General features: G+C 40.9%; 1 protein-coding gene across 1 annotated transcript; it reads right to left on the bottom strand.

Annotated features, from left to right (window-relative positions):
• Positions 1-66893: 66893 nt before the first annotated feature.
• Positions 66894-276605, bottom strand: tmtc2a (transmembrane O-mannosyltransferase targeting cadherins 2a). The gene is made up of 12 exons (XM_059978410.1): positions 276321-276605; positions 191123-191693; positions 154276-155098; positions 154052-154166; positions 137030-137115; positions 135401-135585; positions 124442-124520; positions 122394-122515; positions 111193-111274; positions 101554-101668; positions 85961-86024; positions 66894-68928 (listed from the first exon to the last, which is right to left on the bottom strand). Exons 1-12 carry the CDS (start codon positions 276401-276403, stop codon positions 68734-68736), a joined length of 2520 nt encoding a protein of 839 aa, XP_059834393.1. The 5' UTR covers positions 276404-276605; the 3' UTR covers positions 66894-68733.
• Between the last annotated feature and the right edge of the window lie 11753 nt (positions 276606-288358).

Below are 288358 nucleotides of genomic sequence, written 5' to 3'. Positions count from 1 at the left end.
AACCATATAATTGTTTAAACAGATGTAGAAAGATCCTGATATCTAATGTTAGACTAACTATTTTTCCCTAATTTAGTTTTGAATATTTTTCAATATGTAATTGCAAATTATGTGAGTTGAACCTTTTTATTTAAAGTTAGCTTCATGTTCAATACTTCAGCAATGTAAAAGGAAATTAATGAAACACCTAGGCCAGGGTATATATAAAAAAATCAACTGACTAAAATGTAGGTCCCCAGATGGAGGTGGTTCATTATAAAGGTCGTGATAGTATTATTTATTTAGAGACAACATAGAATAGGCTCTTCAAGCTGTGCTACCCAGCAATCTTCCAATTTAACCTAGCTTAATCACGGAACAGTTTTAAAATGACCAATTAACGTTCCACTGGTACGTCTTTGGGCTGTGGGAAGAAACTGGAGCTCTCAGAGAAAACCCACGCGGCCACAGGGAGAACATACTAACTCCTTACAGAAGTGGCGGGAATTGAATCTGGGTCACAGGAGCTGTAAAGCATTGTGCTAACCACTATGCTATCCTGCCCCTGAAATTAGTCTGGTCATAGAAATGGTAGTGGCGGAACATTCAAAGGACTAATAACGTTCCTAACAAATTTACGACATGATGCCTTTTTAAATGTTGGCCTGCGCACTCACCTCCTTCAAATTTAGCATATATTGCTCAGTGAGACCTCAGTGATATATCTTTCAATTGAAGGTATCATTTTAACTGAGTCTGCCCTGTTGATTATCATCTGGACCCTTTTTTTACTGTCAAGCATTGTTTATTTTCTTTTGGGCCATTTTCTTTGTTGATCGGGTTTCATGTCACACATCTCCTTGACTACAAATCAAATTTGTTGACCCAAGGATTCTGCTTTCAGCTTTGAAACTTTGACAGAATTCCAACCTGTCCAAGGAAGTTGCTGGAAACAGGAGTAAGAGAGGACATGTAATAGAGTGCTGATCTGAAAACAATCACTTTGAACCCTAGCCGAACTGGATGATCTTGCGAACTGTAGTGCTTGACAAATCTCCAATGGGTTCCAGGTCACAAGACATAGAATTACGTTGAACATAAATCACAGCAATTGTCTATTATGGCCAAGTGGTTGACACTCACATTTCTGCTGCACATTAGCCTTATTCCGTTACTTAATTAACCTGCTTCATTAACCCTATCTGCCCACCCTTCTGATGCTTCCTCCCTTATTGAGACTCACCTTGAAGGAATATCTCCTGGTTCCTTCAACATCTCTATACAGTTACAAACTTTATCTATTACCGGACAGCTTGTCCTTCTCCTTCTCCCCATCCTTTTATTCTGGCTTCTTCCCCTTTCCTTTCCAGTCTTGATTAAGTGTCTCGGCCTGAAACATCGGCTGTTTATTCATTTCCATAGATGCTGCCTGACCTGCTGAGCTCCTCTAGCATTTTGTATGCTTTGCATTTGATTTCCAGCATCTGCAGACTGTGTGTTTATTATTTGAAACTCACATTTGTTGGATTTATATTTAGGGGTCCATGGTTTTGGACCTCGAATAACTTGATAGCTGCATGCAGGAAGTCAAAACAGCATATTTTGTGCAAAGCTGAGGAAAGGTGGAAAAATCAGATAATATAAATAGTTCAAACATGATTTTTTAATAAATCCATTCAGACTTTGAGAGGTTGCATATAGATTTTCATTCCTTCCGACAATTAGAGAATTTTTTTAAGCTGAAAGTGCTAGAAGTTGGAAATAAAAAGAGAAAATGTAGGGAAAAGAACTCAGTAGGCCAGACAGCACCTCAAGAAAGTGTAACAAAGTTAATAATTAGTTCTGAGACTATTTGATAAAAGGTCATGGAGGTGTAAAATGAACCATTTCAGCTGCTGCCTAACCTGTTGAATATTTCCTGCACTTTCCACAATGAGAGAAACCCTCAGCAATTCAAAGTCAAAATTCATTTTATTATCAGAGTACGTACATGTCACCACATAAAACCCTGGGATTCTTTTTCCTGGGGGCATACTCAGCAAATCTATAGAATTGTAACTGTAAACAGGATCAATGAAAAGGCAAAAGCATAGAAGGTAGCAAGCTGTTCAGATGCAAATATAAATAAATAGCAATAACTAATGACAGCATGAAATAAGAAGATAAACAGCCCTTAAAGTGAAATCATTGGCTGTAGTAACACCTCAATAGATGAGTATAGTTATCCTCTTCTGTTCAAGAGCTTGATGGCTGAGGGGCAGTAACTGTTCTTGAACATGGTGGTGTTTGTCCTGAGGCTCTTGTACCTTCTACCTGATGTCTTCAGTGAGAAAAGAGCATGGCTGGGTGGTGAAGACCTTTGATGATGGATGATGCTTTCCTGCGATGGTGCTTCATGTAGATGTGCTCAATGGTTCTTCAGCATAAATCATGTTTTATGCAGTATATCATCAGGGCTGAGCTACAAATACCACAGAAAAACCATAGAACACATTTCTGTAATAAGCCTGGCTGCTCCAGAACATTTATCACTCTCTAAATTAGCAGTGGAAATATAACCACTCCATGAAAACTCAAAGTTCAGTGCTGAGATGGAGCATTAATTCCAACTCCTGCATTTCTTTCAGTAGCACAGATATAAAAGCGAATGGTTTAACTTCTGCTGAATCAGTCAGGTTTTACTAATGAGGAGCTGTTGTATTATGCAGTGGTACAGGGGGAAATAGTTTTTCCTTGTGAAATCCAACCACAGAATGCAAAATATTCAATTTGAAAAATATAAATCTTATAATAATAAATCATATTAATTTAGAACAGAGACAAATGCTAGGTCTAGACTCATTAATAATGATAAAAAGCAGGTCCTACAGGAATGAAATCTATCCTGGCAGTATTTTTTTTACATTTCAAGTTCCTGTAAAGAGTTTTAAACCAATTATTAATTCAACAAATTAACTACAAATAGCTATTTTGATAAGAGCAAGGTGCTCTTCAGAACAAAGCCACTCTTGACATAATTTTTTATTCCATTCAAAACACCAAATTTGCATTTGAAACCTGAACGTGCTTTTAGAAAGAAAGCCATCCAGAGACTGGCTTGTGTAAGCTATATTACAAACAATAGAAAATCTGCAGATTCTGGAAATCCAGAGCAACACACACAGAATGTTGGAGGAACTCAGCAGGCCAGGCAGCACCTATAGAAAAGAGTGCAATCGATGTCTTGGCCCAAAAAGTCGACTGTACTTGTTTCCATAGATGCTGCCTGGCCTGCTGAGTTCCTCCAGCATTTTGTTTGCGTTGCCTGTGTAAGCTATATATTCATCATATTCAGGAATGGGTAAGCCTCAGCCCTCAATACACCACATAGCTACAAGTAAGCATGAACAAAGCAGCCATAAGCACACCAAACCAAGCTGATTTCAAATTCTGACACAAAATGCTGGAAGGACCTACCAGGTTGGGCAGCATCCAAGGGAGGGACTGAAGAGATAATGTTTCGGTCTGACACCCTTCATCACTGGTCCTGATGAAAGGTCTAAAATCAAAAAATAGACTCGTTTTTTTTTTCCATAGATGCTACCTGGCCTGTTGAATTTCACCAGCATTTGTATGTGCAACTCTGCATTTCTGGCATCTGCAGAATCTCATGTTCCAGATTCTGAGTATTGCATTGATGATAATGCAGCCAATATTTGCTCGTCCAGACCATATTTCCAAATTCCCACCTTCCTTCCTGCAGCAGAAGATCTTTGTGTGATTCATGGCCTGGTGGCTCCTCTGGCCATGCTTCTCTCAGTCTTTACAAATATGGAGAGCTTCCCTTTCTGTTGCTCCCATCACATTTTGAAACCTTGGACCTGCAAACTTGGACCCACCCATCATTGCAAATTTTGTAATAAAGAACCACAATATATCCATTTATCTGATGTGCTTTTGATTTTATTAATTTATAGGATATGGTCATCACTATCAAAGCAGTGAATGGTACCTATCACTGATCACCCTTAAATTAAGTGGCTCAAATTAAGCCACAAAAGAACGAATTCCATGACAAATATCAGTGGATAATGACCCATTCTGATCCCAGGCTATTTCATTGAAAAGCCAACCCAGATTGTTGAATATCTGAAATCACATACATAATCAATGTAGGTATGCAGAGGAGATGATCTTCCTCCAAGAATATTTATGGACCAGGTGGGTTTGATGGTGTCACTTTTACCATAATTGACACAAGTTTTTTTTTCATTCCAGATTCACTTAATTACAAGAACTTAAATTCTACAGGCACTGTGCTGGGATGTGAGCTGAAGTTTCTAGCCCATTAGCTATAACCAATGGATTTCTGTTCCAAGAACTACATGATACTGTTCACCCTCATTAGTGTGCAATTTCAAATCATTTTTTAAAAATTTACTACATTATACTTTACTAGGTATTCTTCGTTAAAAGCAAATAACTCGGAGAAATTTATTGCATGTTCAAAAATATGGGATTCATTTGAACACTGGATATATATGTATTGCAATAATTTCTCCTAACAGCGCCCAGCTTTTCATAAGAATTGATTCCATCTGAAGTAAAAGATTAATGACTGCTTTATCAAATGTCAAGCTAACATTGAACATATAGCTTAAATTAACCACATCATTGTTTAAAGTGGACAATACTGGGTTTTTCCTGTGGCTCAAAAACCGAAGCTTTTGTGCAAAATGATACTCAGACACTTAATCATAAAGTCCCTGAACTATACCAATACTGTTGGGGCACCAAAATTGCTCTTAGCATCCCTGGGGTAGAAAGAAGCCATTTTGACCAGACTTCCTACTTATAGTTTTTAATTCAGCATTTATTAAGAGTCATGCCAAAGGTGAATGTTGGTTGAAGGCAGAATTTATTTATTTGCCAATTCTCCACTCTCTTGTACGCCCTTGTCGATTTTTCTGTCAAAGCTGTTTACTTCTGGCTGGCAGTTCCGTCGAGGGCAACTGGGAAGATGTTCTTAATGGGTCGGCTCAAATAGGATTCTGGTGCTAATGCATTGTAAAATGAGCTCAAATTCAGGCTATAGCTCAGATGCTGGCGTTCCTGCTCTAGCACTGGACGCAGCACAGTAGCATCTTTTCAACAAATTGAGACGCAAACATCTCTGAAGAAGCCGTGACACATCTGGAAAACGGAACAATTAAACTCCTAACACAAACAATGTCTTAAACTGGCAAAGGCCTGGAACAATGTTATGTTGTTTGCAAAGCAGGCATATCTCATGACTCTGCTGTCCAATCAGAATCACAAAATGAGTAAATGCGCAGATAACACCAAGATTCATGCTTTAAAATGATCCATACTGCTGCCTTTTTTCAAAAAACACTACACACTGTTTAATAAATATCAATTACAAATTTCGGCTCATTTTTGATTTTCAAGTCTTTCTGATCTATTCGTTGCTTCCAATTAATTAATTTTCAGACTGTTTTATTTTGGATCTGAATTCAAAAGGTGCTCTGTTCCTTCATCTGGTTTGCTTGGGAGAAACAAGAAATATCGGAAATTAAGATTGTGAATAAGGCATTCAACCTTTCAAGCCCGTCCTGCCTTCCAGCACAAGCATGGCACATTCTCTATCTCAATGCCATATTCACTCTCCCCATTACTCCTTGATACTTTTTTGTGCCTCGACATTTATCTCCCACTTCTAATAAAACAAACGTAGAGCGTACAGCTGCACCACCCAGGAACAGGCCCTTGGTCCCACAGTATTAGATATAGTATAGCATAGGATAAAGCCACTCAGCTCACGATGTTTTGCCAATAGAGCTAAAACGCAAATCAAAAACACCCAAACACTAATCTTGCCTACTTACACAAGGTCCTTATCCCTCCATCTTCTTTACATCCATTGGTCTATCCAAACATCTCTTAAAAGCCTCCAAAGTATTTGCCTCTACCACCACACCAGGCATCCACCACTCTCTGAGTAAAAAACTCACCCCTCACATCCCCTTTGAACCTACATCCTCTCACCTGCAATGCATGCCCTCTGGTATTAGATATTTCAATCCTGAGTAACAGATAGTCTCTTTCCACTCTACGTACAGTGCCCATAAAAAACAAGTCAAGTCAAGTCACTTTTATTGTCATTTTGACCGTAACTGCTGGTACAGTGCATAGTAAAAATGAGACAACGTTTTTCAGGACCATGGTGTTACATGACACAGTACAAAAACTAGGCTGAACTATGTAAAACAAAACTGAGAAAAAAACAGACAACAACTACACTAGACTACAGACCTACCCAGGACTGTATAAAGTGCACAAAACAGTGCAGGCATTACAATAAATAATAAACAGGACAATGGGGCAGTAAGGTGTCAGTCCCTGCTCTGGAATCTGATAGCTTGGGGGAAGAAACTGTTACATAGTCTGGTCGTGAGAGCCCAAATGCTTCAGTGCCTTTTCCCAGATGGCAGGAGGGAGAAGAGATTGTATGAGGGGTGCATGGGGTCCTTCATAATGCTGTTTGCTTTGCTGATGCAGCGTGCAGTGTAAATGTCCGTGATGGCGGGAAGAGAGACCCCGATGATCTCCTCAGCTGACCTCACAATCCACTGCAAGATCTTGCGATCCGAGATGGTGTAATTTCCGAACCAGGCAGTGATGCAGCTGATCAGGATGCTCTCAGTACAACCCCTGCAGAATGTGATGAGGATGAGGGGTGGGAGATGGACTTTCCTCAGCCTTCGCAGAAAGTAGAGAAGCTGCTGGGCTTTCTTTGCTATGGAGCTGGTGTTGAGGGACCAGGTGAGATTCTCCGCCAAGTGAACACCAAGAAATTTGGTGCTCTTAACGATCTCTACTGAGGAACCGTTGATGTTCAGCGGGGAATGGTCACTCCGTACCCTCCTGAAGTCAACAACCACCTCTTTTTGTTTTGTTCACATTCAGAGACAGGTTGTTGTCTCTGCACCAGTCTGTTAACCGCTGCACCTCCTCTCTGTAAGCTGACTCGTCGTTCTTGCCGATGAGACCCACCACGGTTGTGTCATCGGCGAACTTGATGATGTGGTTCGAGCTGTGTGTTGCAGCACAGTCGTGGGTCAGCAGAGTGAACAGCAGTGGACTGAGCACGCAACCCTGGGGAGCCCCCTTGGAAGTTTTCAAGTTATACAACATTGAATCACAGTGGATTTAATTTAGATCAACAAAGTACTCTTTCGTGTCAAAGTGAAAACAGATCTCTATAAAGTGATATAAATTAATTATAAATGAATTAATATATATTATTTATAATCCATCGTAGATATTTAACAAACAAGAATGCTTCACCTATCTATATATATATATACACACACACACACACACACACACACACACGCACGCACGCACATAAACTCACATAAGCTGACTCATACATTACTTAAGTATTAAATATTCAACAATTGGCAAACATATTACGGGCAGATCCCTCATCCTTAGAGATAACACATTGGGTGTAGCAGAGGGTCCAAGAATTAATGCCTGAATGTTCAATTATCACCTGAACCTTGAAATAGGTTCATTTATTCCAGCCTGAGTTACTGGGAAAGATTGAATAGGTTAGGACTTTATTCCCTGGAGTGTATGAGACTGAGGGGATATGTGATAGAGGTATATAAAATTATGAGTGGTATAAATAAGGTAAATGCAAGCACACATTTTCCAGTGAGTTGGGCAAGATTAGAACTAGAGGTCATAGGATACGGGAGAAAGGTGAATTGTTTAAGGGGAATCTGCAGGGGCAACTACTTCACTCAGAGGATAGTGAGAGTGTGGAATAAGCTGCCGGTAGAAGTGGTGGATATGACTTTGATTTCAATACTTGTAACATTTAAGAGAAGTTTGGGGGTTCAACTACAGGTCAATGGGACTGGGCAGAATACCAATTTGGCAGAGACTAGATGAATCAAAGGGCCGGTTTCTTTGCTGTCACATTCCATGACTCTATGATTCTAACTCTGTTTTTCTTAATCAATTTTCAATCTAAGTTAGTATTTTCTCCCACGTGCTTTAAAGTTTTTACACATAAACCTAACTAAAATTTTTTCAAAGGGCTTCTGAAAGTCTAAATGCGTGACAAGCATTTACATGCATGTTCTCCCAATTTAGCCAATTCTGTATATAAAAAAAAATCATTCCACAGTTTATAGAATTTTGGAAGATCACAACCAATGAGTGCATTGTTTCCATGGCTACTACATTGGTACATTCAGATGCAGATCACTATAATTCGGTAATTTATCGATAATGCAATTTTAATGCAATTCACTTCTCTTGCACTTTATTTTAACCTATACTTTTTTCTTTCAGTGCTTCCTTTTTGACAGATTCTTGGTATCCTGGAACAGCATTGTAGCAGTCAGGGCAGCTGCTTTAAAACACTAGTGATCTATTCCTGCTGCTGTCTATAAGGAGTTTGCACATTCTTCCCATGACCACGAGGGATTCCTCTGGTGCTCTAGTTTCCTCCTACATTCCAAAGACATATGTTAGAGTTCAGGTTAGTATGTTGTGAGCATGGTACCTTGGTGCTGGATACTTTGGACACTTTCACAATCTTACCAGCACAATCCTCACTGATTTAATTTGATGCAAACAACACATTTCACTATATGTTTCAATGTGACAAATAAAGTTCATCATTAGCTGCCTGGTATACCTAAGATGTTACTTGTATCCTCTTCTGTGAAGGAAGAAACAAATAATTAGTTTAATTACTCTCCCATTTCTTTGTTGCCCATAATAAATATAAATGACGTACATTCATCTTCACAAATCTTTTTCTTTTGGCCTGCTGATAAAGACTTTTACAGACTGCTATTATGCTCTTCGCAAATTTACTCTCATAATCTGTTTTTGCTCTCTTAGTTGCATCTCAGCATATTTTTTCCTCATTTATAATAAACATATTGGCACTTTTATGTAGTAAGATAATTATTTTCCTGAAGTCAGCAATGGATGCAAGTGGGGCACAGTTTGATGGCTGATAGGTTCAATATCCAAACTTGATTCACTCCTAAGAGAGATTATTTGATGGATGCATATACGTATTACATTGTCACAAATTTATATGTCCTCAAAGCTCTACAACAGAATCTGGTTCCCACTTGATGAGTTGTACCTGTTGTCTCGGCTAGGAGCACTAACATTTTTATTTTTCTTCAAATTGCATTCTTTCTGTGTTTTGAGCAGCAGCATCTTTCAGAATTGCAACAGCATTTTCAGCTCAACTTCTGTTAAACTCTAGAAGACAAATTTAATTGAACAAGGCTCAAACATGTTTTAAGTCATTACTACGTCAAGAGTTTTGAAGTTGCTTGCTGTGCTGGAGTGCGGAGTTGTCCATTATTTCAGCAATGTTCTATGTAATTTTCTCGCAGTTTGAATACTCCTGCAGCACTTGTTTCTTAAGAAATTCCTTACCTCTTCTGACTAAGCTCTCAATTACACCATGTGAAGCCAGATGAGACCAGTATAGGTTTGTTACTATTGCTTTTTATGGAGTTCACCAGTGAGGTCAAATCTGATGGTTGTTGTCAGAAACAAGCTCTTCAGCTTGACATATTCAACTCATCTATAACACAATTATAAGGATTTACCCTTTAGCAATAGGATAATAATTACTTTATTACTGATATTACTAGTATCATTATTAATTATTAGTAATAATGATCAGAGAGGCACAGTGTCTTATTATCTCAGTTCACAAGCATGTGGACTTATTCAACTGAGTACCTGGGTACACACCTACTAATTTTCCCTGACCCTCCATGAACATTCAAAGTATAGAAAAGGTAACACCTGGAAAAGGAGTCTACACCGGCCAGATTGTTCCTCGTGGTCCTGACCTAATCTCTTCATCCACAAAGGTTGGTCTCCGGTTCCCTTGCATTCCACACTCCTTATTTTTAAATGCTTCTTATCAGTTCAAATGTTGCTAACATAGAAAACCTACACTACAAAGTTGTGCCAAACATGTCCCTACCTTAGAAATGACTAGGCTTACCCATAGCCCTCTATTTTTTTAAGCTCCATGTACCTATCCAAAAGTCCCTATTGCATCCACCTCCTCCACCATTGCCGGCAGCCCATTCCATGCGCTCACCACTCTCTGAGTAAAAAACTTAACCGGACATCTCCACTGTACCTACTCTCCAGCACCTTAAAGCTATGTCTCCTCGTGGCAACCATTTCAGCCCTGGGAAAAAGCCTCTGACTATCCACACTATCAATGCCTCGCATCATCTTATACACCCCTATCAGGTCACTGTTCATCCTCCGTCGCTCCAAGGAGAAAAGGCCGAGTTCACCCAACCCGTTTGCAAAAGGCATGCTCCCCAATCCAGGCAACATCCTTGTAAATCTCCACTCCACCCTTTCTATGGCTTCCACATCCTTCCTGCAGTGAGGCGACCAGAACTGAGCACAGTACTCCAAGTGGGGTCTGACCAGGGTCCTATATAGCTGCAACATTACTTCTTGGCTCCTAAATTCAATTCCACGATTGATGAAGGCCAACACACCGTATGCCTTCTTAACCACAGAGTCAACCTGTGCAGCTGCTTTGAGCATCCTATGGACTTGGACCCCAAGATCCCTCTGATCCTCCACACTGCCATTAATGTCTTACCATTAGTAATATATTCTGCCATTATACTTGACCTACCAAAATGAACCACTTCACACTTATCTGGGTTGAACTCCATCTGCCACTTCTCGGCCCAGATTTGCATCCTATCAATGTTCCACTGTAACCTCTGACTATCCACAGCACTCCCAACCTTTGTGTCATCGGTAAAATTACTAACCCATCCCTCCACTTCCTCATCAAGGTCATTTATAAAAATCACAAAGAGTAAGGGTCCCAGAACAGATCCCTGAGGCACACCACAGGTGACCAACCTCCATGCAGAAAATGACCTGTCTACAACTACAGTTTGTCTTCTGTGGGCAAGCCAGTTCTGGATCCACAAAGCAATGTCCCCTTGGATCCCATGCCTCCTTATTTTCTCAATAAGCCTTGCATGGGGACCTTATCAAATGCCTTGCTGAAATCCCTACACACTACATTCCTGCTCTTCCATCATCAATGTGTTTAGTCACATCCTAAAAAAATTCAATCAGGCTCGTAAGGCATGACCTGTCCTTGACAAAGCCATGCTGACTATTCCTAATCATATTATACCTCTCCAAATGTTCATAAATCCTGCCTCTCAGGATCTTCTCCATCAACTTACCAACCACTGAAGTAAGACCCACTGGTCTATAATTTCCTGGTCTGTCTCTACTCCCTTTCTTGAATAATAGAAAAACATCCACAACCCTCCAATCCTCCGTAACCTCTCCCATCCCCATTGATGACGGCTCAGCAATCTCCTCCCTCACCTCCCACAGTAGCCTGGGGTACATCTTATCTGGTCCTGGTGACTTATCCAACTTAATGCTTTCCAAGAGCTCCAGCACATCCTCTTTCTTGCTATCTACATGCTCAAGCTTTTCAGTCTGCTGCAAGTCATCACTACAATCACCAAGATCCTTTTCCATAGTGAATACGAAAGTAAAGTATTCACTAAGTACTTCCGCTATTTCTTCCGGTTCCATGCACACTTTCCCACTGTCACACTTGATAGGTCCTGTTCTTTCACGTCTTATCCCTACCAACATGTACTATGACCTCTGACTGTTCTCCATCCCACTGCAGGATATCTTGGACGCGATCTGAAACATCCCGGACCCTGGCACCTAGGAGGCAAACTACCATCCATGCTTCTTTCCTGCATCCACAGAATCGTTTGTCTGACCCCCTAACTATAGAGTCCTCTATCACGGCTGCCTTCCTCTTCCTTTCCCTACCCTCCTGAGCCACAGGGCCGGACTCTGTGCCAGAAGCATGACCACTGTTGTTTCCCCCGGTAGGCTGCTGCCCCCCACCCCCCCCCCCAACAGTACTCAAACAGGAGTACTCATTGTCAAGGGGTACAGCCACCGGGGTACTCTCTAGTACCTGACTCTTCCCTTCCCCTTCCTGACTGGGACCCACTTGTCTGTCGCCCGTGGCCCCAGTGTGACCACCTGCCTATAACTCCTCTCTATCACCTCCTCACTCTCCCTGACCAGACGAAGGTCATCGAGCTGCAACTCCAGTTCCCTAACACGGTCCCTTAGGAGCTGCAGCTCGACACACCATCTGCAGATATAGCCGTCCGGGAGGCTGGGAGACTCCAGGACCCCCCCACATCTGACACCGAGCACAAAAAAACCATCCACACACACATACTGCTTCCTTCCATCAATGAACACAAGTAAACCTACCTCGCCTCATCCCTTTATCGCCTAAGCCCGTTGAGTCAAAGCCCCATCACTCTGCCACCTCTCACTCCGCTGCCCGCTCTGAACGCTGCCTGTTGGATATGGCGGTCTTCTTTATCTATCTTGGTGATTCAAGGTGACCTCCTTATTGTTGTAAGGTCTCTGCCCTCAGCCTCCTGCCTTTTAGTCTTTTCAATTCTGACTGGTTCAAACCAGACCAGGTGACCCAGACACTGAGCCTAACAAGGTCACAGATTGCTCCTCCTGCAAGCTGCCAGCTTTACACAATAAATAGCTATTTGTCTGAGAATGGTCTCCGGTTTGGAAGGTTTTTATCTGAAACTCCTTGTGTAAACATCAATTGCTCTGCCGAAGTTATCCCAGCGCAAGAATCGGTTCATCAAACAGTTCTCAAAATGACAGCTGCAAGGACAGTCCCACAAAATGGTCACATCCATTCCCGTTCGCTGATTGTCATTCTTTCTGACCAACAACACGTTCAATAGTAGCCAATTAACTCCTGTGTTTCATTTCCATCCACTTGGAATGATTGTCTACCCCAGAGGTGGGGAAGGCTTAGAGTTTTGAATTCATTCAACATGGAGATCATGGGTTTTTGGTTAATAAAGGAATAAAAGGATATCAGGCAAAAAAGCGATGTTTGAGGCAGGGGACCTAAGGTAATTTTACTGACAGCAGAGCTGACTCAGGGAGCTGAAGGACATAGTCCTACTCCATTTCACACACCGTTATTTCTGTCACACCGACTGCCATGTGTTTAGTATGAATTTCAGGCAAATTCTTTCCTCTCAAGGTTGCTAAACTCTAGCCCACACGTGATACAGCCCACTGGCATGCAACTCATTACAACATGGTGGAGTTTCATTTCTTGCCTGTCCTTTCAATATCTTCATCAGTACCAGGTCTTTTTGAATGTTGCTTGTAATTTCAGATGCATTTAAGGGAACATTCTCAGTGATGACATCTACAGTTTAGGTCATGGTTTACCATCCAAAAATCGAAGTTGATAAGGAGTACCAACAAAAGAGTGTCCACAATATATATCTTTAAATTCCTCTACTTGCTATCCAATGATAAAAAAAAGGCTTACCCATCCTTGGTACCAGTGATTGTTTCTAGGCAAGCTATAATATTACATACGCTATCTTCTGCATCTTCAAAGATTCAAATATTCAACGTGCATTTATTGTCAAAGTATGTATGCAGTATACAGCCTGAAATTCGTCTTCCAGACAAACAGTTTCAAAATAAGGCACCATGGAACCAATCTGTTCAAAAAGAAACATCAAACATCAAACTCCCCTTTCCCCCATGTGGAAAAAAAAATGTGCAATCTTGAGACAGTGTTCACACCATTCGATTGCTTAGTGAATAAGGGTGTGAAATAGAAGACTTTGCTGAATTAGAAACAGAAATAGTGTTAGTGCTTTGGGATCTACCAAGTGAAAGCGAAAGAATTTCTCAGTCTAAATCACTTCCCATTTCAAGTGCTTCCTTCTCAGCTTTTACATGAACACACTCATCCCTTTTGAGTATAAAGAAGGTGAAAGGAATAGACTTCTGTATATCATTCATCATATGATTTATCATATCATTAATCATATGACTTACCATTTCACCTAGACCATAACTTGATGAACCACATGCCAATTTCAACTCGGTCACAGAAGGAGAGATTGCATTACTAAGCTGCTCTTCAATTTGTCATTTGCAGTTAACATTAAGCATGCATTTCACAAGGCACTCCATCATAGTACAAATAAAAACAAAAATACACATTTTATGCTTCCACACACATACAGAGCTAGAGCTGACGGGCTGGACAAACCTTCCATTGGGCTCTCAGGTTTAAAATAAAGATTGATAACTCAAGTAGTCTAAATCTGAATGGAATTGCCAAGATTGCCATTTCTAAGCAATACCGACTGTTCTGTTGTTTATCTGACTGTACATACTATTTATTACAAATTACTATAATTTGCACATTGCTCATTCAGATGGAGATGTAACGTAAAGATTTTTACTCCTGACGTATGTGAAGGATGTAACAAGTAAAGTCAATTCAAATGATAGGACAGGGAATAACAGTACTGAAGAAAAGTCTTGGCCTGAAACATTGACTGTTCATTCATTTCCATAGGTGCTGCCTGACCTGTTGAGTTCTTCCAGCATTTTGTGTGTGTTGCTAACAGATAAATGGTTGGATTATTTTTTTCTTTTACAACATGATAGCATAATGTTTAGCACAATGCTTTACAGTACAGGCAAACTGGGTTCAAATCCTGCCGCTGCCGGGAAGGAGTTTATACGTTCTCTCTATGAATGTGTGGGCTTCCTTTGAGTGCACTGGTTTCCTCCCACAGTCCAAAGATGTACCATTTGGTAGGTTAATTAGTCGTTGTAATTTGTCCCGCTTTTAGGTTAGGGTTAAATCGGGATAGCTGGGTAGCCCAGCTCGACAGGCCAGCGGGGCCTATTCAGGACTCTATCTCAATAAGTAAATACATTTAACTTTATTTTCAGGTTTTTAATCAACTCCTAGTGTTTTGACTTTTTAAATAAATATATTATTTTAACTTTTCAACATGCTTTTTAAAAACTATCTATACTTGTTTGGATGATCCTCAAAACACCTGATTATCAGAATTATTTCTAAGATAATTCAAAGGGCTTTGACAGCAGTAAAGTGCCATCAGGGCATTCCAGGGATTAGGCGTCAGGATCCTCCGGCTGAGCCCCACAGGTCTCTCATTGCCACTCTGTTTTCCAGGAAGGCTATAGCAATAGAACCATGGAGCTGCAAATGGGAAACGCAGCTGCCGGAAAGGTGTTGTGGCTAAGCTCAGACATCAGGCCAGGACGAGCATTGAGCCAGCCCAGTGTTTATACTCCCACATGAAGAATCTTCGTGCAATTTACCTGACGGCTAAAACTGCCCATGATATTATAAACCTCCTTCACAGTTTCCAGTAGCCAGTATCTTTAAGTGAGAAGAAGAGGAACTGGGAATTAAAATCTATGTTATATAAAACTGCTTATACACTTACTGATAACATCAGATCTCTTGAGTACTCAATTTACTTAAAAGTTAAACGGCACTAATGCTAACTAGTATCAATGCCAGCAATGATGATGTGCAGGATGCCTGAAATTTTCCATGTGGTGGTTAAGTGGTTTAGAAAGTTAAGAAGAAAGTGTAAGTCCTCAACTACTGTATCTACCATGGTATTTAACAGGGAGATAGAGCAAATGAGTTATATAGTAATTCTGTTGTTTTAAAATCTGTAAAAGGAGAGAGGTGCAACCGCAGACCTCACATGCTGGAATTGGGTTACAATCTGAAAGGACCACCCACTAGACGTTTAAATTAAAATGGAAAGGATTCATGTGAATTTGTTTCAACTACCGACATGCAGCTGTTGGGCAGGCACTCAGACCGCTGGAATTGTAGTTCCAGTTACCATGCTGTGCGCTAGATGTTATGTTTTGTAACTACAAACTTAAAATTAATTGGAAGGAAAACAAGGGGAGACTGGGAGAATTCGTACACTTCATTCTTTCACTTTAAGCGAGACACACACTATGACGTGGCGGCGTAGTGACGTATACCTTTTAAGTATTTTCACATATAACCCGCGATGCATTATATAATCAACAAAGAACGCTTAATCAAACAATATATTTATAATATTACTCAAATATTACATACTTAACACTCCTCTCTGATTAGCTATAGACTCCAACTCAATATAGAATGCATCTTAACTATGTATGTATATATAGTATACTATATAATACAACTACTATATAGACACCCACAGCATAGAGAATCTGAAATTGTCCCGTTCAAGCCTCCATGGTTCGTTGTAGGAGGTGACTCCAGGACTGCAGAAAATGATTTTGACAGCTCTGAATAACTTTCTTCTCGATGGTGTGGATCATAATGTGTGAGTACAGTGTCCGACGCCACCATTTCCCTTTGTCTTTTGGAAAGCCACCTCACACTACTTTGTCCATGGCCATTTCTTCCTGATCTGTTGTAATAAGTTCAAGGAGTGGAGCGCAATAGCCAGATTCAGCAGGAATCCATTATAGTACTTGACAAATTCTAAAAAGGACTGCAACTATGACACACCCTTTGGCCTTGACACATCTGCCACTGCTTGAATTTTGAACTTTCTCAGCACACTTGTGTAATCATTATAAGTCAGTGGTGTGACCACAGTGAGCGATGATTGCCTTAAAGAATTCACACTTGTTGGGTGCTCTGAGCCCATAATCTTCTAATCTTTTTAACACTTGAGATTTTGGAGAAGTTCCTTCTCATCTTCACTGACTGACATTGCCTGGGTAATACTGAGAGCCTAAGCAGTATTGATGCACCTGGTCAATAGTCTTCTGCCAGAGTACAAGCGCAGATACTACTCTAAAATAAGCATATTATACTGATAAAGCCTTTTGTGAGTGTTTATGGTGAGAAACACTTTGGACTCTTCTTCCATCTCCATCAGTTAAGTCCACTTTGCTGAAGTGATTCCCTCCAAAAAGGTTTGCAAAGATATATTCTATCCTGGGCAGAGGGTATTGATCTACTTTCAGCACTGGGTGCCTTGTGGCCTTAAAATCACATTCGATCTTGACAGACCCCCATCTTCTTGGCTCCTGGGCCACAGGTGTTACCCTTGGGCTCCACTCAATGCTCAGACAATCTCTTCAACTGAACCATGTAAGCTGAAATGGACTCTCCTTCCTTTTGATTCTGCTTATGAAAACTAATTCATTCTGCAATCAGTGGTGGTTTCAGTTCTAAATGTTCCTGCATTACTTTCACGATATCAGCAAAGCTAATTTTGTTTAGTTTGCTTGGAGCAAATAAGCTTCTAAACTAACTATATGCTTTTAAACCCAATGCACTCAGCAAAACAGCAACTCGTTTCTCATCGGCTATTTCATTTGCTTCAAAATACTGCTCAATTCATTCTGTATACAGCAGTCAGTTATCTTTTGTGCAATCAAATGTGTTCTGTCATTCTGATGTAGCCAGCCATTTCTGCTTTTCTTTAATTTATTGTTATAATTTTCACCTGGTACTCACCCAAAATGAACCCGTGATTTCTTCTGTCTTCTGCTTATTTTTAACTCTACTACCTTTGTCTCTTCTGAAGAACATGTGTTGTGCTATTTTTTTTAACTCAACGTTTCTCACTGTGCTTTTTTTAAAAACAACAGGTAGGTAGTCTTTTCAGATTTGTTTCAAGCTTCCTCATCACCACTGTTATGTTCCGTGACTCCAGGAACACTATTAGGAAGAAAAATAGGGAAACTGGGAGAACTTGTACGCTTCATGAATTTACTTCAAAGTGAGGCACGCACTTTGGCAGCATAATGATGTATGCTATTTGTGTACTTTCACTTATAACCCACAATGCATTATGTAAACAACAATGAATACTTAATCAAACAAAATACTTACAAAATTACTAAGCTATTGCTTAAACATTAAATATACAACACTAGATGTGCATATGTATGCTTAGAACACATAATGGATGTGCCACTCCACTGAGAAATGTTCATATGAACAAAGAACAATAATTTAAATCTGGGATATGAGACTTCAGAGAATCCATTGAATGGGCTAAGCAGAGGTTTCAACTTGTATAAGCTGAATACAATCATCTTAAAGAGAAATTATGCAAACAAGTCCAAACATTAAGGAACACAAGGACCATTTGTTGAAGATAAAGGTCACAATGATGCAAAGCAACTTGACCAACAAATAAGGCAGGTCATTTGCTTCATATTCTTCGAAGGTTGGAAAATAATAGCATCCATGCACAAAAGCTTTGATCTGGTAAATCGATTTCAGAATATACTTGTCAAGGGGAAAGTAAACAGAAAAAAAGTCTGCTTTTAACTGTACTTCATTCCCATTTTTGAAACATCTTGAAGCAGTTCATACACAATGATTTCCTGGCTATGCAGAGCCCCTGCCGTTGTGTAGGCTGACACAATAACCCAACTGCAACCTTCCACAAACAAGAACTAATGTGAGAATGATAAAGGAACCAACTCCCAATCTTTCTTCAAGTAACATCATATAATCGTCAGCACCTGTCCAAGACAAACAAACAGTTGGTAGGTATTACAGCTCATGCAAAAAACAACACTCCCTTCATAAGTTATATTTTGGAATGATATCCTGGAAGGACAATTAATTCCACAAATCTCTGGTTTGGAAGTGAAAGAACTATCATGGTGCCAAACTCTTATAAAGGTTATAGCTATACTGAATACTTAAAAACATGACATTGGTAAACCAAGCATATTTTGTCTATAGTTCTTTTTCAGCAACTTGGATGAAAGGATTCATGTGACTTCCCATACTTTGAACCAGTTCATCACAGAGACTTCATTCTAATAATTCTGTATAAGTACCAAATGCTGGCAAAGAATTGTGGTTAAAAAGTGGACCCACTGAAACCCAAGGCAAATAACTTTGGTGCTGCCACATCCTGCTTGATTCTAAACAAAAAACTGATTATTTCGTCCTCAATGAACTATGCACAATTCATAAGCAGATTGCGAGAGATGGCAGCTTGGCCACCCCAGAGCACATTCCTGTCTCCTTGATCTAAACCACAAAAGAGGTCTGACATAGATCCCCAAAATGTCAGGTTGGCAGACTTAAAATTCCGCACCAATTAGGGGCACCTTTCTTAGAGACCAAATGTATCCCAGATGTTAACTCAGTCTTCATGTGGGAAGGTATTCCTGTGTGGGCATGATTGCCTTTTTAACATCAGAAAAAGGACAGCAATTTCCAAACTTATGAAAACTGAGATACACTATCTGAAATAGACATAATAAAGAAAAGCGTTTTTTGGATTTTTAACATCACCCTTTCATTGGCATCATAGATGAATATAACAGATTGCTTCTGACTAAGATATATAAATAAATAAAGCCCCAAACACCAGCCTTGAATTGATGATCTCACCTGAAACTGCAATGCACATAATATGGCATTCTTTGTTCACCAATGCCCATTAAAGAAATCAGCAAACATCAGAGGAAAGCAATTTCATCTCTCTCCATTGAGCCAAACTCAAAGCACCAGAGCATAACCCAAACCCATCAAATGTAAACCAGAAAGATTTACTTTTAGAAGAGAGTAGAAATATGGAGGAAAAATAAGTCAAGGTTAAAAAACAAGAATTCCCATACTTTTCCTCTTCAGAGGTGGAAAATTTACTTAGAAGCATAAAATAACTGTGAGTGTGGGTCAAACAAAACATACATTCGTCTGTCAACAGTTGCAGCCATGGAACGGTAATCTTGATTTTACAGTGGTGTAAGTATCATGGAGATCTTTAAGAAGTTCAATGCAAATTTACTAAGGTTTAAAGAATTATTCATAAATTGCTCAGCAGCTGAACTCCAGGGAAGGAACTGAAGCAAACAGAGTGTATGGTTCTAATAAAATTCTCAAGACTTTACAAGAGAGAAAATGTCATTCAACACTCCATCTTGAGTCTATTGAATGTTTAATCAAACTCTAGGACACTGAAATTCTCTAATTCAGTCACCATTGTATAATAGTCAATTAAAAATGAAAACTTTTAAAAATTATTTATCAACATTCATTTCTTTCACTACGCTATTGGTCATCTGTCTGGAGTTAATAATTGGTAAATAGTTGACTGATTTCTAACGTTTCATCAAGGGAAGACAGTCAATAGATTTCATTCACAGTTCGATTTTAAATACAGTAAGAGAAAGACTTAATCTGAATTAGTTATCCTATAATGGCTTTGAATAATAAACCTACAGCACAATACAGGCCCTTCAGCCCACAAAGCTGTGACAAACATGTCCTTAACTTAGAAATTACTTAGGGTTACCCATAGCTCTCTATTTTTCTAAGCTCTATGTACCTGTCCAGGAATCTCCTAAAAGACCCTTTTGTTTTCACCTCCACCACTGTCACTGGTAGCCCATTCCACGCACTCACCACTCTCTGCATAAAAAAACTTACCCTTGACATCTCCACTGTATCTACTTCCAAACACCTTAAAAACTGTGCCCTCTCATGCTAGCCATTCCAGCCCTGGGAAAAAAGCCTCTGACTATCCACATGATCAATGCCTCTCATCGTCTTATACATCTCTGTCTGGTCACCGCTCATCCTCCAACACTCCAAGGGAAAAAGGCCGAGTTCACTCAACCTATTCTCATAAGGCATGCTCCCCAATCCAGGCAACATCCTTGTAAATCTCCTCTGCCCCCTTTCTATGGTTTTCACATCCTACCTATAGTGAGGCGACCAGAGCTGAGTGCAGTACTCCAAGTGGTGTCTGTCCAGGATCCTATATAGCTGTAATGTTACATCTTGGCTCTTAAACTCAATCCCATGATTGATGGCAACTTCCTTTCATGTTTGTCCAATTAAAATTAACATTTCATTTCTAGGTTAGTTTTTCCCAAAATTCTTCTGTGACCCATGCTTTGCAACTTCATTTAAGAAAGGCACAAGTCTTTGACTTTAAGAAATGGAACATTCCTTGAATATCTCCATCTTCACTCTAATTCACAGCATGTTTGAAGTAGATGTTATTAGCTGCTGGTGAAAGATCAATTGCCACCAGAATATCATTTCACGCTGCTTGCTGTTGGCTGAAATTTCATCGAAATATTGGCATTCAGAATATTTAATGCTCATTTTTTTTCTTTTACTACAGCATAATACAACATTAATTCTGCATAGAGACTGCTGTTCATTCACTGGAATAAAGCAATTTCATGAAGTCTCCTAATTAAAGAAGGCAGTTAGGCAGACACTTATAGTTTTCTGATATATTTATCCCAGCTGGTGACAAAACACAGCCAACAGTTTCTACAAATGAGTCTGAGAACTCTGCTTTGCACTTAGTTTGTGTGAATGTGGGGAAACAATGATTATGTATGAATACTAGTGGTCATAATTACAGAATTGCTTTACATTACTTGTAAATAATTATGAAACCAATTATTTATTTTGATGGAAATGCTTCCAGACTGATGAGAAACAACATACAGCTCCAAATGAGGATCAAAACACTGGGACATCAGGGTGTGTGTGTGCTGCTTTCAGGAGAAGGCCTCTTCACTCAAGCGATCCCTCTCTCTCTTGATGGAGGGTGACAGCCCATCTGTCCTCAAGTCAGTGGACTTGGAGAAGGGACGCAGCCAGATTGCAACATCGAAACTGAGCTGCTGAGCTCTCACTGCTTTGTTGCAGGAGTGACCTCTGTTTCCCTAGCTAGTGAAAGAAAGCCTGTCTGAGATGCGGAAGTGTTGGGTTATGGATCGTAGTTTTCTGATGGACTCTAGATCCAGCTCTCTTTGGGGGCTTTGCTATTACATACATGGTGGGAGGAGGGGAGTCGTTGCTTTTGTTGGCACTGGTGTGTGGGAGTGGGGAGGAGGGCTTTGGGGTTTGGACATTTCTGTCATTCATTCTTTGGATTTTTTTTTTGTTTCGTGGATGTCTGTGAAGAGTAAGAATCTCAGATTGTATACTGTACACATTCTTTGATATTAAGTTGAACCATGGAACCATTGAACCTTTTATCTGCCTGAGCAGAATAGAGAGGCAATTCCAAGTGAGTTTATTACCTGACTCTCTTGAGCAGTCCAGCTACAGTTTTAAAAACATTGAAAACAGCAGCATGTAATCTGATGTATCCGTACTCCATTCCCTTCTTCAATCAGCCCAGGTTAGCCCAAGGCAGTAAGCACAATTAGCCCTCCAATGTAACCACCAAAAGATATATGAATGTACGGCTTAGATGCATTTATTTTTAATGAAAGCTTGTTACTACTCTACCTTAATTTGATTTCCTTCCTGGTCAATTGCATGCCAAATTTAATGCCAGAGGATCAAAAATCATGCTGTGTTCTTTGATTCTCGGGGAAAGCAAAAGTTCTGCTGGAGAGAAAAGACTATTCTTTGTCTCCAAGAATTAGATGCATTTTTATAATGGTTCTGCTTTTTTGTCTTGAGAATAATAATTTATTAGTCAGTATCACCATTGTTGTGGAGTGAATTGGACTGCCACTTCCACTCTCTGACGACGGCAAATCTCTGCTCAATAGATTTGTGGTCAGTTGTCAGAGTGGTGAGCGGCAATTGTGGTTTCTTCAATAATTACTGCAAAATTCGGGCCATTGTGTTCTTACACCCACATCTAAAATCAAACCATATGACATATACATTGCATTGTACTTGTGACAGTACCTTGGAAGAGAAAATATTATTGAATGGAACTCAACCAACCAAAGTGACTCAGGAAAGGAAATTCTGAAGGAGGAAACTAGGAAAGAGTCTTAACCATTTTGCACAGTGTTGTTCTCTCCAGTATCAACAAAATTATAAATATGAATATCCTGCCACAATAGTCTACCTAAGTTAAAATATTCCAATATTTGTTTCACATACTAAAGGATGGTGACAAGTAACATATTTGTTCTATTCTTTCTTCACAGCCAGAACAACTACAGAATAGTTTTGCATATTCAAGTGTATAAAGTTGAATATTCAATGCCTGAAGGGTCAAACAATTGCAAAATCATTTGCTGCCTATCAGTGTGATTGCACCAAGAAATGACCAAAAACAGCAGCTAGCTTCAACCTCTGTGTAAGAGAAATTACAAATCTGAAAACACCACATATGTGCTTTGACTACAAAAAAAAATCTGGAATCCCATTGAAGCTCTATCTTCAGAAAATGAAAATGAACCACTCCGTCGGCCGGAGTTGACCATCGGTGTTGCATTTGGTACCAGCAGCGCCATAGGAGTTTCCAGTCAACATTGAACTCAATTTAGGACTGCCTTAGGGACTCCAGCTCCAGATTTTTCCCTCGGGGTTTACACCCAAAGCCTTCCCCATGAGTGGGTATAGCTGCAAGACAGCAGAGATTTGAGATCAAGAGTTTTCCTTCTTCCAGGTGAGCTGTTAACCATGGCTAACAAGCCACATCTGCCCAAAGCAACTGGTTTTAAGGTGACAGTAACTCAACTTTACCCCTTCTCCGGTCTGTAGAAACAGTACTGCCGGGCTTAGCAGTTAAGCCATGCGTGAAGACCAGGAGCTGGATTTGGTTGTCAGAGGCTCTCCCGGGCACATGCCATTGGGAGCATTTAGTATGTAGTGGAGCTTGAACCCATTGCCACCCTCGGCTGTAATAATCTTAAGGAACCAAACATGAGCAGTGGGTCACCAAAAATGAAAGGCCCGGGGACATGTGATAGTGAGGAAGATCTGCAAGATGCAGGATCCACTGCCGAAGGCATTTTGCTAGATTTTAAACATTGAGCCAACTCCACCCGATCGGTATGCTTATCCCTAAACAAATCAGGAATGGGTCAAGTTATGAATTTCATGCAGCAAATGAAAGGCAGGAGGTACTCAACAAGTTACGCAGCATCTGTGGAGGGAAATGGTCTGTTGGTGTTTCAGTCCAAGACCCTTCATCTGGACAGAAAGAGAGATGAGAGACAGAGAAGAAGTAAAGGGAAGGATTGGAACTAGAACTCAGGAGCTGGCAGGTAATTGATAGATCGGATTTGGTGGGGGGAGTGATAAGCAGATGGAGGAACAAATAAAAAGATGGTGAGGGTCAAAGGAGACATGACTAATTTCTTAAGCCTCCTGAGGACATTGAGAAACTGGTGAGCTGTCTTGGCCACGATGTCAATATGTTTGGTCCAGGCTATCAGTGCTGTTCACACCAAATGAACTTAAAGTATTCAATCCTCTTCACCTCAGCACAGTCAGGCATTACACTGCCCTTCACCCACCCACCCCCCCAGTGATCAGCTATTACACCTCATGACTGGAGGGGAAACTGCCTGGGGACCTATATATATAGTTTCTAAATTAAGTAAGTATATGTAAAAGAGGGTTATCTGAGGGGTTCAAACAGAGAGGTAGTTACACCCAAGGTGCAGGACACAGGAAACAGGGTGATCGTCAAGAGGGGGATAGGAGATAGACAGCCCGTGGGGAGTACCCCGTGGCCATTCCACTCAACAACAAGTACATTTTGGATAATGTTGGGGGGAATGACCTATCAGAGGAAAGCCACAGCGGTCAGGTCTGAAGAGGCACGCTGTGGTCCGTTTGTTAATTAGGGGAATGGACAGGTGGTTCTCTGGGTGAGATCGAGATTCCCAGATGGTTTGTTGCCTCCTGGGTGCCAGGCTCAGGGATATCTCGAGTCGAGTCCATAGTATTCTAAACAAGAGGGGGAGCAGCCAGAAGTCCTGATCCAAGTCAGTTCCAATGAAATGGCTAGGAAAAGTGGCGAGGTCCTACAAAGTGAGTTCAGGCAGTTAGGTACTAAGTTAATGGACAGAGTTGTGATCTCAGGATTGCTACTCATGCCCTGTGCTAGTGAGGCCAGAAATAGGGAGATCATATAGCTTATCTCATGACTAAGGAGATGGTGCAGAAGGGAAATCTTCAGATTTTTGGATCATTGGCTGTCTTTCAGGAAAGGTGGGACCTGTACAGAAGGGACGGTTTGCACTTGATCTGGAGGGGGACTGATATCCTAGTGGGAAGGTTTGCTAGTGCTGCATGGGGAGGATTTAAGTTAGAGTTGAAGGGGGATAGGAACCAGAGCACCAGATTAGATCGTGAAGTAGTTGTGGCATTACGTTAAGCCTACGTACCAATTCAGGAACCAAAAGTTCAAGAATGATGGGACTAATGTTCTAAGGTGTATATTTCAATGCAAGGAGTATTGTAGGAAAGGTGGATGAGCTTAGGGCATGGAGTAGCATATGGAAGTATGGCATTGTAGCCATTAGTGAGACTAGGTTACTGGAGAGGCAGGACTGGTGGCTCAATATTTTGGGGTTACATTGTTCTAGACATGCTAGAACAGGAGGGATTAAAGGGAGAGGACTAATCCTAATGAAGGGTCTTGGCTCGAAATGTTGACTGTACTCTTTTCCATTGATGCTTCTGAGTTCCTCAACCAATTTGTGTGTGTTGTTTAGATTTCCAACATCTGCAGATTTTCTCTTGTTTGTGAGGGCTGACATTACTACTCAGGGAAAAGTCATGGCATTGCTCAGACAGGATATTCGGGAGACCTCATCTAGTGAGCCATTAGGGTAGAAATGAAGAATAAGAAAGGTATGATCATGTTATTCCGATTACACTATAGACCAGCCAACAGTCTGTGGGATTTAAAGGAACAGTTTTGTACAGAGATTGCAGACTGTTGCAAGAAACATAAGATTATGAAAGTAGGTGATTTCAACTTTCCACAGAATGACTGGGACTCTCATTCTGTACAAGGACTGGATAGGAAAGAGTTTGTCAAGTGTGTTCAGGAAAGATTCCTTAACCAGTACATAGAAGTCCCATCTACAGAGAGTGTTATACTAGATGTCCTATTTGGTAATGAGACAGGGCAGGTGATAAAAGTTTATGTCGGGGAACACTTTGCTCATAATGCTATTGGTTTCAAGATAAAAATGGAAAAGAATAGCTCTGGTCCTCGGGTTGAGATTCTAAATTGGAGAAAGGACAATTTTTATGGTATCAGAAAGAATCTAGTAAGTGTGTATTGAGACAGGTTGCTTCCTGGCAAATGTGTACTTGACAAGTGGCCTTCAAAAGTGAAACTCTGTGAGTACAGAGTAAAACGCTAGGATAACAGTTTAGGGAACCTTAGTTTTCATGAGACATTCAGGTCCCAGTTAAGTAAGAGGAGGAAGAGCATAGCAGATATAAGCAGGTAGGAACAAATGAGATATTTAAGGAATATAAGAAATGCAAGAGAACATTTAATAAGGAATTCAGGAAGGCTAAAAGCAGACATAAGCTTGCTCTGGCAGACAAGGTGAAGGAGAATCCTAAGGGCTTCTACAGATAACACATCTGTAGATATCTGAGCAAAAGGATTGCCCGGGACAGAATTGGTCTTATGGAAGATCAGAGAGCTTCTCTATATGTGGAGCCAAATGAGCCTGGATAGATTTTTTAAGTTATTTATTCGTTTACGGGATGTGGGCATCACCAGCTAAGCCAGCATTTATTGCCCATCCACAGTTGCCCTTGAGAAGGTGGTGATGAGCTGCCTTCTTGAACCACTGCAGTCCCTGAGGTGTAGGTACACTCACAGTGCTGTTAGGGAGGGAATTTCATGATTTTGACTATGAAGGAACTGTGATATGTTTCTAAATCAGGATGGTGAGTGATTTCCAAGTGGTGGTGCTGGTCTCGTCCTTCTAGATGGCAGTGGTCATGGGTCTGGAAGGTGCTGCCTTAGGAACTTTATTGTGTTGTTGCAGTGCATCTTGTAGCTAGTACACATTGCTGCAACTGTTCACTGATGGTGGAAGGATTGGATGCTTGTGGAAGAGGTACCAGTCAAGTGAGCTGCCTTGTACTGGATGGTGTCAAGCTTCTTGAGTGTTAATGGAGCTGCACTCATCCAGGCGAGTGGCGAGTATTCCATTAAACTCCTGACCTGAGCCTTGTAGATGGTGGACAGGCTTTCGAGAGTCAGGAGGTGAGTTACACACAACAGGATTCCTAACTTTGGATCTGCGCTGGTAGCCACGGCATGGCTAGACCAGTCCTGTTTTTTGCATCCGTATTTAATCATGAGACGTGCACAGAGCATAAAGAAGTGAGGCAAAGCAGCAGTGAGGTTATGGACTCTATACGGATTACAGAGGAGGAGATGTTATCTGTTGAAGGAAATTAAGGTGGATAAATCCCCAGGGCCTGACAATGTATTCCTTTGGACCCAGCGGAAGGTAAGTGCAGAAATTGCCGAGGCCCTCTCAGATATATTTACAGCATCTTAAGCCATGGGTGAGGATAGCTAATATTGTTCTGTTGTTTAAATAAGTCTCAAAGAATAAGCCATGAAATTCTTGACCAGTGAGCCAGAGTGGGAAAATTATTGGAAGGATTCTAAGGGCAGGATATATAAGTATTTGGATAGACAGGGATTGATTAGGGATAGTCAACAAAGTTTTCAATGTGGTAGATCATTTCTAACCAGTCTTATGGAGTCTATCAAGGAAGTTACAAGGAACGCTGATAAAGGCAATGCAATGGAAGTTGATTATATGGAATTTAGCAGGGCCTTTGATAAGGTCCCGCATGGGAGGTTGGTCAAGAGGTTCAGTCATTTGGTATTCAAGATATGGTAGTAAATTGGCTTTGCGGACGAATTCAGAGAGTGATAGTAGAGGGCTGTCTCTCTGACTGGAGGCCTATGACCAGTGGTGTACCACAGGGATCGGTACTGAGTCCTTTGTTGTTTTTCCTCCATATCGAAAATTTGGATGATAATGTGGTAGTCTGGTTCAGCAAGTTTTAAAATATCACCAAGAAAGGGACACTATCAAGGATTGCAGCGGTATCTGAACTAGCTGAAAAGATCCCACTAGCCTTGATAGACTTCCTCGCTATGAAATAAGAAATGCAAAAAGAGAGACAAAGAATAGTGAGTAGTGTTCATCGGTTGGTTCATTGTCCATTCAGAAATCTGAAGGCGGAGGGGAAGAAGATGTTCTTAAACATTGAGTGCATGTCTTCAGGCTACTGTACCTCCTCCTTGATGGTAGCAACGAGAAGGGGGCATGTTCTAGATGATTGGTGATGATGCATTGAAAACATTGCATGTGTAGTGTGAACAAGTGTGAGATACTTATTTGCAATTTATTTTCTGTTCACCATTTCTGAATCATTACTACCAGGAGTAACTTACCACTTGATGGTCCACCAGTGAGTTGGTATTTCTGCTACTGCATAAGGAACTGTACAGATCTTCTTCCTATTGATTGAGAGTGCTGGTTTTCCACTATGGATAGCCAGTTGCAGTTTATTGCTCATCAAAATTAAATTTACTAGACATTCATCCATTTGCTATCCATAGAAGCTGGCTGTGTGCAAATTGACTGTTACTTTTGTAGATACAATAATAGGCATTCAACCTCAAAGTGATTTATTGCGCATGGGACAATTTGGCTTACCTCTGACAGATGTAATAAGGCGCCAGATAAATATAAGATTTTTCATTTATATGAAAGGTCTCCAATGGTTAGGAAAATCAGACAGTTTTACACTCCTGCCAAAGATGGAAATTACCCCCTACATTTCTGTCTGCATAGTGTTTGGTTTCCACTTAAAACTCCGCAGTAGATTATATTTTTGGGAATTCCTTCAGGTCGTCCAATGGTGAAGATTCTTAGATGTAGAAACTCAAATCCATTGTGTTTTATATATATACTACACAGCCAAATAGTAGCAATTTTGATTTATGATCAGTAAGTTAAAATGAGTCTTGTGTATGGAGATATTTGAATATATTCTCCAACCCCCCCCCAAAAAAAAACAGAGACTACACCAGTGACATTAGTTGATATGGAGTGAATATTTGGCACATGTCCTGTGAAATTGATCCATCCATCTGCAGTTGATGCAGAGTGCGGGGAAAATCAGGGAGATCAGGTCAGTGCTGGAAGAAAAATGCTCTTGCAGGTTTGATTGTGAAATAATTTTACTGAATATTCATCATCATCATGATCATCAGCATCATTTTGTACTGTGTTGTGTGACATGGTGATCATGGTCGATGACCATGATTGTTCCTAGTAGATTTTTGGCAGAGGAGAAGCAATGCCTCAGCCCACCAGCTGGTGAAACCCTCATTCTTGGCCTCATTTGCCTGTATATTAGCTGAGGAAGAGAGAACCCATTGAGCTTCCCAGGTGAATTGTGCTTATGATGAGGAAGCAAATCTGAAGGGCTAACCCAATAAAGAGAAAAAATATCACTAACATTCTCTTGGGTGGCAGGGCGGAGATACATCTCTACCAAAGGAGGTGCTTCTTCCTTCCACTAGCCTCTTGCCTGCAGGTGTAAGGTGTAGCACCTGCTTAGCACCCGCCCCCCCCCAGTCAGGGTCACATGAAGCCATGGGAGGAGGTGGTGGATGGTCGTATGAGCAGCTGGTACATATCACAAGTCCTGGTTATGTGACCACTGACGCCAGGCAGACAATCTCTGAAGAGTATTGATAATGGTTGGGGTCACCTGTCTTGTCAAGATACTACCCAGAAGAAGACAATGACAAACCATTTCCATGTAGAAAAATTTGCCAAGAACATTCATGGTCATGGAAAGACCATGTTGCCCATGTCATATGACAAGGGACATAACGAACAAAGTGATGTAAGTCACAGAGGTGGAAGTAACCCATTTTAATACTGACAAGCTTATTCTTATAAAATATGATAGAAACACTGCACAGAGATTGATTCATTGAAAGTGTCAACGGCTTGAGAGCGAAGTTCATAGCCAATCAGTCTAATTGTCAAGGTTCTGTGGATAAACATACTTGGCTTTCTCATGAAGGTTTTGCATTTCCTTGACTCATGATGTATTACAATTCAGGGGACAGAATCTCAGAAACTTACTCTGAATCTGACTAATGAACCTGAAAGCAGCCATGACTGGCATATGGAGCATGGCCCTAAAATAGGGTCACGGACCTTGATGGCAAAGATAAGTGCAAGTAAATAGTTTGTTTATTTTCCTTTATTTTACATAATTTTAATGTTTTAATAAGTTTCCGGTAGTTTAAATGATTCAGATTATAATTGTTGAGCTGTCAGAGCTGTTTGAAAGCTTTTGAGAGGGGCAAGGATTTGAATGTCCAGGTCTGTCTAGTTACCACTCATGGCTAACCTTGCCCCATGGAATGGCTGTGGTAGTCAAACCTCTAAATACCATTGATGCACCATCAATAACTCAGAGAGACGTAAAGGTGAGATATCGGCTTTTATTGACTGGAAGAAGGAACCAGCAGTGAGTGACCATCATACTACATCCTGGAGACAGAGAGGCCGGGCTCAGACCTCAATCGCCTTTATACAGGGGTCTGTGGGAGGAGCCACAGGAGCAGTCAGCAGGGGGGGTGTCCAGACAGGCACCCGTAGTTCACCACAGCCATAGAGTGCAAAAAGTCAGTATGGTCCTGGCAAGAGTACAGGTGTAAGCCTAGATTGAGGATTGGTCCGTACAAGATCTGACATTCAACTTCATAGTGAATGTGAGAAGGCATAGGTTACTACGTACTCAATTGGTTAAAAATAATACGTTATTGTTATTGAGCCATTGCACTGACAGAATTTAATCTACTGTCACTTTTTAGCTTCTGCAGAATTTATTAGTATATCAATATTGTCAGTTGCCCTCTAATTCTACAATGTTTAATCAGTTACTGGTCCTTAAGATTGTTAAAGCCAGGGATAAGCTCCCTCTACCTATTAAATGCTGCCCGATGGTGTGCCTCTCAAATAGCTCTCAAAGTCCAGCTCATGGCCTTTACATGTGGCAGAGCTAATAAGCCCACTAGAACCATTTCTACTAACAGGAGATTACTGATGCCTACAAAACCAGTCGATGTGGGCAGATGGGAGTCGTCAGCCATGGCTGGCACCTCATGTAGGAGAAGAAAAACTCAAGTTCAAACCTCCTCTGCCTTGTGGCTATACCCACTCATGAAGAAGTCTTTGGCAGTAAATCCCAAGGAGCAATCTGGAGCTGAAGTCCCTAAGGCAATCCTCACTGATTGGCATCTCCAGCGACACTGCTGATGCCAACTGCATCAGTCTCTGAGGTTCCTTTGGATTCACAGATGCCTGGAGAGGGAGAGCCAACTACATGGGCAACAGCTTGTTCTCCATATCATACTGCCCTGGCTTGCATATCACATAGAGAGCTGGGACACAACGTCTATGGTCCACCATGACCTATGGACAGCCTCACAGGAGGTTACTGAATATGCATCAAATTTCCACTGCAAGCATGCAGGCCACATTGTTTCAGTGCAGATGGTGAAAACATGGACCATACTTTAAACAAATCTGACCAGCCAGCAAATATCAGATCGCTTACCCATTTTGTGCCTAGTTCCATTCACAACAGTAATAAAACAAAATCAAAGGTATCGCTGCTTGATGATGTTCTGCACACTAATGAGGCTAGTGCCCACGAAAGAGCTGACTAGGTTTACAACTCCCTGTAGCTTACTTTGATTCTGTACAGTAGCCACCCCACCCCCACCACCAATACCAAATGGCGATGCAGCCGGTTAGAATGTTCTCCACGGTTCATCTGTAGAAACTTGTGAGTGTCTTTGGTGACACACCAAATACCCTCAAACTCCTAAAGAAATATAGCCTCTGTCATGCCTTCTTTGTAGCTGTGTCAATGCATTGGGTCCAGGTTGGATCCTCAGACATATTGATACCCAGGAACTTGAAATTGCTCACTCTTTCCACTTCTGAGCCTCAATGAGGACTGGTGTGTGTTCCCCCATCTCATCCTTTCCGAAGTCCACAATCACTTCTTTTGCCTTACTGACTTTGAGTGCAGGGTAATTGCTGTGACACCACTCAACCTGCTGACATATTTCACTCCTGTGTCCTATGTTTCTATCACGCATTTGAGGGAATATCTTTATCTTGTTAAGAGAAAAAGAGATTCATAAATGCAAATTACCTACAAATGTAAACCCCACAAAGCGTCCAAGAGCGGGATTGAATCTAGGATACTGAAGCTGTAAAGCAAGAGTTCTACTAGGTACACCATCGTGCTGTCCTTACATGTGTCCAAGAGAGGTGAGACTCAGTTTTGACATAAGGAAAAAAGATGAATAGGTAAGTTAATTCAAACTGACCTTCACAATCACACTCAGTATTATTTATTAGGTACACATGTACAACTGCTTGTTAAGCCAAATATCTAACCAGCCAATCATGTGGCAGCAACTCAATGCATAAAAGCATGATCAAGAGGCTCAGTTGTTGTTCAGACCAAATGCCATAATGGAGAAGATCCAAGTGAGTTTGACCGTGGAATGATTGTTGGTGCCAGGTGGGGTGGTTTGAGTATCTCAGAAACCGCTGATCCCCTGGGGTTTTCACACTCAGAGAATGGTGCAAAAAAAGCCAAAAAAAAAAAAAAAAAAAAATCCTGAGCAGCAGTTCTGTGGGTGAAAACAGCTTGTTAATGAGGGAAGTCAGAGGAGAGCAGCCAGAGTGGCTCAAGCTGATAGAAAAGCAACAAAAACTCAAATAACCAAGAGTTACAACAGTGGTTGCAGAAGAGCATCTCTGAATACACAACACGTCAAACATTGAAGCGGATGGACTGCAACAGCAGAAGGCTATGAACATACACTCAGTGTATTTTCATTATGTTACTCTCAGTTGGATATATAATTCCAAGTATCCTATATATGATCCGATTGGCTCTCACTCAGATTATATGCATCATGGTTTACAGTGCAAGCTGGTTGTCTGAAGAGCCGCAATAAACCTAGCAAGAGGCCAAAGTTAAAATAAATGTTTGTAGCTTCCAGACATAGCCCACAAACTTGTCGACAGATGTAAATGTTTTTATTTTCTTGTGCTTTCGCCATTTCTTTTCAAGTTGATCTTCTCGCAATTTTGTAATGTATATGTGGTACTTTGACCTGAATGATTCAGTACATTCAGAGAAATGCAAATAGCTGTAATTAGCTGCTGGAACATATGCAACAGGTTTTTTTCAACTCTCTGAGTACACTGTGCATGTCCATATGTGTCATATTTGTCAGTCAGAAATTTGCATATAATATAGCTGTCAAAAATGGTGGCTGTGATCCCTCAAGGTTGACAGCAATTTCCTCCACAGATCAGTTTGTAGGTTGTGGGTTAATACATTGAAGAACTTAAGCCTGGAACCACAAACTTCTCTAACAAACACCATAGATGGATGAATCACTAGAAGGGTTAAACTATAACTCTTTATTTTTCTTTCATTCAGTTTCTACCAATTTCCACCCCACAACAAGGTGATAGTTTTCAAAGTGGAGTGACCCTCTCCCACGTTTCTGCCATATAGCCATATCTGAGATGAATAGCATTTATTTTTGGAAATAATGCTCATTGGCGTGAAATATCGACTTTGTTTTGTTCTCCAAGCATGCAGCTCGGTGTGGTGAATATTTTCAGCCTTTTCTGCGTTATTTCAAATTTCCCTTCATTGGAATAGAGATTATTATTGACAAGCACTCATACCTACCCTCCTAAATATTGTAGGAGCCATGCATTTGTTTTCTATCTGGACTGCATTCAGAGTTGCATGTTTATTATGGTAATTAGTCATGTGGGTGGGGCCATAATAAAAGTGAAGGGAATGAGTTACGTATTCATGCTTTGTTCTTGACAAAGCTTTTGGGGTCATATCTGTTGCTGCACTTAATCAGTTAATTTACGCTTAATTGAAATACTTCAAAATTGTTTGTTTTGCTAGTTGCTAGTAAAGGACTGAATGTCTTTCTTTGACTTTGTTGGACCTTATTAGTGGATAGTTTGGAGGGCGCATCATAAGGATAACAACTCATACTAGGTCACCAGCAGTGGAATTGGTTTGTTAGAACAACCATTACAAATATATTTCAGTAACATTTGCAATAAAGATTTTCCATGGCATGTTATTCTCTGCTGCTCAGTCAAGATTTTCTCACCTAATCAAATAACATATTTGGATATGCAAAATTTGTTTCCATTAGCTATGGAAACAGGATTAATTATAGCATTTTAGAACATAAGAGATAGGAGCAGGAGTAGGCCAATCAGCCCCTCAAGCCTGCTCCGCCATTCAGCAAGATCATGGCTGATCCAATCTTAACTCTAGTTTTCATTGAATCCCATAAGGCAACAGTGCCAACCAACAGGGCACCATGCCGCCCATTTTATTTTATTATTCATCCCGCCCAAACCCATGTGATCACCCAGGGGAAAAAAAAACAATTTGCCAATTGAGGAGAAAAAATCTGGAAAATTCCTCTCCGACCCATCCAGGCTATCGAAAACTGGTCCAGGAGATCACATGGCTGATCTAAACCTAGCCTCATGTCCACTTACCTGCTCGCTCACCGTATCCCCTAATGTCATTTTTATCCAGGAAAATGTCTATCTCTGTTTTGAATTTATTGAGTGTAGTGGTTTCCACAGCTCTCTGGGGCAGTAAATTCCACAGCCCCACTACCCTCTGAGTGAAGAAATTTCTCCTCATCTCAATCCTGGAATGGCATCCCCTTATTTTAAGATTATGCCCCCTAGTCCTAGTTTCACCCATCATTGGGAACATTTTCCCTGCATCCACCCAATCAAGCCCCTTCACAATCTTATATGTTTCAATAAGATCGCCTCTCATTCTTCGGAACTCCAATGAATAGAGTCCCAATCTACTCAACCTCTCATCATACATCAACCCACCCATCCCCAGAATTAACCTAGTGAACCTTTTCTGCACTGCCTCGAGAGCCAGTATGGCCTTTCTTAAATATGGACACCAGAACTGCACGCAGTACTCCAGGTGTGGACTCACCAATACCCGGTACAACTGCAGTAAGACCTCCCTGTTCTTATACTCCATTCCCCTAGCAATAAAAGCCAGCATTCCATTGGCCTTCTTGACCACCTGCTGCACTTGCATACTAACTTTTTGTGTTTCCTGCACCAGGACACCCAGATCCCTTTGCACAGAAGCACTTTCCAGTTTCTCTCCATTTAGATAATAACTTGCTCTATTATTTTTCCTGCCAAAGTGCAAGACCTCACACTTGTCAGTATTATATTTCATCTGCCAAATGTCTGCCCAATCAGTCAGCCTACCTATGTCCCCCTGCAGGGTTTCAATGTCCTCCGCACTCATTACACTCCCTCCCATCTTTGTGTCATCAGCAAACTTCGATACGTTGCACTTAGTCCCTTTCTCCAAATCATTAATATAGATTGTAAAGAGCTGGGGTCCCAACACCGACCCCTGCGGAACACCACTAGTAACCAACTGGCAGTCTGAGAATAAACCATTTATCCCAACTCTCTGTTTTCTGTTAGAAAGCCAATCCTCCACCCATGCCAGAATATTATCCCCAATCCCATGATTTTTTACTTTGAGTAATAATCTTTGGTGTGGCACCTTGTCAAATGCCTTTTGGAAGTCCAAATACACCACATCCACTGGTTCCCCTTTATCTACCCTATATGTTATGTCCTCAAAGAACTCCAACAAATTTGTCAAACATGACTTCCCTTTTGTAAAGCCATGCTGACTTTGTCCTATTAAGCTATGTTTATCCAAATGCCCTGTTACTGTTTCCTTAATTATCGATTCCAACATTTTGCCAACCACAGATGTTAGGCTAACTGGCCTATAATTCCCAGCCTTCTGTCTATTGCCCTTTTTAAATAAAGGAGTTACATTAGCATTTTTCCAATCTGCCGGGACCATTGCCGAGTCCAGCGAGTTTTGAAAAGTTATCACTAATGCATCCACAATCCCGACCGCCACTTCCCTTAAGACCCTAGGATGCAAGCCATCCGGTCCAGGGGACTTATCCACCTTCAGTCCCATTAATAGGAGTTAAAGATTGCAAGAAATTAACAAAGGAAAGTGTAATTTCACTAGATTTATCTAATGTACTTGAATTTTCAGTACTCTTTAATGGATAGTGTGAGAACTCAGTGCCCGTTATGCCACTGGCATTTAGGGCAGCAATGAAGGTCCTCCATCTCTGGTGGTGTTCAAGGCTTCTTTCATCGTGTCAGTGGCTTAATTTTCACAACTGCCAGTCATGCAAGTCCTGGGTGGAGACTCAGGAAAACCATCACACTCAGATGTAGAGGAATTCTTCATTGCTGTTTCCGTAACAATTTGGTTTTACCAGTCAAGGTTGCTAACCCTGAGCTGAACCCCCAAACCTGGAGGACTGGTGTACCACTCTTAGTCTGACCTCTACCCTTTGATCTGTTTGGCAAAACTGACCCTATCAAGTGCCAAAGCATAAAACCCTGACTCCAGGCAAGGTAGCTCTCCAGGTCATTGAGGCACACAAACCTCCAAACCATGACAAGATCGTGGTGGTCTTGGAGGAGTGGGAGAACACCAACAATTTGTTTGCTTTTACAGTCTTATGTACATAATACAAAAATCAGTTGACAGTAAGTTTTCTTTTCTACCTAAATATGCAATCACACATAGCACGCATTTAAGATATTCTCAAACTTTGAAGTATCTGTTGATTTAGCTCATCACAAATAAAACAAAATGTTTACATACAGAAGTTGTAAATTGTTCCTTATTTTAAGTGTGGGGTTACTAATGATGGTTGCTATGGGGGTGATTAGATGGTGCACTTAACGAAAGCCACCTTTGCAGTAGTGAAACAGGATCTCTCCACAGGACCTCGATACACTTCACACCGTGTCAGATCTATGGACAGCTGTGTTTATGTTGCTCTACATCAGAGGGTTGGATCTGAAGGATTTAGAACGTCGTCATGTTCACATTCCCTCATCATCCGTAAAAGCAGACTGCAAAGGGAGGCAAGCTCTTTCTTTTTAATGCCAATGTTCCCAGTTCAGTGTAAAGTAACACCCTTGGGAGCTGGAGCAAGGGCTCATGTCAGTTTTAATCTGGAACTCATATCTCATCTTTGTTTGGGGAAAACTCAGGGCTCAAGGCAATTTATATTCAATGCTCTTCTCTAATCTGTTATTCCTTGCTAAAATTAATGTAAATTGCTTTATCTACGAGTCTTCCATTTAGGCCGAGTGGCCATTAATTACATTGTGGATAACGACTGTTGCAGAGCGCATACCATAAAACATGCTACAAGATGGGAATACAAGTACACTGGTGTTCCCTAAAATTTCTTGGACTTGCAAAAGACTATCGATGCATGAGGATTATTTTGGCCAGACTAGCCTCTAAATGGGTGACGTGCTAATAAAATGCAGACAGCCAGATAGGGTAACATCCCAAAAAATGACCACAGCTGCCATAATGCACAATGAACCTGTGCACATTGATTGCAATTCAGACAACAAGTCAGTTTCTTGCCATCTGTTTATCTGTGTGTTTGCCGTGTACACTTCCTGCATTTCACAGCAGCAGCCGAAATCGCGAGGATCCAGAAGTCCACAGAGGTAGCCTGCGCTACGTAAAGTCAGTCTGCATCTCCTATTGCGGCCGTAGTGAGAGCCAGGAAGCTCAATCCTACTGGCAGATATTGAAGAGGTACTCCACCATTTTGGACATTGCTTTGATGGTCAAAGACCGAAAGTTCACATCCCACTGTGGGTTAAGGGCTCTCTTCAGAAACAGGTCAGCGACGGGAGAGAAGACAACTATGATGGTCAATATTTGGACTGAGGCCCTGAGGACTTGAATACCTAAGAATATACACAGTACTGTGCAAAAGTCTTAGGCGCTTATACAGTGCCCTTAAAATTACTCACCCCCCTCCTTGGAAGTTTTCATGTTTTATTGTTTTACAACACTGAATCACAGTGATTTCATTTGGCTTTTTGTTGACACTGATCAACAGAAAAAGACTCTTTCGTGTCAAAGTGAAGACAGATCTCTACAAAGTGATCTAAATTAACTACAAATATAAAACACAAAATAATTGATTGCCTGAATATTCACCCCTTCCACTTTAATATAACACACCAAATCATCACTGGTGCAGCCAATTGGTTTTAGAAATCATATAATTAAATGGAGATCACCTGTGTGCAGTCAAGGAGTTTCAACTGATTGTAGTCAAAATACTCCTGTATCTGGAAGGTCCAATTGCTGTGCAGGTCAGATGGCTCCAGGAAAGGATGGTATATGTTATTGTATGTTTAAACATATGGCTGTCAGCTCTCTTGAAAGAATATTAAAAATTTTTAACATGTTTGAAATTTAGGCCATCTTCCCCCCTCATGGAAAATGGCAGTAGTTGTGCCTATTCTAAAACATGGAAAAACCTATTGAATCCTTCTAGTTGTAGACTAAGATCATTAACGTCCCATTTGTGTAAACTTGTGGAACGTATGGTAAAAGAGCAGTTAAATTACATTTTGGAAAAAGAGAGGCGAAATAGAGTTTTATCAGAGCAGATTTCGGAGCGGTAAAATGACATTAGATTCAGTTTTATGTTTGAAAGATGATATTAGGAAAGCACAGGGAAATAAAGAAGTTGTAATAGCAGTATTCCTTGATATAGAAAAAGCATATGATATGTTATGGAGGACCTTTTGATTAAATTGTGGAACTTAAGAGAGACAGGAAGGCAATATAATTTTTTCTGAGTTCTTTATTTGGACAGTCCGTGCAGGTAAGGGTAGGAAAGGTATATTTGGGCTTCTATAAGTATTTGTAGCCCTCTATTGTTTAATATTTTGATTAATGATATTTTCTCTGAGATAGGTGTTGGGGTTGGTAAATTACTTTTTGCAGATGATGGAGCTTTATGGATCAGATAGAAAAATTTCAATTTAACTGTTTATAGGATGCAATTAGCAATTAATAAGGTTGAGCAGTGGGAAAATAGATGAGGTTTTATGCTTTCAGTAGTAGCTAAAACACAAGTTATATGTTTTACAAAGAGGATCAATAAACATTCACTGAATTTGAAATTATATAGACCAGCACTTGAAGTGTCAGTGGTGAGATTTCTGGGCAAGTGGCTGGATAATAAGCTGACATGGAAGCACCATATCAGTAAGATGACTGACAAATGTAAAAAAGCATTAAATATCCTTGGATGTCTATGTTGGTATTCTTGGGGTGCTGCACAAAAATCTCTTATATATATTTGTTTAATAAGATCTGTACTTGACTTTGGCTGTGTGACTTAAAGATCAGCGTCATCTTCAGAGTTAAAATGTTTGAATGTGATACAAGCACAGACTTTAAGACTGTTGTGGTGCAATAAGGTCAAGATTTAAGATTCAAAATTCAAAAACATTATTGTCATTCTAATGAGAGAGCGTTTCCCAGGAGCAGTGCAATCATAACATAACAAATGCAACACTAAATAATAAACATAACAATAAATAGTAAAACACAACAGCCACATGTCAGTTAAAAACAAGTTATATAAGTGTCCAGTGCAAGTTAAAAGTGTCCAAAGCAGAGTCAGGTAGAGCAGCTATTTAGCAGTCTGACTGTCTGTGGGAGGAAGCTGTTTAGTAACCTTGTGGTTTTAGTTTTGATGCTCCTGTAATGTTTACCTGATGGCAGAAGAACAAACAGTTCATGGAGAGGGTGTGAGAGGTCTTTAATGATGTACCGTGTCTTCTGGAGGCATCGACTCTGAAAGAGGTCTTGGACAGAAGTTAAGGAGACCCCAATAACCTTCTCTGCTCCCCTAACCACCCTCTGCAAGGCTTTTTTGTCAGCAGCACTGCAGCTGGAGTACCAGGCTGTGATGCAAAAGGTCAGCACACTCTCAGCCACACCTCTGTAGAATGTAGTTAAGATGTTAGTGGGGAGTGATGCTTGTTTAAGCTTCCTCAGGAAGCGTGATCTCTGCTGGGCTCGTTTCACAATCCCAGTGGTGTTCCTGGACCAGGTGAGATTGTCCAAGATCTGCACCCCAAGGAACTTGATGTTTTTCCCTCTCTCCACTATGGAGCCACTGATGCAGAAGGGTGTGTGCTCAGGCTGAGACCGTCTGAAATCGACGATCATCTCCTTGGTTTTGGTGACATTAAACATCAAGTTGTCATCACTGCACCAGCTCTCTAGGTGTTTGACCTCCTCCCTGTACATTATTCCATCATTTTTGCTGATGAGCCCCACCACTGTCATCTCCTGTTTCAGCTTTACTGGTTGAAATGGGACAATTACTCTTGTGGTTGCAGAGGGTGAAGTTATTGTTAACATACTGGATTAACTTGAGGGGGCAGAGGAATGATCACCCTGTTAAGAGTGTGTTGGAAGACTATTGGGAACATCACAAGAAAAGTGTTTTTAGTTTGGGTGGCTGGGTTCTCATCACGCTACGAATATGGGTTTGTTGGATTATGTAATTTGTCCCACTGTAGCTTTGTCAGTAACCCCACCACGGTTTTTTCCAATGGTTTTAGTTGATTTTAGGTTGCCTGATTTAATGAAATCCAAGGATTCTGATATGCCTGAGAGTCTGTTGGTTCATCAGTATGTTAAGGAAAATGATTGTGATATATCGTCCATTTTAACTGATGGATCAAAAGATAATTTAACAGGGAATGTTGGTGTGGCTGTTTTTATACCTGAATTACAGGTAACAATAAAGAAACATCTGACTATTTATCAGTGTATACCGCAGAATTGGTTGCCATCACTTCGGTCTTACAGTGGGTGGAGTAATTCTGTCCTTGGAAATTATAATTTGTTCAGATTTTTTTTCAGCTTTAACATGTCTTAAAACAAGTCATTCTAGCAGTAGGTCAGATTTACTGCTGGAAGCTCTTCAAACTTTATTTCACTTTCGAAGTATTGGTTTACATGTCTTCTTCCTATGGGTCCCTGCACATAGAGGCGTTGAGGGGACTGAGTGGACTGATTTGGCCAAAAGAGTTGTTAAAATTTCATCTGTGGATATAGACCTTCCACTTAGCAGATCAGAAACTAAGGGGTTGGTGGGGCTAAGAATTGGGGGATTATGGCATGACTTGTGGGATAATGGGCATAAAGGGAGACACCTTTACAGAATACATAAAACTGTTGGATCGATGGGAGAAGGGAGTAGGACAAGAAGGGAAGGACTTAACTTAGAATTAGCCATACTATGCTTAATTATTCCTTATATTTTGTTGGAAAACATCACTCTGGGCTGTGTAGGTTTTGTGATCATTATGAAACAGTTGAACATATTATTTTACAATGTAAAGCATATGAGGTTGAAAGAAAGCAAATGCAGGCTGCACTACTAGCTTTGGGTGTTGACAGTTTTCATTTAAAAACTTTACTAAGTCATGGAACACACACAAGATGCTGGTGGAACGCAGCAGGCCAGGCAGCATCTTCTCGGCCCTTCTCGGCCCGAAACGTTGGCAGCGCTTCTCCCTGTAGATGCTGCTTGGCTTGCTGCGTTCCACCAGCATTTAGTGTGTGTTGCTTTAATTTCCAGCATCTGCAGATTTCCTCGTGTTTACTAAGTCATGGAAGAGACTTGATATTGTCACAACATTGTCTTTCATTATTTAAAATCAATAGGGCTTTTTGGGGTAATATAGTTTTCAGTTGATAAAGAACTAGTAGGGGTTTTATTTCCCAACTCTCTACATCACATTCCAGTCCAGTTGATGGTGGTAATGCACCTTTAAGTTGGACTGCTAATGGCGAAGAAGAAGAAGATCATCCAGCTGCTGGTGAGTCAGTATCCTGACAAAAACTACACCATGAAGACAAAGGAACACTCCAAGTAACTCCATAAAAAAAGTTATTGAAAAGCACAAGTCAGGAAATACACACAAAAAAATTTCCAAGCCATTGAATATCCCTTGCAAAACCATTAATTGAATCATCCAGAAATGGAAGGAATATGGCGCAGTTGTTAATCTGCCTAGAGCAGGCCATCCTCAAAAACTGAGGGACCACGCAAGAAGGGGCACTAGTGAGGGAGGCCAGCAAGAGTCCTATGACAACACTGGAGGAGTTACAAGCTTCAGTGCCTGAGATGGAAAGACTGTGCATACAACAACTGTTGCCCGGGTGCTTCACCAGTCACAGCTTTATGGGAGGGTGGTAAAGTGAAAGCTACTGTTGAAAACAACTCGTGAAATCTTGGCTAGAGTTTGCCGGAAGGCATATGGGTGACTCGGAAATCAGCTGGAAGAAGGTTCTGTGGTCTGATGAACCCAAAGTTGAGCTTATTGGCCATCACACTGAACGTTAAGTTTGTCATAAGCCAAAAACTGCACATCATTAAAAACACACCATCCCTACCATGAAGCTTGGTGGTGGCTGCATCATGCTGTGAAAATGCTTCACTGCAGCAGGCCCAGGAAGGCTTGTGAAGGTAGAGAGTAGAATGAATGCAGCAAAATACAGGGAAATCCCAGAGGATCACTTAATGTAATCTGTAAGAGAACTGTGACTTGGGAGAAGGTTTGTTCTCCAGCAAGACAATGACCCCCAGCATAAAGCCAAAGCTACACATGATTGGTTTAAAAACAACAAAGTTAATGTCCTAGAGTGGCCAAGTCAGAGTCCAGACCTCAATCCAATTGAGAATTTGTGGCTGCGTTTGAAAAGAGCTGTTCACTCGCGAGTCCCGTGCAATCTGACAGAGCATGAGCAGTTTTGTAAAGAAGAATAGGGGAAAGTTGCAGTGTCCAGACGTGCAAAGCTGATAGGAACCTATCCAGACTCAAAGCTGTAATTACTGCCAAAGATGCATCTACTAAATACCGACTTGCAGAGGTGAATACTTAATGCAATCAATTATTCTGTCTTTAAAAAGTGTAATAAATTTAGACCATTTGTAGAAATTTGTTTTCACTCTGACACAGAAGAGCCTTTTCTGTTGATCAGTATCAAAAAAGCCAAATTAAATCCACTGTGATTCAATGTTGTAAAGCAATAAAACATGAAAATTTCCAAGGGGAGTGAATTCTTTTTATATAGCTAGGGTGCCTAAGGCTTTTGTACAGTACTCTATTTGGCAACGCGGAGCAGGAAGCAAGTTTGTAAATCAGGTGGGAGCAAAGGATGTTAGGAATGGTGTGGGTGGAGAGCCGTGGGAGGGGTGTGGGACAGATGGCAGAGAAGGAGTACCAGGGGTGGGGGGGGGGGGGGGGAAGTGGCAGACACACCCAGTCCTGAGACACCAAGCAAGGTCATTTGATTCCCAACAGTTGGTTTATTGAACATGACAGAATATCTCTCTGGTGTTTCCCGCTCCCTCCCCTTTGCCTTCCCGTTGTCACAACCATGATTTCCCTCTCCCTGCCCTGTCCACTTCTCAGTCCACAATCGAACCCATATCAGAATAAAGTTTATCATCACTCACATATATCATGACATTTGTTTTTTTTATTACAGCAGCAGTACAGTGCAATACGTAAAATTACTACAGTACTGTGCAAAATTCATAGACACCTGAGCTAAATATTGCTTAAGGCTTTTGTACCGTACAGATGGTCAATATTTGAACTTAGGCCCTGAGCATTTGAATACCTAAGGATATATATATAAAATTTGTAATTTATAGTTTTTTATGAATTGCACTGTACTGCTGCAACAAAACAACAAATTTCATAACATATGCCTCTGATATTCAACCTGATTCTGATTCATTTTAGCATTCCTTTATCATTTTAGACTTAAATTTGGCACCAAACCAAATAGAAAAAGAAAATAAAGCATCCTGAAATTAGCAGTCGTTTTATAATTCCTTCCTTTCCAAACAAGATTTTATGCTGAATTTATGGAGATTGAACTTGCCTGGAAACCTGTATTTCCCTTTCATGAAAAATGCTTAATTTAATTTCCCCACCTTGTTGCGTTTGATTTCTATCTTAGCTTAAGTAGTTACTGAATGGTCTAATTTTGTATCTCAGCCCTTTGAAATTATAAATAAAAAGGGGATGGAATAAACATGGTGATGTTAACCTTTGTCGCACACAGTAACCTACTGTTGAACATATTCTAATTTATAACTTGCTTTACTCCCTTTCTTGCCTTTCTCATAAGCCATTCCATTTCAACTGCAGTTTATTTTAACTTGTACCACAGTATGTACACAATTACATATCACCTTGCAACTACTTAAAGAAGTCCATATTTTAACTTGGTTACGTTTGTATTATTGGACATGTGTTATCCCCACGCACGCAGTTTTGATGTCACATTTCTAGTGCCGGCTGACAGAGGCCATAAAGGACAAGTTATAAATTCTAGCTGGAATGTGCACACAGTTTGTATGAAACGTATTTGATTATGGCTAGGTATAAAAGGTTGATTTGGATTGGTTGAAAGCCATTGTAAAAGCCTGTGTTATATTGCTTGTGTGAGTTGGAGAGTGATGTTTTATTTCCAGTGTTTTATTCACCTGTCTAGACAACTTTGATAGTTCTAACATAAAACCGCCAATGATCGGTCATTGACTCTGAAATAATGCTTCTGGAAATGGACTCCTCATGTGAGCAACCCTGTCTCAGGACCCTTCAAGCATCTCTCACTGCCACCAACTTTAAACCCAGACCAAGTGTCATTCAACCCAGCTACTCGATTTACATTCCACCTGGCTCTGTACAGATTATTTCCTCAGCCCATGCCCCTGAATCATGTTGTTGGTGCTCCATCATCCGATATGTTTCATTAACCCTACCTCAGGGATTTTTCTGCAGCTTTTTGTCTCAACTTATAATAATTGTATCCTCTAAAGTCAGCCTGAAGCTTTCCAAAGACTCACTTAATTCTCTTGGTATTCTCCATGTGTCCGCATCTTATCCCTCACAGCTGCTGACATAATGACAAGTCAAAGTTCGGAAGAAAAATTAGGTCCTGACATTCACCCTTTAAACAGCACTGCCCTGCAATTAAAAAGCTGGCTTCTCAGAAATAAGGCTGATGTTAACTTGTACAAATGGGAAAATGATGGCATCAAAGGGGAGATGATCTCTGGTGATCAGTTTCGGAAAGTGTAGTAGTGTGGGCTGTTGTTAGTCAAAGAGAGGCAAGAAGGGACTTTCAAGGGTAGATTTGAGCTTGACAATGAAGGTGAGTTACTTGTCTGAGAACGACATCTTGCCTGGTGGGAGACATTTGGAAACTGCAAGTCTCACTGGGAGTGAGTCATTATTTGAAGTAGCAAATGAGAGAGTAGCTTCTCGCAGGATGGAGGCATTTGAAAACTGCAAGTCTCATCAGGAAAGAGGGATTATTTTAGACAATAGAAAGGAAGGAGGAGTGGCCATTATTGGAGAGGCCCAGTGTTAGCATGGTCAACCTTTGGCTCAACAGGCTGTGGTGAGAACAGGTGTAGGCTGAAGGTGCTGAGTGTTTTGGAGTAATTTAGTTGATTGTAGAAATTAAGCTTAAAGACAGTAGAATGCTTCTTCTATAAGACATGGGACTGCAGGGTACATAACAGTCTCCTTGATGACTACATCTGCAGGAAGTGCTCCTAACTTCAGCTCCTCACTGACAAGGTCAAGGTCAAGCAAGGGCTGGATGTACTCAGGACCATCCAGGACGCTGAAAACCTCATAGGTGAGACTTTTACTGAGGTGGTCACGCCCAGAGTGCAGGCTTCAGATAGTAGATGGGTGACCAGCACGAGAAGTAAAGGGAGTAAACAGTTAGTGCAGGGTTCCTCCCATTCACAAGCATACCTATCAGGGCACAGCAGCAGCAGACAGGCTAGTAGCACTGGTAGCACTGTGGCCAACTCTGAGTCTCAGCAGAGTAGGGCAAAGTCAGGCAATGCAATAGCGTTAGTTAGGGAGACGGTCAGGAGATTCTGTGACAGTGAAACAGATGCCAGAATGGTGTGTTGCTTCTCAAGTGCGAGGGTCAAGGATGCATCAGAGTGGCTGCAGAATATTTTCAAGAGGGTGAACTACCAGAAGTTGTGGTGCTCATTGGCACCAATAACGTTCGTAGAAAAGGGGAAGAGATCTTGCACAGTGAGTGTAGGGAGTTAGGGAGGGGGCTTAAGAGCAGGGCATCCAAGGTAGAAGCTCTGGATTAGTTCCAGTGCCACATTCTAGTCAGGGCAGGAATACTATGATAGTACTGATGAATGAATGGCTGAGGAACTGGAGCAAGGGCCAGAAATCCGAATTCTGGATCATTAGGATCTCTTCTGGGGAAGGTTTGACCTGTACAAAAAGGACGGGTTCCACCTAAGCCCAAAGGGGTCCAATATCCTTGAGGGCAGTTTTGCTAGAGTAGTTGAGGAAGATTTGAACTAATTCGGCAGGGGGATGGGAACTGGTGTGAAAGGGTTGAAGTTGGGTCAGTTGGCATACAAGCAGAGACTGTGTGTAGTGAGACTGTGAAGAAGGATAGGCAGAATAGGATGAAATATCAGTCAGTGGGATGAGTTAAAGTATAACGAGGGGGCAAAGTAAAAAAATGGTGAAGAAAGTGTTATACTTGAATGCACACAGAGTTTTGACGAAGTTAGATGATCTTGTAGTGCAGATAGAGATTGGCAGGTATGTCGGCAGGTATGATGGCTGAAAGAAAATCATAGTTGGGAGCTTAACGTGGATACACATTGTATTGAAGGGACAGGCAGATATGCAGAGGGGGTGGGGTGACTCTATAGACAGTAGGTGCAGGAGTAGGCCATTTGGCCCTTCGAGCCAGCACCGCCATTCAATGTGATCATGGCTGATCATCCACGATCAGTACCCCGTTCCTGCCCTCTCCCCGTATCCCTTGACTCCGCTATCTTTAAGAGCTCTATCTAACTCTATTGATTAAAAAATGAGATCAAATCCTTAGAGTCAGGTGACATAGGATCAGAAGACGGAGAATCCTCATGGGTGGAGTTAAGAAATTGCAAAAATAAAAAGACCCTGGTGGGAGTTATATACAGGCCCCCAAACAGTAGCCAGGATGTGGAATATAAATTACAATGGGGGATAGAAAAGGCATGAAAAAAGGGCAATGTTATGATAGTTGCGGGGAATTTCAATATGCAGCTAAATTGGGAAAATCAGACTGGTGCTGAATCCCAAGAGAGAGAATTTGTAGAATGGCTTTTTTTTTGAGCAGTTTGTGGTTGAGCCCAGTAGAGGAAAGGCATTTCTGGGTTGGCTGTTGTGTACTGAACCAAAATTGATTAGAGCTTAAGGTTAAAAAAAAACATTTAGGAAGCTGTGATCATAATATGATAGACATCACCCTGCAGTTTGAGAGGGAGAAGATAAAGTCAGATGTATCAGTATTACAGTGGCGTAAAGGGAATTATAGAAGCATGAGAGAAGAGCTGGCCAAAGAGGTTCAGAAGGGGACATTAGCAGGGAATCTGGCAGGACAGCAATGGTTGGACTTTCTGGAGGCAATTCAGAAGGCACAGGACAGATATAGCCCAGAGATGAAAAAGTATTCTAAAGGGAGGGTGAAGCAACTGTGGCTGACAGCATGACAGCATGTCAAAGACAGCATGAAAGCAAAAGAGGGGTTATATAAAATAGCAAATATTATTGGGAAGTTAGAGGATTGGGAAGCTTTTAAAAATCAGTAGAAGGCAACTAAAAAAGCCAAATGGAGGAAAGAGATGAAATATGAAGATAAGCTAGCCAATAATATAAAAGAGTACACCAAACAATTTTTTTCAGATATATAGAGTGGATATCGGACTGCTGGAAAATGACACTGGAGAGTTAATAATAGGAAAGCAAAGAAATGGTGGACAAACTTAATATGTATTGTGTTTAGCGGTATGTCAGACATTTGAGAGTGTCAGGGGCAGAAGTGAGTGTTTTGCTTTTACTAAGGACAAGGTGCTTGGGAAGCTGAAAGGTCAGAGAGTAGATGTCACCCGGGCCAGATGGACTACACTCAGGGTTCTGAAAGAGGTAGTTGATGGACTTGTGGAGGCATTAGTAATAATCTTTTAAAAAATCTCTAGATTCTAGAATGGTCTGGAGGACAGGAAATTATGAGCCAGTTGGCTTGATCTCAGTGGTTGAAGATATATTGGAGTCCATTATTAAGGATGGAGGCACCCAATAAAATACTGTAGACCAAAGTCATCATGGTTTCTTTTAGGGGAAAGCTTACCTAACAAAGTTGTTGAAATTCTTTAAGGAAATCGCGAGCAGGATAGACAAAGGAGAGTCAGTGGACGTTATTTACTTGGCTTTTCAAAAGGGCTTTGACAAGATGAAGCACATGATTAACAAGATAAGAATCCATGGTATTATATGAAAGATACAAGCACGGATAGAAGATTAACTGACGCAGGAGACAAAGAGTAGAAATAAAGGAGCCTTTTCTGATTGGCTGCAAGTGACTAGTGGTGTTTCGCAGAGGTCGGACTTGGGACCACTACTTTTCACACTATATGTCGATGATTTGGATTCCAGTATTGATGGCTTTGTGGCCAGGTTTGTGGATGATACGAAGATAGGTGGAGGGAAAGACAGTGTTGAGGAAGCAGAGAATCTACTGAATGACTTAGACAGATTATTAGAATGGGTAAAGAAGTGGCAGATGGAATATAGTGTTGGGAACTGTACAGTCATGTACTTTGATAGGAATAAAGGCATAGACTATTTTCTTAATGGGCATAACATTTAAGAATCAGTGATGCAACTGTGCTTGGGAGTCCTTGTTCAGGAAAGCTGGCCAGCTCTCCCATCCATTCTGCTCTCCAATGTCTGCTTGCTGACGGAATTGGGCCTGCAGTCCTCGGAGTTGCCTGATGCCGGTGGCCGGAGGTCGGGATGTCATAAGCGGAGTGCGAAGAAACGGAAGCGAGGCAAGCGGGCAGGAGACCGTGCCAGGAAAAAAGTAAGCCCTAGTCGGCCGGCCCTCCGGTCCATTCTGCTCTCCAATGGACATTAAATTGGACTACATCTGTAGCAACGAAATACTCAGTGGGCGTACAGAAACAGACAGAATCCTGGACACCACCATTCAGCTGTTTATTTATGTAACAGATTTTCCCCCAAGCCAACCTACTGTCCTCTGCTGTGCCTATTGCCTTGTTTATTATTTATGGTAATGCCTGCACTGTTCTGTGTACTTCATGCAGGCCTGGATAGGTCTGTAGTCTAGCGTAATTTTTGTGTTGATTTACGTAGTTCAGTGTAGTTTTTGTGTTGTTCATGTAGCACCATGGTCCTGAAAAGCATCTCGATTTTACTGTATAGTGTACCAGCAGTTATGGTCGAAATGACAATAAAAAGTGACTTGACTTGATCTGCAGGTTGAGTCAATAGTAAAGAAGGCAATTGCAATGTTAGCATTCATTTTGAGAAGAATAGAATATTAGAGCAAGGATGTGATGCTGAAGCTTTATAAGGTGTTGGTCAGACTACACTTGGAGTATTGTGAGCAGTTTTAGGACTCTTATTTTAGAAACGAATGTGGTGGCATTGGAGAAGTTCCAGAGGAGGTTCATGAGAATGATTCCAGAAATGAAAGGGTTAACATACGAGGAGCATTTGATGCCTCTGTGCCTGTACTTGCTGGAGTTTAGACGAATGAGAGGGGATCTCATTGAAACCTATCAAATATTGAAAAGACTAGATAGAGCAGATGTGGAGAGGACGTTTCCAATAGTAGGGGAGCCTAGGACCAGAGGGCACAGCCTCAGAATAGAGGAACATCCATTTAGAACAGAGCTGAAGAGGAATTTCTTTAGCCAGAGGATGGTGAGTCTGTAGAATTCATTGCCATGAATGACTGTGAAGGAAAAGTTATTGGGAATATCTAAAGATGAGGTGGATAGGTTCTTGATTAGTCAGGGCATCAAAGGATATGGAGAGAAGGCAAGAGAATGGGGTTGAGAAGGATAATAAACAGGTATGGTGGAATGGCTGAGCCAAATCGATGGCCCAAATGGCCTAATTCTATTCTTATGTCATATGGGATGTTTACAATCTTCAGGTGATTGACAGAATACAGAGCCACAATAACTAAACCATGGATATAATGCCAATGTAGATCATAAAAAATATATCAAAAATTAATGTCTTACAGACTTTGCCATTCTGTCCTTACAACACCAAAAAAATTGACTGTGTCATGAGTTCAAATGTTATTTGAACAAAGATATTAATGAGTATGTTAAACAACTCCAATTCTTCAATGCTTTCATGTGGAATCATGAACTATGTTATTTGCGACAAGCTTCTTGTTAAAACATCCTCATAGAAAGGTGAGTTTTAATTTCACTTCAGGACATATGTTTCTATACCCCTTATAGCCAAAAGACAATGCATGCCATATGATCCAGCCAACGACAAATCATCCTATTTGACCACTTATGTTCTACGGTAAGTGAGATTTAAGAACATATATAGACAAAAACATATTGATTGTGCTTTTGAAAATCTGCAGAGATTAATGTTATAAAGCAACTGACTGAGATCACAGATCTTTACCCATGGTACATGTGGGATTGGGTCATAGTCATAGACAAGCACGGCACAGAAACAGGTGCTTTGGCCCATCCAGTCCATGCTGAACTATTTAAACTACCTCCTCTCATCGGTCAGTACTGGGCCAATAGCCCACCATACCCCCACCACCCACGTTACCTAACCATATTTCTCTTAAATATTGAAATCGAGCTTGCATTCACCACTTGTGCTGACAGCTCATTCCACACTCTCACAACCCTCTGAGTGAAGATGTTTCCCCTCATATTCCTTTTAAACTTCTCACCTTTCACCGTTAACCCATGACCTCTGGTTATAGTCCCACACAATCTCAGCAGAAAATGCCTGCTTACATTTATCCAATCGAACCCTGCGTAATTTTGTATACCTCTATCAAATCTCCTCTCAATCTTCTACGTTCCTAACCTATTCAATCTTTCCTTTAACTCAGGTCCTCCAGACCCAGTAACATCCTCGTGAAGAAAACCATTGGTGTAGAGTGGATAGTAATGATCTGTAACTAATTATCCACAAAGGTGGTGTAAATAGATTTAGTTAATGTTCTCTGAACAGTATGGGATATGTCCTAGAGGAAAAATAGCCAGGAGGGGCATGGTATTGATGGGAATATTCTGCTCAGATCCATCAGAGGCTTCATGGGCCGAATAAACCTCCCTCGGTGTTGTAACAGTTCTATGATCTTGTACAAAAATTACTTTTGCAAATATGTTTAACACTAAACAAAAGTACAAAATAGTCTATTGCTATTAAGATAAGACCATAAGACGAAGGAGCAGAAGTCAGCCATTCGGCCCATCAAGTCTGCTCCACCATTTCAAGATAAAGAGTTCCTTCTCTTTTATTAATAAAGAGTTTAATGGGTATTAATAAAGTTTAAATACAGTTTAAAGGGTATTAATAAAGAGTTAAGTATGTGATTTTGGTAAGTTACATAGTATTAGTGAGGAGTGAGCATGTCAGTTCAGAAAAATAAAGAAACACAAATATTCTCTTTAATCATTTTTGCTTCTTTAAGTCTCTCATTTCATTGAAAACAGATAGTTTGAAAGCCATGAAGGAATTCAGTATCCAAAAGGTTAATAAATAGTTACATCTCAAAAGAAGTAAATGACATTATTTATATGTTGATTCATTGAGATACAGCACAGAATAGGCCCTTCTGGCTCTTCAAGCTGCGCCACCCAGCAAGCCCCCGATTTAATCCCAGCCTAATCACAGGCCAATTTACAATGACCAATTAACCTACCAACTGGTACGTCTTTGGACTGTGGGAGGAAAGCAGAGCACCCGGAGGAAATCCATGCGGTGGGGAGAATGTACAAGCTCCTTACTGACAGCGGTGGAAATAGAATCCTGGTTGGTGATTCTGCAAAGCATTGTTCTAACTACTATGCTACTGTGCCAAGGTGACAAAGATGTAAACAACTTAAATGAATAAATTGGTATTTCTGGTAAAGACCTCACAAGCAATTTTCATGAGAAGACGCTGAGAATAAGATTGAAGATTTTGGAGGATTTGAATTCATTTTTTACGAGCCCTTCATTTCTTGGCAAAAATTGATTGCTATCCTGCCCTAAAGGCTAATGAGTCTTCTATTAAGTGCAATGTTATTTTCTCACTTGACAGTAATTTTAATTACAGCACCATTATTAATGATGGAAACATGGACCAAAGCATTGTTTATTACACTTGAGAAACAGACAAATAACCTTGGAATGAAATTTGACAGCAATTTTTTTGTGAAATCAATTTTTTTTTTGTTTTTTGGGCCAGACACCAAAACAATGTAATTAATTTTGGTCTGCAGCCTGCTTTACATAAGGCACATGTTTAGGTTTACATCCCTATCATTTAAGACAAGGGTTTCCGACTTTTTTATGCCACAGATCTCATCAATGACTGAGGGGTCTGTGGACTCCTGTTTGGGAATCCCTGACTTCAGACGTATGGATTATATATAGGGAATTAAAAAATAAAGGAAGTAGGTTTGCTGGAGAATATGTTAGTAATCTGAGGATGATGGAAGATAATCTTATATTTAGAAATTTTACAATGTTGTTTAACTGACACAAAAATATAGAAAGTTACACCATAGACCAGGGTTGACTGAGGAGGAGTGAAGTCCAATGGACAGGTCAGGCTGGGAAAAGGAGTGTGGAGTTGGGAGACAGAAGCAGGTAAATAATGGATGGTGGCAGAGAAAAGAAGAGAGGCAGATGGACTGGCAGATGGACCTGGGTGGAGAAGGCTAATGAGCAGAAACACAAAAGCTACCAAGGCTGGAATCTGATAAGGAAGGTGATAAAGGAAACCATTAGTGGAGAACAATGAAACCAGAACCAGATCGGGGAGAGGATCATGCAGATAAACTGTTTTTTTTGGGGGGAGGGAATGAAGATTGGTGTTAGGAGACTGGAGGCGTGGGGGTGGGAAAAAAATGGAAGAGGTTCAGAAAGAAAGTGAATAAGCGAGTGAAAGTCATTTAATGAATTGGTACTCACTTTCTAAAAGAAATTCAAATAGTCCCACTCTCTTCTCCCAATTCATTGCATCTTCTTTCCCTTTCAAGTATTTATCTAATTTTCTTTTAAACTAGCCGCATTATGGTTGGGTTGAGTTGTTCTCCGACCGTGTCAGTTTACTTGCAACCATTTCATCATCATATGAGGAGACATAATCAGTGTGCTGTAGTATGTCCTCCAAATGCTTAGTATTTTACTATTTATGAATCAGCTGACTAGTCGCCATTTCAAAAACTTAATTGTGAGGTAAGGCGCAAGTCTCATTGCTGATTGATAGAGTGAACAGAGAGTATCTGTTTCCCAAGGTTGAAATGTCTAATACCAGAGGGCATGTATTGAAGGTGGGAGGGGTAGGTTCAAGGGGGATGTGAGGGGTAAGTTTTTTTTACTCAAAGTCGTTGCTGTCTGGAATGCGCTACCTGGCATGGGGGTAGAGGCAAATGCATTAGAGGCTTTTAAGAGATGTTTGGATAAGCACATGGATGTAGGGAAGATGTAGTGACCTGGACATGGTGTAGAAAGGAGGGATTAGTGTTTGGGTGTTTTTGATTTGTTTTTTAGCTGGTACAACACAACATTGTGGGCCAAATGGCCCGTTCTTGTGCTGTACTCTTCTATGTGTGGCATACTTCATGTGTTGTGGTCTGGGATTTTGCCCACATTGGCTCATAAATTGTATTGAGTTCTACATGCTTGTTTACAGAACTGTTCATGGAAAACTTTAGGAATTCCCTTTTGCATGTCCCGTGTTTGCTTGCGCCTTGACTCAAGGTAATTGCACTTGTCCAATTCCCGCGTCTTCTGCTGCACCAAAGTTAATTGCTCTTTCACTGCCAATTGCACTCTTGGATGCCAAGATCCATGACCCTGAATTAACTTCCCCAAACCTCACTATCTCATTTTCTTCTTTAAGCCACTCAGTAAATTATATCACTTAGGCTGGGCCTTAGATGTCATAATGTAGCTGCACTTCAATTTTTTTTTTACTTAATAATCTTTCCATGAATGGTTTGGAGCATTTTTGCCATTTTATAGCAGCTACTAAATTGAAGTTTTGTTGTCTATCCCAATATGGAGCTTTGTATTTTCTAAAGCTTTACCTACCATGTATTTTGTGACACTTTGGTTAATTTGAGAAACAGAAAATGGGATTTTTTTTAACCACACCTTTTAAAGATGATGACATCAGCAATGTCTGTCTTTGTAAAAATGAAGGAACCTGTTCTGAGAAGATTATACAATCAACCTGGGGCCAATTTAAAATAAAACATTCCCTTCTCACCTAAACTGAATGAAAAAGACCCAGCCGAAGCTGAACGGTTTTTGTTCATCCTGCATTGATAATCTTTTTCAGAATATCACTGAGAATGCAGGATAAGTAATCACAATTGTGTAAGAAGAACCTTAATGAGACTGGGATTTAAGAAAGTCAGCCTTGGACGCTGCAGCACAGAAAGTATTTGGGATGAATATCCAATGAAATATACTTTCTCACCGATCTCAAAAAAAGTACTCATGAGATACCAAGGAATATATTGAACCTATGAATTTCAAATCACAGTCGTCATTCAGCATTATCCTGTGGGGGTGGGGAGGCGAGAGAATAAAAAGCCTATAAATCATTCGCATCTGATGGTATCTTCTCAAGACAGCACTTCCTGGCAGTAGTCCTGTGGCAGGAAACTGGATAGAAGTTGGAATTCAAAGTACACTAATCAACTTACTAAATAAACACAGCACACACTCTGGTACACTTTCCTCAGTTCATCACTTAAAATGTTTAATAGCAGATTTTCTTTGGACATAAATGACTGAATCTGTCACGTCAGGAAATAAGTGGCGCCCAGAGAGGATATGCATTCTGCCACTCTTTGTGCTCATAGAAGTAACGTTAATTGGATCTGATCACCGGATTGTTCTACCTGTACATCTTCAAAGGGTCCATCCAGAGAAACTTGTGAATCATGTGTTTTTCTACTTGAAGCAGCTTTCCCTGCACCAGAGAATTGCAACCCACATAACACTTACTGGTCTGAGCAAACAGGAATCTCACATGGTTTGCATAATAAATACCAAAACTACTAACACTTCTAAGTATTTTAACTTGGCTCTTTGTACTACCTGCCTAATGGTGGAAATGACTAAAAATAACAATTTGTACAGGGCTACTCATGTGGAAAAATATCACTTAGTACATTTGGATTGAACAGAAAGAACATATTATAGTAAAGTAAAAGTAAAAAGGTATATGGTGCATTGGCCTTCATCAATCGTGGAATTGAGTTTAAGAGCTGAGACGTAATGTTGCAGTTGTATAGGACCCTGATCAGACCCCACTTGGAGTACTGTGCTCAGTTCTGGTCATCTCACTACAGGAAGGATGTGGAAACCATAGAAAGGGTGTAGTGGAGATTTACAAGGATGTTGCCTGGATTGGGGAGCATACCTTAAGAGAATAGGTTGAGTGAACTTGGCTTTTTCTCCTTGGAACGATGGAGGATGAGAGGTGACTTGATAGTGGTGTTAAGATGATGAGAGCCATTAATTGTGTGGCTAGTCAGAGGCTTTTTCCCAGGGCTGAAATAGCTAACACGAGAGGGCACAGTTTTGAGGTGCTTAGAAGTAGGAACAGAGGAGATGTCAGGGGTAAGTTATTTATGCAGAGAGTGGTGAGTGTGTGGAATAGGCTGCCAGCAACAGTGGTGGAGGTAGATACAATAGGGTCTTTTAAGAGACTCCTGGATAGGTACTTGGAGCTTAGAAAAATATTGGGTTATGGGTAACTCTAGGTAATTTCTAAGGTAAGGACATGTTCAGCAGAGCTCTGTGGGCCAAAGGGCCTGTATTGTGCTGTAGGGTATCTCTGTTTCTATACATGTCACCATATACAACCCTGTGATTCATTTTTTGCAGGCATACTCAGCAAATCAGGATCAATGAAAGATCCTCCAGAGTGCAGAAGATGACAAATTGTGCAAAGGCAAATATAAATTAATAGCAATAACTAACAGGAAAATGTGATAGAGTCCTCAGAGTGAGATTATAGGTTGGATCCCACCACCAAGCACATCTTTCACTCCCCCCCCACCACGCTTTCTTCTTTCTGCAGGGATCACTCCCCGCACAACTCCTTTGTCCATTCTTCCCTCCCCACTGATCTCCTTCCCAGCACTTATCCTTACAATCCTTATCCACATGCCCCTACACCTCCTCCCTCACTATCATTCAGGGCTTCAAAATGTCCTTCCAGGTAAGGCCACACTTCACCTGTGAGACCGTTGGGGTTGTATACTGTGTCCGGCACTCCCAATGTGACCTCTGTATATCGGTGAGACCAGACGTAGATTGGGAGACCGTTTCACCAAGCACCAACGCTTCATCTGACAGAAGAAGCGGAATCTCCCAGTGGCTATCAATTTTAATTCCACTTCCCATTCCCATTCTGATATGTAAATCCGTGGCCTCCTCAAATGTCACGATGAGGCCACAGTCAGGTTGGAGGAACAACATCTTATATTCCGTCTGAGTAGCCTCCAACCTGATGGCATGAACATCGATTTCTCAAACTTCTGATAATGGCCCTCCCTCTCCTTTACCATTCCCCATCCTTTTTCCCCTCTCTCACCTTATCTCATTCCCTGCACATCGCCTCCCTCTGGTGCTCCTCCACCTTAGTCTCTCTTCCATGGCCTTCTGTCCTCTCCTATCAGATTTCCCCTTCTCCGGCCCTGTATCTCTTTCAGCAATCAGCTCCTCAGCTCTTTACTTCATCCCTCCCCCTCCCAGTTTCACCTAACACCTTGTATTTCTCTATCTACTCCGCCCTCCTTCCAAATCCTCTCCTCATCTTTTTTTTCTCCAGTCCTGCTGAAGGGTCCTGGCCTACAACTTTGACTGTACTTCTTTCTATAGATACTGCCCAGCTTCTGAGTTCTTCCAGCATTTCATGTGTGTTTATTGGTTATAGGAACATTTCAATGACAGGGCAAGTGAGTGTAGTTATCCCCCTTTACTCAGGAGCCTGATGGTTGAGGGGTAATAACTGTTCTTGAGCCTGGAGGTGTGAGCCCTGAGGCTCTTGTACCTTCTGTCTGTTGGCAGCAGTGAGAAGAGAGCATGACCTGGGACGCTTGGAAAGAGTGGAATTGGAAAAAACATAGTTAAAAAAATTAGAAGCTAGAAAGAAGAAAGGGAAGCAGATCATGAATGAAGTGTCTCTGAAAAGCAATTCTTGTAGGTCAGGTCTAGTAAGTAAATGATTTCCAATTATATTGAAGATAAAGTAGGAGAGTAAACATCTATCAGTGGGGTAGAGGAAACATCTGGGAAGATCATTTCAGTGGCAGGGTAATGGTAATGTGTTGACAATGAACTCAAATCCTTGAAGTCAACTATTTAGTGTAGAGTTAGTGGAGTTTGAAATTTAATGGGCTTGTGGAAGGGGCCACAAGCTGGAGAGAGCGAGATATCTGAAGGAAAGGGCAGAATGGGAACATTCAGAGTGCCAGAGTAATTAAGAGGTCTGGAATACTTGCAGAGATACCTAGTGGCCCTGTCTCAGGGCTTCTTGGAAAAGAATTAACACTCCATGTTTCAGGCTGAGACCCATCTTCAGAGCTGAGAAGGAAGGGGGAACAATGCCACAATATAAAGGTGGGATGAGCGGAAAGAAGTCAGCTGGAAGGTGATAAGTGAAGCCAGGTGAGTGGGAAAGGTCTAGGACTGGAGAAGAAAGAATCTAGTAGAGAAGCGAGTGAAAAATAGGAGAAAAGGAAGGAGGGGGGGATCGGGAGAAGGAATAGGCAGGTGAGAAGTAAAAGGTCAGAGTGGAGAATAAAGGAAGGGTGGTAGGAAATTTGTTTACCAAAAGGAGAAACTGATATTCATACCATCAGGTTGGAGGCTACCCAGACAGAATATAAGGTGTTGCTCTTCTACCTGGAGGGTGACCTCATCATAGTACAGGGAGAGTTGGAGAGTATAACTAGGGAAGGCTTTGAACATTGACTGTTCTACATAGCTGACAAAGAGGCAGGCAATGCTGGGCCCCATGAGTGCCCATAGCAAAGCCTCACGGTTGGAGAAAGTGGGAAGACTTGTTGAGGGTGAGGACCTGTTATGCTAGACAGAGGATTGTGATGGTGGAGGGGGATTGGCTGGTTCTTTGTCAAGAATGAAGCAGAGAGATTTGAGGCCTTCTTGACTGGTGATAGAAGTGAATAGGGACTGAACATCCATGGTGAAGAAGATGTGGTCAAGGCCAGGCAGTTAAAAGATATTGAGGACTCTGAGGGAATGAGAAGTGCTACAGATGCAAGTGAGAAGGGTCTGAACCAAGGGGGATAAAATGGAATTGAAATATGAGGACACAAGTTCCACAGGAGCAGGCAGAGACAAGAGGCCTACCTAGGCGAACTGGTTTGTGGATCTAGCATAGGAGGTAGAAGCAAGCACTGCAGGGTAAGGGTGCTATGAGTCCAGAGCTGTCAGAGTTGGAGATGGCGAGATCTGCAGTCTGGAGTTGGGCGATCTTCCAAACCTTGCTGGACGCCAGGATGGCGAAGAACCAGCAATTGAAGGTATAGGTCTGGCAGAGGATAACAGAGCAAAGAGGTCCATGACAGGTGGAGGAAAGCGAACCCAGGTCCTGTGGCAGCACCCGAGACAGGGCCATTAGGTATCTCTACCTGGCGGAAAGGGTGGCATGTAGAATTTGGAGGGAGAAGCTACAGCAGAAGTAATCCATAGATGTGAGTTCCTGGGACACTCATTGGGTCCAAACTGAGAGGCCTGAAAATGGACCTGGAAGCCAAGTGGCATAAGATGGCAACAAATACAACCTCCCTGGAAGGATATGTGGCTGAGGTAGTGGGTCTGTGTGAGCACATGGTCAAAGGAGGGTGGTAGAGACCCCAGAGAAGTAGCAGCGAAAGAGTGTTTCACTGAATACCACTCGAAGAGACGATTTAAACTTTTTCAGGATAGGCATTCCTCAAAGAGACTTCGCACTGGAGTAATGAATAACAGACACGAGAAAGTCTGCAGATGCTGGAAATCCAAAGTAACACACACAAAATAACGGAGGAACTCAGCAGTTCAGGCAGCATCTATGGAAAAGAGATGACATTCCAGGCCGAGACCCTTCCTCAGATTTTAACATCTTGGCTATACCCATAACTCACCTTTTACGATCTTGAAAGTGAGTCCATTGGTTGTGGGAACAGTTCAGGGATGGGGCAAGTGACATTGAGTGTAGTTAACCCCTCTGGTTCAAAAGCCTGATGGTTGAGGGGTACTAACTGTTCCTGTACCTGGTGGTGTAGGTCCTGAGGCTCCTGTATCTTCTTCCTAATGGCAGCAGCAAGCAGAGATAGGAGTCCTTGATGATGGACACTGCTTTCCTGTCATAGCACTCTGTGTAGATGTGTTCAAAGGTGGAGAGGGATTTTCCTGTGAAGGACTGGACTATATCCACTACTTTTTGGAAGCTCTTCTGTTCAAGGGCATTGTTGTTTCATTACCAGGCTGTCAAGCAACCAATCTTCACCACAAGTTTGTCAAAGTTTTAGGTGATATGCTGAATCTGCACAAGCATCTGAAAGGATATTACTCGTTAGGTTTGGCAGATTCACTGTTAAATCTTCAGTGAGTTTTGGATTTCTGTGCATGCATGGTAGAATATATAAACTTGAGACTTATTGAGTGTGAGACGGAATTGCATGCCTCTCTGTAGTCTCGCTGGACTCAGCATCAAAACTTTTTCCTCTGGGATCCCTTAGCATCAAGCTGGAGAATCTCTTCTCAGTCAGATGGTATTGGATTTGAGATTCCAGTGGTTTCATTGATTACTGGTCAATCGTTTATCTGACCAGAGCCTACATCGCATATTCTCCAATCACTTTTGCTGGCAACAGACTTTAAATCAGAATCAGGTTTAATATCAACGGTAAATGGCATGAAATTTGTTGTTATGCAGCAGCAGTACATTACAATACATAGTAATAAAAACTGAATTATAGGAAGTATATATATAAAAGTTAAGTCAAATAAGTAGTGTAAAAAAAGTATTGAGGTAATGTTCATGGGTATGATGTACATTCAGAAATCAGATGGTAGAAGGGAAGAAACTGTCTCTGAATTGTTGAGTGTGCTTTCAGGCTCCTGTACCTCATCCCCTGATGGTAGTAATGAGAAAAGGGCATGTCCTGGGTGATGTGGGTCCTCATCTTTTTGAGGCATCCTTCCTTGAGGATGTCCTGGCTGACTTTAGAACTCTCTGCAGCTTACGTCGATGCCCTCCCTCACCCCATACCAGACAGTGATGCAGCCAGTTAAAATGCCATTGAAAGTTCAAAGTAAATTTTATTATCAAAATACGTATTTCGCTATATACAATTCTGAAATTCATTTTCCTGTGGGTATATTCGGCAAATTTATAGAATAGTATCTATAATACGATGTATAACAAGTGTGTCCATGGTGCAGAAAGTCATAGAAAGTACAGCATAGAAACAGGCCCTTCAGCCCATCTAATCCATATTGAGTCATTTAAACTGCCTACTCAACCACAGCCCTCCATACCCCTATTATTCATGTACCTATTTAAACTTCTCTTAAGTGTTGAAATCGAGCTTGCATGCACTGCTTGCACTGGCTGCTCATTCCACACTCTCATGACCCTCTGAGTGAAGAAGTTTCCCCTCATGTGCCCCTTAAACTTTTCACCATTCACCCACAACACCTGTAGAAAATTGCGAGTGTCTTTGGTGACATACCAAATCTCCTCAAACTCCTAATGAAACATAGCTGCTGCCATGCTTTCTTTGCAACTGCATCGATATGTTTGGCCCAGGATAGGTCCTTGGAGACACTGACACCCAGGAACTTGAAACAAGAAAACAAAGTTGAATTTGTACCCATCTACCCACTGTTCTTCACTTATTTGATTACACTCTTCATCTTCTTAACTTATCTAATTATTTTATCTCCATTTATCACCTCCCATCCTCTGTCACTATTGGCAGGATTCTCTCTCCCACCTGACTCCAGCTATCAATCAAAACCACCTCATTTAGCTCTTAACTCTTTCCAATCTATCTTTTAAGGCACTTTGTGCTCTTTCAGCGCAGGTGAAGGATCTTAACCCGAAGCAACAACTGTCTAAAAAGGATCTATCGTTTTCCTGGCGTAGATGATGAATAAACTTTTCTCGGGCTCAGTCAGAAGCGACGGATGACAAGGGTACAAATACCACCAGAATGGACATGCCCAGGCATCATCCCTGACGAAGATGGCAGAATTTGTCATTGAACCATCAGTTAAAATTGATCCTTGTACTCGTCTGGAAGCCCAAGAAGAGTTTATTTGTTAACAACTGTCTATTTCACTACACAGATGCTCCCTGACCCATGAGCTCCTAGGTCTTTGCTCCTGATTCCATCATCTGCAGACTATTTATTTTTCAGAGTTCTGCAGCTTCTGATAAGTATATTCTGAAGTTTTTTTTTAAGCCCAGCTTGCTTCTCTGAGACATTATTATTAAATTGACTTTGCCACCACTTTTGCAACATTTGGTCTGCCAAGAATACTCTGGCCAGAGGCTAGTTAGTTCCACTGGGCTGCCTATTTAGTACTTGCTATTCAGAGATTTACCTGAAGCCACTTACATGAGGCCCAATCCTTAAATTAATTAATTTAAATTTAAAGTTAAAATTATTTGCAGTAATTTTAAAATAATGTTTAGTGGAACAAGAACAAAAAAAATCAATGACTTTTAGAAGAACACAATCTAACGTAGGACAAGAATCTCTAACTGTTCTTCAGTAAACCATTAGATGTAACATATCATAAATCTGGAAGTAATGGAATGCTTTCTGAGGCAAATTGTTTAATCTTTCATCCTAGTAATGAAAAAGCACAATGTGTGTCTCAGCCTGTTACACCACTGATATTTAGGGCAGCAATGAAGGTTCTCCGTCTCTCATGGTGTTCAAGGCTTTCGTCCTCACATCAGTAGCTTCCTGTTTTCACTACTGTCAGTCCTGCAAGACCCAAGTAGAGACTCAGGAATACTGTCGTCCTCAGATGTAAAAAGATTCTTCATGGCTGCTTTTGTGAGAATTTTGTTGCACCAGTCAGTGCTGTTTGCCCTAAGCTGAACCCGGAGGACCAGTGGACCACTCTTAGTCTGGCCTCTACCCTTTGACCTGTTTGGCATGGGTGACCCTACCAAGAGCCAAAGCATAAAGCCCTGACTCCGGCCAACACAGCTCTCCGGGTCACTGAGGCACACGAGCCTCCAAACCACAACAAGGACGTGGCTGTCTTGAAGGTTCGTAAGTGGATTAAGTAGAAAGAATGCCATTAAGAAAGGGTAGGCGAGAGGTTGGAGGAAAAGACTGGCATCGTTTTGGAGGGAAAAGAAAATGCTGCTGCTGCAGCAAGATATGGAACTGAAAAGAGCAAAATCACTCTGCGCTGTACAACTCTGTGGCAGTTGACAGTTCTGATGCCATTTACTAGTCAAAAATAAATATGGAATTAATAAATAGCATTCAGAAAGAAAATGCTGAATACTATTGATTTAAAGTAAATGTTATTAATAAAGGGACCCTGCAGTTCACACTAAAATGTTTTTCTGATTTCTCCTTTCTTTGCTGCTATTTTGTGCGATTTTGAATTGGGGCAGCCTGCAGATAGTGAACATTAAGCTGAACTGAATATGCCTGGACTCTTTTAATTTTGTATTTTATATTCTGTATTTTTTAGCTCTTTTTTGTTGCTGTTTGTGCGATTTGGTTTTTTTTTTGTTGGATTTTGTTGGAGGATTAGATGTTTATTGTTTGAACGGGTTCCATGGTTTTCTTTGTTTCGTGGCTGTCTGTGGGAAGACAAATCTCAGGGTTGTGTACTGCATACGTACTTTGATAATAAATGCACTTTGAATTGAATCTTTGGATAACATTCAGTGTCACAGTGTTACCTTGGCAAAGCACATATTTATTTGCCATTAATGTTCTTTTCCGTCTGATGAGAATATTTCTGCTTATTTTCAGGAATGAGTGGCTCCTGCTGGTATAAACGTAGCATTTCTTTTTACGTAACCACATTTGTGAAAAGTGCAGCTAATGGCCTCTGTTAAGCACTGTTTCGTCAATAGATTTTGTAATCATGTGTGATAAATATAAAATCAAGATATGTACAGTACTTCAGCACAGAACAATCTGCCCTAAAGAAAGTTGCATTATGTTTGTCTTCACTCAAATAGTTTAAAATTTAAATCACCTCCAGCTTGTACAATAAAGCTGCAGATATTGTCCAGTCCATTTAAATTGGAGCCTGGTGGAATACACATCATAGTGATTTCAAAGGGCTTTATATACAACTGGAGTTATTACAGAATAATATGATTTAAGCACAAACTTTGATCCAGTGAGGAAATGCTTCACTCTTTTTAACCCAAGAGGCCCATCTGCACGGCACCTGTGGCCTCTCATGTTTTTTTCTCGTCCCACAATGCTTCCAGTCTAGCCATTGTCCTCATTATAAGACAATTACCCAAAATATTTTAGGCAATAGCTGATAATAAAATCCATTGTGCCTGTTGTTCATATTCAGATGTATTTCCCTGTATGCACTGATGCAGTGACCAGATTGAGGTGCTGTGTCTCATTTTTGAGTCCGTTAGCAAATGTCATGCACATCACCAAATTAATATTGCTAGCCATCTCCTAAATATTGCATTAGATAGAAGCCCATTATTCCTATGTTTTAAAAGCAAGTATGATCTAATTGAATTATATCAGAAACAGAATCAGGTTTATTATCACTGATGTATGTCATGAAACGTGTTGTTTTGTGGCAGCAGTACAGTGCAATACAGAAACAAACTAGACGTTGCAGTAAGGAATATAGAAAAACAAGTAGGTAGTGCAAAATAGTCTCAGAGTTTTCCTTATGTGTTCATCAAATCAAAAACCTTTAACAAAGCTGCAAGCTGTATCCAAGGAAGTTATGCTTCAGTGGAGACTTGTTCTGTTCCAAGGGGTCTATTAATAACCAGAGTTGGGGATTATGGGATATTAATGCAGTACTTACTCAATGACTCTACTCTGTCCTCCTTTAAGATAACTATATCTGATAGCTCTCAGCTTTTCTGATGAAATCCTGCAAAAGATAGTGTATACGGCCCAGTCCATCACAGGTAAAGCCCTCCCCACCACTGAGCACAGCTACGTGTAATTTTGTCACAGGAAAGCAGCACCCATCATCGGGAACCCCCACCACCACCCAGGACATGCTCTCGTCTCGCTGCTGCCACCAGGAAGGAAGTACAGGAACCTCAGAATTCACACTGTCAGGTTCAAAACAGTTACTACCCTTCAACCATCAGGGTCTTGGCCCAGAGGGGATAGCCTCACTCAGATCTGATCAGGTGGGACCTATACAATCAAGATAGTTTGGAAGGGAACTAATATCCTCGCTGGGAGGTTTGCTAGTGCTGTTTGGATTATTTAAACCAGAGTGGCAGGAGATGGGAACGACAACAGCAGAATAGCAGGTGTTAGCGTTGAGGGCAGGAAAGATGGTATGACATGTACAATTGAAAGAAAGGACAGTGAGGAGTAGGACTGATGGGCTGAAGTACATTTATGTGAACGTCAGGAGTAATATGGTTAAGGAGGATGAACTTACAGGAATTACGATGTTGTTGCCATCACAGGGACTTGATTGTGTGAGGGGCAGGACTGGCAATATAATTTTCCTGGATTTTGTTGTTTTAGACTTGATAGAGAGGTGGGTTCTCCAAGAGGACCAGAACCTTGTTTGTTTTGGAGGCTTGCATGCCTCAATGACCCAGAGTCAGGGCTTTATGCTTTGGCTCTTGTTAGGGTCACCCATGCCAAACAGGACAAAGGGTACAGGATAGACTAAGAGTGGCCCATCAGTCCTCCAGGTTCCGGCGTTCGGCTCAGGACTTAACAACCCCAAATGGAAACAGCAATGAAGAATCCTTCTGCATCTGAGCGCAGTAGTATTCCTGAGTCACCACCCAAGATTTGCATGACTGACAGCAGTGAAAACCGAGAGGAAGCTACTGACACAATGAGCACTGCCAGAGATGGAGGACTTTCATTGCTGCCCTAAGTATCAGCAGTGTAACGGCAGTTGTGAGTAATTACAAGAGGTGGGTAAAGGAAGTGGAGCAGTTGTACTCCTGATTAGGGAAAATGTCACGGTAATACACAGAGGGGACCATAGTGGAGGGCTTATCCACAGAGACAATTTGGATGGAGCTCTGAACTAAGAAAGGCACTTATACTTAAGGGATTATATTATAGATAATATATGTATCGATATGTTGGGCCCAGGCTAAATCCTCTGAGATGTTGATGCCCAGAAATCTGAAGCTGTTCACCCTCTCCAGCACTGACCAAAGGGTGTTCTCTCGATCTCCCCTTCCTTAAGTCCACAATCCATTCCTTGGCATTGCTGACACTGAGTGCAAGGTTGCTGTTGCAACACCACTCAACCAGCTGATCTGTCTCACTCCTATATGGCTCCTCGTTGTCATCTGGGATTCTGCCAACAGTGGAGTCACTGGCAAAGTTATAGGTGGAGTTTGAGCTGTGCCTAGCCACACAATCACGAGTGCAAAGGCAGTAGCACAGTGGGCTAAGCACGTAATCTTGCACTGGGTCTGTGATGATTGTCAGCGAGGCTTGTGAAATATCCACTCAAAGTCAAGATTTTTTCTTTTACCACACTCCAGTTTTATGACAGATGCCACATATGCAAACTGGCTCTAAATTATAGTTTAAATTTGTGCAAATAGGTACGTCACACCTCATCATCTCCCTTCAGAAAAATTAATGATAGTTAATACACCTGGCTTTGATGCCCATTATACACATGTCAGCTATTAATGTGTCACTTGTTGCCTATTACGTTATTAGTTGTCATTTTGCTCCTTTCCATGATTAAGGTACAAGGGCCAACACCTCTGTTGACATTATGCCAGTGCAGTTCAGGGAAATGCACAGAATCATCACTTGTCCAAATGATAGATACAAAGCATCGTCAGGAGTTTTTTCGCATTCAGCAGTTACTCTGAAGCCTCTGCGTTCCCTAAGTTGAATTCTACCACTTGTATTTTATACAAGATATGTCTAGACACATCCTGTAGTGAGCAAGAAATGAAATACTTCATTAATCACACTTTCTCTGTTAAATCATTGTGGCCTGTGGTTTCCTTGTCGGAGTTGAGCTGAAGCATCTGTGTGATGTAGCGGTGTGGCTGGAGTCGCACTGGGCAGGACGGTTGCAGCACGCCCAGGCTGGAGTTGCTGGTGCGGACTTGGAGGCAATTCAATGCAGCAGAGCCAAGGTGGGTTGAGATAAGTTCTGAAGCTTGATCAATTTAAGAGTGAAGCCAAATTGGGAAGGCCATGTAATTCGATGTGGCAGAGTCAAGCAGAGGTGGGGAATGATCTGAGGTTTGATCAATTTGAGAGCCGGGCTGAATTGAAAAGTTTGGGTCTTGGCTGAATCGAGGCGGCAGAACCTGAGGGCAAGGAATGACCCGAGGTTTGGACAACTTAAGCACCGGGCCAGATTGAAATGGTCGGGGTGTCAGGATTGAAGGCATGAGACAGGCCAGTTCAGTTTGCTGCTCAGCAGGGTTTGCTCATCTCTGTGTTGTGCTGGAACGAAGCTGTGGCCTGCAACTAGTAGACTTTTGGATTAGCTGCAGGGATGCCTGGTTTTGTGAGCTTCAGTTCAGAATGCTGTTTTGTTACTTTTATTGTTTGAACAACTTGTTTTTCTCCTCTCTCCACACACACGCACACACACAGAGTGTTTGATGGCCTTCTTCTGTTTTTAATGGGTTCAACTGGGGTTCTTTGTGGCAGCCTGTAAGCAGATGAATCTCAAGGTTATTTTAAATTATACATACTTTGATAATAAATGTACTTTGTACTTTGTGTCTGTGTAAAACACCACAAAAGCAGTCAAGAGTTGTTTTCATCAATGCTTTCATTTAATTGGGGAAAAATTGTGAATTTCGCTGGCATGTACATGGTCATTTTACAAGAGGAAACACTTCTACAAATTTGGATAATTTATACAAATAGAACAATTTTAAAAAATAAAACTTTTAATTTAGTAAACACATTCAGTACTCTTTAGCACTGTCTGGAATTACTCTACTTTACGAAATCCCTGAGCAGCAATGCAGATGTAATACTTAATCAGTATTTCTCAGAACCTGAAAGCATTGACCAGGCAGAGAGGAAGTCTCTTCTGCATGGCTTAGGTTTCACCCTTAAGTCTCGGACAAACCCACAATTGAATCATTGCTACAACACAATGCCAATATAGTTAGAGCAATTAGTCATTTCTGCCATGCAATCACATAATAAAGAAGAAAGTAAAGATATCCCTGCTGTTCAGTTTAAGTAAATCAAGTTCCTATGTGAAGATGCCTTTGTGTTCTGACTTAAAAGCCAATGAAATATATATCTGTTCCATGGGCAAACAAATCATTTAAAAGTAGTCAGCATCAAAAGGCGATAGATGTAAACAAATCAAACGAAGAATAAATGCAGGCTCGTGTCTATTTCCTTCCATTTCTGTAAAACATGAACAAATATGCCTTTATTGTATCTAAAACAAATAGGTTCTTCTAATGTTATACAAGACTAGGGTAAAACTTAACATTATCAGTCCCATATTGAATTAGAATAACTTAAACTTCCACAGTTAATTAAATACCTTGATATGTTTTAGCAAAAACCAACTTTCAAACACAGTGGTGTAAAATCCTCCAGAACCATACATGGTATTGTGTTGAACGTAAGGACACCATGCAGATGTGGTACCACTTTATGAACACTTGACCTCAATCTTCCACCACCGTTGTACTGATAAGCTACCAGTAACAACAAGCAGAACTCTTCAGTATGGTCCCTTGGTCTTGGCAGGTGCATGATCCCAATTCGCAAAGCTGTTGACAGCTCCCAAAAATAAAAAAAATCCTATTATTCATCTCCAAATTGTTTATAAATAAGTTGAAGCAAAAGTAGACATGGTTACTTAAACAAAAGCTATGTGAATCAGACAGTGTGTCTAGTCTTCAGGGGTATTGGACTTCTGTGTGCCAATTGAAAAATATATAATTGATAATGTTTACTTTGATCAAAACAGCTTTAGTTGTTCAGCAATCTGTCTTGCTAAGTGCTCTAACAATCTGCTGATGAGGCAGGTGGAAGAGAGGCCAAGTTTGTATAAGATCTGTGGTCAGTTTCAAAAACAAGACAAGTGACTCGTTTATGAATCTTCATTGTTTCTGGGAGCTTCCCACATTTCCTTTCCCTTGTCAGGAAAAGAATCTCCAACTCCACTTGAAGAGCTAAAGGATAGGGAGGAAGAAGGGAGAGCCAACAATTGTCCAATCTTTTGGCCCAAAGGGGCTCTGATTTATCAGTGAAGGTAGTAAACACCAAGCAAATTAGATGTACCAGTCTTCAGAAAGGTGAACGATTGCTTTGCAAGAAGACAAGTAGCCAAAACTTAAAGTTTTCTAAAGATTGCCCCCTTACAAAGGGAACATAAAAATCATAGCTGGAGTTAGGAGTTAGACCCTAAGTAAATCACATTCGGAAAGTTGGGATGTTCCTAAATATTTTAGTGTGCCTTTAGTCAGCAAGTGCAGGAGATCAAGTAGATGAATCACATGTTAACTAGGTGTCTTCCCACAAGCACTAGAAACACTGAGGAGTTTCAGTGTTAAAGGGCATCACCAGAAGTCACAAACAACAGATGTCCATCCACATCCTTGCCAATTCTTCCAAGTTTAGTGTTCCAAGAGTTTGATTAAGTTTTACCATCTCTTCTTTTTTGCACATTCAAGCCCTGTTTTTCCATGATGTTGCGCAGTTTGCGAAGGTTCGACTGGGTAATGGCATCATCGGGCTTGAGTTGGAGAGCTCGGAGGTAGTTAGCCTCAGCCTCACGCAGTTTTCCATTCAGATGAAGAATGGCACCCAGGTTCATCAACGCTGCAGGGTACTGTCGGGAAAGAAATGGCAGAGTGAGAGAGGAGTAATCGGTACAAAATTTAAACACTGACATACATAATTGTCATTCATTTATTCATTATGTTCCATGTCGTATGACAATCCTTGACCCTGATTGCCCCTGGCAAATTTTTCTACGGGAGTGGTTTGTCATTCATTGCCTTCTTCTATGTACTGCATTTACAAGATGGCTGACCCCAGCCATTATCAGTAGTCTTCAGAGATTGTCTAGCGGAGGGAAGGAACACCTTACATTCCCTTTTGTAGAGACATAGCTCCACTCCACCACCCCACCACCCCATGGCATAATAACCAAACAAAATAAACAGCTTTTCAATGCTGATGTGTGATGTAAGTGAGATACTAATGCCTTCCTGAACAATGAAGCTGGAAGATGATACCGCTAAACAGACACCATCTGAAAAAAAAATTATGCCGACAAATGCACATGCTTGATACCAGAAGACATTTGTTTAAGGTGAATGGTAGAAAGTTTAAGGGAAATATTAGAGGTAGTTCTAAACAGTGAGTGGGAAGTGTCAGGCATGCATTACTATGGTGGTGACAGATGCTGACACAATAGGGGTATGTAAGAGACTCTTACATAGAGTCAAGGATGTAAGAAACATGGAGGTTATAGGCTATACAAGAAGGAAGGATAAGATTGACCATGGACTAGGTATATATAGGCTTGCACAACATCAAGGGTCAAAAGGCATGTATGGTGCTGCACTGTTCTATGTTCAATTAAACTTCCATAATTTATTTATTTTTTTATTTATTGAGATAGAGTGCAAAATAGGTCCTTCTGGCTTTTTGAACCACACCACTCAGCAATCGTCCCCAATCTAGTCCTAGCATAATGACAGGGCAATTTACAATAACCAATTAACTTACCAACCAGGAGGAAATCAGCAGATGCTGGAAATTCAAGCAACACACACAAAATGCTGGTGGAATGCAGCAGGCCAGGCAGCATCTACAGGGAGAAGCACAGTTGAAGTTTTGGGCTGAGACCCTTCGTCAGTCCTGATAAAGGGTCTCAGCCCAAAACGTCAACAGTGCTTCTCCCTATAGATGCTGCCTGGCCTGCTGTGTCCCACCAGCATTTTGTGTGTGTAACCCACCAACCAGTACGTCTTTGGACTGTGGGAAGAAACTGGAGCATCTGAAGGAAACCTACACAGTCATGGGGAGAACGTGCAAACTCCTTACAGACAGTAATTAGCTCTTTCAAGAAGGAGCTGGATAGATATCTGATGGATAGGGGAATCAAGGGATATGGGGACAAGGCAGGGACTGGGTATTGATAGTGAATGATCAGCCATGATCTCAGAATGGCGGTGCAGACTCGAGGGGCCGAATGGTCTACTTCTGCACCTATTGTCTATTGTAATGGGAATTGAACCCCGGGCACTGATACTCTAAAGTGTGCTAACCACTATGCTACCACGCTGCCCCAAAGAGTTGTGTATGATATATTAAGTTTTACACCATTGTTAAGGGCTGATAGCAAGGAAATGCATCCTGCACCAGCTTGTCAAAGACATGGAAGATGCAGAAGGAAAACTGTAATTGTGCACAATTTTCCTTATTGAACTCTTATTTTATATTAGTTGTATTATGGAGTGCACATAAACATATGAATTCCAAACCATAATCATAATCAGAGGAAGGAGTAAAAGCTGACAAAACAGCTTCAGAAGTAGCCCCAGGGGTAAAACAATAACCATCAAAACAAGTAATTATACTCTGCCACATGGGCTTGTAACTCAAGTTGTTACTATGTCCAACATTCCACTACTCATAGGAGAGAAAAGGAATATGTCAAAGATGGGGAATATAAATGTCAATGACACTATATTTATTTTCTTGGTTGGTTGGTGAGCATAATTCTTTCACAAAGCATTTTTGCTAAATAACAGTTTGTTCAAAGCTATAGTGAACATTGGCACGGCACGCTGTGTACCCATTATGTACAATTATACTGAAGAGTGGTATCTCTTTTCTGAAGAGATAATTTGACATTGGATAGCTGTGGATAATGGGCTTCAGTCACCTGATAAACACCTCTATGATTTTCAAGTCCTTTGAAATAAACAGGAATTAAAATTATGAGAAATGTATCACGAGCACTCAGTCTGATAACACCACTTTGCATTGTCATCCAACATCAAAATCATTCTGAAACCAAATTATTTTTTTTCGGTATACTTTAAAACTAATTTTCTTTCAGTAGCATTAATCTATTAGTGAGACAGTTCTCTTTTATTGGACTGTAATTTATTTAAATTGCTTAATGGGAAATAAGCAATTTGAACCCTACTTCATTGATCAGTTTATTATAATGTTTAGGACTGAGGAAAACATGCTTCCTTAATATAGACACTTTAAGTAGTCAGTGAGGTATGGTTCAAAGCAGCTAGAGCATATTCAGATTTAAAATTATTGAATTTCAAAATTAAAATAATGCCCATTGCTTCATTGTAAATATGTTGAGCAGCATAATTAGAAATCACATTATCCAGGCGAAGAAAATTATTAAAGTGGAACAAGTCCCTTGCCACCTATCCCCCGCCAACACCAAAAATAATATGACCTAAATTTATTATATTACATTTCATATTCATTTCCTTTTGGCAAGGGTTCCCTACCGTTGAGTCCATGGACGGCTCAGTTAATAGCACAGATCCACGGCATAAAAAAGGTTGGAAACTCCTACCTTATGGCATAGGAGGCGGCAACTCCACCACTCAAGTCTTCACCAACTCTCAAAGCAATACAATTTCTTTGCTAATTTCCCCCTAATGTCATCTGTCTCATATGCCCAAGTCTGCCCTAAATGTTAAAATGAATGCAGTTCTGCCAATATGCAGAGTTATTATAACCACAAAACTTGGTAAGCATGGGTTTCCTGGGCTTCTAATAGAGTTCCTTGAAGTGGAGACACCTCCCTTCAAGTACCATGGTTACAGCCTGGAACCATTTGAATTGGGGAGCCTGTTTCACAGGGCAAAAGAAAAGATAGTCAGGAATGGGTTTTATGCGGATAAAGATTAAGGACTATATATCCTGGCTAAAAGAATAAGTGATGATGAGGAAATCACAATGTAAAAATAGGAAAGGGGCCAAATCATGGTAAAGATTCATGAATTTAAAGTACACTTATTATCAAAGAACGTATGCAGTATACAACCCTGAGATTTGTCTTCGCCAGACAGTCACAAAATAAAAAAGAACCATGGAACCTGTTCAAAGAATGAACATCAACTCAGCCACACACAAAAATAACAAATCACACAAGTGGCAACAAAGAAAAACAAGTGAAAAACATAGAATACAAAACACACAATTGAAAGAGTCCATCATGTGCAGTTCAGCTCAGTTTGTTATCTGTAGGCCATCCCAATTCAAAATTGCCCAATTGGCACCAAAGGAAGGAACGGCCAGAAGCCAGAAACACATCATAATGTGAACTACAGAGTCCAGTCCACAAACCGCGTCCATTAAAACCTTGCCCGAGACTCAGGACTCCGGCACCATCCTCTTACAGCATGGAGGGAGACAGAGACCATTTGAATGCAGGGACCTTCCCTCAGGAGCAGCGAGTGAGCAGGGAGGGAGAGAGACCTCCATAAGCAGATATCTTGCTCTGGCAGTGGCGAGCGAGAGGCTTGTAGACACCTGCTCGCCATCCTCAACCGCCTCAATGATTTCAAGATGGGATACAAAAACTGTGGTAAAATTTGGTGCACAAGGTCTGATGGCGGGGATTAGTAAACCTGTTCTTCTTAAGGAAACACACCTGCTCATAACAGCCCATAAGCATCGATTTATTTTATGGTTTTAACTATTCATTTGCTTTGGGCTGTCAAGTTTCCCATGGCACAAGTCCATGCCTATGCTTGAAAAGAGAATCACTTTTAGCATGAACTCAATCATCTTCATGATACCTTTAACTGATGGACCACATCACATGAGCAGTATGGATGCCCACCTTCTCATCTGTTCATGTTAAGATAGAAAGTGGGCATATTCTAGACATGATTGGTTTCTGTTCCATTTAACCTTGCACTTTAACCCTAATGCAATCCCAACCCCTCACTTGAAGACGACTGAAATTGAATTGAAATGACTTCTGTTGCTTAAGTTTGTAAAGGTGCATGGAATAGAGACACTGTTCAGCCATGATTTAAATGAATGACACGAAATCCTGTCTCTGTGGTTCCATCAGAATCACTCTGCCTTTCAGACTCCGCCTTTCCTATCTTCCCCGTTTCACCCCAAGCGAGTTGAAACCGGTATCCCTCTTCCACAATCCTACAGCCCAGCTTCAGTTAGCAATCCCCTTTCCCCAATTCAATCCTCGAATTTGTTCAACTTTCTGTACAAGGTGACAATCACTTCCAATTCTCTAATTCCACTTCAATTTCTCTCCATGAAAAGCTGAAACCCTCCCATTCATCCTGTGATTTTATGCCCATCCCAATCCGATTCAAGAACATACACTCCCGTCATCCTTACACCTCAGCTCCAATGATAGTTCTTCATCTTAATTCCCTCAATTCAAACCTCTAATATAATTAATATGGATCTTTATTTACTTATCCCTGAGTTTCTTCTAGCCTTTGTTGAAAGCACCATGACTACCTTTTGAACATCTTCTTCACCATTCAATACTTCCCTACTGTTTTTCATAATTCTGGTCATCCTGGAAATTTTGAGCAACACACACACACACACACACACACACACACAAAATGCTGGAGGAACTCAGCAGTTCAGGCAGCATCTATGGAGGGGAATAAACAGTCGATGTTTCAGGCAGAGATCCTTCATCAGGATTGGAAAGAAAGGGATAAAGGAGCTGGAATAAGAAGGCAGGGGTGAGGGGAAGGAGTACAAGCTGGTAGATGACTAGATTAGTGAAATCAAGTGAGGAGGAAGGAGAGTGAGTGGCGGAGAGAAAATGAAGTGAGAAGCTGTAATGTGTTAGTTGGAAGAAGTAAAGGGTTGAAGAAGGAATCTAATAGAAGAGGACAGTGGACCATGGGAGAAAGTGAAGAAGGAGGGAGGTCATGGGCTGGTAGTGAGAAGAGAAGGGGTATGAGGGGAGCCAGAATGGGGAATTGAAAAGGAAAAATGGAAGAGGGGAAAAGAGAAGAGATGGAAGAAGGGAGGAGAGGAGAGATGGAAGAGGGAAATTCTGTTCACTCTCTCCATTGCCGTCTGTCCACAGGCATTATACCCTCTCTATTAGATAGAGCTCTTATAGATAGTGGGGTCAAGGGATATGGGGAGAGGGCAGGAACGGGGCACTAATTGTGTATGATCAGCCATGATCACAGTGAATGGCGGTGCTGGCTAGAAGGGCTGAATGGCCTACTCCTGCACCTACTGTCTATTGTCTATTACTGTATTCTCAGCTGATGGCCTTCCCTATTTAGCTCTACTGCTATCCAAATCTTACCGCTGTATGTGAGACTGGTCATTTTATAAATAGAACAAGATTTTCTCCTGATCTTCTGCCCAAAGGATGGCATTGAATTAATTGCTTAACCTAGAAAAGGTGCTGGTAGCATAGTGGTTAGCACAAAGCTTTACAATACCAGCAACCCGGGTACAATTCCCGTCATTGCCTGTAAGGAGTTTGTACATGTTACCCATGACTGCTTGCGTTTCCTCCGGCTGCTCTGGTTTCCTCCCCCAGTCCAAACACATACGGGTTAGTAGGTTTATTGGTCATTGTAAATTGTTCCGTGATTAGGCTTGGGTTAAATCGGGAGTTGCTGGTTGGTGCAACTTGAAGAGCCGGAAAGGCCTATTCTGTGCTGTACCAAAATTTTTAAAAAATGAAGGGTTTAATTAGCATACATTTCAGAAAGTTAGTTTAGCTGCAGATCTAATATCCATCCTCTTAAACTGAGGACATTAACTTACAGATAAATAAATTGTGCCTTATTGTTTTCTTCATCCTTTCATAGCAATTCAACCCTAGGGCTGGACTTGTTATACTAAAGGTTCATCAAGAAAATGTTCAAGTCAAAATGTTTTAATTTACTCATGCAGGTCCATATTTAACCACTGTCAGATAGATTAGAAAGAATTTTGTGCAGCTAATTGCCCTGCAGCTTTACTAAGATAGATAGATTCACATCAAAATTCAAAGCCGAAGCATTGACCTTGGTTTTAAAGAACTAAGCTTCAGTTTCACAAAGACTTTGTTTCCTGGGACAGCACATCCATACAACCTTTCACCCAAAAACATTCCTTGCATTTTCATCCTCCCCATTGCCACGAAGTTTCATTGACTAAGACAAGTTATCAAAAGCAGCATGTAATCGTCCAAGTACTGAAGAGAACACACTGTTGATCCACTACACAATACACAGAGCTTTATTTGCAATTTGATTTGGGCATTCTTTGTCTTTATAAAAGGACCCTGAACATTTTATTTACTTCAGGATATGCATCACCTTCTTTATGCTGGTATGCTTTGTGACCCGCATGATTAACGACCAGCATAATGGAAAATAAATGCATGATGGTAAAGTTTCCCAAATCAATTGTTTTATATTGAATGCAGATGATAGACTTTTTCACCTCATCAATATAGAAGGTCATTAATGCTGGAATTCAATAATCCTCCATTACTAGACTTCTGTGAAAATGACACCACCTACAGCTCTCCTGGTCAAATGACTAAAGGATTGGCACCATTTCCTGCATTAGATGAGGTGGTTTATATCTCAGTTTGCTAAAAAAAAACAGACAGACAAATCCAGTATTAACCCATACTAAGACAGTTCACAAAACCTCAAGATAAATTAATCATCATGAAGAAAAGTTCCAAGTTCAAAGTATCTTCAGCCCTGAGATTCAGTTTCTTGTGGGCATTCTCAATAAATCCATAGAATAACAACCATAACCAAATCAATGAAAGACTGCACCAACTTGGGTGTTCAACCAGTGTGCAAAAAACAACAAATTGTGCAAATACGAAAAGAAAGAGATAATAGATAAGCAAACAACAAATATTGAGAATATTAGATGAAGAGTTCTTGAAAGTGAGTCCGTTGTGGGAACATTTCAATGATGGGTCAAGTAAAGTTAAGTGAAGTCATCCCTTTTGGTTCAAGACTTTGTAACTTTGGCTGATGGATCGTAACTGTTCCTGAACCTGGTGGCTCCTTTACCATCTTCCTAATGGCAGCAGTAAGAAGAGAGCATGTCTGGGTTTGTGGGGGTCCTTAATAGGGAAAGCTTTACCCATGACGGTTTGGGCTTTAGAGCCACATTCAGTACTTTTTGTAGAATTGTCCGTTCAAAGACATTGGTGTTTCCATACCAGGCTGTGGCGCAGCCATTCAATATACTCTCCACGACACACCTATAGGAGACATATGCTAGTGATATTAAACCTGATTCTGATCTCCACAAACTCCTAAGGAAGTAGAGGCACTGTCATGCTTTCTTTGTACTTGCATTTATGTGCAGATGATAGAGCCACTACCTCACTGTGGCAGTAACCTGGGTTCAATCCTTCACACAGCTGCTGTCCATTTTGAGTTTTCTGGGTTTTGTGATTTCAAGGGATGCTCCAGTTTCCTCCTGCATGAGACAATTGGTATTGCCCACTGTGAACTGTGAGCACATCAGGTGTATATGTGACAGAATCTGGGGGTAGACATGATTGAAATCAGGGAAAACAAGATAGTATTGGTGTAGGATTCAGGCAAAAGGATGCCTGACAGTTAGCACAGTCTTGGTGTGGCCAGGGCCTGTTTCTTTGCTGTGTAACTTGATGTACCGACAGCACGGACAAGTAAAACACTGGTGGCTGTTCTCTCACACTCCAGGCAATTTTCAAATCTCATGCTCCCTTTTTAAAAAAAAATTGTGCTAGATTCAAACAACTGCCAGTTGCAGAATCTCAGGAATAATCTCAATATAAAGCCAGGGCTGGGCATGTGAAAGAAAAAAAATCCGACTCTTTGCAAGGCTTTGTTCAAAGATCAGAACTGATTACAGATGAAAACCAGAATACGACAGAACTAATGCAAATGAGGTAAAATTTTAATTTTTGTTGAGCTTGTGCTATTCAGTAAACAAATGATTAGACAAATGATAAACTATACTTGTTGGAAATGGAGAAAGTCCCATTGACAATCAAATGCAACATAGGTCTGGACAAGCTCATTTCTGGGTGGTCAAGTCAATCATATTCCATCAGAAGTGTTTTTTCATTAGCATTTTGAATCTTTCTGAATTATATTTAACAACCTTCATCTGACAATACTGAATACTATAAGAAATAAAGGGAGCCAACAAAGATCAACAGGTTACAGATGGTCAGCCTGCTAAGCAAAAATGTTCCATGCTTGGCATCTCTGTTAATACAAATAACACAATATTTAACAAATTTGAAAAGTAATGAACTGATTCCAGTCTGAAAAACTCTGGTGACCACAAAGATTTATAAACTATGCAGTCCATTTTATTAAATTTTTTCTGCTTTGCCTGGAGGTGTAACTCTAGACGGAGTATCCTGTGATTGTTTGTACAGAATGACATTGGATAGAAACATTTTACAGTGAAAAAAAATGTTACTTCCCAGATGATTCTGACGTGCAAAGAGAAAGTCTGTCATAATACTTTGGATGTGAAGTACCAGTGCATTGGTTTTCCATTCACAGCACGTATACTTTCTGGGTTAAGGCGTTAAAGGCAGAATTATCCTTCAAAAAGGCGGAATTCTACGTGGGCATGAAGTACGATGTAACAAAACGCCAACATTTTGTTTAATGCTTTTCAGATACAAACTTCAAACTGTTCTTTTTCATTATCATAAATTAGCAGATACAGCTCCTCAAATCCAGCTGTTCAAAATCATGCCTGCAAAAGGCAGGGCAAGGGAAATCTTAGCAAAGAGACAGTTACACAAAACAGCTAAACTGGAATTGCAATATTACATCTCATACTGAATCACATTCTTTTATTCTTCAAAGCAAAATGTCTTCATGGCCAAATAGACTTCCAATTTTGCTATTTGTGAGGCACAGTGCCTTGTAAATGACTTGCTGTTCGGAGCAATTGTGGCTTCTGCGCCAACTATTTGAAGGAGTATTCGTGCCCCAATTGGATTGCGTATCACAGTGATAACTACACCCAGCTTCATTTCCTTGTGGGCAATCACAAGAATCGTAATAGAATCAATGAAAGACTGCAACCAATAGGACAGACAAACAATCAATATGCAAAAGACAACAACACATGTAAATAGAAAGACAGAAAGAAAGAGAAAGAATAGATAGATAAATAAATAAATAGACAGTCAGACAAACAAACAAAAAGCAAGCAAGCAAGAGATGAAGAGTCCTTCAAAATGAGTCTATAGATTCAGGAAACAGTTCAGTGATGGGGCAAATGAAGCTGAGTTTAGTAAGGCTTATACTCATTAAATGCTGTAAAATAGTGTTTTGAAGCTTCATCATCATGCAGGAAAATGTAAGGTTATGTACTTTGGAATCCTTGTGCAGGATTCCCTAAAGGTCAAGTTGGTAGTAAGGAAGTCAAATGAAAGATTAGCATTCATTTCAAGAGGACTAGAATATAAAAACAAGAATGTAATGGAGAGGTGTTATAAGACATTGGTCAGAGTACATTTAGAGTATCGTTATTACTCTAAGTGTACTCTTTAGAGCACGCATCAAAACTTGGAGCTAAGATGTTGAGGCCTTTACAGAGACGTGGGATGGCTCTGGGGCAGGAGTGGTTATTTCTGGTGCCAGGTTTTAGATGTTTCAGAAGGGACAAGCAGAGAGGCAAAAGAGGCAGGGGCATGGCACTGTTGATCAGAGATAGTGTCAGGGCTGCAGAAAAGGAGAAAGTCATGGAGCGACTGTCTACTGAGTCTCTGTGGGTGGAAGTTAGGAACAGAAAGGGTTCAATACCTCTACTGGGTGTTTTTTATAGACCACCCAATTATAACAGGGACATCGAGGAGCAGATAGGGAGACAGTTTCTGGAAGGGTATAATAATCCAGGGTTATTACACCCTTCAGGGTTGTCGTGGTGGGAGATTTTAATTTCCCAAATATTGATTGCCATCTCCCTAGAGCAAGGGGTTTAGATGGAGTGGAGCTTGTTAGGTGTCTTCAGGAAGGTTTCTTGACACAATATGTACTTGATGTGGTATTGAGAAAAGAACCTGGTCAGATGTCAGATCTCTTAGTGGGAGAGCATTTTGGAGATGGTGATCACAATTTTATCTCTTTTACCATAGCGTTGGAGATGGATAGGAACAGACAAGTTAGGAAAGCATTTAATTGGAGTTAAGGGAAATATGAGGCTATCAGGCTATCAAGCATAAATTGGAAACAGATGTTCCCAGGGAAATATATGCAAGAAATGTGGCAGATGTTCAGGGAATGTTTGCGTAGAGTTCTGCATAGGTACTTTCCAATGAGACAGGGAAAGGATGGTAGGGTACAGGAATCGTGGTGCACAAAGGCTCTTGTAAATCTAGTCATGAAGAAAAGAAAAGCTTACAAAAGATTCAAAAAATTAAGTAATGATAGAGATCTAGAAAATTATAAGGCTAGCAGGAAGGAGCTTAAGAATTAAATTGGGAGAGCCAGAAGGGGTCATGAGAAGGTCTTGGCTGACAGGATTCAGAAAAATCCCAAGGCATTCTACAAGTATGTGAAGAGCAAGAGGATAAGACATGAGAGAATAGGCCAATCAAGTGTGACAGTGAAAAAGCATGTATGGAATTGGAGGAGATAGCAGAGGTATATAATGAATAACTTGCTTCAGTATTCATATGGAAAAGGATCTTGGAGATTGTAGGGATGACTTGGAGTGGAAAAGCTTGACTTGGAAAAGCTTGAGCATGTAGATATTAAGAAAGAGGATGTGCTGGAGCTTTTGGAAAACATCAAGTTGGATAAGTCACCGGGATCGGAAGAGATAAACCCCAGGGTATTGTGGGAGGTGAGGGGGGAGATTGCTGAGCTTCTGACGAAGATTTTTGCATCATCAATGGGGACAGGAAAGGTTCCAGCAAATTGGAGGGTTGTGGATGTTGTTCCCTTATTCAAGAAAAGGTAGTAGAGATAGCCCAGGGAATTATAGACCAGTGTGTCTTACTTCAGTGGTTGGTAAGTTGATGGAGAAGATCCTGAGAGGCAGGATTTATGAACATTTGGAGAGGCATAATATGATTAGGTTATTAGGAATAGTCAGCATGGCTTTGTCAAAGGCAAGTCGTGCCTTACAAGCCTGATAGAAATTTTTGAGGATGTGACTAAACACATTGATGAAGGAAGAGCCGTAGATGTAGTGTATACAGATTTCAGCAAGGCATTTGATAAGGTACCACATGCAAGGCTTACTTAGAAAGTAAGGAGGCATGGGATCCAAGGGGACATTGCTTTGTGGATCCAGAACTGGCTTGCCCACAGAAGGCAAAGACTGGTTGTAGATGGGTCATATTCTGCATGGAAATTGGTCACCAGTAGAGTGGCTCAAAGATCTGTTCTGGGACCCCTACACTTCATGATTTTTATAAATGACCTGGTTGAGGAAGTAGAAGGATGGGTTAGTAAATTGCTGATGACACAAAGGTTGGAGGTGTTGTGAATAGTGTGGAGGGCTGTCAGTGGTTACAGCGGGACATTAATAGGATGCAAAACTGGGCTGAGAGGTGGCAGATGGAGTTCAACCCAGATAAGTGTGAAGTGGTTCATTTTGGTAGGTCAAATATGATGGCAGAATATAGTATTAATGGTAAGACTCTTGGCAATATGGAGGATCAGAGGGATATTGGGGTCCGAGTCCATAGGACACTCAAAGCAGCTGCGCAGGTTGACTCTGTGGTTAAGAAGGCATACAGTGTATTGGCCTTCATCAATCATCGGATTAAGTTTAGGAGCCGAGAGGTAATGTTGCAGCTGTTTTGGACCCTGGTCAGACCCCACTTGGAGTACTGTGCTCAGTTCTGGTCGCCTCACTACAGGAAGGATGTGGAAACCATAGAAAGGGTGCAGAGGAGATTTACAAGGATGTTGCCTGGATTAGGGAGCATGCCTTATGAGAATAAGGTTGGGTGAACTTTGCCTTTACTCCTTGGAGTGACAGAGGATGAGAGGTGACACGATAGAGGAATGTAAGATGATGAGAGGCATTGATCGTGTGGATAGTCAGAGGCTTTTTCCTAGGGCTGAAATGGCCAGCACGAGAGGGCACAGTTTTAAGGTTCTCGAAAGGAGGTACAGAGGAGATGTCAGGATTAAGTTTAATATGCAGAGAGTGGTGAGTGTGTGGAATGGGCTGCCGGTGATGGACAATAGGGTCTTTTAAGAGGTTCCTTGATAGGTACATGGAGCTTAGAAAAATAGAGGGCTATGGGTAACCCTAGGTCATTTCTAAGGTAAGGACATGTTTGGCACAGCTTTGTGGGCCAAAGGGCCTGTATTGTGCTGTAGGTTTTCTATGTTTCTAACACTTTTGGGCCTCATATTTAAGGAAGGATGTACTGACATTGGAGATATCCAAAGGATGTTTACGAGAATGTATGAGAAGCATTCAATAGCTCTGTGTCTGTACTCATTGGTGTTTAGAGGAATGAGGGGGATCTAATTGAAACCTACCGAATATTGATAAAATAGACTTGGAGGGGATATTTCCAGTAATTATTGTATCTAGGACCTGAGGGCACGGCCTCAGAACAAAAAGGCATCCCTTTAGAACAGAGATGAGGAGAAATCTTTTGAGCCAGATGGTGGTGTATCAATGGATTTCTTTGCCACAGATGCTGTGGAAGGCAAGTCAGTGGGAATATTTAAAGTGGAGGTTGAGAAGGTCTTGATTAGTAAAGCTGTTAAAAGTTGTAGAAAGAAAGCAAGAGATTGGGGTTAAGATGAGAAAATGTATGAGCAATGACCAATGGGCCGTGACCTAGTTATTTATCTATGTCTTATGGCCTTATCTTTTCTATGTTTCCAAAGATAACATAGAAAACAGGTGCAGGAGTAGGCCATTTGGCCCTTTGAGCTTGCACCTCTATTCAGTATGATCATGGCTGATCATCCAACTCATAACAGCACTCTAACTTCTCCATAATCCATGGGCCTTCCACAGGTTACAAATGCTAGACTTACGGACACTCCATTCATATGATCTAGCATTTCAGAGACAGGCAGGATGGATAATGATGTACTTTCTGGTTGTTCCAGGGCAGAAAGCGTCTTCTGGTGGTTGGGAACAGGGCATTTCCATATGCCATTGCTCCACAGCCCACCAAACACCCCTGAGTTAACAAATTTCATGACACATGCTGGTGATAATAAACCAGATTCTGACTCTGAGATGCAACAGTTGGAGGCTGGTAAGCTGAATTTAGCAGACTCAACTGTTCTCTCTGAATCGTGAGACTGACTGTCAGACATGTTTCCTGGGCCCGCTACACAGGCAGTTTCTGTTGTCCTCTCCCATACACAGTTTTAGATCATTTCTGACTTGTGAAGAAGATGGGTTGTGAACAGTTCTCAGGAACAGAACCTTGTTTTAACCTGCAGTGTCAACACAAGCTAAATCCTCTGGATTTTACTTTGAAGCCTCAATCCTGAGCTAGCAGTTGAAGTTATGCAATGCATTCAAGTGATGCTATCAAAATAAAATCATGCACATATTTCTAGCCATAGTAAGGACTTTAGATTTCACATGATGGAAGCAAAGTTAGTCTGACAGTAATTATCGGGACGATGCAAAAATGGGGCTTATTTCATGAAACATGCAATTGAAAAGAATGATCCCTTGATAGCATCCCTTATGCCCTCCCCCATTCCCTGCCCCAAATTCAGTTCTCAGCCAACAGATTGCAAAATCAAACTCCATCAATTTAACTCTCTAATTCTTGACGTCTAAAAAGAACTTGTTCCTCACAAAATTATGAGTTCTAACTGTTGTTAAAAATACATATGAATGTATATCTGTTGATAGCAATTTGCCATTAAGTGTATGGTTTTTATAAAGCCACAAATTAACACAGTGAATTCTATGGTTTCTTGAAAATGTATTAAATTGCAGTCTACAATCCTATTTCTTTTCACCACAAGTGTTCCAACAACTGTTCATTTATCCATTGGCATAGCCAGTGTATCACTTTGAACTCCATAAATTAACCCCCTGCAAAAATTACAAAATAGTTGTGGTCAATAGTGCCGAACATAAAACTGAGCTGCGACTGTGGATTGTGCTTTACTTTTGAAATCTAGTTCCACTGATGTCAACAGAATTGAATTTTAGCAGCAGAGTAGATTAGAAGTATATTAGTGTTAATAAAGGAGTACCAACTCTGATGGATAAGTCGTGTCATCTGGATGTCTAATTTATGAGATCTTTGGCTCCCGGTTGAAGGAAGGTCAGTGAGCCGCTCGCGGGCAAAGGAAACGCTTCAAAGATAAAATTAAAATCAGCCTGACAAAATTCACCATCACATCTACTGGGAAGGCATTCCACTCTATAGATAGACTTGGAGGAAACCTGTACAAGAGGAAGCTGCGCTACATGAGGACGATCTCCGTTGTGCTGCGGAGAACAGCATCTGCAAGAGGAGAGACTGAACAACCAAAAGACCCGACCACTAACCTCGGCCACCACTTACTCTTGCCCACACCGCACCAGGGTATGTGGATCCCAGATCGGCCTCTACAGCCACCTGAGGACCCACCTACAGATTACCCCTCGGGAGAATATAGTTCTCTAATAACTATAATGTTAATATAGTTAACGTTATAGTGTTAGTAACTAAGTAAATTATTCATCAACCAAATAGCACATGCAACTGGTGGTGTAGTGGCATCAGCACTGGACTCTGGGGCCAATGGTCCTGCATTCAGTTCCAGCCAGCCTTTTGCTAGCAACTCGGCCTCATAAAAAACAGACAAATGCTACAGAAAGGAGGAGGAGCTTAGAAGGATTAGAGGCCCTTTGCTTGCATCTTTGGAAACAGCTCTATTTCCATCTTTAATATTTCTATTTTCCCCCTTTCATGGTTCTTCTGACGACCCTGAGCTGGCGCGACACACTGACTATGGTTGTTTGCGGGAATGGGAGCCGCTCTCGGGGTTTCACGACCGGCCATCATTCGGCACGCCAAGGGCTGGGCCTAAGAGCTCAGCTCGCCTTCGGAGGACCGAGACCCCGTGGCTCTGGAGACGGGCGGATCGAAGGTCGGTGTCCCGGCAGGAGGTCGGTGTGTCGTGGGAGTCGGAAGATCAATGGCCGTGTGCCCAGAGACCTGAGATCTTTGGACACAGAGCTCGGACGGACTTATAACATCGTAAACCAGTGAGTTGTTGGTTATGTCTCCCCTCTCGCTATGAAACGGAGACACCTCCTTCTCCCCTATTAGGGAGAGAGAGGGCCTGTGGTAAGTCAAATACCGGGTGAACAAGTAGTCTTTGGGGTAACTCTAAGTCTGTGTCTTTGCTATTGCTTTGCTCGGTAGCAAGTTCTGCTGCTTTTTGTTGCTGGTGGGGAAGGGGGGATTGTTGCTTGCTGCCGCTTCCACGCAAGTGGGAGGGGAGTTTGGGGGGGGGACTTTAAGGTTCTAACATTTAACTGTCATTCATTCCTTGGGGGCACTCCTCTGTTTTCGTGGATGTTTGTGAAGAAAAAGCATTTCAGGTTGTATATTGTATACTTTCCTCTGACATTAAATGTACCTTTGAAAGTTGTGAAGAGGGACAAAAAGGAACAACGAAAAAACACACACAAACTGCTGGAGGCAGCATCTATGGAAAAGAATGGATGAGGAAGGTGGGGGAAGGGGGGGAGGGATATGAGGCTAGCTGGAAGGTGATAGGTGAAGCCAGGTGGGTGGTAGAGGTCACGGGCTGGAGAAGGAACAATCTGATAAGAGAGGAGGGAGGACAATAGGAGAAACGGAAGGAGGAGGAGACCCAGGGGGAAGTAATAGGCAGGTGAGAAAAAGTGAAAGGTCAGAGTGGGGAATAGAGGAAGTGGGGTAGGGGTGCAGAATTTGTTCACCAGAAGGAGAAATCGATACATATGCCATCAGGTTGGAAGCTGCCCAGATGGAATATAAGGTGTGGCTCTTCCACCCTGAGGGATGGATTGGCATGTCGGAATGGGAATGGGAATGGGAATTAAAATGTTTGGCCACCGGGTCGTCCCACTTGTGGTAGATGGTGCGAAGACAGATTTGATTATTCATCATATGCTTTAAAATCTTCTGTTATCTGCCACGTAGCATGACTGTCATGAACCCCTGATATCATATTCTAGACTAAAACAGTGGGGAAACAAGCTTAGGTGCACATACAACTTAAGTGGCAGCGTTACCCATGAATTTAGGGTATTCAGATCATCTTTTAACTTGTATAATGGACCGATACAGGATATCAGAAAACGACCAAAAAGATTTAGGGAAGTTCATACTCTACAGACAACAAAACCTCACCAGATGTACAGTAGCAATAAGGACATGTAAGATGTGTAGCATACATGGGCAGCATGGTAGCATAGTAGTCAGAACAATGCTTTACACTATAGGCGACCCGTGTTCAATTCCCAATGCTCTCTGTAAGGAGCTTGTACATTCTCCCCATGACTGCGTGGGTCCCCTCCTGGTGCTGTGATTTCCTCCCACAGTCCAGTTGGTAGTTTAAGTGGTCATTGTAAATTGGCCCATGATTATGCCAGGACTAAACCAGGGGATTGCCGGGCAGCGTGGCTCGAAGGGACAGAAGGGTCTATTCCATGCTGTATCCCAATAAATATATAAATAAATGTGCACAGTGCTCTTTCACAGCCAACATAATGAGAACCCCCAGTCATAAAATGTGACAATGGTTCTTTTCTGGCACAGCTGCTGGTTTGAGCTTAAGCATATTCGTGAGTGAATTTACTGGGCCACTTTTCTTTACTGATGTAGTATACGGAGGTCTGCGTTAATCATGCATGGCTGCTGTTCTGTTATGGCTGTGTTCACTTACATTGGGTCGCAGTCCTGCTGCCAATCCGTAATGTTTCTCAGCTGCTTTGTTCAGGCCAGCTTGTCTGCGGAACAAGAAAAAAAAAGTTTCCCAATGAAATGAAATCTGACTTCAGACGTGTGTCATCTAAATGGTTTACATTTCAGATAGAAAGCTGACAAAATTGCCAGATGTTCAGCAGAGAGGTCGCACAGTCATTTTACCTGCATTTCACTGGACATTTTCCAAAATTATTCATAATGAGTACAGTCAAAACAATTGTGTTAATTCCAGCATTAAGTGGTAATACCCAAACAACACAAACCATTTGCAAATGATTTATGTTAAGTACATTATTCCCTCTAATAAATATAATTTTAGACACACTTTCCTTGCTTCTTCACCTAAAGAAGTTGATTCCAGGCATATCACCAACCTTCAGGTATCTGATTTAAGTGCTACATTCTTCTCAAGTGAAATGAGATGGGATCTATTACTGTGCTACACAACAAAATTGAGCATCACTCCAAATTAAATCAAGTTTACTGTCATTTATCTATATACTGTACATCTGTACTATCAAATGAAACGTTTCTCTGGACCAGGGTGCAAAGCACAGTAGTACACATAACACACAACTTATGAAAGTAAGGATAAAATCTACAGATGAATTACGCAAAAATAAACAAAGTGCATAAATTAAATTTTGTAAGGTACAGAACAGATTAACTGGTGACACTTCGAATACGATGCAGCAGGGAGTTCAGAAGCCTAGTGGCCTGAGGGAAGAAACCGTTTCCCATCCTGACCATTCTTGTTATAACGCAACAGAGTCTCCTGCCTGATGGTAGGGAGACAAGCTTTCCATCTTAGGCAAAGCCCACATGTGAACCCTTTACAACAAGGAATAATTGAGCTAAATCAGGCAGGAGATCCCTGGCTTATTTTCTGCTCCCTGAATTGAGGCCAATTATGGAATGCTCATTCTCATCCTGGCCAACAGATTGACTCGGCATACTGGCCGATGAAGTTTACACTGGACAGTGCCTTAAAGAAAAGAGTTTGCACTGACCCGAGGACACGGTCTGTTAGTGGATCATATTGAGAGTTTGCTTAAAAACTGGATAGCACAAATGACTGCAGAAGGTTCTTTTTGATAACTTTATTCAATGTCTGGCAAAGCCAACTGAAGAGAAGAAGCAGAATTGCTGTTTCGCCCTCAGAGTGGAGGAGCAACACTCTATGTTCTGTCTGGGTACCCTCCAACCTGAAGGCATGAATATCAATTTCTCCTTCCGGTTAAATTTATTCCGGTGAACAAATTTAACCCCCAGCCCCCACCCCACCTTCCTCTATTCCCCACTCTGACCTTTCACCTCTTCTCACCTGTATCACTTCCTCCTGGGTCCCCTCTTCCTTCTCTTTCTCCTTTTGTTCACTTTCCACTCCTAACAGCCCTTGACATTTCCCAGCCACCTATCACACTCCAGCTAGCCTCATTCCCCTCCCCCAAGATTTTATTCAGCATCTTCCCCTTTCCTTCTGAGTCCTGAATAAGGGTCTCGCCTTAAAACTTTGAGTGTTTACTGTTTTCCTTAGATGCTGCCTGACTTGCTGAGATCCCCCAGCATTTTCAGACTTGTTGTTTCCCAAGCTTAATGGAATAGACTGGAATATATTTCCAGCTCTATAGCGTGTTTTTAAACATTTCCAAGTAAAGCAATTTAGGTATCATGAAGGTGATGCTTCTATTATAAAAAAATTCTGAAAACTGTTTTCCCTTATAACGCTCGTCGTTGTTCACAATCTTTTATCAAAAGTTCTGAACATTTTTGCTGCTGTTTTATGGAAAACTGAACATTGATGAACAGTGGCACTGATCCACTACAGGCTAAGAATCCTTCAATACCAACCAGTTAATCTTGCTCCAACAGAGTCCCATGTGAGTCATACCATTCTTGTTCAGAATGCTTGTTGTCAATAAATTTCTATTATTAGGACCAATAAAACAAAATATATATTTCTATGTTTAATGTACCCACATGAGGTTTGTCATAGTCTAGATCCCTGTTCTCAAGACTTTTTGTTGGCTGCTGAAAAACAGCAGTTGATGACTGATCATTTATAGAAGAATTCACAACTAAAATATTTACAATTATGTGATTACAATAAGTGAGATCTATGACCAATGCCCTAAGGGTAATCCTTCAATTTACCACCCAGGTGTTAAAGCTGAACTGAAAACGTTGGTCAACAAAGATTTTCCTCCTTGAATAGTTTTGGGTTTATCTTATGGACGTGGATCATGAAATTCACCATAAAATTTCCCTAGCATGCACCAGGTTTTTTTTCAAATCACTAATATTTTTTATTTCAATTCAAAATTCAAGTCAGAATAATTGATGCCAAGAATAAGGAAGGCTGTTTTGCTAGTCCACAAATCAAACAGGTCATCAATGACAGGTAATTCAAAGAACTTCTAGTGGGACCGGAGAAAATCGCATTCAAGGATGTTGTTGAAAAGTTCCTTGGCAACTACAGAGCACCAAACTATGTGCAGCTGGTTGACAACATGCTTCAAGCATACAAAACCGGGAAGTGCAAGACGTCACTAAAGATTAATTTTCTGCATTCCCATTTAGACATCTCCCTGCAAATCTTAGCACTCTCAGTGACGAGCACGTTGAAAGGTTTCACCACGACATTGTGGTTATTGAGAAATGGTATTAGGGAAACTGGAATCCATTAATGCTGACAGATTATTGTTGGACACAAGTAAGAAGCCTTAGACACTGAATGCAAATGGAAATCATCAACAAAATATTTTTAGCTGAGATGAATTGATGCAAAGCATCAACATCATTATGGGATTAGATGTGGTATATTCAATAAAAGTAAATTTCTTCTTTCTCCAAATACAGACATGTTTAAAAGTAGTCTGAAATTATATTTGTGTTCTGCTTCAAGCAGTCTATCATAAACAAAATATTTCTGTGGAAGCAACACTTTAAACAAAGTCGTCCAATGAAATAAGTAAATTTCAGTGATCTTAAAGTCACATCAGTGCCGGAATGGAGGTTCCTGGGTTCGAATCCAGTCGGGCCGTTCCCGAGTTTGCTTTCCATCTGTGCCGGGTTGAGTGTTGAGCTCGCAACTCGACCTTGTAAAATAAAAAATACTGCGAAATGTCTGTGTGAGGAGTGGTGCGCCACACAGTCTTTCATTCCACGACATGAAAATGCCCGACACTAGCTTCTCAGGCCTGAGTCGATGTCGTCATCATCACTAAAGTCAAAACATTAAAACCTTTCAACAATTGAACCTGACTCTCTGATTTCCCACTATCTTACTAGCTATCAGAGAGCTGAAAAGAGAACCAAAAAAAAGGTTAGTGCTCATATAAAGTTTCTTGTAATGAAAATGCCTTGTGGTAAATATGAAAAGGTTGCTATGTTCATGATACATCCACAATCAAAATATGAGAAAATTAAATTGAAATTAAAAGTTGTGTTAAAACCCAAGTAGTGCAATCTTTCAATGATTCTATTGATGGTTATTATTCTATTATGAATTTATTCAGTATGCATGCAAGAAAATAAATCTTGCATTGTAATGGTGACATATTTACTTTGATAATAAATTGCTTTGAACTTCAGAAAGAGGTTGAGGCTATGACAAATATTGAAAAGTTTGAAGAAGAATAAAGGAGTACACAGAGAAGCAAGCACAATGGCAACTCAATGCAGAAGACATAAAGCTAATGTAATTGGAAGTCTGAAAAATGAAAATACTCTACTTGGAATGTATATCTATGCAGAGTTAATTATCAAGGGAGCCTGGTTATGCCAATGTGCATAAAAGCAGTAACTTACATGGTTAAACCTTTAACCAAAGACAAATCATGTGGTTATTTTTATGCCTTCATACAAAACACGTAAGGGACTAGTAATAAGTTTAACAAGACCTTATATGTAATACTCTGACTGCATCCCCACATTAAACTTTTATCATTTGCTATTAGAATATTATGGCAATATGAAAGAAGGAACATAAATTCACTACAAATTTATCAAGATAAAAAGCTACAGTTATGAAAGTCAACATAAACTAAGTTTCTGGCTACTGTAGAGTTTTTCTTTCTTCATCTTCAACAAAATAAGTTTCAAGTTAGAAGGCAGAGCAGAGCTGTTTGAGGGTGATTTAATAGATGCCTTTTACCATGAAGAAAGGTTACGATCGGTAAGTGGTTCACATGCACAGTACATTTGTAGAATCAAGACTAAGTTTCAGCTAACTATAAAGTAAATTTACACAGTGGGAATTCTACAATATGAAATTTCCCGTTAAAGAACATTATTGTAGGAGGGCTGATAAGTTATTTTAAGTGAAAATTGAACATTTCCTTGAAAAACAAAATTATGAAAGAGAATGGAATTAGATTGAATGTCAAGTCATGTGAAGAATATCAATGTATATTTAGGACTAACTTATTACAGGGCCAGAGGAAAGTGCATGACTCAAAGCTGAGGGATCAAATTTCATCATGTCATTTTATGAAACTAAATTTCATAAACTTCAAAGTGGCAATAGAAAGTAAACATGAAGGCTGATGGATGACACTAAAAGAAAACACTGTGCCTAGAATTGGTATCCATTTGCACCTGTTTCCTTAAAGAAAAGGCATAAATCCCACACATGCAATATCCCTGATGAAATCCTGCTGACTGGGAAATTGGACCAGGTTCTTTGATCGTCCACTGCATATTTTACCCGTGTTATCTCATGTGCAACAGCCATTAACAACAGAAATTGAATTTCAAAGGTGTAACTCATAACCTGCAATTTTCACCCATGGCAAAAGAAGGAAGAAATCAGGTAAAGATATCCTAAAGGGCATCCGTGTTTTACCCAAAATCTCCACCAAACTTATTTCAATTTTGTTTACAAATATCACTGATGACAATCCCAGTAACTCCATATTATGCACCTTCCAGCAAAATAATATAATTACTTAATAAACCTATAACTCGCCCTGTTTTATGGACTAGTCAGCAGAGTGATATGTACTCTCCAATTCTTCTTGTGCTAAGATGAGGTCACCCTGAGGGTCGAGGAGCATCAACTTATATTCTGTCTGGGTAGCCTCCAAATTGATGGCATGAAAATTGATTTCTCCTTCTGATATTTTTTCCCTTCCCCTCCCCTCTTCTTCTATCCCCCTCTCTAGACCTTTACCTCTTCTCACCTGCCTATCACTTCCCCCTGGCTCCCCTCCTCCTTCCCTTTCTCCTATGGTCCATTCTCCTCCCCTATCAGATTCCTTCTTCTCCAGCCCTTGACCTTTCCCACACACCTGGCTTCATTATCACTTTCTAGCTACTCTTTTCCCCACCTTTTTATTCTGGCATCCTCCCCCTTCTACTTCAGTCCTGAAACGTCAACAGTTTATTCATTTCCATAGATGCTGAATTTCTCCAGCATTTTCTGTGTGGGTTCTCCAGTTGCCTGTTTAAGTACTTTTCCCAACAATACCCCTGGGGTTCAAAACCATGTCGAGAGGACTAGATTACAAAAGCAAGGATGTAATGCTGAGGCATTGTGAGGCAATGGTAAGACCACACGGAGTAGTGTGAGCAGTTTTGGGCCCCTTATCTAAGAAAGGATGTGCTGGCATTGGAGAGGGTCCAGAGGAGGCTCACGAGAATGATCCCGAGAATGAAGGGGTTAATGTATGAGCAGCATTTGATGGCTTTGTGTCTGTACTCATAGAAACCTATTGAATATTGAAAGGCCTAGATGAAGTGAATGTTGAGAGGATATTTGCTATAGTGAAGTCTAGGATCACTTAAGGAACAGTGATAAGGAAGAATTGCTTTCGCCAGAGGGTGGTGAATCTGTAGAACTTGGCTATGGTGACCAAGTCATTGGGTATATTTAAAGCAGCGGTTCATTGGTTCTTGATTAGTCAGGGTGTCAAAGGTTATGTGGAGAAGGCAGGTGAATGGGGTTGAGAGGGATAATAAATCGGCCATGATGGAATGGTAGAGCAGACTCGATGGGCCAAATGGACAAATTATAATCCTATGTCTTATTGTTTTCTAACACAGTCTAGTGGATTGACATCCCATCCACCACATTAAATATCCATTTCCTCCAATTCCAGTGCACAACCATTACAGGATGCACCATTAGGTGCCTTTTGCAACCACCCAAGGGTGGAGATGCTGAAGCAGAATCAGAAAATCTCTGTAGGGCACACTGGAATCACACTGGGTTGGAAGCTGGCCCCTCCCATTGGTACTGCTCTCTAGTGTTCACTCGGTGCTGCTCTCCAGTGTTTGCTCCACAGAAGAACAAGCTGGACTCAGACAACTTACCATCCATTGTACAGCCATGCCACTCAGGGATATGGGCTATATTATATTTGTTTCTTTGTCACTGTAAACTTCTTCTGAAATTGTATCTGTATATGCTTTTTCTCTTTTGTGCTATGTGCTGTTGGTAATATGTTTTGCACCTTGGCCCTGAAGGAACATTGCTTCGTTTGGCTCTATTCATGCATGGTCGAATGATAATTAAGCTCTAACTTGAATTTGATCAGGAAATATATAAATTATATATCTGTGCTATTCTGACAGCAATTCTGAAACCCAAGACAAAGGCTTCACATATGTCCGATTGTCCTCACCTTCAGATTCTCATCTGTCCAAGACTTGGCCTGGAAATATATCAGTGGTCTTCAGTGCTGCTGGGTCTAATTGCCACAACTGCCTACCCAACAGCCCCATGTAAATAGCTTCACCAGCAGAACTGTAATGACTCAAACAGGTGGTTCAGCACTACATTTCTGTAGGCAATAAATGTTGGCCATGCTAACAGTAGCCATGTCTATAAGGGTGTAGAAACCAGCACTTCTCTTGCATCTCCTAATGACTTCACCTGATTAAATATGGGTTATAAATGACCTTCTGCTGGAGTTGCTCAAAGAAAGCAGCATCCATCCATCATGAACGACCCCCACCATTCAGGACATGCTCTTTTTTTGCTGCTGCTATTGAAAAGGAGGTTCAGGAGCCTTAGGTCCCAAGCTGAGCTGATTCAATGGGCCAAATGGCCTAATTCTGCTCCTATATGTTATGGTCCCATGCCACCAGATTGAGGAATATTTATTACCCTTAATCCATCAGGCTTCTGAACCAGTGTGGACAACTTCATTCCATTAACATCAAACTGAATCCACAACCTATGGACTCACTTTTAAGGACTCTACAACTCACGTTCTCATTATTACTTATTTCATCATCACTGGCATTGTTACCTTCTTTCCATGACCATGATTGCTCTCGAGCATTTTTTTCTCCAGAAGTGTTTTGACATTTCCTTCTTCTAGGCAGTGTCTTTACAAAATGGGTGACCCCAGCCATTATCAATAATCTTCAGAGACTGTCTGCCTGGTGTCTGTGGTCGCATAACCGGGACTTGTGGTTTGCACCCACTGCTCCTGTGGCTTCACATGACCCTGTTCAGGGCTAAGCAGATGCCGCACCTCAATCAAGGGTGACCTGCAGGCTAGCGGATGGAAGGAGTGCCTTACACCTCCTTTAGTAGAGACAGATCTCCACTGCGCCATCCCAATAACAATTCATAATAATTTTTTTTTGTATTTGCACAGGTTACCTTTTGCAGATTGGCTGTTTGTGTGTAGTTTTTCATCAATTCTATTGTATTTCTTTGTTCTATTGTAAATGCTTGGAAGCAAATATATCTCAGGGCAGCATATGGTGACATAAAGAGCAAACACAAGGAAATCTGCAGATGCTGGAAATTCAAACAACAACACGCACAAAATGCTGGTGGAACACAGCAGGCTAGGCAGCATCTATATGGAGAAGCGCTGTCAACATTTCAGGCCGAGACCCTCGTCAGGACTAACCGAAAGGAAAGATAGTAAGAGATTTGACAGTAGTGGGGGGAGTAGTGGAGCGTGTCTCCCTATAGATGCTGCCTGGCCTGCTGTGTTCCACCAGCATTTTGTGTGTGTTGTTATGGTGACATATATGTACTTTGATAACAGATTTCCTTGCAACTTTGGGGAGGGGGAGGGCCGATGCTCCTGCTACTGCTTGTGTGTGGGAGGGAGAGGGAAGGCTTTGGGCTCTGACGTTTCTGTTATTCATTCTTTGGGTTTTTCGTGTTCTGTGGATGCCTGCAAAGGGTAAGAATTTCAGGTAGTATACTGTCTCTGATATTAAATTGACCTTTTGAACTTTACACTTTAAATAACATAACAGGTATTTCTAAGGAATTTAATTGCGCCATCCCCTTAGCTAAAATGTGCCATACTTATACAAAATGAATGCTGAAAGGGCACAGGTTTGTCTATGAATGGATCTTAATCAAAGAAACTCATGTGAGCCTGCTGTGACACTGGACACATTGAACATTAGAAAGGTAAATAATTAATATTACACCAAGAGTACCAAAATTGAAAAGCTTCAAGCTTCCCAATTCAGAGAGCTTCCAATCTCTTTGGCTCGATCTAGTTCCCCTGAGTATTTATTTATTTATTGAGATATAGCGCGGAGTGGATCCTTCCCAGCTTTCAAGCCATGCTGCCCAGCAACCCCCGATTTAATCTTAGCATTATCACAGGACAATTTACAATGCCCAATTAACCTATCAACCAGTACATTTTTAGACTGTGGAATACCCGGGAAAAACCCGCACGGTCACGGGGAGAACATACAAGCTCCTGACAGGCGGCAGCAGGAATTGAACCCAGGTCACCTATACTGTAAAGTGCTGTGCCAACCATTATGCTACTGTGCCACCCCATTTGCCACAAGTAGAACTAACCCTGACTGCAGCAGAATAGCAATGGGAAGTTACCTTCTTGACTTGCTGCAATACTATGATTACCTAATAATTGCAGTTTTACTTTGCAAAGGCCGTCAGCTTTACATTCTGCCATGGGAATGAAGCTTCAAAACTAAATGTATTAACTGAAGCCTTATCTAAATGTTCACAAGGCTCAGTATGTTTTCGCCTACAGTATATTTTCTAATACTGTCATTTTTAAGGCCCATTGCCATCATTGCTCATCAGTCTTTCATTTCTACAAATAATTACTTCTCCCCAGTCTTCCTCCACACCAGGAAACATGAGGAGGTGGTCCCGAGCCCACTGAGAGATTTATTTATTTTTGTGAAGCTGTGAATAGACCCACTTTAACATTGGCGACAAACTCTCTACTGCACAATGATGTCAGGTCAACAAGCTATGTTTACTCACAGCCCCTATAGTAATTTCCTAGAGGTTGTAATTAATTGTGAGAAACTGATTTGACCTTCGGCCCCCCCCATCCCTCATAATAACACAGCACCTTTAATTATTAGACAGCACAGGGACTAACTGCCCATAGTGAGTACATGCCTCAGATCTAGCCATGTAAACTCGGCTAAGAGTTTAAACAAATGTCCCACTTATCATTACTTATGACACACTGCCGTAAGTTCTGGTGCTCATTCAGTATCAGCTATGATTTTCCAATAGCATTTGGAGCGAAATAGCAACAAAATTAAAGTGATGCTTGATGAGATGTAGGAGATATCGTACTTGACTTTGAAATGAAGCACGCAGTACAGCACAAGTACTGATGCAGCTTGATAACACTAAACTAATTTGTCATGAGTTATGTTTGTTCAGTGGGAACTAAGAGTCAACACAGAGCAAAACTTTTCCTTATCCAGTTCCCTAAGCTGCATGTCGATCTGCTAATATATCTAGTTTTTCAACAACTTCATAGAATTAGAAAATTAATGAAATCACATGGCTAATGAGGTAAGTGCCTGTGTGTGCTGTTCTCTGTAAACATGACAAATGGAGGTGTCTACAAAAAACATTTTATGTCAGAAGTTAAAGTGATGACTTTAGAAAGGATGACTGCAATAACTGTTCTAGCGTGTGATTTTACTCTGTGCAGTCTATTCCAAGTGCTGTTCACGGGTAATTAAATGTAGATATTCTTCAGCCTATTTCTGTATAGCATTAGAAGCGGGAGCTGAAGTACAATGCACAGTCCCTTAAGGATGTTCCACCACTCAATTTGAACGGCTGAGTTTTGACGCGAGCTTCATTTCTCTATCCTGTCTCCTTGATTTCCATGGTGTCAAAAGATCTATTCATCCTGGTTTTCCGGAGAAATACCCACAGTTACGTACTTAACTGCTAATATTTCTCCACATAATCATCAGGAAGCTCTGTACTTCTGTGACACCGGGCATGATTGTGGAAGCCCTCAACTTTCCCTGAGGTCATATATAGGATTACTATAAACAACGTTCCCTCTAATTTGTTTTAGAGTTGTGCAAACCAACCATTGGCTTGAGCAGGAAATTTTTACGCAGCCTGAAAACTGTGGGGCACTGAAGGAACAGTATAAGATCTAGGAACAGAATTAGGCTAATCACATCATCAGGTCCATTCTGCCATTGCATCATGGCCAATTTATTATCCCTCTCAACTCCTTCTTCTCACCATATCCTTTCACACACTTTCTCATCAAAAGCCCATCAAACTCAGCTTTAGATGCACCCAGTGACTTGTCCTCCACAGCTGCCTGTGGCAATAAATTCCAAAGATTCACCCTGCCCCCACCCTCGGCTAAAGAAATTCCTCCTCATCTCTGTTCTAAGTGGATATCCCTCTATTCTGAGACTTTGTCCTCTGGTCCTAAATCCCCCACTATATGAAATGTCTGCTCCACATTCACTCTATCTTGGCCTTTCAATATTCGATAGGTTTCAATGAGATTCCCCCCTCCTTCTTTTACACTTCAGCAAGTACAGGCCCAAAGCCATCAAACTCTCCTAACACATTAACCTCCTGTTCTAGTCCTCTCAAAATAAATGCTAACATTGCACTTGCCTTCCTTATCACTGACTCAAACTGCAAGTTACCCTCCCTGTTAATACTCCATTTCCTCAATGCTACCTGCCCCTGCACCTATCTTCATATCACCCTGTGGTGAACTATGTGCCTGTTTGGACACGCCCCCTGCTGACTGCTCCTGTGGCTCCTCCCACAGGCCCCTGTATAAAGGCGATCTGAGGCCTGACGCTCGGCCTCAGTCTCCAGGTCATAGTATGATGGACACTCACTCCTGGTTCCTTCTTCCAGTCAATAAAAGCCGATATCTCGCCTTACGTCTCAGAGTGAGTTATTGATGGTGCATCACACTCACAAATCCAACAGTCCCATCACCCAAATGACTAACTTATAATGTGAACAGAAATGATCCCAAAGCTGTCCTTGTGGATTATACTAGTCACTAGCAGCTAACCAGAAAAGGCACTCTTTTCTTCCTGCCACTCAGCCAATCTTGTATCCATGCTAGTACCTTTCACGTGATGCTATAGGCTCTTATATTATTGGGCAAACTCACAGGCGGCACCTTGTTAAAGGCCTTTTGAAAATCCAAGTAAGCACAATTCTTTGTCTATCTAGGCTGATATTTCATCAAAAAATTCCAACAGATTTGTCAGGCAATATTTCCCCTGAAGGAAGCCATGTTGATATTAGCCTGTTTCACCATGTGCTTTCTATTACCCCAAAAACCTTATCCTTAATAATGGACCTTAATATCTTCTCAACTACAATTGTCCTTTAATATTCTATTTTCTGCCTTCCCCCTCTTCTTAAAGAGTGCATTGACATTTACAATTTCCAGTCCACTGGAATCATTCCCGAATCTAGTGATTCTTAAAAGATCACTACTAATATTCTCACAAAATTTTTTATCTACCGCTTTCAGAACTCTGGAGTGTAATCCATCTGGTCCAGGTAACCTACTTATCTTCAGACCTTTCAGCTTCCCACGAGTTTTCTCCTTAGTAATAGAAACTACACATACATCTGCCTCTGACATTCTCAAACTTCTGCCATACTGCTAGTGTCTTCCTCAGTGAAGACTGAAGAAAACTACTTATTGAGTTCGTCTGCTATTTCTTTGTCCCCATTACTAGCGCTCCAGTGTCATTTCCCAGTGGTCCAATATCTACTCTCACCTCTCTTTATATATCTGAAAGAAAACATTTGATATCCTCTGTTATATTACGGGCTAACTTACCGTGATTTCATCTTTTCTCTCCTTATGGCTTTTTTTGTTGTCTTCTGTTGTTTTTTTTTTAAAGCTTCCCAATTTTCTATCTTCCCACTAATTTTTGCCAATATTTTATGCCCTATGTTTTGCTTTTATGATGTCTTGACTTCCCATGTCAGTTATGGTTGTGACACCTTCTCTTTATTGTACTTTTCCTTCTGATTGAATTAATCCTGAACCTTCTGAATTGCTCTAGAAACTCCAGCTGGTGTTCTTCTTTCATCATCCCTGTTAGTGCCCCTTCAAATTATTTTTGGCCAACTGCTCTCTCATGCCACTGCAATTCCATTTTTCTCCACTGTAATATTGATACATCTGACTTTAGGTAAAAGCTGCTGGGTGAATTCTATCATATTATGATCACTGACTCCTAAGGGATTTTTTATCTTAAGCTCCCTAATGAAATCTAGTTTATTACACAACACTCAATCTAGAATTGCTTGACCACAAGCTGCTCTAGCCATTTTGCTCCAACCAAAGACATTTTGTAGGATTTCTACAAATTCCCACTCTTGTAATCCAGCACCAATCTGATTTTCCCAATCTACCTGCATATTTAAATTCCCCATGACTATTGTAACATTGCCCTTTTTACATGCCATTTCGGTCTCCCATTATTACTTGTACCCCACAATCTGGCTAATTTTTGGAGGTTGATATATAATTCCCATCAGGGTCTTTTGACATTTGCAGTTTCTTAACTCTACCCACAAGGACCCTACATCTTATGTCATTCTTCCTAAGGATTTGGTTTCATTTTTCCCAACAAAGCCACCTCGCCCCTCTACCTACCTGCCCACCTTTTTGATATAATGTGCATTCTTAGATGTTAAGCTCCCCACTATGACCTTCTTTCAGCAACAACTCAATGATGCCAACAACACCATACCTATCTCTAACTGCACTACAAGATCATCTACCTTACTCCATATACTGTGTGCATTCAGTCCAATTTTCACATTCTTACAGCATTAGAGCAGATATCTGTCACAGTATCAGGATTTTGTTTCATTTCACATTCCTCCATCTTTTCTCCTCTAAATCCATGTGTAATCCCTCATTTCCTCCTCTCTCTCATTCAGCTCTCTATTAAATACATCCATATGATTCACTTCTACAATAGTGAGTCCCACATTCTCACCACACACCTGGTGAAGATTGTTTTGACTTCAGTATGAAATTTCTTAGTGACAAGCCTCTTCCTCACAAATGATAACATTAGCCCCTACACCTTTTTTTTCAAAACCTTTTAGAAGTATACAGACCTCTGTCGGGAGACCTCTTTGCCTAGCTTTCTTACGAACTAATCTGTTAATCTTTTGCTGACTTTTAAATACCATTGTGTCATCCTTATGTATTCTCTCCACATACTAAGTGTGGTCTAACCAAGGTTCAATGCAGGTTTACCATAGCTTCACGTCATAATTGCCTAAACATTTAATGTGATGACTACTAGCTTTAGACGGTCCAGCCTGGAGAAACAATCGCTCAGTATCTCTTAAGGCAAGTTCTTGAGAAGTTTCAAAAATTTATAATGGGTCTTCAACCTGAAAACATTGCTTTTCTCTCCACAGATGCTACCTGACTTGGTGAGTATTTTCAATATTTCCTTATTAGTCTCTAAAATAGTTTTGTACATTTTAAAGCAATAAAAGTATAGAAGACCACTTGTAAATATTTAAATCAACGTACTACATTCAGGATTCTTCAGAACATTAGCCAAGATCTGCCAAGATTAGCAGATCCTTTCAAATTTTAATTCAGGCAATGAGGATATGTGCACTGTTTCAATGTACTTGACAAATAGTTGCTCCTCAAGATTGATCTTTCCATCAGTTGTGAATGGTAGCAAATTAAATACCAGAATAACACACACAAAATGTTGGAGGACCTCAGCAGGTCGGGCAGCATCTATGGAAATGAATAAACAGTCGACGTTTTGGGCCGGGACCCTTCATCGGGACTCATTATTGAATGCTGGTTGAGTGATGTCACAACAATAAGCTTGCATTCAACATCAGTAAGAGCAAGGAATTAATTGTGGACTTCAGGAAGAGGACACCAATGGAATACACACCAGTCTCATTAAGGGATTAGCTGTGGAAAGGGTGAGCAGTTTCATGTTCCTGGGTATCAACATGAGTGACAGGATAAAAGCACGCCTCTACCGAAGGAGGTATAAGATGCTCCTTCCTTCCACTAGATTGCAGGTCCCTCTTGGGCAAGGTGTGGCCCTGCTTAACGACCACACCCCACCCCTGATCAGGGTCATATGAACCCATGGAAACAGGTGTTGGATAGTCGTGTAAGCAGCTGGTTCATATCACAAGTTCTGGTTATGTGGCCACTGGTTCCAGCTGGACAATCTCGGAGGCGTATTGATAATGGTTGGGGGCACCCATCTCATAAAGACACTACCCAGAAGAAGGCAATTGCAAAGCACTTCTGTAGAAAAATTTGCCAAGAACAATCATGGTCACGGAAAGACCATGATTGCCACGTCATACAGCATAACATGTAATGAAAGTCTTATATGTGTGTGTGTATACATATACACATACAATCATATAAATATATTTATATATGCGTGTGTGGAAGTATATATTTCTTATTGTAATTTATATTTTTTAAGTCTTGCACTGTAATGCTGTGGCAAAACAATAAATTTTGTGACAGATTATTTGTCAGTGATATTAAACCTGATTCTGATTCTCAAACGTCGACTGTATATTTTTCTATAGATACTGCCTGGCCTGCTGGGCTGTTCCAGCATTTTGTTGTATTGCTCGGATTTCCAGCACCTGCAGATTTTCTCTTGTTTCTGATGCTCATTTCTCCTTCAAATGCTTATCAACCTATTGTACTTTTCATTCTTACAGAAAACTGCTGTTTTTCTTGCAGGGATTGATGTAGATTATTGTTTAGTAAGTAAAGGAATGTATCAACATTTCCACTAAGGTTTACAATAAACTACAGATTCATGAAATATTTTTAAGCGCAAGTTAGTCATAAATGAAGTAGTTTCTAATAATATTGTTACACCCGTTCCAGACACTGACTCTGAATGAAAGGTTTTACTTTGCAGGAAATGGTTAATTTTGCCACTGAATTTTCATCAGAAGACAGACAAGCTACAAAAATGTGGAGTACTCTATATCATTTCCTTTCTTTATGGCAGCAGAACACTTACTCCAAACTGCCCTTCACAGTGCTCTGCAAGGTCACTTGGATCAAGTAGGCATGTTTTTTTTTAAAATGCTTTAGCACACTTGACATTCAAGTTAAATTAGGCACAGAAGGATACTGGATTACTGCACGAAGCCGCAGCTTTTTAATGGGTTTGGAAGCCACGTCGAAGTGTTAACCTCTGCATCTTTTTTGTTAAGACAACAACATCTGCAGTGCTAACAAGCCTGCTGGAAATGCATTCCATGATGCAAGGAAAAGAGCTAACCTCAGCATGTGGGCAGCATTGAAGACAACATCAAACTCTTTGCTGTCCAGGTCGGCCGCCTTCTCTGCCATTTCTGCAGCTTCCACCAGGCGAGACTCCTCCAACAAAAACTGACCTATGAGAAAACATAAAAATACAATTATTATTATTTCTTCAATGCAGGGAACAATTAAAAGGATTGGAAGACAGAAAACAGAACTGCTTCTCAATGATAAGTCCAGTTTGCTGGCGCTAAAGTATAGCAGAAATCTCCTTATTTGCCCTGCCTGCATCAGCTGAGTTCTTCACCTCAAAGAAGTCTGAAGTAGAACATATGAAGTTCAAATCCCATTCCAGAAATAAGCATAATCATCTCGGCTGATTCACCAATTCACCTGGCAGTGATGCGCTGCGTGAAAAATTGCACTTCAGGGATGTTATACCAAGAGCACTCTTGTGGACATTAAACATCTACCACCATTGTTTGTGACTGAGCAAGGAAATCAAAAATTGTAATCAATTTAATATTTATTCTTCCCTCAACACCACTTATTACATTACTGTGCAGATATCAATGGTTGTATTTATTACCTTGCAGCAGTGTCTAACTTTCAAAAAGACTATTGCTGCAAAGTGCTTTATAAAGTCTTAAAAGGGACATAAATTACCCCATAAAAATGCCTGCCATTGTATTTTTTTTACTATTGCCTCCTTTGCATTTCATTTGGAGTACTGTGAGCAGTTTTGTATCCAATATCTAAAAACGGATGTGTTGGGTTTGAAGAGCGTCCAGAGGAAGTTTATGACAATGTTCCCCAGTATGAAAGGGTTAATGTATTAGGAACGTATGGTGGCTCTGGGCCAGTACTCACTGGAACTTTGAAGAGTGATGGGACATTTCGTTGAAGCCTGCTGAATACTGAAATGCTTAGACAGAATGGATGTGGAGAGGATATTTCAAATAGTTGGAGTCTAGGACCAGAGGGTATAGCGACAGAATATAAGGAGATCTCTTTAAGAACAGAGATGAGGAGGAATTTCTTTAGCTTGAGGATGGTGAGTAAGTGAAATTCATTGCCACAGATGGCTGTGAAGGCCATATCATCAGGTATATTTAAAGTGGAGGATGATAGATTCTTTATTAGTATAGGTATCAAAGATTACATGGAGAAAGCAGGAGAATGGGGTTGAAAGGGATAATAAATCAGCCATGATGGAATGGCAAAGCAGACGCAATGAGCCTAATTTTTCTCCAATGTCTTTTGGTCAAATATATGGTTATGAGTTCAGAATGTGTTCCCTTGTATTCTACAGTCATGAAGTGGTATTAAATACACAACAACTTAATGATCACAAAATGCTGGTAGAACACAGCAGGCTAGGCAGCATCTATAGGGAGAAGTGATGTCGACGTTTCTGGCCGAGACGCTTCGTCAGGACTAACCGAAAGGAAAGATACTAAGAGATTTGAAAGTAGAGGGGGGAGGGGGAAATGCGAAATAATAGGAGAAGACTGGAGGGGGTGGGATGAAGCTAAGAGCTGGAAAGGTGATCGGCGAAAGTGATACAGAGCTGGAGAAGGGAAAGGATCATGGGACGGGAGGCCTCGGGAGAAAGAAAGTTGGGGGGGGCACCAGAGGGAGATGGAGAACAGGCAAACAACTAAATATGTCAGGGATGGGGTAAGAAGGGGAGGAGGGGCATTAACAGAATTTAGAGAAATCAATGTTCATGCCATCAGGTTGGAGGTTACCCAGCCAGTATGAAAGGTGTTGTTCCTCCAACCTGAGTTTGGATTCATTTTGACAGTAGAGGAGGCCATGGATAGACATATCAGAATGTGAATGGGACGTGAAATTAAAATGTGTGGCCACTGGGAGATCCTGCTTTTTCTGGCGGACTGAGCGTAGGTGTTCCACGAAACAGTCTCCTAGTTTGCGTCGGGTCTCACCAATATATAAAAGGCCACACCAGGAGCACCGGACGCAGTATACCACACCAGCCGACTCACAGGTGAAGTGTCGCCTCACCTGGAAGGACTGTCTGGGGCCCTGAATGGTGGTGAGGGAGGAAGTGTAAGGACAGGTGTAGCACTTGTTCCGTTTACAAGGATAAGTGCCAGGAGGGAGATTGGTGGGAAGGATTGGGGGGGACGAGTGGACAAGGGAGTCGCGTAGGGAGCGATCCCTGCGAAAAGCAGAAAGAGTGGGGGAAGGGAAAAATGTGTTTGGTAGTGGGATCCCGTTGGAGGTGGCGGAAGTTACGGAGAATTATAACTTCCTAACCTCTTAACTTCCGTTAATGCCCCTCCTCCCCTTCTTATCCCATCCCTGACATATTTAGTTGTTTGCCTGTTCTCCATCTCCCTCTGGTGCCTCCCCTTTCTTTCTCCTGAGGCTTTCTGTCCCATGATCCTTTCCCTTCTCCAGCTCTGTATCACTTTCGCCAATCACCTTTCCAGCTCTTAGCTTCATCCCACCCCCTCTGGTCTTCTCCTATCATTTCGCATTTCCCCCTCCCCCCTCTACTTTCAAATCTCTTACTATCTTTCCTTTCGGTTAGTCCTGACGAAGGGTCTCGGCCCGTAACGTCGACATCGCTTCTCCCTATAGATGCTGCCTAGCCTGCTGTGTTCTACCAGCATTTTGTGTGTGTTGTTGTTTGAATTTCCAGCATCTGCAGATTTCCTTGTGTTTACAACTTAATGGTGCTACTTTTGGTTTCAAACTCAATGGATGCAAATCTGATGGCAGACAACCTTCTCCCTACAGGGAGAAGGCAGGAGAATGGAGTTGAGAGGGAAAATCAATCAGCCATGCTTGAATGGCAGGGCAGACTTGATGAGCCAAATTCTGCTCTTATGTCTGAAGGTCTTTACTATCCTTTTACTGCCAGAGAAGTCGGAATCAGGAATGGAAACCTTTGTGCTGGTTATCACATTTCGGAATTTAGTATCTATGACTTTGTTTCATTCAAAACATTTAGTTCTTTGGGTTTTACAAGTAATGGGTATTCCATTAAGCTTTTTTTAAAAAGAGAGGCATCTCACTGAAAGGCATTTTATACATCTGGGAAATGTTGTTTACCCAGTTTCTTGACTCTTTCTGTGGAAGCTGATGAAAAACAAACCCTAAGGAGCTCATGGTCTCATGCAGACTACAAGGTAAAAACTAATAAATAATTCACTTTGAAATTGGAAATATTCTTATTATGAATAAATTTGCATTAATCTCCAATTATTAGACTTGATTCCATAAAAACTTCACCAGTTCAGTATTTTTATTTACTCTTCACATTAATAGATCAAATAAAGACTTTTTTATGCCCCACCTAATCTAGCTTCCAAGGAAAACACAAGCTGAATGAAAATTAAAGACTTAGTAGATGGATTTCAAAGTTTGTGAATTTTGTTCTGGCTTCATCTGCACTCCTGTAATGCACAGAGGTCACCAGAAATGCACATCAATGTGCGGTGAACATCTAGTACACCTGCCTGGGACTTTCATTTGCTTTCAGGTAGCCTCTATGCCTCATCTACTGTGAGGAATGCTTCTGTGGGACTAACAGGGACATCCCTGTGCAGGTATCCACCTTGTTCAAACCGCCTATACCTAGTAAGTGTCATTGAGAGCGTTAGGGGGCAGAAGTAAGTGCAGTTGCTATTACTAAGGAGAAGGTGCTTGGGCAGAGAATTCACCTGAACCAGGTGGACAACACCCCAGAGTTTAAAAGTGGTAGCTGAAGAGATTGTGGAGGCATTAGTAATGAACGTTCAAGAATCACTAGATTCTGGAACTTACTTACTTATTGTGATACAGTGCGTGATAGGTCCTTCCAGCCCTTTGAGCTGCGCAGCCTAGCAACCGCCAATTTAACCCCAGCCTAATCTCACGATGGTGACCAATTAACCCGTATATCTCTGGGAAACCAGAGCACCCAGAGGAAACCCACACAGTCACGGGGAAAATATTTTTGGTTCTACAATAAACCAGGCTAATGGGGAATATTCAGTCATATTCCTGACATTGCTTGATGCTGGTGAAAAGGCTTTGGGGAGTCAGATGACTCACTTGTTCCAGGATATCCAGATTTGGTCTATTTTACTAGCAATAGCATCTATGTCACTACCAGTAGATTTTAGAAACAACAGTAAACATGCAGAAGAAATAGGGACCTGACCAAAAGTAAGACTGTTGAACAGAAGTTTGACTTAATTCTTGCTGTTAATAACTATAGCTATGAACCTATTTGCGGCTAATCTTATTTGCCACACCTACGTGTTGTCTAAATCTTACCGAATGCTGGCATGAACTGTTTCATCAGCCCTCTTTCAGAGAACGAAATGTAAAATCTCAGCTGACAGGCTATGCAGTACTTAAAGATGTGTATTCTCAGCCAGCAGTTCTCAACAGTCTTGTTGTACAGAGGAGATAATAAACCGAATTTCAGTTTATAAACTATACCATGGGACCGAGTTAAAAAAGTCTTCAAGAATTAATACCAGTTTCCTTCTTAAAACATCTCCCTCACTCACATTTCTAACGTTGAAAAATGGTTCCATGCCCAGACTGCATTTTGGTAAATCTGTTCCATCATTGAGCACATCTACATGAAGCACTAACACAGGAAAGCATCATCCATCCTCATGGACCCCCACCACACAGGAAATGCTCTCTTCTCACTGCTGCCACCAGAAAGAAGGTACAGGAGGCTCAGGACTCACATCACCTGGTTCAGAAACAGTTATTATGCCTCAACCATCAGGCTCTTGAACCAAAAGGGATAACCACACTCATCTACATTAAGGTGTTCCCATAACCTATAGATTCACTTTCAAGGACCTTTCATCTCAAGTTCTCAATATTTATGCTTATTTATTTGTTATTATTATTTCTTTCTTTTTAAATTTGCACAGTTTTTGGTCTTGAACAGAAGACAAATTGGTTGCACACTGGTTGAACAAAAGACAAATGGTCTTTCATTGACTCTATTATGGTTATTATTCTATTATGGATTTACTGCAAGAAAATTAATCTCAGGGTTGTACATAGTGACATACATGTATTTCAATAATAAATTTATGTTGAACTTTGAATCTGTTATTTTTTTCATGAAAGCTTGCAGTGCTCAAATTAGTTAAGCTTCTGACAATAGACCAGGGACCATGTTATTCATTGTTTGCACCAGCTTATAAGTATTGAGGTTATAAAAGGTGGTGGATGATAAACAGACAATGTCTTGTGTTGAGACCCTTCTTCACAACCATTCCCCTCCATAGATGTTCCCTGCCTGACTTTCAGGTTCCCCCAGAACCTCTTGTGTTTATGGTGTATAATAGAAGTGATTTCCTTTTATGTATGATACTGAATAATTTAAAATATACAGTCCAAGAAATTTCATGGAAATGCAAATAATTGGAAGATATACCAAGTGTTTTTCTTAAATCACAATCAGAATCAGGTTTAATATCATTGGCATAGGTCATGAAATTTGTTGTTATGCAACAGCAGTACATAATAAAAACCGTAAATGATTGTGTGTGTTTACACACACACACACAATCACACATGGTATGTATGTTAAATTAAATAAGTAATGCAAAAGAACATAGTGAGGTAGTGTTTATGGGTTCAATGTCCATTCAGAAGTTAGATGGAAGAGGGGTAGAAGCTGTTCCTGAATCGTTCAGTGTGTGCCTTTAGTCTTCTGTACCTCCACAATGGTTGCAGTGAGAAGAGGGCATGTTCTGGGTGAACAAAAAAATCCTCCCTCCATTCTTTCAATAGGCACACAATTATTTCTGATAAGAACAATTTTTCTGACAGAAGCGAAGCTTGGAAACTTGACATTTCTAGGTCCTTTATCTAAGAAAGAGTGTGCTGGCATTGGAGAAGGTCCAGAGGGGCTTCACGAGAATGATGCCAGGAACAAAAATGTTAACGTAGGTGGAGGGTTTGACGTTCTGTTCTTGCTGGAGCTTAGAATGATGGGGGCCTCACCGAAACCTGTCAAAAACTGAAAGGCCTAGATAGAGTGAATACGTAGAGGATGTTTCCTATAATGGGGAGTCCAGGACTGAAGGACACATCCTCAGAATAGAAGAACATTCCTTTAGAACAGAGATGAGAAGGAATGTCTTTCGTCAGAGGGTAGTGAATCTGTGGAATTCATTGACACTGATGGCTGTGGAAGCCAAGTCTTTGGGTATATTTAAAGCAGGGTTGATATGTTCTTGATTAGTAAGGGTGTTAAAGGTTACAGGGAGAAGGCAGGAGAATGGGGTTGAAAGGAAAAATAAATCAGCCCTGATGGATTAGCAGAGCAGACTTGATGGTCCAAATGATCTATTTCTTCCCCCTATGTCTTATGATCTTCTGGAAAGATATATGGTAATGAATTCAGAGTGTGTTCCCTTGTGTTCTACAGTCATGAAGTGGTATTATTAAATACACAACAACATATCGGTGCTATTTTATATTTTTACCTCAATGGATCCAAACCTGATGGCAGACAAACTTCATGTGCTGTATTTTATTCCTGGAATTGACTGCACCCAAACTGTTTATAATCATAGTCCGAGAGGAAAAGTTCAAAGAGTGAGCTGCTAGAAATTTCAGAGGTTCTGTTTAAATAGTAATCAGGGCTTTTCTTTCCCCAAATCAGTAAAGTTTTAAACAAATAGGTTCTCCCGTTGGAATTTCCCAGCTGAGTTTCAGACCATGTGTGGCACGCAGTATGTCCTTCAATCCAGCTCTATCCAATCTATAAACACATATGCAATCTTTGGAATTTTGATGGATATTGGTAGTATTAAAAATAAACTAAAAGGCTATACTTTATTATTTTTATTATCATTTAAGGGTAAGTGGCTTTATTATTTTATGTCTCATTCCTGATCCCGGGCCATGTGCCAACTGTGGCTCAAAGTGCTATTCTAAACCAGCTGTTAACAAACATACAGGAGTAGTCCAAGTGTGATTTGATCCTGCTGCTATGCAGTTCACTCCCGCGAATAAACCCGAAACCAGATACTCAACAGAATGGGTGGGGAGGGGGGTGAAATGGAGACAGGGAGGGGTCAAAACTCCAGTTCACTATTTACACATGGTGAAAACATCAGTACACCAATGTATTCTGGTGCATACATTTACAGTGGAACAGCTTTATCACATTAAATAGCACCCAAAACTGCCTTATAATCCCTTTAATGAGATGTTAGAGGCACTGCTGAAGATCTAAACATTAATTCACTCTCAGAATGTTAAAACATGTTTTTAAATATTACTCTTCACTAATTTGATCGACAGAATTTAACAAAAGATTGACTTTATTTCCCAAAATATAAAAGAATTTTAGCATTATTTTTTTTATAAAAATTACAGATAAAACCTCATTAAACACTATGGAAGCATCTGTTTCTAATTTTCCTTCTGCAAATCCAATAAGTACTGGTACAACCAATACTCAAACTTATATTAATGGCCTATATTGCAATGGCATGTTAAAGTAACTGATTTTAATCAAGTGCAGTTTATTGGTAGGATTTCAGTTATTGGACTGGGCACAATTAAGTTGTTCATACTGCAACATGTATCATGAATGGTGCCAAACAGACGTCCCTCTGTTAATTAAAGTATTCAGAGGGGTTATCGCCCATAAACCCCCCTCATTAATGACAGAGAAAACATTTTCCGGCACTTTAGACAAACATTGCAAGTTGGTGATGTATATCAACTGTCTTGGAAGACAAGCTTCAGCAAATGTTCACTTCTCAAGATATCAAAAAACGCTTGGTGTAAGAGATACAGTAATATTCAAGGTCCCTTGCAATAAACAGGCTGCTGAACAAACATTTTGTGCACCTGCTGCATCCAGTCTTCTAAGTAGGCTTTACAATACAACATTGATATGAATGCAATGAAATGAGACAAAAATCCCCAAGCGTTGTCTACTAAAGGTAGAATAAAACCAATCCAGCCAATTATCACTAAAGTCTACTGTCTATCATCAGCAATACATTGGAAGGGATTGTTGACAGAATTATCAGGCAAAGTTCATAATTTACTCATCCGTGCACATTTATTGTTCTTTGAGCTAAATGCAGAAAGCCCTGAGCAACATCCAGAGTTAGGCCATTAATATTTGTGCTACCTGCGCAACAAGTAACAGCTATCTTCAACAAATTATTGTTAAGCAACTTCCTTTTGACATTCAATGGCATTACAATCACACCAAATGTCCCATTATCAACTTCCACAGAGCTAAGTTTAGCCAGAAACTTAATTGGACAAGTCACATTAAAATCAGTAGGAAGGTATATAAACTGCTTGGCAAATAATTTTCCTCTCATCTTCCAAGGTTTTCCACTGTCTACAAATTATGAACTAAGTGTGGGATGGACTTATCAGGATGGCAGTGGCTACAATCACATTCAAGCTGTGGGGCAAACAGCACACCACGTGGACATCTGTTCTTTCTGGCTGTTCCGGGCTTTGTGTGATAACTGAGACTGAGGCTATAGGCCTGCTCCAGGCTTCAGGTTTATGGATTCAATTCTGCTCTGAACACGGTTGCTTGCTTTAGTGTTTGCAGGATTTGTTTTCTTTTCTCTCTCTCTCTCTGCAATACATGTTGGTCTTTTTAAAAAAAAAATTTGGATTCTTTCAGGTTTCTTGTTTTGTGGTTGCCTATATGAAGATGAATCTCAAGGTTGTATAATTCATACATACTTTGATAATAAATGTACTTTGAGCATTGAACAATGCCTCACTCTCACTGTTGCCTGGACTATCTTAAGGATATACTTGCCAAGTTTTCTTCAATACAACTTCCAGAATCCTGCGATCTTACCAAAAGGGAAAGCATACCCTGCAGGTTTGCCTCAAACGCAGCACCCTAACTTAGAAGTGAATTGTCACTCTATCTTTGGGTTAAAGAGCTAGGACACCCTATTCCACAGCATTGCTGGAGTACATGCAGTACACGAAAAGCAGCAAGTTAGAAGAGATTCAAAGCCACTTTCTGAAGAGCACTTAAGAATGGCTTGTGATACAACCTGAATATCAAAGGTTTAGAGCTAAAGAAAGATGAATGAGATTTTTAAGTCATAATGATTCAGTTCATGCTTTATATTGACATGGACTTTGATTTAATTGAAGTAAGTTGATAATTCAATACAGAATTAACTTAACATAGAACTACATAATAAAAAGAATGCTGCTCCCCCAATGTTCTGGTTAATATTTATCAAAGTCACTAAGATTAATTGATTATTTTTAGCACAAAGCATCATATTGATTCTGGGAAGATTCATGTGTATATTGAATGCCATGCATAAATTGGACATATTGTCACTTGCAGTGTTTAAATAACTATTTTTCTAAAATATTTTATTGATCATAAACCCCTTGAAAGGGCCAAAATAAAATCAAATTTTACGTATTTACTGAGGCTGAAAGAAGAGCAGGCAGTTCTTAATTGATGTCTTGACCAATATTTGTTTCTTAATAATCATTTTGTGTACATTAGCTGATCATCTATATTATTGTCCTGCAATTTCACATTAATTTATTGATGTAAAACATGTTGTGACATCCTAACAAAGGCACTAAAACGATTTTTTCTCTAAAATTAGTGTTAAACAACACATGAAGGACTCACCATAATGCATGTAGCAATTTCCTTTGCTTGGATCTAGCTGGATGGAACGCAAAAAGTACTTTTCAGCCTCTTCTTTCCTGCCCTTTGAATCAACAACAAAATAATAATTGAGTAAAAGGCATGAATATATCACTTCTTTCAATTTCGCCAAAACAAATACACTGGCAAATTTCATTTCATAAGGTCAACAATGTGAATTAGTATATTTAGAATACACACCTTATTAAAATGTTAAAATTCTATTCTGTAAATGTTAAAACAATCACCATCAACATTTCTGTAGGCTAGTATTTTAATGTGCACAAACCCTACAACTGGCTGAATAAATGTTCTCTCTATATTATCCATCTGAGAAAGCAACTGTATGTAGATTCCCTTCCCAATCACTAGCCATCATAAATTGGAAATACATTGCCATCCCTTCATTGTTACTCATTTGGAACAATTGGAAACCTAGTCAGCTCCGTCATGGGCACTTGCCTCCACGGTATCCACGATATCTTCAGGGAATTATGCCTCAAAACAGCGGTGTCCATTATTAAGGACCCCCATCACCCAGGACGTGCTGTGTTCTCATTGCTACAATCAGGAAGGAGGTTCATAAGCCTGAAGACACACACTCAGCAAATTCAGGAACAGCTTCTTCCCCTCTGCCATTCAACTTCTGAACTGACATTGAACCCATGAACATGACCTCACTACATTTTTTATTTCTATTTTTGTACTACTTATTGAACTACTTAACATATACTTATTGTAATTCACATTTTTAATATTATGTATGGCATTGTACTGCTGCTACAAAGTCAACAAATTTCACGACAAATGCCAGTGTCAGAAAATCTGATTTTGATTCCATTTCTGATTCTTATTTATCAATGGCAAATGATTTTGTAGTAGTTGTGACAGGGTCACTTTAAATAAGGATACAGAACTATTAAATATAAAATACATTAGACAAAGTAGTATCTTCACTGCTCCAATTAATACACCAGACATTTCATCATACAGCAAGTCCCAGGTCATCCTGTCATTTTAAGATAAATGTTTTTCTCAAGAGAAATGAAGTTCAGTGCATGATTTCAGTGCACACAGCTAAACGTCTCTGGGAAGAGGTCACCTACCATAAGAAAGCTAAGTGTTAAATGAAGTAAAGTTCTATAAAAAAATGAACAAAACAACATATAAACGTCAAACATTACACAATGTCATTCACCCTATGTTTATATTAAAAGAATATTCTCCAGAATCTTGAATTCTGTAATGGATTCAGCCAAGTCCATTACGGTAATGTCCTCCCAACTACTGAACACATCTATATGAAACGCTGTTATCGGAAAGCAGCATCCGTCATCAGGGATCCCCACCACCCAGGAGATGCTCTCTTCTTGTTGCTGCCATCATGAAGAAGGTACATGAACCTCGGGACTCGCACCACCAGGTTCAGGAACAGTTACTACTCTCCAGCTATCAAGCTCTTGAACAAAAGCGGATAACTTCCCTCAATTTCACTTGCCTCATCATTGAAATGTTCCCGTAACCAAAGGACTCACTTTCAAGGACTCTTCATCTCGTGCTTTCAGTATTTATTGTTATCTATTCATATTTGCATTGGCACAGTTTATTGTCTTCTGCACTCTGGTTGAATGCGCTAGTTGGGTGCTCTTTCTTTGATTCTGTTATAGTTACGAATCTATAGATTTGTTGCGTACGCCCACAAGTAAATGGATCTCAGAGTAGTATATGGTGACATTTATGTACTTTGATAATAAAAATTTATTTTGTATTTGTAATTTTGGTGACAGCGTCTGGTGGTTCTGAAGGGAATCATCAGTGATCAGTCACCCTGATGGAAATAAACAACAGATTTCAGAGGCTTAATAAGTGACAGAGATTCCATAACTGTCACTACACTCCATCAAGACCTGTCTGACTGAGGTTCTTCATCGGTACTCCGGGGAAATCACCTCCACAATATTACACTAGATCAAGCCTGACACTGAATGTAAGACAATGTTTACCTTGTTGGAGATTTATAACACTTGGAATGAGAAAACAGAGTTTGTTTTTCCAATAACTGACCATAAGTTTAATAGCTATAAAATAAGTTCTAATTCATAGCCGTGGAAACAGGGTGGCTGACCCCAGCACATCCCCTACACAAGTGATGTATTTTGCTGTATGTTTGATGTACATGTGACAAATAAGACTTATTTTTATCTTTATACACATAGATCATGGAAACAGGCCATTTGGCCCATCATGTTCACAATGACCAGGGGCACCTATACATACTAATCACGCCATTCAGCATTTGGTCCATACCCTAGATGGTTCCAGTGCTTAACCAGATGACTTTAAATACTGTCAGCAAATCTGCTTCCACCAGACTCTTAAGCATTGTCTGAGTGATAAGAATCCCCCTTCTCAAACGTTTACCCTTTTCCTTAAAATGATGGCTCCAGTATTATTCAATTCTGACAAGGAGAATAGATTTCCAAAGTTCACCCTGTCTCTCCCCTTCATCACTAACTTCCTCCTCTCCAGGGAAAATAGACAGAGCCTCTCCAGCTTCTACTTATATTTTTTTAAATTGAGGTACAACATGGAATAGGCTCTTCTGGCCCTTTGAACCACTCAACACAACAATCCCACGATTTAATCCTAGCCTAATCATGGGACAATTTACGATGACCAATTAACCTACCAATTGGACTGTGGGAGAAAACTACAGCACCCGGAGAAATCTCATGCGGTCACAGGGGGAACATACAAAGTCCTTACAGGCAGCAGTGGGAATTAATCCCGGGTCACCAGTACAGTAAAGCATTGTGCTAACCACTATGCTACTGCCCTGCCCCAACTTATTTCCTCAGTTATTTCTTCCTAACTGAAATGTTTCACCTCAAGCAACATCCTCCTCTGCACCTTCTCCAGTACTACCACCACACTCCTTGCATTTTAATGTAATTTTATTAATTTTTTTCAACAGTTTTGGTATTATTTTCATCAAATTTTAATACCTTTTAAAAGTCTCTGAAGATCAGAAACGTTTAAAAACTGGGAAAGAGCCTAGCCACTTTGACAGGACTCCCCACCACCTTTGTCAACATCAATAGACACTGGCAGCATTCCTGAGATGGAACACAGTTGTACACTGCCTACTTGTTATCTGCTTTTGGCTGCCTGAATCAACATGTTTGTGCCAGGTAAACTAAGCCTCCAAATCTAATCCAGTTCAGTGAAGGTGGGTGGCAATTCTAGGCAGCAAATGGGGTCCAACAAAATCCAGCACAAATGTACTTACCTTGTACAATGTACTTCTAGAAATGGTTCCCTAAACCTTCAAGACCTAAGTAAATCTGCTGCAGTATTACTTGTTTGTTCATTACATGCCATGTCTTTCCATGACCATGAGTGTTCTTGGCGTATTTTTCGACAGAAGGGGTTTGCCATTGCCATTGCCTTCTTCTAGGCAATATCTTTACAAACCTGGTGACCCCCGCCATTATAAATACTCTTCTGTGATTGTCTGGAAGATGCATAACCAGGACTTGTGACAGGCATCAGCTGCTCATCTGACCATCCACCACTTGCCCCCATGGCTCCACGTGACCCAGATCAGTGGTGGTGGCGGTGAGGAGGGGTTGGCTAAGTGGGTGCTACGCTTTGCCCAAAAGTGACCTGTTGGCTGGCGGAGGGAAGGAGGACCTTACACTTCCGCTGGTAGAGACGTACCTTCACCCCGCCAGCCAGTAGCGTTACTGGTGCTTCAATAGCACTGTGAGCAGTGATTTAGGAAACATAAGGAGACAATTATATCCCTAAACCTCCCACCATTTGAGAGTTAAACTGAACCACCATTTAGTTCACATATTGATTTATAAGCAGTGAGATATCAATAGCAAAATAAACAATAAAGAGCATAAGAACAAGTATTGTGCGTCTAAGTATTTTACAACGTGTTTTAATTAACTTTATTTATTATTTTAATTCTAAAATGATTTTAACTTTGCGAAGTGTATCATCTTAAAAAATGGTTCATAACAAATAAATCAAGATAATTAATTATTACATAGCAAAATGATCAGTGTGTAAGGATTTATGCAGTACTATATGGTGTAATGCTTGTTTAAATGTGAGATGTTTAAATGAGTTCTACTGCATCATATTGATGGATTTGCCTTGCACAGATTATTATGTATTTTATACACTGTAGCTATAAACAGACTCAATTATACAATTGGTACATACGGTCATAAATCAACACCAAACAGAATTTGACAGATTAAGAATAAGCACATTCTCTTTGCTGAAATGAGGAATTCTAAATGCAATTTGTGTGCAAAATAAAAGCTAAAATTGCCAAACAGAAAACCAACCCTTTCTCTTTTAAAAGATTTCTTGCTGAACAATGGAAATGTGATGCATCACTACTACATCCGAGAAGGCACACAGCCCAAACTGCAGTAAAATTCCTTCATACTCAAAGTATCTCAGAGGAACAGTGTGAGATCTGTTGTTTAATATTCATTAAGTATTCTAAGTTTTGAGGCTAAATGATGAACTTTTGAAATCTTTGCCTGTGAATTTAGGCTCAATATGAACTTAAATGAAACTGACTTAATTTCATTCATAGCCTTGGTCTACGACGCTGTCGGGAAGTTCAATGCTTAGTGCTGTGATAATTAGTTTATTCGTCTATCTGCACAGACACTACTCAAAATATGTATCTTTGGGTTGTTATTATATTTTAGAGCAATAAAGGAAAACACTTTTTTTTGAAGTGTGTGTGTGTAGCTTGCACAGGAAACAGTGAATTAAACCTGACATGACTCACAGCCAAACCAAAATAATAAACTAGGCAGTGAGGTCATATCTTTGGTTTCCTAGTTCTGCTCCAATGTTATTATTCCTCACTGTGAAAGTAGAACCCAATAATACTTGATTAGCTAACTTTGAGCCAAGTGGTCCAGTCTACCCGTTCGGGTGGCATTAAAGATCCCCCAGCGCCATTGAAAGAGAGTTCTCTTGGTGTCTGGCCAAACAATCAGCCCCCTAGCAACACACAAAATAACAGATGATCTGGCTATTTGTTTTATTGTTGATTGTGTTCTAATTGGCTACCTCATTTCTTATATAGCTGTAACAATATCTTCAGAGTATTTATTGACTGTAAAATGTGCTCTCGGATATCCTAATCTTGTGGAGGCCAATTTTTTTTCTATCCTTCGTTGCATTCTTTATTTTCAAATTGCAATTTTATAATTACAATTCTCTCAGCAATTGCTCTCCCAACATAAATCTGGGATGCAGTCTGTGTTTATAGCCACAAGTTCCAAGGAAAGAAAATAGAATGGATTTATGGAAATGAAATCACGTTTGATTAATTTCTGGGAGTTCTTAGAGGATGTGAATTGCAGCAATCTGGCATGAAAGGTTGTTGGATCTGCCAATACTGATCCAGTGGTTCTTCAGAAGTCAAGAGTGAGGCATAAAACTTGCTAGGCTACGGCCCATGTTAATAAGTGCTACACGAACAAAGGATTAACAAAGTAAAGAAGACTAAGAAAAAGTTGTTGGGGCCATCTCATACTCAGACTAGAAATAAACAACATTCCAGTCAAAACTATTAACCTATTAAATAGTTAGATTCAAGTGGGGTGACACTCGCTGCATGAAAACTGAGAAGATTCTAGAAAAAATGCGGGATCAGCTATAACGGAAAATTTACTGAACACTTACACATATCGTTCGTTCATTATGTGCCATAGGCGATCATGGTCATTCCATGGGCACGCTTGTTCTTGACAAATTTTTCTGCAGAAGTGGTATGTTATTGCCTTCTTTTGGGCAGCGTCTTTGCAAGACAGGTGAGCCCAGCTTTTGTCAGTACTCTCCAGAGGCAGTCTACCTGGCATCAGTGGTCGTACAAGCAGGACTTGTGATATGCGACGGCTGCTCATACGACCATCCACCACCTGCTCCCGTGGCTTCACATGACCCTGATCATGGGTGCTGAGGAGCTAAGCAGGTGCTACACCTTGCCCAAGGGTGACCTGCAGGATAGCAGACGGATGGCATGACCATAAGGCTATAAAATACAGGAGCAGAATTAGCCCATCGAGTCTGCTCCGCCATTTCATCACGGCTGATCCAATTTTCCTCTCAGCCCCAATCTCCTGCCTTCTCCCCAAATCCCTTCATTCCCTGACTAATCAAGAATCTATCAACCTCTGCCTTAAATGCACATAAAGACCTGGTCTCCACAGCTGCCCATGGCAAAGAATTCCACAGATTCACCACTCTCTGGCTAAAGAAATTTCTCCTCCTCTCCGTTCTAAAAGGATGTCCCTCTATTCTGAGGCTGTGTCCTCCCACCTTAAAAAACATCCTCTCCACATCCACTCCACCATTCGATAGGTTTCAATGAAGTCACCCCTCATTCTTCTGAATTTTAGTGAATACAGGCCCAGGACCATCAGACACTCTTCATATGACAAGCCATTCAATCCTGGAATCATTTTCATGAACCTCCTTTGAACCCTTTCCAGCTTCACTACATCCTTTCTCAGATAACGGGGCCCAAACCTGCTCACAATACTCCATCACCAGTGCTTTATAAAGTTTCAACAATACATCTTTGCTTTTATATTTTAGTCTCCTTGAAATGAATGCTGACATTGCATTTACCTTCCTCACCATAGACTCAACCTGCAAACTAACCTTTGGGGAATCCTGCACAGGGACTCCCAAGTCCCTTTGAATCTCAGTTTTTTGTATTTTCTCTCCATTCATGTCATCTGCAATCTTTGCAAAAAACCCACCAATTCCATCTTCCTAATCATTGATATATAACATAAAAATAATTAGTCCTACCACAGACCCCACTGTGAACACCACTAGTCGCTGATAGCCAACCAGAAAAGGCTCCATTTATTCCCACTCTTTGCCTCCTGCCAATCAGCCAATGTTCCATCCATGCTGGAATCTTTCCTGTCATGCCATGGGCTTGTCGCGTGTTTTGCAGCCTCATGTGTGGCACCTTGTCACAAGCCTTCTGAAAATCCTAGTAGACAACATCAACAACTTCTCCTTTGCTCATCCTGCTTGCTACTTCTTCAAAGAATTCCAACAGATTTATCAGGCAAGACTTTCCTTTGTGGAAACCATGCTGACTATGACCTATTTCATCATGTGCCTCCAATTTCCCTGAGACCTCATCCTTAAAAATCGACCAACATCTTCCTATCCGCTGAGGTCAGACTAACTGGCCTATAGTACCCTTTCTTCTGTCTCTCTCTATCTTAAAGAGTGGAGTGACATTTCCAATTTTCCAATCTTCCAGGACCATTCCAGAATCTAGTGATTCTTGATGGAACATTGCTAATGTCCCTACAATCTCTTCAGCCACCACTTTCAGAACGCTGGGATGTACACTATCTGGGCCAGGTGACTTATCTAACTTCAGACCATTCAGTTTCCCAAGAACCTCCTTTCTAATTATGGTAGATTCACACATTTCCACTGTACTGCTGGTGTCTTCCACAGAAGACTGACTCAGTTCACCTGCTGTTTCATTGTCCATGCACCTCCTTCAGCAGAGATACATCTCTACCCTGCCACCTAACTTACACATATATAGCTGACAATATAAAAATTATAATCAAAGAGAAAAATTAAACTACAAAGAAATTTAAGCTACTAGGAGTACAAGCTAGAATGTGATAGCAGATACCAGGTAGGTGGAGGAAGGATGGGTGGAGGGAAAAGCTGAGAGGTGATAGATGTAAAAGGCTGAAGAAGAAGGAATCTGATAGAAGAGGAGAATAGACCATAGGAGAAAGGAAAGGAGGAGGGCAACCAGGGAGAATGAAAGGCAGGTGAGGAGAAGAGAAGAGGTAAGAGTGGAGCCAGAGTGGGAATAGAAGAAGAGGGAAGCTAGAGAATTTGAAGTTCATTCCATTAGATTGGAGGCTACCCAAATGTAATTTGAGGTATTGTTCCTCCGACCTAAGAGTGGCCTCAGTGTTGCAGTAGAGGCGGCCATGGACCAACATGCTGGAATGGAAATGGGGTTTGGAATTAAAATGGTTGGCCTGCTTGTTGTGGATGAAGAAAAAGCTGTCCTCCACTCTACGTAGGGCTTCACCAATGTAGAAGAGGCTGCATCAGAAGCACCACGTACAGTAAACCAAACAGATTTGCAGGTGAAGTGTTATCTGACCTGGAAGGACTGTTTGGGGCCCTAAGTGGAGATGAGGGAGGAGGTGAATGGGCGGGTGTAGTATTTCTGCAGGGATAAGTTCCAGGAGAGAGATTAGTGGGGAGGGGTAAATGTACAAAGGAATCACAGAGGGAGCAATCCTTGTGGAAGTGGAGAGTGGTGGTAGGGAGGTAAAGATGTCTTTGGTGGTGAGATCCCATTGAAGATGGGGGATATTGCAGAGAATGATGTACTGGAGGCAAAGGCTCATGGGATGGTAGGTAAGGACAAGAGGATGTTCTTTTAAGGCAACAGAAAGATGGGGGGGGGAGGGCAAATATCTGAAAAATAGAGGAAATGCAGGTGAGGGCAGCATCAATGGTGGAGGAAGGAAAACCCCTTCTCTAAAGGAACATTTCTGATGTTATGGAAAGGAAAGCCTCATTCTGGAAACAGCTGAGGCTGAGACAAAGGAACTGAGAAAAGGGAATGGCTTTTTTTTTTACAAATGACAGGGTAGGAAGAAGTATAGCTGCGAGAGTCAGTAGGTTTATAAAATATATTGGTAGACAGTTTGTCCGAGAGTTGGAAACACAGAGATCAAGAAACTTGAGAGAGAGGCGTAAGAGATGGATCAAGTGAATTTAAGGGCAGGGTGGAAGTTGAAGGCAAAGTTGATGCAATTGACAAGCTCAGCATGGGTGCAGGAAGCAGCACCAATACAGCTGTCAATGTAGCACAGAAAGAGCTGGAAAGTGTTACCTGTGAAAGCTTGGAACAGGGACTGTTCCACGTAGCCAAAAAATAAAAAAGGAAGGCATAGCTGGGGCCCACGGCTACAACTTGGGTTTGGAGTAAGTGGAAGAAACCAGAAGAGAATTTGTTGGGTGTGAGAACCATTTCGATCAGACGGCAGAGGGTGATGGTGGAGGGGAACCAGATGGGTCCATCATTGAGAAAGAGAATGAAAGCTTTAAGGTTTTCTTAATGAGAGGATAGAAGTGTATAGGGACTGAACGTCTATGGTGAAAATGAGGCAGCCAGAGCCAGTGAATTTAAAGTTGTTGAAGAGATCAATAGATTTCTGGATAGTAAGAACATTAAGGAATCTGAAGATTGTGTAATCAATTGGAGCTGAGATAGAAGCCAGCAATGTATTTATCAAATGGTGGAACAGGGATGAAGGACCCAATGTAACCTCTTAACGTTCTAAGGTTATTGCATGAATAGGCCAATGTTTGTAAGAAAATTCTTCAATCAATACTTTTCCACTAGATGTACTGTCAAACGGTATAGGTGTAAGAAAAAAGAAAAATATCATCACTTCATACCTCTTAAAGTGCACTATCCCTCAGTTAATCATGGAAATATGCTTTCATTAGGGAGAACAGTAGTCTTGATTATCAACTACTTGGAGGAAGAAGCTCTTTACACTTCCCTTTGCAATCTTAACCCCATCTCGTGACTATTATTTAGAGGCCTATATATGATTCCCAAAAACTGTTTTTTTTTACCCATGCAGTTTCTTAACTCCACCGACAAAGATTCAACATTCTCTGACCCTATGTCACCTCTTTCTAAATATGTAATTCCATCTCTTACCAACACAGCCCTTCCCTTCCTGCCTGTCCTTTCAATACAAAGTATATCCTTTGATGTTAAGCTCCCAATTTTGACCTTCTTTCTGCCACAACTCAGTGATGCCCACAACATCAAACCAACCAACCTTTAATTGCGCCACGAGTTCATCCACTTTATTCTGAATGCTATGTGCATTTAAATACAGCACCTTTACTCCTACATTATTTGCTCTAATGAATTTTGCCTCTTAACTCATTGCTCTGTCTGCAGTTTTAGCCAATCATTGTCTTGCCCTTCTTTACGTTTGTATTACATACTACACCATCTACTTGCAAATGTGCTGGCTCATCCTCAGCTCTATCATACTGGTTCCCATCCCCCTGCTATATTAGTTCCACATTGATGAAAATTAAATGGCCCGAGAAATGACTCCATAAAAATACCTTGAAAGGTCGACCACAATAAAGCGAATTGTGACAAAAAGAATAAAATGTGGTTAATAACCAAGCTGATGGGTAACTGCAGTTATTTGAACTTCTAATAACAATATGTGAGCCTACCTGCACTGTACCACTTCTACACTACTCCTCAGACAGTATCATTTTAGCTAAGTCCTTAAATTAGCAAAATAAAATTATAAATCGCAGTAAATTGTCAGATCTAGTTTACCTGAACGTAGAGGGGACTAGCCTGCAATTATTCCCTTTTTGGTATCTTTTATTGCTGCTTCAACAAGCATTACCAGCTGAATTTGACATCTGAAGTACATTGATAAATCTGGTAAATTCAATCTCCTTCTGTCAAAAATTTTAACTTAGTGTTGGAGTGTTGGTACAGTAATTCATACAGAGGAAAATAATACACTGGAATTGTAGCCCCTTAAACATTGAAGTCTAACTTATGAATCTTCAGAGCTAACTGAATTGTCGGATTAAGTTAAGAGCATATGCTTTGATGAAGTGGGCCTTACAAGCTCAAAGTACCAATTCTTTTTGAACTCTGAGGCATGCGATTATAAAGGCTTTAAATTGAGCAATATTCGGAAACCATCTACCACATGAAATAATGCAAAGGGGACCCACTGGAACATCATACAGAGCTTTTAGTCAACATTTGATCCACAGTCTCAACCTAACAGTAATGTTGTTTTTATTTATGTTGAAAAATCTCATTCTCTGTTGTCCATACATATTCTGGAAGCAACCCCAGTGTGTTTTAAGTAGAAAACCAGACGGCTACTGAAACTTTAAAAATATTATGTAACTCAAAGTTCTGGCAGAAGTAAAGAGGTTAAGCACTAGAACCTAGAGAGCTGTTTTCTAGAACCTGGCCCTAGATGTATAAATTTGTTAAGTACAGATTGTGAGGAACAAGTTGCATAAAGACAACATTGCTATTAATAAGCTTAACTTACCGTGAGAGCCAGAAGTTTCCCAAATGTGAGGTGTGCAGGAATATGGTCAGGCTTAGATCGCAAAGACTCTAAGTACCAATATTCAGCCTCTGCCAGCTTGTTCAGTCTCATGTAGGCTTCACCTGTTGGCGCACAAGTTAAAAATTAGGTCAATGCATACCTTTAACAGTAACCTCCCTCAACACAAGCACAACAAAAGAAATCTTTTAAGTTCATTGAACTGTGTTTTGTTATAATACGACAGATTAACAAATGGGCAGGTTTCACACAATGGAATAGTCCAGTGTAAAGCACTTTGATGTCCAACTTGAGTAATGACATTTTGAAACATAATCAGGCCGACTAGAAGTAGAAATGAAGCACGTCACCAATGAGGCAACTCCTCCAAGGCACTACTCAGCCCAAGACTAATATATAGTAACAGCTTGGAGGCCAACATCCTCAAAAAAGCATTAATCTAACATCACTTTCCTGAAAAACAATGCAGCTTTGAATAAGGAGACAACTATAATGACTACTTGGGGATTGGCTCTAACTTAAAAGGGCATGTTTAAATTTATAGACATAATGTTGTTTTAATGTAATGAAATTCTTTGAACTGTATTTACTACTCAAAATTATTTTTAATGTTATGTCTGTCCATAACAAGGGAGTCTTTAGTCACAAAGACGATTTTAAAATATTACCTTTATTCATGAATCTCTTATGTAATCATTCAAAAGAATTTGAACAGATTAAGATAAATTATGTTTTTTATAGAACATATAACAGTACAGCACAGGAAAAGGCCCACAATATTGTAGCAGATCAGAAGACCCAAACACTAATCATTCTTACAGGGTCCTTATCTCTCCATCTTCCTTACATCCATGTGCTTATCCAAGCATTTCTAAAAGCCTCTAATGTATTTGCCTCTACCACAATACCAGGCAGTGCATTCCAGGCATCCACCACTTTCTGCGTAAAAACGTAACCCCTCAAATACCCCTTGAACTTACCCCTTCTCACCTTCAATGCATGCTCTCTGGTACTGGACATTTCAACCCTGGGAAACAGATACTGCCTGACTACTCCATCTATGTCTCTCATAATCTTATAAACTTCTATCAGACTTCCCCTCAGCCTCCAGAGAAAACAACCCAAGTTTATCCTGCAATAATATTTTCTTTTGGACCAAGAGGTTTCATAGTCCTGCAGCAAGTGATAGTCTAAGAAAGCTTTGTGGCATGACAATAAATTTACAATATGCCTTGACTCATCTGGCAGCTTTAACAGACCCATTCTGTGGGTTGCAACTCTAACCAAACAGTAATGTGTCTGCACTGGTACTCACACCAGCAGAAGATTGACTTCAGTTGCTTTATAACGAGCACTTTTACTGTGGTACTTTGACTAATAGAACAAGAATGGGTTTCCCCCCCTGCTTAATAAGCAGCACATGTTGTGCTCTGCTTTGCAATTTTAATATTACCTTATTATCCTTTATCTTATGGTCTTAAGTTTGATTTTAATTGAGAGATTCATCAGTTTAAAATTCTCTTGAAGTTCTTGTCCGGAGCCGCTTCCACAAAATGATATGACTACACTGAGCTGGTTAAGTCAGAAACGCTCCTTCACAGCAACTGATTAAAGCCTAAGCTTTCAAACAAGGGATCATGGTAAATCTAGAAAGGGTCGCAATTATAAAAATGAATAGCTTTGCAGAATGTTTACAATTATAGTGGATGATGCAGGGTGGGGGGGGGGGGGTCAGGAAAAAAGTAAACCTCTCTGAAGTGGGGAGAAGCAAGAATAACTTAGGAACCTTTGGAGTGGAAAGATGGCAGTGTTCAACATGCCCTCAAAAAAATATTACTGCTCAAGATGCATTCCCAGAGAGCAGAACTAAAAGTTTATGCCCTCACTTTAGTATGACTTCAAAGAAATGAACTTTGACAGCAGAGTAAAACTTGCTTGCAGGTTTAACATTATAAACTAGAGATGAATTACTAGTCATGTTTCTTCCTTTGCATGTGACAGTATTACAGGCTATGACGTGATGCACTCACCCATCATGTTGTATAAGCTCTGTGGAGCAAACTGTTTTGGCATCTTCTGTATTGCTTCCTGATAGACAGCCAGTGCATCCTGCAGTGAAGAAAGATAACTGTCGTTTTGAACACAAATTTTATGACAAAAAAAAACACACACACACATAGATGAGATGTTACAAAATCTCCTTCAACACAGTTTTCCCCTTTTCTCCTGATCTCACTGGACCACATAAAACAACTACAACCAACAGGGTGATTGTAAAAATGTCTACAAAAATGTTTACAACTAACCCATCAGAAAAAAAACAGTTAAGTAGTAACTTTTTCATCATCCAATAGAAGTTCTTGCCAGAAGTATTAACCTCACGTCACTGTTTAATAGAACTGCTGAGTAATCCACAACTTTTGCCTTTAAATCAAGCGCAGTTAAGTAGTGCCTGTTCTGATTGTGGTGATACATATTTAAGATGTAACTGTCAGGATTTAGGATTCTCTGGCATTTCTTCACCAACCCTCCCACTGGCTTAGAAGGCAGTCCAAGGGTATTCACTGGGCTAATCCTTGAGATGTGAGGATCACAAGTAACTAAGGAAATTAGATCAATATTCTTTGGAGCTTAGAAGGATGAGGGGTGACCGCATTGAAACATGCATGATCCTGAGAGGGCATATCAGTCGGAGATTACCTGGAATGGCTTGAGGGGCTCACTTTTATTTCATGTTTTTAAAGTCATTTCCTCCTGTCCCACTTCAGGGATTTACTGTACGTAGAGCAGAAAGATGTGCATTTCTTTAAGCACCTTAGAGATCTAAAAGAAAAGTGGATTGTGTAGGTAGGAAGACATACAGCAGAATTTCTTTCTTCAGTTGCGGCACTTAGAAAGTATGAAGGTTGAGTGTTCAAGTTGCAACTGTGTAACTTTCTCTGTAGCTTTTATACTTTATTCAAGTCAAATGTATTGTCGTTTATCTATATACCTGTATATAATGTATATAATCATATAATGTATATAGAAACGAGACACTGCTTCTCTGATCAGTGGGCCCTGCATATGCAGCGCTCCTGATAAATTTCCCTGATGAGGTAGGGAGACAGTAGACACTGTCATCTTCTCAGCAATTACTGTTATCATCTTACCTTGTTCTAGCTTAATGCACTGTGTCATGATTTTGATCTGTATGAACGCTATGCAAGATGTTTTTCAATGTACCTTGGTAAATTTGACAATAATAAAGCAATATCAAGGTAACTTTGGTTTGGTACAAATGAAGTATTGTTTGCAGATCTGCTTTGGAGATGGTACTGAAGAGATTCACCAGAATGTCCCCTAGATGGGTAAGTATCAGCTATAAGGAGAACGTGGAGAGACCTGGACTGTTTTCTGTAAAGTAGCAGGCTGAAGGGGGTGACCTGATAGAAGTACATAATAAGAAATACGCTGGATTTTGGTTCATTGGAAACATTGGGACTAGCACCAATTAGTAGCCGATTAAGCAGCTAACCCAATTATCTGAAGTTTCAAGGAAATAGTTTTAAAAAATACATACTACCTTTTAACTAAGTAACAAATTATGTTTTAAATGAAATACAGAACAAATTAGAATAGTACCAATAGTGCTACAGAGCGATAACTCTGTGTAGCAGTTCCTAATAGTTACTGATGTAGGAAGTGAAGGAGGGGTGGCACGATAGCATAGTGGTTAGCACAACGATTTACAGTACAGGAAACCCGGGTTCAATTCCCATTGCTGCCTGTAAGGAGTTTGTACGTTCTCCCTGTGACAGTGTGGGTTTCCTCCAGGTGCTCAGGTTTCCTCCCACAATACAAAGATGTACCAGTTGGTAGGTTAATTGGTTATTGTAAATTGTCCCGTGATTAGGCTATGATTAAACTGGTGGATTGCTGGACGACGTGGTCTGATGGGCTGTATCTTAATAAATAAAAATAAACAATAAATACAAAACTTCATACAGTGTTCCCTGCAGTGTTTTTAGATAGACTGTAAATGAACAAAATCAGCACAGACAGCGAGTGCAGGTAATCGATTTCCTTCATCGTCTTCCTGCATTAGGTAGTATCAAAGATCACTGCTTTTTAATTCAGTTGGTTGGCCGAAACAAATAACGTAACATACACTACTGACAGTATTTAAAAACTGTTCAGTCTAAGCCACACAAGGGCCTAATTAGAAACTGTTGCCTCCTCCAAATCTTAATTTTTATTCTAAGACTTAAGATAATTGTCGATACCTTCGAATTTTTTATGTAGTTCCTAACTTGCTGAATTCGTGAAATCATTTTATTTTCCACCCCAGCTGTTTCTCTCATCATCAAGCCTGAATGTTTGAAACCACAGTGAGCAAAACAGTTCTGAATTGTTTTACAGTTTATATCTCACCAACTAACAAAAACTATTTCTTTTTGAACACAAACACATGGTGTAGTAACTAATGGACTCACAAGTTCAGGCAACTGATGCTAGTTAGAAAGTGTTCGGCAACAGCAGAAGAAGAAGAAGAAGAAGAAGACGATGCGTCTCCTGTCCCAGTGAAGAGGCATAAAGTCCCAAATAAATGAAGGAAATCCAAGCTATTTTGTCCAGTAGTTTTTGTTCTTTAAGGTTTGTCTCATATAGGCACATTTACTGATTAACCGATGGCCAATTAACCAGGATCCACTGTAAATACTGTAAAACTATGAGAAACAAAGCTAAGGTTGATGGTGAGAGCCTTTTCCCTGAGTATCAAATGCTAAAGACAATAGGTTTAAGAAGCATTAAAAACAGGCAGAGATTTTATGCCATGGGCACCTACAATTAGCTGAGGGGTTCCCGGACCTCAGGTTAGGAACCTCTGCAATACAGGGACAAGGACATTGTGTAGGCAGAGAGATTACTATCAAAGTCGGCACAGATATTTTGTGCTGAAGAGCATCGTTCTCTGCTCTGTTGTGCTAGAACATCCCAAAATGTTTTGTGCCCATAGAAGGACTTCTGAACTGTACACATAAATATAATGTCGAAAACATGGTGGTTAACTGGTGCCCAGCAAGGCGTCACCGCAATGTCATGTTGCCAGGTAATTTGTTCCTTTAAAATACTTATTCAAGTATAAATACTGGTCCAAACAGTGGTGCTGACTTCTTTGTATTTCAAAACAAACCTTTGTAACCTCCTGAAAGAAAATTCAGTTGGATCCAAAAGCAAAAGCACTTCCAAGCTGGACTCCCTTGGTATGGCCCTGATGTGTCATCCTAGTTGTTTGTGCTCAAGCTGCAAGATTTGAACTTGAATCCACTGACTCAAAAGTGAGAGTGCAGTCCACTGAACCACAAACGGCCGCACTAAACATTTGATATCAATTACTTTAAAAGGAGTTGTTTTTCCAGACACCACCACAGTACGTTGACCATTACTGAAGCCTAAGTCAACAAGTCTATAAGGAAGTCAGTGGTTTGCTGGGGTCCTAAACAACAGCTGATTCAGAAGCAAACTGTGATTATACAGGAGATAGCTAACATCCTTGTGTTGACACATTTCCTTAGTTTCTGCCAGTCTGCAAAACATATTTTTTAAAGAATCAGCAGAGAGAGGTGGCTATCAGTGGAGGAAGCTGTGATCCTTTGATCCTTTGGCTGTTGATTTCAAGGGCAGAAACACTGCCATATTCAAAGAGAAGTTTACACCCAGTAAAACGTGGTTTCTGCTTCCATATCGACGTAAGTCGACTTTCATCAAGTTTGGTATTTTTGAGATCTGATGTAGAATAGGACAATTTATGAACCCAACCCAACAAAGTCTGCATAAGGATTTTATATTTGACAGGATGTGAGTCAGGTGTTAACTGATGACCCAACATGACACATCCATTCTGTTGAAGTTAGGAAAATATGGTACAAAGAAATGGCAGGGAGTGCCGATGTGGAGAAATCTTGGTGTTGAAATGCTGGCAGGGCAACCTAATGAGATAAGTTACAAGTACATGGGTTACTTTGCATATCCTTCAACTCAGTTTACAGATAAAAAGCTGATATTGTAACATTATAAATCACCAGTTAGCTCCTGAATGGAGGCAGTGAGGATAACTCTGGGCACAACATTTGAGGGAAGATATAAACATTTAAAGATGGTTTAGATTTTGTGTTGTAGAACCATAGGATATAGGATCAGAATTAGGCTGTTTGGCCACATTGAATATACTCCATCATTTCATCATGGCTGATCCACTTTTCCTCTCAGCCCCAATCTCCTCTCTTCTCCCCGTATCCCTTCATGCCCTGATTAATCAAGAATCTATCAACCTCTGCCTTAAATATACCCAATGACTTGCCCTCCACAGTCACCTGTGGAAATGAATTCCACAGATTTGCCACTCTGGCTAAAGAAATTTCTCCTAATGTCTGTTCTCAAAGAAGATTACTGAGGATGAAGCTAATTTGGTTATGACAAGGGATTAGAAAGTAAAACCTGTTCTCAAAGAAGATTCAGTGATGATCTAAAACAGGGGTTCCCAACCTGGAGTCTTCAGACACCTCGGTAAATGGTAAGGGTCCATGGCATAAAAAATGTTGGGAACTCCTGTTCTAAAACAAAATTACTTAATATTCAAGTTAGGGAAAAATTATTCCCTCTGACAAATGGCCCAAAAAATCAGAGGTCAACTTCACTATGGATAAAGCAGCCATTTTATGAACTCCATTAACCATTCCCTCTATCACTGGCATGCACTTGATGCAGTGTGCACCATCTACCAAATGCAATGCAGTTACTAGCTTTGGCTGCTCCAAAACTCTTTCACCAAGAAGAATGCAGGCAGCAAGTGCCCGTGAAGAAGTGAGTCACCTATCGTCCAGGCATAGAGACATACCACCAATCCTTCATCAATGCTGGGTCCAGTTCCTGGTAGTCTCTCTCACTCTCTCTGCTTCAGTACTCAGGAAGTACGTTCACCAGAAAGAGCACAGTCATTCAAGAAGAATGTTCACCTACCAAGGATAACTTAGGAATGGGCAATAAATACTTGTCTTGCAAGTGACCAAGAATGAATATTGAAAAACAATAGATATAAAATAATTTGCAAAATGTTATGGAGTCAAGATGAGGATGAAAGATTTCACTCAGAGTGCTGTGTGAATCAGGAAAGATGGTGGAAATTGATTTTATTTTTAAAAATTAAATAGAGACACTCGGGTGTGACATTGTAGTATAGTGGTTAGCACAATGCTTTATAGTATCAGTGACCTGGGTTCAATTCCTGCAGCTGCCTGTAAAAAGTTTGTACGTTCTCCCTGTGGCCGCAAGGGTTTCTCTGGGTGCTCCAGTTTCTCCCACAGTCCAAAGACATACCGGATGGAAGAATAATTGGTCATTGGTCCTGTAATTAGGCCGGGATTAAATTAGGGGATTGCTGAACAATGTGGCTCAAAGGGCCAGAAGGACCAATTCCACACTGCATCTCAACAAATAATTTAAAAATAATTTTGAAATTTAGATAATTGCAGCAAAGAGCTGGGGTATGAGGCAATGTTCTTTTAACAGAAACAAAAGCAACAGTAGAGGGCAGTAGGACAAATTGCCTCCTTTTGCATGAGGTACTTTAATGGTATATGCAAAATGGTGCTCAATCTTTGTGATAAACTCTTTCCCTCTTTTTCTTGCCCACTCGTGAATTACTTCTTAGTTTAAGGTACATTCAGCAGGCACACTGTAGCTTAACTGAAAAGACTCAGGAGAGAACAGTGGGATATTTAACTTGTGATGGATTGTTTAAAGATATTTTTCCGGGATTATCCAGATAAGCTTGAGAGCTTGTTTAGAATAGGATCCTGCTGAAAGATGTGAGACACACAGCATGTCGCACGTGAGAGAAAATAGCTGCAGCTACTTACTAAAAAGAGTTTGGGAATGAGGCATTTCAGTTAGATATAGTAGCCGAGACGGTTTTCCCATGGGCAAAGCAGTTTGAGAAGAGATTTGCTCAAGGTGTGTAAGGTCGTGATGAGCATAGATAGGGTAAGGAGATCTGCTCCTATCTGTGGGCTATTTACAGATCGAGGAAAACAGATTTAAAGTGATAGAAGAATGATTCTGAAGAAATGTGATGGAAATGTTTCTACACAGGGAGTAGCTACAGACTGGAACATGATGGTGAGATACATCCTAAGATTTGCTGGGAGACACAACCAGTGATGTAACATGGGGTCATCCAGTCTTTCGACGTCAGACACTCTTGCCGGGCAACCCAACCAGGGTTAATCAGGCTCGGGCTTGTGTCCCAGCAGCATCTGTCCACAGGCCACACCTCTTGATCCATCGTCATTTGATGGTTTGCTCAATAGCCCCTATGACGGTCCTGATGACATTTTTCTTTGTAGCCCACGTAATGCCAAGGAGAGAGTAGGTTCTGCAGGGCCAGTGGTCACAAAATCTCTACACCCTAGCTGCCAAAATGATAAAACAGAGTCATCAGGGGCAATCAAAAGGGAAAGAAAAGCAGAGAAATACAAATTACAGGGCTGGTGTTCTTTATTGACCTTTCAAAAGCCTACAACTTCATCACCAATTATATTTGAGGATTAGGTGGGATTCGCCTCAATTATACTTGTCCTAAAAATTCATCTGCATTCTACATCTGTTACACAATGATATGCAAGTCATGATTCTAATCAAGGGGTCCTCTGCTAATCGAATTCCAATGCAGATGGACTCAACAAGACTGTTGTTGTCACTCCAATCACCTTCTCAATCTTCATCATTACAACAGGGGACCTCACCTTCAACAAGCTCTTCAGTGGAGTGGAGCTAATCTACAGCACTAATGGAAAACTGTTGAACCTTTATTGCTTGCACTCCAGAACCAAGATCACTCCAATTTCAGTTATTGAAGTGCATTATGCAAATAACGCAGGTGCACATACACACTTGAAGGCTGAACTCAAATCAGCATTGACTGCTTCACTAAAGCATATGAGAGAATAGGCTTCAAATTAGCATAAGACCATAAGATAAAAAAGCAGAATTAGGCCACTTGGCCCACCGAGTCAGCCCCACCATTTCATCATGGCTGATCCATTTTCCCTCCCAGCTCTAATCTCCTGCCTTCTCCCTGTAACATTTCATGCTTGGATTATTCAAGTGCCTATCAACCTCTGCCTTAACTATGCCCATCTGGAGGACAAAGGGGTTCTGCTATCTTAATCACTTTCCACATCCCACAAAGACACACATCACTGACAAAAGTCACTACCATTTCTATTGCACCAGCATAGGTTTTGGATCTCTGAAGAAAAGAGTTTTGGAAGATTACGACGTCAAACCTGGCACAAAGCTCATAGTCTACAGGGGACCATTAATCTCTGTCCTTTTAGATGCTTCAGAAACATGGATTACCTTCCACAGACACCCCAGAGCACTGGGGACATGCAGCCATTACTGTCTCTGCAAATGCTCCAACAAGTGTAATAGCGTCAGCATCCTATCCCAGTCAACATCCACAGTGCCAAGGTTTTAAATGTACTTCTTTAGTTCTGACTGGAGGACTGATTGTTCACATACCCACCATCAGACTCCCACATTCTACTCCAAACCCTATCACAACAACAGATTACAAAAAGAGCAAAGGCAATAAAAGCCTTCTTGAAAAAAAATGTAACAAACTCATCGATTTATTAAATAATGAACTCAATATGGCGGCTTTGGGCTTACTCCGGGCTGCTTCACCAATTTATAGGGGTTACTGCTGTTGTTGCTCGCTTATATTGTTTGCATGATTTATGTTTTTTTACTCTCTTTCTCTGTGCACATTGGGGTTGGGCTTTTTTAAAAATCGGGTTCTGTTGGGTCTCTTGCTTTGCGGGTGCCGGTAAGCAAACAAATCTCAAGGTTGTGTAACTCATACAGTCTTTGATAATAAACGTACTTTGAATCCTTGAATTCATCAGACTCCCTAGGCTATGATCACTCAAAAATGAGAAGGAACAGCTCTTAAAAACTAAGCCTTTTAAGTCTCTTTGCTGTGAATATGCAAGACTCAAGTGAAACTGTAGAAAGAGTACAGAGCCTATGGAACAAACTATCCATCCCTGCTGTAGAAGCTGTCAACAGGTCTCACAACTGGGGATAATCACAAAATGGAAATACATGGGAATTGAAGGTAATATCAATTAATGGGTGGTGAGCTGTTTGTCAGACAGGAAACAGAGGAAGAAATAAATGGATCCTTTCCAAGTGACAGGAAATGCCGAAATATGTATTGAGCTTTATACTTTTTTGTAACCATTTGATGTAACAAAATGACAATAGACAATAGGTGCAGGAGTAGGCCATTCAGCCCTTCTAGCCAGCACCGCCATTCACTGTGATCATGGCTGATCATACACAATCAGTACCCCGTTCCTGCCCTCTCCCCATATCCCTTGACCCCGCTACCTATAAGAGCTCTATCTAACTCTCTCTTGAATGCATCCAGAGACTTGGCCTCCACTGCCTTCTGGGGCAGAGCATTCCACATATCCACCACTCTCTGGGTGAAAAAGTTTTTCCGCATCTCTGTTCTAAATGGCCTACCCCTTCCCTTATTCTTAAACTGTGGCCTCTAGTTCTGGGCTCACCCATCAGCGGGAACATGCTTCCTGCCTCCAGTGTGTCCAATCCCTTAATAATCTTATATGTCTCAATCAGATCCAAAATGGAGTTGTACAATCACAGAGTGCTATGCTAATATATGTATGTGACTAAACAAACAAGAAGAAACTACAAGAAATGTGCTTACTAAAGGAATTAAGTGACTGCAAGCGCACAGCGTACTGTACTGAACATTGTACAAAAATAAGGAAGCAGCAGAGATGAGTCAACTGCAGATGGCAGACTACAACAAATGTATCTGAAGGACTGAGCTTGCTGGAAATATTAAATTCCACTTGTTACGTATAAAAGGAACCCTTTGTAAACAGTGTGGTGGAAGACCCCTACCATCCCTGGTGGGAGTGGATGTGAACTTTCCTTGCAAATAATACAGACACTTGATAAAAATCAACTCAGTGCTGGCATTGCGTTCGGTGAGAGTTAGTGGAGAGATATGTGACAACACCATATTCATCAATGAATAACTGATTTTTTTTTTCTCTTCAGAGAATAATGGCTCCACCATTGCAAAGAACATAGAGGAAGGGCCTTTCAGCTTGTGGAAATGTAACCCCTGTGATGTTGCACACAGTATATTGGGCTTCATGATCAGCAGTAGACCCTAAACAACACCATCATCCCTCAGAAACTGACTGGAAAGCTGAGCTTACTTGGCCAGACAACTGGATTCTAGACTTCCTGACTGGGAGACCTCAGTCAGTCCAGAACAGAAGCAGCATCTACAACACCATCACACTGAGCACGGGCCCCCCCCCCCCCCCCAGGCTGTGTGCTCAGTCCACTGCTGTTCACTCTGCTGACCCACGACTGTGCTGCAACACACAGCTAGAACCACATCATCAAGTTCGCCAATGACACGACCGTGGTTCATCAGCAAGAACGATGAGTCCGCTTACAGAGAGGAGGTGCAGCGGCTAACGGACTGGTGCAGAGCCAACAACCTGTCTCCGAATGTGAACAAAACAAAAGAGATGGTTGTTGACTTCAGGAAGGCACGGAACGACCACTCTCGCTGAACATCGATGGCTTCTCGGTAGAGATCGTTAAGAGCACCAAATTTCTTGGTGTTCACCTGGCGGAGAATCTCACCTGGTCCCTCAACACCAGCACCATAGCAAAGAAAGCCCAGCAGCGTCTCTACTTTCTGTGAAGGCTGAGGAAAGTCCATCTCCCACCCCCCATCCTCATCACATTCTGCAGGGGTTGTATTGAGAGCATCCTGAGCAGCTGCATCACTGCCTGGTTCGGAAATTGCACCATCTCGGATAGTGAGGTCAGCCGAGAAGATCATCAGGGTCTCTCTCCCGCCATTACGGATGTGTACACTGCACGCTGCATCTGCAAAGTAAACAGCATTATGAAGGGCCCCACGCACCCCTCATGCAAACTCTTCTCCCTCCTGCCGTCTGGGAAAAGGCACCGAAGTATTCAGGCTCTCACGACCAGACTATGTAACAGTTTCTTCCCCAAGCTATCAGACTCCTCAGTACACAGAGCCTGGACTGACTCATTACTGTCCTATTGTCCTGTTCATTATTTATTGTAATGCCTGCACTGTTTTGTGCACTTTATGCAGTCCTGGGTAGGTCTGTCGTCTAGTGTAGTTTTTTTCTGTGTTGTTTTTTACCTAGTTCAGTCTAATTTTTGTACTGTGTCATGTAACATCATGGTCCTGAAAAACATTGTCTCATTGTTACTATGCACTGTACCAGCAGTTATGGTCAGAGTGAACAATAAAAGTGACTTGACTTGACTTGATTTGTTACTGGTCATACACCATGCATTTAAAGTGGTAAATCTCTGAGCCATGATGTACTGGAGTGGTTCGAGCCCGAGTGTCTGAATTACATCAGTTCAATGCTGAGATACATCCAAAGAAGCGTTGGGTCACATCATCAGTGATGTATCCTGGGGCCCTCGGGTCTTTCAGCTCTTTCAACATCAGACACTCTCTCCCAGGCGAGCCAGCCACGGTTGATCAGGCCCCGGCTTGTGTCCCAACAGCATTGGCCATGAGTCTCACCTCTTGACCTACCGTCAAGAGCAGCCTCTGTGACAGTGCTGATGACTCCTTTCTTTGCAGCCCCATGACGCCAAGGAGATAGTCGGCTCTGCAGAGCGAGCAGCCAGCCAATCCTCTGCACCCCACCTCAAACGGCTCACACTGTGCCCTCCACACGCCTCGAGCACTGCTCCTGGCATTTGGCTTTTTTACGCTCAAACACCTGCTCTATCCAGTCTTCCCAAGGAATTGCCAGGTCTACCATGACCACCTTGTTCCAGTAATGCTTGCAAACCCGCCATTATAATAGTGCTTCTTTCTCTACTCGTACCTCATGTTGTCCTTGTTCATGGAGAAGTTTGCCCAAGTTGTATAAGCAGCTTGTTACTGAACTTCTGTGAGTGTGAGGATCTTTCAGGTTTTCGTCTGAAATTTCAGCACATATAACAAAGGTTCTCTTTGCTTCTTCTAACCGTCCCTGGTTCATTAAAATAATCCCAGTGTTCAAGTAGGCAGCTGCAAAACAAGAACAAAGAAAGAATCAACAACAGCCAGAAATGTTAATTAAGCACAAGGGATATGTTCCCTCTTTTCAGTGTCATTTGTCACACAAGTCTGAAATTTCCACTGTTAGTCATTAAAAAAGATGCTGCTGACTACAGGTAGGATAATATGCATATCAAACACAAAAAATGGCCCTAGTCTTAAAGCAGTCCTACATTACAATTAACCAACCAAAATATAATGGCAGGAAATTTGCATAACAAATCATTTAATGTGTCTAACAACCCCTTACATAAACTGTGTTTCTGGTAATTCTGTGCACTTGATATTCCTGCTTACTTACATTTGTGAACCAGTATTTCTCAAGTATTGCAGATAAATACCTCTAAAAGGGCCACAACCTTGGTGTGGTTTGGAGGCTTGCGTGCCTCAATGACTCAGAGAGCTACACTGGGTGGAGCTTTATGCTTTGGCTCTTGGTAGAGTCACCCATGCGAAACAGGTCAAAGGGTAGAGGCCAGACTAGGAGTGGTCCACCGGTCCCCCAGATTCAGGGGTTCAGCTCAGGGCTCACAACCCTGACTGGTCAAACAAAATTGTTATGGAAAGAGCAACGATTAATCCTTCTACATCTGAGTACAACAGTATTCCCGCATCTCTGCTCGGAATAAGCATGACGGATAGTAATGAAAACCAAGAGGAAGCTATTGACATGATAAAGGAAACCCTGAACACTGCCAGAGACGGAGGACCTTCATTGCTGCCCTAAACACCAGTGGTGTAAAGGGCAGTAAGTAAGTAAATACGAATAAGCAGCCTAGGTTTAACCAAATGCACTTATTGTCTTTCAGTGGAAATCCTTGGTTCTTTTGTGTCGATGGATAAACTCCGAACTCTTGCAACTGATAGGGTGGGTAAATCCATTCCCTTCTATCTTGAGGCAAAAGCCATTTGAGCTCAATTTGCACAATGCCATTGCAATATCAGAAGAAATGCACATCTCAAAAATAAATACAACTATCCAATTAGGAGTAGTTTGGCCTGACCCTTGTCATTTTGACTTTGGTCTGGAGTTTTGAGCAGAAACATATGGAAGAATCAAACATCAATGCACCAGAACTATTTCCAAATAAATAAAATAATTGGCAACCAAAAAAAAAACATTTTTTTGCTAATTGAGCAGAGACTGGAGTATAATTAGTCTTTCATCACAGTAGTGAATTTGAGTTTTCGTCACTATTACTGCAAAGAGAAATAGCCATAAATTAACATACTGACACTTTAATTGGCTCATCGTAATGAGCACTGACCAACCAACATTTGGATCGTTTTAAATTAGTGCCCCAAATCTGGATAACAGTGCCTTACTTCAAATGAGAAAAATGTATGACTAATTAGCTATTTTGAAAAGCAAAGAGTGAGTTAATGTTTTCAACAAAGTTAAGCATTTACTTACATGCCAGGGTGGGTCGGCTTCCAATAGCCAATTTATAGTAGTGCAGAGCATCCGAGAACCGGTCATTTTCTTGTAAGAGCAGTCCTCTGATAATTTTTAAAAAATACAAAATATAAATACCAAGACATTACTGAAAGTAAAATGATGTTGAAACAATGGGTATGTCACCTGAAGAAAGGCAGGATTAATGACAAATAGTGCATCCCAATGTGGGGATGGAAATAATAAAAACTGAAAGCAGCATTTCATATTTTTCCCCCAATGTGGTTCTCAGCTTCAGCAAAAGTACGCAGATCCTGAATATATTCACGAGGACTTTAAGCAAGAGAAATTGGACAGCAGTTTCTTCTCCCACCTCTGGATCATAACTTTTCTAATCACCCCACTGTAATAAAAGTTGCTCAAGTTCAAGTTTATTGTTATTCAACCATACACATGTATATAGAACATCTAAATGAAACATCATTCCTCTGAGGCCAAAGTGCAAATCACAGTACACATTTAGTCACACACAGCACAAATAGACATGATATAGCACATATGGTTATGATAAAGCACAATACAGTCACAAAATAATATAAGCACAACTCCCTGAGTAGTATGGACTAAAGACTGATAGTGCATGGGATGTTGTCTTGCAGCCATGTTGCATCGGATCAGTAATCTTCAAAGTCAGCTGGCTATGTTTCTGTCTTTGAAAGGCACAGACTTGAGACGACTGCTTCACTTTTCTTGAAATTTTTCTGCTTTCCACACCCCCCCCCCAAACTTCATTACATTTTTGCTTCCCAAAATGGCATTTATTTTGCCTCACTTTAAGATATGAGGCACATTGTGACAAACACAATTGAGATTTTTGAAGTATCACTTCAAGGTTACCTCTAAGTCTTTTTCTGGATGTTACGGTAGGTATTGCAGCTAAGCTCAGAACCTTCATCTAGCCTCGGTTTGAGCCAGATAAAATCGAGGTGCTCAGGGAAGTGAGTATGGAACATTAGGAAGCGTGCAGAGGAGATTTACAAGGATGTTGCCTGGATTGGGGAGCATGCCTTCTGAGAATAGGTTGAGTGAACTTGACCTTTTCTCCTTGGAGTGACGGAGGATGAGGGCTGACCTGATAGAGGTGTATAAGATGATGAGAGGCATTAATTGTGTGGATAATCAGAGGCTTTTTCCCAGGGCTGAAATGGCTAACACGAGAGCGCACGGTTTAAGGTGCTTGGAAGTAGGTACAGAGGAGATGTCAGGGGTAAGTTTTTTTATGCAGGGAGTGGTGAGTGTGTGGAATGGGCTGCTGGCGACGGTGGTGGAGGCAGATACGATAGGGTCTTTTAAGAGACTCCTGGACAGATACACGGAGCTCAGAAAAATAGGCCATGGGTAACCCTAGATAATTTCTAAGGTAAGGACATGTTTGGCACAGTTTTGTGGGCGGAAGGGCCTGTATTGTGCTGTAGGTTTTTACGCTTCTATTCTATGTTTCTAACTAAACATTTTCTTATACTTTCTTTCGAAGAGAAAACTTGGACTACAATATACAATGAACTACAGATTACTTTAATTGTGCAAAGTTCAAGTTCAACTGCATAGGGGTCAGCAGGACTTCCTCTTACTGAAATGCAAAGTCCGGAATCAAGCTGTCAAGTGGGTATGCAACAAAAGCTGGAAACTGTTGCGGTATGTAAGCTTTCAGCTTGCACCATCCCATCATTGAGTAACATAAAGCATTTGGCCATTGTGCTCTTGGTCAAAATTGCACAAAATAGCGACAGAAAATGAGTGACCAGAAACACATCATTACATAAACTACAGCGTCCAATCCACAAACTGCATTGATTAAACTTTGCCCAAGACCCAAGACTCTGGCACCACCCTCCAGCAGCATCAAGCGAGAGGGAGACCGAGGCCAGTCATTAGCAGGCAGACAGTGCTGAACACGCGCTTGCCTTTCCCCCTCGTCCTCGCTGATTTCTATCTTCCTCAGCACGTTAATCAGTGAGAAGTGGACGTGATCGTGAATTCGTGTCCCATCTCAAGGCTTCTTGGCCTCCGGGCCCCACACTCTGCTCAAAACCTCACCGAGCTCCGTCAGAGACAGCAAAGTGCTAGGTCACTCAATTGGCCTGAAAACACACCACCAAAGTGTAGATCACAGGCTCCAATAGTAGCAGAATGATATTTGCAAAAAATAGTAAAAGAAGTGAAAGAAGTAGTTTTGCGAACTGTCTGAAGGATATTGCCTTTGGTTGCATTTTTTTTACTGGAATGGCAACAACCAATACGTTGGCCTGGACAATTTGAACATCAGGAAAGCTGAAATCCACTTGTTTATTCTTGAGATGGAGCGTCCATCTCCCAGTTGATGGAGAAACAGATTGCCAGATCTACAGGGGAAATCAAGCAGTATGGAGAATCATTCAGAAGACTGGAGACCAGCAGTTTTATCAGCTACAGTCTTACCAAATGGCTAAGCAGGCTCAAGGGGCCAAGCTGCCTTCTCTCTGTGTGTTGTTATCAACCCTAAGAGACACGGGTTGAAAGAACACATGGTCGTGCACACAAGGTCGGACCTACACGGATTCCAGTGTCGATAAGATACACATTTCAGAAATGTCAGCTCGCCTGTTTCGGCCTGATTGACATGCTGAGCAGGTCCAGTTATGTCCCTATTCACACTTCAGATTGCAAGCATCAGCAAGGCCTTATATTTTGTTCTTTTTTTGTTTCCACCACCATTACCCTGAAGGAAGGAAAATGGGGGGGGGGGGGCTGCTGGATATCTGCACCTTAATTTGACAGAATAATAATGTGAGCATTTTAGTGTCTGCTCATGAGAATTGCACTAATGCGCTCTGACATTAAGCTGCAGATGCTGGGAATCTGAAATAACACAATATGCTGAGATGCCAAGCAGGTTCAAGCAGCATCATTAGATGTGCAACTTTAAGACGGCACAAGGAGCTCCGAGCACCCGCTGGTTTCCCGGTGCAGGCTCGAACCCATCACTTTCAGTTATCTAATTGTGAATAAGTGAATCCGCCTTCACAGGCATTGGATAGATAAGCAAGTTCTTCTGGGGTCAAGGTTGCTACAAGTTGACATATTTGATCATAGCTCTGATGCCTGAGGCTATCAATTGCAATTAGCCAACCGTAATACCGCCATGATTTCTTATGACATTTAATCCACCTCGTCTATAATGACTTACACTGCAATCCGAGTCACTGCCTTAATAATTTCCCCTGTAACCTATTGCCCCACATTCCCATCAATTCTACTCCCTACCTACTCACCGGGAGCAAGTTAATGTGACTGATTAACCTACAGAACATCATGGATTTTGGATGGGAGAGGGAGCTGGAGGCCTTAGAGGAACCAGTGGTGTTTCAGGGGCATCATACACTCTCCACACAGTCTGCACCAGAGGTTAGTATTGAACCTGAGTCAGTGTCTCTGTGAGGCAGCAGCACTACCAGCTGAGCCATTGTGCCACCTCATTATACGTCATGAAGAGAGATTGACAAGGTTCATTTGGAAATCGGGTTTTTGAATTTTTCCTTCGTTTATCTTCATCTGGACGTCTCAAGCAAGGCCTGAAGAAGGGTCTCAGCCCAAAACGTCGACTGTTTATTTGTTTCCATAGAGGTGGCTGGACCTGCTGTGTTCCTTCATCATTTATGGGTGCATTGTCAAGCAAGGCCTGCATTTATTGCTCAGCCTTAGCTGTCCTTGGCCTATGTGGCTTGTTAGGCCTGATGAAAGTCAACCATATTGATGGGTCTGATATCAAACATAGACCAGGTAAGGACAGCTGTCATAATTACTGAGTGGAACTGTATTTTTTTAAATTAAGTTCCAAATTATTAACTGAATTGTTAAGCTGCCTCAATAGTCACTGAACTCAGGTCTATGGATTTTTAATCCAGCCCACTGGAAAACTACTGAAGTAATTTAACAGCTGCTACTGCAACAGACTCTCTATTTATCTCTATATTACACCCACATCTAAACCTAAATAAATAAACATTCTCATGGCCAGCTATTAATGGAAAGATTATCAGTGATTTTGTGAAGCAGCTGTTTAAAACAAAACACACACTGGCACAGGATCTCCTAACTGTTGGCTGGATGGGTTTAGGATGATGATGCAGTAACAGTGAATCAGATAATCCCCACTAAAACCTTTAAAATATATAAAAGCATACTTGATGTAAAAGGTTCATGAAGTCCCTTCAAGGAAAATACCCTGGTAACTGGACAATATGGAAATGAGTTCATACAGCACTGAAGAACAGAGAGAACAGTACACTCTCCAAGATGTTACTATTTCCTGCCTGTAAGGAGTTACTACACTCTCCCTGTTACTCTGTGGGTTTCCTCCAGGTGCTCTGGTTTCCTCCTACAGTCCAAAGATGTACCAGTTGGTAGGCTAATTGGTTCTTGTCATTGTCCTGTGATTAGGGTAGGACAGTGATTCACAACGGGGATGGTACTGCCCTCCATGGGGGTGTTCAAGATTCTTGGGGGAGGGGGGAAGGGTCAGTAAGTGGCACCTTAACTTGAGGCACGGGACCTGTAGTGGTGATGAAGGGTCTCAGTTTGAAACGTTAAATGTACCTGGCCTGCTGAGTTCCTCCACCATTTTGTGTGTGACCATTAGTAGAGCAAGCATTTCCAAAAAAAAAGACTGAGACACTGGAAGGCAGAAAGAACCATGGTTCTGTAAACAAAGAGCGCTCGTTGCCACAACACGTCTGAAACTCGTCAATCTCATCCGACCGTACCATCCAAACAGACATCATTGGGGATGCATAAATTAGCAACCAATATGCCCAACTTGCAGCACGGAACAAGTTCATGCAACTTAACAGATGGAAGGTCACGCACACCCTCCCAGTTTTCTCTTCAGATGTATGGAAAACAGGTTGCTCAACGATGCAACAGTGGTTGGAGTCAAACGGTGAAATAGAGCCAGTCAGTGAACCTGCTGACCCCAAGGATTCCTCTTGAGGTGTTCAAAGTGACCTTGGCTTCATATGTGCAGCCAAGAACCACCTTTGGGGATTATAGAACCACCTTTGGGGATTATGGGACCAGAGGTGGGCAATTGCACTAATGGGAATAGAGTAAAGGTAGCTTGCCGAACACCAGCTCTAACCCGACTAACATTCAGATTCCAATCTGAATATTTGTCAACATAATTTTCACTGTTGTAATCATCTTCATCTTCACCTTGTCATTCCTTCACATACCACTACCATCATTCCATCTGTGTCAACTCACTGCCTTTGTCAGCATCCAATAGGCATTCCCAGAGTTAATTTTTAATTTTAATTTAGCCCGTTAATGATGGATAAATACGTATGGTGTGATCTCTATGAGTCTGAAGGCTGTGAAGCTTTGAATTCCAATCTTGCTAAGAAACAGAAACTACAGAAAGTACAAACGTTTGTACATCAATACAATGTTATATAACTGAAGTATGGTTTTATTTCATCCCGTCAGATCAGTGACACCCCATGTGTCATATTTGTAATACTGTACCGTCTAATGAAGCCATGAAACCATCAAGATTGCAGGAACACTTCCATAAATGACATCCTGAAAAGGCTACTTATGGTATTACTCAGTTCCAGAAGATGAAAGAAGCATTTGAAAGTCAATTACTAAGAAAGCAAAAAATGACCTTGATAATGGTCTCATTGCTTCTTATAATATTTCCAAAATGATAGCGAAGTATAGAAAATCCTCAAACATTTGGTAAAAGATTAATAACGCCTGCTGTATCAGAAGTGCTCATCACTGTTCTCCAAATGGATATCTGAGTAATAACTCTGTAGCTCTTCGTATTGATGAAATGAGTAAAGACATTGAGTATCAACTATGCACAGAGCTACAAAACAGAATTTGGGACACAACTGGATTAATCAACTGTGAAAGATAATGAGGCATAGCTAATGGCATATGCACGGTTTATCAAATATGGAAATATTTATGAAGAGATTCTCTTTTGTAAAAAGTTAAAACCCAAATATCAATGGAGAATCAATCTTAAACGAGCTCAAAGTTTATATTGAGGATGCAACTATTCCGATTACGAACATGATTTCTTGTGCAACAGATTGAATACCATATATGACAGGTTGCCATGCTGATTTAGTGGCATTTATGGGGGAAAAAACTTTCCGATTCTGTTTGTAAACCAAAGTGTAATTCATTGTCAACAACTCACAGCCAGAAACTTCAGGCAGCAGTTATTTTTCAAGCATGACTCTTGTAATATCTGTTATCAACAAAATTAAAGTTCATTTCTTTAGTTATGCCAAGATAACAATGAAGAGTTTGAACGCTTGCTTCTTCACACTGAAGTGCACTAGCTATCAAAAAGACTGCTGCTTAATCTTTGATCTTTTTTTGATCTTTATTGATCATTTCTTTGATCTTTTTGACACTGTGGTTGAATTTTTGCTCTAAGTCGACAAAAGCATGGAAAACAACATTGAATTTCTACCTGGAGATGTGGCATACCCAGCCAATCTGTATGACAAAATGAACATCTTAAGTATGAAATGGTGGGGTGAGAATTTTAATTTAACCCAGGCAAAATATGCACTGTCCACTTTTATCCGAAAATTGGAAATATATAAGCAAAACATTGGGAGAAGAATGTTTTCACAGTTTCCCCGCATGGGAAGTAAGGCTCTCTCTTTCACAGATGGTGATTTACAAGAGTACTGTTTACACCCACAGTAACTAAAGAAGTATTTTCAAAATTGATTCAAGAATTTGGATGATCTGGAAATTCTGGACTGGGTAATTAACCCCATTTCTCCGCAAGATGGGAGACCATTTCTCTGCAAGAACAAGAGAGCTTGCAAGAAGAAATTATCAAAACTCGGAATGATGAAGAAGCAAAAATGCTTTTCAAAAATGTTGGCTTTTCTGCTATATGGCTATACCATCATATGAAGTTTCCTGGTCTTTGGAGAAGAGCCAAACTACTCTTCATTGCATTTCCATCCTTTGTTGAAAGAGGCTCCAGTGCAGAGAACCCCATACTCACAAAGAACAGAATCTGCTTGGATATTGTTACGTGTGCGGACTTAAGGCTTTTGCTGTCGCAACTTGAACCAGCTATTTCAACTCTTGCTAAAAACCATCAAGCTCAACGATCACATTGATATCGAAGCTGCTGTACAGCTAGGTTTAATGACAAATAAACATTTAAAGCAGAATAACTTTTATCCTGTTAGCATATGGTAGAAATATTCTTACACTACGGCGGCGCCAGAAAGTGTATTGTGCCTAAGACTGGTGTTAGGAGTCATTGGCAAATATGAACGTGCTTTGGGAGGCGTTTGGCTAAAAAAGATTGGGAAACACTAGGCTAGGATTAAATTGGGGAATTATTAGATGGCGTGGCTCAAAGAGCCGGCTGGGCCAGTTCCACATTTTATCTCAATCAATAAACAAGCATATAAATAAATAACCGAAGCCCATTCTCATTATTTTGGTTATCCCTATAAATGTTAATGAAGAAAAAATAAATCACTGTATTAATAGAAAATAAACATAAAACACTTTTATTGTTCCTGAGAGTACTGGCTCAATAACACATAATGGAAGTTTTCTCATTGGTGTTTACATTTTGGTTAAAGTAATCCGGAATGTGGCAGAAAGGCACAATAATGTGTAATACAAAGTTTTCTTCCATTCTTTTTTTCATTAATATATATTTAAATCAAACCTAGGTTTGAATTTCTTCGTTCTGTTGATGTAAGGATTCTTCAACTCATGTTTTCGATGCTTTTTTTTGCTTATTTATTTACTTATTATTACTTAGTTTTGTTTTCTTTTTGTATTTGCAGTTTATTGTCTTTGTTGCGTGTGCATCCTCATGGATTCTGTTGTGATCCTTTGTATTTACTGTAAGTGTCCAATAGAAAAGGAATCTCGGAGAAGTATATGGTGACATATACATACTTTGATAATATATTTACTTTGAACTTTGAAAGTTTGCCAATAAAACTGTTTGCTAACTTCCATAAAGTTCAAAGCAACACACAGAAAATGCTGGAAGAAATCAGCAGGTCAGGCAACATCTAGGGAAATGGATAAACAATCAACATTTCAGGCCGAGACCCTTCATCTGGGCTTCTGAAAAAGGGTCTCAGCCCAAAATGTCAAATGTTTATTCATTTCTATAAGTGCTGCCTGACCTGCCAAATTCCTCCAGCATTTTGAGCGCATTGCTTTGGATTCCCAGCATCTGCAGATTTTTTCATGTTTATGATTTGCTTGAAGTCCAGTATGCATTGAAATTGCTGGTCAAGTTAGACTCCAAAATTAAATGGTTTTTCCTTTCCTTTAAAAGTATTCCTTGACTTGCCTCTTTTCACCTTATAACCTTCCAAGCCAAATTTGTTCCACTGATGTTTACTCTTGCACATCTGTGTATGTAACCATTCCACCACTGGCAGCCATTTATTCAGCTGCTGGAGTCCAGAGCTCCAGAGTTAATTTCTAAAGTTTCACAGTCTTTTTACTGTTCTGAGGCATGTTAGCAAAATGGTTCACATCCCGGAACATGATTCCAGAAAACCAGATTTGAAACCAATCTCATTTTGGTAGTTTAAGTTGAAATAATAAGTAAAATTTGAGGTCTAAAAAACATAGTTTCATCACCAGTAGGCAGGAACCTACCAAACCTTTGTGGTCACTAACTTCCTTCAGTGAAGGAAATCTGCAATTCTCAGCTAGTCTAGCCTACATGTGACCTGGATCCTCTATGCTGTTGTGTCTTAACTGCCTCCTAAACTAAGGGACAACTTGGTTCAGACAATAAATGAATATAAGACCATAACATATAGGAGCAAAGTTAGTCCATTTGGTCCATTGTGTCTGCTCTGCTATTTTCTCATGGCTGTTCCATTTTCCTTCTCAACCCCTTCTCCTGCCTTTTCCCCACAACCTTTCACGCCCTGACTAATGAAAAACCTATCAAATTCTACCTTAAATGCACTCAGTGACTTGGCCTCCACAGCCACCTGTGGCAACAAATTCCACAGATTCACCACCCTCTGGCTAAAGAAATTCCTCCTCATCTCTGTTCTAAATGGACATTCCTCTACTCCGTGCCCTCTGGCCCTAAAATCCTCCGCTATATAACAATGACAACAGGAAAGACAACACCATACTGTGAATAACCTAAGATCAAACTTTTGCTGCAAGATGTTCCCTAAATGAAGTCAGTTATCTAATTCCTATCAGTGTGGGTTGCCAACAACTGTTTTTATTGAGGTACTGGACATTGGAATGTTATTTTGATGCATTAATGAAGTTCTATAAATGACAAGTGTTCTTATATATAAACATAACTCCCACGGTACAACATATGGTGGCAAGTTTGTATATTTTCTTAAAAGTGCTAACATATATTTTGAGTTTTGTCACACATACTCCCAATGAAACTGTTTGTAGAACAGAAGCCAGCATATTAAGCCCTGACTATACTTAGAGGTAAACAGCATTTGGTGTGGTGGGATTTGTGTATTATAGTGTCAATGTTTATAGTGGCAAAATGGTGAGTTTGGCTTCCTACTAATTACATTTTAATATGACCAAGGAACTTCTTGGAATATTTATGTACTTTAGAGTGAAGCTCACGGGCTATTGTGACTATTCTTAAACAATAAAGGGTGAAAAATAGGTGGAGGAGCAGATTAATCTGTCTCTTAAGCCTGGTCCATCATTCTGTAAAATGGGGAATCTCTGCAATTTGCTGCCAGACAGCAGTGGATGCCAAGACACTAGGTATATTTAAAGTGGAGGTTGATGGGATCTTGATTGGTACGGGTGTCAAAAGTTGTGGGGAGAAGGTAGGAGAGTGGGATTGACAGGGATAATAAATCAGCCACGATCAAATGGCAGAGCAGAGTCGATGGTTCAATAGGCCTACTCTGCTCCAATAGCCCCTTATTCTGAAACTTCTCCCTCTAGTTCTAGATAATCCTAAAAGGAGAAAGATCCTCACAACAACCACTGGCAATCTCCTACACGCCACTGAATACTGAACCAACATCTCATTTCTCAAAACTTGGGAGTTGAGAGGTGACACAGGAAATAACCTAGTGATTCAGTTTTAGTGTGATCAGAATCTGAATCAGGTCAAATATCACAGCCATACGTCATGAAATTTGTTGTTTTTGAGGCAGCAGTACATTGCAATATTATTAATAAAAACAAAGTTACGAGAGAGAGAGAGAGAGAGAGAGAGGGAGGGAGGGAGGGAGGGAGGGAGAGAGAGAGAGAGAGAGAGAGTGAGAGAGAGTGAGAGAGAGTTACTTATATAAATAAATAAGTAGTGCAAAAAGGGAGGTGGTGTTCATGTGTTCACGGTCCATTCAGAAATCTGATGGAGGTGGGGAAGAAGCTGTCCCTGAAACATTGAGTGCGTATCGTCAGGCTCCGTATCCTTGATAGCAGCAATGAGAAGAGAGCATGTCCTGGGTGACAGGGGTCATCAATGATGGATTCCACTCTTCTGAATGTGTCCTTGGTGCTGGGGAGGCTGATGGAGCTAGCTGAGTTTACCATTTTCTGCAGCTTGCTTCAATCCTGTGCAATGCCCTCCCCCCATACCAGACCGTGATGCAACCAGTTAGAATACTCTACACTGCACGTCTGTAGAAACTTGTGAAAGTCTTTGGTGACATACCAATTCCCCTCAAACTCCTAATGAAGTGTAGATTTTGTTGTGCCTTCTTTGATCTATAACTACTCAGTGTTTTGAAGCACACAGTACGTGCCCATGAATATATAGCTTGCAATTGAAACCTCATCAAGTCTGAGCAGCAGCCTATTAACCTCAGTACTACTGTAAGTTTTCTACTTGTTTGTCAGAATCATTACAGACCTCTGGAAAACCATAAGCTGATGAGTTTGTAAAAGAAAAATTGAAGAGTTGTAGAAGCAAAAATGGCTAACCAAAGACAGAGAGGAGAGCAGAATCTCTACTGAGATTTAAGATTTCTACTGCTGTGCTGTGAGGTATTTTATTTTAGCAGTTTTCTGCAAAAGCAGTGTGCCCTGCTGGGAAGAGTGCTTTGGCTCAGCTAAAGATAAGGAACCATATTGTCCTATTTAGGAACGTTATGCCAGCCAATCAGGATTATGGGATGTGAGAGAAGGTTTTAGAGAGCTGGATGGCAAGAGATTTTTGGAGGACAGTAGCCTGGCTTGGGTCTTTCGGGTGAGAGGAGCAGAGAGAAGAGCACCAGGAAAGACACCTGGAAGATCCCATCTGAAAGAGACCCCATTGCAATGAGTCCTTCACAATATGAAGGATTCCAAGAAGGGAAGTACTACCTATGGCTGGTGAGTAAAACGATACACCCAGATGCTACAGAAATGAGTTCAGATGTTTGTGTGCACATTTAGGCTGATTTAACTATAATGGAGCCTTTTATCTTTCTTTTTTTCCCTCTGTTAATTGCTTGATGAAGTGGAAAATTGGTAAATACACTTCCTTGATATTCTATACAATATGATATTTCTTGGTGACTGATAACACTGTATGGACAGCGTTTGCTCAAGTTGAGGTTCCTTTAATCAGAACATCCCAACATTCCTGTTTGGTTGAACCCCAAGTCATACTGACCCTAGACGTACATTGCTTATGAAAAGTGGCCTTCCCATCGGTGAGTCACATGGCAGAGTTAGCTAATATGCCAAGTTGGTGTACGAGTCCTAGGACGAGCGTTGTGTACGGATAGTGGAAAATGAGTTTGAGGCCTAGAGTTTGGGGTCCTGTCATCGGGGAGTATGTCCTGGGGTTGTAGGACTGTGTGTTTGTGCATGGGTGGGTGGGTGGTAGGGAGGAATGGTATTGTTTTGGTGCTGGTTGTGTTCTGCATTGGTATGTTCTGTATTATTCTGCTGAACGTTGTGGGCATGCTACGTTGGTGCCAGAGTGTGTGTGACTACACTTGCGGGCTGCCCCCGGCACATCCGTAGGTGTGTTGGTTGTTAGCACAAACGACACACTTCACTGTACAGTATGTTTCAATGTATATGTGAAAAAGAATCAAATCTGAATCTGAAAATTGTTCACAGACACGGAACAAATATCTAAAATCAATAGGGGAAATGTGTTTACATACGAAAAACAGAACTGAATCTTCAAAGATGTCCATAAGCACCTCCTCTGTTTTCTCTTTTGTGCTATATATTTATTTATTTCTGGAATTTAAACTAAATTTTATCTTGCACTGAAATGCGGCTGTAAAGCAACAAATTCCATGGCAAATATCAAAATAACACCCGGGTTCTGATTCTGATGGAACAGTCACCACACACAAACTGTTAGAGCTCAATAGGACAAGCAGCACCTCTGGAGATAAATGGACAATCAATGTTTCATTGGGTTATTTGGAACAGCATGAGAGCATAGAGGGGAGCACAACACTTTACAGTGTTAGCGACCTGGGTTCAATTCCCACCACAACCTTTTAAGACTGTATGTTCTCCCTATGACCACGAGTTTCCTCTGGGTGATCCAATTTCCCATAGTCCAAAGACAGACCTGTTGGTAGGTCAATAGGGAACTGTAAATTCTCCTGTGATTGGGCTAGGATCAAATCAAGAGATGGCTGGGCAGTGCAGCTCGAAGGACCAATTCTGCGTTGTATCTCAATAAATAAACATGAGATCATGAAACAAGATGCCAATGTTCATGGTCAGAACGCTAAGATGAATTTATTATCAGTGGGATCCTTGTTGACAGACGGGGAGGGGTCTGCAGGCTGCAGAGTCTGCAACTCTAGTACATAAAATTACTGTTAAGTGAGGGCTGTGTCTCCTAATTGCTTCAGCAACCCTCACACCTTATTGATTGCTTTATCTAATGTAAACATCAGAAAATCATTACAAGGATTACTTAGTGTTCAGAGCTTTTTGACAGCAACACTAATTATTTCAACATGATAATAAATTATTTAGTGTTTGTTTATCATTTAAAAGAGACTGAACTCTTACTGCACTAATTATAATAAAAATGCATAGTAGCAGCTACAATTTTCAGAAGTGGCTGAAGAAATTATTTGTTCTATAGAATATTGTAGCAAACTCCTATCATCATGACATAATCTGGCTTCAATCATTAACACAGTAATTAACTGTTAATGTGAGTAAATTGCAGAACAGACAATGGGCAAATTCTTTTATGTCTAATGGTCGTAAAATATGGAATTTGCTACTTCCTGTTAGGGCAAGTAACATGGATGCACTTAAATGCCACTTAGATAAATAACTTGGAAAAAAAACTGAATCAAGTAAAATGGGAGGAAGCTTATTGGAGCAGTAGGTTCACTGGTTGAACTCTGTGCAACTCCTCTGTTCGAGCCATGTAGCTACTTATTGTTTGTATTGTACTTGTGTTGCTTATCCTCACTCTGGGTTACGGTAACTGGTTACATGGTTTAGTGTAGTGGTTAGTGGTGTTGGGTGGCGGTTAAAATGAACTAACATAGCCACCTGTTTACCTCTTCTGCAGCACAGAGAGGGGGTGAGTAAGGGAGCGCATATTTTTCATTGACTGGCTCATTCTTGTGTGAATTTGGTCCAGTTAAACACAAACAAACAAATAACAAACGTCGGTGCATTTAAACGCTGTACAGTAAAAACAGTCATGCAGGGCATAATTACTGTTAGTTTCCTTAAGGAATTGGAATTATCTATCAATCGTGTTCAAATCTCTTGTTTGTTTCATATGAATTATGGAAGGTTTGAATGATTTTATTGTTGGCTTGTAATAAAGAATCAAAAATGTATTTTTTCCATTTGCAATTCAGTTAGTTGGAAGCAGGTCACACAGTGTGACATTCCTTCACTCAGCGTCTCAGTGACTTTTGGTTTGTTTACAAGGAGTCACCACATCCTCAACACTTGAAATATTTCATTAGCTACATTTCATTGGCACACACTAACCAGATCACTAATTTTCCATGAAACTAAAGTATGGTGCAAATAAAACTAAAGGCATATCAACAGTTCCATTAAATAATGTGATTAAGTCCTGGATAATTCTGTCCATGACTTGAAACACAAATAAGCTTCCTCTTATAATGATGGGAGTTGGCAAGAGCTTGTAATCTACAAACTACAGTTTCTCATGCAATTTCTCAATGCAAACCCCGCCTGCGCTCACCAAGGAAACAACACAATATCTGAATTAGTTTTTAAAGAAATATAATCTGTTATGAGTTTCCACAGTTCATAAATAGAAGATGATGTAATTTGAGAAGCTCAACGCAATTAATAGATAATTCCAATTCCTTCAGGAAACTAACAGTAATTATGCCCTACATGACTGCTTTTACTTTACAGGGTTTAAATGCATGGACGTTTAGTCACATTTCTTTTCATTGCAGTTGAAAGCCTATAATTTACACCAAGGATCAACAATGCCCGCAAAATAAATAATGCCAGAAAAATTGCTTATGGAATGCATTTTCTTCTGAGATTATAATGTGGTTTGAGTGAAGAGAGATTAATTTTAATTCTAGGATTCTGCAGATCTGATAACTTTTCTGATATAATTTCTAGAACTAACTGTGAAACACCAAAGTGTGTAGACATTGCAAAGGGGTTGTTGTTCCTTTCTATGTCTTGTGGTGCATTGGGCAGCAACCTTGCTATTACTTTGGCATTTGTCTGTTTTTTTACATGGCCAAGTTGCTAGCTAAATGCTCAACCCAACGTGGATGGAAAGCGTGCAAGGAAGCAGCCAGATTCGAACCCGGGACCAAAGCCACTACACCACCAGCCAGCATAAGGCAAGGGGGTACAAATGAATCAAACGGATATCCAGGAGCCAATTTGACCATTGCAATGTCAGTTCAGATATTGAAGGTCATATGCTTCTTCTTCAACCAAATTACTTGGATCCAGTTTAAGCTCAGAGGCAGATGGGAAAACTGTCTTATAGTTGGATAATCCACACAAAAAAAAATTAGTTTTCCATGAGTGCTGTCAAAGGCTGTGGTGGTACTTCGGGAGATTCATAGTTTGTGTCTTGTGGAGATTAGAAATCAGGAAGGAGATCACAAACACGAGAAAATCTGAAGATGCTGGAAATCCAAAGCAACACACATAAAATGTCGGAGGAACCCAGCAGGTCAGGCAGCGTCGATGGAAAGGAATATACAATCAATGTTTCAGCCCGAGTCCCTTCGTCAGGACCCTGCAATGGCAACTATCTATTGATCTCCATAGATACTGCCTGACCTGCTGAGCTCCTCCAGCATTTTGTGAGTGTTGCTTAGGAGATCAGAAAACTCTTGAAATGAGAGGACTTCTCCCTGATGTGCTGAAGAATAACAAAGACAAGGCATGGGTGGGGCAGAGGCAATCATGGATCTGGGGAATCTATCTGGTTATGCTGGGAGAAAAGGGAAGACAGGCAGCAACAGATCAACTGGGTCCAGCGGAAAACATTCGTTCCCGACCACCCAAGCAGTGGAAGCATGTGTGTGTGTGTTGATGGATGGGCATGCATATCCATTTGTGTGTAGTGTCTGTGTGAACACACGTTCACAAGATCGAGTGATTGAGTGACTATATGAGCCTTTATATGCCTGTGCTTGCAAGTGTGCTTGGGCATTATCGTGTGTGCTGCTGCATTCCGACCCATCCCACTGAAAGGTCGGTTTAAATCATGGTGCTGACACAAGGAACTGCAGATACTGGAATCCGGAGCAATACAACAGGTCCGTCAGCATCGATGGAAGGGAATGGGCAGTTGATTTAGGTCAAGACCTTTCTACCGGACAAATCATCGTGCTCCCCGATCTTGACCAATCCCTCACAGTTAGGTGAAAGAAAGCAATTTTAATGAAAGGTATAGCAAACAAATTTTGGATTTTTACTCCTGAGCATGGAATACTTAAGATCAGCAAGAACATGAAAGAGTTATCCTGGCTTATGGCTGCTTTAATCCACAAAATCAATGTACCTGTAAATATGTCCATTGTCACTTTGCTCTGTAGCTCAAAATCAGACTTGGCTATCAGATCCCAATCACGATTCCTAGCAGTGAATATTGTGGAGTGGAGACCAGCATATTTGGTCCTTACGAAAGCTATAATATAATCTTATTGATTGTAATTATTGAAACCAGATAGAATGGACATCACAGAAATGGAAGAAGACTTGTATATTTTCTCTAACTGAATTTGATTAAATGATCAACTATATTCTATGTATTTACATAACACGTTAAGGAAGCCAGCAGAGGTGAACAAGGGTCTGAAGGAAGTGCTGACACTGTGGAACATATAAATCATTATCGGAGATGGGTGGGTGGGGAATATTATTTTTAACCAAAGAGGCATGAGGTTTCTCAGTTGCTGACTAACTATGTTGAACAATTCCAAGAATTTTATTTCAGTGAAAGTGAAATTTGATCATATTTTCAGGCAACAATTGGCAAAAGCATACCGAGTTCTTATAGACTCTGCCTGGCTGTGATGAAGAGAAGCCCATGGTTACGTGCTGGACTGAACTGATACAGAACAAGGAACACTGAACAACTGCAACGTCCTGAGTGACAGAGCCCCAAGTAACTAAAGAGCGTTTATTACAAAATGCATCTCACAGTGAAAGGATTAAGGATCTTCTCTTCACTTTTTTCTTTGCTCATTTCAAACTTACTTTCACAAGTTGTGCCATGCTCTTAATGGAGCTTAAACCGCAAATGTGCTTTGTGCAAAACTTAGCGGACATTTGAGATTTTAATAAACTATTAATGCGGTTGGGAACTTGTTTCTGTTCAGGAAAGTAATGAAGAAATGCTGCTTTCTGAGCAGGATGGAGAACAGGATTAATTTAACACTGCTACAGCAATTCATTATACCAGTAAACAATATCTGTGTCACACAAACAGGATCAATAGTGCCTTTCATTGCAACTTTTATAATTGACCTGGTTAGGAAAAAGGCCAGCTGTTGAGTCATGCATACTTACAAATTATAAAGCATATCAGCCATGTTGCTACGATAGTACAAGGCATTTCTATAGGCCTTTTCAGCTTCCAGAACTTTCCCTTGGCTTTTCAGAACATTCCCAAGGTTACCCCACGCTGCCAGGAAAAGAAAGCAGTTGTTCAAGTTGTTGCTAGAATTCGCTCAAATAACACACTTCATCATAACATCAAGATCCATTTTGATTAAGGACAAAATGTGATTTACCTTTAGCTGGATTCACTTTTATCCCTGATCTATATAACATTTCCTCATCGTGCCAGTCTCTGTTCCTTGATATGGTTTTCAACCCATATAAAATAACCAAAGCCATGGCTGCATATAAAACCAAGTGCTTTAAGACTTTCTTCTTCATTCTGAGAGAAAGAGCCCTTATGCCCAGAGTTACCAGTAAACAGAATCCCATGCTTGGAATGTAAAGGATTCGCTCTGCGATCACAAAACCAACGTAAAAGAAAAGATTGGTAGCAGGCAGGAATGGTATTATTAGTAGTGATAAAGAGAAAATTAATATGTTCTGCGCTGTTGGTAGACCCTGAATTAAATCATTCTTTAAAAAGTGATCGGTTTGTTGTACAAAATAAAAACCCTGTCCGTTGTTTCCATGCTCCAAAGCTGAGTGGCAGCTGTGCCCATTTGTATTCTGTTTGCCATTCATCACCGCTTTCCCATTGCAAACCCTGTCTTTTGGAGAACTCTTCAGGCCGGTGTGGACAAGGAGCAGCAGTCCGACAAACAATGCTAAAGTGTGCAGGTTCCTCCAATCACCAATCGTTCTTATCAATGGCACAGCGTCCATCGACCAATCAAAACTCATTGTGTCAGGGCACAGTAGGAGCCAGAGATTGGCTGCTGGCAAGTAATGAAAGGTCAAAGTGCGCGTAAGCAGGCTGTCTGAGTCTGCGGCTGGATTGTCAGAATTGGAGAAGCTTGGTGGCTTGTTGCCCATCCAGTATAAGCGAAGTCCTAGTAGGATGGCACCCCAGATAGCCAATAGCCCCACCCTTATCAAAAGGGAAGCCAGCTGCCTCTGAAAGAAAAAAGAACAAAAAATAAGTTAGGAAGTACATAAAAAGATTCACTTATTTGCCATTCTGAGGAAAGAAACCCACAAACTCTAAAACCTATGCAAATATTGAAACAGCTTACTGAACTGTTTAAAAATGCTGATATTAGAGGAAACCTGCTATAAAACTGCATTGTCTTCCAGGAAAATCAACTCTGAGTGACCTGAACAATATGACATAAATCCAAAACAGATTGGAGAACTTCAAAAACAGTAACCTTCAACAAAACACTAAAAAAGATCATTAAATAATTAACTTCAATTCATTAAAAAGTAAACTACAAATGCTATCTTATCTTGAGTGAAATCAGTAAATGTTGGAAGGACATAGAGTAGTTACTCATATCTATAAACTATAAATTTAATGTTAAAGAATAGAAAAAGCAAGTTAAAAGAAAAACATTAAGGAAGATAAAATACATTATGTATTAAGAAAAATATCTTCTTTAAAGTTAACTTCACTTTGATTTAACTAATAAATCAAATGACTTCATGCTAATTTAATTTGTAATTTTGACCTGTTGATGACATACTGCATATCTTGTTAATCATGTGTGACTTCATAAATAGTGACAGCTAGATATATGAGCAACAGCCATGAAAATGCTGGCCAGGCAGCATCCATGGAAAAAAATACACTCAACATTTCGGGCCGAGACCCTTCGGAGACTTGACTTGCCGAAGGGTCTCGGCCCGAAACGTCGACTGCACTTTTTCCAATAGATGCTGCCTGAGTTCCTCCAGCATTTTGTGTGTGTTGCATGGATTTCCAACATCTGCAGATTTTCTCTTGTTTGTGACTGCTAGATATTTACAGAATGTAACTGATAGTGCATTTGAGGAAGTCAGTACACTGGATTCAACTTTTCCCGGACTATATTGACACAGAGCAGTCCTGACTCTCTACTTATGGGGAGGTGCACTCACAAAATGTTTCTAATGTCCGTAGAGTCACAGTCATGAATGACACAGCACACAACAGATCATTCCGCCCCACTTATCCATACTGACTGTGAGGTGCCCACCTCAACTGGTACCAATTGCCCACATTTAGCTCTCTCCCTCTTTACTGCCAGTGAATAGATCTTTATATGTGTTTTTTTCCAAGAAATCAGACGCTCCTCAAGACTTCTCCAATATAACATACTTTCAAGCCAAGTTCTAAGGTGAAATAATACTAAGGCTAAATTGTTTGATATAATGTTGTTAGAAGAGACTATTCTTTCTATAACAAATTTGACACTTTTTAAAAAATGAACTACCACAAGTACATGAGAAGATATTTTGAAATACCAGCTTAAATTGAAAAAAGTTGGTGTTGTTTTTGAGCTAATTTTTATCTGTTGTAATTAGAGTTGGATTAACTTCCGTGTTTCTCTTTATCAGCCTCATTGCTTGGTAATTTGTTTCTATTTGCTTAAGATACTTAATTAAATATTTCTCCACTTCAAAATAAAATAATCAAGCAGTTCAGCACTGCTGCCTTATAGTCCCAGGGACTCTAATATAATCCTGTTCTCCGGTGCTGTCTGTGTGGAGTTTGCAGGTTTCCCTGTGCTCAGGTGGGTTTCCTTTGGGGGCTCTGATTTCCTCCCACATCCAGACTTATTGGCTGGCTGGTTAACTGGCCATTGTAAATTGCCTCTGATATAGACACTGTAGGAGACTCAGGGTAGGGGTATGGATGAATATCTGAGAGAAAACAGAGTACCAGGAAGCAGAGGCAGAAGAGCTCTGCATACCAATCTGTGAATGGACCCCTCCGCCATCTAATCTCTGAATGGACATTGAACCCAGAATCAGGTTTAATATCACCAGCATATGAAATTTGCTGACTTTGTGGCAGCAGTACAATGTGATACATAATAATAGAAGAAAAAAACCTGAATTATTGTAAGTATATATTTTACATTGTTAAATTAATAGTGCAAAAAATAGAAATTAAAAAAGTAGTAGTGTTCATAGTTTCAATGTCCATTCAGAGTTTTTTCACTTATATCCGGCTTCACTGGTCTCTCTCTCAGATAATCATCCATTCTCCTACCCTGCTTCTTATTGTCACTACCTCTCTACTTTTTTTGTTTATTTCTATTTTTCGCACTACATATTGAATTTAATTATTTAGCACATATACTTACTGTAATTCATAGTTTTGTTATTATTATGTATTGCATTGTACTGCTGCCACAAGGTTAACAAATTTCACAGCACGCCCTGATTCTAATTCTGGTTCTGAACTGGACTTTGCCGGTAGCATGCATGGACTCGGTGAGCCATAAGAAACAGTAATAGGTTGAGATCACAAAATGGATGATAGCAAATCTATAGCCACTCACCCAATTCTGACTTCTATTTAGAGGAATGGAACAAGGTATAATGGGAGCCAGCGATTCAATATGACCCACTTGGCACCAATATTAAAAATCAATTTTGACACCATTGCTGGAATCACAAAAACCTTCAAACAATTTATCCTTGCCCTACGTTGTGCACAAATTCTATTCTAGGTGCCATCTGCATTGTAATTCATCATGAGGTTGACAGCAATGATTATTTACATCTTCTAATTTAAAATTATTGGTACAGCTGCAAGATCTTCACATGTGCAGTATTTTCTTTGCAATCTGGATTTAAATATCTCATGAGAAAATTGCAAGTGATTGCCTCTTTGATTACAATGAATCAGTGAAGTGGATATTACATCAAAGATGCATGCAAAAGCAGATTGTTCCCCTTAAAGAATGCAGGATTCGTTAGGATATTGAATGGGGGCAGTGGTGTTGGAGGCAAATAATTATATTTGTACGTGGAAGCATTTGCAGGGGCTTTTGAGGAATTTGCCCCACGAGGCCTGTCGGCTCCAGCTGTGTGGATAGACGATACTGAGAACAATATTAAACACATGGCAGCAGTCAATGCAACTCAGTAGCTGGCAACCTATGGATGGGATAATTATCTTGCCAAAATAAATCTAAATCAGCCTTGTCAGCACAAACAAATAATGCTGAGGATTTAATAGCATGAATTCTCTTTGCAGCACTGATATTTCTTGTGAAATACCACCTCTCAAAACTGAATAATCATCCCTACTGTACATCTATGCAAGCTGGAAGAGCTGACATAAACTATACAACTAAAACTAATTGTAATTACTGATTTTAATAAAGGTTCATTTATTAATTTTTCATAAACACAAGAAAGTCTGCAGATGCTGGGAATCCGGTCAACTTACATAAGATGCTGGAGTAGTTCAGCAGGTCAGGCAGCATCTAAGGAAATGAATAAACAGTCAATGTTTCGGGCCGAGACTCTTCTCCAGGACTGAGAAAGAAAGGGAAGACACCACTAAAAAGGTGGGGGGGGGGGGGGCGGGGGGAATGAGGCTAACTGCAAGGTGAAAGGTCAAGTCAGGTGGGTGGGAAATGTAAAGGGCTGGAAACAAGGAACCCGCTTAAATACCTCAACTTCGACCCTCGTTAATATTTCTGCTTCACTTTAGAACTTAAGTTTATGCATTAGAGGACTATCATCTATTGTCTATTGACTAAAAGGATTAACTGAGTGAAACTGGAGCTAGAGGTCATAGGTTAAGGGTAAAAGTTGAAATATTTAAGGGGAACTTCTTCACTCAGAGGCTGGTGCAAGTATGGAACGAGCTACCAGCGGAAGTATTGGATACGGGTTTGAATGTAACATTTAGAAGAAGTTTGGATAAGTACCTGGACGTGAGGGATATGGAGGGTTATGGTCCAGGTGTGGGTCAATAGGACGAGGCAGAGTAACTGTTCAGCATGAACTAGATGGGCCAAATAGCCTGTTTCTGTGCGGTAATGCTTTATGACTCCACGTAATCTATCTATGTAGGACAAGATGGGTAGCATTTTTCATCTCTGATTTTGATCATAGGGTCATATTAGTTTGCATTGACCCCACAACTGGTTTTTCCACTTCCTAATTTTAAGTTCATTTTATTTCAGTTCTTTGAAACGCCTTGAGTTTCCAGTTTGATGAGAGTCAGGAAATGACTTGTCAGCCACAGCTTGTACTTGGAACATTCTTAATAATGTACAATAATTTATCTTTGTACATGAAAACCAAAAGCAATGTATCTGATTCACAAAGGCCAAGTGTAAAAACAGAGCAAACGATATTCAAAGCTGGGTTTGAATAACTTGACAAAACCAGATCTAAACCAAATGTTGGACAATTCAAGCTGCAGTAATAGAGAGTCCTTTGTATATTGTCTTGGAATGCAAATTTTCATGATGATATACACAAATTTTAATACATAAATTCTTGTTTATCTTGTACTTATGCAACCGGAATTCTTATGAAACAGGCAAAAGTTTCAAAGGATAGGAAGACTTTGACTTGATGATGTGCCAATAGAATAGCCAGAAAACAACAAGTAAATGACACTGTCTCTTTGATATTCAGAACTAATTTATCTTAATGTAAGTGGTCCCTAGGTCAGCATAGACGATGCATAAAAATTTATTAACTGCCTACACAGATTGCCTTGGTAAGTTCAAAGAGTAAATTTTATTTTTATGTGTTATGGCAAATGCATGTGCAAAGATTTATTTTAACTTTATTTATACATAAGGACCATGCAGATGTAGGCCAAATAGTCATGATAACCTCTTTGACGGTTTGACATTTCATGTGACGATGAGTTTCGTCATGTATTTGATATATTGCTGTTGCATTTTACATTAATACTCCTAATCGTAAAATACTGAATTGCGATGTAAAATATTGTCATTTTAAACGGTAATGCAATGAAATATTGTTCGGGTATTTATTTAAATGTTCAGCATAGAATATCATTGCGTGATGTATGGTGATATTTTTATTTCAGTGATCCTCATGCAACTGGATTATTTATGCAACCATTACCTTCCCCACCTCATATCCCAGATATAGTTATGATTTAGCTCACAATTTTTAACCTCTTTTTAAATTTAGAGATACAGTGCAGAACAGTCCCCTCCAGCCCACTGCCCAGCAACCCACTTATTTCATCCTAGTCTAACTGAAGGACAATTTCCAATAATCAATTAACCTACTAACAATTAGTACCGAGCCCAAAATTACAGCACTGTCAATATTTGCCAACAAAAGGCAACTAGTGGTCTTCCACAGGGGATGGTGTTGGGTCTGCTACCTTCACATTATATGTTAGTGATCTGGATGATGGACTTTATTTATTTATGTAGAGATACAGATTGGGCTTTTCTGGCCAAATGAACCATGCCTCCTATTTAGCCCTAAGCCTAATCTCAGGACAATTTACAATGACCAATTAACCTACTAACTGGTATGTCTTTGGAATACAGGAGGAAACCGGAGCACCTGGTGGAAACCCACCCTTATCACTGGGAGGACATACAAACCCCTTGCAGACGGTGTCAGAATTGAACTCTAATCTTCAACAACCTAAGTTGTAATAGCGTCATGCTAAATGTTATGCCGCCTCAGTATCCTGGTGATATTTTGGAATAAAACAAACAAACAGAAGGAACAACAATCAACCTTGCCTCCATGCGTACCTGTTCCATCTCTAGAAGTAACATAGTGACTTGAGAACATAACAAGGTCTCAGACTATGCCAATGGACTATGGAGCTTGCTTCGCCACTCAATAAGATCATATCTTTCCTTCAGGATTAACCTTTCCTCCCCATCCTACCCAAAATCATTAATCTCTGCATGTACATTTACTGCCTGTTACTCTGCTGACATTTCAGGCAGCAACGAAGATCTGACAGTGTTCAGGGCTTCCTTCATCATTTTGGTAGCTTTCTCTCAGTTCACTGGCAGTCATGCAAGTCCCAGGTGGAAGGTCAGGAATACCGTTGCACTAAGATATACAAAGGATTCTTCATTGCTGTTTCTGTAACGATTTTGTTTTACCAGTCAGGGTTGTTAGCCCTGAGCTGAACCCCCCAAACCTGGAGGACCAGTGGACCACTCTTAGTCTGTCAGGCATGAGTGACCCTACCAAGAGCCAAAACGTAAAGCCCTGACTCCAGCCAACATAACTCTCCAGGTCATTGAGGCACACAAGCCCCCAAACCACCACAAGGTTGTGGTCCTCTTGGGGGTTCTACATGTATACAAGAACTTTTATTGACATTTGGCTTGACCATATAGTCCTTCAACTCATGATTCTAAATTGGTTAATGTCATTTCCTGCACACAAGGGTAAGGAGAATAAAATAATTGTTAATCTGGATCCAATGGTCTGCAAAAAAAAACACTAAAGAAAAAGAACACAATAATAATAAAACATAAATATAAATACATAAGATAGCTTAAATACGTAGGCTGATTGTTTGTCCATAAAATGATATCTGGCTGTACACAACTCCGTCACAAATCTTCTTGAAAATTTCTAGGCTCTTGTTTATCATACTACCGTTAAATTTACCATGGTGAAGAGAAAATTTATTATTCTATCTTGTAACATGTACCAAAGTATAGTTAAGAAGTTTGTTTAGAGTGCCATCCTTGCAGATATATTTCATTACAACAGAACACTGAGGGTGAACGAGAGAGAAGCAGAGGAACAGAATGCAGAATAAAGTGTCTTCCAGTGATTTACTGGCAAGCAGTTCCCTTTTGAGCTCATCATGTCAGTAGTTCACTCTGATGAGAACACATATTGAGTTGAATCATGCTGCAGCCTGCTCAGCATGTCCAATCAAACACTGAAGACTAAGGCAAATTGGAGGTTAAGTACTTACAGATTAGACCTGCTCTGCTAGTGGACTTAGTACTGAATGTCTGATGCAGCAAAGATATGGTGAGGAGAGGGAAGGTAGACAGTGAGCCAGATCCAGAATGATGCACAGCAAAGTCGAAATATTAGTACTTCTATAATTACATGTTAGCATATCCTAACCACATTACAGAGATGTAGTGATGATGTCTTCTGGTTTTGAATTCTGATCGATTCAACACTTCCCTTGCCTGCTACCTGTTCCACTACGAAGAACAAGAACACCTGGGTTTTGCAAATATCATCACGCCCACGATGTCCACAAAGTCACACAGTATCTTGAAGCAGGCATCAATCTCCAAGTCAGCTTCGCCGATGAAAGATACTCTGTTACTCCCCCATTTAACACCATTGTGAAAGCATGGCCATTACATAAACCACAGAAGTTCAAAGAGGCCCATCATCAACTTCTCAGCTAAAACAGAAAAGTGCAAGAAATATAACCGTCCCAACACTGTGAACATTCCAAAAACTCAGTAATGATAATTCGAATCTACAAATGGAATCTCAATTTGTGGTTACTGAATACTTAAGATAAAGATTTGAAAATATTATACGTATCAGGCAGTATCCACGGACCATGTCCACAATCTTCTAGAGAAAGGTCATTGCTCTGATATGTTACTGCTGTTCTCCCTGCATGGATGCTTCTCAACCCCCTGAGTAATTCATGTTAAACTAAAGTTAAAATCTTTCCTAAAGTAAAAATATTAGAATTCCTGTCAAGGCTGATTCTCTACCATTTTGATACTAAAATGACAGGGTGGTATGGTAGTGTATTGGTTCACAAAACACTTTATAGTACCAGTGACCCATGTTCAATTCCTGCCGCTGCCTATAAGTCTGTACGTTTTCCCTGTGACCATGTGGGTTTCCTTGGGTGCGCCAGTTTCCTCCCACAGTCCAAAGATGTACAAGTTGATAGGTTAACTGGGCATTGTAAATTGTTCTGTGATTAGGCTCGGGTTAAATCGGGGATTGCAGAGCGGCACAGCTTGAAGGGCTTATTCCACACTGTATTTCAGTAAAGAAATAACATAAGCAATACAAATGGTGAAAATTAGTAGTCAAGTATTTACTCTGGACACTAAAAATCTATGGGTTTTGCCATGCGTACCAGCAATCTAATTCAATTATTTTTTTTAAATGTGACTAAATAAAACTATTGAGTGGAACTTCAGTTCTCATATTAACTGTTGAAAATGCAACCGATCAACACGTTTGATCTTGAATATTTCCCAGTTAGCAGACTCGGAACACGGACACCCTATTCACGTTAAGAACAAATAATCGGTGACTAACAATATAAACAGTTCAATTACTAAACTTCCAGGGGATTGGAGCAGAAATTCAACCTGCCCCTACTTCCCTTCCTTCTTTCATCATTAATATATGGAAAGCTATTGAAAGCCAGCACTAACTTTAATCCTGTTTAGTGCTAAATAAGAGGTTTGTTGGTTCCCAGTCAGCATTATATTTCGGTATAATCATTTTCGGCATGAAACAATCCAGCCTTTTATTATGTATGCATCTGTGTATTTTCTAAACTGAATTAGATCTAAAGCAGAATGCTTTCAATTTATAGAAAAGGACTCAAAGAAAACCTGCTTAAAAGAAGTCCAACACTTTATCAACAGCAAATAGCTCGGGATAAGAATTGATCCTTTCACTTACAAGGAGAATAATACCATGCAAATGCTATTCAGACAGCATCCTCCTAAGTGATTGTCCTGGAAGTTTAGGGTGAGAGAAAAAAAATGCTCTCGGGGTCAGAAAACATGTTTAGCCAAGTAATTAACTTTTCCAAACACGAAAGCTAACTGCAAATACATTTCACTCATTTTATGTCATCATGTTCCTAAGCAAAATGTGTGGACAGTTGTTATCAAATGAGAAGTTGGGATGAAAGATTGATCATTGTGCAGAAGATCATATTAAAGTCTTTTCTTTGGCTCTTGTTGTGAAATTAAACTGTGATGGTTGAAGAGCATGAACAAAAAAGATAAAAGATAGAGATAGCTACAAGCTTTCTCAGAATAATTATAGTAGCAATCATCTTCTTTTAGCTTAACTTGTGCCTACCATACACTTCTCTGATAATAGCTTGTTCAAAATTTTCAATTATATTAGGCATTTAAGCTCCAATCTTAACTCTGCTGGATGTTTAAATGAGCAGTATATAGGGATGAACCAAGTATAGTGTCCACACCAGGGTGAAGCTGTACCAAAGCTCTGTTCTGTGCACACTCTGGGATGGATCAGAATGCTGATGCACAACAGAAAGCAACATTGACAAGCTGTCATCATTCCACACCATGAGCCTCCAGCAGGTCCTCTATATGTTCCGAACAAGAAAGATCTCTAACCACACCCTACTCCTTCAGTGTCACCAAGAGGACATGGCCATGATCAACATGAGGAAATATTGGAGATGGATTGGGCATGTGATGAGAAGAGAGGCCATCTCCATCATCAAGACAGCACTTCACTGGACCCCAGAAGGGAGGAGGAAAGTTGGTGCCGTACCACTGCGTCAGAAATGTGGGCCCTGAAACACACCTGGGGCATGATAGAGGATATGGCCAAGGACAGAGAGAGATGGAGGACCTTCATTGCTGACCTATGCATCAGCAGTGTAACAGACAGTAGGTAAGGATGTTTGAGTGATAAAAAGTCTGTCCAGTCCTCCAGATTAGTTGGCTTGAGATTCAACTTCAAGGCCCACCTGAATGCTTCAATAGTGACTTCTGCTTACCGCCAATGCACTCCATTACAGAATGGGCAGGTATAGAAAATCCACCGGAGATGGAAAACAGCAGGACCAGCCTTGGGAATGAGATCACTTATATCCAGGACACTACTTCTGTGAGCTGTGCCCCTATCTGTTTGGGACAATCCCAACTAACAAACTCCCATCACAGCACTGCTAGGAATGAAAATCAAGGAAGCAGAGTGCGGAGATGGGCAATCACCATCTTCTATGACCTCCCCAGCAGAAAGAGTGGTCAAGAGCATGGCAGTGGGGGTGGAATGGGGAAGTGGGTGCCAGTGATAGTTTCATGAAGGAGGCAATGGGCTGGAGAGTCCACCTACAGTAGTCTCATGCTGTCTCAATGGGGCTAGAGGATAGAGAAATACTCGGTACAAGACAAGAGCAAAGGGAGGCAGAAATTAGCTATCAGGGAAGGAGAATAAATTGGGACTGGGAGGTATGGGAGTTAGGGGAAAGGCTATTTTGACAGAAGTGAGGAAACAGCAGGCTATAAAATGAACAAAAGGCCTCAGGAAATTCTCATTTTTGTTCTAAGGCTCCTGGGTTGCAATGTATGGCAAATGGAGGTCAGGTGATGAGCCATCCCAGTTTAGGAAGACCCTAAACCAATCCTACAGTGAATATCTGGATTGGATAGCCATAAATTGACATTTCAGCAGGCGATAGAGGGGTCCAGTGCCAATCTCAGACTGGAAATAGGAGCACAAGACATACTACACACAAAGTGTACTGCAGATGCTGTGGTCAACTCAAGATGTACAAAAAAGCCGGATGAACTCAGCAGGTTGGGCAGCATCCGTTGAAAGAAGCAGACAATGTTTCAGCGAAACATTGACTGCTTCTTTCAACAGATACTGCCCGACCTGCCAAGACATACAACAATTGCTGGAAATCCAGAACAACACACAAAGGGTGCTGGAGGAACTCAGCAGGCCAGGAAGCATATATGGACCATAATAAACAGTCATATTTTGGTCCAGGAATTTTCATCAGGACTGATGAAGGGTCTCAGCCCAAAATGTGAACCGATTCTTCCTCTCCCCAGATACTGCTGAGTTCCTCCAGCATTTTCTGTCTGTTCCTCTGGAACTAGGAGCAATAGGGAGGAGAAATGACAGCAGTGAGGATGAACAATTCAGGATCCACCTCCTCCCAAGCTCGCCTCCTATGTCAGTGAGTATCATTTGTGTTCAAGCTCAGCAGAATAAATATTTTCTTTTAAAACTATTTTGATAAATTAAATGAATGGCAATTGTTTGTAGTGAAGGAGCAAGTGATGGCAAGGCGAGTTCAGGGGATGAGCCAAGATGGTTTGTAGCAGACTGGTCACAATTGGGTTCTGACACCCATACAGCCAGCCTGGGAGTAAGGTTGGATGGATCAGCTTGGGTGCTGACAGAAGAAGTCAGGGCCTGGCCACAGAAGGTTTGATGCTCGTTCAGCTGGCCTAGGTGCAAGGTTGGATCATTCTGGGCACCGAGCTGCCCTGAAGAGCTTGGGTTTGGGCTGGGTGACAGAATGTGGACCCGGAGCAAGGCGCTGGGTGATGTGGTCCAGGCCTGGTGCCTAGGTCCTAGTGCAAGGTACCTTACACTGTTCAGGCAATTTAAACATCGGCCCAGATCAGATGCGAGAGCTGATTTCACTCGCTCTCCTCGATCTTCAATCCACTCTCCAGGGTGCCGAAGCCTTTCACTGTTCCGTTGTTTGGTCAGTTTAAATGTCAGCCCAGATATAGACTGAAAAGACAGGAGTTGGTTGGGACAAGAGACAATTTTGCTCATTCTCTGCAATAGTCATCCCCATGGCACTGAGGCTATGAAGACTGCCCTGGCTGCTGTGCTCCGTGCCCACTAACATGATGAAGTGATAGGCGATGCTTTGGGCCTTGTCCAGGGTGGTCGAACCTAAGGACCCAATTTGGTTCATAATGCTGTTGTTTGCTTCAATTGTTTGCATGATTTGTATCTTTTTTCTTTTCTCTTGTACATTGAGTGTTGGTCTTTTATTTTTATACATTTTTATTTTTTTTTCTCTTTAATTGGGTTCTTTAAGGTTTCTTGCTTTGTGGCTACCCGTGAGCAAGAAAATCTCACGGTTGTATAATTGATGTATTCTTTGATAATAAATGAATCATGAATCTTAAATTAAAATGATTTTACGTCTTGCTCAAAATTAGGGATGTGAGTAGAAGCAGTATAGCCTCATTTAATCGCTTGTCAAGATATAAATATTAATTTTCCTACTAAATCACATCGTGGCATTCCTTCCTCAGTATGAGACAACAGAAGAGTTCCACAAGCTACTGCATTGCGATGAACAAACCCTTTGTGAACAGATCTGAATATTTTCTCCTCTCTGCCTGTGTGCCCAATTAGCAAACCAGCCAAAACTCATCACACACTTGACCAACGTATCTGAAAATCAGCTCATGCCATGAGCACAACAGTGTGATGGGAACCACGTAACCTTATATACCTGTCAACTGCAATTGGCTGGTTTGGTATATTGCTTCATTTGAATGCCACATTTACTCAAATGTGAAGAAAGAATAAAAATTTAGCACTGCACTGTACTTGACAAATTAACAGATGAGTTTCAAGTAGACAACTTGGAAGATATTTGTAGAATACATTAGTTTGGTTCACACTCACTTTCACAAGGGTTCTCCAAGAAGTCTTGTGTTCACAAATTTAGATGATGCTTTGGGCTGATAAGGGATGAAACCAGCTTGCATGGTATCCGCTCAGCTTTGCTGCCACTAGCATTTTGCACAGTCTATATGTACATTGTTTTTTATACAATTTGTTAATTATTCTTTTAATTTGAAACTATTTGTTAAGTGGATGCTGCCAGTTCTCATCTGGCTTTATACTGCAGACACGCTGATATAGGGATGTTCAATTGAATGGATGTATTCAGTCCACACAAGATAATTGGCAACCTTCAGTAATACTGAGGTTCAAGTTTCTTTCTCGCGCAATTCCACTGCTAATTATTTTAGATTATGCTAATGCTTGGAACTTGGGCTGTAACTCAGAAAACACACAGCTTGGAACAGGTCCCAGGGCCAGCCACCATGGTGCCCAACACGTGACGCTATTACAGCTCAGGATGTTCCGGAGTTCAGAGTTTAATTCCAACGCCATCCGTAAGAAGTCTGTACGCCCTCCCTGTGGAATGCATCGGGTTTCCCTCGGTGCTCTGGTTTCCTCCAACTGTCCAGAGAGGCACTGGGTAGGTTAATTGGTCATTGGAAATTGTCCTATGATTAAGTTAGGGTTAACCGGGTTTGCCAAAAAGCCTACTGGGTGTTGTATTACCAAATAAATAATCCCACCTGCCTGCAAGTGGTCTGCATCCTTCTATTCCCTGCCTGTTCAGGAGTCTTTCCAAGTTCTTCATAATCAGATTCTACAACCTCCTTTGCAGCACTATGTCAACATTCTGGCTCTGCAAATGTCCTTTAAACTTTCTCCCTCTCAAATTAAACCCATGCACTCTGATATTTGACATTTCAACCATGGGTTAAAGAGCTCTGGTTATCGATACTGCTCATAATTTTATATGCGTCTATTAGGTCACCGCCTCAGCCTCCAATACTCCAAGAAAAACAATCAAGACTGTCCAATCTCTTCTGGTACACTCCAGTCCAAGCAACTTCCCGATTAACCTCTTCCGCACTCTCTCTAAAAACCTCCATATCCTTCCAATAGCGAGGCAAATCAGAACTGCACACACAATGTCACAAATGCAGCCCAGGGTGGGGAGAGAGGGTGGTGGAGTAGAAAAGTAATGGGAAGGCAGATGGAGGAAATGAGTTATACAGCTCTCATTACATGCACATGCAGTTCAACTCAGTGATTATGCAGAAAGTTTGAAGTTAATAACTCATCTCCTTCTACCTTAGGCCACAAACTTATCAATCACCCCAGTCTGGGGTCCAAGACGCCGACTTCTACAAAGAAGGGATCCGTATGGTCCACGACTGCTGGACTTTGTGTAAATGCAGGAGGGAATTATGTTGAAAAATGAGTATGCTAGGTTTTCCAAAACTGACTCCTTCTACCTTAGGCCACAAACTTATCAATCACCCCTCATAAAATAAATTCAGATGTCCAGCAAGGGTGTCGTTGAGGAAAGAGCAAAAAAAGAGAAAATTTGTGCTTAAATGATCAAAAATACTAAAGAGATGATGGAATAAAGGCAAAAGAGATGTCATAATGGTGCAAGAAAGATCCGTCTTGAGGAAGTGCAAGGGTAAACAGCACAATTGCTACCAGTACCTATTAGCCAAGTATAATCATTATGAACCTCTAATTTTGGTCTGAATGTCTTTAAGTCAAAATCAAAGTCAAATACAAAAATAATCATTTGTTTTCAATTTTACATTAAGTGCACATGTACAAAAGTGTAGGAAATTAAACAGCTAATAAACAAATGGATTCAAAACAAAATTTTTACACAGATTATCAGATTTCTGGTACTTATTGGCATCCGTCTGCCTTTAATTGCACATCCAATTAATAGTGTGTGAGGCACAAAATCCAAAATCTGCTGTCTGCTGATTGGAATCTGGTCCAAGGACCCATTTTGCTCCAAACTAATTGCATTGCATGATGTAACTGTGAGCCAATATCAACAAATAATCATAAAAACTGCAGAAAAGCACTGCTGTTTTAAAACTGTAACACTGCCCAATCTGTATCGCATATTTTGATAACACACATTAAAAAAAAAATCAGTATTTGGCCTTGTTATGTCATCTGCTGAGTCTCAGCAACTCTGCACAATGCAGGCTGGAAACTACTACCATGAAATAATGTCAAATTTTAGGTTGTACTGGGCAAGAAAGTTCAAAGTAAATTTTTATTATCAAAGCACATATATATCACCATATACAACCCTGATATTCATTTTCCTGTGGGCACGCTTAGCAACAGTAACAGGCCCAATGAATCACCAACCAGACAACAAACTGTACAAAAGCAAATATAAATAAATAGCAACAATTAACAGGAGATAAAGAGTCCTTAAAGTGAGGTCACTGGTTGTGGGAACATTTCTATGTTGGGGCCAGTTAAGTTGTGTGCCGTTAACCCCTTTTATTCAAGACCCTGATGGTTGAGGGGTAGCAACTGTACTTGAACCCGGTGGTGCACGTCCTGAGGCTCTTGTACCTTCTACCTGAAGGCATAAAGAAGTAACTTCATATACTAATTAAATACAGAATCCCTATCTTTAATGTACATTAAGCACACAAGGGTCTTTAAAAGCTTGTAAATTTATGAAGTGCTAATATTCATTTCAATTGGTGATGAACAGGAATAATATCCTGTTGAAAGAAATTTAAAAGGATGTAACCGTATCGGGAGGACTTGAGTGATATGGAAAGATTGAATAGGTAAGGACTTTATTCTGTGGAACATAGAAGATTAAGGGGAGATTTGATAGAGGTATACAAAATTATGAGGGGTATTAATAGGGTAAATGCCAGCAGGTTTTTTTCCACTGAGGTTGGGCGGGACTTCGACTAGAGGTTATGGGTTAAGGACGAAAGGTGAAAAGTTTAAGGGATACAGAAGAAGAAACTTCTTCACTCAGAGGGCCGTGAGAGGTTGGAATGAGCTGCCAGTACAAATTATGCACGCAAGCTCAATTTCAATGCTTAAGCAAAGTTTGGATAGGTACATGGATGATAGGGGTATGGAGGGCTATGGTCCTGGTGTACGTTTAAATGGCTTCAGCACAGTCTAGATGGGCTGAAGGGCCTGTTTCTATGCTGTACTTTTCTATGACTCTAATATTAAGTTCCAAAGTAGTAGTTTAACAGTATCAAAAAGCAAGTTTGTGCTGCATGGTGTGCTTCACAGTTAGAACAGGGGTTCCCAACCTGGGGTCCACAGACCCCTCCGCTATTGGTAGAGGGTCCATGGCATTAAAAAAAAAGTTTGGGAACCCCTGTCTTAGAACGTATATCAGGAGTTCAGGTTTGATCCGGAGTAGTTTAGTTTTTTTTCCAACAACGTGATATTTTGCTAGCAATAAGAGCATGTGTTAGTGATTTGCTGGCAAAAGCTGTGTGAAACAAATGCTTCACTTTATCACCAGAATCTGCAGTGCTTAGATAAACATATGCTCTTCTGAAATGCACGATGCTTCTGAACAACTAAGGTATTACTGGTGGAAGAGGGTGTCACAATATAGAAGCAATTTAATACATTTAACATCTTAGAAATACTTTTAACCATTACCCTGGACCCAGAGATAAGGAAAAGCAGTAGTGTATATTTGTTACGGTTACTGACTTTTACATTGCAAAACCCCATCAAATGGCTCTTGGTTTGGGAACTGAAACAACAATTATTCTTCCTTCAAGTTTTATTCCTTCATGTTTTATTCTTCCTTCAAGCAACAGGAAAAGAAAAACAGTTCCTCCTATTTCAACTCAGATTTAAGAAAACTGGCAACGAAAGCTTAGTGAACATGAAAAATTCTTTGGATGTTCAAACTCAACAACACCGCACACAAAATGCTGAAAGAACTCTCCACATCAGGCAGCATCTATGGAAATGAATGAATGGTCAACATTTTGGGCCAAGACCCTTCTTCAGGACTGAGAAGGAAGGGCGAAGATACCAGAATAGAAAGTTGGGAAAGGGGAAGGAGGTTAGCTGTAAGGTAATAGGTGTAGCCAGATGGTTGGGAAAGGTCAGGGCTGGAGAAAAATGAATCCGATAGGAGAGGAGAATGAAACTTTGATGCCAAGATATTGCCCCGTGGGTGTCCCAGTCATTAAATACCAAGAGAGTCACAAAATGGTTTTGGCACAGCCAAGAGGCTTTTAGGCCCACTCAGTTCATTTCAACCTCTCACAGAGCAATCCCTTCAACCCTTTTGCCAATTTCCATGTGGAACAACCTTAAAAGATCATTTCTACACCATCATAAGCTATAAAAAATGCAGTTTATTAACCTGTCATTGTGATCGCGAGTTAATGTTGCAAAGCAACAGCGCCGCAGGTGGGTTAGATCTGGTCAACTGCAATAAGTGGTTCAGGCATAGCTAATTAAAACACCAGCATTGACTATCTAAGCCCTTCGAGAAGATGACACTTGTAACCCTTTGGACATAAATTTTGTTCCAGGAAAAGACTGTAGAATCTATACATGACAAGCCAGAATTCTAACCACCCGGGTATCCACAGATTCTCAAGCATTTTTAAGTGTTTCCGACACACAACCAGACCAAAATAAAGCATTCCGAAATGGTAAGTGCTGTCATTGGCCTTATTCTGGACTGGCTGCACATTTGCCAATTGAAAACACAGTACAGGTGCTGAATGTTGAAGCACTGTGGTCATTTCTCAGCCTAGTTGTTCATGTTCTCGTAGATCTATAGTTCTAATAAAACATATTTTTCTGATGCATTGTCATCAAGGTTTCAGCTCAACTATGATTTTTTCTAAACTGCAAAGGCCTAGAAAAATAATCAATAGCTCAAACATTCTGCAGGATTGTAGTTAGTGATCATGGTGCTGAAAAGTGAGCACTGTATGCCAGCTGCAGGGCTCAGCCTGTGACCTCATTCTTCAGACTGAGCTTCCTACCATTCAGTTCCTGACACTGGAGAGGTAAATGGCTGAAACTACTTGAAAGAAAATTCATCCGCAATTACCAAATTAGGTTGTTACAATTCCCTGTAAGACTTCTTGACTAATTACTCCCAGTTGCTAGTTTAAACTTCATTCTGAATTGGATAGATTCATTTAATTGTTCCACGTATGAAACCTGAAATGCATTTGTAACAAAATCCACTGAAGAATTTGGAAAGGATGTACGACATCCCGTTAAACATCTTTACATTGCTGTATCCGTCTGGAAGCCCCAGAAGAGTTTATTCATCTTTTCATTTGTGCGTAGACACAAAACAAATTCATTGATGCCACTATCATGGAAATCTACAGCACAATACAGGCCCTTCGGCCCACAATGCTGTGCCGAACATGCACTTACTTTAGAAATTACCTAGGGTTACCTATTGCCCTCTATTTTTCTAAGCTGTACCTATCCAAGAATCTCTTAAAAGACTCTATCATATCTTATACACCTCTATCAGGTCACCTCTCATCCTCCACAACCCCAAGGAGAAAAGGCTGAGTTCACTCAACCTGTTCTCATAAGGTATGCTCCCCAATCCAGGCAACATCCTTGTAAATCTCCTCTGCACCCTTTCTATATCTTCCACGTCCTTCCTGTAGTGAGATTACCAGAACTGAACACAGTATTCCAAGTGGGGTCTGACCAGGGTCCTATAATGCTGTAACATTACCTCTCAGCTCTTAAACTCAGTCCCACTGTTGATGGCCAATGCACTGTGTGCCTTCTTAACCACAGAGTCAACCTGCACAGCAGCTTTGAGTGTCTTATGGACTTGGACTGCAAAATCCCTCTGATCCTCCACACTGCCAAGGGTCTGATCATTCTGCCATCATATTTCACCTACCATAATGAACCACCTCATACTTATCCGGGTTGAAATCCATCTGCCATTTCTCAGCCCAGTTTTGCATCCTCTCGATGTCCTGCTGTAACCTCTGACAGCCCTCCACACTATCCACAACACCCCCAACCTTTCTCTCATCAGCAACTTTACTAACCCATCCCTCCACTTATTCATCCAGGTCATTTGTAAAAATCACAAAGAGTAAGGGTCTCAGAACAGATTCCTGAGGCACACCACTGGTGACTGAACTCTATGCAGAATATGACCCATCTACAACCGCACTTTGCCTTCTGTGGGCAAGCCAATTTAGGATCCACAAAGCAAGTTCCCCTTGGATCCCATTACTCCTTACTTTCTCGATAAGCCTTGCATTGGGTACCTTATCAAATGCCTTGCTGAAATCCATATACACTACATCTACTGCTCTTCCTTCATCAACGTGTTTAGTCACATTCTCAGAAAATTCAATCAGGTTCGTTTATGTGCAACCTGCCCTCGACAAAGCCATTCTGACTATTCCTAATCATATTATGCCTCTCCAAATGTTCATAAATCCTGCCTCTCAGGATCTTCTCCATCAACTTACCAACCACCGAAGTAAGACTCACTGGTCTATAATTTCCTGGGCTATCTCTATTCCCCTTCTTGAATAAGGGAACAGCATCTGCAACCCTCCAACCCTCGAGAACTTCTCCCACCCCGTTGATCATTGCCAGAGGCTCAGCGATCCTTTAAATTATTGTAAGATTTGCTTTATTTGCCACACGTATATTGAAACATCGAAATAGACAGTAAAATACGTTGTTTGCAACAACAATCAACCCAGACCAAGGATGTGCCAAGGGCAGCCAGCAAGCATCTGATGCCAAAACAGCGTGCCCACAAACTCTATGTCTTTGGACTGTGGGAGGAAACTGGAGCACCCAGAGGAAACCCATGCGGTCACAGGAAGAACATACAAACTCCTTACAGACAATGGCAGGAATTGAACCTGGGTCATTGTCAGTGTAAACCATTTCACTTACACTATCTTTCACTATAGAACTGTTACTCTTCAAGTAACAGATGTACTTTGAGCCTCTCTTTTACAATGGCTTAAATATCTAAGTTATTTAAGTTCCTCTCTGTGCCTTGTTTGGCACATCGGGCAGCAACCTTGCCGTTTCTTTAGCATTTGTCTGTTTTATGAAGCAAAGTTGCTAGCACGACACTCAACCCAGCACAGATGAAAGGCAGGCAAGAAGCCAGCCAGATTCAAACCCAGGACCACTTGCCCCAAAGTCCAGTGTGGATGCCACTACACCACTGGTCGGCTTAGTTTAAATCAGGCAAATCAGGCAAGGTCAACAGTATATTGCGCTGTGCGTTCATGCTGAAGTTGTTACTGTCAAAGGCCCTGAAAGCTGGCCCTTCAGCCCATTGAGTAAATACTGGTCATTGAGCACTGATCGACACTAATTGTATTTCATTTTACCCAATTCCTGTGAATTTTACCCAAGATATTGCCACTCACCTACACAATATGGGCAACTTAACAGTAGACAATACCCTATAAACCCACACATTTTGATTCCACAGCCCAAAGGGAATAAGGTGTGCATTGTCCTTATCTATGCCCTTCAGGTTTGCAAACACCTGCATAAAATCACCCTTTCTTCTCTGATGCTCCAATGCCCAACCTGCTTAGCCACACTCTATAACTCGATCGTCCAACCCCTGGCTTCATTCTGGTAAATACGCTCTGTACTCCTTCCAGATTAATGCCATGCTTCCTACAGCAGGGTGGTCAAAAATGAACAGAATATCCTAAATGTGGACTTACCTGCATCTCATACAACTACAACAAAACATCCCAACTTTACTAAAGGCTAGCGCACTCAAAGCAATCTTCACCACCTTGTGGCGCCATTTTCAGGAATCCATCTACTTGTACTCTTAAGGTTCCTCGGTTCCACAGAGCTCCCAGGGCCTTATTGTGTAAGTCCTAGCCTGATTTGTCTTCACCAAATTACAGCACCTTGCACTTACATAATTAAACTCTATTTGCCATCCCTCAGCCCACCTACCCAGGTGATCAAGCTCTCTCTCCCATCTCTGATAACCATCTTCATGGTCTATGACACCATCTATTTTAGTGACATCTGCAAACTCATGCTCTTTACATTCTCATCTGAAGCATTTCCATCCGAAACATTGATATAAATCATGCCAAAAATTAATTTGAGCTGTATATGCACCCAGCACAAACCGTTCATCTCCTCCACCCACCAAACTTTCCTTGCGTGGTTAAAATCTATTATATCTCCAATTTTTCCCAATTCTGATTTTAAAAATTACCTTAAACATTAAAATAGATTTCCTCTCCTTAAATGCTATCCGACCTGTTACTTTCAATACTTCTTTTTTCCTTAGAGCAGTAAATCTTTATCTGATCCTTAACCACATATCTTAGTTAATAGGCATGGTAGAAATCTAAAGGAGCCTTATGCATAAGCAATCTACAAATATTGCACTTCTGAAATACTGAATTTTGCATGTATTGAATAGATATTGATGCAACAACTTTATTTATTTATAAATGGCATTGCCATTTTCTACTTCTCTTTTGGATTGCTGATGATACTATGCTAATGTTCCAGGAATTTTAATTCATTGTTCTCCTATTGGGATGTTGTTCTACAGATGGCGCCCTCCCCCCACCCCACCCTGCTCTGAATCAGCAAAAGCATGCTTCTATGAAGTTTGAAGATGAGTACCTGTATGGTATTCAATTGTAACATACGAGACTGTAGCCTATCCCTTTCTCAAAAGGGCTTTATGGGCAATTGTCATAAGAAAGACAAGGGCTGGAGAAAGATTGTGATGGATAACTGTAGCACTCCTGCCACTATTGTGGCTGCAATCCAGTCTCCAAGTGCAGAGCCCACAACCTTCCTGGTCTGAATAGCAGCAGCTTATCCAGTGACAGCTATTTAAATTTTAGGATTAAGGATCAGATCCATTATGCTCAGCTGCCTCTTTCCACTAACTTAAGGCGACGTATAATGACAGACGCAAAACTCAAACAGGGAAATTAGGTTAAGCTGGAAATAGCTGGCGAACAAGCAAATCTGAATATCAATTTCAAAGCATAACCCAAGTGACATTATAAACTTGCAATTATTTAAATATATTTTATAGCATGGCTTTTTGCATAAACAATTTTAAGTGAAACTGTAGCAACAAGAATCTGTCAACAACATTTAAAGTCTGTCCTGCAGCACTTTAAGCATGTGATCCGGATTCTCCCTATCTACTGAATCTCTTATATTTAATGTACGGAGCTTATTTTCAGGATTTTGAACTGCATTATTTTTTATTTATTTTCCCTCTGGTTTCCTCAGGTTAATTGGTCATTGTAAATTGTCCCGTAATTAGATTAGGGTCAAGTCGGGTTTGTCGAGGATTGTTGGGATGGCACAGCTTGAAGGGCCTGAAGGGCCAGAAGGGCTTATTCACACTGCATCGCTACGTAAATAAATAAACAAACCCCGCTTTTTATTTCATCAGACTACTTGCAGAGCAGTTTCATCAAGCTGTCAATCACAGGAATTTAGATATTCTCACTGTTAAATATCTCACTGTTCAGTATTTTCTAAAGGCTGCAACCAGTTTTAAGATTAGGATTAGAATTAGAATACGCTTTGATTAATAGACCGTATACATTGCAGTTCCTTGTGATCATTCCCCAACACTGGAATTATGCAAATTCCTGCTCCAGCATTTCCACTGCTTCATTCAAGTCCTGTAAAGGCTCCCTTGTTGCCCATTAGTTTGTTCCCACAATCAACTCTGACCTTCTAAATGTCCACTTCATCATTAAAGTATCATACAGTGGTCTATGCCAAGTCTGCACAGGGTGTATTATAGGTACTCATACAGTATGATTGTGCAAAATCTAAATGCTACTTGGTACATGTTTATTAACTCATAAAAGTGGGTCGCTTCCTATGCCACAGGTTACCAATTTTTAAAATCAAATGCTAATTAAACAATACAATTAATAGATCTTCGAGTGTTTTTCTTAAATATTGCATATTGTGAAATTACATTTCTTTCCCATATTGGTTGTTGGTCAGTCTTTGTATGTAGGTTTTCATTGATTATAGAGTTATACTAAAGTACAGCACAGAAATAAGACCTTCAGTCCATCTAGTCCATGCCAAATCATTTAAACTACCTACTTCATTGTATTTCTTTGTTCTACAGTGAATGTCTGCAAGAAAATGAATTTCAGGCTAATATATGGTGACTTTGAACTTTGAACACTCATTGAGAAAAGTTTTAAATTCTAATATCAAAACAACAGTAAAATGCCATCCAACCCCTCAAGCTTGTTCTTCCTCCCAATTAGTCCTTGGTCAGTCTTTATCTCAAATCCATCATCTCCATGTGCCTGTGGACACTTTAAAAAATCCCGTCTCTAATAACGACAGTAATCATTACATTTTTCGGTTGTCAACAGGTAGGTTTTCAATGGGGGTGGAGGGAGAACAGGGATCCAGATGACTATCACCAGTGAATGGCCAGTCTTAATTAAAAGTTCTGACCTTTTACCCATGAGAAAATAAGTCTCACTACGTACCTAATAAATCTTTTAATCGTCTTTGCAATCTCAGGGAGATCAATATGAAAACAGAAATTGTTGGAATAAATCTCTAAAGCCAATAGTGCTAAGGGATTTTCACTGATTAACAAACAAAGCAACATTCAATGGTGCATTGAAAATGAAATAGATTATGTGGAGTGCAATATATCATTTGCATTGCTAGCAAAGATGAAAACTAAATTGGCCATCTGACTACTGTGGAAATATGTTTCAAAGGTACATTTAATATCACAGAAATGTATACAATATACATCCTGAAATGCTTTTTCTTTGCAACCATCCACGAAAACAGAGGAGTGTCCCAAAGAATGAATGACAGCTATATGTTAGAACCCCAAAGTCCACTCCCAGCTCCCCTCCCTCCCGCATGCAAGCGGCAACAAGCAACAATCCCCCCTCCCCCTACTGACAAAACAAAAGCATCGACACCCGCCACCGAGCACTCAAGCATGAGCAAAGCAACGGTAAAGACACAGACTTGCAGTTACCCCAAAGACTGCTCATTCACACAATATTCAACAGAGATACCAAAGGCTCTCTCTCTCTCTCTCTCTCCCTAATAAGGGAAAAAGAGATGTCGTCATTTCACAGCGAGAGGGAAAGACATAACAAACAACTCGCTGGTTTACAATGTTAAAAGTCCATTGTGTCGCTTTTTCTGAGCTCTGTGCCCAAAGATCTCGGGTCTCTGGGCACACAGCCAGAGATCTTCCATCTCCAACAACACAATGATCTCCTGCAGAGGCACCGGTCTCGAATCTCGGTCCTCTGAAGGTGAGCGAAGCTCTTCGGCTGAGCCCTGGGCGTGCTGAATAACGGCCATTCGTGAAATCTCGAGAGCAGGTCCCATTCCCGCAAAGAACCATACTGAACTTCGTATTTCTTTTTGTAACCATTTGAGGTGACAAAACGGAGTAGACAGTCCCAGACAGCTAAGCTAATATATTGCAATATATGTACGTGATGACAAGAAATGTGCTTTCAAAGGAATACGCGACTGCAGGCACCCAATGTACTGAACATGGTGCAAAAATATGGAATTAGCAGAGACAAGTCAAGCGCAGATGGCAGACTACAACAAATGCATCGGGAGGACTGAGCTCACAGGAAATAGTATCCTTGTCTTGTTCTAGTGTAGAAAAGGAAAGCTTTGCAAAGGGTGTGTTGGAAGTCCCTGACCACCCGTGGTGAACTTTCCCCTTGTAAGTACTAAAGAATAAAGGCACTTGATAAAGAACCACTCAGTGTTGGCATTGTGTCTTATGAGACTTAACGGTGAGGTGCTCAACAGTACGGACAACATTTGTCGAGCTACATGATGGAATTTTGTACATGCCTCCTTACAAATCTGCTACATCGCCTTCATCCATTTCAATTATTTTTTCCCATTCTCAAGGCAAAATGATTTCACTTTATAATTTGAATGGATCTTTCTACATCCATAATTTAATTGACATTTTAAATGATGTGTTACACGTCCATATTGCTATATATCCATATATCATGTGTCCATTGATCTGACCCTTTTCAGGAAACCCATTTCTACATCTTCTCCTGGCACAGTTTTGAATATATACGCAGTCTGAGAATGACTGTGATAAATTCTATATCCACAATAATGTCTACAAGTGCAATAAATCGTAGCATTCTTAAATTGCATAGTATGTCTCAAGTTGCTCAAATGACTTGCTTATTTTTTATTCATATGTCAATAGTCTGCTTCTCCTCAGCCTGCATAAAGCTTCTCTGGTAAGCATTAATTTTCTCCTCCAGACACAGGGATTACATCTGCACAGCAAAGAAACACGCGCATTATGTTTTCAAATGAATAATCAATATTACTAAAACACATCGGTAAAATGTTGCTGTCTCGAATTCAGTGCATCATTCTCAATACATATTACACCTCTGCTGACTGCAGTGTTGAAATTAATTTTTTCTCCTTCAAACTCTCTGAAATATGAAGCCGTGAAATTTTGAAAACTCTTTCATTTCAAAATTAATCTCTAAATGTACAACTAATGCAGTTTTATACACTCAGCGGCCACTTTATTAGGTGTACCTACTCGTTAATGCAAACATCTAATTGCCCAATCATGCATGCAGTAACTCAATGCAAAAATTCATGTGGACATGTTCAAGTAGTTCAGTTGTTGTTCAGACCAAATCAGAATGGGGGAAGAAATGTGATCTAAGTTACTTTGACTGTGGAACGAGTATCTCAGAAACTGCTGATCTTCTGGGATCTTCACATACAACAGTCTTCAGAGACAGGAAGAAGACAGTGACTCAAATAACCACACAGGCCAACCGTGGTATGCAGAAGAGCACCTCTGAATGTACAGCATGTCAAACCTTGAAGTGGATGGGCGACAGCAGAGAAGACCACGAACATACATTCAGTGGCCACTTTATCAGGTAGAGGACGTACCTAATAAAGTGGCCACTGTGTGTAAGCGCCAATGGTACAGCGGTCAGCAGTTAATGTCCACCCCCAATAGACTTTGAAAAGATGGTGCAAACTAACCATCCTGATCCACTGTAGGGCTTCTAATGAAGATACTCTCACAGTGGTTATAGAGTAGGCATTTAGCCCTATAGACAATGAAGGGTCAGTGGCATGGAGCCAGTCAGGATATAACAAATGAGCCTGTGCATTTCTAGCTCCAGCCAGAACTAATTGATACTGGTACATCTTGGGATACCAAGATCCATTTCCCATTGTCTTAAGGGTTTCTTTATCTGGGTTGAGTTGTTCTCTGATCTTGGCAATTTACTTGCAAACATTTTATCACTACGTGAGGCAACATTATTAGCGCACTGATGAAGCCTCCTTGTACATTGATGAAATGTTTGCAAGTAAATTGCCAAGATCAGAGAACTTCTCAACCCAACCATCAACTCTCCGAGCTACACATCTTCCAAATTGTTTAACTGTTAACCTGTTCTTAATCTTTTGCAATTCTAACTGATATTTAGTTCCACCAAAGTCAATGGAGGCAAATACTAACAGAGAAATTCTAACGATTATCAATATGAGACTTTGAAAGGTTTGGAGAATGGGCAAAGAAGTACGAGGTGTATGGTCATGCACTTAGGTAGAAGAAATAAAAGGGTAGGCCATTTTCTAAATGGAGAGAAAAATCAAAAATCCAAGAGAATCCCTGTGCAAGATTATTTAAGGGTTAACTTGCAGGATGAGGTGGTGGTGAGGAAGGCAAATGCAATGTTAGCATTCATTTCAAGAGGGCTAGAATATAAAAGCAAGGATGTAATGTTGAGACTCAATGAAACACTAGTGATGCCTCACTTGGAGTATTATGAGCAGTTTTTGGGTCCCTTATCTTTTAAAAAGATTTTTCTTAGGTGAAAATATCGGCTCTATCTGTTCTATTTTCAAGACGGAAATTGCAAACAAGCTTATGGAAAGTGAACAGGTATTAGCTCCAAGCATTGTTCACAACTATTCCTCATTAAGCCACTATTAGCACACAGGGCAATGTAGTGGATAATGATCCTGTACCCTGCCTCATACCAAAAAGGTCTCATTCCAAGGTAACCTGCCTGCAAGTCCGTTTAAATTATTATTAAATTACATTACACAATATAAAAACAAGGTCACCTCTGCAGACATACACCTACTTACCTACCTACTGTAAAATGATGTACTTACTTACCAGTGAATGTTCTCCATCTCTGGTGGTACTCAGGGCTTCCATCAGCATGTCAGTCGCTTCCTCTCAGTTTTCACTACCGTCAGTCATGCAAGTCCCAGGTAGACTCAGGAATACTGTCGTCCTCAGATCTAGAAGGATTCTTCATTGCTGTTTCCATAACAATTTTGTTTTACCAGTCAGGGTTGTTAGCCCTGAGTTGAACCCCCGAACCTGGAGGACCAGTGGACCACTTTTAGTCTGTCCTCTACTCTTAGACCTGTTTAGCATGGTTGACCCTACCAAGAGCCGAAGCACAAAGCCCTGACTCCAGCCAACATAGCTCTCCAGGCCGTTGAAGCTCACCAGCCTCCAAACCACAACAAGGTTCCGGTCTTCTCGGAGAGCAGAAGCATACAAAAACGCTTTATCTTGCAAATTATTCTGCTACTTACATAAAATGCTCTGCAGCATTTGTAGCAAGTAATCTACAAATTACTTATCTACAATATTCATTACCATTTCCAGATTCAAAGTAAATTTACTTATTGCCGCCATATACTACCTTGAGATTCATTTCCTTGTAGGCATTCACTGTAGAACAAATAAATACAGTAGAATTAATGAAAAACTACACAGAAACAAAGACTGACAAATAACCAATGTACAAATGAGGACAAACTATGCAATTAAAGTAAAATATAAATAAATTAAAAGATAGATAGTTAGATACTGAGAACATCAGATGTAGAATTCTTGAACATGAGTCCATAGATTGTGGAATCAGTTCAGAGCTGACGTGAGTAAAGTTATCCACGTTGGTTCAGGAGCATAAGAAATTAGTTAGGGAGTAAGTAGAACTCTGTGTTACCCCATTATTTTTGATCATCTATTGTCATCAGAGTTTAATGTTTGACTGGTGGTTACTTTGATTTAAAATGCTATTGGTTATAAATATACTTTTGAACATTATGAAACATTTAGGGGAAAGTCTCGTCTAATTCTTCCAGAAAGTATAAATGATCTCCTGTTGGAAATTCCGGCAAATACACGAAATTTTCGTCCTCTGTGACTTAATTGGAGGCAGCATCCCAGTTAAAATAAACATGGTTATACATTCTTTAAAGATTTAGGAATAGCAGAACGAATATACTAAGTAACCAACCGCCAACATTGCCAACTGTAATTTTAAATTTACATGTTTTATTCTTTAAGGAGTTAGGAAATCTCATTGACCCAGATCATTTCATGTTGTTTCTCAGTCCGTTATGATTGACGGATGTAATAAATACCCAATTGTGAGGCTCACTGTCACATGGGTGCTTCCACGAATGAGGTCAAGCTATAGGTGAGCAGCAATCCAGTCTGCAAAACTCATCAACATTCAAAATGGCTGGCCTGCTTTTGTATCACGAGTAGTCCACTGGATCTAGATAATTAAATGTTTTAGTAATGGTAGCTTTAGAGTGTGACAGATTATCAACAACAATACAAGTTCCTTGAATGTCAAGCACTGTTAATTGAAAAGAAAACTTCCAATCTCTAAATGACTTTTATTTAATGCAGGAAATGCCGGCAGTCATCAATCGATATGGAATGATAGTTGGCCTTTACTGCTCAATCCATATCGTATTGCTCGCTGCTGCTGCTGCTACTGAAAATTATATGAATTTAAGTGCCATTAGATGCTTGCTTTAAGATTACAGGATTATAATTAACAAACTTACAGTATGTTGAATTGCACAGAAAAATGTGCTAATTATCAAAGCACACCTTGTGTTGACATTAGTAACTTCCCGCATTATCTCATACCGCATTGATAGTGATCATGTGACCATTGCGATAATGTTAAAATAGCGGCTGACAGCTGCTGTTAATCTGTGAGTGATTGTTCCTAGCACGTTATTAAAAAATCTGCTTTGAAGTTGATATGATTCCTGATGATCTGTGAAATGTTAATTTATTCATAGAGCTGTGATTGCAGGAAGATTCAGGGCACAATCACCTTCAGAAGTGGCACAAAGGATGAGGAAGCAGCTTGGGCAACTATCATATTTCTGACTAAATTTTCCTTACAAACTCCACTGAAGAAATGGGAAGTGCGCACTGCAGGATCAATCAGCAATCAGCTACACTTAGCTGCCCCATTCTGCCCAACCACGGCTTTGAATTTCAACCTGCCCATTGCAGTGGAAGTCTCAGGGTTTGCTGGATGTTGGATGCCAGTGGTAACATGTACTCCTTGTTTAATACTTTACTCGTGGCCTTGGTGGTTCTTGTGCAAATTTATTTCTTGTTAACTGTCTTGTTCACACCAATAGGCACCACCTGTCTCATATCATGGACATTCGGAATAGCTCTCGACACATTTCAAGATTTTGGTTAGAAAAAAAACAACAAAGTGTTAGTGCTGAAAATTTTAAAATAAAACTGTGATCCTTCTCCTTCCCCAGATACTACCTGACCTACTGAGAATCTCCAGCATTTTCAGCTATAATTGAACAACAAGAGCTCTTCTATAACTTTGATATTTATGTCAAATGGTGTAGGATCAAAACGGACAAAACAGTGACAGCATTATATGAATTAAATTACAATCTAATCTAAGCTTAATCATCAGTGTCCTTCTGATGCCTAGAATCATAGATTCATGGAACACTACAGCACAGAAACAGGCTTTTTGGCCCATCTAGTCTGTGCTGAAAGATTAATCTGCCGAGTCACATTTACCTGCTCCCAGATCATAGCCCTCCATATCCCTCTCATCTGTGCAGCTATCCAAGTTTTTCTTAAATGTTGAAATTGATCCTGTATCCATCATTTGCGCTGGCAGCTTGTTCCACATTCATACCACCTTCTGAGTGAAGAAATTCCTGTCCTCTAGTTGTAGCTCACCCAGCCTCATGGGAAAAAGCCAGCTTGCATTTGCCCTACCTATACCCCATATAATTTTGTACGCCTCTATCAAATCTCCCTCAAATTTCTGTGTTCTAGAATAAAGTCCTAACCAACTCAATCTTTCCCTGTAACTCAGAAGTCCCAGCAACATCACTGTAAGTTTTGTCTGTACCCTTTCAATTTTATTTACATTTTTCCTGTAGGTAGGTGACCAGAACTGCTCACAATACTCGAATTATGCCTCATCAACACTTTAAACAATTTCACCATAACATCCCAACTCCTGTACTCAACACATTGATTTATAAAGGTCAATGTGCCAAAAGCTTTCTTTATGACCCTATTAACCTCTGACACCACTTTCAGGAAATTATGGATCAGTATTTCCCGATCCCTCTGTTCTACCGTGCCCTGTGTAAGATCTAGCCTGGTTTGTCTTGCCGAAGGGCAACTCCTCACACTTGTCTAAATTAAATACCATCTGCCATTTTTCAGCCCATTTTTCCTTCTGATCCAGATCCTGTTGCAAGCTTTGATAGTTTTCTTCACTGTCCACTGCAGCTCCAATCTTGGTGTCATCCACAAAGATGAATTGGTAACATGTTTTGAATTTCTATTTTTTTTTAAAGTCAGGTCAATTGCGATTTTACATTTACTTGCAATAACCCCCAACATTAACGCAGGCTGTGTATTTTATTCCTAGCATGCCATGGTAGCATAGTGGTTAGCACACTTTACAGTACAGGCAAATCCACAATTGCCGATCCAGTTCAGCACATTAAAAGACCTTAAGACCATAGAACATTGGAGCAGAAGCAGGCCATTTGGTCCATCAAGTCTGCTCCACCATTTCAGCATGCCTGATCCAATTTTCTTCTCAGCCCCAGTTTCCTGCCTTCTCCCTGTATCCCTTCATGCTCTCACTAATCAAGAATTTAACAACCTTTGCCTTAAATATACCTAAGGACTTGGCCTCCATAGCTGCCTGTGGAAAAGAATTCCACAGATTCACCACTCTGGGTAAAGAAATTCCTTCTTATCTCCATTCTAAAGGATACCCCTAATGGTACACCACTAGTCATAGGCCTCCTGCCCCAAGGGCAACCATCTACAACCACTATCTGGCTTCTCCCACAAAGCCAATGTCTAATTCAATTTACTACCTCATCTTGGATGCTAAGCAACTGAGCATTTTTTGATCAACCTCCCGTGCGGGACCTTGTCAAAGAGGGAGAGGCAGAGAGAGGTCTAGAGACGTCTTGAGAGAATGTTCTGGAAGGCCAATTTCCCCATCCTGACATACAAAACCTCACCCCTATCATGCATTTCATGCACCAAAGTCTTTTTTTGAAATTTTTTCCTGAGGCCTCTCGCTCCTCCAGTACGATTTGTTACTGATAACTGACCCCGCAGGCAGCACGTCTTTAAGAACTGACACCTTTATGCGATTGCTGTACAGCAAAGCGACAGTCAGCAGCTGTGTTCAATCGAGCTGGTCCCATTGTAAACCGTGTGAGACCCCTCTTAGCACTTCTTTCTGGATGTAAGCAATTCCTAGTGCTGTTTTAAATGGCTTCTTGACTAATTTCACCATTTATCAACAGCGTCTTATTTTGGTATTAATCCTCAAAGCAATGTTGTTAGGCGTTTTTTGGTGTTACAGAAGTAGATTAATTAAAATATACAGAACATTCTTCATCGTCAATCGGAAATGGGATTAACTGATTACTGAAGTAACTTTAAACCTGTCTACAAGTTGCTGAGGAGCAAGTGCTCAGAGAAGAAAATGTGTTCTCAGCTATTACTCGATGACAAGAGCTATAATCAAACAAGTAGAGCATGTAAATGCCATCTGGTTAGCATATTCTTCACCCCTCCCCATATCTTCATTACCAGCAAAACTCTTAAATTTAAGATCATGAATTCAATCTCCTTTCCCAGTCCTTTGGAGAAGACAGTGTACCTGTTCCAGTTGACGTGCTTTCCATGACAGCCATGAACTGACTGCACAGTGTTTTGAGAACCAGCTAAAATCTATGTTGACAACTTATCTCTATTGTCAGCCTTTACATCATGTTCATTGACTTTCATCAGCATTTTAAGAGATTTTTTTTAAACTAATGTGAAGAGTTAAACAAATCAACAAAAATGAATAAACATTTGATGAATTGGTAACATGTTTTGAATTTCATTTTTTTTAAAAAGTCAGGTCAATTGCAATATTACATTTACTTGCAATAACCCCAACATTAATGCAAGCTGTGTATTTTATTCCTAGCATGCCATGGTAGCATAGTGGTTAGCACACTTTACAGTACAGGCGACCTGGGTTCAGTTCCCACTGCTACCTGGAAATTTGTACATTCTCCCCTTCACCGCGTGGGTTTCCTCCAGGTGATCCAGTTTCCTCCCACAATCCAAAGACAACATGCTGGAAGGTTAATTGATCATTGTAAATTATCCTGTAATTGGGCTAGGATTAAAATCGGGGGATTGCTGGGTGGTGTGACTCAAAGGAAAAATGCACTGTATAAAAACTTTATAAGGTTCTGCACTTGAAACAAGAATGCTTATATTCAACCCCAACAATGGTGTGTGTCCTATTAAATGTCATTTGAAGGATTATTTTTCAATTCCGTTTATTGTTCTATAGTTCTTTTTAATGAACTATTTGATTCATGTGCCATCATTTTCCCTTATCAACCCACAGACTAGGATGATTAATAAACAAGTATTTTGATGTTTAAAAACGTGTTTCTTGGCCTACTAAAGAACGCCCTTTCGTGCCCTGTGCTTTTTTAAAAATTCAGATCCATGTGTTGACAAAATGTTTGGCATGGTCAGCTGTGCCCTTTAGCAATTAGGTTTCCTTCATCTTACAAAAATGTTCAAACAAAACGAGCTGTATGAAAAAAAATGGATGGCTAAATTAGTCCTTCCTCGGTTTGACAGATGGACACATGCAGTTCATTTGATTAATGGCTCTATTCTTAAACCCCAGCATGTTCCATGCACATACCAAGCCTCAGCGGATTAACATGTCTCCTCATCTTTAGCCGTACACTGCAAGGTTTTTTTTCTTTCAGCCGCTAAGTCTGTTATCAAATACAAGTTTGATATTATGTATCTGTTTGTGTGACACAAGATACAGTTTTGAGATTTTTGTTACAGGGGTGCTGAATCACGCTTGATCTGGCCCACTCTTCGTAATCACCTCCCTTACCATCCACACCAATAACTAACCCAGGAGGTGACTGAGTGAGACTTTGCTTCAGCAGCCTTCACACAAAGCGCAGCAGGATGAATCCTTAGGCCTAGCTCACTGACTGCCCAATGGTCTTTTAGCAACTTAAAATCAAAGTAAATTTATCATCAAAGTACATATATGTCACCATATACTCCCTCGAGATTCATTTTCTCACAATCATTTACAGGAGAGTAAGGAAATACTATAGAAGTTTTTTTTTAAACTATACATAAGTAAAGACTGACAAACAATCAAAGTAAAAAAGATGAATTGTCTAAATAAAAATACCGAGAACATGCCAACTCCCTGCTGTCAAAAACCATTAAATTGCTTTAAGATAACTGCTGATGATCTGTGACACTTAATGGCAAGTCAAAGGTTTTAAAGATTTATTAAATGTTTGATCCTTTCCACACCTTGTGGCACATCAGGCAGCACCTTGCCATTTCCTTAGTACCTTTGTGTTTTTTTTGAGGCCGAGCTGCCAGCTCGACTCTTAGTGCAAGGAGCCGGCTGGATTTGAACCTACAACCACTCACCTCGGAGTCGAGTGCTGATGCTATTATGCCACCAACCAGCACTATTTACTAAATTACTACAGATCATATATTTTAAAAGACATGACATGAATTAAAATCATGATCATGTTTCTAATTACTTGCAAGAATCTGTGTTCTTTGTGCAGATTTTTGCATTCGTAGATTATTCATTTCTGTTACCTGACCATTCTGCTGAATTGGCAGAAGAAGCACCCAAACCGGCACGGAATACCATTGTGCATTTCCTGATGCCTTCATGCATGAAGTGGATTTAAAAGGAAATCGCAGAACTCAAGGTCAAGGCAATCTGCCTCATTACCCTGCAGACATAAACACTGCACAACACACAAGAATTTCTAGGTCATTGTGTGTGTGTGTGTGTGTGTGTGTGTGTGTGTGTGTGTGTGTGTGTGTGTGTGTGTGTGTGCGTGTGTGTGTGCGTGTGTGTGTGCGCGTGCGTGTACATTTCTAATATTCCTTTTCAATGACTGTGTTCCTTGTGCTTTTTAAATTACTGCTCTTCAATGAAAAGATTAGAAATAGAGCTCGCCACAGTTATTCTGGTTCGCAGTTTCCATAACCTCACCCAAAGGGCGTTATGTCGACAGATGTCACAATGTTATTCATCATAAGTGAACCCACTGTGATCAACTGCACTTGAGTCAGAACCGACTAACAGGCATAGTGCCTGCATGCTGCATATGGAATGGCTACTCAGAGATTACCTACTTCATCCCCATTTAGTGAAATCCCACTTAGTTCTTTTGTGCTCAGGCAGTTTAAAAGGATTAAGCAACATTGAAATAAAATATGAAATCTCTCTTATAAAATACACTTTTGCTTTTACCCTTTTTGTTTCACCCTGAAGGATTAGTTTCCCTTCATTGCCATCACTTGTCACTCTAATTTACTAAAAGACCACAATGGATCCTCTGATTAAAAAAACGAGTTGGCCTTTTAACCTTTAATGGCTATACACTACTATGACTTGTTAGTAAGGGACCATCATATAACCTCACTAAGGAACTTACAGGCAAGGCCAGGCATCCATAAGATTTTGTTGGCACATATCAAGTACCATGGTTATTTCATTCAAATTGAGAGTCATCAACATTGATTAAAACACACAGATGAAAAGCTGCAACACACACAAAATAGTGCTGGAGGAATTCAGCAGCTCAGGAGCATCTGTGGAAATGAGTGAATAGTAGGTGTTTTGGGCCGAGGCCCTTCTTCAGGGCTGAAAGGGAAGGTGAGGTGCGGGTGGTGAGGGAAATGCCTGAATTAAAAGGTGGGGGGAGGGGAAAGATGCTAGCTGGAAGGTGATAGGTGAAGCCAGATGGATGGGAAATGTCAAGTGCTGGAGAAGGAGGAATCTGATAGGAGAGGAGAATGGACTTCAGAGAAAGGGAAAGGGGAGGGGACCGAGGGAAGAATTAGGGAGGGGAGAAGTAGTAAAAGGTCAGAGTGGGGAACAGAGGGAGGGGGATAATTTTGGACTCTATTAATTGATTGCATTATTAGAACAGCCTATCTGGAAAGCAAATCGAATATAGAATGAAATCACTGAATACCAAATATATCATATTACATCCTGAGATACATGACAATACAGAAAATATATATATTTGTAAAAAATCTTATTAGAATGTAGCTTGCTTGCTAGGGAAGGTAACCTGGGGCTTATGACACTTAAGGCCCTCATCCACTGGAGTTAATTGATACAGATTTGATTGCTGTGATAAGCCAACATTTGCAGTCTCAAGGTATCATTCAACTACCAGGATAGTTGAAGGAAAAATGATTGGATTGCAGATTTTTTTTTTTGGCTTCTATGTTCCTATGGATATTTTATGTAAGGGATGGCTAGCTGAGTTAATCAGGCCAGAAGCCTCCTGGGGTTGATGTCTGGCACGTGCTGAGTAATCTAATCTCAGGTCAGAATATTGATGGAAAGACCAGAGATGGCATGGGGCCTCTGTGAGAAGGGAATCCCAATCCTTTATAGAAATCATGAACTTGCAGATCGGCCTTGGCCGTGATAAGACTCCCTGCCATACTGAAGTGGTCTGACAAGCCTATGTTATTGAGGATTCCCAGATTGGAGTGGTGATGGGAGTCAGAGCGGGTGGACTGAACACAACACAGACAATCCAGCCAGGAGAACAGGGGGGAGGGGATAGAAAGTGGGAGGGGGAAGCAGGAATGAAGCTAGTAAGAGCCAGCAGTTAAACTTTCTGTCACACTGTTGTCAAGGAATCTGATTAGTCCCTCAGATTGTATTGCAAGATACTGCAGTTCTTGCTCAGATAACATACAAAAATATTTATAGATAAATTCGCCATGCTATCAGATTTAACATAGATGGCCTCAAGAGGTAGTTAGGTGCTGCTTGTACCTAAACTCAACGCTTAGAGAGCTGGCCTGGACAATTAATTTTTTTTGCCATTGCATGATTTTGCAATTATAACTGCACATAAATGGAGCAAAGCAGTTGCTGCCCACACTGAGGCAGGGTAGAAGGTGGAGGGTGCAGCTTTTCAAAGGCCGAGCACAAGGGATGGGCAATTTGTCATTCATTATAGCACTGCCCCATCACATTGGTATGTGTCTAAATTGCTCTCTGCATGATACTGGGGCCTGTTGTGGTTTATATTGGCTTTGTCACAAACGTATTCCTAGGTCGAATGCAAATGCTTAAAACCAGCATACTAGATGACAGTTAATACAATTATTATCATGATAGCACCAAATAAAAATAAAAGAGATTCATTGAAGGGAGAATTTGATATGTCTTTGCTTCCACACAGGAAATTATGGACAATCCACAGAGGATTTTTTAATGTGCACTGTTTGCCAGAGGGAGAGGCCTTTTCTCAAAAGCATGAGCTCACTGTTAGCCTCTTAAAATGCAATTCCTGAATTAATCTGAAGTGGCTTACCTTGTGAATTAATGAGATGAGCTGGTACAATCTGAGTCTGTGATCTACAAAAACATCAAAAGCAGCCAAAATAACCAGGACAGTGACACCCTGCTCCTTCCAGAGCATACTGCAGGCCGCACACAGGAAGCTTCCACACAACCAGGGCCAGCTCCATGACGACCGTCGCCTGCAGTCACAGTGCCGAATGTAGCACGTTAAAGAAAGGAGGAAAAAAAGCCCAGCTCCGACATCCGCTCGTCCTACAATCCCCGCCACTGCTTCCGTGTGGATGGGGTGTGCAGCAAAGAGTAGACCTGCGATTAACGTCCACCGACCGTCGCCGAACAGTAACCGGGAGAAGTTTGTGAAAAAGCCAGTGACGGCACTGTGCAATAGCACATTAACAAGGTGAAAACTCCAGGGATCCAGACCTCCGAAGGCACAGTTCAGACGGAAGGAAAGCGTACAGAGTGGCCGGTAGGACTTGTGGCTGCCACTGTGGGTGAGCAGGGTTCCCCAAAAGTCATTATAAAAGATATTCACCCACGGTGTTTCTGGAAGTAGATCTGGGTTGGTTTTAATGGCTCGGCTGGAAGGAAATATAGAAATAAAATTAATTATTGGACAAGAAGGTCTTAGCAATTTAATAGCAGATCTCCAATCACATTTCTTGCTGATTTATGAAGGTCTACAGCTGAATAAGTGAAAAAACAGTACAAGAACATAAGTGCAGTTACCAAAGCTTTGATTCTTCATAGGTGACGAAGCTGGGTTTCATTAGAAAACTATTATTGTACTCCTCTCCCGTTTTTGACTTGTTTGCCTTATTCACTCTTCCTTTTCCCAACATAAGCCAACATCATGTTCTCTGCCTGCTGTTCTCAACGACATAATGTGGCCTTTATCACCTCCCTGAATAAGAAAGCACAGCTGCACCTCTGTTTCCTGAGGAGATTGAGGCAAGCTCCCCCCACCATCTTAACTGAATTTTACTGGAGCCCCATTGAGAATGTCCTGACAAGTTGCATCTCCATCTGGTACAGGAGCAGCTGAGCATTGGACCTGAAGTCCCTACTAAGGACTGTGAGAAAAGCTGAGAGGATTATAGGGGTCTCCCTACCATCCGTCAGAGACATTCATCAGGCACACAGCAAACGCAAGGCCCTTCGTATTACCAGGAATGTCACCCATCCAACCAGCATCCTCTTTGACTCTCTACCATCAGGCAGAAAACTCTGGTACATAAAGACAAGAACAGTCAGGATGGGAAACATATGGTGGTGTGGCGGTGTAGTGGTTAGCACACCACCTTACAGTACCAGTGACCTGGGCTCAGTTCTCACTGCTGCCTGTAAGGAGTTTGCACGTTCTTCCTGTGACCGCATGGGTTTTCTCCGGTGCTCCAGTTTCCACACACAGATGGTCGCAATGGGTACATTGGGGGACTTCCGGGAGCAGTAGGCCCCCCAGGGCATTGACTGTTTAATAGACAGTAGTAACCATATTCTAATCTGAGAGTACTCACTGTCTGGTAAATACTGAACATCCGCACCTTTTATGATTGATATGTAAATAAACCTTTATAGTTTTGTTAAAATGGAACAGTTTCTTCCCTCAGGCCATTATACTTTGGATGTCCCTGCTGCATCGCATTTGAAGAGTCACCGGTTAATCTGTTCTATGCCTTACAATATTTAAGTTATGTACTTTGCTTTCTTTATTTATGCGTAACTCGTGTAGATTTTATCCTCACTTTCCTAAGTTATTGTGTGTTATATGTACTACTGTGCTTTTCACCCTGGTCTGGAGAAATGTCTCGTTTGACAGTATACACATATATAGTTAAATGACAATGAACGTGACTTGACTTGATTTATAAGAATAGTGGTAACAAATCTGTGTTGTCATATGACTAATGGACATGGTAGATTTAAAGTATAGCATTTCGTCATTGAAGAATCGCTAGAAAATAAAGTTATGGACGAAGCAAATTCATGCAAAATGGATGAATCTGCAGGGTGGACTATTTTCAAAGTTGTCCACTCCAATCTTCCGTAGTCATAAACTTGTGCTCAGCTAAAACTTTACTGCTTTCAGCTTATGCCAATTCCCTTCAACCATCACCCTATCTTCTTGCGAATCTACAGATGGAGTTAATGGAGCCAAATTCCTACGGTCCTGCACAACAGCTTGTTGAGTGTTGCTGAATGGGGATGGAATTCTCAGCAACAGTCTCAGAAGGTCTCAGACGCAAATGTGAAAACAAGACGTTATATTTTTACCGAAGTTTGAAAATATGGTTGCTTAATTTTCCTTTTTTTAAGTGTTAGTACAAATGGACATACACAGAATGGATTACTGAAATGGCAGACACATAACAATTCCAATTAGAAGTGAAAATTTGTATTTTTTAATTCTCAGTTGATTTTAATGTTATTTTCAGGTCTGAGCAACAAATAAATGCAAAAAGTGCTGGAAACACTCAGCAGACCGAGCCACAGACATGCTGAGCGTCCCAGCATGTATTTATTTCAGATTTCCAACATCTGCAGTTTTTTTTCATTAACAGATCAACCCACCTTCCAAACGCTCTGAAGTTACTCAAATATTCCATAATAAATAAATCAAATATCAAATTTTCTTCAGCTAATAAAATGAGGGACAAACTGCAATTCATACCTTTATAGAATATTTCATCTCAATTTATTATAGAACAAATAAATGCATTATTACCAAATTGCACACAGGAGCTCTCACAAACAGCAGGTAATTGACCAAATAATGAGGTTTTCTTTTTGAATGGAACTCCAGAGAAATAGTAGATGTTGTTATGCATCCTGAGTCAATTTAAAGGCAGGGCTTCATTAAGTTAATTCAAACGTTCCATCAGCACGTTAGTTGGCTGCTCTAGACTATAAATATAGCAACAAATGCTGCACAGAAAGTGCGGAAGAGTGGCATGTGAGCAGAAGTGGAATTGCATGCAGGGTCTAAAGTCTATGAGAGCCCACCAGTAACATTAGTGCATGAGTAGCATAGCTCCATGAGGACCACAACCCTGTTGTTGGGTTTGGAGGCTTGTGTGCCTCAGTGACCCGGAATTATATCGGCCGGAGTCAGGGCTTTATGCTTTGACTCTTGGTAGGGTCACCCATGCCAAACAGGTCAAAGAGCAGAGGCCAGACTAAGAGTGGTCCACCGGTCCTCCAGGTTTGGGGGTTCAGCTCAAGGCTAACAACCCTGAGTGGTAAAATATAATAGTTACAGAAACAGCAATGAAGAATTCTTTTACACCTGTGTGTGACGGTACACCCGAGTCTCTGCACAGGATTTGTGTGACTGACGCGAGTGAAAACTGAGAGGAAGCTACTGGCATGGTGGAAGCTCTGAACCCTGCCAAGACCAAAATTGATTTTGATGGCCAAGGGGAAACTGAAATGGAGGACCTTCATTGCTGCCCTAAATGCCAACAGAGTAATGGACAGTAAGGTAAGATGGATAAGGGACTGCCTAGCTAGCCTGTTCTCTGAAAAACTTGCCTCAATGACTGCGGCACAATACCTGTCAGAAACAGGCAAGTTCCAGGTGCATTCCATCGATGGGTACTCAAGCTTGTGTTAAGGTTTGAGAAGTACGGAATGCTTTGTAAGTCATAGATAAGATCTTGTTCTGTGGTGCGTACAACACGCAGATTATTCCAGCCCAGAAATTTGTTGCTGTGCCATAATCATTTTTCGATTGAAATACCTGATCTCCCTATCCAACCGCACTGTGCAAATGAGTCCATTTGTTACAGTTTGTCGTGCTTCAAAAAGGCAGGCCAAATCTGTGAAAGCAATTAGGGATTGTCAAATGATATATACTGCAGAGAAATGAGAGGCTATCTGCTGCCATAAGAAGAAATATTATTAAAATCGCACAAGATTACAGACAGACATACTTTATTGATCCTGAGGGAAATTGGAATTCGTTACAGTCGCACCAACCAAGAATAGTGTAGAAATATAGCAATATAAAACCATAAATAATTAAATAATAATAAGTAAATTATGCCAAGTGGAAATAAGTCCAGGGCCAGCCTATTGGCTCAGGGTGTCTGACACTCCGAGGGAGGAGTTGCAAAGTTCGATAGCCACAGGCAGGAATGACTTCCTATGACACTCAGTGTCATTCTCGGTGGAATGAGTCTCTGGCTGAATGTACTCCTGTGCCTAACCAGTACATTATGGAGTGGATGGCAGTCATTGTCCAAGATGGAATGCAACTTGGACAGCATCCTCTTTTCAGACACCACCGTCAGAGAGTCCAGTTCCACCCCCACAACATCACTGGCCTTACGAATGAGTTTGTTGATTCTGTTGGTGTCTGCTACCCTCAGCCTGCTGCCCCAGCACACAACAGCAAACATGATAGCACTGGCCACCACAGACTCGTAGAACATCCTCAGCATCTTCTGGCAGATGTTAAAGGACCTCAGTCTCCTCGGGAAATAGAGACGGCTCTGCCCCTTCTTGTAGACAGCCTCAGTGTTCTTTGACCAGAATGCAGGTTCAGAGGGGTCTGAAACCACCAGTTTCAAGAGCCATTATCACCCTTCAGGCTCCCAAATGTGGATAACTTTACTCACCTCAACTATGAACTGGTTCCACAACCTATGAACTCACTTTCAAGGACTTTACAACTCATCTTCTCAGCATTATCTATTGTTATTATTTGCTTATTTTGAATTTGCTCATTTAAACTTTTGCACATTGGTTGTTTGTCTTTGTGTGCAGTTTTTCATTGATTCTATTGCATTTCTTCATTCTACTGTGAATGCCTGCAAGAAAATGAACTTCAGGGTAGCTTATGGTGACATATATATACTTTGGCAATTACTTTGAATTTAGCCTTTTTGAACTTTGGGAGAAACTTGACAGTCACAACGTGCAAAAGAATATTTACCTTTATTGCAACAAGAACCAAAGATAAGGCTGGACAATTTGCTAAAACTGCGCTGAATTTTGGTGACACCGAAGCTGGAGCAACACCCTCACTGGTTCATGAGTCCCTGACACAAGACTGCTCAAACTGACAGAAAAGCACGTTGAGAGGCATAAACAGAGGAAGGACCACAAAACAATTAAAACAGGCCATCTATCCACCCGATTAAGATATCCACACCAACTATGGCAGAGCATGTGGATCCTTCAGGGTCAACAGGTCAGAAATCACAAGAACCAGTGCAGAGCCAAGACGTCCTTAAACCTAAAGGATTATCTAAAAAGCAGTTTTACTTTCTTTGCTTAAAAAAACAATATACGCACTTGCCTTGGAGGCAGTAAAAACAAATAGATTTATTTCTGGACTGAAAAATCATCTGATGTGGAACAACTAAGCCAATGAGATCAACAATGGAACTTGCCAGAACTTGTGAGGGCTGATGTTCTGCAAAACTCTGACTGGACTTCATAGTATACAGTAGATGTAGGGAGGATGATTACCCCTCATTTATTTACTTATTGAGATACTGTGTGGAGTAGGCCCTCCCAGCCCTTTGAACTGTGCTGTCCAGCAACCCCCAATTTAATCCAAATTGTCCCTAATCGTGGGACAATTTACAATGACCAATCAACCTACCAACAGGCACATCTTTGGACTCAGGGAGAGAATGCACAAGCTCCTTACAGGCAGCAGTGGGAACTGAACCCGGGTTGCCTGTACTGTAAAGCGTTGTGCTAGCTGCCTTGCTACCATCCCTTCTATGAAGAAAATCTAGAACTAGGATGCATGATCTCGGGTGACGTGTCACTTATTTAACATATATAAGAGTTTCAACCAAAGGGTCAAATCTTTAGAATTTGGAGAGCAGTGGAAATTGAGACATTAAGGGTATTCAATACTGAAATTGCTGGTGAGGAAAATAAGGCAATCTACGCTAATGAGGATCGAGCAGGAAAGCGGTGGAGGTCAAGATTTAGTCAGGCTTGATCTTATTGAATGGCGGCGCAGACTCAAGTGGTGGAATCGCTTACTTCAGCCACAGTTAATACAAACGTTTATCACACCCTGCAAGTGACACACCGTGTCGGAGCACATTGGGCTGGAAGACACATGTAGGACCTGACCTCTGGTGCCCTTTGCGAGGTGTTGGCACATTTTTCCTTACGACGTTGTTCTGATTTCCTCTCACATCCCCGTGACAATGCCGGTATTTTAACTGGATACTGAAGTTTAGTGATTACTGATGGGCATGCAAGGGAGAATGGACTTTTGGAAAATAAGCATGGGAATAGAATTGATGGGAATGCTGGGCTGGCATAGACTCGATGGGCCAGAAGGCCTCATTTTAATATGAACTGTAGCTTGCTTTGAAAATTGGACGAATATTTTGAAACTTACTGATAAAAAAAATACCTATTAACAAAAAATCTGTTTCTTGTTATGGGACTAAATGGACTTCTCTTTACTTTTGGGGAGAACCAATCAGCTAACTGCTTTCACATCTTAAACTTAACAAGATTCAGTCTTCAATCTATGTCATGGCTAACATGTTTGAGTCCCCAAAAGTGGCATGAAAGATCAGCTGTCCGAAATTACTTCCCCTTCCTTGCAAACAAATATCAGCTCACCATTGCCCCCAAAAAACAAAATATGCATAGCGAATAAAGGATTAAAAAACACATAAATAAGGCGGCAAAAACTATACCAGTGATCCAAATACTGAAGTTGCAAAAATGCATACATAAAGTGACATTTCATCTCACAATCTTTGTAGAAATCACAATTGTTGAAGTCAGTTCAACACGGTGCCGGATTGAAATGAACTGAGCTGAACTGTACATGGATATGCCTACATGGATATGTACATGGATATACACTAGGACATGCCTGGACTCTTTCCATTTTGTGTTTTGTATTCTGTGTCTTTCACTCTTTTGTTTTGCTGTCTGTGCGATTTATTTTTTGTTTCCGCACGGGGATAGGTTTGTGTCCTTCTTGGAACAGGTTCTACAGTTTTCTTTGTTTCAAGGCTCTCTGTGGGAGGACAAATCTCAGGGTTGTATACTGCATACATATTTTGATGATCAATATACTTTGAATCTTAAGCCTCAGCCTTTAATAATAGGCATCCGTTTGTCTCGTGAGACCATGGATTTGCGCCTTGGAAGGTTTCCAGGGTGCAGGCCTGGGCAGGGTTGTATGGGAGACCAGCAGTTGCCCAAGCTGCAAGCCTTCCCCTCTCCACAGCACCGGTGTTGTCCAAGGGAGGGACCCAAGCAGCTTGGCACCATCACAGAGCAATGTGATGCAAAGTGCCTTGCTCAAGGACACAAACACTCTGTCTCAGCTGAGGCTCGAACCAGTGACCTTCAGATCACAAGACCAATGCTTATCCACTAGGCCATGTGCCAACTCAGCCTTCAACTGAAAGGTTTAAGACTATAATTTAATTTTGAAATGCATCTTTAACAATGTATTGCGATTATTTATTTATTTAATGGGATAAAGTGTGGACTAAGCCCCTTTGAGTTGCACCTCGATCTAATTGTAGCCTAGTCATGGGACAATTTGCAAGGACCAATTAACCTACCGAACGGCAAGTCTTTAGACTGTGGGAGGAAACCGGAGCACCCAAACAGCTGTTTTGATCAATAGGACTAGATTAATAGTTGAGCACGGACTAGATGGATCAAAGGGCCTGTTTCTGTGCTGTAAACAGTCAGGCAGCTGTGAACATACTTTGATGTAACACACAAATATGTCTTAGCATAAAATTCTAGCCACAGCAAACTTTGCTTTTCAAAGCACTTGAATACTGGTTGCACCCATACTTAGGGGAGGAGATCAATTGAATAAGTCTGCCTGTTTCGCTGGCAGCACTGGAGAGTCCAAGGAAAGAGTTCTGGAGGTCTGGAATAGCAGTGACTCTGCAGGAGTTGAGTGGAGGTCGTCAACGAGGAAGACACCTGCGTCTTCTCACTCCACAGGCAGTAAAACATTGCTTGCAATAAAAACAGAAAGCACTAGAGAATCTCAGCAGTTAATGTGGCCACAGTGGTATCGTGGTTAGTGCAATGCTATTACATCCCAGGGCGTCAGAGTTCAGAGTTAAACTCCAGCACCGTCTGTAAGCAGTTTGCACATTTTCCCGGTACAAAAATGGTCCTGTGGTTAGGCAAGGGTTAAATGGGTGGGACACTGGGTGGCGAGGCTCGTGGGCCAGGAGGGCTTGTTCCATGTTGTATCTCTAAATACTCAGGAGGAGAAAAGGACTTAACATTTAAGGTCAACGATATTTCAACATCTATTATGGATTCCCAGCAACAGCAGTAGTTGTGATCAGCATTTTGTGGAATTACTGACAGATCCTGTGTGAAGCAATAATTCCAATCAGCTATTTCAGCTTTAGGGTGCAATTTTGCATATTGATGCAGACTTATGCCCTTTTACGCAGTCTACCCCTCGAAAAAAAAGATTCCCAATGCACTTTCCAGCATCAATGCCTGCGGTGACCATCACAGGTCATCTGCTGCTAAATTGTCGTGATTTATAACCAGCTTGGAAGCAGAATTGTGTGGGCAATGCAATAACAATCCCGAGCCCACAAATCTTCAGTCACCATGAGTGCCTGAAGCATGTGTTCATCACTACTTTACTGAATGTAAACATAAATGTATTATTGCAGTGCCAATAGAGTGACACTGTTCTGGTGCGAGGGTCCATCTCATCTCGAAAACATTCTGACAAGATAATAGGATTTATTTATACACAAACTCTAATTCAGTTTTCATTGAACAGCAGCTTACTCAGATATTTTCCATTAAATCTGCTGTAACCTCAGGATCAGCTTCTGTCTATCTATCCAAGGAAAACAAATTTACGAAGAATGCACTAGAAATATTTTGCAGGTCAGAAAGCAGCTGTGGAGGGAGAACCAGGCATCATTTGAATGTGTTGACCTTTTTTCAAAACCCTTCCAGTGGATTCTAGTGCAAAGTCACCAACCAAAAGATGGTAACTCGCACAAAACGCTGGAGGAACGCAGTAGGTCTGGCAGCTCTATGGAGAGGAATAAAGAGTCGATGTTTTGGACGAGACCCTTCATCTGAACTGGGTCTTGGCCCAAAATGTCTCCTCTTTAGCCCTCTCCATAGATACTGCCTGGTCTGCGGAGTTCCTCCAGTACTTTGTATGAATTACGTTGGATTCTGGAATTAAAAGGCTCACCACATGAAGAGCGCTGGGCCTGTACTTACTGGAATTCAGAAGAATGGGGTGTGACCTCAGTGAAACCTATCAAATGTTGAAAGGTGTAGTGGATGTAGAGAGGATGTTTCCTATGGTGGGGGATTCTAAGACCAGACGACACGCCTCAGAACAGAGGGGCATTCTTTTAGAATGGAGATGAAGAGAAATTTCTTTAGCCAGGGAGTGGTAAATCTGTGGAATTCATTGGCAGCAGGGAGGCCAGGTCTCTGGGTATATTTAAGGCAGAGGTCGATAGATTCTTGATTAGTCAGGGCATGAAAGGATTTGGGGAGAAGGTGGAAGATTGAGGCTCAGAGGGCAAATGAATCAGCCATGATAAAATTGCACAGAAGACTCTGATGGGCCAAATGGCCTAATTCTGCTCCTCTACCTTATGGTCTTTCCAGCATCTGCTGTATCTCGTGTTTAATTTAAAAAACTGTTTTCCCTTTCCCTTGACAACTAACTGTCCTACTGAGCATTTCCACTGATTCTGGCAACCATGTTTATGTTTGCCTTCTTTGATGCCCATTAGAAAAATAAGCATATGGCATTACCAGTACTGCTGTGTAAAATTCAGCTCCTGTAGAGAGGCATAGATTTCTTTTCCTTTATGACATTAAGAGGCTTCATTGTGGCAGAAATTGGCAAAATTAGTCATCTGCATGTTACATTTAACTTTACAAATTAACTCATTGGCTATGTTTGAGCTTCTGATTCATTTTCAGTTGTGCTGAACACTCTGTTAGAAAAGTACCACCCTTGGGTACCATAGTAATCCTTGTTTCATCTTGTTTGATGCATCTTGGCCACACAGTTTAGTTTCACCTTGCTGAACTCCACCAAGATGTTGGGTTTTGTACGTCCCCCGATTTGACCCACTGTTCAGGAAAATCAGGCAGGATGTAAAACAGACCCTGACTCACAGGTACTAATTTCCTACCGAGTAGGATCAGTTAAAATGAATCCATTGCAATGAAACATCATCCATAACATCAGAGCTTAATTTCATAATACAAAACTGCTCAGAAGTATCAGAAAAGATCATAAAGAAAATAGATTAGAATGTAGATTTAACTATCCTGAAGTACCTCGTTACGGCAGAATTTTCTTGAAAACAACTTAAAAAGGTGCAAAAACAAAATTCATTACATCCCTTACCCTCATTTAAGACAAAGTTCATCGTTCATTATGTGCCATGTTGTATGACATAAGTGATCATGGTCTATCCATGACCATGATTGTTCTTGGCAAATTTTTCTACAGAAGTGGTTTGCCATTGCCTTCTTCTGGGCAGTGTCTTTACATGACAGGTGACCCCCAGCCATTATCAATACTCTCCAGAGGCTGTCTACCAGGCATCAGTGGTCACATAACCAGGACCTGTGATATGCACCGGCTGCTCATACGACCATCCACTACCTGCTCCCATGGCTTCACATGACCCTGACTGGGTGGCCAAGCAGGTGCTACACTGTGCAAAAGGGTGAGCTGTAGCCTAGCGGGGGGGGGGGGGGGAGAGGGGGGGAGAGGAACACCTTATGCAGGTAGAGATGTATTTCCACCCTGCCACCCAACAAATACAGAGTAGCATGACAATCATTCTGCTGCTCTACCTGTTACTCCTACCTTCACAATAACTTGTACACTTGACCTAATTCACGCTGGCAAAATAACCTTTCAAAAAGAAACACACAGGAGTCCTTTACACTAATATCTTGCAATTCTCAGAAATAGAGACGAAGCAACTCATCTCTGACTCCACAGGACTACCTAAAATGAAAACTATTTATTTACTTATTGAGGTGAGATGTGTTTGCCCGTGGCCTAGTGGATAAGGCATCGGTCTACAGGTCACTGGTTCGAGTCTCAGCTGAGGCAGCGTGTTGTGTCCTTGAGCAAGGCACTTAACAACACATTGCTCTGCGACGACACCGGTGTCAAGCCGCTTGGGTCCTAGTGCCCTTCCCTTGGACAACACCGGTGCTGTGGAGAGGGGAAGGCTTGCAGCTTGGGCAGCTGCTGGTCTCCCATACAACCCTGCCCAGGCCTGCGCCCTGGAAACCTTCCAAGGCGCAAATCCATGGTCTCACGAGAGTAACGGATGCCTATCTATCACATTGAGATGGAGAGTGGAAAAGGCCTTTCTGGCCCTTCAAGCCACACTGCCCAACAATCCCCCCCCCCCCCCCCCGATTTAATCCTAAACCTAATCACAGGACTGTGGGAAGAAACTGGAGGAAATCATGCATTATGGGGAGAGCATACAAGCAGCAAGAATTGAACTCTAAAACATTGTGCTAACCACCAGGCAACCGTGCCCCTCCCCCCACCACCAAAATGACGAGAATTAGAATTAGTTCCATTCGTGCAAGGGAATGGATTTTAGAGAAATAATAGATCATTATTGTGTTTAATAGCTTTTACTGTAATAATTTTACTCAAAATTCAGCCTACATGTGTAATAACATATGATTAAGCCCTTCAGAGGCACTCTGTCATTAACCAGGATTGTGATTGATCTGCTCCCTCCGCTCCGTTTTCCAGCACTGTCCCCATATCCCGGGAATGCACTGACATCCAGAAGCCTAATGAACTCAGACCTCAGCCATCAGATTTCTGAACGAATATTGAACTCTTGAACACTACCTCGCTACCTTTCTTCTTGCATTACTTATTTAATTTAATGATTGGATCTTTGCTGTAAATCACAGTTTTAGTATTATGTATTGCAATGATCAAAATGAGCTGAGAAAGTTGTTAACTCAATCAGCTCTATCATGGGCACCAGCCTCCTCAGCACCAAGGACATCCTCAAGGAGTGTGTCTCAAAAAGGTGGTATCCATCACTATGTATTCCCCATCACCCAGAACATACCCTGTTCTCATTGCTGCCATCAGGGAAGAGGTACAGGAGCCTGAAGGCACACACTCAATGATTCAGGATCAGCTTCTTCCCCTCTGCCAGCAGATTTCTTAATGGAACACTACCTCATTTACTTATTTAATTTAACATACATATATATATATACATACACACATATATGTATGTTAAATTAAATAAGTAAATGTATATACACATATACACACATATATACATACACATACACACTTCTTAATGTCATTCACAGTTTTTATTATTATGTATTGCATTATACTGATGCTGCATAACAACAAATTTCACAACATATGCCAGTGATATTAATCTTGATTCATATTCTGAATTCATCATGCTCTGGAGCAAAGTATCCACCATCTTCTTCAAACAGAAACTATTCTTCATCTCCATCTAAAACTACTTACCCCATACTCTGTGACTTCCCTGATTCCTCAGCTAACAGAAGCATCTTCTCTCCAGCACTCTTGTCAAGCCTTTCAAGAATTTCTTCCAGGAATTTCCAAAAGATTACCTTCTGTCCCGCTAAACTTTGGAGAATACTTAAAGCTCTCCTCAAAGGAATGTTGTACAACAGCTTTACTGGGCAATCTTCACACTCGCTACTAATGATGAACATTCAGGCAGTCGTTCTTTCCCAACATCATCTGTTTTCTCTCACAAAAGTAATTGAAGAGAAACCAACTACATGGTACACCTTCTGGGATTTAGATCGTTACCACATGGACTAATTATGCTTAAGACCCTTCAGTTGGCAAGAAGCAAATACTTGTATCCCATTAATTTGAGCAAGATTTGAATATAGCTTCAGAAAAGTTTGAATTTATTGTGCAAACTAGTTGCCCCCTCCCACTGCTGACATCACTGAATTGTAACTATGGGCTGGATTTTGAGATGAGCAGCATTGGAACAGTGGAAGCTATTCATTAAACTTGCACATACCCACAAACTTGCAATGAGGATTTTGCACTAAAACTTATGTACTAACAGAGTTATTTCAGTGTAGCACCACAGGGAACCTGAGACCTTTGTAAGCAGGGTAAGCTGCTATTAATTTGCTTTAACCAATCAGACTGAAGGATCATTAAGCAGGCATGCAGGGGTTGAACCAGAAAGTGTCAATTAGAATGTTACACTCAATCTCAAATCATGTGCAGAAAACAAAGGGAAAAATGAGAGATAAAAATAATTTAAAATATTTTTTCTTCTTTTACTACTCCAAGGAAAAATAAATCTGTGCCTAATTATGCAAAGTAGTTAATAACTGATATTTAGCACAGTATTCAAAAGATTGATTTCACTACAAAGGACAAGCCCTGATTATTTTTCCCCTAGTGTTTAGTGCATCAATGATTTGTACAATTTCACAACCTTCCAGGAATTTTAAGGCTGTATCTTTTAAAAGATCATGCTAAATAAAAAGGTGCATGCACTCAGACAACAACCTCCTGATACCCTTGCTTAAATGCACATGTGCAGCTGCCGGAAGTTGCTGTCCAATTTACACTTTAACAATGGTGAGTGATAATAGCCTTGCTGTTATTTTTACAGCAGGCTCCAGGCCCATATTTTCATGCCTGCAATTCCCCAGGCAGAGTTCCTGACCATGCCATCAATGGGCCAACAGCTGGAGGGGAAGAGAGAAAGGAAAGGATATTTTAAAACATTTCAAAAATAGCAAGTCAATTAAAAAAAAGCAAAGGATGAAACCAGTTTTTGGATTGTTTCAACACACTTAAGCTCACTGAATTCTCACTGATATTTATGTAAATATTTTAGTTTGGGACAGAAGTCTTACGGATTTTAGAGTTCAGTTCAGATGTCAAAGCACGTAAGACGTATATAATCCATTCAATACAAGATGAGCAACTCATAATTAATGGAACTTCCGTTTTATGCCCGGAGAATAAACAACACTTGTGTGGTTTAGCTCCAGAATTTCTCACCATGTGTTGCTTCTCACAGAACATCAGCACTAAAATTTTAGCTTCAGTTTTTAATTTCTAGTTCCCACTACAAATTTCCAAACATATATTAATATTTCACTAATATATCATATCTTAAATGTTCCATTTCTGTAGCTCAAAATCTGTATTTGTTTCTTCTTGAGAGGTAAAAGTAATTGTAAATTATATAAGTAATAAAGCAATAAAATTAATGATAAAAGTAATTCTTTAGCTCAGAGTCTAAACTTATGTTAATATCTCAAGTCGACAGTCTGCTGGATTTGCTGAGTAGCTCTCTCCTAGTGGTAAAAGGTTTCAAAGAGTCTTATGTCAGATGTAAAACACTTTTATTGCTGTGAAGGCAAACACACGCAGTGAGCCTGAGGTGTTCATCTTTGGCAATGTGCTGTTGTTGATGTGCCTTCAAGCAAATTTCAACTTATTAGGTGTCATAATCACATCTGCTTAATGGCTGTTTAGGTCAGCTAAAAGCTGAGAAGAGTTTTATTGGGTTGTAATTCTCAATTCATACTGTTTCCTGGAAGATGCTGTTTGGTTACCAACAAAGATGAACTCCATGAAAGTAGGGCTCATTGTGACCTCTAGCTGAATGTATTGACTATTGGATGGAAAATCATTTATCCGCTGATTTATTGAGACACAGTGCAGAGTAGCCGTTCCAGCCCTTCGAGTCTTGCCGCCCAACGATCCCACAATTTAAAAGTAATAAATATACTTTGAATCTTTGAACCTTAAATCTTGGCCTTTAACTGAAAAGTTTAATGCTCTAAATTAATTTTGGAATGCATTCTGAATATTTATATATTTATTGGGATACAGCACAGAGTAGGCCCTTCCAGCCACACCACCCAGCAATCCCCCAATTTAATGCTAGCCTAATCACAGGACAATTTACAATAACCGATTAACCCACCAAATGCTACATCTTTACTGAGGGAGGAAACCAGAGCACTCAGAGGAAAGCCACACAGTCACGGGAAGAACATGCCAAAAAAATCATGAACTATATTTGAAAATAGCCCAGCAAACAACAAAGGTCATACATCAAAAATCAACATAAACAAAGCCACATCTTCCAAACTGCAATGCAATTGTGAGTAACTATCATTTGCTTCAGAGATCTTTTGTGAGAGATTAATATTGGCACAACAGGGCAACTTTAACAGCAAAACAATCCCACAGTAATGCACTGAAAGGTCAGGAAAGATCGTGTGCACAGGTCTCCGGAGTGTGATTTGAACTAACAGCCCTCTGTCTAACCCTACCACTAAACCACAGCTGACACCTGTGACATTTAGGCGAGCTAGTGTTTCAGTTGTAAGAAGAAAAATCACATGGTGCTTCTTTTTTGCATTCTGGTACACAGGATTTAATAATTTTCTTTTCTTTATTTTAATCCAATGAATGTTTTTTTAAAAAATATAAGCTCATTCTGATGCACTGAAAAGAGTTCCTGGAGCACTACAGATATTTTCCAAAAATAGGTCATGTTTGGGATCATGGGAAGAAGCGATCTGTCCATGGGAGTTGGCGTACACGGCAAGCACAAATATTGAACTTTGGGAAATAGGACATTCAATGGAACTGCAGGAGCGTATCTCAACTCCTGAAGGGTTTGAGAGGCAGAAACTGTTCCAAGAAGTCACAGTCACTAAAGGATTTCAATTAAATTAGCAAAATAACCATGGGATGAGGTAATCCTTTCTCTAAACTCTGCGAGTTATTCAGAACCAAGCCTGAAAAGGTAGGCAGAAGCTGATTTAGGATTAAAATTCTAAAGACTGTACGTGAAGGGGAACACACACACACAAACTGCCGGAGCAGCTCAGCAGGTCAGGCAGCATCTAAGAAGAGGAAGGGGGAAGAAGACAGAATAAGGTGGGGGGAAGAGAAAGAGTACAAACAGGTAGGTGAAGCCAGGTGAGGGGTCTGGTAGGTGGGTAGGGGAAGGGAGATGAAGTGAGAAGCTGGGAGGAGATGGGTGGAAAAGGTAAAAGGCTGAAGAAGAAGAAATCTGAAGGAGAGAAGAGTGGATCATGGGAGAAAGGGGAAATGTTTGTACAAATATAAGGAAGGTGTAGATGATGGAAATAATGGAATTTCTTTTTCAAAGAACTGCTATATGGAAGGAATAGCTTCCATTTGTTATTCTCTGACTCATAACAGCCAGAGAATCACTGACACATTTATTCTCAGTATGTATCCGAGGCCAAGCATTCAGGGTAGAACTAGACAAAGATTCAAATATTCTGGGCGCTCCTTTTCTTTTGGTACATTTATTATCAAAGTCTGTATGCAATATACAACCCTGAGATTCCTTTTCCCCGGACAGCCACAAAACAAAATGAAACTGTGGAATTCATTCAAAGAAAAACATCAACCACACTCCCATGCAAAAAAAAACAAATTGTGTAAATAGCGACAAACAAAAGTGAGTGAAAAACACGGAATATAAAACACAATATCGTTACGAGTTCAGGCATAGTTAGTTCAGCTCAGTTTGTTATCTGCTGGCAGCTCCGATTCAAAGTCGTCCAAAATAGCAACCAAAAAAAAAGGAGCGACCAGAAACCAGAAACACATCGTAACGTGAACTACACAGTCCAACCCACTAATCTCGCAATTAAACCTTGCCCAAGACCCAGGGCTCCAGGAGGGAGGGAGAGAGGGGGAGAGAGAGAGACCATCACCAGCAGACACGTTCCTCCAGCAGCAGTGAGGGAGCAACTAGTACACGGCCCGGAACACTGTGGAATTCTCTGCCCAGTGAAGCAGTGGAGGCCACCTTGGTAAACATATCTAAGACAAGGTTGGATAGATTGTTGTATAGTAGGCAAATTAAGGGTTATGGCGAAAAAGTAGATTGGTGGGACAAGTCCATAGTCAGATCAGCCATGATTTTATTGAATGGCGGGGCAGGCTCAACGGGCCAGATGGCTGACTCCTGCTCCTATTTCTTATGTGACACCCATTGACCTTCTGTTCATGCCCGGATGATTTCAATCTTCCTTGGTGAGATCGGCGAGAAATGGACAAGTGCAATTTGACATGATGGCTTACAGACCGAGTGGTTGTCATTATGTCTGTTAATCATGATTGGGCAATGACTACAATTTTGATACTAAAAGGTATCACAGATAAAAATGACAACCATTTCATGCAGGGAACATTAAATATTTTAATATTTCATAAATTTTAGTGTCTGATTAACCATAAAAAGTAAACAGAATACACAGTAAAGCAAACATCTTGTGTTGGACAGCATTACTAATTCTTTTGCATGAAACAAGTATGCACTGGAGATAATGGAGAGATTATGATCTTAAGTAGGGTTGATCTGATTTCCTTTTAACATACTTTGCAGTTGCAATTCCAGCCTGTTGATATTTTGTTGGAAATGTGGATGGCTGGATTAGACCAAATTGAGGATGTGAGCAAGTATGTTTATGAGCCTCATTTACTGGAGAGGAGATCAGGAAGTCTTTGCTATTTCCCCCTCAGTCTTATATTCACAAGTGAAAAATTAGACTGTATCTTCTGTGAATTCACGGATTCTACGCTTTGGCATTTACATTTTTTAACATTCTGACATCGTATAGACTTTGCTGGTGTAAATACTTACTGCAGAGTAAGTATTATACCTGCTTGCCATCTCTAACTTTAATTTACAATGTCACTGACAACAGATTTCAAGGAGTCCATGTTATTCTTGACTACTGTCTATTTCCGCACACAATATAGAATTGTTATTGCAAAGAAGGGAGGCCACCTGCCACTATCTGTAAGGAGCTTGTACACTGTCCCCTTGACTGCGTGGGCCTGGGTTTCCTCCAGATCTCTGGTTTCCTCCCACAGTCCAAAGCTTACCAGTTGGTAAGTTAATTGGTCATTGTAAATTGTCCCGTGATAAGGCTAGGGCTAAGTTAGGGGTTGCTGGGTAGCATGGCTCAAAGGGCTGGAAAGGCCGAGTCCAAGTTGTATTGCAATAAATAAATAAATTGAGACACAGAGTGGAGTAGTCCCTTCTGGCACTTTGATCCATGCCACCCAGTAATTCCCCAATTTAATCCTAACCAAATCACAATTTACCATGACCAATTAACCTACTGACTGGTACATCACTGGACTGTGGGAGGAAACCAGAGCACCTGAAGGAAACCTAAGGAGTAACGGGAAGAACATACAAACTCTTTACAGGCAGCAGAGGGAATTGAACCCAGGTCACCCGTACTGTAAAGCGTTGTACCATACCCCTTTTGGCCCTGCTCACCCATGCTAACCGCAATGGCTACCCACATTGCATTTAGCTGCAAGATTGATTTTCTTTCTACCCTCTCTGCTTACAGTGAATTATTAGTGAAATCCTGCCTAAAACAGTTTCTTCATGCCCCTCGTAGATGAAGCCCAAATGTGGGGTGGAAATATGTCTCTACTGAGGGAGACCCCTTCCCTTCACTAGCCTGCAGGTCACCCTCAGGGAAGGTGTAGCACTTGCTTAGCCCCTGATCAGGGTCACGTGAAGCCATGGGAGTAGGTGGTGGATGGTTGTATGAGCTGTCAGTGTACATCACAAGTCTTGGTTCCATGTCCACTGATGCCAGGCAGACAATCTCGGAAGAATATTGAGAATGGCTGGGGTCATCTTGTAGAGATACGCCCAGAAGAAGGCAATGGCAAAACATTTCCTGAGGAAAATATGCCAAGAGCAAACATGGTTATGGAAAGACCATGTGACACACTCAAAATGCTGGAGGAACTTAGCAGGCCAGGCAGTATTCTATGATCACTCACATCATACAGCATGGCACATAATAACAATGATAAGTGAGGAGAATCGCTGTCATAGAGTCATAGAGAAGTACAGCACAGAAACAGGCCCATCTAATCCATGCCGAAACCATTTAAACTGCCTACTTCAGTGCCCAAAGGATAGCCGGTTAAATACCAACCTAAAAATAATGCTCAGTGAAGTATTTCATCTTTCAATCACATGGAAGCAGACTTCACAGTTGCTGTAATCATTTCCTTCTGCACAGGTCACACTGCATATCTATGGTTCTGTTATGGGGGGGTTTATGGATGCATTGTTGCTGCCTCTGTCCAGGATCCTCCATGTCTCAGCAAAAAAAAAGCTTAAGTTGCTGACTTTGCATGGCTCACATGAAGTTGGCGATGTTCATCTGAGTTTGACTTGAAATTGGACTACACAGTGCAAAACAATTTAGGAATGTGAAACCCAATCCTGCCGTTCCAAGAGTGAAATGAATAACTGCATGAATGAATGAAGAACTGCATTTACCTTCATGGAGTGAGAACAGCTTTAGATTTGAAGATTAGTTTTATACAGTGATATGTGCCATCTCTGTTCATGACCAATGCAAGTCGAAAGATGTTCTGGGGCTGCCCACAAGTGCCACCATACTTAGGGTACCAACATAGTATGCCCCCAGCTTAGTTACCCGAACCATACACCTTTGGAATGTGGGAGGAAACCAGAACATACTGATGGAAATCCCGTGGTCTCAGGGTGAACATAACAGCGGGAATTGATTGCTGACACTGTGAAGTGTTGCGTAGATCAGGGCCATAGCTGGTTCCCTAGAACTTCAAGGTAGCTGCAGTAGGAGAGTAAGATGGATTTCAAGGGCTATTGCAAAATTGATGGGCTGAGTGGTTGCCTTTAGTTCCATGCCTATCTTTCATTACAGACTTGATTACTGGGTGAATAATGTCACTGCCTCCCAGTTCTAGGGATCGGGGTTTGATACCGACTTGTCTGGAGTTGGCCTGCTCTCCCTGTGACCACATTGGTTCCCTCCAGTCATAAGATGGCAGATACTTGTTTTGACTGAATGAAACTAATTTATCCATTGGTCGTTATGCTCAAATTGTAGAGTCCACATGCTCAAGAGTTTTCTATCTAAAAGACAAGAGATTCTGCAGGTGCAACAAACACAGAATGCTGTAAAAACTCAGCAAGTCAGGCAGTGTCTGCGGAGGGGAACACACAGTTGCTGCTTCGGGTCGAGTGTATTTTGGAAATAATGAGGTGCAGTCACTAGGCGGCAGGGTGAAGATACATCTCTATCAAAGGAGGTGTAAGGTGCTCCTTCCCTCCGCTAGCCTTTTACCCTTGGGCAAGGAGTTGCACCCGCTTAGCCCTCCAGTCAGGGTCATGTGGATGGTCATACGAGCAGCTGGTGCATACCACAACTTCTGGTTATGCGACCACTGACGTCAGGCAGACAAACTCTGGAGAGTATTGTTAATGGCTGGGATCACATTTCTTGTAAAGACACTGCCCAGAAGAAGGCAATGGTAAACCACTTCTGAACAAGAAATTGCCAAGGACAACCATGGTCATGGAAAGACCATGATCACCCATATCATACAACACAGTGCATAATGGTAATGATGGTAAACACAAAGTGCACTGCAGATGCTGTGGTCAAATCAAGACGTACAAAAAAGCTGGATGAACTCAGCAGGTCGGGCAGCATCTGTTGAAATGAGCAGTCAACGTTTCGGGTCGAGACGCTTCGACAGGACTAAAGGAGGGGGCAGGGGCCCTACAAAGAAGGTGGGGAGAGGGTGGAAAACCAGTCAGAGGAAAGATCAAGGGGTGGAGGAGGGGAAGCAGGGAGGGGATAGGCAGGAGAGGTGAAGAAGGAATCTAAGGGGAAAGCTCTATGGGTAGAAGAAGAAGGCAGAGTCGTGAGAAGTGATAGGCAGCTAGAAGAGGAGACAGAGTGAAGGTGGGATGGGGGAAGGGAGAGGGAGGGAATTACTGGAAGTTGGAGAATTCGATGTTCATACCAAGGGGCTGGAGACTACCCAGACGGTATATGAGATGTTGCTCCTCCAACCTGAGTTTGGCCTCATCATGGCAGTAGAGGAGGCCATGTATGGACATACCCGAATGGGAATGGGAAGGAGAGTTGAAGTGGGTGGCAACCGGGAGATCCTGTCTGTTGTGGCGGACAGAACGGAGGTGCTCGACGAAGCGGTCCCCCAATCTGCGTCGGGTCTCGCCGATGTAGAGAAGGCCGCACCGGGAGCACCGGATGCAATAGATGACCCCAACAGACTCAGAGGTGAAGTGCTGCCTCACCTGGAAGGACTGTTTGAGGCCCTGAATGGTGGTAAGAGAGGAGGTGTAGCATGTACAATCACCGTGACCGCAGAAATGTGGCAGTCAGTTTGAGCATGTGGTTTGCCACAACCATAATATCATAAAGAAAAGATAATGCAGGTTTTTGTTAGTTATGTTAAGCAAGGGACAGAAATTTCTTAGGACACTGGATAAACTCTCCTGCCTCTCCTCAGAATAACATCATCCCTGAGGGTGCTAAGAGTGAATCTGTGTGACATTAACAGCACAGGAACAGGCCCTTCAAACCACAGTGTTGTGCCAAACCAATCAAATAAACTAATTTCTTCTACCTACACAATGTCCATATCCTTTCATTTTTCTCACATCTATTTGCCTATTTAAATGCCTCTTGAAAACCCCTAAAATTTCTGCCTCTACCACCTCTACAGGCAGCGCAGTTCAGGAATCCACCATTCCTTGGGTAAAAAACTTGCCCCTCACATCTCTTTTGAAACTGCCCCTTCCCCTCACCTTAAATGCATGCCTTCTGTTATTAGACACTTGTTGCTTCAGAATGAATGCTACTTTGAACAATACATTAGACATAGCTTGGAGATTCAGTCTGGATCAGGGAACCCCAAACTATGGTCCACAGGCCCCTCGATTAATGGTAAGGCTTCATGGCATAAAAATATTTGGGAACCCCTAGTCTAGATTTTTGAGCTTGAGGCTGTGGTACACCATTGAAACAGAAAACAATAGAAAACTCAGCAGGTAAGTCAGCATCCACGGAGACAGAGACAGAATTAAAGTTTCATGTTGCCGATCTTTCATCAGAACTAGAAGTTAGAACTTAACCATGCTTTGAGTTAGGGAGGAATAGGAGAGGTGCGGAAAACAAATGGAATGCCTGCAATAAGGTGGAAACCAGGAGACGCCAAATGACACAAGTGGTGGTGGCGTCAGCTGACAGAGGGTGAAGAAGCATGATTAATCAAAGTTGATTCAAGATTCAAGATTCAAAAACTTTATTGTCATTCTAACCGTACATCAGCTCTGCTGGGCAGAATGAGACAGTGTTTCCCGGGAGCAGTGCAATCATAACATAACAAATGCAACACTAAATAATAAACATAACAATAAATAGTAAAACACAACTAGCCACATGTCAGTTAAAAACAAGTTCTAAGTGTCCAGTACAAGTTAAAAGTGTCCAAAGCAGAGTCAGGTAGAGCAGCTATTTAGCAGACTGACTGCCTGTGGGGGGAAGCTGTTTAGTAACTTTGTGGTTTTTGTTTTGATGCTCCTGTAACGTTTACCTGATGGCAGAAGAACAAACAGTTCATGGAGAGGGTGTGAGGGGTCTTTAATGATGTACTGTGTCTTCTGGAGGCATCGACTCTGAAAGAGGTCTTGGACAGAAGGTAAGGAGACCCCAATAACCTTCTCTGCTCCCCTAACCACCCTCTGCAAGGCTTTTCTGTCGGCAGCACTGCAGCTGGAGTACCAGGTTGTGATGCAAAAGGTCAGCACACTCTCAGCCACGCCTCTGTAGAATGTAGTTAAGATGTTAGTGCGGAGTGATGCTTGTTTAAGCGTCCTCAGGAAGTGCGATCTCTGCTGGGCTCGTTTCACAATCCCAGTGGTGTTCCTGGACCAGGTGAGATTGTCTGAGATCTGCACCCCAAGGAACTTGATGTTGGAGGAAGAGGAAATGACGGATGAATGAGAGCACGAGTATTATTGAGCCATGTTGATAACTAAGCCACAAGAGGAGAAATCAGTGTAAGTGATAAAGATAAAGATGTTGGCATTTAGAAGCTTCTCCAAGGGACAGGAAAAAGAAGCAAAGATCTTAAAGGAGGAAACAGCAGAGCCGAGGGCACAACCACCAACTGTGTGCAATCTAGATCTGGAATAATCAGGCCAAACCTTAAAGATATTGAGACAGTCCAGTATCAGTCAAGATTGTAGCTGAAGCAAGGGCAAAGCCAGAGAGGAATTTGATAAGAAGTTGAGAATTTTAACATAAGCATTTTATTCAACTGAAACCCAAAGCAACACACACAGACTGCTGGAGAAACTCAGCAGGTCAAGCAGCATCTACGGAAAAGTCATTTCAGGGCAAGACCTTTTCTTCAGGGCTGTGAAGGAAGGGGGAAGATGTCTGAATAAAAAGGTGGGGGGAGGGGAAGAAGACTAGCTGGTAAGTGACAGGTGAAATCAGGTGGATGGGAAAGGGCAATGGCCGGAGAAGGAAGAATCTGGTAGGAGAGCAGAGTGGACAATAGGAGAAAGGGAAGGAGGAGAGGACCCAGATGAGAAGTGAAATGTTAGGGTGGGGAATAGAGAGAAGTGAGGGGAGGGGGAATTATTAAACGGAAGAAGAAATCAATATTCATGTCATCAGGTTGATAGCAACTGAAATCTCATGTGAGCAGCGGACGGACACAGGAATCACAGATGACATTAGTGTGGATTTGGTCAAGAAATTGCAATGTTGATGACAATCTTGTTCTCTCAGAAGGGCTATATTCTTATGTATTAACTTCCCTTGCATTGCCACAACTAACAACTATAACTTAAAACCAGTGATTTCCTCTGGGACTCTCAGCATTTAGTCATCAGTGCAGTGTTTCATTCCCTGGTTGTGTTTCTCATGGTTGACTTCACCACACGAATGAACTGCAGAAACCTACAAATGATTCCACAAAGACAGCGATGGGTTCGATCCTTGGGTGGTACTTTCAGTGAATTAAAGGATGTCTTGCTTCTTACCCAATCTTTGTCAAATACGAACAAAGAGAACCCTATAAAAAGCACAGATTTTTTTTACGTCTTGTGTGATGATTCAACTAAGATACAATGAAAGCCCTTTGTGCTTGCAGAGCTATTGAAGTTTTCTCTGTGAACAGAGCTGTTGTTTGGTAAACAGGACATTTCAATTTAAATACATACACACATATAAATTCAGCATAGACCCCACAAGAAGATATAATGATGTGGTACTGCTCAAAACCTTTACTGTAAAATTTGTCTAATGCAAACTACAAAACAAAGCACCTCACGCCCCTCCCCATCAATCACCAGGTGTACTTTCAGGAGGAAAGTTCCCTATTATTATCAATTCCCATCAGTTTTATTAAACTATCTAGTAATTTTCCAGAGACATTACATATATGAATATACTGTTAACAGAAGAAAACATACTGCCCTAATGGCGTGCTACACATGCGGTGCTAAATGGTGACATCATCCTTGACTATAGAAAACAAAAATAAGCCTACTCCTAATTGTTCAGTGAATGGCAATACGCTTACTCGATAGTTCATGATTATTTGGTACGAGAGGTTACTCATAATGTTGGAACAATCTAATGGAGTGTTCCTGCTGGGTTTTGTTAATACCTGAATTTGTTCTTAAGGCTTTTGTATATTTCTACAAAATGTCTTTGCCGTTCTTCTCCCCCCCCCCCCCCGCCCCAAAAAGAATCCATTTATTGCATCTCCCTGTTTTCAGAGAGTTGATTCAAAACAAAAGTTAAGTCAATTAGCCCAAGGGACTAAAGGGTCCCTGCAGACAGTAGTATCGGTGATGTCATTCCTTTGAGTGACAGAACAGCAGTGGAAACTGCAAGCAGTTTCAAGCCCCTGGGAGTGAACATCACACACAATGTCCCATGGTCCCAATCCTACAAGCTCTCCAATTCCTCTACTTTCTGTGGAGGCTGACGAGAGCTGGACTTTGCACATCTGTACTCAGGTCATTCTACAGATGAGCAGTAGAGAGCACCCTTAACCATTTGCATCACTGCTTGGTACAGAAACTGCACTGCAGTGGACCAGCTGGCACTTCAACAGGTCGTCAAAACTTCCAATGAGTCACCGGCATCAACCTATCCACCATCAAGGACATACATACAGAAAGGGACTGGAAGAGGATCCGTAAATTCATGAAGGATCCCACCCACCCTCCTCATGGTCTCTTCGCCCCACTCCCATCAGGGAGGAGGCTGTATAGCAACCACTCCAGGATGACCAGAGTCAAAAACAGTTAATTTCCCCATTCAATAAGGCCGATGAACACCTCAGCCCACTAACTCCACCACTAGTTTATTATTTCCCATCAGTCATCTTATGTACAGCCTAGTGTCACTTTATGGACATATAATCAACCTATGTTGTAAGCTGTCTTTCATATTTATATTTATTGTGTTATTTTTATTATGAATGTGTTCTTTATCTTTGTGGGGGTTTTTTGCGCTGCATTGTATCCAAAGTAACAATTATTTTGTTCACTTTTACACATGTGTACTGGGAATGAAATAAACAATCTTGACTTCTGATTGTGGTGAACAAAGATAATTGCAGCGTTTTATTGGTTCCGTTTGCACACGGTGGAGCTTCACAATGTAAATACTCAACAAATCAAAATCTAACTGAATAATCCAACCACTGCAGCATTCAGAACATCCAGGCATTGTTAGTTGCTCATTGAGGATTAAACATGGCTCAGGTTTTTAAGTCATAAACTGAGAGTTTTATTCATAATCTAGTCGCTGTGCAACACAACAGGTGAGAGATGATATTAGAGTCATCTAAGAGACCATGGAAGAGGTGAATCAGCTTACCTCAGCCACTTTGACCAGTGAATACCCTTCTGTTGTTGTCCCATCCCCCAGCTTTATATGTCTAGGTGATACAATTGCTTGTTCCAACATTTCTTAAATACTGTCAATAACACGGCTTCAATCAATCTCTCAGGTATATCTTTCAACAGGAGTCAAATTCATTGTAACAAATTATTTTAATATCATAAAGACCACATCAAAGTTCTCACTAATGGTTTTCAATAGTCACTTGGCTTATATACATGTAATGCACGACTAATTCACCTTCTTGGGTAATTTAAGCTGAACCTTCCAGTCCAAGTGGCCTGCGTGTACAAATCATTGTGCTGAGGCTTGCCAGCAGTATTGAACTATTGACAGTTCTCTGGAGAGATGTCATTAAGTTCAGTGTTCCTGTGCAAACATGAAAGTTCACCATGTGCTGGCTCCTTTAGCTCCCTCATGTCCTTTCCTATGCTTCACGATCTCTTGACTATGACCCTGTTATAACCAAAACCTTCAGCCATGTTTAAAACCTATTGGCAACACAGATTATTCTCTAATATATTCCAAAACACCTTTTCAATTCAATGGAAAGACAGCTGTGAAGGAGGTATTATTTTTAATCATCAGTTTACTTAAATGTTTTTGCTTGATCTGTTTTGATTATTATTGTTTATTTAAGTTATAAGTTCTGCATCTTAATAATATTTAGTTGCCACATTTTCCATAAATGTTGTTCCTTTTCATGCCTTGTGGTGCACTGGGCGGCAACCTTGCCATTTCTGTACAATTTGTCTGTTCTTTTTATGAGTGACTAGCTCAATGCTCAACCCAGTACGAATGGAATGCGTGCAAGGAGCCAGCTGGATTTGAACCCATGACCACTTGCCTCAAAGTCCTGTGTGGATGCCACTACACCACCAGCAAACATTGCTATTATCTGCTCAAAATGAATTTTCATCAAAAAGAATACTGAATACTCTTGAGCATACAGAAAATAATTCAATGCAAATAGAAGAGACTATTAGGTGATGAATTAATTCTTCATTATTTTTTTGTAACAACTTTGTTGACCAGTCAGGGTAGTTAGCTCTGTGCTGAACCCCCGAACCTGGAGAAATGGTGAACCCTTCTTTGTCTGGCCTTTGCTCCTTGATCTGTTTAACATGGGTGACCCAAGTAAGAGTCAAAGCATAAAGCCCTGACTTCAACCAAGATAGATCTCTGGGTCATTGAGGCATGGAAGCCTCAAAACCCTATAACAAGGTTGTGGTCCCCTTGGAGGAATGATTGAGATAATAGCAAATATAAAAATAACTGAAGTGTATGCTCTTCAGTGCTCTGGAATTGCATGTGCAATGCAAAAGGAAAATCAAAGAAAGTTGGAAGAGAAATGTATTCCCAGCTTTCATTCCCCAGAGAAACTGTCAACATCTAAATTGGTCAGTACACCAAATTTCAAGACAAGTAATAGGATTCCATGCAACTGTGGGAGATACTACAACATTTAATATTCCTCCCCATCACAGAAGAGAATATCATCAATATCAGTGGCTCTGTGGCCCTCATGTTCCCTGCTATTACTGCAATCTTCACAATAGTTACTTAGTTACTACAGAAAGTAAAATTTTTCTATAACATTGAAGGGCAAGAAAAAGACTGAGACATTCTTCCTTGTCAGAAACTTACTCTAACGTTGCATTTAAAGAACAATTACTGCATGCCAGACTTCCGCTTTAGAGAAATTCTTAGGAATTGAGTCTATACAACCTTGGACACCTATCATCAGATTGTGAGATAGAGAGATAATTTGCTTAGAACTGCTTCATAATGGAAGAAGATGAGAATAAGAAGCAGCATAAGAAAAGATAGTGAAGAAACATTTCATAAGGTTGCATCAGAAAGTATATCACATCTTATTCTAAAGAATATGCTTGTAACAAAGCTTCTGCAAAATCATAGCTGAATGGCTATATTTTATCAGGTAATTTTTGTTTACAATGAAGGAGAAGAATATCTTGGAACCTTTTATAAAGAGGTAACACAGAAAATCCTAGAATTATGGAGAAGGAAGCAGGCTCATCGTTTCAGGTCAATGATAATTTATCAGAATAGATCTGATGAAAGGCTATCAAACTAAAATGTTAACTGTTTTCTCTCCATAGACGCTGTTTGACTTACTATATCCACCATTTTCTCTTCTTATTTCATATTTCCTACTGTTACTGCAGTATTTTCCATTGGCTTATTAGATATTTTACTCAGCTGCAAAGTCTTTCAATTTCACCAGGGTGATTTTTCATGATCATATTTGTACTTAATAATCAAACGACACTTAAATGATTGAAAGGACAATTTCAGATTACAGTTTTTCACTCTGGTGATCATTTTTTGCTACCTGACAGCTCGATGATTTCACCTTAAGTATCTTTTATGTTCTGATCATTATAACTTGACTTGAAATGAATGGCAGCATCGTGACACTAATGCAGAGTCACAAGCCAAGACATTTAAAATCATATTGAGACAATAAGAGAACAGTTTTACAAAAGCATAATAATACAGATGCTGAGAATGTTTATATACCTTCATTAAAGTTTCCACTTCAAGATCATCCATTCATTTCACAGCCTTTTCTGGCAATTTGCTAACTTGAAAGGTTCCATTTTACATAATCTCAATAAAAGGAAGCTGCTATCATTCACTCTCACCAGACAGAGAAATGCATGCATGTCAGCAGAGTACTGTAGATTGGCATCACAACTTATAAAATATATTAATTTAGAACCTGCCGGCATGATTCTTAGATACCATCTAAGAAGAATGTGTTGATTTTTGAGAAGCACTGATAGAATTCTATCAATATCATCACAGATGCTTGTTTTATTTTCTTTGAACAGATTGGTTCCATGGTTTTTCTTTGTTTTGCGACTGTCTGTGAGGAAGACGAATTTCAGGGTTGTATTCTGCACACATACTTTGATATGCTTTGAATCTTTGAGTTATGAGTTAAGAAAAAAAAATGATAGATTTGTATCAGAGGGCAGAGATGCGATTTCACCAAGAGATGGAAATGATTATTTGGAGGTGGGGAAAATATTTCCTTGTTTGAGATTCTTGAACTATGGGTCATTGCTTAAAAATAAAGGGTTGCCCATTTCAGAATCAGAATCAGAAAAAGGTTTAAGATCACTCACTTCTGATATTAAATTTGATGTTTTGCAGCAGCACTGCATTGCAATACATTAAAATACTATTACTATCTATCTATAATTAAATAAGTAGCACTGAATTAGAGCAAAATTAGTGAGATAGTGTTCATGGGATGGTTCATCATCCGATCGGAAAATGGATGGCAGAGGGGAAGAAATTGTTCCTAATCAGAAATGAAACAAAAAATTTCTCTCAGATTATCATGAGTCTTTGGAACTATCTGACATCTTGGTCCATGGCCACCTCTAGTGCCAAGATGAGGGCCCCCTCAAGGTGGAGGAGCAACACCTTATATTCCAATCTGATGGCGTAAATATCAGTTTCTCCTTCTGGTAAACAAATCGCCTCTCCCTTCCACTCTGTACCCCACTCTGACCTTTTACTTTTTCTCACCTGCCTATTACTTCCCCCTGGGTCGCCTCCTCCTTCCCTTTCTCCTATGGTCCACTCTTCTCTCCTTTCAGGTTCCTTCTTCTCTAACCCTTCACCTTCCCCCCCACCCAGCTGGCTTGACCGATCACATACCAGCTAGCCTCTTTCCCCTCCTCCCATCTTTTTATTTTGGCATCTTCCTCCGTCCTTCTCAGTCCTGATGAAGGGTCTCAGCCTGAAATATCAACTGTTTATTCATTTCCATAGATGCTTGCTGACCGGCTGAGTTCCTCCACATTCCAGCATCTGTAGACTGTCTTGTCTTTATGATTTGGAACTATCCAAAGGATATCAGAAGTAGGGTACATCTTTGAGACAAAATTAGATACTTAGTAAGCAAGTGAAAGGTTGCAGCAACTAGTTGGGAATGCTGAGTTGAAGTCACTGTTAGAACAGCCTACTTAATCCAATTGGAACAACTTACTTAATCGTGGAACAAACTCAAGTGGGGTGTGAAGTGGACCGGATCTGCTCCAAGTATGTAGAGGAGATATCAAAGTGACTTTGTTTGAGGGTGAAGTGGATTTAGTAGGTTCTGAGGTAATTTATTTTACCTATGCGGAAATCACAGTCTCATCCATAGATGCATGGGAGTTGGCCAATACAGCAGGTGGAAGGGTAGTTTGTAAGTTGACATACTCCTAATAATATTTATGCAGAGCTTTTATGTTCTCCTCAAATAAAGACATAACATTCTCAATATCATCACTCTCGTCATGGGTTGGAGATCCCCAGCAGTCACGGGAGATCTCACATTTTTCTCAGGGATGTTTTGAGCACGTGCTTAAACAGAGCCGTGGTCATAGAACACTACTGCACAGAAAGAGGCCCTTTGGTCCATCCAGTCCAAGTGGAACTATTACTCTGCCTAGCCTCATCAAACTGCACCTGGACCAGAGTCCTCCATACCCTCCTATTGAAGTCAAATCCAAATCCATCCCTTCCACGGCAGCTCTTTTCACACTTCCACTACCATCCGAGTGAAGATGTTCTCCCTCAGGTTCCCTTTAAAAATTTCTTTCACCTTTCACCCATTACCTCTAGTTCTATTCTCATCCAGCAGAAAAAGCCTGCTTGCATTTACCCTATCTACACCCTCATAATGTTGCATACCTATATTGTACTTCCCCTCATTTTCCTACGTTCAGGGAATAAAGTCCTAATCTGTTCAAACTTACCCTATAACTCAGATCCTTAAGTCCCAGCAACACTCTTGTAAATTATCTATGGACTCTTTCAATCTTATTGATATCTTTCCTGCAGATAGCTGACCAGAACTACACACAATACTCCAAATTACGTTTCACCAACATCTTATATAACTCCAGTATAATATCCCAAACTCCTTTACTTTGACTTATGACAGCCAATATGCCAAAAGCTCTCTTTACAAACTTTATCTACCTGTGATGTCACTTTCAAGGAGCTATGAAACAACACACAGAAAATGCTGGAGGAACTCGGCAGGTCAGGTAGCATTTATGGAGAATAATAAACAGTCAATGTTTTGATCCAAAATGGGATCTGGGAATGCAAAGTAGAACAGAAGCAGCTGAAATACAGATCCATAATTCCTTCACACAGCAGATTTTTTTTTAGTTTCTGTAGTTGCTGGAAATCCAGAGTAGCCCCCACAAAATGCTGGAGGAGCTGTATCCATCTGGGCACCTTTATCCATGAAAGAAATCAGAATAACAATGTCTGTTCGGGAAACAACACACACAAAATGCTGGTGGAACACAGCCGGCCAGGCAGCATCTATAGGAGAAGCACTGTCAACGTTTCGGGAATCTAGTTTCAGGCATGCAAATGATGTAGCCTATCCACAAGAGCCAACATTGTGTAAGTGGGACCTCAGTGCTGTTGATGTTAGCTTGGGAGAAAACAATTGAGTTATTTCATTTATCAGTCCACTTAAATTGGAATATTTGTGAAGAAATCATTGGTGGTTTCTTCAACTGGAAGGATGTTGTGGATGGCTTGAACAAATTGGGCTGAAGGGCCTATTTCTATGCTACAATACTCTGTGAGACTCTATAACCAATAAAAATGATTAAAAAGATAACGCTGAGTAAGTTAGACATCAGAGAACATATGAGAACTCCAGCATTTACACACTATTTTCCTTTTAAGAGAAAAAAGCACACCTTGTTGATTTTAATCGCATACTAGGGCATTATCTCTTCCATCTCTACTGTTCTGAAATGCATGAAAATGATTACTTATCTAATCCTACCAATGAAATATGCCCTAATTACTTCAAAGCTTCTAGCATTGTCAAAGTTGAAAGAAATGCATGTGAGCCAGCATCTATCCAAATCAATGCAAATCAAAAAGAACATTTCAGAACCTCTACCCTTCGTCAGAACTGACAAAGGGTACCTGACCTAACATGTTGGCTGTGTCTCTTACCACATACGCTACTTTCCCTGCAGAATATCTCTCATTTTCTTTGAGATCAAACAGCATTATCTAACCACTGTGTAACACTCAGAGGGTCATGAGAGTGTGGAATGAGCTGCCAGCTCAAGTGCTTCATGCAAGCTCGATTTCAATATTTAAGGGAAGTTTGGATAGATACATGGATGGTAGGGGTGTGTTTGGAGTGGACAGTTTAAATGCTTCGGCACAGACTAGATAGCCCAAAGGACCTGTTTCTGTGCTGTACTTTTCTACAACTCTATGACTGTAACACCAAAAAGCAGCCTTGTAAAAGAGGCTCACTTACTTGATAATGAATTTGATTGACATTGCATTTACTCTGGTGAAAAAATATGATCTCATAGTGTAGACAATAACTACTTCCCGTTTACAATCTTTTGCCATTACAACCATCTTCAGTAGTACATATTTTCTGCTCAGTGCAGATTTATAATGTGTGCAATCAATTATGAGGTTTTATGGCTACAAATAGCAAGAGTTTATATATAAACATTTGTCCTTTTTTTATTTTTAAGCAATACTAAGCAAGACTGAGTAATTTCCCTTTCCTGGGGGGGGGGGGGTCAATATCTCCAGGGAGCTATCCTGGGCCCAATATATCAATGTAGCTACAAAGAAGGCTTGACAGCAGCTATATTTCATTAGGAGTTTGAGGAGATTTGGTATGTCACCAAAGACACTCAGAAATTTCTGCAGATGTACCGTGGAGAGCATTCTAACTGGTGTGGGGGTGGGCTGCTGCAGAAAGTTAGAAGCATAGTCTACTCCATCATGGGCACTAGCGTCCATAGTGTCCAGGACACCTTCAAGGAACCATGCCTCAAAAAAGACCCTCATCACCCCCAGACATGCCCTGTTCGCATTGCTACCATCAGGAAGGAGGTACAGGAGCCTAAAGGCACAATGATTCAGCTTCTTCCCCTCTGCCATCTAATTCTGAATGGACATTGAACCCAAATTTTTTATTTTTATTTTTCATTTTTTGCCCTACTTATTTTATATATATATATATATATATATATATATAGTTACTGTAATTCACATTTTTTCTATTATTATATATTTCATTTTCTCCTGCCGCAAAGACAAAAAAAAATTCAAGATATATGCCGATGATATTAAAGCCAGTTCTGATTCTGATTCAATATTAAGGAATTATTGTGTTTATAACGAATAAATATACTAAATATTCTCCACCTCGAGGCATTTAGTTCATGGAACAGAAACGCACAACGCTTTTTGTCAATCAGCAAACTTTCAATTCATTGTCCCCATGGTTCGAATTATTATTTTGTTACAGTGCCTACAAATGGTGAAACCTCATAGCATGATCAGGAACATTCATCATTACAAGAGACAGAAAGCAATGTCCAGTAATCTGCCATCAGTCCCCGCTCTGGAACCAACAGCATCGATTCCTACAGTGATTTTCTCCCCATTTTGATTTTCCATCTAGCTCCAATTACACTGCTAACCACCATCGGTCTAAAATTGAAGTGAAGTGAATGGAGATGGCACAAGATACCGCTTTTGATTCTAACCAGTATGATTTTCATTACCACAGCTGCCTGCCCTAGGAGAAATAAAGAACTCAGCTCATCTCCCACACAAAGACACTCATTCATCATAAACAGTAATAGCATGTTTTTTAAACATGCCATATATCTTGTGTATTTAATATTTCAGTAATATTTGAGTACACTTGTATGTGTGTGTATATAGTTTGATAAAGCATTCTTGTTTCTTTAAATAATTCATTGCAGGTTATATGTAATAAATATGTGAATTGCATACATCATCACGCTACCACATGATACATGCGCGCCTCACTTGAACAGTAGGTACAGAGAAGATGATGGGGTAAGATTTTTATGCAGAGAATGGTGAGTGCGTGGAATGGGCTGCTGGCGACAGTGGTGGAGGCGGATACAATAGGGTCTTTTTAGAGACTCCTGGACAGGTACACGGAACTTAGAGAATTAGAGGGCTATGGGTAACTCTAGATAATTTCTAAAATAAGTACATGTTCAGCACAACTTTGTGGGCTGAAGGGCCTGTATTGTGCTGTAGGTTTTCTATGTTTCTAAACATGAAGTTAGACTCACATTTCAGACTCCGGGGTCTTCCTTTGAATTTGCTTAATGTTTGGAAATTACAAAACATAACAATATCATTCAAATTTTAAGTTTACTAGTTTCAATATTCTTTTCAGAAATGAGTAAAATTAACATTTTAAATGCTTCAGAAGGTTTAAGGTTTTATCTTTCTTTCTTTTGTTACATGTTACGTTACCAATGCCTTTGAATGGAAAATCCTACAAAAGGTAGTGAGGTCGACCCAGTACGCCACAGGTGAAGCCCTCCAAACCATTGAGCACATCAGCTTCAAACACCGTCAAGGGAAAGCAGTAACCATCATCAGATCTCTTCTCACTGCTGCCTCAGGTAGAAAGTACAAGAGCCTCAGGACTCACACCACCAGGTTCAGAAATAGTTACTACCCCACAACCATCAGGCTCTTGAACAAAATGGGATAACTACACTCACTTGCCCATCCATTGAAATGTTCCCACATCCAATGAACTCACTTTAAGATATCTTTATCTCGTTCTTACATGTTGTCATTAGTTAATGCTATTTATTTGTGTTTGTTTGTGCACAGATTGTAGTCTTCTGCACTCTGGCTGATCATTCATTGATCGTGTTATAGTCACTATTCCATAGAGTTGCTGAGTATGCCTGCAGGAAAATGAATCTCAGGGTTGTATGTGGTGACATTTATGTGCTTTAATATAACTTTTTCTTTGAACTTTGATATGTCTACCATTTAAAACAGCAGTAATTAACGAGAAGTATTTTATTCATAAAAATGCTGGTTGTAAATAAACTTTTAGGACGACAGGATGTGGCGTTATTCAGGAATCAGGTGATATGGAACTTTCCCAAATCTACATAACTCAGTTATATTCTCAGCAAGAATAAAAAGAATTCTCTTCTTTAAAAAATTAATTTGGACATCTTTCCTTGGGTGTCTCATGTAAGATTTTTTTTAACCTTCAACCTTAATGCTAAACAAAGACTGTCTGAAACGATTTGAACATTATCATGAAAGGTAATTCACTTAAAGATGGTCACTAAATGGCAGATTGATTTACTAAAACATTCAAGTTTGAGTATGTATTATAAAGATAGGAATGGCAGCTCTCAACCAGTGGAAAGAATTACCCTTGTGCAGCATCATCCATATCTCCTGTTCCTACACAACTTCGAGCTAATGAGATACTTTGAAGTGGAGTTAATTTTACAATATTAGAAGGACTGTAGATAGCACACATTAAAATCAGGGTTCATAATTTAGTCTGGAAATTTGATTACATGACTGATTCAAAACTGTGAAATGTCTATTTCCAGCTTATTTTCCATCTACAGGGTAGGCTGGCCTACATTATCTCGGGATCAGCCATAGTTTGATTATCTTGGAACAAATGGGTTTTAATAATGTAACACAGAACAGTGACCTGATTATGTCCCAGTACTTATTTTCCAAACCCCAAGCCTTCCTCACTTGATTGCAGCAAAACTCCAAACGTGCTCAATCACCAGTCCCCAGAATTACATTTTCAACACTGTTTTCAACACTACCAGCTCATCAAATCCCCAAGATTCCCACCCCTATCCCTCAAATTACCATCTCAATCATCATTACCTTCCAATCCAGGCCCTCATCTCCATTAACCACACCCGCACACCCACCCCCACCCCCCACCAAGTAAGGAATTGTTTCATCCAGGGTGGCAAACCTTCTTCAGTCGTGTGCCCAAACTGACAATAATCTTCTAAAAAATTCTTTTGCATGCCATGGTAATTTTGAGTAGAGATTATCAGTGATTAGTGAATTAGTAACAATAATTATGGACCTCTTTGATGAAAAAGGTTGAGTCCTCATGCTTATTTAAGTGTATTCATTCTTTTACTATTAATAAAGGTATAACATTGACAGATTGAAGTAAATGAAGCTTAACAGAAAACATGTTCAAATTTATTTACATAAATAATTTTAAAAGGCAATTGAAAAAAATAACCATTTCTAAATAGTAATATAAAAAATGAGAACATGAAATTATAAGCTTGATGCAGATCCATAAAAGAACTGGGAAAGAATTAGAATCAGAATCAGGTTTATTATCACCGGCATGTGACATGAAATTTGTTAATTTAGCAGCAGCAGTTCAATGCAATACATAATCTAGCAGAGAGGGAGAAAATTATAAATAAAATAAAACATAATAATAAAAGGAGAAGTAAATCAATTACGTATATTGAATAGATCATTAAAAATGTGCAAAAACAGAAATACTGTATATTAAAAAAAGTGAGGTAGTGTCCAAAGCTTCAACGTCCATTCAGGAATCGGCTGGCAGAGGGGAAGAAGCTGTTTCTGAATCACTGAGTGTGTGCCTTCAGGCTTCTGTATCTCCTACCTGATGGTAACAGTGAGAAAAGGGCATGCCCTGGGTACTGCAGGTCTTTAATAATGGCTGCTGCCTTTCTGAGACACCGCTCCCTAAAGCTGTCCTGGGTACTTTGTAGGCTAGTACCCAAGATGGAGCTGACTAGATTTACAGCCTTCTGCAGCTTCTTTCAGTCCTGTGCAGTAGCCCCTCCATTACAGACAGTGATGCAGCCTGTCAGAATGCTCTCCACAGTATAACTATAAAAGTTTTTGAGTGTATTTGTTGACATGCAAATTGCTTCAAACTCCTAATAAAGTATAGCCGCTGTCTATATTAGTATCTTGACACCCAGGAACTTGAAGCTGCTCACTCTCTCCACTTCTGATTTCTCTATGAGAATTGGTATGTGTTCCTTCATCTTACTCTTCCTGAAGTCCACAATCAGCTCTTCCTTCTTACTGACATTGAGTGCCAGGTTGTCGCTGCGGCACCACTCCACTAGTTGGCATACCTCACTCCTGTACGCCCTCTCGTCACCACCTGAGATTCTACCAATGGTTGTATCGTCAGCAAATTTATAGATGGTATTTGAGCTATGCCTAGCCACACAGTCATGGGTATATAGAGAGTAGAGCAGTGGGCTAAGCACACACCCCTGAGGTGCGTCAGCGAAGAGGATATGTTATCACCAATCCACACAGACTGTGTCTTCTGGTTAGGAAGTCAAGGATCCAATTACAGAGAGAGGTACAGAGGCCCAGGTTCTGCAACTTCTCAATCAGGATTGTGGGAATGATGGTATTAAAAGCTGAGCTATAGTCGATGAACAGTATCCTGATGTAGGTGTTTGTGTTGTCTAGGTGGCCTAAAGCCGTGTGAAGAGCCACGGAGATTGCGTCTGCAACAAACACACTTTACACTCAGTGAGACATTTGTTGATGATGCTGAGGTACATCCCACGACAGGCTGGAACATATAATCAGTGATGTAACCTGGAGTTACCAGATGTTTCTGGTCCTTCAACATCAGACACTCTCACTGAGGCAGTTGATCAGGCCCTGGCTTGTGGCCCACCTGCATTGGTCACACCTCCTGATCCATAGCCATCTGGAGGCTCACTCAGCAGTCTCTGTGATGGTCCTGATGGCTCTTTTCCTTGCAGCCTCCATAATGCCAAGGAGAGGGAAGGTTCTGCACAACAAGCAAGCAGCAAAACCTCTACACCCCAACTCTATAGGCTCCCATCTTGCCCTCTACACCTACCTCTGGCACTGCTCTACCAGCTCCTGGTATTTGGCTTTCTTACACTCAAACAACTCCTCAATTCAGTCTTTCCAAGGAACTGTCAGTTTTACCATGACCACCTACATCGAGGTGTCTGGCTGCGTGACCATGTTAGGTCTCAGGGAAAATGACGCAATGAAATCAGGTAACTTCAATTGCTTGCCAATCTGATGCTATGGCAAACAAGCCTTCTGGTGACCCGGGCTGACACTGCAGTTATTGGCCAAGGAGATACTTTCTACCACTGCCTTCAACAGCTGCACTAATGATGACAAATATATACGACCTGTAATAAGTTGTTTTGAGAACTATACACATAGCACTAGTTTAGTCAGTAGGTTCGTAATTGGACTTGGCAAAGTTCAACGTTGAAAACAATGACTCACATGAATATATCAAACAAAACTGTTAATATTGCCTTTGTAGGATTTTTCAGACAGTTAAAAGTTTCAGGAATGGAATTTGAGAGTTTCAGAACCTCATTGTCTGGATTCAGTCACTAACAGATCTATTTCAATATTTTCTACTTCAGTTCATAAGTCAATAAATTTTTGCTTCCAAATTCAGCTGCTTTGGAAATCAATCAATTGCATTTCAAAATTAGCCAACTCAATCTGCTGCAACATTTCCAAATTCAGTTTGATGTTACATTGTCTGCATTCATTATGAATTTTGTAGTTTCTTCAAGTGGCCTGAACTTAGTGAATCTTAAAGAACATTGTTCAGTACTTGGAACAAATATGCTGAAAATTGCATGGGAAAGCTCAGAATATCTGTCTTTTCAGGAATTTCAACATCGGTCATGTGTTTTTTAACTTTGCGAAATATTTAAAAGGCCATTTCTGGCATCACATTTAAATACTTAGAGATTGATTTCAAAGACTTATATTATCAAACATAACGTCAAGTGTTTTACAAATCTCCGAAATCTGGTGTTCTAGTCATTTAAATGTGAGGAGAAATCTGCAAAAAACATCCACACGTCATATAATTCTTGACAAGCACACTTTTCATTCATGAACAACAGACAAATTTCATCCAAAACGCTCAAAAATTCATTAAAGGACAGAACCTCAACTAAAGCAATGAACATTGTTGTACCCAAGTAGGCCTACGTCTACTGAAATCACATCACTCAATAAATTCTGAAATTGTTTTTTTTTCAAAGCACTCTGAAATATAAAATTAATTATCCATCCGATTCCTAAATGGGCATTGAACCCATGAACACTACCTTACTTTTTTATATTATTTTTGTTTTGCATTTTTTAATCTATTTAATACACATATATACTTTCTGTAATCGATTTATTTATTTTCTTTCTATATTATCATGTATTGCATTGAACTGCTGCTGCTAAGTTTACAAATTTCACAACACATCCCGGTGATAATAAACCCAATTCTGATTCTGATTCTAACTTGGTTACAAATTTTATCTCTTCTTTAAGTTCCTCAAGGCCAGCTTTTGCACACAAAGCCTCCTCGTATACTATACACTGAACGTCTGTCAGTGGAAGCCCAACATATTTTGCAAAATGATTGACAAAACCTGCCTCTTTACTAATCATGCTGGTGCACATCAGTTGTCACAGAAACCATTTTTGAAAAGCTGTCAGCCAGACAATTATTTCTCCGCTGCCTAACATATTTCGATCCCTGTGGTGTATTCAGCTAACGTTACCAAGTTACATATTTCACATATTTCACCACCCTTACAAATTTGAGAACTAATGACTAACCTACCTGATGAGGTAACTTCAGAGCCCTCATCAAAATGAATGTAAAGAATTTTCCATGAACTAATATTTTTTGATAGTTGTTCTGCTATCCATACAAAATGCTGGAGGAACTCAGCAGGTCAGGCAGGATCTATGGAAAAGAATAAACAGTCGTCGTTTCGGGTCGAGACCCTTCATCAGGATTGAGAAGGGAGGGGAAAGATGCCAGAATAAAAGGGTGGGGTAGGGGAAGGATGCTAGCCGGAAGGTGATAGATGAAGCCACGTGTTTAAGAACGGTCAAGGGCTAAATAAGAAAGAACCTGATGGGAGAGCAGAGTGGACCATCATTAATATTCTACCTTTTACTGTGCTTCTGCTCACTGGCTAATCCTTAATTCATTTAATTTTATTTTTCTTTTCCGGAAAACCATCAAAAAGGAAAGGATGATTCCTTAACACATCCCCATTACAGAAAGGTTTTCCATGTAGCGCAAATATCTTTGAAACCTCAAAGTTAGCAGCAACTAAGTTCAAACTGCCTGAAATAAATGCCATTAAGATATCTGATTTAACTGCTGATTTCCCAAGAAACGTGTTCTTTTTCTTCTTGCTCTCTTTTATCACCAAGCCTTTTATGAACAGTTCCATAATGCTACTTTACAGAGGAAGTCTGGCATACCACTGTTTTGGAATGTAAGATGCAAAGTGCTTTATCACTCTTTTAAATCAAGCCTATTCTCTCACTCCACAACCTTTCAAATTCTCTACTATTTCTCCCATCACTTAAAAGTTTTTTTGTTTCTTAGCCTACATATCAGACATTCTGCTAAATAAAAACTAAATATATTTTAAAATATTTTCACTGTTAAATGTAGCTTATCATATTTTTACTAAAATAACTAAGATTTTTGTGGAAACGTAAGTATTCACTGATCCCTTTAAACTGCGCAGTGCCTGGCCGCACGGTTACTGAAATATTCCCGTGCACGTAGCCTTGTTTCCATGCAGCTGTAATTTATCTAATGTTTTTTTAAAGTGCCGCTCAGTTTTCAGGTTGTGTGAAAATTTCCTGCTCAGAGCAATGGTTGGTCTGCGCAGCTGTTAAAATATTTAGAGAGATCATCGCTGGTGTCTCTAAACTACAGATAGTATTTACTGTTATTATCATTGAATATCCAGTGCTCACCCACAAAGGGCAGAAGCAAAGTCAATGCCAACTGGCCCAGCTGTTTACCATCCAAATACTGATGTGCACACCAGATCTGTGTGGATTTTAAAACACCATCCAATGCCATACGTTCTCACAACGGTCTAGCCAGTGCCAGACATTTCCTGTGAAAACATCTCACTGTTCTCAGGTTGTAAAAGATTGTTCACTGCTTCATTTGGCAGTAAAGATACTAATTACGTATCCTTTCATTAAGGAACTGAACAGCAGGGCTATATGCCACGAGGCAATAAAATTTTTGCACCTCCTTCTCGGACACACATGTGCCATCAATATATCACCCCTGTGGTGAAATCAGCCAACCAGGCCCTCTTTCACTCCCAAACTCCCCAGGTCAGAAAACATTCCAGGCATCAAAAGCCACAGCCTCAGAAAGTACCAAATGTTACAGTCTATTGCTCTTTTTATGCCATACATCAATTGACAGCACTGAAACTTTTATCCCCACTGAATCCATATCAACCAGCATCCATCCCTTTACAGTAATCCTACATTTATCCCATTTCGTTCTCTCCATCCAGATTCTGCCACTCGTTTACACATGCAGGAGCAGTGGTCACTTGGTGTACTAACCACCTTGAGTATGTGGGTGAAACCCTATGTAGTCACAGACAGAACATGCAAACTCCACACAGACAGCATCGGAGGTCAGCTCCTGCATCAGTGTGTCACTCTAGGCCTCTGATCTCTGGCATTGCTTTATAAGAGATAAGCTTTGGGGAAGGCCAAGAGGCAGATCTCCCCTCCATTACAAAGCAGCTTCTCCTAGGATCGCCACCTTTTCATGTAGTGAGCTTTTCAGAACCCAAAAGCAATGCTGTCTGGAACTTGGCTCTTGGTAGGATCCCCAATGGCTGTAAAGTAAGGGGAAGTTCAAGGCAAGGAGCGATCGGACTGAGACCTCAGCAGTGGAGCTGCTGGAAGGTGATGAGGCATCATAATGGCAGTGAAGGTAGAGGAAGGATACAGCACCTAAGGATCCCCAGTCATCTTTTATTCCATGCCACTGGTCCCTAACCCCGATCTCAAACACCGTGTGGTAGCTGCCCATGGATCAGCCTCCCCATGTTAAACAAAGTCACACATATGCATTCTCCATTAAGGAAGTCCATCTTTTATAGTTCCTGGATCGACTTCTACAGCCTCCTGGGCACCCACCAATAGAGAAATTCTTAGGAGATTATTCAGACTACCCCTACTACAAAGCAGAAATTGTACCTTTTACATCCACCTGTGAGATCCGTTACCTTAGAAACTCAGACAAAAGATAGAGCCCCTGTCAGTCAAATGTACTCTCAAACTTGGACTGATGTTTTATGTTGAAGTCTCTGGAGTGGTTTTGAACCCGTAATTTCTGATTCAGAAATGACAGCACTATCCACTGAGACACAGTTATTTGGGTTTTGAGTCACAGTATCTGGAGACTTTGCTTAATTGATGGTTCATTTCCCTAAATACATTCAATAAGTAAACAGCAGATGAATATTATGCAATTACGATTTGTTCAGAGTTTGTTAAGCAGTTTGACTTCTAGGTCATTAATTACTTAAGCATCAGCCTGTGTAAAGAATGGCTAAAGGACCTCACTATTTTCTGTGTTATACAAAAAAAACTTCTGATAAGCTAATTGTTATCCCTGCTGGTATATACAAAAATCAGAATCAGGTTTAATATCATCGGCATATGTCATGAATGTTGTTCACGTAGTGTCAGTGTATTACGCCAAGTCATGACAGCCCAGTCCATTGTCCGGAAGCAACACCCAAGGTCATCATACATTTGTCCCACAGGGAGTAGTTATGCAGTCACATACAATATTTAATAAATATTTAAATGAATATGTGAATCTCCAATACATAGAACCAATTGTAGGTAAATTATTCATTCATTATGTTCTACGTCATATGATGCAGGTGATGGTTGTCCTTGATGATTGTCCTTGGCCAATTTTTCTACAGAAGTGGTTTGCCATTGCCTTCTTCTGGGCAGTGACTTTACAAGACGGGTGACCCCAGCCATTATCAATACTCTTCAAAGATTGTCTGCCTGGAGTTAGTGGTCGCATAACCAGGACTTGTGATATGCAACACACACAAAATGCTGGTGGAACACAGCAAGCCAGGCAGCATCTATCGGGAGAAGCGCTGTCGACGTTTCGGGCTAAGACCTTCGTCAGGTGCTGCCTGACCTGCTGCATTCCACCAGCATTTTGTGTGTGTTGCTTGAATTTCCAGCATCTGCAGATTTCCTCGTGTTGGACTTGTGATATGCACCAGCTGCTCATGTGACCATCTACTCCCATAGCTTCATGTGACCCTGATTAGGGGGCCTAGGGTGTCACACCTTGCCCAGGGGTGAACTGCAGTCTAGCATAGGGAAGAAGCACCTTACACCTCCTTTGGTAGAAATCAATCTCCACCCTGCTACCCTAGGTAAATAGGATTAATATAGAGAAATGTTTAATGGTTGGAATGGACATGGAGAGCCAAAGGCATTCATTCTATACTTTATTACACTGTGAGAATAATATTTTAATTGATTCAACAGAGTAGGAAGTTACAAGGTCAAGAAATAAACAGAAAATAATTTCGAAAACAGAATACACAAGTTGATATATCATATTTAACCCTTATTAAACTTTCAGCCTACAGACTCAATATCAGGATTCAAGAAATGACCAGCCATGTGCATGGAGCTAAACAACAGAACAGAGTTCCTTCGCTCCATTCACCACAAGCAGGATTTTCCAGAGGCCAACAATATTGATTCCAATCCCCATTCCGATTCCAACATGTCAGTCTGTGGCCTCCTCTACTGCCACAATTAGGCAACTCTCAAGGTGGAGGAGACACACCTCTCTGGCACTACATTCCTCCTTAGAACACCTGGAGAATAAAGACGCATATGTAAGGCTCCTTTTCATTGACTACAGCTCTGCCTTTAGTACCATCGTTCCAAATAAACTGATTCCTAAGCTCTGGAACCTGGGTCTTAGCACTCAGATCTGCAGCTGGATCTTCAACTTCCTCACAGACAGGACCCAGGCTGTAAAAATAGGGGACAAGCTCTCCTCTACAATCACTCTGAGCACCGGTGCCCCACTCACTGTACACCCATGATTGTGTAGCCAAGTTTCCATTGAACTCAATATATAAGTTTGCTGATGATATCACAATTGTAGGCCGTATCTTGGGTAATGATGATTCTGAGTACAGAGAGGAAATTAAGAACCTGGTGGCATGGTGCAAAGATGATAACCTATCCCTCAATGTCAGCAAGACGAAGGAATTGGTTGTTTACTTCAGAAGGAGTAGCAGACCGCACATCGGTCTACATCGGCGGTGCGCAGGTGGAACAGGTCAAAAGCTTTAAGTTCCTCAGGGTGAATATCACAAATGACCTGACTTGGTCTAACCAAGCAGAGTCCACTTCCAAGAAGGCCCACCTGCGCCTTTACTTCTTGACAATGCTGAAGAAATTTGACCTGTCCCCTAATACCCTCACTAATTTTTATAGATGCACCATAGAAAGCATTCTTCTAGGGTGCATCACAACCTGGTATGGAAGTTGTCCTGTCCAAGACTGGAAGAAGCTGCAGAAGTTCGTGAACACAGCCCAGCACATCACACAAACCAATCTTCCATCCTCGGACTCACTTTACACCGCACGCTGTCGGAGCAGTGCTGCCAGGATAATCAAGGACACGACCCACCCAGCCAACACACTTTTGTCCCTCTTCCCTCCGGGAGAAGGTTCAGGAGCTTCGTACGGCCAGATTTGGGAACAGCTTCTTTCCAACTGTGATAAGACTGCTGAACGGATCCTGACCCGGATCTGGACCGTACCTGTGATGAACTACATATACCTGACACGCCCCCCCCACCCCGCTGACTGCTACCTGTGGCTCCTCCCACTGACCCCTGTATAAAGGCCATTGGAGGCACTGCCCCTCCCTCAGTCTCCAGGATGTTGTGTGGTGAGTTCTTGCTGTTGACGCTGCTGACGGTGCCTATCTCGACTCACGTCTCTGAGAGTTATTGATGGTGCATCAGTACCTTCCAAATATCCAGACCTGACTTGCACTACCTTACTTTCCCTTTTCTATTTTCTAATTATGATTTATAATTTAAATTTTTATTATATTTACTTCAATTTGTACTTCAGGGAGCACGAAGCGCAGAATCAAATATCGCTGTGATGACTGTACGCTCTAGTATCAATTGTTTGGTGACAATAAGGTAAAGTAACACCTCCTATTCTGTCTGGGCAGCCTCCAACCTGATAGCATGAACATCAATTTCTGTAAATTTCAGTAATTCCTCTTCCCTTCCCTTTTTCATTCCCTTTTCTAGCTCTCCTCTTATCTCTTCTCTTCTTCTCACCTTCCTCTGGTGCCCCTCCTCCTTTCCTTTCCCCTAAGGTTCACTCTCCTCTCCTATCAGATTCATTCTTCTTCAGTCCTTAACTTGTTCCACCTATCACCCCTCAGATCATCACTTCATCCCTTGTCCCTCACCCAGCTACTGTACCATCCTCGTCACCAGGTTTCACCTATCACTTTCTAGCATGCATCCCTTCCCCTTCCCCCACCTTCTTACTGTGGCTTCTTCCCACTTCCTTTCCAGTCCTGATAAAGGGTCTTAGCCTGAAACCTCAACTCTTTATACCTTTCCACAGATGCCGCCCGACCTGTTGAGTTCCTCCAGCATTTTGAGTGTGTTCCTCTGCATTCCCAGCATTAGCAGACTCTCTTGTGTTTATGAACCTGGTAGGGCAACTGGCTTTCTCTCCATTTACACTGACTTTTATTATCAAGAAAAAAACAATTGTAGGAAAAGTAATTAATCTACAAGGTATCTCTCTATCTATCTATAACTAACAGTAACACTGTTTTGTTCAACTGTATTCATGGATATTCATGTATGGTTGAATGACAATTAAACTTGAACTTTAATCAATGGTCCGGACAATCCTGGATTCAGCTCATTGCTAAAACTGCCCACCAGCACAAATCTATTGCAGATATGAAGAATCCCTGGAGTTCACCCTCCATGCATGTGAATTTTCGCTTGAGGCAGCGAAAACCTCAGCCATGTTTGGCGGATCAGAAGCCTTATCTCCTGGTAAATCTTGGTAGGTCACTGTTATCAAAGGCCTTTCAACTGTTAATATTTTCACTGAAAATACACACAAATAGATATGAAAAATAATGCAAAGGATCTTAAAATAAATTTAAAAAATAACTTCAATCATGAGTTCCTAGAACCTAATTTAAAATGATCAGATAACCATAAGTGAAAATAAGTAAACTTCAAAGTATATTTATTATCAAAGTACATATATGTCACCATATACAACCCTGAGATTCATTTTCTTGTGGGCATATTAAATAAATCCAATAACCGTAATGGAATCAATGAAAGAACACATTAACAGAGTGAACATCAAGTAAACAAAAGACAACAAACTGTGCAAATACGAGAAGAAAGAATAATAATAATGAAAAGAAAGAAAATCAGACTTTAAAAATTTACACAACAGTCAGATAAAGCTTCCAAAGATATCTTTTTATCACCAGAAACAAGATTCAGCATGCCATGACAGCATATGCAATTCTGGTTTGAAGTACGAACCGCTAAACTTAAATGAAAGCACAATGTAAAAAAAGAAGAAATCATCACTACAAAAAAAAGTTAACCAATGGAAGAGCATGACCCTCCGTGGAAGATATCCTCATGATCTGAGCAGACTAGATGTCGACAAGGAAGTGTTGAACGCCTGGCTCAGAGTTGGAGACCTCTCCCCAGAAACAGAAGGGTTCCTTCTGTCAATACAGGAGTAGGTAGTTAACACAAAAAGTTATCAAAAATACTTAATAACAGACCAACAAATTCAAGATGATACATGAAGAAAATGGCCAGAGAAACCAGAAACAATCCAATACATTACAGGATCCTGGAGCAGTTTAACTCAATCTGATTACTTACACAGGAGCAATCAATTGACAAACATCATTCACCAAAACCTTGCTTTAAAATATAAACTCATAAAATGCACCATACCTTACTAATCACACAACCTTGTTGTGGCATCTGTGCTGATGAAACTTGCAGTTATATTCTTATTCAGAGCCAGCAACAATATTCAAATGAACGCTGTCATGCTAGTCAGAGTTGGCATAACGCTGGAAGGCAGACAAAGTGCATCCAGCTCCTCTGCTTTTCCTGTCAGTGCTTTCTCTCTGGACACACTGACAAGTTCAGATGCAGAACGAGAGGTCAAGTATATTTCCACATTGTACCAGATGAGAAAAGGCTCACAGCAGACTGGAGTAGAAAACAGCAGCACCAATCAGATGCCACATGAGCAAGTACCAGAGATAATCTGCAGAGCCACAATCATTACAAACAGTAAGATTCTCAAAACATGTAGACCTATAGTTATAAAGCCTTCGGCACTCCAACCTCACACGATTGTGGACTTTCTCAAGCACGATATTCTCAAATTAGCTTTCAAATAAATATGAATAAACCATAAACCAGTGAAGGGTCAACAGGTCTTCAGTCCTACTCTCTACCCGCTAATCATTAAGACTCTTTAAGAATGGAGGAAGGCAAAAGACAGGAAATGATATGCCAGTTAGCCTGATTTCAATGGTTGACAAGATGAGGATTTCAAGTTTCGAGGTACTTAGAGAAACCTGATAAAATCAGAATTTGAATCAGGATCAGAATCAGATTGAGGTTTAATAACACTGGCATATGCCTTGAAATTTGCTGTTATGCAGCAGCAGTACATTGTAATACATGTAAAGAGGGTTTCTTCTTTTTGTTAACTAGCAGGAATGCTAATTTACTGATAACGAGAATGGTATTCCTTTGTAAACCAAATGGGGATTAATGTTCTTTCTTCTGAGTCTGTAAGCTTTTGTTGACGGGCTTTTGGGCAGATCGGCGCGAGGGGGTCGAGAGAGAGGACGCAATGCTCTAAGCTGGGCGAGGATCGGACCCCAAAGGGGGGTCCAAGGCCGGGAGATTCTCCGAGGGGGGGGGGATGAAGCTAGATGTGCTTGGTTGACCACTCGGAGGGTCCTGAGCTGTTTGGAGAGTCAAGGAGTTCGGAGGGTCCTGAGCTGCGAGTCGAGGAGTTCGGAGGGGAGCGAATGGTGGCCAGAAGACTTCAGTAATTGAGCTCCAATGGCTGTGCACGAAGTGGTTTGAACTTTGATAAGTTTGGCGCCTTTTCTTTAATTTTCTCTTCATATATACTGTATCGTTATTAATCACTTAGCTATAGTGTCAGAAACACACTGAGTCTCAGCAATTTGCAGAACGGTAAACTTTATTTTTCGAGTCTGCAGAGTCGGACCCAACCAGCTCCTGCTAGATTGAGTGCCGAATTACACTTTGCACAGTTTTTTATACCCTACATTCTTCTTTAATCTCATTACAAAATTACAAATGTGATTACCCCTTTGGCCCATTTATCAGCCTCAGCGCATTAACACCGTTATTGTTCAACCGTTAAGCATGTCTTCCCGTTACCCGTATCGCTTCTTTAATCAGCAAGCTATTGTTTCATCCTGATTTTGCAAATTGGTTTATACGTTGCCCTGCAAGTTGCTTTGCACGTTCTTTCTGTGTCAGCACATTCTAAATGGACTCCTTAAGAATCATTTCTCTCAATCCACCCTTTTTCTTTTTAGAATGTGCTATCAGTTGGGCTTTTGCCACGGGTTTACATAGGCTTCTTCCTCTAGCTCTATTTCCCTTTGTAGGAGTACCTGAACAGGATCAGCTGGGGCCCCTGGTTGCATGACTTGTCTTGCCACCCGAGCTACTAGCTCCCTCAAGCAGGGGATCAGACATGGTAGCAGAAGGAGGACCATCAATCCCCCTCCTATAACCCCTAAAGCGGTTCGCCACCAGCCTCCTTTCAACCATCCGTCCAGCCAGTCCCAATACCCCAGCGGCTTCCAGGTCTGTACCGGCACGTGGGCCAGTTTCCTTATTTTATCTGATATTTTTTGAACCACCTTTCCGTTGTCATCTATCTTTAAGCAGCAGTTGGTTAGATTAAACTTTCCACATACTCCTCCTTTTTGTTGTAGTCATAACATTTCTCGTTTACATGCGAGTGTGATACAAAGGACCCTGGAAAAACCGTCATGCCCACCCTTACCGTCGTCCTGCACTTATCACATCCCCCTTCAGCGCTTCTCAACACTAGCAGTATATACATTACAGTCCCAAAGTTCATTCTGTCCGTCTTTTGAGCTTTAGCACCATCGGGTCTTCTCCCTGGACGCAAGTCCATTCTGCACCTTCTTCGGGCTTTACGGGTCCCTTGATTCTCGCGGCGTGTGTCCACCCTTTTTCTTTTGTCCTTACTGCGGCTTCAGTGGTCAGTAGCACCTGGAATGGGCCTTCCCACTGCGGCTGTAACTTCTCTGGCTTCCAAGTCTTAATCAGGACCCAGTCACCGGGCTGAGTTCGGTGGAGTGCGAAGTCCAGAGGTGGGGTTTGTGCGAGTAACCCCTTCCTGCGCAATTCTGCAAAAGAACGAGACAGTGCCTGTAAATAGTCCCTTACAAAGACATCTCCCCCTTGCAGGGAAGGATAGCCCTCCACCTTGTTCCAATATGGAAGGCCAAACAACATTTCGTAAGGGGATACTCCTGTATCTTTTCGAGGAGCCGTGCGGATTCTTAGTAGGGCCAGGGGTAGACACTTGGTCCAGGGTAGCTTGGTTTCCATCATTAGTTTTGTCAATTGCGTCTTCAAAGTACTGTTCATCCTCTCAACTCTTCCTGAGCTCTGAGGGTGCCAGGGGGTGTGCAGCTTCCACTGGATTCCTAAGGCGTCACAGATTAGCTGGTGTGTTTTTGAGGCAAAGTGTGTTCCCCTATCTGAATCAATAGACCCCATTATTCCATATCTCGGGACTATATTTTCTAATAGGATCCGTGCCACTGTAGGGGCGTCCGCTTTAGTGGTTGGGAATGCTTCCACCCACTGAGTGAAGTGATCCACAATTACTAACAGGTACTTCCATCTCTGAACTTGTGGTAGTTCCGTAAAGTCTATTTGGATCCGATGGAACGGTCGGACGGCTAGTGTTTGTCCCCCCTTCTGGGTGGCACGCATCATTTTCTTGTTTACCTTTTGACAGGTGTAACAGCCCCACACCTCCTGTTGAGCTAGTGTGAATATCCCTTTACAAACATAGTCCCTTAGGATAGTGTCGCACATAGCTTGCACTCCCCAATGGCTTTGTTGGTGTAGTTGTTGCAGTATATGACGAGTTATTTCCTTATTCAGTACTTGCCGTCCGTCGGGGGTCTTCCACTCGCCTTCTGATGTTTGTCGGGCTCCCCTGTTGATTCCCCGTATAAGAACTGTGCCGGGTTACAACTATTGTTCCTTTCAAAGCTTACATCATCCCCGACCATCAGAATGGTTTCGTATTTCAGTATGCGAGAGTCCGTCAACCACCGCTGAGCTTTTTGGGCTAAGAGGGTGCTAACGGAGTGCTGGGTATACACCGTCATTCTTCCCCCAAAGGTTAATTTCCGTGCTTCTTCTACTAGTACGGCTGCTGCCGCTACGGCTTGTATGCACGTCGGCCATCCCCGGGATACCGGGTCTAACATTTTTGATAAAAAGGCCACAGGTTGCCGCTTTCCTCCTTTTTCTTGGGTTAGTACTCCTAACGCAGTTCCTTCATTGTTTGTTGCATACAGCTGAAAGGGCTTTTCCAGTGCTGGCAGTGTTAATACCGGGGCCCGAATTAGTTGCCCTTTTATTTTCCTGAACTTCTGTTCTTCTTCTTCGGTCCAGCTGATTATTCCCCGGTCTTCCTTTGCCAATTTGTCGTACATAAACTTCACCAGGGGGGTATAATTCTCTATCCAAATCCGGCAATAGCCCACTAAGCCCAGAAATTGTCTTATTTCCTTCTTTGTCCTGGGAAGCGGTATTTTAGTTATTCCCGCTATTCTTTCTGGGGTTATTTGGCGGTGCCCTTTACTGACTCTGTGTCCGAGATATGTTATTTCCTTCTCGACAAATTGCAGTTTCTTCTTGGACACCCGCAATCCTTTTTCTCCTAGGTAATTCAGGAGTCTTATAGTATCGTCTCGCACTACCTCCTCTGCTGGTCCCGATAGTAGTAGGTCATCGACATACTGTAATAGTTGGTTCTTTTCGGTACAATGGAATCCAGCCAATACTTGCTCCAGTACCTGTTCGAATAGGTTTGGGGACTCCGTGAACCCTTGGGGCAAGACGGTCCACCGGAGTTGCTTCTTCCGCCCAGTGAAGGGATTTTCCCATTCAAATGCGAACATATCTCGGCTACCTTCCTCCAACGGGCAACTCCAAAAAGCATCTTTTAGATCTATCACACTGAACCATTCATGTTCAGGAGGTATTTTGCTCATTAATGTATAGGGGTTAGGCACTACCGGGTATCGTGTTTGGACTACCGCATTTAAGCCTCTCAGATCTTGAACCATTCGATACGTGCCGTCGGGCTTTCGGACCGGTAGGATGGGGGTATTAAAGGGTGACATACGTTCTTCCAGGAGTCCATCTGATACTAATGTCTCAATTACAGGTTGTAATCCCCTCCTCCCTTCCATGGCAATGGGATATTGCCGTCTTCTCACCGGGCGGCTGTTTGGCAACAGGGTGATTTTCAGTGGGGTGATGTCCAGGCCGCCCCGATTACCTTCTTGATACCAGACACTGGCCTTTATTTCCTGATCATCCTTTTCAGTCATTACGAACAGTTTCACCTGAATTTCACCTTGATATGGCACTGTCCCGATCCCTAGCAGTGCCTGCAAATCTCTTCCCAATAAGTTGAATCCGGCTGACGGAAGTAATAACACATCCTGGATACCTTCCCGGTCGTCGCATTTTATCTGTACATCTTCTATTATTGGGACCTGCATAGTTTTTCCTCCTATTCCGGAAACCCCAATGGTTTTGGTCCCAATCTTGGTTCCCGGAGGGGCTTGGATTATACTAGTTCTTTCAGCTCCTGAGTCGACCATAAAGGTTACTTCTGACCCTTGAGGACCTAATTTTAAATTTACCAGGGGTTCCTGCTTGTATCTCGTCCCCAAGGGTTGGGACCCCTGACACCCCTATTCTTCTTCCATGAGGGCATAAGCTCGGACTTCTTTTCGATATCTTGGGCACTTCCTCTTAAAGTGGCCTTCCTCATTGCAGTAAAAACATCGTGCCGCCCTCCTCATCCTCCTTCCCTCTCCGGGTCTATTTCTTCTGTTTTTTTTACTTTCTTCACGTCCTCCCTCTGCTCCCGCAAGGGGCGCAGAAGGCTGGACATAGGGAGGGGGTAAATGATCGAGTGGGTCCCACTTCCGCTCCCCTTTAATGCCCAACTTAAAACTCTTTGTTGTTACTCCTGGCCAGGGAGCCCAACAAAAAGCATAAGCAATTTCTTCCGGTTTTACATTTGGTTTTGAATTAACGTAAATGTTTAAGGCTTGTCGTACCCAATCCTCCTCAGACCCAAGCCGCGGCCACCAGACCGCAGGTTTTTCTATCGGCTGTTTCGACCAAATTAAACAGTACTGTATCATTTTTTTCTTTTGTTTCCCTTTTAGTCTTCCACATCCCCAATTCTCAAACATTCTACCGAGGGGGCTATCAGGAGGAACCCCCGGGTATGGTCCCGGTCTCTCCGTTTCCTCTTTCTTTTTAGAGCCACCCCCTCCCATCTTATTCCGCTCTTACTTAATCAGGAGGACCCCCGGGTAGCGATCCCGGTCTTCTCCGTCCTTACTTATTCCCGCACCTTTCTACTATAATAGTAGGCACTTACCCGGTGCGTCCTGGGGACTTCCAGTACCAGGTACTATCCCCTTCTCCCCGTTTACCGCTCTGCGCTGTCCGGATATCACTCGCTCAAGCCGCGTTGGAGCGACGAGCAAGGAGTCAGGGACCGCCAAACTCGGCGGGGTGCACCGTCTCCGATGTCCTTCCTCGTGTCCACCGCGGCCGGAGTGTGGATCCCGGACGAGCCCCCACGTTGTCAGAAACACACTGAGTCTCAGCAATTTGCAGAACGGTAAACTTTATTTTTCGAGTCTGCAGAGTCGGACCCAACCAGCTCCTGCTAGATTGAGTGCCGAATTACACTTTGCACAGTTTTTTATACCCTACATTCTTCTTTAATCTCATTACAAAATTACAAATGTGATTACCCCTTTGGCCCATTTATCAGCCTCAGCGCATTAACACCGTTATTGTTCAACCGTTAAGCATGTCTTCCCGTTACCCGTATCGCTTCTTTAATCAGCAAGCTATTGTTTCATCCTGATTTTGCAAATTGGTTTATACGTTGCCCTGCAAGTTGCTTTGCACGTTCTTTCTGTGTCAGCACATTCTAAATGGACTCCTTAAGAATCATTTCTCTCATATAGTAACCTTTATAAATTGTACTCATTTAATCGCATATGGTGTACTGTCTGTTTTTGGGCGAGGCGGGAACATCACACAGCATCCACACCAGCTGATTACCCAGTTTGGCGGGGCCGAAGGCTGCTTCCCCTAGACGAGAACGAGCTGAGCGAGCCTGAGGTGACCCAGGGGGTTACATTGTGGGGTGCTCATCCGGGGTTGATTTCTGTGGAAGCTGTGTGATCACCCTCTTTAAATTGTGTCTGCGGCGAAGAGCTGGTGTGCCTTTGTGGGTGTGCGATTGCTGGTTATCGTGGTGTGTGTGTTGGGTGGGGTGGTTGCTGTTGGCTGACGAAATGGTGGTGGGACCATGGGTTGTCCGTACTGTTTGGAGATTGAGGAGTGACAGGTTGGGATGTTTCAGCAGTGGTGAGCTCCACCCGGTTGTTGGAATAATGTCTAGCCCTAAAGGGGCGGAGGCGTGGGCGGAGCGGACCCCTCAGTTGTTGGGTGAGTGGCAGTGCCTAGCTGAGGGAAAGCGACAGGGACGGGTTGAAAGTTTGAGTAGGCGGGCTGGTGACTTTGTTAGAACTGTCAGGCGCAATTACCTCGAAGTGACCGCTGCCAATTCTGGGAAAGTGTGGGAAAATGCGTGTGGTTTGACTGGAAGTCAAATGCCGCAGCTGGGGGGCTTATTATATCTGTGGCAGGAGATTGGTGGGAAGTTTTTAGGGTATCCCTTTTTGCCTAGGGGGGCAGATAAATTGCTTGTGGTGCCAAGGGGATCTGTCAAGGGGATCAGTTGTTCCGTTGATTCGAGAGGTGTCGGGAAACTTAGAGGAGGCCCAGTGGGGGAACGGCTTGGGGTCTCTGGGCGAGCACGTTCCCAGCAATGTACCAAGGAACTCCCGAAAGGAACAGACCCTATTCCTGAAGGCTTAGAGGGGCCATGCGCACAGGTGTTGTTACGGATGGATGGAAGTCAAGTTAAAGCCATCCTCGGCACCGGGGCACCGGTGAAGTTGCTGTACAGTTTATTTCATAACCATTATTGGAAGCATTTACCCTTGACAACATTGAGGACACTGGAGATTCGGGGTACCAGTGTCGGTGATTATCCAGACAACGGTTGTTGGTCAGTGAAAATGGAGTTCTTAGAGGCAAATGTGGAGGAGACTGAGGTTCATGAATCGTTAATGCTGATGTGTCCGGACCCTGTTGAGACGGGCAGCGTTTCTGTTCTAGAGAGAACCAATATCCTGCTGGTGCGCTTGGGGGCCTGCCCGGAGGAGGTAGGTGAGCGCTGTTTGGAGGCATTGTCGATGCACCCAGGGTTTCGAGCTGCTTTTGCGGACGTGTGTAGCAGCATTGGGCTGATAACGAATTCAAACAAGAGCCAGTGGTGGTACGGCCTGGGGGAAGTATCTGAGGGTGAGACCCTCTTCGTGGACGCTGCGAAATACCACAAGGGAGGGGAGTTGACTGCTGGAGACACCTCGGAGAGAGAGAGGTTGCGGCGACTGACCCCTACAGCCGTGGAAGATGTAGGCAGCGTGTGTATGGATTATATTTTGCTTTGAAGAGGCGCACTGTCAGTGACCAGAATATGGCCCTGAGGGCCAGAGAGGCGATGGCCTGTCTGAGTGGTGTGAAGTGGTTTAAGGTGCTGGATCTGAGGAGTGGATGTTGCCAGATCCGGATGAGTGGGGCCAACAAGGAGAAGACGGCCGTTATAAATTCCCTAGGAGTCTTCGGGTCCGAAAAGATGCCACAGGGCATATCTGGAGCCCTTGCAACCTTCCTGCGGGGCAGGTGGAAGACCATAGGGGATGTGGAGGCGTTTGGAGTTTTGGTGTATGTGGATGATCTATTGGTATTTGGATTTGCCTCAGGAGAATATGAAGTGAGGTCATTGCAGGAGCAGCTGAGAACTACCGAGTTAAAGTGTTTTCGGGACACGTGCCAGGGCTGGCGAAGGTCGCAGCTCGTGAGAGACTGTCTCTACGGAATCAAGTTTGAAATGAAGACGGAGAGACTGGAGAAAGTGATCTGGAACCATTCGGAAGACTTACAAGTTGGAGAGAATGAAGAAAGTTGTCTGACTGAGGGTAATAGCAAACTGAGAACCCGGAGAGGGGAGTTTGCAGAGGTGAAGAAACACAGACGAATCTCAGAAGAGAGAAGCGGAAGCTTGAAGGGAACCTGAAGATGACCATCGACAGTTCAAATGAAGTGCAAAACCTGAAGTTTGATCTGGAAGAAGTCATGAGGAAGAAAAAGCTGGAGAGAAGTGCAGTGAATACTGAACAGGAGGCTGAAGAGACTGCGGGAGAAGTGCAGGCCACGTGTTTCCGTTTGGAGAAGATCAAACAGCAGCTACCGATCACAGGAATGAGGAAGAATACAGATTCGATGGATGATGTGCTGGATGTGTGGTACATGCTGCCTTTTGCTGACTTTCCCTCGATTGAGGAAGAGACCTTTGGCCCTTCTCCCATTGAGTCAGGTGTAGCGGGGAGGGTTAGCTGTGTGCAGTGTGGGGCATGAGTGAGAGGTTGAGAGAGGAGTTGGTAGTGGGCCCAAGGTATCCCCAGTTGTGTCCAAGCCTGAAGGGTTTAGGTGAGGGGGTACGGAGGTCTCAGAAGGGTTAGGGAACTCCCAGATAGTTGGCCTAAGTAGCGCCTGAAAAACAGGGCGTGAGGGTTACTGTGTGGGGAGGAGATGTCACTGTTTGTGCTTGGGTTACGGTGTGTTGGCAGGAAAGGTGGCGAGTTATTTAGTAGTCATGAGGACATGACTTTTATTTGGTGGAGGGAGAGTGTAAAGAGGGTTTCTTCTTTTTGTTAACTAGCAGGAATGCTAATTTACTGATAACGAGAATGGTATTCCTTTGTAAACCAAATGGGGATTAATGTTCTTTCTTCTGAGTCTGTAAGCTTTTGTTGACGGGCTTTTGGGCAGATCGGCGCGAGGGGGTCGAGAGAGAGGACGCAATGCTCTAAACTGGGCGAGGATCGGACCCCAAAGGGGGGTCCGAGGCCGGGAGATTCTCCGAGGGGGGGGGGGATGAAGCTAGATGTGCTTGGTTGACCACTCGGAGGGTCCTTAGCTGTTTGGAGAGTCGAGGAGTTCGGAGGGTCCTGAGCTGCGAGTCGAGGAGTTCGGAGGGGATCGAATGGTGGCCAGAAGACTTCAGAAATTGAGCTCCAACGGCTGTGCACGAAGTGGTTTGAACTTTGATAAGTTGGCGCCTTTTGTTTTTTCCTTGTACATATATATTGTATTGCCTACTATTTTTTTAATTTTAGTAAACTCTTTAAAGTGTATTTCATAACGGTATTTGTTGTGGGTTTGATACTGTTGGCGGGCGCTAGGCATTAACTCGATTCTCACAGCACCTGCGTGTACGGGAGGTGGGTTGGAGAGTGGCTGGATCTCCTTTTTCCCCTAGACATATACCAGCCTGTTGGGTAAGGGTTACATACATAATAATAAAAAACTTGTACTCAGTTGCACTATTGGAGGGTCTTTCTAAGTGGCCACTAATCTATCTCAGCAATCACAAAACAATCTTAAGTCTTCATTGCCTGTAAAATTCCCCAAGTAAGCTGAAATCTCCTATTAACATAGGGAAGATTGAGCCCCAAAGTCTCCTGCTGATTTTATTTAGAAACAGATGATTAACACATGAATTATTCGTAACAATTATTTCATGTAATCTTTCCTTTATCCCTTTTGCATTATATATGGTGCCACTTGCATGATCTTCCTTTCTTAAGCCTCAAATATTCTCCCTTTTGGATCTGTGCAATTGCTTCTTGGGGATTACAACATACTTTCTGTAGGTCTTCCAAAACTTCCTTTGTTCTTGTGCATAATTATTGTGTGCAAACTGTTTTGCAGTATTGGCATGCCGTGGTTTTATATTTTTTATTGAAGTTAGGGACCTTCTTATGGCTGCCAGCCAGGTTTCTGAAGTGGTAGAGCCAGCAATGACCGTATTTATAACAATGCAATGTTTTGTGCTGTTGTTCAGTATTTGCATTGTGCCCCCACCACTCCTGCCATCTGAACCCTACACTATTTGAAAGATACTGATGATGTTAAATAACCTTTCATTCAAATTATATTTTCTGTCTGGGATACACTCAGAAATTTTGACGCTGAACGGTTAAGTGGTTTGGGAGCTGCCTGAAAATGTCAAAGGATCATGATTGAAAAACGCTCCTCTTGCTGCTGTTAACAGAATGCCATTTCCACAAATCATCTATTCAAAAGGTGAGCTTTTCTACAATTACATTAAAAATTCATGAACTTCAAAGAAAAGCACAACTTCCTCCACATTTGTGTGAAGAATGTTAGGCTCTGTGTCTTTCTGGGAATACAGTGGTAGAACAATGCATGTAGTCACAGAACAACAGTGGTTAAATTATTGGATTAGCATGCAGAGGCCTGGACTATTGATCTGATACATGAGTTCAATTTGGGAATTTAAATGCAAGTAATTAAATAAATCTGGAATAAAGAGCTAGTATCAGTACTGGTAAAACTACTGAATTACCATTAAAAATTAAATAGGTCACTAATGCCCTCAGGGAAGAAAATCTGCCATTCTCATTGAGTCAGACGTCAGACCTGCCAAAGTAACTGAGTCATAACTGAAAAGAGCCAATCAATCTACTCAGCTCAGGAAGTTATTGGGGTGGACAGGAAGTGTTGGTGTTATCTGATACTTCTACACTTGGTACATGAAGAAATAACTATTACTCTACACAAGATGCCAGTTATAGAATCACTGAACAACACAGTACTGATACAAGCCCTTCAGCCCCACCAGTTCAAAGGTCAAGGCAAATTTGCTATCTAACTACATATATATATAACCATCTACAACCCTGAGATTCATTTTCTTATGGGCATTCACAGTAAATACAAGAAACACAATAGAGCCAACAGAAAACCTCACCCAACGGGATGGACCACGAGCCAATTACTATCCACCTGGAGTTTTACCTTCCACATGGAGACCTGGAACTGTGGAGACTTGCAATTGTCACTCAGTAAAATTTCAGCTGGTAACATGGAACAGAGAACAGTTGGGCCCCTTTGACCCACCATCTTTTAACTTAGTCCAATTTAATTGCTTGCTTCCTACGTACAGTTTGTTAAAAAGTCTTAGGCACATAGCCAGGATGCCTAAGACTTTTACACATTACTGTATATTGGCTCAAATAGGAAGGTAGTTAAGAAACAGAAATAAGAATTCTTAACTTTGTATTAGCCCTGTAGTGTAATTATGACAACTGTAAAGACATAACATTCAGTACTGCACAGAAATCTTCAGCACTCTATATGCCTAAGACTTTTTCATAGTGCTATACTCCTCCATTTTTCTTTCATCCATCTGTATAAGAGTCTCTTAAATGACCCGAATATACTGTGTCTTCCTCTACCACTGTGCCTGGCAGCACGGCCCACACACCAACTGCTCTCCACATAAAAACACAAGAGATTCTGCAGATGCTGAAAATCCAAAATGGTGGCGGAACTCAATGGGTCAGGCAGCGTTATACAAATGAATAAACAGTTGACATTTTGGGGCCCAGACCCTTTATCAGGACTGGAAAGGAAGTGGGGGCAGAAGCCAGAAAAGGAAGGTGGGGGGAGGAGAAGGAGGACAAGTTAGGAGGTGATGAGTGAAGCCAGGTGGGTAGAGGGAAAAAAAGTTAAGCAGGAAGCTGGGAGTTGATGGATGGAAAAGGTAAAGGGCTGGAGAAGTTGTAATCTGATCAGAGAGGAGAGTGGACCATGGGAAAAAGGGAAGGAGGAAAGGCACCATGAGGAGCTGATGAGAAGATTTAAGAGGCCGGTGTGGGGAATTGAAGACATGAGATGGAGGAGGGGCAAGAAGTACCCAAAGCTGGAGAAATCAATCTTCATCCCATCAGGGTGGAGGCTACTTAGATGAAAGGTGTTGCCACTGCAAACTGAGAGTGGCCTCATCGTAGCAGAAGAGGAAACCATGGACCAACATGTCAAAACAGGAATAGGGACAGGAATTAAAATGGTTGGCCACTGGTAAATCCCACTTGTTGGGGATGGAGCAGAGGTACCCAACAAAGCATTTCCCCAAGCCACGCCAGATCTGGACAATGCAGAATAAAGTGTCAGGAGAAGCACTGTCGACATCTCGGCCCGAAACGTTGACAGCGCTTCTCCTTATAGATGCTGCCTGGCCTGCTGTGTTCCACCAAAATTTTGTGTGTGTTGTTTGAATTTCCAGCATCTGCAGATGTCCTCGTGTTTGCAGAATAAAGTGTAACAGTTACAGAGAAAGCGCAGTGCAGGTAAACAAAAAGAGCATAATGACATGGATTGTGAAGACAGGAGTCCATCTCATTGTATTAAGGAACTACTTAACAGTCTTATATCATTGTGATAGAAGCTGTTGCTAAGCCTCTACCACTTTTTTGTCTCAGCAGATCCTTCTTTTCTTTCTTTTTCAATCTTTTTATTAAATTTCATATATAAAAAAAAACAACACAAAATAATGAATAGATTACAGATTCAATAAACTTGAGATTACATTAGTAATAGGATAACAATATCCTATTAAAACATCCATCAACAAAAGGTGCATAAATCAATCAAGTCTATGTAAATATATATGAAAAACAAAAATAATCGTCGAAAAAAGAAAAAAAAAATTGAAATTATATATGAGAAAAAATATATAATGAAAAAAAATACTAAACTAACACTAACATGGGCAATAATAACACTTTATAAATATATAAAGGTGTCAAGAAAAGAACTCCAGAACTCCATACCTGAACAAGTATAAGTAGAGAAAAGGATCTGAAATAAGCCAAATTAATTCATATGAAAGTGTCGAATAAATGGTCCCCAGGTTTCTTCAAATTTAATTGAAGAATCAAAGATAGTGCTTCTGATTTTTTCCAAACTCAAATAAGAAATAGTTTGGGAGAACCACTGAAATGTAGTAGGAGGATTTACTTCTTTCCAGTTTTGTAATATAGACCTTCTGGCAATTAATGTTACAAAGGCAATCATTCGTCTGATTGAAGGGGAAAGTTGATTGCCATCTTCATTTGGTATACCGAAAATTGCAGTAATAAAATGGGGTTGTAAATCGATATTCCATACTGAGGAAATGACATCAAAAATGTCCTTCCAATAGTTATGTAAAGTGGGACATGTCCAAAACATGTGAGTCAATGAAGCCACTTCTAAGTGACATCTGTCACATTGAGGATTGATATGCGAATAAAATCGGGCAAGTTTATCTTTAGACATATAAGCTCTATGTACAATTTTAAATTGTATTAAAGCATGTTTAGCACAAATAGAGGAGGAATTAACCATTTGTAAAATTTTTTCCCATTTATCTGTTGATATATTACATCGAAGTTCTTTTTCCCATTCTTGTCTAATTCTATCCGATATTTCTGGCTGTATCTTCATAATCATGTTATAAATAAAAGCTACTAATCCCTTCTGACAAGGATTAAAAGTAAAAATCAAATCTGAAAAATCCGATGGAGTTGAATTAGGAAAAGATGGAAGAATTTTATGTAAGAAATTTCTAATTTGTAAGTATCTAAAAAAATTAGATTTAGGTAATTCAAATTTGTTGGATAGTTGATCAAAAGACATCAAAGTACCTTCAAAAAAAAGATCACGAAAACATTTTATACCTTTCCTTTTCCATATACTAAAAGCTTGATCTGTCAATGAAGGTTTAAAAAAAAAATTACATAAAATAGGGCTGTCCAAAGCAAAGTTTTTCAGATTAAAGAATTTGCGAAATTGAAACCAAATTCGTAGTGTATGTTTAACAACAGGGTTAGATATCTGTTTATTGAATTTGGCTAAATCAATAGGAAGAAAAGAACCAAGAACGGAAAATATAGAATATCCCTTAACCTCACTACATTCCAAATTTACCCACTGTGGGCACACAGGTGAATCCAAATCTAGTTTCCAGTACATTAGGTTACGAATATTATTCGCCCAATAATAAAATCTAAAGTTAGGTAAAGCTAGACCACCATCTTTTTTAGACTTTTGTAATTGCCTTTTGCTTAACCTAGGATTTTTATTTTGCCAAACAAATGAGGAAATCTTTGAATCAATATTATCAAAAAAAGATTTAGGAATAAAAATTGGTAAAGCTTGGAATAAATATAAAAATTTCGGTAAAATCATCATTTTAATAGCATTAATGCAGATCCTTCAACTACTCTGCCCTGCCTTAACACTCAGCTAATTCTACATTTTCAGTCTTGCTTTAAGTTGTCTGACCTATCTGCTACAGTTAAATCATTTCTCCCTGAACTACATTTTGTAACTTTACAAAGACTGCATAAATAAACCAGGCTTTCATATCTAGTCAATCCACTCTTGTAAGAAGTATGTCAAGAGTCGAAGCTGTTAGATACAGCCCTTTGATAGATCAGACCTCACATTTTCCATTTAATTGCATACTCCATTAATTTTACAGAGTCCAGAGCTCCAGGACAATTGATCTGAAAAACGACACTCACTGAGGCGAAAATGTAACATGGTGAAAAGACTCATTAATGGATGCCAGCGTGACACTGTAACCATATATCATAGCTACAATTCAGAAGAATTTTCATCATATTTTCTCTTGGCTTTCTGGACTTCATTAAAATATGATTTCTCCCAGTTATCTAACTTTTTGAAAAATCAGATTAAACAAACATTTACATATGAACAGCTAGCAACTCAGCAAAATGGAAATTCTGAAAACTAATCTCAAAACTTCACAATGAACTGAAAAACGTTGCTGAACATTTCAATAAACAGAATGAATTGTGAGCTTCTTTTAGAAGATGCACACAATTCCTGGTGGATTATACAAGCATGATGAAATTAGGCATTTTATAGAGATTGGAGCCCAAGTATATGCACTGGGCAAAGATGAAGCCTTCTATTGATGTTGTTAAAATTGGTGCTTTAGAGGTGACCTCTCAGTACTGTCATTTCAGCCAAAATCTGAAGGAAAAGTAAGTGCATTCCACTATTTTAAAGTGAACAAAGTCTCCAGAGAGACACTAAAGTTAGTGAACATAGAAGTGTTTTATTCAACAAAAATGAGCAGCTGGCATCATATTGAGACACTCTTGGAGGAAGAGCTCTCCCGACCCAATATTACATTACATTTTAATATGCTAAAGATCAAAGGCAACAGCAGGACAATTCTATAGTTACAATGTATCTACAATGCTTCCTTTGAATTACATATAGTTTTCACACACCTCCTTCATCGCACCCACACTCCAGACACCCAACATTAATGATAATCAGCACTGTCTGGCTTGCAATTAACTCCAGTCCACAGCTCCAGGAAAACTACTGCTCAGGGCTGCATTTTAAATTCAATTTACAATTCACATTCATGCCTGAAGATAGGTTGCTGGTGAAGTTCATATTTACTATAGATCCTAACTCCAAAATATGCCCTAACACCACTGGCAATGATTGTGCCAGAGAGGTTTAATAAAGGGGAAAGGAAGGACATTGATGACAAGATAAGCCATGATATTAAAAAGAATGCACAACTTTCAGGTGTAAGCTGCATCAATTTACAATCTCAAGTTGTTTTCCTGCCTCACTATCCCAGCATACATTTTACGACAGGATCAAATTTCTGCATTTTGAGGTAATCCTAGATTGATCCTGACATTAAACTCAAATCTCAGGCAGGCTATCTGACAGGTACAATGGAAGTATTTTGCTGAGAAGTAATAGGTTCTTGAAAATCCATCATGAAATCATTTGAGGTAATCTGCAGAAGGAACTTCTTTGCTCAGCTGCACCAGAGCATATCCAGTCCATGTTTTCTACAGTGGCAAAGAAATTACTGTTATCTTTAACCTGCATATGCCAGCTATTGTTATTTTATTTTAAATGAAAGAAACTAATATATATTTTTTTAAATCATCTTTCTTCCTCATTGGCAACTCCTCAAGGCTGAAGATGAAATGTTTCCACTCCAGTTTTGTGGGTTCTGAGGTGGCTGAAGAGGGCAATATGGGAAATGAAAATTCTTCCACAGATGGAGCCGATGACCGCCCTCAGGCCAGGGAAGCAACATCTTATATTCAGTCTGTGTAGCCTCCAATGTGATGGCATGAATATCAGTTTCTCCTTCCAGTAAAAAATTGCCCCACCCCTCCCCACTTCCTCTATTCCGCACTCTGACTGTTTTACCTCTGCTCACCTACATATCGCTTCCCCTGGGTCCCCTCCTCATCCCTTTCTCCTATGGTCCAATCTCATCTCCTATCAGATTACTTCTCCTCCAGCCCTTGACCTTTCCCACTACTTGGCTTCACCTATCACCTTCCAGCTTGCTTCTTTCCCCAGCCTTTCATTCTGGCATCGTTCCCCTTCCTTCTCAATCAGAAGAAGGGTCTCGGCCCAGCACGTAGACTGCTTATTCATTTCCATAGATGCTGCCTGTCCTGCTGAGTCCCTCCAAAATTTGGTGTGTGTTGCTTTGGATTTCCAGCATGAGCATTGAATCTTCCCTGCTGGTAATCTCCTCCTATGACAGTACTAAGAACAGAGCATCCATAACAGAAGTTTAATGTCAGGTAACTGAACAATATCAGAAGAATAACCAGGGCCTCAGTATTGGGGATACTGGGGAAAGAGAATGCTGACATTGGTTCGCTTAAACTAACCAACAGAATTATCACAAAGAAAAACCTCACTATCAAAAAATTAAAGCCAAAGAAACAAAGAACATCAGGACTATTTAAGTAGTATGTGAAGAGGCAGTGATTTAATTATTTAATACTGTGAGCCTTTGGCTTCTGGCTGTGTAATTGGTGAGAAGAACAGTAACTTTATTATTTGGACTGCATCTTACACAATGCATTTAAGGGCAAGTATTTTCTTTAAAATTTATCAATTATTTCCAAACAAAGCCTTCAAATAATAATTCATCTGCTATTCCATCGAAGAACATCTCAGATCTGCAGGTGGCAGATTTGATAGTAGGTTTTTTTTAAATCGGTTAATAGTATTTAATTTAGTCAGAAGCCAGATTTTTTAAAACTGTGAAATCAGCTCACTGATTGCAAAACAATCATATAAATCCATATCAGCAGCTTTATTTCAAGCAGTATGAAAAGATTCATAAAATATCACCAAGTATTAGCAATTGCCCTGCTTGCACATTCACAAATAAAACTATTTTTGAAATCAAAAGTTTACAAGTTCATTCCTATTTTTTTTTAAATTTCCAAGTATAAACAACCAAACATTCTGATTGTGGTACAATATTATGCTCTAATCAAAGGCTAGGCATCAATAACATGATCATTTTCTTAAAGTTTCCTCGACAGAGCTTCCAAAACCAATACAGAACATCTATAATGTCAAGTCTAAAAGTACAGGAAAAATATCGCAAAGAACTTTATGCATTTACTGTCTAGACACCATATGGGAATGTAGTCTTAATGTAGGTGAACACTTCCCACTGAAAAAAATATAACTGTACATTTCATATATGTAATGCACATACAAGAAAGCAACTGTAATATGTTGCAAAGCCTTAGCTGTCAAAAGCTATTTAACCTTGACCCAGTTTGCTTGTTATAAACATAGAACTATTCCAATATTTATTCGTGTAGCCATTTTAATAAACAATCTTATATGTGACTAGTAAAACTATGCTAAATTTCAGATTAATACTCAGGAGACCCTATAAAAACTCTAAACATATTCATAGTCCCACAGTTCTAGAATGAATATTCTCTAAGATGGATGACACAGCAGACAAATTCCCAATGAATGTGGGAACCACATTTCACAGATGCAATCCATTGTAGCTAAATAAATTCTCATCACAATTAATCTTAATCTCAGAGGGAGGAAAATCTCCCCTCCCCGCTAGGCATTGATCTTCTCAGAATACTGCCAGCTAATCTCACTTAGTCTATTCCAACAGGTAAGGTAGCTGTTAAAGGTAACAGTACAAGATGTAAAATGTGATTTATGCCTAATATAAATCTTCCCAAATGTCTACACAGTGGCAAGATCAGAGATGAAATTAATTCAATTCAATTCAAATTTAATTGTCATTCAATCATATATGAATACCCGTGATTACAGCCAAACAAGACACCGTCACACACAGCATAAAGCACACACAAGACAGCAAGCACAAATGGTTTCACAATCACGCAACAAAAGAGTCCCAAAACCTCATGTACACCATCAATCCACAGTTGACCACAATACAGCCCATCCCCTGCCAAGCAAACGCTAGGCGGCAGCACTAGAACCAGCCAGGATGCCACGCCACACTGCCCCTGATGCCCCCCACACCCAAACTCCCCCCAGGCAATAGCGCGGCTTGAGACCCAGTGCTTGCACATACAAGACACAAGCACGTATAGAATATCAGTAAAATACAACAGCTCAGAATATACATGTGTATAGCCCAGGCCACTGAAAGGATCCTCCAGTCAAAAATAACAGAGCTGAAATGCAGTTGCATAAATATCAGGAACAGGGTTTGCAGTCCAAAATTTACTGTATGTATATTTTCCATGCTTCATTACGTTCTCATGTAATGTGCTAAATTAGTGATTGTTTGTTAATTACACATGTAGCTTTGTTTTGGCTCTGCCTTTAGTGTTTACATGAATTTATCGTGATGGGCCACATGAAATTACTGATCCAATTCGACAATCTGGTTCAAGAAAATAATCAAGTAACCACAATCGTATTGTGCAGAACAGAATGGAAACATATGACTTTTATCTTTACGACTTTCCAGTCTGTGCAAATGTCTGGACTATTACCAGTTAGAGATATGTGTTTCTCCGTTGAACAGGGGAATGGCTGGCAAATAAGTCTGGCTTATTTCAGCTTTCTTATTTGTCAGATAACTGATAGAACACACCACAAACAGGCCATCTGTCCTTCCCTTTCCCAAGCATCTGTTTTAGAAAGAATCAAATTATATTGAAGATACACATACAATTTATAACAAAGTGGAATCTTGCCTTTTTGTTTCCTTTTAATGCTCATCTAAAACGGGGTGACATGGTAGCGTAGTGGCTAGCACGACGCATTATAGTACAGGTGACATCGTTCATTTCCCGTCGTTGAATGTAAGGCGTTTGTACGTTTTCCATGACCGCGAGTGTTTCTGCCCAGTGCTCCAGTTTCCTCCCACAGTTCAAAGACATATCAGTTGGTAAGTTAATAGTTCATTGCAAATTGTCCTGTGGTTAGGTTAAATCGGGGGATTACTGGGTGGTGAGGCTCAAAGAGCTAGAATGGCCAATTCCTTGCTCTGCCTCAATCAATCAATCATTAAATAAATAGATAGATGAATAAGCAAATAAAATGTATTAATATTTTTAATCTGAATTTATCAGCTGATCGTTATGGCATTTTGTAAGTGATTTGCTTATTAATTGCTCAGAGCAGACAAAATATCGAATTAAATACATTACAAGAGAGAAAAAAATTAAACTTCCATTGTCATCTAGCTCAGAAACAGACATTTGACCCACCAAGTTTATGCCAGCCATCAAGAACCATTTACATTAGGGATTCCCAGCTATTTTTATGCCATGGACCCCCACCATTAACCTAGAGGTCCATGGGCTCCAGTTTGGGGAACCTGTATTTAGACTAATCCCTTTAATTCTAAATTCTCCCCACATTCCTGATAGCACCATTCATGTTCTCCCACTCACAGTGGCCAATTAACCTAACGGGATGTGGGTGGAAACTGGAGCTCCTGGGAGAGATTCACTCAGTCCCAGAGAGGATATGCAAATACCGTGCAGACGTCACCCGCGGTCAGTGTTTAATCTGGGTTGCCAGAGTTGTGAAGAAGTGGCTTGACAATCTCCGCCAGTACGGTATGGTCCTGCACTCCAGGTTTTAAGCGTGATGAACGTCTCACATTAAAAATCGCGACAGCGTAACCTCGACTCGAGAAAGTCTGCTGATGCTGGAAATCCAAAGCAGCACATACAAAAATGCTGGAGGGACTCAGAAGGTCAGGCAGCATCTATGGAAACGATTAGATAGTCGACAGTTCAGGCTGAGACCCTTCTTCAGGACTAAGAAGGGGGAGGATGCCAGATGGGGGGGGGGTGGGGGGGAGAGAAAAGAGGCTATCAGGTTGGAGAGTATCCGGATGGAATATAAAGTGCTGGAATATATTCTGTCTTGATAACTTCCAACCTGATGGCATCAAAATCGATAAATCGATTTCTCCTTCCAGTAAAGAACTTCAGTCTGCCCTTTTAGTTCTTCTCGCCTATCCCTTCCCCCTGGGTCTACTCCTACTTCCCTTTCTCCTATGGTCCACCCTCCTCTCCTATCAGGTTCTTTCTTCTCCAGCCCGTGACCTTTCCCACCCATCTAGCTTCACCTAACACCTTCCAACTAGCCTCCTTCCCCTCCCCTACCTTTTAATTCTGGTATCTTCCCCTTTCCTTCTCAGCCCTGAAGAAGGGTCTCGGACTGAAATGTTGACGATCTATTCATGTCCGTAGATGCTGCCGGACCTGCTGAGCTTCTCCAGCATTTTGCGTGCATTGCTTTGGAGATAGCATAATATCATTGGATGATTAAGTTCCTTACAGTAAATATTGTTCCTTGTTTTCAAGAATATACTGAGACAGGTCAAAATAGAATGAAAAACTACAGTATGTGGAACAAAGTCATATGATGTGTTCCATTCGAGTCCATGTGCCTTCCCTTTATGATTACTGACCAAAGTGTTGATATTAATTCAATTCAGTATCTTACTTCATCTCAGATCATAATTTGTGATGGGTTCCCTTAAAAAAACTATAAACAATCCCTGCTATAACCTTAATGGATTCCATAGCATTCGTCATGGATTACTCCATTAATTTATGGAATAATTTAAAAATATTTAAATTGTTATAACATAAGGAATTCAGCTGGCAATTTAGCACATGTCTGCAGCACAAACGTGAGCTGAAAATCTTTATGTGCAAGTTGATGAGTGAAATCTGGTCAGTTCACTGTGGAGAATTCCCCACACTTCTTCAAACAGAGCTCTGGACTCCTAGTGGATGTAATGTAATTTAATTAGTTCCTCAGAATGAGAGCCTACAAGAATGAACAATAGGAGAAAATAGTGAATCTACGCAGTAGAATTCTTTGCAAATTGAGTTCAATTGCACTTTTACAGTGAGATAGAAAGGAATCTTTTTTGCATTCAACTGGTATTAGATTATTTTATCTTCATACAGCATTGGCATTCCTCACCTCAAAGATCAGACAATCAGATAAATCCATTGTCTTCTGCATAATAAAGGTTTGTCTGAATGCAAGTTGGTCCACGATCAAAGAACTAAAATGCTATATTTCACTTTCACCAATAAATCACAAACTGAATTACCTAATACATAAAAGAACAGATAAGGAATAAAAGCAGGATTAAGCCATTTGGTCTCTTGTGCCTACTCCATTATTTGATCTGATCTTTAAGTTTGTTTAATTGTTATTCAACCCTACATGAATACAGCCAAATGAAACAGCGTTACACTGGGCCCAAGATGTAAAACACAGAACCAATAGTTATACACAGCACAAGGCATATATGTTGTTCCTTCTCGTGGCACATTGAACCATAGAACATTACAGCACAGAAACAGGCCTTTTGGCCCTTCTTGGCTGTGCCAGACCATTTTTCTGCCTAGTCCAGGCATGGGCAATCTACGGCCCACGGGCCATATGCGGCCTGTTAAGCTTTTTAATCCGGCCCGCAGAACTTGATGAAATTATATTAGTAAACCTTGTTAACGTTTTTTCCATGCAATTCTGGCGTTTTCCCAATAGATGACGCACTCTATATACATTGACCTTTGTTGAGGTGCAGCGTATTACTCCACATTTCCGCTTTACTCTTCATTCGGCTCGACCTATTTGTGTGAACAGGCGTTCAGCATCATGAACACCAACAAAGCCAGCCACAGATCCAAGTTAACTGACCAACATCTCAGATCCATCCTGAGAATCGCCACAACAAAACTAAATCCAGACTTTGATGCGCTGGCTAAAAAGGGAGACCAACAACACTGTTCCCACTGAAATTAAAAATAAGTTTCTTCGTTGTGTTATGTAAAAAATGCATTTGAAAATATTTTTTTAATAAGCCTTACATGTTACATGTCATTTCTGTTAAGTGATGGACATGAGTAGTGTGCAGGTGCACGTACATTCTCAAAATAAAAAATGCGCTCCAGATCAAATAACGCGCTCCGCATACTGGCGTGCTGTCACTGTTCTGTCTTTGTGCTGGTCGTTGTTGAGTTTTGGCACAGGGGACAATTGAATAAGAAGGAGCAGGACAAGTAGACCTGCATCTCCTACCGTTTTTGAAATAAAGACAGTCAGGAGGAGAGTGATGATGATAATATCTTGAAGGATAACAGAATTTTCAGTGCTTTAAAATAATAACTGTTACTATTAAAAAAGCTATATTTTATTCATTTAATTTTCAGTGTTTTAAAAGTCATTTCAATAAGTAGCTAAATACCATGGGACATCAAAGACAGATATTTTGTTGTAATGCATTTGTTCATTTTCAATTGAAATTAAAGCACATGTTTTCTACATATCCCATGATATTTTATTTTCTCTTATGAGGTGTATTACCAAAACACTCCGTCCATCTGCTCCTGGTCCGGCCCCCCTGTCAAATTTTAGAACCCTTTGTGGCCCACAAGTCAAAAAGTTTGCCCACCCCTGGCCTAGTCCCTCTGCCCTGCACCTGCACCATATCCCTCCATACACCTCTCATCCATGTACCTGTCCAAGTTTTTCTTAAAAGTTAAAAGTGAGCCCGCATTTACCACTTCATCTGGCAGCTCATTCCACAATCCCACCACTCTCTGTGTGAAGAAGCCCCTTTAAACTTTTCCCCCTTCACCCTTAACCCATGTCCTCTGTTTTTTTTTCTCCCCTAGCCTCAGTGGAAAAAGCCTGCTTGCATTCACTCTATCTATATCCATCATAATTTTATACACCTCTATCAAATCTCCCCTCAGTCTTCTACACTCCAGGGAATAAAGTCCTAACCTATTCAACCTTTGTCTGTAACTCAGTTTCTCAAGTCCCGGCAACATCCTTGTAAACCTTCTCTGCACTCTTTCAACCTTATTAATATTCTTCCTGTAATTTGGTGACCAAAACTGCACACAATACTCCAAATTTGGCCCCACCAATGTCTTATACAACCTAACCATAACATTCCAACTCTTACACTCAATGCTTTGATTTGTAAAGGCTAATGTACCAAAAGCTCTCTTTACTACCCTATCTACCTGTGAAACCACTCTCAGGGAATTATGTATCTGTATTCCCAGATCCCTCTGTTATACTGCACTCCTCAGTGCCCTACCATTTACCTTGTACGTTCTACCTTGGTTTTTCCTTCCAGACTGCAATACCTCACACTTGTCTGTATTAAACTTCATCTGCCATTTTTCAGCCCATTTTTCCAGCTGGTCCAAATCCCTCTGCAAACTTTGAAAACCTTCCTCATTGTCCACTACACCTCCAATCTTTGTATCATCAGCAAATTTGCTGATCCAATTTACCACATTATCATCCAGATCATTGATATAGATGACAAATAACAATGGATCCAGCACTGATCCCTGTGGCACACCACAAGTCACAGGCCTCCATTCAGAGAAGCAATCCTCCACTACCACTCTCTGGCTTCTCCCATTGAGCCAATGTCTAACCCCATTTACTACCTCACCATGTATACCTAGTGACTGAATCTTCCTAACTAACCTCCCATGCGGGACCTTGTCAAAGGCCTTACTGAAGTCCGTGTATACAACATCCACCGTCTTCCCTTCATCCACTTTCCTGGTAATCTCCTCGAAAAGCTCAAATAGATTTGTTAAACATGACCTACCACGCACAAAGCCATGTTGACTCTCCCTAATAAGTCCCTGTCTATCTAAATACTTGTAGATCCTATCTCTTTAGTACTCCTTCCAATAATTTACATACTACCGACGACAAACTTGCCGGCCTATAATTTCCTGGATTGGGCAGCTTTTTTTCTGTTTCCACAGCATTTGACTGCTTTTTACAAGGCCAAGTTGCTAGCTTGACACTCAACCCAGCACGGATGGAAAGCTCGCAAGGAGCTGGTCAGATCATTCACCTTGAAGTCTGGTGCTGAAACCACTACATCACTGGCCGGCACAAAAGGCACATATAAAACGGCAAGCCCATATAAGATATCAGCATAATTCAGTCACAATGAGAAATATAGCCCAAGAGCCTGAGTCCCGGTTCAGTACCAACTTAAACTTGGACGCCACGCATCTTCTAATTCAGCACCACTTTTTTGTACTAATCCTGTATCAGATGATTCTCTTATTATCAAGAAGTCCACCAACCACGTTATTGAATATACCCAACAAGTGAGCCTTCACGGCCTTCTTGGCGGTGGGGGTGGTGGGGGGTGGAGAATTCCAATGATTTACATTGCTCCAAGTGAAGAAATTTCTTCTCACCTCTGTCCGAAATGGCTGGTCAGTCGATTCAAAGATTGGAAGTATACTTATTAACAAAGTAAGTATGCAGGATACAACCCTGAGATTCATCTTCCCACAGACAGCCACCAAACGTGGAAAGAAAAGCGTCATCCGTGGAAATGAACAGCCAACGTTTCGGGCCGAGAGCCTTCGTCAGGACTGAAGAGGGAGGGGGCAGGTGAGGGGAGGGTGGTTAGGAGAAGGCTGGTAGGTACCAGGTGAAAAACCAGTAAGGGTAAAGATGCAAACACGAGGAAATCTGCAGATGCTGGAAATTCAAGCAACACAGACAAAATGCAGGTGGAACGCAGCAGGCCAGACAGCATCTAGAGGAAGAAATGCAGTCGATGTTTCGGACCGAGGCCCTTCGTCAGGAAGTTGGACAATTCAGTGTTCATGCCAAGAGGCTGGAGACTACCCAGACGGTATATGGGGTGTTGCTCCTCCAACTTCCAGTAATTCCCTCCCCTTTGCTTCCCCATCCCAGTTTCCCTCTGCCTCCTCCTCTAACTGCCTATCCCCTCCCTCATGGTTTCACCTCCTTCTACTACCCATAGTGCTCTCCCCTTACATTGTTTCTTCACCTTTCCTGCCTATCCTCTCCGTGCTTCCCCTCCCCCACCCCTTGATATTTCCTCTGATTGGTTTTTCACCTGGCACCCACCAGCCCTCTCCTTCCCACCCTCCCCCCACCTTCTTTATAGGGCCCCTGTCCCCTCCCTCTTCAGTCCTGACGGTCTCGGCCCGAAACATTGACTGCTCGTTTCCACGGATGCTGCCCGACCTGCTGAGTTCCTCCAGCGTGTTGTGTGTGTTGCTTTGACCCCAGCATCTGCAGAGTATTTTGTGTGAAAGAAAGACATGGAACCTGTTCAAAGAAAAACATCAAACCCCCAACGCACAAAAGAACTAATGTGCAAACAGCAAAAAAAGAGCTAAAAGCACAGAATATAAACGAGCAAATGTCGAATCATTGAACCCGCTCAGTTCAGTTCAGTTGAATCTAGCTCTGTGTTGTTCATTATCTTTAGGCTGCAGAGACCCTTGAGAGACCCTTGCTCAAAACACTCAGCAAGGGGGAGCATCAACTCTACACCTGCCCCATCAAGCCCCATAAAAATGTTATATATTTCAATGAGGTCACTGCTCATTTTTCTAAACACAAACTTGCTAAATCTATCCTTTTTTGACAAACCCACCATTCCAGGAGTCAGCTGGTGAACATTCACCGTGCTCCTATTACAAATAGATCCTTCCTTAGAAAGGGCAATCAGACCCGTGCATAATATTCCAAAAGCAGTCTCTCTGAGCCCTGTTTAATCTTACGAAGACATCTCTGCTCTTCTATTCAAATCCTCCTGGTTAAAAGACCAACATTCTATTTGTTTACTACTGACAGACTGGTTTTCAATGTTCTTTTATGCAAGGTCGTGCAGGTCTCCTAAACACAAAGAGCCTTCAGTCTTTCAGTAATTAAGAAATGCTCTGCTTTTATACTTGCTCTACCTCACATCTTTCCCCACATTATATTCCATCTGCTGTTTCCTAGCCATTTCATTTAACCCGTCCATACCCACATGAAGCCCCTCCTTGTTACCCACCCAGCCAGATACCTTTGCATCAACAGTAAACTGCAATCTATTCATCTTTGTCTCTTCACCCAAATCACTAATAATAGATTGTGAACAACTGGGACCTCAGAACCAATCCCTGCAGTACAGTCTCAGAATCCAAAAGCACTGTTATTCCTCGTCTCTGTCTTCTGTCCACAAATGAATCTGCAATCCACACCAACATACGATCTCCAACTCCAATACATTACCTCCGGTACCACGTGCTCTGATTTTATTTCACGATCACTAGTATAGCACTGAATCAAAGATTTTCCAAAAGATTTAGCAGACATATAAATTGTATCTTATTAAAATTAAAGGTGAGGTGAGATATTGTTCTCACCAGTGGACTGAGTACTATAACCAATTTCAGGATAGAATTTGAGCTGATACCTTTTACAGCCACATGGAATGTACACATGCTGTTCCATTTGGCCTGATTCTATTCCACATGTTTTAAAGGTAATTGCAATTCAGTTCTATTTCAGAAGCCAGACATTGTACATAGGAACATCAGCTAAAATCATTAGGTCTGATAACAACAGCCAGGAAGCAGTGGACTCTTCCCAATTGCCTTCTTCTATAACCTGACAGGATAATTACAAGCAAGGCCACTATCTGACAATGGCCATAAAAATCAAATTCCCTTTTGATACATGGGTACTGAGAATTTTAAGTAGTGCTTTGGGGCGGTGTTCCATTGATTTAGAGTGAATAAATTAATTAGAAATTGGTTCATTATATGGAATCTGAAAATTTAATCTGAGCTTTGGGAATTGCATATTCTATAACAACATTGAATTCTCCATGAACCCACGGGCTTGATTATTAGGGAAAAGGACTTACTACAGTCTTTGTGTAAAGCTGTACTGAAACAAGGTAAATATAGATACTACAGGAAACTAGGTGAACTATATTTACCTATGTGTAAATGAGACCAAGTCCTGAACTCCTGCATAAGTCCATTTTAACACAGAAGTGACAAACCTGCTGGCTACTCTTTGTCATCCTTTTACTTGCTATGTTCTGACTTTACACTCCTTGTGGAGTAAGGTAATGGAGCACAACTCCCTAGCCTTTAGGCACTAAACCTGTACCAGCTGGATCACTGACATGAAGACGAGTGGCTGCAGGAGATAACCTAAGCTTTTAACAAGTTACATTTTAAATTTAAGTAAATGTTGTTAAGCGCTCGTGGACATTTTCTGCCTTATTCTTTGCTTACTTTTTAATGTTAATAACTTTTAAATAAAAATCAATTAGTTGAAATAAAGTAGAAATTGGTGGATGTGTTCTGCAGACTAGGCAGCATCTGTCAAGAAAGAAACAGTGAATCTTTCAAGTCAGAAAGAGGAAAGTAAGAAAACCCAGTTTAAATAGGAGAAGGGACGTAAAAGGAAAGGATCACAGGTTTCTGCATGGATTAGATGGGCTGAAGAGCTGTACTTCTCTATGACTCTATGAAAGGACAAAGGAAGCATCCTTGATAAAGTGAAGGCAGTGTTGCTGAGATGATTCCAATGTTCATGAAGGAAATTGGTTATCAATTAATGAGGGATGATAGAGACGGGGGTGGTGGGGGGGGGGGGGGGGGAAGAAGGACATGTTCAAGCTGTGAAATGCAGGATAGAGATGTTGCTGAGACCTGAAACCAAAAGCAGAAATGCCCAGGAGGTCCATCAGTATCTGTAGAGAGAGAAAAAATATATGAATAACACTAGCGGATTACCTTAAAAAAGAACTGGCCCTTTCTGGATACATAAAAATCTAGTTATTCAGAATTATTTAATTCAATATTGAATCCAGAAAGTTGAGGTGTGCCTGGACAAGAAATGAGGTTCTGCTCTTCAAGCGTTCATTGGGATTAACTGGGACAATGCAGGAGGTCAAAAGAAGGTGGATCAGAGAGGCTGTGGGATGGAGAGTTCAAATAACAGGGAACTGGAAGCTCAGTGTTGCTCCCGCAGTTTTTTAAAGTACTTGGTTGAATTTTAGTTGTTTCTGAATGTTTATGAATGCCAGCTAAGCCAGGGGGTGCTTAGTCAACTGGCAAAGCTTGTCTCAATTGTTTCTTTGGTGGTGCAACGTTGACCCCCAAAGTAGCAACTTCACATGGACAAAGCCCTTCCACCACACAAGGCCTCATCATCAGGACCAAGATAGCTTTAGTAAGGTTATCCTCAGCAGATCTGCAAAAGATAAATTCATTTTTACCTCAAAGGTGACCCACTGGCAGGCAATTCTCGGCCATTAATGCGCCTAAACTAAATAAGTTTTACTCAAATCCAAACATAAAGATCTGGTGCTGAAAGAAGTAAAAAAAGGATTACACATATTTTAGCTAAGGTCATTTTTATTCTTAACAAATTATGGTTTATTTATGTTTTTCAGCCATACCTAATACTAGAGTCTCTCACAGCTGGTATAAATAAACATTAGATCTTCAAACAGCTTGACAGGAATGCTTCTGACTACACATAGAACTTGTGGTCTGTCTTGTTTCAGTCTTGCTCAGAGATATTGCCATACCAACTCTTAATATGCATGTGTTTCCAGATTAATAGTAATGTTTTTCTTCTTTGCTGCTTTATAATTTCATAAAAAGATTTTTTTATGTCATAATTTTAATTTTTATCAAATAGCGACAGCATAAAAAAGTTCAATTTAAAAATATTGCAGAACATACACTTTTTAGGCATCATGCCGACTATTTTTAAAAGTCATTCCAAACAATTTCCAGTTTAGTGACAAAAAAAGACTTGTTTGACAGGCCTGACCTTTTCCTATTACATTTTGGCATTGGAGTGTAGCTACTGTCAAGAAATTATAATATATGGAACTGTTGCTTCAAACACACAGGCCACTTACTGGAGACAACAGAAATCAAATGCACGAAGCTAACTAAGTACTAAAATATTCCCAGCCTCTCAAGATTTCTCAATTTTAATCAACTAGATAACTTTTGAAGAAAATGATGGACTTCCTTTGGTGGCTATTTGTATTAAATAAGAGAAAATTTGCATTAATCATTTTAGAGTGAAATTGCAATAAAGTAGCATAATATTGTGCAATCATTATGAGTGCTGGTGGAAATTAAGGTAACTCATTTGGATAGGTGGTATAAAATTATTGACTCTAAACAAGATCACTGCCAATACACGAAGCACTGGCAGGTCTGGCCGCATCTAAGAAGGGAAATGGACAGTTAATGTTCCAGCCAAAAACAACAGAAATTCTTCAAATGCTGCAAGTCCAAGCAAGACACACAAAATGCTGCAAGAACTCAGCAGGCCAGGCAGCATCTATGGAAAAGGGTACAATCAACGTTTCAATCTGCGATCCTTCATCAGGACTGTTCAGATGAAGTTCTGTTCCTTTTCATGCCTTGTGGCTTATCTGGTGGCAACCTTGCCATTTCTTTAGCATTTTTGTCTGTTTTTTATGAGGCCAGGTTGCTAGCTTGACATTGAAACCAGCACAGATGGAAAGCATGCAAGGTGTAGGCCAGATTCGAACTCAGGACCACTTGCCTCAAAGTCCAGTATGGATGCCATTATATCACCGGTGTGCTGGAGTAGAGTCAAGATAGAGAGAGAGAATCCAAAGGCATCAACTGTCCATTTCTCTCCAAACTTGACCTGTTGAGTTCCTCTATTGTTTTGTGTGTTGCTCCAGACTCCTACATCTACAGTTACTTGTGTCAACAAGATTACTGCCAAAATACTTCATCCAAATGAAATGTCGAAGGTCAAGAAACCTATTGTTTCCAGATAGTGAAAAATCATATGAGTGCAATTTAATTTCCCATAGAGCATTATAATTTCCCAACCATTTTACCCTTAACTGATTCAATTACAATGCCAATAAATGCAGATTTTCAAACAGCATGGTGAATAACCTTTAAATATACTCAGGGTGGTGAGGTGGAGATACGTCTACCAATGGAGCTATAAGGCACCCCTTCCCTACGCTAGCCTGCAGGTCAGCCTTGGGCAAGGTGTGGCACCTGCTTCGCCTCCCCTGATCAGGGTCACGTGAGGCTTTGGGAGCAGGTGGTGGGTGGATGGTCGTGTGAGCAGCCGGTGCATGTCTCAAGTCCTGGCTATGCGACCTCTGTCACCAGGCAGGCAATCTCTAAACAGTATTGATAATGGCTCAGGTCACCCGTCTTGCCCAAAAGAAGGAAATGGCATACCACTTCTGAAGAAAATTTGTCAAGAACAATCATGATCATGGAAAGACCATGATCGTCCAGGTCATATAACACAGCACATAATGAATGAATCATCCTTGCAAATTAACATTACCTTGGTGGTTTTGGTGAGATGACCTGTTCGGTATTGGAATTCAGAAATCTACTCTTCAATCTGCTATTCAATGTTGAATTAAAACCTAACAATAGAAACTATATTGGTCATTCTTAGACTTCCTCTGAACGTCTCAGTTTATGAATTCCATTGACACTGATGTAAGTTCGGCCTGATCAAAGGGCTGCACTCCAGCCTGCAGTCATAAAATCAGCATCCTACCATTCAATGCCCAGGATTTTGTGGTCATAGGCAAAGCAAAGGCATTCACCGCGGACCTCAGTAAAAGATCTTGAAATCCATTGTTTCGTACTCTCTCCTAATAGTTGTTGTTTTCTGACATAATTTCAAAGGATCCTCGGCATCCAGCAGTCATGATATCATATTGAAGAAATTTTTTATTAATTGAGAGAAAGTAAGACAGAAACTCTGATCTGGAAGATGGAAATTGAAAGCTTTGTGGCTATGTTTCCAGACAGTAAAAACATAAATGGAGGGACAGGTAGCATTAAGGAAGCAGAGAGTCTGCAGAAGGACTTAGACAAATTGGGTGAATGGGCAGAGAATAGGCAAATGGAATATAGTGTAGGGAAGTGTATAGTCATGTACTTTGGTAGAAGGAATAAAAGGTGCAGAACTATTTTCAAAACAGGGAGCAAATTCAGAAATGATAGTCACAAAGGGACTCAGGAGTCCTACTGCAGGGTTCCCTCAAGCTTAACTTGAGGTTGAGTCCGTAGCAAATGCAAATGCAATGTTATCATTAACTTTGAGAGGACTATAAGACAAAAACAGTGATGTAATGCTAAGGCATTGGTCAGACTGCATTTACAGTATAATAAGCAGTTGTGGCCGCTTATCTAAGAAGGATGTGCTGGCATTGGAGATGGTCCAGATGAGGTTCACGAGAATGCTCCTGAAGATGAAAGGGTTAATGTATGAGGTGCATTTGATGGCTCTGGGCCTGTATTCGCTGGTGTTTAGAAAAATGCAGGGGGACCTGATTGAAACCTATTGAATATTGAACGGCCTAGATTGAATGAATGTTGAGAAGATGGTTTCAATAGTGGGAGAGTCTTGGATCAGAGGCCACAGCCTCTGACATCCTTATACAATAGAGGTGGGGAGGAATTTCTTTAGTCAGAGGGTGGTGAATCTGTGGAATTCATTGCCACAGACAGCTGTGGCGAAAATATACCCAAGTCATTGGGAATATTTAAAGTGAAAGTTGATAAGTTCTTGTTTCGTAATGATGTCAAAGGTTATAAGGAGATGGCAGCAGAATGGTGTTGGAAGGGTTACTGCATCAACCATGATCAAATGGCGATACGGACTCAATGGACTGAATGGCCTAATTGTGCTCCTGAAGCTTATGGTCTGAAATGTCATCAATAAACTTTTCTTTTCTCTAAAAGCAGGATTACTATAATAATCCATACTGAAGTGAAGAAACTTTAATCCAAATTTATTACAATTATTAAAACTTGCTAAGCAATAACATGGACTCATATGGAATTAAAAATATTTCTCAGATCTTGCGCTACAATGAAAAATTTAGGATATTTTACATCAAAACTGTTCAGAAGTACCTTTACGTCTCGTTAGTTCAACCATTTTCTTTGATTACTGCAGCTGGAAAGTCTGCAGAGCGTGTGTACAGGTCCAAATAACAAACTGGTAACATCTGGATTTCCACCTTAAACTACATAAACCACAATATCCTGAAGTTGCTGTCACTTTCTTGACACCGATCAATATGCTCACCTTCATAGAACTGCACAAGTTGAGCTATTATGTGTTGTAATTTAAAAGCTTGACCAGCCTGATTAGCTTCATGAATATTAATTGGAAATGGAAATTTCATAATTAGAAGTTCATCCTATTACTGCTGATAATTTTTATCTTTAATTATATTTTTGCATTGAGAGTCAAGGTAGTGGAAAAAGCTCATCTGTATACTGTACTACATTTATTTTTAAAATTTATTTTCTAAATATGCTCATATAATCATTTTCAAAGGAAATTTTTGAATAGTTAAAATATTGGGGAGGGAAATAAGATCTTTTGTTACTAAAATCATAATTAAAAGATTATTCAAGATACCTAATTTTAGACTTCAAATAGTTACATCTTAAGGACTGAATTTACCTTTAATGCTCCCAATCTGCACAGACTGCAACATCCAACTAAGTCTGAATTCAGATGCCAAAGATACTTTTGAATATGAACAAAAAATAGGTATATAATTCTGTAATTTTATATCTTGTACAAGAGGAGTTACAGGAGTTACTGTTTTTGAAAGATAGCATTTAACGATTGAAAACCCTACAATTTTAAGCAGCAATATATTCAAAGTCTGAGCCATTCTTTAAGTGAGGATGTAGCTATCAGTACAAAACAATTCCATTCAGTGAACAAATAACCATCTTTTACTTTATAGATGCAATGCATAAATTTGCTCAACAAGACTTGCATGTTCAATGCACAGAGTGAGAGAACCACAGCAAAGAAGATGCTGGATATTTATCAAGAAAATAAAACTGAGGGTTTCAGATTACATTGTAATGGGAATAAAGCCTGGGCAATTTATCAATGCCAACGCACCATCACTTCTTTATTGATGCTAAAGGTTCCTGATACACATCAATGTTTTAACAGCAGTGAAAGTCTCAGTAGTCAGGTTTGCAATTCACAAGCAGACAAACACGGCCAGCTCACATCAGTTCTTCTCCATACCAGCATAACTTCAACCTTGGGAAAAAAGATAGTGCCATCCGCAAATATTTCAAATTTAGTCACTAAACCTGCTCTCTCACAACATTCAAAAGTGAATAAAAAATGACACATGGGTTTTGTTGCACTCTTTATAAATGTCGCCATGTCATTAGAAATTGTAAATTACCAGCCCCTTGTATTGAAATAAATAATCTTTCCTGGTGCTGGTTCAATAAGCTGCAGGAAAATTGCTGGAATTTTGCTCTCTGCCACTAGTCTCTATTAAGGAATATTAGCTGTGATAGCAGCTCAAGAGTTCTGTCTCATCCATCATCATAGACACATGAGTGTGGGAGCCCACACTTCCTGATCACTATGTAGAGATGTACTGGCATTCCTGTGTAGAATTGCTACATTCCTCCAGAAAATCCAGGGTGCTGTGTTAGATGGATGACTTTTCAGAACTGAAAGAAGTTTGAGATAAAATAAGTTCTAAGATGCAGGACAGTGACAGTAATTGTCCAAGCTGTCTTCTTTTTTCATCTATCGGCAACTTGTTCTTTCTCCTTCCCTTCTCTTTCTCTTTGAATCTTAATATTTCTAATCTATAACTTCATCCATTAAGCATGAAAGGAAAATGGACTGAAAAGAAAACTCTTTTGTTCCCTTTCCACAGACGCTGCCTGACCTGCTGAGAATTTATAGCGTGTTCTATTTTTATTGCAAAGTATAATGGTACATCGTTTGAAAAAGAATGTGGACATCTCCCGTTGTTCTGGACAACTTTTATCCTTCAATCTACATCCAAAACAGATGACCTGGGCATTTTACTTATTGCTATTTATGAAAAGCAGCTGTATGCAAATAGAGGAAAGCTGTTCCCATTAGCCGATGGCCCAGGGGGCAGCAAGTCAAAGAGATGAGCAAAACAAACAGAGGTGAAGCGAGGAAAAGTCATTGTTAATGCAGAGAATAGCTGCAGTTTAGAATTCCTTGCCTGTAACAGGGAAAATAAAGTCAAGCAGGACTTTGAAAATGGAATTTTAGAACACCTGAGGGCAAGTAATTTATAGGGCTGTAAGGAGAGGGCAGAGAGTGGCCCGCCTGGATTTGACTACAGGGTCCTGGAATGGACTCAGTGGGCTGAACAGCCTCCTTCTCTGTGGTAACAATGCCTTGACTGTTTGATATTAAACTTTTGCACTTCCTCCATTGCACATTCATTATTCTTGGCTGTCGTTTTTGGTTCTGCTTCTTTGGTCAAGATGTTGTTCTAAAATTATTATAACAATGCGATTTCTTTAAAGTCTGAACTATGAACCCAGGGCTAACTAAGAGTGCTGTATAGATTTTTTTTTAATGAACACACTTCTGTGGTACGCGGACAATGACTAATTGTTTCAAATTCCAACTGTCTTAATAAGCATTAGGAGACCTCAGAGATAATAATTTGGAATAACATTTAACCAATAACACTGAAATTGTTGCACCATTACATAAATCACATAGTAATTTATCTCTTGCACCAGTTCACGTTAGAAGGAAAACAGTAATATCCTGTAAACGCTACCACAACGAAAAGATCAAGTAGCTTTTAGTCTCCCCTAAACAATCTCTGAGCTGTGTGTCAATGACAATCAAACGACATGCTACTAGCACAGCGTGCTGCATACCCACACAACCAACTGTTAGGTCAGCTTTGGGACAGTATTCCGCTTTCAAATGATCACAAGTGGGAATATCCTGGGAAGAGGGAGAATGAGTGGGATGCAGGGAAGAAATTCCTACCCTGCCGGTTACATAGAGTCAAGGAAAAGTACAACACAGAAATAGGCCCTTCAGCCCATCCAGTCCATGCCGAGCCATTTAAGCTGCCTACTCCCATAGACCTGCACTGGGACCACAGCCCTCCGATCCATCTACCTATCCAAACTTCTCTTCAATGCTGAAATTGAGCTTGCATGTACCACTTATGCTGGCAACTCATTCCACACTCGCATGACCCTCTGGGAAAAAAAAATTCCCCTCATGTTCCTCTTAAAGTTTTCACCTTTCACCATTAACCTGTGACCTCTAAATGCAGTCCCAAGCAACCTCAGTGGAAAAGGCCTGTTTGCATTTACCCTATCTGTATCCCTCACCATTTGTATACCTCTTTCAAATCTCCCCTAAATCTTATAATTCCAAGGAATAAAATCCATATAACTCAGTTCCATCAGAACTGGCAACATCCTTGTACATTTTCTCTGTACTTTTTCAACCTTATTTACATCTTTCCTGCAGGTAGGTGACCAAAACTACACACAATACTCCAAATTAGGCCCAGCAACGCAATTTATGCAACTTTAACATAACATTCCATCTCCTGTACTCAATACTTTGACTTATTACGGTCAAAGTACATGGAAAATATAGAAATTTTACCATTTAGCATCCGGCAGGAAATATGGACTGTACTCTTTTCCACTGCCTGGCCTGCTGAGTTCCTCCAGTATTTTGTGTGTGCATTGCTTGGATTTCCAGCATTTGCAGATTTTCTCTTGTGTGTGTGGTTAAGTGGTCTTTCCTGCTGTACCTGTTCTGATAATTATTGAGTCTGTTTATATGTTCAAATTTATTTAAAACCCTAAGATATAGGAGCAGAATTGGGCTATTTGGCCCAACCAGTCTATTCCACCATTTCATCATGGCTGATCCATTTCCCTCTCAGCCCCAATCTCCTGTCTTCTTCCCGTATGCCCTGATCTATCAACCTCTGCCTTAAAGTCTTGGCCTCCGCAGCCGCCTGTGGCGACGGATTTAAATTTGATTATTGACGTTTGCGCGTGAGACCACTCTGCTAATTGTTGATAGCTCACGGCAATTTCCACTATTGTGTTGTAAATCGTTGGGGGTTGCCTGTTCTAGTATCGTTCCGTGTTTTCTGCTTGGCACCGAACCACGAGCAATTCTGGTATGGTTTCCCATACTGGCAATCGGGTAATTCTGGTTGGCTTTAATGAGCATACCACTCAAAGACTGAACACTAGGTATCACCCAAGGTGATCTAAACCAAACTCTCCCATCAAAAGAAACAACTTTTCTAATCTGCCTGTCATCTCCATCTGAAACAAAAAAAAAGGGGAAATAGTTCAACGTTTAGACCAGATCTCTCGGATCTCTCTTTGGTGATTTAATTGAAAGTAATATTCAGCAGGAGGTACTGACAGCAAAGGCTACGGTCCTTGAGATAACTCCATGGGATACTGGCTAACAACGTCCTAACTATTCCTTTGAAATCTGTTATTTTAGTGGAGTTGTTAACTCGTTTGTTTTAGAACTGGTTAATTTATTGTAACTTATTCTCAATGCGTTAACGCCTCCACTAAAATAGCAGGGATTTCAGATGAACGTTCCGCTGATATATTAGTATCCCACTGGGTAATTTCGAGGCCCATATTTCTGAACCTCTGTCTCCAAAATGCTTAGAAGTTGGCAGGGAGCCAGCTATTCTCACAGTGTATTACTTTTATCCCACGTTTTACGTTTCGATTAGCCGAGAAGATGCTTCATTGTGTGAAATATTTGGGAGCAATATGTGGGGTTATCCGGTACGGCCGACTGGATGTTCACGTGCTTGTACTTTGCCAAGGACGGGGCAAAACAGGACTTTACTGAAATGTTTTTTTCTCTCTATTCAGCACTTTGCATGCACCAATCGCGGATCCAGCTCGTTTCACTCTGTAATGTCCCGAAATTACTTTTTCCCAAGTGTCTAACGATGAACTAACAGATAAATCCAGTTACTGTCAACCTATCTCCAATTACTCAGGAAGCCTCACTCCCCACTGAGAGAAAAAAACACCGCACAATTGGACAATGGTTCTTTCTCGGTGTAAAAGGAATCGCTTTATAATTCAACGCTACAAAATGAACCTGTCAAAATCTGCGTGCTTTCAATGAAACCCGCTGATAAGCATTTTAAAGGCTGAAACCTTCCTCTTGGCATCTCAGTGTAAATAAAGCTAACGGCGTTCACTAAGAAGCAGTCTCCACCGCTCGCTGTTGCCAATAGATTCACTTTTGTCAGCTTCCAACCAAATAATCTTTCTCCCTCTCTCCGGCGGGCCCTCTGAAACCCGAGAGGGAGCAGGAATTGTCTGCAACACTGATTATCAGTTTTTAAGATAACGATTCGGATCTTGCAGCCACAGCCTTAATGCCTCGGAATAATCGGGGAGCCCTCTTACCAAAACCGACCGGGGATCACGCTAAAGTGCCGGGACGGTTTAATTTAAATGGAGCGTGAAACCCCCAGACAGTGAAGTTTATCCATGGGTGATTGTTCTATTTATTCCAATTATGCAGCCACTAAATGGTAATCAGATTATGTCACCGGAAACTGAATTAAACTCAAGATTCACAATAGCGGGAACGCTTTTAATCAATTTGCAACAATGCCGAGCTTCACAACACTGCAGTACCCGCCAATGGAACACCAGCAAAACTGTTAGATTGTACAGCAGGCTTTCCTAGTTTCTCAGACAACAGCTGACATCTTCACAACCTCGCGATCTGAGGTGGCATGCAATGTTAAAAAATAGATACTCAAATAAGGTTGCTGAACACGAAGCTGTGTCAATTATTAAACAATTCAAAATATTGCCAGAAAGGTTGGGACATTTTGAGGCGATTTCGCTTGCATCCAACGCTTTTATAAAGCACATTTCTCTAAATCGAGTGACACGGAAGTTGCTTTCCCCAACTGCTTGACAGGATTCACAGCACCGCTAAACCGGCATCTGCAAACGGCGGTGACACAACTGAGAGTTTAAATCAGAAACAGGGTCTCACTTCCTATCCTCAGAGGGGAGGAGAGGACATCGCGTCCATTGCTTCGTCAATACGATTCGCATAATAACATTATGTGACCAAGTGACCGATCAGGAAGTGTGCAGAAAGAACAATACCTACCTATCATCGTAACAGAAATCAGCGCTCAGTGTGTTCAGGTACAGGGCAATAGCAACCGCGCTGCTCACAAATTCAGAAATCATGTCTACTACAATATCGTATCGATTCCTGGTTTCACCTCGCTGGGATGGATCCGCATCCTCGGGCTGGTTTTGTTTGCTTTATGTTTTTTTTTTGAGTCTCTAACCCGTTAGCGCACTGCAAGGTGCTGCCGGTCGCCCTGGGACGCGCACACGATGTGCAGTCGGTCGCCTACATTTGGGAATCCGCTTATATATGTACACACGCACGCATGCACGCATAAGGGCTGCAAACAGTAACTGAGTGTATGTGTAAGCGCGGAGCCGCGTGTGGGTTCCGGCCGGCGGCAGTGCGCATGCGTACGGGCACACCCCCCCCCCCCCCCACCCTCCGTCTCCCCGCCCCTGGGGTCTGTCAGTTGCACGGTCATTCGGGGCCAGCTCAGTTGCTGTTCTTTCTCCCGACAGCTGTCACTTGGCACCGTACACCTGCAAGCGGCGCGACATTTTCCGCATGTGCGGCGGGTGGTGGGGGGGTGGAAGCTCCTTCTCTCTTGTCGGCCAACGCGAACCTGCATTTAAATAACGCCTTGGCGTCTTACGGTGCTTTGCAGGGGATTCCGCAGGGTACTTACACCGAAAGAGGAGAGGTTTGAGGAAGCGTCGAATGATGTGTCAAGGTTAAGGGGGAAAGTTCTCCCCTGTTCAGAGCCGGGGTCAGCAGTCGTGGACTGAGTTCAAAGGAAAGAGGTCAATTCCAGTTTATTGTCATGTGCACAAATACAATGAGACGCATTACAATGAAAAACTTGCTCACGGTGGGCAGCACAGACGCGTAAATTCAGGCACCGCACGAAACATAAATTATACAAAATTACGTAAGATAGTGAAGAGAAAAAACAAAGTAAAACAAATTATTGGCAGAAAAATAAACAAAACACACACAATCAGAGAGACAAATCTGTAACGGTGTTCCGTTGCTGAGGTGAGACTGAAGGAGCGAGGGGAGGAACGTGACAATTGGGATAGCGAGGCCGTGGCTGGTGCGGGAAGTAAGGTTGAAATCCAGGAGTTAATTAATAAGGAAGTTAGTGAAAATCGAAAGTAAGTTTGGTGATTTGGTTGCATTATTTAAATTGAATGTTCTGAATGAAATACAAAGCGCGATCCAGTTCCGAAGTTTGATGCGCAAACTCAGTATCGATCAAGAAGTGGGGTAAGTTTCATTCGATTTGGCGCTGAAGGGGCACGATGATCATTTTTGAATGGACACAGCACCACAGTTATCGCAGAAATGTGACCAGCGATGATCGATATCCTTTGCAGACTTCCATATTTGAATTTCTGCATGTTTCTTAATCAGGAGGAGAAATCTTCAACATAGGACATTTGTGGGCTAGTCAGGAAACCGGGTTAATGTTACAATTCTCAGTGATTAGCATTCCTTCGTCTCCCCCGCCCCCCCCCCCACCCACCTTTCGCTCTCTGGTTTGTTAAACGTAGAACCATGGCCCCGGGTATTGTCGGAGCTAGCCGGGAATAATGCAAAATATGGACTTCTGACAGACAACCAAATTACAAACAACTTCCTTAAACCGGTTGCCAACTCGGTTAGCACCCAGTTTCTGTGATTAAGTCATAACGCCTACAGTTAATAGGTCGTGAAAACACCCACCGTTATGTTTGCCCATCCTGCCTCCGACTCTTTCCCTTTAGTACTCTGTTTATAACATGCTCCATCTTTCGTGATAACATTATTTTTGGATTGCTGATTACCCCCTCAGTTCAGACTCCATGTTACTCAAAACTTCAAGAGTTAAATGTGTACTCTTGTCAGAATCACGGGTCATTGTGTTTAATAGCGAGAGGCCATAAAGGCTCCAAGTGCAATAAGATCGGAAAACATTTATTTTAAAAAGCAGGTGTTTAGTAACAAGTGAATGTGCTACAGGGACAGCTACACCCACACTATTCCTGTCCGGGAAAAAAGCTCGCACTTTGAGAAAAAGGCAGGTTCAGGCGTTTGTTTATTCTACGTGTTTTCTGCACCATTCACATTTTTCCAATCCGCGTTATATAATGAGAAGTTTCCTCAATAAGTTTGGCGCCTAGCTGTGTGCACCTGCGCTCTCCAGTAACGAGGTGACGCCTTGCCCATTTCCCGCTCTCAGTTGGGTCATTTGAAAGCACCATTTCTAAACTGACCATTTCCAGCTCCAAATAGAAAACATCAAAGCATTTTTGAAAGCTTTATACACGATACATACTTTTCCCGACAATTTCTTTTCCCGACCTTTAACCGAAGGGCGATCTGAGAGAATAGTGGCTTCGGCGCCCTAGCCGGCTTTGTGCACAGGGCATCAGGAAAACATCAGCCACAGGAAATAACAAAGGAAACAGACAATCCTTCAGAGTGTGTTTTCCTTTGTTGAAAATCCAGTTTTGATGTGGTCTGCGGTTCATTTCCAGTCTCCGCGCTAGAATGTACAGTGATTTCTCTCTCTTTCTACTTCTGGTAGAATATTGTGAAGCTCTGGTCTTAATTGCTATTCCACCGAAATGACAGAATACGCACTAGAGTCGATGACTATTTTTAAACAATTTCGCTTAGTTTAGATTTAGTCTGTTATTTTCTTTCACAGCACTTTAACGGGTTGAACCAGGACTTGCAATTGTTTTTGCCCTCTGGTGGCGGTAGTCTCATCTCCATCAAACAGAAGTACTCCAAATTTGCAACGCGCATTGAAATATTATTCACCATTTGCAGTTTTTAAAATAGCTGCAAGTTCTAGTTGTGTCATTAACTACGACGGACATTCTTGTAATCTGAAATTACATTTTCCCTTAGATTTTCTTCACAGTTCTTGATAATGACCTTAAACATAAAAAGAATCTGCAGATGCCCGAGGTCCAGAGTAACTCACAAAATGATGCGGGAAATCAGCAGATCGGGCAGCGTCTGAGGAGTCGACGTGTCGGCCCAGACTCATCATTAACTATTGCAGGATTTTATGCATAAGATTTTCATCGTCATAAATTAAAGATCTTTTGATGCCACGGAGATATAACCTTGGAGGGTCACTCAAGTGGTAATACAATAGGGTTAAGGCTGATCTGATGTTACACTGGCCCACGCGATAGGTAGATACAGCGCAGATCCGAACGGCCCACCGAGACGCACCGACCCATCAATCATTCACTTTATAGGAATTAATACCTTTTTTTCACAACACCTGTATCCGGGTTGTCTGCATATGCTTCACAGTAAATGGGAGATTTTGTAGCTGAATGACATGCAACAGGAGACCGTGCACCATAAATCTCTACCAAGCAACGGGAGAGTAGATAGCAACCAGACTTTCTTGAACAGACTGTAAGGGGCAAAGAGGTACTTCACTCCTGCACTGAAATAATATTGATTAAACACCTACCACCAGCTTAATCTGACAAACATTCTAAATTCACTTCATTAGGTACACCTGAATACCTGCCCATTGATACAAATATTATGCGGCAGCAACTCAATGCATAAAAACATGCCCAAGCCTAAGAGGTTCTATTTTTGTTTAGACCAAACATCAAAATGGGGGAAGAAATGTGATCCAAGTGGCTTTGACTGTGGTATGACTGTTGGTGTCACACAAGGTGGTTTGAGTATCTAAGGGACTGCTAATCTCCTGGAAGCAGACTCGATTGTCTAAATAGCCTAATTTTGCCCCTAAATCTTTGAGTCTGTAGAGGATAGTGTCAGAGAAAAAACTCCAATGAGTGGCAGGTCTGTGGGTGAGAACACTTTGTTAATGAGAGGAGACAGAGGAGAATGGCCAGACTGGTTCAAACTGACAGGGAGGTGACCATAACCAAGTAACCTTCCAACAGTGGTGTGCAGAAGATGCTGGGCCTTGAAGTGGACAGGTATACACACAGTGACCTCCTTGTTTGGTACCTGCTGTATCTAATAAAGTGGACACTGAGTATATTGTCTTGTTTGTCCACAGGAACAAGCTTCTAATTTTTTTTTTAATTAAGAGCTTTGGTGATATCAAAACTTGAGTTCTAAACGGGAGGGGAAGAAGCCGTTCGTTTATACGAGATCACTAACTAGGGAGTATAGGCTTAAGCTGGTAGAAAGATTATGAGGGAGTTCAGCACATCAAAAGTAGGAAAGGAGGAAATTGAGCCCTTCAAGTCTGCTCTACTATAGAATAAGTTATGGCCAATCTGACATTATTTAAGTCCACCAATCATTCATGTTCCCCTTCTTTCCTTTACCATTCTGTTAGTTTTCTTACTGATCAGAAATCTACTTATTTCAGCAAATTCTGCCTCCACACCTCTCTCGTTTTATTCCAAGAGCAGTGAGAGTCTAGAACCCACTGTCTTAAAGGATAGCAGAGGTAGGAACAAGCTACATACTTAAAAAGTTACCTGGTAAATATTTGGAGAGTTGTTATTTAAAGATTGTCTTTATTTATATTGATCCATACAGTGAAATGCATCATTGACATCAACAACAGAGTCCAGGGATGAGCTGAGGGCAGACAGCCTGCAAGAGTTGCCATGCCTCTGGCACGACCATAGCATGCCCACAACATAATAACCCTAACCCTGATGCCTCTGGAATGCGGTAGGGAAGCGGAGCTCCCGGAGGACACCCATGTACTTGCAGGAGAACATACAAATCCCTTCTTGACAGTGGAGGGATGTGAACCTGAATCGCTGGAGCAGTAAATCATTATGTTTGCTGCAGTGCTGCCCCTGTATTGAAAGTGTAGAGAAAAAGCTGAGGTGTGAAAATAATCTGTGTACTGCAGCTCCGCTTTTGGCCACCATGAATCACTGGGCCATATGGCTCCTTTCCTGCAATAACTTGACAAAACAGAATCCACTAAATTTAAACAGCCGCAGCAGGAATCAACAAATTGAGGTCAGGCCTTAGTACTGACGGCAGTCCGATCTGAAAACATTGCAGTGGATACACCAACAACATGATACAACAAAAAAACAAAGGATTCTATTCGTTCTACTTCAACATCATATCCCAGGTGGTTTGCGGTCATTTCCTGTTATCTATGGCAATTATATGATTGATCTAAATTTAAGATGGGGCATATGCCTGATATTCTCTCTCAGGAATAAGGGGTACATAGAAAATTTTCCTCTATGTGGACATGATTAAGTATAATGTATTTACTGTCGCCCATCTAACATGCTGTTTCTGTTACTACTTCCCTTAAATAAAATCATTCCCATTGCCTGGGGTACAAGATATTCTTAAACTTTCCAGTAGAAATGTCCTTTAACTGTCCACTAGGCGGTGCACTGGAGTAGCCAATGTATTGTGTCATAAATTTGATCTCACTGAATCCGGGGTTAAAAAAAACACTATTAAACTAGTAGTGCTTGATCAGAAGTTAATTAAAATATAGAGGTTATTACATAGATTCATAGACATAAATAAACTGCCATATACTGTTGTCCTACATCAAAGTCTGTGTTTTTTTTATAAAAATGCATGGTGCATGTATAATGAATGGCATGGGATCTAACATGATCATTAATAGAAATTTAGAGACATACCAAGTGGTTATTAATCTACATGGTCTTATTGATATTAGCATGGAAAATTTTCAAAAACAAAAATAGCAGTCATGACTATTAGCCAGTGGAAGAAACAAATTGAAATGTAATTTATTCTGTATTCCTTCAACAAAATAGAATTCCACATGATAATGTTTACATGATCATTCTCTCAGTTAAACAGTTCAAATTGTGAACTGGACTAATTAACTTCACCTGTCTGCAATTGTGTAGTATCTAAATATCAGCAAATAATATTGTTTTGCAGCATAGTGACATTTAAAAGCAATGCTTCTAATAATTTATGCACCAAAGAAGAAGGAAAAATAACAAAGGAGAATAAAAAAAATTAAGATGGAAATATAAAATCTAAAAATAGGCAATCAGTAGAGGAATTCCTAAACATTAAAGTAAATTTATTAGCATGGGACATATATATCACCATATTCAACCCTAAGATTCATATAAACCCATAGAATAAAAAACATGGCAGAATCATTGAAAGTCTGCACCAACTTGTGTGTTCAAAAGACAACAACTTGTGCAAATACAAAAAGAAATAAATAATAATAATAATAATAAACAAATCAGCAATAACTATTGAGAACATGAGTTAAAGAGTCTTGAATGTGAGTCCATTGATTGTGGGAACATTTCAATGATGAGGCAAGTGAAATTGAGTAAAATTATCCCTTTTGGTTCAAGAGCCTGATGGTTGAGGGGTAATAACTGTTCCTGAACCTAGTGATGTGAGACCTGAGGCTTCTGTGCCTTCTTCCTGATGGCGGCAGGAACGTCCTGGGTGATCAGAGGTCCCTGATGATAGATGCTGCTTTTCTACAACACCATTCTGTGTAGATGTGCTCAGTGGTGGGGAAGGCTTTACCTGTGATGGATTGGTCCATATCCACTACTCATTAATAATACTGGTTAGAACATTAGAATCATTTTATTCGAACTAAGACAGAAATCAACTATCAAAACTATTTTAAAAACTTTAAAATAAAAGAGCCATGTTACAGTAGAACAGTTACAAAATAATAAACAATAATAAATTAATTTTAGTTAACAAAAGAAAATGTTAAGGCAATTTTAACATATCTTGCAGAATAGCAAACAAAAAGCTATAAATATACATTTTTAAGTTCTTTACATTCTATATCAGCATTTGTTTATGAAGTGAATGTCTCATAGTTACAAATCTTCATTCAGCACATCCAAGAGCATTGGATCCGAAGTGAGTTTTTGCAGTAAAATTTCTGGATGGAGAAGAATGCACTGCTTGAGTGTCAGCCTCGCACTTGTTGAATTCTGTTGAATTAGCCCATCTGTTTTCTTAACATTTCTTTTATCATTTATTTCCCTTGACGGCAATATTAGTTGAAACAGGAGTATAATACTGCTTACTTAAAATACAATTTGTTCATTTCAGAACCTGCAGGTACAAACCACTACAAGTATAAAGCACTGCCACATACAGTGCAAGTAATACAATCCTGCGACGGCTGATAAAGCGTCGAAGGAAATAAAAATCACACAACAATCAGAAAATTGATTACAACTAAGTAGCCATTTTTCATGGTGATCAGCATAGTCATGCCAATGCAATGAGATTGACAAAATATTAATAATTTCATGCTTATTTGGAACGAAACACAATGAACTTGTAGTATATAAGGTTTCTGGTATACTAACAATTAGTTCAAAGCAAGGGAATTGACATTTCAGTTTGTTTTAAGAACAGTAAAAGTAATCAAAAAACAAGAATTAAAAGGAATCGAAGAGGAGATATATTTAAAAATAATTCAGGATATTACATAGGCCATTCTCCTATATGAGAAGGTAAAAAAAATGTAAAGATCCCTAAGTCAAAGCTCAAAGGTTCAAAGTACATTTATTATGGAAGTGTTATAAATTATACAACCTTGAGATTCATCTACTTACAGGCAGCCACAAAACAAGAAACCCTGAAAGGACCCAGTTTAATAAAAGATCAACACCTAATGTGCAGAGAGAGAGAAAAAAAACACAAATCATGCAAAAAGTAAAAGCAAGCAACAGCATTCAGAATTAAATCGAGTCCATAGATGTAAAGCTCAGTGCAGCTGAAGCAGACTTGTAACCTCAGTCTAAATTCACCCCACAGCGGGGCAGATCACCGAGACGCTCACAGACAGGCACCCTCAGCACCACCGAGAGAGCAGTCGATTTTGAGGAGAGGGACCAGAGTCAGCCCAACACTCGCCTCTGGTCCCAGCGCCCTGCCTTTTAGTCTATCTGAGCTGGCGTTTAAATTGTCCAAACACCAGGAGTAAGTGAGAAGATGAGAGATGAATGAAAATTGTATCATGACTTGTAGTATATTAAATTTCAGGCACGGTTTCTGGTACACTAACAATTGGTTCAAAGCAAAGGGATTGACATTTCAGTTTGTTTTAAGAACAGTAAAAGTGACTTCCACCCACAACTCCAACAGTCTGATTGGTATCGTGTGAGTGATTTCTATTTGTCGAAGTTCAAGGTAAATTTATTATCGAAGTACACATATGTCTCCGTATACAACCCTGAGATTGTTTGTCTTCCGGGCATACACAGTAAATCCAAAAAACACAATGGTATCAATGAAAGACCACACACCCACCAGAATGGACAAACAACCAGCATGCAAGCGACAACCAACTGTGCAAATACAAAAGAGAGAAAAAATAAATCAAAAAGCAATAAATAGCAAGAACATGAGATGAAGAGTCCGTGAAAGCGAGTCCATAGGCTGAGGGAACAGTTGAGTGATGGGTCAAGTAAAGTTTAGTGAAGTTATCCTGTCTGGTTCAAGAGTCTGTTGGTTGAGGGGTAATAACTGTTCCTGAATGTGGAGGTGTGAGTCCGGTGGCTCCTGTCCCTTCCTCCTGATGGCAGAAGCAAGAAGGGAGCATGATCTGGGGGTGGAAATCCTTTATGATGGATGCTGCTTTGCCATGACAGTGCTCCATGTGGATGTGCTCAGTGGTGGGGAGGGCTTTCTCATGATGGACTGGACCTTATCAACTACTTTTTGTAGCATTTTCCTTTCAAGATCATGTGTGTTTCAATACCAGGCTATGATGCCATCAGTCAATAGACTCCCCACTCTACATATGTGGAAGTTTGTCAAAGTTTTAGATGTCATGCCAACTCTTTACAAACTTCTGAGGAAGAAGAGGAGCTGTGTGTGCTTTCCTTTTAATGACACTTAGGTGCTGAGCCAGGATAGGTCCTCTAATATGGTAACACTGAGGAATTTAAAGTTGCTGATCCTCTCCCCCTCCGATCCCCTGATGAAGGCTGGTTCATGGACCCTTGGCTTACTCTTCCTTAAGTCAATAATTAGCTCCTTAGTCTTGCTGTCATTGAGTAAACAAGGTAATGAAGATGTTGACTTGGAAGAAGTTCACCCATTCTGCAAGTGAATTTGGAGGGTTCTGTGGTGACAGCATTGGTGTCCACTCTCTTGTACCTGCTTCAGGTAATGCCTGTCTCTGAGAAGGGTAGAATTATTGGCCATGTTTGAGGTCTTGATCTCCAAATACTCTTTACCTGAAACTGACAAAGGTTGATCTGATACAATAGAGGAATGGGGAATTTTAACCCTGATATATGCCTTCTCTGAGAAAAGTGCCATGATGTGCTTTGACAATATTAGAACCCAAGCATGGAGGAACAACAGACTCTGATGTAGATATGGCAATGAGAGCTTGTTCATAATCGTTCCATTGGGCACATCTACATGGAACATTGCCAAGTGACACCACACAAAGTACATTTCTCCAAAAAAAAAGGACCCTGCAATTAGCACTAATTGAGCATCTGTTTAAATAATTCAAGGAGCACAGAATCCCTGAGCCTATCAAACTAATCTTAATAAGCTTAAACAGAAAACACCAGGAGACCACATTACAAAGAACACGTCACTCGGGAAAAACATAAGGAATGCTCAATGATTAACAACTCCTATTAAATGGCAATTAACCAATTCAGGTGCTCTTAAAATCTGAGCGCCTAATGCCCTCTAGTGCCTCCCCCAGGACCAGGACTGAAGAACTCCTTGCAAAAAGGCTCCTGAGAATGGACAATGATCCATTTTTTTTTAAAAAAAAAGGTCTTCATATGATCTTCATTTCTAAGAGTGGTGTTGAGGAACATTGTTTTGCCATTTTTAATGCATGATTCATTCCATTATGCCTCATTAAACTACCTGATGATGCAAAGCTTAATGAAATCAAGGTTGGCATGAGCCCACAACATCTTTATCCTCCAACTTTTGTCAGGTTCAACAGGCAGTGTCAATAATACAAGTTAAGTTGTAGGTTATATTGAGAGCAAGCCAGGTGAAAGATCCAATGTGTGCTGTAGCAGCTTAAAGGAAGACCATATGGTAGTGAAATCAGACACACTTTTCACATCAGGGTCTGTGAATGGTGAGTCTGTTGAAATTTTCAAAACTGGGGTTAATGTTAATTATTGTTGGCTAAAGATTGCAATTAAGTTAGTTAGTTAGTCCCTGTTACACCAATGAAGGTCCTCCATCTCTATCTGTCCTTAGCCATCTTCTCTATTGTGCCCCAAGTGTGGTTCAGGATTCTCAATTCTGCCTTTGTATTACAGCACCAGCTTGTCTTTGGTTTTCCACATTTCCTCCGCCCTTCAGAGGTCCGATGAAGCTCTGGCTTGACAATGAAGTTGGCCTCTCTTCTCAGCATGTGCCCAATCCATGCCCAGTGTTTCCTCATGATGACTGTGACCACGTTCTCTTGATCACACTGAAGGAGTAGGAGGGAGCTGGAGATCATTCTTGACCAGAAAATACAGAGGATCTTCTGGAGGTAGAATTAACTGCATGGCATGACATAATCATTGCAATTAAAGTTGAACTGTAGAATAGTTTGATGATTAGCATCATCTATTCCTATAGGAACAAGTCCCTATATTTCTAGAGCTTTGTCTTGGGTCCTACTGCTGGTCAGCTCTGCTGATTTTCCCCAGTAAATTTCCAAATAATACTGAATAACTACGTTTTTCATAAAATTTCTTTGCATTGGCTTGAAACCACCATTGGATCAGAAATTTTTAATAATTGTATCAACAATGGGGGGAAAATGCAACTGAATTTTATAGATAGTCCTTCAACTATCATTCAGTAAACAGTTCTTCAACTGAACAATAAATGTTGGAGTAGGTATGGGCATTGTCTGTGTAATGTGTTATTAATATGAAGGTTGTGGGAGACACACGGCTGGTCAGAATATCCTAATAGGAAAAAAACTGAACTATGGCAATAGACCACGTCCATTGAAGCAGAATTAGGCCATTTGTCCCATCGTGTCTGCTCCACCATTTCATCATGGCTAATCCCACTCTCCTGCCTTTTCCCCGTAACCCTTCATGCCCTGACTAATCAAAATTCTAACAACTTCTGTCTTAAATGACTTGGCCTCCACAGCCACCAATAGCAGACAGAAATGGACAGCTTCGATCTAGACAGAAAGAAAGAAGGAGCTAGCTGAAGTTGAAAGACGTGCCTGGATGACGTGTTCCTCAAACGTGCATTGGGCCATGGTTGTAACAGTTCAAAAAGTCACAAATAGATAGGTCGGAGTGGGAATGCAGTGGTCATGCTGAGATACATCAGCGATGTAACCTGAGGTCATTGGATGTTTCAGGTCTTTCAACATCAGACAGCCCTGCCCAGACAACACAACCAGGGTTGATCAGGCCCTGGCTTGTGCCCCAGCAGCATTGGTCCACAGGTCTCTCCACTTGATCCACAGCTATCTGGAGGCTCACTCAGCAGCTTCTGATATGGTCCTGATGGCTCTTTTCTTTGCAGCCTCGATAATGCCAAGGAGAGCGTAGGTTCTGCAGAGTAAGCAAAACATCTACACCCTTCCTCTATATGCTCACACCATGTCCTACACCCCTGTCTCTGGCACTGTATTAAAGCAACGAGCAGTTAAAGCAATGACATGTCTCCTGGGGATGGAAGACAGGTGCTCCGGAAGGTGATTACCCAATCTGCTTTTGTTTTTTTCAGTGTAATCCAGGCCATGTTGGGAATATTGAATGCAATCCACTAGATTGGAAAATGTGGAAGTGAATTGCTGCTTCAAGTGGCATTTCAAACTATATTATATTCAACTTCCATGAACGAAAGCCTAAATCTAACTTTTGATCATTATGTAGCCACGATCTGGCTGTAAAGTACTTGCTTCTTTCAGCAGTGCAATATACTTGGACCACAAAATTCTTCCCCAATTGCCTTAACATCGGAGAAGGATGTGCTACACTTCAGAGGAAGGCGTGGTGATGTCTATATTCAGTCTTGAAAGAATGACTGCAGAATCTTAGTGGTTGGGAGAGAAGTTCAGCTCAACTGGCTTTCTAGAAGCAGAGGAAGTCTGAGAT

Source organism: Hypanus sabinus, chromosome 8 (assembly GCF_030144855.1).
Source record: "Hypanus sabinus isolate sHypSab1 chromosome 8, sHypSab1.hap1, whole genome shotgun sequence".
NCBI classification, from domain to species: Eukaryota; Metazoa; Chordata; class Chondrichthyes; order Myliobatiformes; family Dasyatidae; genus Hypanus; species Hypanus sabinus.
Note: the sequence above shows the minus strand (reverse complement) of the source record. Positions and strands in the feature narration are given on the sequence as shown.

Bases quoted from the DNA above. Each gene is read 5' to 3' on its own strand.
- tmtc2a (XM_059978410.1), bottom strand. From the start codon at position 276,403: ATGATTTCTGAATTTGTGAGCAGCGCGGTTGCTATTGCCCTGTACCTG. The intron at 101,669-111,192 runs GTGAGTCCTTCA...GTTTTCTCATAG, and splicing joins AAATTGCTACATGCATTATG to GTCAGTTTTTGTTGGAGGAG. The intron at 68,929-85,960 runs GTAAGTGAACAC...CTTTCCCGACAG, and splicing joins CAGCAGGACTGCGACCCAAT to TACCCTGCAGCGTTGATGAA.